Below are 288358 nucleotides of genomic sequence, written 5' to 3'. Positions count from 1 at the left end.
CTTCTTCCTGTGCTCTTCAAAGTGGCTCAGAGACCACGCCAGATTCCTCATCGAAAGGGTTTTTTCTGAACTGAATGTCTAGTAATAGTCTGCCAATGGCTCTGAAGTAATGCCATGGGACACGAACACGAGAATAACATAATGGATTTGCCTATACTTCCTCTATTTGCTCTTTTATCTGCATTGCTGAACCATTTACATTAAGTGAGTGAACTCCGTTAAAATAGTGGACAGAGCAATTTCAGATGCCCGCATCAAATATTTTCATATTATTCAAGGTCAGTGTGACTGAAGGTTTAATCTGCATTATCCAACACTCCTTATATTACCATCCAGATTGTTCACTAGAATGACCACAGGAAGCCCCCCCCCCCTCCCCCGATTATAGAAAGGATATTAAAGCCATCAGAATTATATTTTTGCCACATTGTTTTATATTTTAATTTATTCATTTATGAGATGTGGGCTTCGCTGGCTAGGCCAGCAGTTACAGCACGTTCCCTAATTGTCCCTTGAGAAGATGATAGTGAGCTGCATTCCTGAGCCACTGCAGTCTATGTGGTGTAGATACACCCACAGTGCTGTTAGCGAGTTCACTTCTCTAAGACATCACCCTGTGGAACCCCTGTAGTAGTGCGCTGGATATAGGTTGAGAGGCAGTAGATTTAGATTTAGAACTGAGATGAGGAGGAACTACTTCTCGCAGAGAGGTGGTGAATCTGTGGAACTCGCTGCCCCATAGTGCGGTGGAATCGGACTCATTAAATGTTTTCAAGAAAGAGATAGATATATTTTTGATTTTGAAAACGGGTTAAAGGGATATGGGGCACAGGTGGGGAGGTGGATTTGAGGCCGGGAAGAGATCAGCCATGATCTGATTGAATGGCGGAGCAGGCTCGAAGGGCTGAATTGGCGACTTCTGCTCCGATGTGTTCCTATGTTGTGGCTTAGGAGGGTGCTGTTGAAGGAGGCTTGGCAAGTTGCAATGGGTCTTGTAAATGGTGCACATGGTGACCACGGTGAGATGGTTTTGGGCAGGGTGGGCAGACATGTGGAATGAATATTGAAGGTGGTGGGTGGGATGCCAATCAAGCGGGCTGTCTTGTCCTGGATGGTGTCGAGCTTCTTGAGTGTTGTTGGAGCTGCACTCATCCAGGCAAGTGGAGAGTATTCCATCACGGTCCTGACTTGTGCCTTGTAGATGGTGAACAGGCATTGAGTTTTCCCCCGATTCCCAATGACTCAATTGTAATAATAATAATAACTTATTGTCACAAGTAGGCTTCAAATGAAGTTACTGTGAAAAGCCCCTAGTCGCCACATTCCGGCACCTGTTCGGGGAGGCTGGTACAGGAATTGAACCCTCACTGATGGTCTTGTTCTGCATTACAAGCCAGCTGCCTTAGCCTTCTGTGCTCAACCAGCCCCTAATTGTACAGAGGATCCTCGATGCCCTGCTGCAGGCACGATGCCAGGGATTGGAAACTATGGTTATGAGGAGAGATTTACTGGTACCTGGAACATGCTTGATCCTTCCCAGTGGCACTGAATCAGCATTTGGATGAAGGCCAGATTTATTACATGACCAGCAGGTGGTTCCTTTAATGAAAGCCAAGCACTTGTGAAACATTTGTACAACCAGCAAGCTCACAATATTTAAAAAATATCAAAGATTTGAAAAAAAACCTCAGTATATATTGAGAGGAGCAGACAGAAGAAAATACCCGCCCTGCTTCCACACAATGAACGCCCTAATGTGGAGCATTCCTTTTAGTTGCTGTGTGTAACAACACTAAACAAATGATATTATATTTCTGTGGTTATAGTTCGTTTTGTGCCAGATTTTGATTTGACCAGAAACACAGAGGAAGGCATTGTTGCCACAGATTTCAACATTTTTACGATCTTTGCTGGTGTCTTTTCTTAAAAAAGAATATAGGGCGGGATTCTGCGGGAACCGGCGGGGCTGGCAACTCCGGCGTGAAGGAGTGGCGTGAACCACTCCAGTGTCGGGCCGCCCCGAAGGTGTGGAATCCTCCGCACCTTCAGGCGCTAGGCCGGCGCCGGAGTGGTTTGCGCCGCGCCGGCCGGCGTGGAAGGGGCTTGGAGCCATGCCAACCGGCGCCGAAGGGCCTCCGCCGGCCGGCGCGAGTTGGCGCATGTACGGGAGCGCCAGCGTGTGCTGGCGTCATCCCAGCGCATGTGCAGGGGGGGTTCTTCTCCGCGTCAGTCATCGCGGAGGTCCACAGCAGCCGACGCAAAGGAATAGAGTGCCCCCACGGCACAGGCCCGCCCGCGGATCGGTGATCTCCGATCGCGGGCCAGGCCACGATGGGGGCACCCTCCGGGGCCAGATCCCCCCGCGCCCCCCGGAGGCCGCCTGCGGAGTCGGGTCCCGCCGGCAAGTACCTACCTTGATTTACGCCAGCGGGATGGGCCTAAAACGGGCGGCCGCTCGGCCCATCGTGCCAGAGAATTCGGGCGGCCCCAGGGCCCATTGCGTTGCGCAGGTCCTCGCCATTCTCCGAGGCAGGCGGCGCGATTCACATTGGGGGAATTTTTGGTGGGCTGGAAAATTCGGCGGCCGGCGGGGGCGGGATTCACGCCGACCCCCCCGGCGATTCTCCGACCCGGCGGGGGAGGGGTGGGTCGGAGATTCTCGCCCATAGCATCCGGCCCTAAGGAGACCAATTGGCCCATTCTTTCCTGACCATCCTGCAAGAAATTTCCCTTTAAAGTATTGATCCAATTGTCCATTCAAAGCTATTGAACATGTTTCCAAGCAACGTGTTCATGACCACAACAATGGACTATCTCAGTATTTTTTGAGCCAGCAACTTACTTCTTGAAGTGAAAACAGAAAATCTTGGATAAACTCAGCAGGTTTGGCAGCATCTGTGGAGAGAGAAACAGTTAACGGGCGGGATTTTCCGACTCCGCGGCTTGTTTTGCAGAGGCGACCCGCCATTGGCCAGCGGCGGCCTTCCGCTCCTGCCGCTGTCCCTGGAGTTTCCAGTTGTTCTTAACTTGCGCCACCTGGGAAAATTCCACCCAACGTTTTGAGTCCATATTACCCTGCGATCGAGTTCTGCAGAAGGCCCATTCAGCCTCGAAACGTTAACCCTCTTTCTCTCTCCACAGATGCTGCCAGGCCTGTTGAGTTTTCCCAGCTTTCCCAGCATTCTCTGTTTTTATTTTAGATTGCCGGCTCCCGCAGAATTTTGCTTTTAATTTTGAAGTGTGCTCACTATTCACTACAATAATCTTTATTAGTGTCACAAGTAGGCTTACATTAACATTGCAATGAAGTTACTGTGAAAATCCCCTCGTCGCCACATTCCAGCACGGAGGGAGAATTCAGAATGTCCAATTCACCCAACAGCACGTCTATCGGGATTATGGGAGGAAACCGGAGCACCCGGAGCAAACTCACACAGACACGGGGAGAACGTGCAGACTCCACACAGACAGTGACCCAAGCCGGGAATCGAACCTGGGACCCTGGCGCTGTGAAGCAACAGGGCTAACCACTGTGCTACCTTCTATATGGGTTTGATATGCCTTCAATGGTGTTATTTGCTGAGGAATTAACAGACATGGCATCAGTGTGTATGTTCTTTAAGATACTCGATGTCACTGTTTGGAAATAGAGCACTGAATGACATATCTTGGTTGAATGTTTGATACGGGGAGCAAAATGAAAGCCAGGCACATTAATAAAAGTGATTTGGAATTGATACCTCGGGCAAATATTTCCTCCCTCGAGCCGGCTGCAAATTAATTTGGCTATGCATCAACAGGGTAAAACTGACCCAATTTGACAATAAATTGATAATCTCCTCTGGAGAATTATTATTTGAACCCAGAGTAAAAGATGAAGGGCGGAATTTTCAAAACCAGCAGTGGAAGTAGTGAATCCCGCCGTCAGCGATCGGCGCGCTGCCGAGAATCTCGCCGCTCGGAGACCGGAGAATCCAACCCCAGATCTTCTGATCCTCCTGTCCAGAACGATCGTGGCAGAGGGGGTGCAGGTTGCGTCGTCACTGTGGCGGGCGGGACCTGAGAGAGCAGACAAGCCCAGCTACACAGGGATTGGGACGCCATCTTTCAAGGACGCACCAATCTGCGAGAAAAATAAACTCCCAACCCCACCACGGCCATGAAGGACGCCCCCCCCCCCCTCAACAAGCTAGTGGACAACACCCCCCCCCCCCCCCCCAACCACAGAAGTATCGGGAGGGGCACACTCCGCTCTCTCTCCTCCCTCCCACCACACATTAGGGGAAGCCCCCCTCCCCCAATGGAGCATTCCACAGGGCCAGACACAATGGAGCAAAGCCGTTTAATGATATTTAAATGGTTGTTAATTTATGGAGATCGCGTCACTGGCAGGGGTGGCGAAAAGATCGCGTATCGAGATCGCGCCGGCGCAAATCCCTTCTTGTGAAATTTTGCGGCCATAACGGAATTCGCGCCCATCACAAACGGACCTGAAAAATCACACCCAAAAGATCCATTTTGCTTCATTTAATAACACTTAAGCCATCCACATCCCATTTCCACGCCCGTCTTCCATTCTGTAGAGGACTTCCAATTCAAAAAGGACTTGTGGCCTCAATGAGGCATGGCCTGCAGAGTCCTATGCCTCATGGTTGCCTTATGGGGAAAGGTTGGACAGGTTGGGCCTCTGCTCATTGAAGTGCAGAAGAATGAGAGGTGGTCATTTCAAAAAATATTTTTAGCCGACATTTGAACATCAACAGTACTGGATGATACCCCCCATTCCCCCCTGCCCCCCTCATTCCCCCCTGCCCCCCCCCCCCCCCAACTCCCCTACCCTTCGACAGAAAATATGTGTCGCGCAACCCCCACCTCTGGTGGAACCCTTCGTCAGAGGAAATTTCACCTAAAACGTCTGCAACTCTGGCTGGTCTGACACCCTGAATATGGCCTTGAGGGGACCCGGCTCCAGTCCCATATTCGGAAGCTCGGCTATGGTGCTGAAAAACGACCCCCGCTCTCCAACCGCACCCCCCCCCCCCTCCCCTCCGCCGACAGCACCTCCTTCAACAACGAGGAGGACGGTGCCACCAGAAAACTCGGGAAAGCCGTTCCTGTGAAATTCCGCACCTGCAAGTACCTAAATCCCTCCCTCCTCAAGCTGGAGCCCATACTTCACCCCCAACTCCTCCAAACTGTGAATCTGCCCTCCAGAAACAGATCCTTCACCTCTTTCACCCCTTTCTCCTCCCATCCCCGACTCAAACGCCGTGATTCTCTCTTATTGTCATCAACCTTGATCCTGCCCTCAACTTGAAGTGCTGTCGAAATTGCCCCCAAATCTTCAGCGTGGTTACCGCGAGCTGATTCCGGAATACTTTCCCGGGGCAAGCAACAGCGCCCACAACCCTGACCTCTGACAGGACCCCACCTCCATCCGCGCCCACAAAGCCTCCATCCTCTTACTCCAGCCTTGGTTCTTCGCCACATCCGCCGCCCAGTAATAGAACGTAGAACATACAGTGCAGAAGGAGGCCATTCGGTCCATCGAGTCTGCACTGACCACTTAAGACCTCACTTCCACCCTGCCCCCGTAACCCACTAATCCCTCCTATCACCTGTTCCCCTAACCCCACGCATTGATCATGGCCAATCCACCTAGTCTGTACATCTTTGGACACTAAGGGACAATTTAGCATGGCCAATCCACCTAACCTGCACATCTTTGGACACTAAGGGACAATTTAACATGGCCAATCCACCTAACCTGCACATCTTTGGACACTAAGGGGCAATTTAGCACGGTCAATCCACCAAACCTGCACATTTTTGGACACTAAGGGACAATTTAGCATGGATAATCCACCTAACCCGCACATCTTTGGACACCAAGGGACAATTTAACATGGCCAATCCACCTAACCTACACATCTTTGGACACTAAGGGACAATTTAGCATGGCCAATCCACCTAACCTGCATATCTTTGGACACTAAGGGACAATTTAGCATGTCTAATCCACCTAACCTACACATCTTTGGACACTAAGTGACAATTTAACATGGCCAATCCACCTAACAAACACATCTTTAGACACTAAGGGACAATTTAGCATGGACAATCCACCTAACCCGCACATCTTTGGACACTAAGGGGCAATTGGACACGGCCAATCCACCTAACCTGCACATCTTTGGACACTAAGGGACAATTTGGCATGTCCAATCCACCTAACCTGCACATCTTTGGACACTAAGGGCAATTTAGCATGACCAATCCACCTAACCTGTACATCTTTGGGCTGTGGGAGAAAACCGGAGCACCCGGAGGAAATCCACGCAGACACGTGAAGAATGTGCAGACTCCGCACAGTCACCCGAGGCCGGAATTGAACCCGGGTCCCTTGTGCTGTGATGCAGCAGTGCTAACCACTGTGCCACCGTGCCGTTCCACCAATTCTTCCCTTCAACTGGAGCTCCCTTTTCCTTCCCATCGGCCTGACTCTGGGGTCTTCCATCCCCTCAACCTTGACAAAGGCTCAGTGTGATTTTGAGCTGCTTTCCAAGGCTCGGCAACGACTTTCTGACATTTTGCTCCTCGAATTGAATTCCTCTCTTTTGGAATTTGGAGGCCATTCAGTTCCTCTAGCATGTTCCGCCCTCCAATTGTCTGTTGGTTGAGCTGTGTCTTCACCCCATCTATTTGCCTCGGTCCTTAATCCCATCAAATCCCAATAAAAATCAATCAATTTTAGTTTTGAAATTTTCGATTGGCCAGCCCTCATCTCAACAGCTCTTTGGGTGAGAAGGTTCCAGATTTCCACTCGCCTTTGTGTGAAAAAGGGGCCCCTAACATCACCTTCTCAGATTATTACCCCTCGTTGTCCCAAATTGAATCATCTCCATTCTTTTCAATTTCAGTGACACACAATGCACGTTCCCCCGTGTCTGCGTGGGTTTCCTCCCGGTGCTCTGGTTTCCTCCCACAGTCCAACGATGTGCAGGTTAGGTAGATTGGCCATGATAAATTTCCCCTTAGTGTCCAAAGGTTAGATGGGGGTCACAGGGATAGGGTGGGGAAGTGGGCCCAGGAAAGGTGCTCTTTCAGAGGGTCGATGCATAGTAAATGGGCCGAATGGCCTCTTTCTGCACTGCAGGGATTCCATGATTCTAAATCGGGGTTAGATGGGACACTGGGTGGAACGACAGTTGTGAAATCGAAAAAAATCCCTTGATAAAGACCAGCTCTATATTTTGCTTTTAGCTCACGCGACTGGTGAAAGAATAAATTCTCCGCCCTCAGCACCAAACCACAGACAACGGGGCAGAGGATTACGATTGTGGTTTGGAGCCTTATCTTTGAATGATGAATTCCTTCAGGGAGCCCAATAGTGTTGATTTGCTGACTTGCAAAGCTGTGTACCGCTTACTCAGATCAAGTCACAATGCACCAGGTTCCACATCTGGTGCTGTGCTCATTTTTGTTTTAATATTAGTTTGGGAGATAAACTTTACAAAAGAGATTTTGCACCAGGCAACATTGGCAGTGCAATGACATGACCTCAACTTTCAGAGCATCTTACAAGACCCAGTGGGCAGGTGACAATGCCCAGTGTTGGATCCTTACCTTAAATGGCAAGACGAGAGAACGCATTGAACACCGCAGATTTTCTATTTCTCCCTGTTACTTTGAGACATCATACACATTTTAATACGAGCAAATAATATACTGTTAACAATTCATTTGCTGAGAGGGAAGTAAGGCATGTTCCGTGATTCTGGGGTTGGGAGCGTTGGCATCCATTGCCGGGCAATGATAGGGTTGAGCACAGCTCTGATGCCCCTTCAATCAATCAAAAAGCGGCGGCACGGTAGCACAGTGGTTAGCTTCACAGCAGCAGGGTCCCAAGTTCGATTCCCGGCTTGGGTCACTGTCTGTGTGGTGTCTGCACGTTCTCCCCGTGTCTGCGTGGGTTTCCTCCGGGTGCTCTGGTTTCCTCCCACAAGTCCCGAAAGACGTGCTGTTGGGTGAATTGGACATTCTGAATTCTCCCTCTGTGACCCGAACAGGCTCCGGAATGTGGCGACTAGGGGATTTTCACAGGAACTTCATTGCAGCGTTAATGTAAACCTACTTGTGACACTAATAAAGATTATTATAAATAGCCCTTCACCAGTTGGGTTTGCCTGACAGGAACATACGCATCATCCAACTTTCATTATATAGCACCTATCATGTCCCCAGGCATTCCAACCTGTACAACAGGCATCAGTCACAAAAGCCTCCATTGGCATCGAGGTCCTGTTACCGAACCTGTTGGGCAGAGGCCTGGATTCGTCATCTAGATCATGGTAGTTTGAAAAAATTGAATTTGATTTTTAAAAAGGCTGATATCTGTAAAATGAAACTGCAAAAATGAGCTTTGAACTGTCAGATTGTTGTACTAAAGGAACTGCATCACAAATGTCATTCACAAAGAAAATCTGCCATCGTTATCCTGTCTGGCCTATACGTCACTCCAGGCCCACGCCAATATGGTTGACTATCAGTTTTCGCTGAAGTGGCTTATAAAGCCACGCAGTTAAAAACAATAAATGCTAGCATAGCCATACATTCCTAATGCGTCAATGCGTGGTGTCGGAGAATGCGGGAGACATTTTGTGCACAGCAAGGCCCAGTCGGTATGGCAACAATGGGCAAGATGTTTGTCAGAACACAGGGAAAGCTTCCCAGCATTTCTTTGAACTGTGCCATAGAATCTTTTCCCTTTAGTCTTTCATGTGGGCGTCGCTGGGCTGGTCCAGCATTTGTTGCCCATCCCTAATTGCCCTTGAACTGAGTGTCTCACTCGGCCATTTCAGAAGGGGGCAGTTAAGAGTGAAACACATCGCTGTGGGTCTGGAGTCACGTGTAGGCCAGACCGGGTAAGGACGGCAGATTTCCTTCCCTGAAAGACATTAGAAAGAAAGAAGAAGAAAATTGCTTATTGTCCCGAGTAGGCTTCAATTAAGTTACTGTGAAAAGCCCCTAGTCGCCACACTCCTGTTCGAGGAGGCTGGTACGGGAATTGTGCACAATTCTGGTCGCCACACTACCAGAAGGAAGTGGAGGCTTTGGAGAGGGTGCAGAGGAGGTTCACCTGGATGTTGCCTGGTCTGGAGGGTGTTAGCTATGTGGAGAGGCTGAATAGACTCGGTTTTCATTAGAACGACGGAGGCTGAGGGGTGACCTGATAGAGGTCTACAAGATTATAAGGGGCATGGCTGGAGTGGATGGGCGGGCACTCTTTCCCAGGGAGGAAGGGTCAGTCACCAGGGGGTATAGGTTTCATAGGGCAAAGTTTAGAGGAGATGTGCGAGGCAGGTTTTTCACACAGAGGGTGGTGAGTGCCTGGAACGGGTTGCCAGGCGAGGTTGTGGAAGCAGATACATTAACGGCGTTCAAAAGGCATCTTGACAAACACATGGATAGGATGGGTATAGAGGGATGCGGCACAAGGAAGTGCTGAGGGTTTTGGCCAAGGTTGGTATCATGACCGGTACAGGCTTGGAGGGCCGAAGGGCCTGTTCCTGTGCTGTATTGTTCTTTGTTATTATTACAATGCAAAATGAAATGAAATGAAAATCAATTATTGTCACGAGTAGGCTTCAATGAAGTTACTGTGAAAAGCCCCTAGTCGCCACATTCCGGCACCTGTCCGGGGAGACTGGTACGGGAATCGAACCGTGCTGCTGGCCTGCTTGGTCTGCTTTAAAAGCCAGCGATTTAGCCTTGTGAGCTAAACCAGCCCCAAAACAATGCCACTCTCTGCAATATTTGGCAATCATCGGAATCTTTGATATCCACCCGAGATGGCGGACAGGAACCTCGATTTAATATCTCACCTGAAAGACAGACCTTCGACAGTGCAGCATGGGGGGGGGGGGGTATCAGCCTATAGAGTGGGAAGACAACTTCAATGATTCAGTGCTGGGGGTGCTCGGGATTGGGGGGGGGGGGGAGGGGGAGACGCAGGGGGGGAGGTTGAGCCATGGTGTGTGGAGCTGCTGCCCCATCATACAAATATTACTGCACGAATGGAAAAAGCTACAAATATTACTGCACAAATATGTAACAAGGCAGCACCGACCAACAAAGAGGTTCCTCTGTGAGCCGATCCTCCTTGTTGACATCGACGCTGCACTCTGAGATCCCTTTTTGATCTTGAGTTCCTTCCTCTTGTGATTAAACGTCCACTGTAGCAGAGCCTGCCTCGTCCCACACACTTGATTCATAGCTGTATCCCAGACTGCTGACTTAATTGTTCGCTTTTTCAACTTTGCATTGACTTGAAACCCTTTGCTGATGACTGATTGCTTTCCCTGTGCAGTGAGCTGAATAAGCTTTCTGCATCATCCGGCTACCTCTACATCATCCTTAATTTATCACCCATGTGCTCGCTTTTCTTTTCTATTTTGTTTTTTTTCTTGTTTCCATTTATTTTCCCCTTCCTTTTCCAAACTGCATTTCTCCCCCCCCCCCCCCCCCCACCAAAATAGAGGCAATAAAATGGAGAGCGTAGCGTGCTTCGTCTGAACTGATGTAGGCTCCTTGCTCCTCCTGTGTTGAATCAGACGTTTTCTCTGCATCAACATATCTGCAGTGCAGTCTTTCCTGTGCGAGACTGTGAATTAACTTCTATCCCGAGCCTGTCGGAGCCACCAAGCAATGTGTGTGTGCGCTATTCGCAAGCAATTAGAGATTCCTTCTGATCTCGCCTGTACTTCCCTTTCAAAAAAAAAAATGCACAACAGGTTCTCTCTCCTGCAGTCCCTGCAGCTGCTTTTGGATCTCAATCTGGCACGAGCCAGGGATGGAAATTGCAGCTCCTGCGATTATGTACTGCAGAGTATTCACTCCTCGGAGAAATAACTGTGGGCTGGCTGTGTTTTCTTTTTGTCACTGCTTTACGGCAGGGTGCCAACTGAGTTTTTTTTTCAATTCTTTGACTGGGGCGTGGGTGTCACTGGTGATAGGCCCAGTATTTATTGCCCATCCCTAATTGCCCCTTGAGAAGGTGGTGGTGAGCTGCCTTCTTGAACCGCTGCAGTCCCTGTGGTGTAGGTACACCCACAGTGCTGTTAGGGAGGGAGTTCCAGGATGTTGCCCCAGCGACAGTGAAGGAACGGCCGATATATTTCCCAGTCAGGATAGTGAGTGACTCGGAGGGGAACCTCCAGGTGATAGGGTTCTCATGTGCTTCCTTATCCTTGTAGGCGGTCGTGGGTTTGGAAGGTGCTGCCTTAGGAACCTTGGTGAGTTGCTGTCCTGCATCTTGTAGATGGTACACACGGCTGCCACTGTGTGTCGGTGGTGGAGGGAGTCTATGGGCGGTATTCTCCCCCCCCCCCCCCCACGCCGGGTGGGAGAATTGCCAGGGCGCCACGCTAGTCACGCCATGCCGCCCTGACACCCGCACGCGATTCTCCCACCCCCCCCTGAAACCAGCGCTGCGAGAATCGCGCCGGGACGCTCGGTGAATCGCCGCAAACAGCGAGCGGTGCTTCTCCAGCCCGGATGGGCCAAGCGGCCGCTCCGACACGACAGGTTCCCGCCGGCACCATCCACCCCTGGTTGCTGCCGGCGGGTACTGTGCGGGAAAGCTTCTTCACCGGTGGGGGGAGGGGGGGGGGGGGCCTCCGATGGGGTCTGGCCCGCAATCGGGGCCCACCGATCGGCGGGCCGGCCTCTCCCCCCCCCCCCCCCCCCCCCCCCCCCCCCCCCCCCCCCCCCCCCCCCCCCCCCCGCCCCAGGCCTACCTCCTTCCATGGCCAGCCCCAGAACACTGGCGCCATGTTAGTGAGGGGCCAGCGCGCGTAAGGAGTTCCCTGCGCATGCGCAGGATGGCGCGGCCCAACTGCGCATGCGTAGGATTCAGCTGCCCCAACTGCGCATGCACGGGTTGGCGCCGCGCCCATTTGCCGCCGCGTAAGGAGGCTGGAGCGGCGTACACCGCTCCAGCACCGTGCTGGCCCCCTGTGGGGTCCAGAATAGGTCGTGCCCGGGCCCTGTTCGCGCCATCTTGAAACCCGACGGTGTTCACGACGGCGCGGGCACTTAGTCCCGGGAGCGGAGAATACAGCCCTATGTTTGTGGATGGGACGCCAATCAAGCATGGCTGCTTTGTTCTGGATGCTGTTGAGATTCTTGAGTGTTGTTGGAGACTCCTTCCAGGCAGAGGACCAGAACAGACACGATGGGGTGAATGGCCTCCCTCAGTGCTGTTACCGTTCTATGATTCAGGCACTAACCTGAACTGGAATTCTCACTCATGATCCGATCATGAGTCAAACTGAAACATGCAGTAGAAACAATTCGCAAATGATGGGGTGGGGGATGGGGCTGCGGGATTGATCCCAGCCTCCAGCTGAAACAAGAGCTGAAATATTAACCCCCTCCCTAACAAGGAGCATATCAGGGGTTGGTGCTGGAAATTTCAGATCAACCCAAACCCGTTCGCCACAGGTGATTCATTCCCTGGATGGGGTTCCTGCTAAAAGCAGGCACAACACTAATTAATACCAAAAATCGCAGTCCAATGATATAATTCACTCCCTGACTTCTATTTACAGAATCCTAAAATGGTTATTAGCACAGAGGAGGTCATTCAGTCCATTGTCTCCAGGCTGATTCTCTGAAAAAGATCAAATCAGCTAACCCCACTCCCCCCTCGTCTCCCCAATTCTTCCACCAATGGGAACAGTTTCTCCCTCTCTACTCTGTCCACACCCCTCATGAATTTGAACACCTCGATCAAATCGTCTCTCAACCGACTCTCCATCTCTTCGCCAAGGAGAACAGTCCTAGCTTCTCCGATATTTTGATTTATTCGTGGTGTTGTGTGTCATATTTGAGTGTGTGTGTCATATTACTGCGTCACATTAGTGTGTGCGTGTCATATTCATGTATATATGTGATATTCATGTATATGCCATATTCATGTGCGTGTTATATTCATGTGTGTGTGTGATATTCATGTGTGTGTGTGATATTCATGTGTGTGTGTGATATTCATGTGTGTGTGATATTCATGTGTGTGTGATATTCATGTGTGTGATATTTCTGTATATGTCATATTTGTGTGTGTGTGTCATTCATGTGTATGTGTCATATTCATGTGTGTCATATACGCGTGTGTCTTATTCATGCGTCTATCATATTTGTGTTTGTGCCATATTCCTATATGTGTGTCATATTTGTGTACCATATTTGTGCATGTGTCATATTCATATGTGTCATGTTTGTGTGTGCCATATTTGTGTGCGAGTGCATTCATAGTTGTGTGTCATATTTATGTGTCTGCCATATTCACGTGTGTGTTAGGGCAGCAAGGTGGTGCAGTGGTTAGCACTGTTGCCTCACGGCACTGAGGACCGGGGTTCGATCCCAGCCCCGGGTCACTGTCCGTGTGGAGTTTGCACATTCTCTCCGTGTCTGCGTGCGTTTCAACCCCACAACCCAAAGATGTGCAGGGTAGGTGGATTGGCCACGCTAAATTGCCCCTTAATTGGAAAAAATGAATTGGGTACTCTAAATTTATAAAAGAAAAAAAATTCATGTGTCACATTAGTGTGTCACATTAGTGTGTCACATTCGTGTGTGTCATAGTCATGTGAGTGCCATATTCATGTGAGTGTCATATTCATGTGAGTGTGTGTGTCATAGCTGTGTGTGTCATATTCATGTGTTATATTAGTTTGTGTGCGCCATATTAGTGTGTGTGTGTCACATTAGTACGTGTCATATTTTCATGTCTAAGTCGTGCGTATGTCTTATTCATGCGTGTGTAATATTTGGGTGTCATATTTGTGTGTGTGTCATATGCGTGTGTCACATATTAATTTGTGTGTGTGTCATATGTGCATTTGTCATATTTGGCTGTGTGTCACATTTGTGTGTGTCACATTGGTGTGCATGTGCCATATTTGTGTGTGTGTCACATTTCAGTGTGTGTGTGTCATATCTCTGTGTGCATCATATGTGCATGTCTGTGTCATATTTGTGTGTCATATTCGTGTGTGCAGCATGTGTGTCATATGTGTGTCATACATGTGTGTGTCATATTCATTTGTGTGTGTGTCATATGCATATTTGTCATATTTGTGTGTCCATCACATTTGCGTGTGTGCCATATTGGTGTGCCTGTGTCATATTGGTGTGCCTGTGTCATATTGGTGTGCATGTGTCATATCTCTGTGTGTGTGCCATATCTGTGTGTGTGTCATGTGTGTGTGTCATTTTTGTGTGCAATATCTGTGTCTGTGTCATGTGTGCATGTGTCATATTCTTGTGTGTGCATGTGTCATAGCTGTGTACAAGTGTGTCATATTCATGTATGTGTGTGTGTATACGTGACTTACACTCTTGTTGATGAAATTTTTAAGAGAACTCAATTTGATGGTCCGCCCACGAGCTGAGATATCAGGACTATTCCGGAGGAGGGAAGCAAAGATCTACGGACAGACACCCCCTCGCCCCCATTTCATCTTCTGAGATTACCCAAAAGTCGAGAGGGTTATCGGATGGAGCACATGTGGCACGAGATGCAGAACTTTGTCAGGAAGAAAATAAATTCAGTGGTGACAGCGGCCTTTCCATTTTTCCTTTGAGAATTATTGAATGGCGCCTCTTTTCGAAGACAATGAAAGCTTGGGTAATGAAGTTGATTGGCAAGATACACAGCGCTGTCCTCTGCGGACCCAATGCAAAATGAGAATTTGTGAGCAAGGGCAGAGAGGGTACCTCCAAGTGACATTGTGGCAGAAGGAATGGTGTACAAAGGGAAAATCTTTGCTCCAGAGGTCCATGTTGGGATTGGAACGGGTTTGAAACTTGTTCCCAAGGAGAGCGCGTCAAAGTTTATAAAGCTGAACCAGAATCACAGTATCTTTCAGTTCAGAAAGCATGAGAATATTCTAGCTTCTGCAACTGTTTTAGCTATTTGAATCCTTGCAAAAATCATATTGCGTGTGGGCAGAGAAGGAAATCATTGCTCGTCAGTCTGTGGAAGCGACTCTGCCTCGCGGGCTCACTTCCCTTTAGCGGACTGTAAAAATGATTCTCAATGCTTTCAGAAGTCAGAAGTTGTAAATGCAGTGGGTGAAAGGGGTATTTTCAATGCTGTCTCTGGTTTAAATATGGCAGCAGATAATGAAGACTCAACAGTTAGTGAAACATGTGGCGATGGCTTACGAATGGAAACGTCCGACAGAGCATTAACAAAGTCATCGGGACACTGGTGCGAGTGTGCAGTGTGAGGTGTGAGGAGAATAAGATCTCGCCCTGTATTTTTAAAATAATTATGGCCGGGATTCTCCGTCGCGGGTCTGCCCCACTACTGCTGCGAGCGGGGACGGAGAAACTTGGCCAGATTCCCCATTCACCGCAGCGGGAATGGAGAATTCCGTCCTTGATACAGATATCCTCATTGCTATTTCAAAAATTTTTAAAAACTGGACAAAGATCTATAAAAATGGCTGAATCTATGGCCTGGGTTTTTCGCCCATCCGGCACGTCCAGTCGATGGGCCTGGAAGTGGGCGTTTAATGCGCTTCCGGCTGCGATTGGCATCAGAACATGATTTCACGCCTGCTGGCCAATTAGCAGGCAGCCAGTGTGAAACACGTGCTGGAAAAGGCAGAGCGTTTCGGGGGAGGGTGGGTTCGAAGATAGCGACCTCAGGGAGACGGCAGCTGTGGAGCTGTCTCGGAGCTGCTGAGGCGCAAAAAATAAATAGCGACAGAAAAACTAAACAAAGAGTGTTGAGGCAGCACATTCAAACGCAAACCTCAGTCCCCGGGCAACTTGTTAAATTTATGTCAGCTAAATGAAGTGGCCACTTGGCAGCCAGGAGGGAACATCACCAGGCAGGCACAGTCAGGGACACATGGAGAAGGCCCCCAGCAATTACGATTGGAGCGAGTTGGCGGGAGGAGGGGTGGCGGCTGGTATTGGAGAGGTGAAAAAAGGTTTCAAATACACAGGCCTCGTGAATGCAAAAGTCATTTACCTCATGAAACTGAGAACTCTCCTTCAATAACGAGGGGAGGTTAACATTGCAGCCATGATCTCGGGAGGCAGCCAACAACAGGACAACACCAAAACATGCTCACACAGCTTGTTCCCTATATTGGGATGTTGCGACACCATTTAGCGCCCAACATAAAAAGCAGGCACTTCACGGCCAAATTTCTGAACCTGTGGGGCTGGATTCTCCGATTCTGGGGCTATGTGTCCACGCCGGCGTGGGAACGGTGGCGTTTTACATAGATACATAGGAGATAGGAGCAGGAGGCCTTTTGGCCCTTCGAACCTGCTCCGCCATTCATCACAATCATGGCTGATCATCCAACTCAATAGCCTAATCCTGCTTTCTCCCCATAGCCTTTGATCCCATTCTCCCCAAGTGCTATATCCAGCCGCCTCTTGAATATATTCAAAGTTTTAGCATCAACTACTTCCTGGAGTAATGAATTCCACAGGCTCACCACTCTTTGTGTGAAGAAATGTCTCCTTATCTCTGTCCGAAATGGTTTACCCAGAATCCTCAGGCTGTGACCCCTGGTTCTGGACACACCCATCATTGGGAACATCTTCCCTCCATCTACCCTGTCTAGTCCTGTTAGAATTTTATAAGTCTCTATGAGATCCCCCCTCATTCTTCTGATCTCCAGCGAGAACAATCTCAACCTAGTCAATCTCTCCTCATATGACAGTCCTACCATCCCTGGAATCAGTCTGGTAAACCTTCGCTGCACTCCCTCGAGAGCAAGAACATCCTTCCTCAGAGAAGGAGACCAAAACTGCACACAATACTCCAGATGTGGCCTCACCAAGGCCCTGTACAATTGCAGCAACACATCCCTGCTTCTATACTCGAAACCTCTCGCAATGAAGGCCAACATACCATTAGCCTTCTTTACCGCCTGCTGCACCTGCATGCTTACCTTCAGCGAATGGTACACAAGGACACCCAGGTCCTGCTGCACACTCCCCTCTCCCAATTTACAACCATTTAGGTAGTAATCAGACTTCCTGTTTTTGCTTCCAAAATGAATAACCTCACACTTATCCAAATAATACTGCATCTGCCATTGGTTTGCCCACTCGCCCAACCTGTCCAGATCTTGCTGTAGGATCCCTGCATCCTCGTCACAATTCACCCTCCCACCTAATTTGGTATCATCTGCAAACTTTGAGATGCTACAGTTTGTTCCCTCATCCAAATCATTAATATACATTGTGAATAGCTGGGGTCCCAGCACCAATCCCTGTGGTACCCCACTAGTTACTGCCTGCAATTTGAAAAGGACCCATTAATCCCTTTGTTTCCTCTCTGCCAACCAGTTTTCTATCCACCTCAATACATTTTCCCCAATCCCATGCGCTCTAATTTTGCCCAATAATCTCTTATGCGGGACTTTGCCAAATATACCACATCGACTGGCTCCCCCTTGTTAACTGTACTGGTTACATCTTCAAAGAATTCCAACAGATTTGTCAAGCATGATTTTCCCTTCATAAATCCATGCTGACTCTGACTGATCCTGCCACTGCTTTCTAAATGTTCCGCTGTAAAGTCCTTGATCATGGATTCAAGCATTTTCCCCATTACCGATGTTAGGCTGACTGGTCTATAATTCCCTGCTTTCTCTCTACCTCCCTTTTTGAATATCGGAGTGACGTGAGCTACCCTCCAATCTACAGGGACAGTTCCAGAGTCTATAGAATCCCGGAAGATGACCACCAATGCATCCACTATTTCCAGAGCCACCTCCTTAAGCCCTCTGGGATGCAGATTCTCAGGCCCTGGGGATTTATCCGCCTTCAATCTCATCAGTTTTCCCAGCACCATGTCTCTACTAATGTTGATCTCAGTTCTTCCCTCTCACTAAACCTTTCATTCTCCAACATTTCTGGGATCTGATTTGTGTCCTCATTTATTTAATTGTTCAGCCATTTCTTTGTCCCTTTATTATGCGTTCCCCAGTTTCTGTCTGTAGGGGGCCTACATTTCTCTTTACACAGATACATAGAAGATAGGAGCAGGAGGAGGCCTTTTGGCCCTTCGAGCCTGCTCTGCCATTCATCGCGATCATGACTGATCATCCAACTCAATAGCCTAATCCTGCTTTCCCCCATAGCCTTTGATCCCATTCTCCCCATAGCCTTTGATCCCATTCTCCCCATAGCCTTGGATCCCATTCTCCCCATAGCCTTTGATCCCATTCTCCCCATAGCCTTGGATCCCATTCTCCCCATAGCCTTTGATCCCATTCTCCCCATAGCCTTGGATCCCATTCTCCCCATAGCCTTTGATCCCATTCTCCCCATAGCCTTGGATCCCATTCTCCCCATAGCCTTTGATTCCATTCTTACCAATCTCTTTGTCTTCACATATCTGTAGAAATTCTTCGTGTCAGTCTTCATGGTCCCTGCAAGCTTCCTTTCGTACTTTACGCCAGACAAAATGGCGCAAATCGGCCACCTATTCCCCGTTTTGCTGGGGGCTAGCGTACCGGTAGCGTAGAGCCCCGGCTCTAGCTGCTGATATGCCTCAGAGAATTTGCGGGCCCGTGGTCGCGCATGCGCATGGCAGTGGCGGCGACTGCTTGCAGACCCGGCCCGCGAAATAGGGCCCCCCCTTTGGCTGGCTCCCGAACCCCGGACCACACATCCTCCCCCACAGTGCCCCCAGCCCCAAATAATGCCCCCCCCCTGCCCGTGGATCGGCTCTCCCCCGACTGTGGCAGGCTGGATTGAGTCTGCAGCCGCCATGCTGAGTTCCCGACTGGTGAGACCGCACGCGACCCACGCCCTCGGGTACTTGGCCGATCACGGGCGGAGTATCGGGGGGGGGGGGGGGCGGGCTTCAAGCAATATCCTGAGACCGTCGATATGTGGAACGGCGTACTAGAATACGCCCCTTTGGAGGGGGTGGAGCATCGCGAAAGCGCCCCTCCCCGATTCTTTCAAAAACTTGGGGCGGAATTCTCTCTCCCCGGGTCCGGGCTGGAGAATCGACACGACCGGCTCAAATCACGCCATGCCGTACCGACACCAGTCCGCCGATTCTCCGGAGGGCGGAGAATCAGCGCCATTGGCGCTGGCGCGGTCGGCGCGGTGCCGGGCGGGGGCCACTCTACGGGGCCCCCCCCCCCCCGGCAATTCTCGGCCCAAGATTGGCTGAGCGGCCGGACAAAATAACCCGCGTTCCACCGGCGCCTTTCTAACCTGGTCTCACCTGGCGGGACCTCGGCGTTAATGGATCCGGGGGCGGCCTGGTTGGGGGGGGGGGCTGACCCCGGGGGGGGGGGGGGTGCTCTGCTGTGTCTTGGCCCACAATCGGGGCCCACCGATCAACGTGCCAGCCTCTCGGGCTGGGGGCCTCTTTTCTTCCGTGCCAGCCCCTGTAGCCCTGCGCCATGTTGCGTTGGAGAAGGGAGCCACTGCGTATGCGCACATTGGCGACGGTCCCACTGAGCATGCGCAGACGCGCGGCGCCCATCTGACGCCGAGGATCGGCAGCTGGAGCGGCGTGGGTCACTCCAGTGCTGTGCTGGCCCCCTGTAGGGGTCAGAATTGCTGCTCCTGAGGCCATGTTGATGCCTTCGAGAAACGATACGGCCTTTACGACGGCGTCAACACTTAGCCTCAGGATCAGGGAATCCCGCCCTTGGATTCTCCGGCTGATCAACGAATGCGATTCGACATCGGCGCCCATGATGTCAGAATGTGGAAAGAATTCAACTCCATTTCAATATCAGGGAGTGAGATCAGTCTTGGGAAAGTCAGTGTTAATTGTTTCTTCAAATCAGCAGCCATTCGGGGGAGATGTGCTCTCAGTCTGCTTGACTCGATGAAAATGCATTCTGTCTCATAGATTTGGCAGAAGCATTCAGGACCTGCGTCTGAAAGTGAGGCTTGAATCAATTAAGCACAAAACCATATATTTCCTTCACTTCTTCTCTGAGCTAACGTCAACTGTCAGCTTTTTAAAAAAAAATGCAAAGAACTATGGCCTTGAAATTGAGCTCTGTGAAGACCATTCTGCAAAGGCTCAATGTCATTTAGTACCTGTTTTATCTCAAGTCTTGGCCCATTCAGAGCAGCGATGGGCAACCTAGGCTAGCGAGCATGAGTGGCCCTCCTTCATCTCAATGGGCCGCAAGATTGAAATCAGGATTGTTCACTCACCGTGACCCCATCAATAAGATTAAATACAGTTAATGCACACTGTCAGAATTGGGGAAAATTAAGACTTTAAAAATGTAATTGGGGTAAAAGGAAATAAAACAGGGAGATGTCTGAAGAGATGTTGCGATGCAAAGTAACATGTCGGTGAGAAATTCAAGTGTTGACCAACATGAGAAGAGCAAAACAATGGGGTATAGAAAAAGGTAACTTCAAAGCACAGAGATAAGGAAATTGACATGTATATGCGAAAAGCCGACTCCACAAGGTGGATAACATCAAAGGAACAAAATGGTATATCCATAGCACAATGACTGAGGAAAACAGGAGACAGAGACAAACACAGACACAAGTACCATCAGCCACATCCAGTCTCCTAAAAACAAGTTATTGCTGAACTGGCAGCGGATAAGAGCAAAACTCCAACTGAGCAAATTTTGCCTTCGCTGAAACTGAAGACAGTTTCCCCAAATCTGGCCACATAACCTTGTCCGCAGTAATTACCTGCTGGCCAATCCACCTAACCTGTACATCTTTGGATACTAAGGGACAATTTAGCATGGCCAATCTACCTAACCTGCACATCTTTGGACACTAAGGGACAATTTAGCATGGCCAATCTACCTAACCTGCACATCTTTGGATACTAAGGGACAATTTAGCATGGCCAATCCACCTATCCTGCACACGGGGCTGGTTTAGCACAGTGAGCTAAACAGCTGGCTTGTAATGCAGAACAATGCCAGCAGCTCGGGTTCAATTCCCGTACTGGCCTCCCCGAACAGGTGCCGGAATGTGGTGACTAGGGGCTTTTCACAGTAACTTAATTGAAGCCTACTCGTGACAATAAGCTATTATTATGACATAGCGCCTTTAACATACTAAAGTATCGCAAGTAGCATTATCAAACAATATTTGACACCGGACTCCATAAGAAGGCAACAACACCACACGTAAGCTCCACATGGACAGCTCTCCCCAAAAGTGCAAAACTGGACACATTAAAGTTGAGTTTTGAAAAAGGTTTAAGGAGATTGATAATTCCAATGAACATTATTTTCCTCTAAACCCACCACTGAACCAATCGCAGGACTAGAACTGCTGGATATAATTGTGGAATTGGACAGGACTCAAATGGTCAATGGACCAATGCAAGACCTGTGTTCACCAGGACCACAGACCGATTGAAGAGACGTATATGTCAAAGGGAAAGAATTGACACTTAAAATCCCAGGGAGACACAATATCCACAACCCTTCGAGTGAAGAAATTTCTCCTCATCTCATTCCTAAATTATTGTTTACTTATCTTGAGACTGTGACCCCCGTGTTGTAGATTTCCGAGCCAGGGGGGAAACAATCTCTCAGTATCCACCCTGTCAAACCCCAGCCAGGGGGGGGAAACAATCTCTCAGTATCCACCCTGTCAAACCCCAGCCAGGGGGGGGGAAACAATCTCTCAGTATCCACCCTGTCAAACCCAAGCTAGGGGGGAAACAATCTCTCAGTATCCACCCTGTCAAACCCCAGCCAGGGGGGGGAAACAATCTCTCAGTATCCACCCTGTCAAACCCCAGCCAGGGGGGGGGAAACAATCTCTCAGTATCCACCCTGTCAAACCCCAGCCAGGGGGGGAAACAATCTCTCAGTATCCACCCTGTCAAACCCCAGCCAGGGGGAAACAATCTCTCAGTATCCACCCTGTCAAACCCCAGCCAGGGAGAAACAATCTCTCAGTATCCACCCTGTCAAACCCCAGCCAGGGGGAAACAATCTCTCAGTATCCACCCTGTCAAACCCCAGCCAGGGGGAAACAATCTCTCAGTATCCACCCTGTCAGACCCCAGCCAGGGGGAAACAATCTCTCAGTATCCACCCTGTCAAACCCCAGCCAGGGGGGGAAACAATCTCTCAGTATCCACCCTGTCAAACCCCAGCCAGGGGGAAACAATCTCTCAGTATCCACCCTGTCAAACCCCAGCCAGGGAGAAACAATCTCTCAGTATCCACCCTGTCAAACCCCAGCCAGGGGGGGAAACAATCTCTCAGTATCCACCCTGTCAAACCCCAGCCAGGGTGAAACAATCTCTCAGTATCCACCCTGTCAAACCCCAGCCAGGGGAAACAATCTCTCAGTATCCACCCTGTCAAACCCCAGCCAGGGGGGGGGGGAACAATCTCTCAGTATCCACCCTGTCAAACCCCAGCCAGGGAGAAACAATCTCTCAGTATCCACCCTGTCAAACCCCAGCCAGGGGGAAACAATCTCTCAGTATCCATCCTGTCAAACCCCAGCCAGGGGGAAACAATCTCTCAGTATCCACCCTGTCAAACCCCAGCCAGGGAGAAACAATCTCTCAGTATCCACCCTGTCAAACCCCAGCCAGGGGGAAACAATCTCTCAGTATCCATCCTGTCAAACCCCAGCCAGGGGGAAACAATCTCTCAGTATCCACTCTGTCAAACCCCAGCCAGGGGAAAACAATCTCTCAGTATCCACCCTGTCAAACCCCAGCCATGGGGAAACAATCTCTCAGTATCCACCCTGTCACACCCCAGCCAGGGGGAAACAATCTCTCAGTATCCACCCTGTCAAACCCCAGCCAGGGGGAAACAATCTCTCAGTATCCACCCTGTCAAACCCCTTCAGAAACTTCTCTGGTTCAATGAGATCACCTCTGGTTGTTCCAAACTCAAGAGAATATCGACCCCATTTATTCAACCTCTCATCATATGACTCCCCTTTCATCCTAGGGACCAAATGAGCGTGCCTTTGGTGTATTGGCTCCAATTATATCCTTCCTTAAATATATAGAGACCAAAACTATGCAGAGTACTCCAGATGTGGTCTCAACATAGACCTGTATTACTGTAGCAGGTCTTCCTGTTCAATTCCTTTGCCAAAAAAGACCAACATGCCATTTGCCTACCTCATTGTTAACTTTCTGTTAGCTATACACTTAACTTTCAGTGGTCGAGTACATCCACGTCCCTCTGAACATCAACATTGACAAGTTTCACGCCTTTGAAAAAAAAATTCTGCTTTTCTCTAACACCAATCCAGTGTCCAGCAGAAAGCTAATTGTGCCAAGGGTGGAGCTTATATCAACGTTGGTGTGGTGTTCTTTGTGGTTCAGATCCTTGGATGGTTGGTGTAGTGTTCACAAAGATCACAACTAGCTTTTGTATTGAACAAAGCTAAAGATTTATTTACACTACTAAATTGAAGTCCAAAGACGTGCAGAGGTGGATTGGCCATGAAAAATTGCCCTTAGTGACCAAAATGATTAGGAGGTTTTGGGCTACGGGGCAGGGTGGAAGTGAGGGCTGAAGTGGGTAGGTGCAGACTCGATGGGCCGAATGGCCTCCTTCATTGTATGTTCTATGTTCTACGAAATCTTCTATGTAATAAATAATTGACAATAAATATACAATCTGCACTCATCGACCACTGATCTCTACACTAATACAATAACTATGATCTGCTCTCACTCACACTATCTTTCCTACAGTCTTTCCTTTAGCTTTCTCCTCAACACTCTCCCGAAGGCTGAGCATCAATGCTTTCTATAGGTCAGCATCTAGCTCCCTCTTGTGGTTGATTCGGACATAACATTAACCCTTACAATTCTGTACATTTCCCGTAATGTCACCGTTGGAAATAGCTGAAACACATTTATATTACAGATTGGACGGGCTATTGCTTGAGCCTGGGAATGAAGGAAGGAAGAAAACATTTATTGAAACTTAATCATGGCACTTCACCATACTTTAGAATGACGTTGAAAAGCAGCGGTTGTTGCTCTGCAAACACACAGCAAGATCAAACAAGGAACTAAATGATCCATGGCCAGTTATTCAATTTTGCGATGGTATCAGCTATTGCTCAATCAGTAGCACACATGCATCTCATTGGCTAGATTCCACTCCAGGATTTGAGCACAATAAATTCAGGCTGACACTCTAGCGCAGTATTGAGGGAGTGCTACACTGTAAGAGGTGTCTGCCTGCTCAGGTGAATATGAAAGCTTCCATGGCACTATTTTGAAGAAGAGCAGGGGAAGTTCTCCCCGGAGTCTTGTCCCATGTTTATCCATCCACAAACAGATGATCTGGGTCATTACCATATTGCTGCTGGTGGAATATTCCTGTTGTTAGGAATTTGGGAGATTAATGAGATTAACAGTGAATTTGAGATTAAAACTAAATCACAGACAAGTAACAAGGCTAGCAGGCGTCCAGAGGAATAATCATATGAAATTTGCCCAGTAACAAGATTAGCAGGTGTCTAGAGCCATTGAGGTGCGACTGGCCAGATCAGAAACATTGTGTACCAGAGATCAGTGGGCCTATACAAATGATAACTCTTAACGGCACAGAATTTGAGAGATGTAGACAGCAGAATCCACAGGGTGGAATATCAAAGAATCTGAACAGTATAACTGTCGGCATCCAACCCACAAACAATTGTTCCAGTTAACATTTAGAGCCATGGCAGGTATTCTCCTCTAAAAGACACAGTTTCGAGCCTTCGCTGAACCAGGAAGAGCCGTTTTCCCAGACTTGGTTACTTCAGCGGTATTGTGTGGTAACTATTAGCTGGATTTGACCTATAGAGTTACTAAAAGTGGACGTTGATTGGGAAAAGGTGATTTCAGGGAAAGTGGGTATATTTTGGGGAGAAGAGGGAACTTCAGATAAAATGGCGCGTTTAATTATTAATATATTTAAGTGTTATAGTGTAGACTAGTCTTTTGCTGTGTGTATTTTTTCTTTTACTTTAATAACTATTCTGTATTCATTGTTTACACGACTAGACTGATTCCTTACTGGGGTCTACATTGTTCCTCATATTATTCCAAACAAAGATACACCACCGACAACCAGTGTTTCAAGTTACCCTTCGGGGTTTTGAGATACTCTCGCAGGGAACGTCAACGGGCTTCTTAACACCGTGCGTAAATTGGCTATTGCATTTTCGAGACTACAACAATGACTACATTTCAAAAAGACCTCATTGGCTGTGAAACGCTTGGACACATCCAAGAGGACACACCTCCAGGATATTAGTTGATGGGGATCCTTGATTCCGATATCAGGTGGGGCAGGCAGGGAAGGTGGAGTTGAGACCACCACCAGGATAACCACAAACCTATTGAATAATGGTGCAGGCTAGAAGGACTGAATGGCCTACTCGTGCTCCATGTTTCAAGAAGCCTCCTACCTTTCCTCTCGTCCGATTCATGGCTTGTAACATGCTCCTTGAATAGACACGCACTCTTCAGCTTAACACCTGAATAGCAATTTGAACAATGCAGCAATTCCAGATTTTTATCAAATTCAAATTCCACCATCTGCAGTGGCGGGATTTGAACCTGGGTTCCCAGAGCATTACACTGGGTCTCTGGTTTACTAGTCCAGTGAAAATGCCACTACGCCATTGCCACCACCTCCCCAGCTGCCTTCTTGAACCGCTGCAGTCCATGTGGTGTAGGTACACCCACAGTGCTGTTAGGAAGGGAGTTCCAGGATTTTGACCCAGCGACAGTGTAGGAACGGCCGATATATTTCCAAGTCAGGATGGTGAGTGACTTGGAGGGGAACCTCCAGGCGGTGGGGTTCCCAGGTATTTGCTGCCCTTGTGCTTCTAGATGGTCGAGGTCATGGGTTTGGAAGTGCTGCCTAAGGAGCCTTGGTGAGTTGCTGCAGTGCATCTTGTAGACGGTACACACGGCTGTCACTGTGCGTCGGTGGTGGAGGGAGTGAATGTTTGTGGAAAGGATAGCAATCAAGCCCCCCCCCTCCCCCCACCCCGGCCAATGCTGGTTTGCCGTTTGCCAACGGGATTCCTTTCTAAAAAAAAAACTATTTGAGGTCTTCTGTTGATGATCATTAAGGTTAGTGTTGGCACCTTTGGCTCAGGTGAAGAACTGGCCAGTGAGGTAGAAAAGAGTTCACACAGGATCAAAGACAGCAATTAAGTGATGGAGGAAAGAACAAGGACAGAGTTTGAGAGTAACATCGCTGCCTAGCAAAACATTAGAAAAACCACTGCTCACGAGGTAACTCTTTTATCTTCTGTCGGCTTCCTCCCCAGAATCCATCCTCCATCTCAATCAATGTGTGCTAATCTGAGAGACGGTTCCGCTGTCTCATTGTGTTGTGTCTTGTTGCCATGACAGCTTATTTTTAGCATCATTATTCAGTGATGTCCAAAAACAAATGGTACATGAGCAGCATAATAAAAATGATGCTGATTGTATGTTCCTGTTTCATCGCTTTACCTTTGAAGAGGAAAAATCATGGTCTGCTTTATGAGATAACAACTGCGTTAATAGGGCCTTAATCCAATTTAAAGGGATCCATATTATATAGCACAAACTGTCAGTTTACGTGCACCATTTATCAGAATTGTGCAGATTTTTTTTATTCATTCATGGGATATGTGGGTGTTGTTGGCCAGTCACACATTTATTGCCTATCCCTAATTGCTCTTGAACTGAGCGTATTTTTAAGAGTCAACCACATCACTGTGGGTCTGGAGTCACATGTAGGCCAGACCGGGTAAGGACGGCAGATTTCCTTCCCTAAAGGATATTAGTGAACCAGATGGGTTTTCACAACAATGGTAATCAATGGAGTTTTAATTCCAGATTCCTTTTTGAACAAATTCAGATTTCACCACCCACCATGAAAATTAAAAATGAAAATCGCGTATTGTCACGAGTCGGCTTCAATTAAGTTACTGTGAAAAGCCCCTAGTCGCCACATTCCGGCGCCTGTCCGGGGAGGCTGGTACGGGAATCGAACCGTGCTGCTGGCCTGCTTGGTCTGCTTTAAAAGCCAGCGATTTAGCTGAGTGAGCTAAACCAGCCCCTTGGTGGGATTGGAACCCAGGTCCCTACAGAATATTGGGTCTCTGGATTACTAGTCTATTGATAATACCACTATGTCTTTTGAACGTCACTATTGAATCTGCTTCCAAACCTGGGCGCGATTCTCCAGTTCCCCGCGTGTTTTTTGGTGGTGCACCATTCATTAGTGGCGGGATTCTATATTCCCGCCGCTTGTTGATGGGATTTCCCATTGAAGCTACCCCACACCGCCGGGAAACTCGTGGGCGGGGCTGTGCTGTCGGCGGGAAAAGTGAACAGCAACCTCCAGACAATTCCGGCCCCTGTTTAGGCAGTGCATCCCAGATCATAAATACTGTACCACTGCACAAAACAATTTCTTACCTGGTCCCTGGTATTTATGCCAGTCACCTTAAGTCTATGTCCACCTGGGGCAGCACGGTGGCCTAGTGGTTAGCACAACTGCCTCACGGCGCTGAGGTCCCAGGTTCGATCCCGGCTCTGGGTCACTGTCCGTGTGGAGTTTGCACATTCTCCCCGTGTCTGCGTGGGTTTCACCCCCACAACCCAAAAAATGTGCAGAGTAGGTGTATTGGCCACGCTAAATTGCCCCTTAATTGGAAAAAATAATTGGGTAATCTAAATTTTAAAAAAAAAAGTCTATGTCCACCTGGTTACGGCTCCTTCTGACACTGGGAACAATTCTCTTTCTTCACTCTATCAAAATTCCTCAGGGTGGATTTTCCGTCGGCGGGTTCCTCCGCTTCGCCGGCCGCGCGCCCGCGGATTTCCCAACGGTGTGGGGGTGCCCACATTGGGAAACCCCATTGGGCGGCTGCCGGGACGGAGGTTCTCGCTGCCAGCGGGGGCGCGCCTCAAAACGGGTGCAGCGGGACGTAGAGCCCCACCCCTCATGACTTTGAAGACCTCTAGAAGATCTCCCTTTCTGAAGTACCAAGGACACAAATTCTCCGGCCTCCCAGCTGCCGGTTTCTCAGCAGTAGGAGGCGGCGCACCATTTGCCAGTGGCGGGATTGTCTGCTCCCACCGCTGCCAATGGGAATTCCCATTGAAGTCACCCCCACGCCACCGGGAAACCCATGGCAGGGGTGCACTGCTGGTGGGACCAGAGATTTCCCCCGCCGGCAAACGGTCAAGAATTCTTGCCAATCCGTTCATTTATCATCCCGATTGCGGGAATTTGTGACTACCTCCAACCTCACCAGCTTAACAAAAAACATAGCAAACTGTTTAAAAAGAACTTTTTTTTTAATATGAAAAAGCACTGACCAAAGGTGGCTGCCACAAGTCACCTGATGTTTGACATTGTAAACGGACCACTGCTGAATAGTTACTATATGGATTTTACCGCAGACATGCTCTGACATGTTACTCATGTAATTTCACATCTGGGGGTGTCAAGGTCCACTTCGAAACTGACTATTGAAAGAAATGGACATGTCATTTACATCTTTAGGAGCTTGCCTCTCCAGTAGAGACTGAGAGTCCTTTGAGACAATAGCTACCTGGAAGGGGGTCATCCAAATAGATAAGAACTCCTTCAGAAGCTAATAACTGGGGCATTATAAGCCAGATAGACATCAAGACCCAACACTATGGAAAAATATATTAAAAATGCACAGTGCTAGACTTTGCAATAATAATAATCTTTATTCATGCACAAGTAGTCTCACATTAACACTGCAATGAAGTTACTGTGAAAAGCCCCTAGTCCCCACATTCCGGCGCCTGTTCGGGTCACAGAGGGAGCATTCAGAATGTTCAATTCGCCTAACAAGCACTTCTTTCAGGACTTGTGGGAGGAAACCGGAGCACCCGGAGGAAACCCACGCAGACACGGGGAGAATGTGCAGACTCCACATTGACAGTAACCCAAGCTGGGAATCGAGCCCGGGCCCCTGGCACTGTGAAACCACAGTGCTAACCACTGTGCTACCGTGCTGCCCACTGCTGAACTTTGATCAACTGTAATCCTATTAAGTGAATTGGGGAATTGCTAGCCAGTCACCATAGACAACCAACAGACACTCAAACTCCCCAGTGGAGGATGAAATCACTATCTCTGGTTGGTTTCTACCATCTTGAAATGCCCCAAAGGTTTCTAAGATGAAACATCAAGATGTGATCACTTGTCCTACAACAAAGACTACAGCAGACATGGGAATCAAATTCCTTTGGAACATACAGTGAGCAGGACTTTAAGAACTAGGCAGAAGCAAAAGAAATCTGGAGAAGCTGCCCATGGAGGAGTAAAGAATTTCTCTCACTCTCTTAAAGTTAAGTAAAGCCCTAACTCTAAGGTCTAAAAATCCAGCACAAAAGATAGTGCATCTCCATTGAAAAGAGCCTCACGAAAAACTCATTGATGTCTGGAAGATAGATCATGGATTTGAAGAAAGGAAAATGCAATTACATGGACTTCAATTCAACTCGGGATTTTAAAGGAAACCAACTAACTTAAAACGCCTGCAGCATTCAGCAATCTGTGCTCAAGGATAAGCAAAGGACTTAACTGTGTATTCTTTGGATTTTGTCTGGCCTCTCACCTTTATTTTTTCTTAAAGATTATTTTCTTCATAGAGTGATCTACCATCATGAGAGGGAACTCAAAATGAGTTCAAAGTACAATAAAGACATGTTATTTTATTGAAGTCCCCACTCTTGACAGTTCCAAAACATCGACACATCCTAAAATTGAAATCTCTAGTTCCTCTCTTGTGTAGCTTTACCAATATAATGATATACACAGACTTTTCCCAATCCATCCTAAATTCAGAACTAAGAAGCAAATGGAATAGTTCAAATTTCGACATATCGTGGATACAATTGCACAGAACAATCCGGATGAGAGTGTATTGCCTGCAGTTAATACACAGAATCTTAGCAGCATACGTTATGGGATAGAAGTCCAGTTAGTAGTGGCTGGGATGTAGTACAAAAAATGTTGTAGATCACTTTAAGATATTTGGACAGTTGTAAGCTAACCCAAATAAACAGTGTCTAAAAATATTCAGAGTTACATTTCTCAGTGTCTCAAAGGCAATTGTGTCAATGTAAGTTTTATACTGAGTGACATCTTGGTATATATGGCCCCATAATCGTCTACAAACCACAATGTACACGTCTATCTCCTGGCATCAGAAAACATATAAAATACTTGCTGCACAACATGTTTTGTTCCACGAGTGTCTTTTGTATGACACCCAGGGGACAGCATTAGGGAATGGCCTTCCATTCTATATTTTTTGAATCATACTCTCAGGGCGGGATTCCCCGTTCCCCAGTCGTGCGTTCACTGGTGATGGGATTCTCTCTTCTCTCCACTTGTCAATGGGATTTCCCATTGAAGCCAGGCCACGCAGCCAGGAAACCTGTGGGCAGGGGTGTGCTGCTGATGGGAAAGGAGGATCCCAACGAATGGAGAATTCCAGCCCCAATCTTTTCTAACCTTTCTTTTCCAGAACTGGGCTGCAGAAGTCGTGCAAAAGGGTCTGTTAGCCAATCAGTCATACATTCTGCATCACATCCAACACCTCCTCCACAATAGTACTCAATACCGGGGCCCTGCTAGGCTGCTTACTTAGCCCCTACTATACTCCCTGTACACACATGACTGCGTGGCAAAATTTGGTTCCAACTCCATCTACAAGTTTGCTGATGATAAAATCATAGTGGGCCAGATCTCCATAACGACGAGTCAGAATACAGGAGTGAGCTAGATAACCTAGTGGAGTGGTGCAGTGACAATAATCTATCCCTCAATGTCAGCAAACTAAAGAGCTGGTCATTGACTTCAGGAAGCAAAGTACTGTACACACCCCTGTCAGCATCAACGGGGCCGAGGTGGAGATGGTTAGCAGTTTCAAATTCCTCACGGTACACATGTCCAAAAATCTGTCCTGGTCCACCCACATCGACGCTACCACCAAGACAGCACAACAGCGTCTATAAGTCCTCAGCAAACTCAGGAGATTCGGCATCTCCACATTAACTCTTACCAACTTTTACAGATGCACCATAGAAAGCATCCAATCTGGCTGCATCACAGCCTGGTATGGCAACTGCTCGGCCCAAAGCCGTAAGAAACTACAGAGTCGTGAACACAGCCCAGTCCATCACACAAACCCGCCTCCCATCCATTGACTCCATCTACACCTCCCGCTGCCTGGGGAAAGCGGGCAGCATAATCAAAGATCCCTCCCACCCGGCTTACTCACTCTTCCAACTTCTTCCATAGGGCAGGAGATACAAAAGTCTGAGAACACGCATGAACAGACGCAAAAACAGCTTCTTCCCCACTGTTACCAGACTTCTGAACGACCCTCTTATGGACTGACCTCATTAACACTACACCCTGTATGCTTCATCCGATGCCGGTGTTATGTAGTTACATTGTGTCCCTTGTGTTGCCCTATTATGTATTTTCTTTTATTTCCTTTTCTTTTCATGTACTTAATGACCTATTGAGCTGCTCGCAGAAAAATACTTTTCACTGTACCTCGATACACGTGACAATAAACAAATCCAATCCAATCCAATCCAAATCTCTTCCACTGGCTTGAGTACCATCTACAAGATGCACTGCAGGAACTCACCAAGGTTCCTTCGACAGTGGCCAGAACTCTCCTGCCATTGCGATTCATTTTTCCCGACGGCAGCATACCCCTACCCATGGGTTTCCCGGCAGCATGGGTTGGCTTCAATGGGAAATCCTATTGACAAGCGGCAGGAGTATCGAATCCCACCGCCAGCGAATGATGCGCCACCAAGAAACACGCGACTGGGTGATGGAGAATCCATCCTAGTGCCTTCCAAATCCATGACCACAGCTATCTAGGTTCTAGGTCAATGGCAGCAGATACCTGGGAACCCCATCACCTGGAGGTCCCACTCCAGGTCACTCACCACCCTGACTTGGAAATATATCGGCCGTTCCTTCACTGTCGCTGGGTCAACATCCTGGAACTCCCTCCCTAACAGCGCTATGGGTGTACCTGCATCTCAGGATTGCAGCGGTTCAAGAAGGCAGCTCACCACCACCTTCTTAAAGGCAATTAGGGATGGAGAATAAATGGTGGCCTAGCCAGCAAAGCCCACATCCTGTAAATAAATTAAATGGCGGGCTGCCAATTAGCTAGCGGTCCTTTTTGCACTGCAATCCCACTTTTTGATTTGCAAACTTGCCATAAGTGTTAAGGCACGGCAGTTGCCAGGCTGCCCAACTCCCAAAGGGAAACGTGAATCAAGCTGCCACAACTGTTTTGCAATTTGTGTATTATGAGGAAGTTTTCTGAAGTCAATGTAAATAACTCACAGACAAATTGTGATGGTTTCATATATTAAAATTAAACATTTATTAGAATAAAGTAAAACATAAAAAGATAAGAACACCTTTACATAGTTAACAGTAGTTTTCAAACATTTCCGAAAAGATTTTTACTTGAATGAACTCAGAGTTAAACCCCCTTTTGATGGCAACAGTCCTTATTAGATTTACGAAAATATAAAATTCCAGTAACATTGCCACACAATGCTCTGTCGCTGTTAGTGTGCTCTCCGAGGGTGGGTAAATTGCTGTTCACAGCTCTGGTTTCAACATACATATCGTCTTATTTGAGACTAAGGGCAGCACGGTTAGCACAGTGGTTAGCACAGTTGCTTCACAGCTCCAGGGTCCCAGGTTCGATTCCCGGCTTGGGTCACTGTCTGTGCGGAGTCTGCACATCTTCCCCGTGTGTGCGTGGGTTTCCTCCGGGTGCTCCGGTTTCCTCCCACAGTCCAAAGATGTGCAGGTTAGGTGGATTGATCATGCTAAATTGCCCTTAGTGCCCAGAAACGTTAATTGGGGTTACGGGGATAGGTTGGTGGTGTGGGCTTGGGTAGGGTGCCTTTTCCAAGGGCCGGTGCAGACTCAATGGGCCGAATGGCCTTCAGCACTGTAAATTCTATGAGATATCACCAGGCACCACACAGTATTCAATTTTCCCTTAAATCTGTTTGTTCCCCATTGATATTACCCTCTATCATTTTCTACAATCCTCTCGAAGTTCTTTTTCCCAGAATTCATCAACACCTTTGTTTTTACTTCTTCGCTACTGTACGTTAAAAGTCAACTGACAGTATTTTGCCTCATCTCTTTACCATCTTCCAATTGTATATGCTCCCTTTTGAAATATAACAGCCAAATTTAAACCACTTGTATTTGCCTCTGTAAAGTCCTATTCAAACTCACCTGGCTCTCTGTTTCAATTAAATCAGTCACACCCTAACAAGCTTGTTTCCCAGTCTATAATTAGATTGAAAAAGAAGAAATAATAACTCTAATTTTCCTCACATATAGCAAGACCAGCAATGAAAAATGTCTACTGTCCCAATAAAATGTTTACACTACCTGTAACAAGCACCTCGAGGACTTCATTCTAAAACTACCTGTATCTGTAACTTATCGTTCGATCTAAAGATAGTGAATAACGAGCTCCATCATTATTGGGATTAATAAGTATCTCCAAAGCATCTTTTACCCCCTTAGAAACAGGACATATTTTTCTTGACAATGCAAGACGGTTTGAAGATGTTCTTGACAGATATGACTTGCAAAGAAGCAACACAGGTCTGAGGCCACTCATGATGGGTCAGGAACTTAATTTTAATGGCACAGTGGTTTAGCACTGCTGCCTCACAGCGCCAGCGACCCGGGTTCAACACACGACAGATCACAATCCTTCTAGAAATCATTAATTGATTCCTTTGTCCTGATTCCACTCCCTATTTTGGTCCCACCTGCTAATTTGACAAGGTTACAATTTGTTCAGTATTCAGGTCATTTGTATAATAATCTTTATTGTCACAAGTAGGCTTGTGACAACTGCAATGAAGTTACTGTGAAAAGCCCCTAGTCGCCACATTCCGGTGCCTGTTCGGGTCACAGAGGGAGAATTCAGAATGTCCAATTTAGCTAACAAGCACGTTTATCTGTTGATTCCACGGCAAGAGCTGCGCCATTTCTGGTCCACGTTGAGGGGGCGGCACGGTGGCACAGTGGTTAGCACTATTACACGCGTGTTACAAGAGCTCTCCGGTTCCCACTTTTGTGTTCTACTCAGTTTCTTACCAACAATAAGGACTGAATCATCTGGTACCTTAAAACTTAATTCTCGCAGAGCAGGGCGAGACCTTCTCACGTCAGCTAAACACATGAAAGGACAGATGAAGATATACACGGCCAGTTATCCAATTTAAATTGGAAAATGTCAATTATATTTCAACTTTCTCTTTCCATCTGAGATATGAAAGTAATATTCCACTGCTGGTTTCGAGAGAGATTAGAGCAGCTCTCAGATCAGTTAGCTGGAAGAAAATGAATTGTAGCTTAATTCGCAATCTTTCATGTGTGGCTTTGTAAAAAGGCCTTACAGCCTAAATTAAGATGTGGAGATGCCGGCGTTGGACTGGGGTGAGCACAGTAAGAAGTCTTACAACACCAGGTATACCTCTCCATTCACCTGAGGAAGGAGCTGCGCTCCGAAAGCTCGTGTTTGAAACAAACCTGTTGGACTTTAACCTGGTGTTGTAAGTCTAAATTAAGCACATGCAGGGCCTTTCAATTTGTTTGCAATTCTGTGAAAGGAGTGAGGGAGATCTGTCAATTTGGGCCTACCCCTCTCAAATGCAAGTTCACTCCCAACCTGTTTAAGTTAGCTTCCATTAGTTACCCAGTATTCAGGTAAAGCTAATCGACTTGGAGGTTACTTGGGTCAGAATTGCCTCCTCTTTTTAAATACAGAAACAACTTTTCAAACCCTGTTAAATCACTTCAGCGCTTAATGAATCTTTCATGACACGAGTCAGTGTCCCCGAGCTTCATTCTTACGCTTTTTAAGCACTCTACAATGTACAACGTTTTGCTCAGGGGACTTCTTAGCCTTCAGTCCTTTTATCTTGTCCTCAGCCATTTCAAAGTATTACATGGTATTTGCTGGAGCACAATAATTGGAGAGTCAGTTTTTCCCTGATGGAGAATTCCAGAAAATATGAGATCATTCAGATATTTCCGATTCAGGTTACAACCGCGCACCCATTAAATAAACACCCATTGGATTCTCTAATGTTCTTTAGGGAAGGAAATCGGCCGTCCTTACCCGGTCTGGCCTACATGTGACTCCAGACCAACAGCAATATGCTTGACTTTTAACTGCCCCTCTGAGATGACCAATCAAGCCACTCAGTTCAAGGGGCAATTAGGGATGGACAACAAACGCTGACCCAGCCAGCGGTGCCCACATCCCAAGAATGAATTTAAAAACAAAATATTAACTTCCTCCCCAACCACTCCTTCACTATCACTGCCCTGTAAAACAAAATAATGTCTGTTACTATGGGCCCGATTCTCCGCCCCCCACGACGGGTCGGAGAATAGCGGGAGGGCCTTCCCGACATTTTTCCTGCCCTCCCGCTATTCTCCCCCCCCCCCCCCCCCACCCCCCGCCCAACTCCTGACACGAATCGCTGCCGCCGTTTTTTTACGGCCGGCAGCGATTCACAGCTGATAGATGGGCCGAAGTCCCAGCCCTTTACGCTGTTTTTACGAACGGCAAACACACCTGGTCTGGCCGTTCGTAAAAACGGCGGGAACAACTCGCTTTTTATAACCATGGCACCGATTGGCACGGCAGTACCACGGCCGTGCCAAGGGTGCCATGGGCCCGCGATCGGTGGGCACCGATCGCGGGCAGCGGGCCCGATGCCCGCGCACTATTTGTCCTTCCGCCGCCCCGCAGTATCCATTCGCGGGGCGGCTGAGGGGCATCCCGGCCCGCGCATGCGCGGGTTTCACGCAAATACGCGATGACATCATCCGCACATGCGCGGCTGACGTCATATGACGCGTCAGCCGCCGCTAACTCCGGCAAGCGGGCTTAACGAAATTCGTTAAGCCCGTGATGCCAGAGCTTGCGGCGTCGGGCTGCTAGCCCCGACCGGGGACCAGAATCGCCCGGGTTTGACGGAAGCCTTACGATTTCTCCCGTTTTGGGAGAATCGCGCCCTGTATTTCTCTCCCTGAACCCCAGCAGGAGGAGATAGATGGGAGAATAATGGGTCTGTGACTGGGCTAGTAATCGAGAAGCCAAGGCTCTGGGGATATGAGGTAAGATCCAACAGTGGCAGCTGAAAGGAATTTAAAGCTGGTCTCAGTCATGGTGACCATCATTAATTGTCATAAAAACCCATCTGGTTCACTCATGCTGTTTAGGGGAAGGAAATCTGCCGTCCTTACCTGGTCTGGCCTACATGTGACTCTAAGTCCGCAGCTAATATAGTTGACCCTTAACTGGCCTTTGTTTATTTAATCGAATGGAGGGAGACCCTGTACTGGAATCATCAATTTGGAAACTAAGTGCCGACGCCGGCGTGGAAATGGTGACATTTTACCTGCGACCGGTGAGGGGGGAGCAGCCGCGCCGAGTGAAACTCCCGGCTCGCATGGCAAAACCTGGGGAATGGCCGCGTATGGGCACGGCAACGACCTGCAGCGATCGCGCCGTAAAACATGGCGTCGGCCCTGCGCTGACTCGACCTGCCAAATACTGCCCCCCTGGCCACCCCCCCCCCCCCCCCCCCCCGCCCACCAGTCACCCCAGCCCTCGCGGAAGCCCCCCCTGCTAGCAGCACGGCCCCCGGCCGACGGTGACAGGCTGGATACAGTCCGCAGCCGCCACGCCGGGTTCCCGAACGCCGAGACCGCAAGTGGACCGCGCCATCAGGAACTTGGCCCATTGGCGGCGGTGAACCGCGGAGGTCCCAGAGAATAGAGGGCGAGGCCCCCTAATGATATGCCAACGGTGCTTAAACGGCGCGTGGCAAGCAACACATTTATGCTATTTTTGGGGTGCCAGAGGATTCGGCGCCTACCACGATTTTGGCTATTCTCCGCCCGTTTCGCAATTTCAGCGTCGGCCGAAGGTGAATCCCTCTTCGTGTCTTGGTCAATCCAGTCCAAGTCAGTACTCTTCCCTCGGAGTTGGCATGGTCTTTTATACATTTAGTCCCTGTTCTGTCATGACCGCAGGTATGTACTTGGTCACATAGGCTCACAATCTACAAGAATAGGTTCCAACTGTTTCAGATCAACTAACTCTTTCTGCTGTGTATCTCGGTATTCCAATGACTGACACCTTGTCGCCTGCAATTACTGTCACACTAAATGCAAAGTGCTGTAGATCTTGGTCGGAATTGTCCAGCCATTGGGATTCACTTTCCTGCTGGCAGCGCGCCCCCACCTGCGGGTTTCCCAGTGCCATGGGGTGGCTTCAATACCAGGTCCAGTACAGCCCTCCTGGATGCTCCTTACAAACTCTGCCCCATCCAAGCCCCTAGCACTAAGTGAGTCCCAGTCAATATTTGGGAGGAAACCGGAGCACCCGGAGGAAACCCACGCAGACACGGGGAGAATGTGCAGACGCCGCACAGACAGTGACCCAAGCCGGGAATCGAACCTGGGACCCCGGAGCTGCGAAGCAACTGTGCTTTTACTTCTTTCCAAAATCTGCCGACCTATCTGCTCCTCTATCTCCCGCTGGCTGTTGGGAGGCCTGTAGTAAACCCCCAACATTGTGACTGCACCCTTATTCCTGATTTCTACCCATATAACCTCACTGCTCTCTGAGGTGTCCTCCCGCAGTACAGCTGTGATATTCACCCTAACCAGTAGCGCAATTCCGCCACCCCTTTTACATCCACCTCTATCCCGCCTGAAACATCTAAATCCTGGAATGTTTAGCTGCCAATCCTGTCCTTCCCTCAACCAGGTCTCTGTAATGGCAACAACATCATAGTTCCAAGTACTAATCCAAGCTCTAAGTTCATTTGCCTTACCCGTAATGCTTCTTTCATTAAAACATCTGCACTTCAGGCCACCAGTCCCACTGTGTTCAGCAACATCTCCCTGTCTGCTCTGCCTCAGAGCCATACTGGCCCTATTCCCTAGTTCTCCCTCAATGCTTTCACCTTCTGACCTATTGCTCCGGTACCCACCCCCCTGCCATACTAGTTTAAACCCTCCCGTGTGACACTAGCAAACCTCGCGGCCAGGATATTTATGCCTCTCCAGTTTAGATGCAACCCGTCCTTCTTATACAGGCCACACGTGCCCCGGAAGAGCTCCCAGTGGTCCAAATAACAGAAACCCTCCCTCCTACACCAGCTGTTTAGCCACATATTTAACTGCTCTATCTTCCTATTTCTAGCCTCACTGGTACGTGGCACAGGGAGTAATCCCAAGATTACAACCCTAGAGGTCCTGTCTTAACTTTCTGCCTAGCTCCCTGAACTCCTGCTGCAGGACCTCATGCCCCTTCCTGCCTATGTCGTTAGTACCAATATGTACCTCAAACTCTGCCTGTTTGCCCTCCCCCTTCAGGATGCCCGCTACCCGCTCTGAGACATCCTGGACCCTGGCACCAGAGAGGCAACATACCATCCTGGAGTCTCTTTCATGTCCACAGAAGTGCCTGTCTGTGCTCCGGACTATCGAGTCCCCTATGACAATTGCTCTTCTGCGCTTTGACCCTCCCAGCTGAACATCAGAGCCAGCCGTGGTGCCACTGCTCTGGCTGCTGCTGTTTTCACCTGACAGGCTATTTCCTCCAACAGTATCCAAAGGGGTATACCTGTTCGAGAGGGGGACAACCACAGGATATTCCTGCACTGACTGCCTGCCCCTTCTGGTGGTCACCCATCTCTCTGCCTGCACCTTGGGTGTGACCACATCTCTATAACTCCTATCTATGACACTTTCCACCGCCTGCATGCTCCTAGGTGCATCCAGTTGCTGCTCCAACCGAACCACGCGGTCTGTGAGGAGCTGCCATTGGTTACACTTGCTGCAGATGTAGTTGACCGGAACGCTGGAAGTGTCACAGATCTGCCACATCTCACAGTTGGAGCACTGCACCCTGCTGAGTGACATTGAGGCAGTAATTAATTAATTTAAAATAAATTATTGTTAGGTTGAGTTACAATTGCCGATATAGCCCTGACGCTAGATGATTTTTACTGCAAAATTAAATGCACAATCCTGATCTCTGCCCTCAGGTTTAGTTACTCCACTATCTCATTAATCAATTAGAATATTTTTGCAATATTATTTTTTTTTTCAAATTTAACAGATTCGCAACCAGCCAATCAGGTCACAGGTTTACTGTGATGTCACTCAGTTTTCACCCCCACACAATTTGAAAAGGCAATAAAAATCACTCACCTTCCCAGGATGCTCTCTGGATCTCTCCCTGCAGATTAACAGTTACAAGCCAGAAGAAAGAGAACAAAACGGTAGGGTAAAAGCACCTTCTCCCACTCTGCACCGAATTACCTCACTGCACCAAATTACCAAGTTCTAATTCCCACTCTGGATGTGTCTCACTCACTCAGGCTGTGTCTCCTTCACATGCGCAAAGCTTACTCATGCTCATCCTTGCACAAGAGGAGGTCCCATTTACCCTTCGCAGTGCCTCACTCCATACTCCCCAATTGATCTCTATTCCCAATTCCGCTTCCCATTTCTCCTTGATTTTCACCACTCGCTCGCCTCCCTGCTTCCCCAGCCACTTATATATATCCCCAATTCTTCCCTCCCCTTCCACATCCGGAAGCAGCAGTCGCTCCAGCAGGGTGTATCCCGGCAATCTCGGAAACCCCTTCCAGACCTTTCGTACAAAGTCCCTAACCTGTAGATACCTGAACTCACTACCCTGCGGCAGCTCTACCCTCTCCCTTAGCTCCTCCAGACTGGTGAACCCTTCCTCCAAATACAAATCCCTCACCTTGATCAGCCCCACTTCCCTCCACCTCCTGTATTCACTATCCATCCGCCCCCCCCCCCCCCCCCCCCCCCCCCCCCGGCTCAAACCCATGATTCTCGCACAGCGGCGTTAGCACCGACATCCCTTCCACCCTAAAATGCCTCCTCAGCTGATCCCATATCTTCACCGTGGACTGGACCACTGGGCTCCCTGAATACCTACTCGGAGCCATTGGCAATGCTGCCGTCACCATAGCCCTCAAACTAGACCCCTTACAAGATTCCTCCTCCATCCTAACCCACTCTACCCCTTCTCCTTCCCACCACCGCCGCACCTTGTCCACATTCGCCACCCAATAATAATGAAGCAAGTTTGGCAACGCCAACCCCCCCTGCTGCCTCTGCTTCTGTAGCGGGTCCTCCCCACCCTCGGCACCTTCCCCGCCCATACAAAGTCAGAGATGAATGTGTCCGCTTTCCGAAAAAAGGCCTTTGGTATAAAGATCGGGAGAGCCTGAAAGATAAACAAGAATCTCGGCAGAATATTCATTTTCACCACTTGGACCCTCCCCGCCAACGTTAAATGCAGTGTGTCCCACCTCTTAAGATCCTCCCTAGCCTCCTCCAGCATCTTCGTTAAGTTCCACTTATTTGGGACAGCACGGTAGCACAAGTGGATAGCACTGTGGCTTCACCGCACCGGGGTCCCAGGTTCGATTCCCCGCTGGGTCACTGTCTGTGCGGAGTCTGCACGTTGTCCCCCTGTGTGCGTGGGTTTCCTCCGGGTGCTCCGGTTTCCTCCCACAGTCCAAAGATGTGCAGGTTAGGTGGATTGGCCATGCTAAATTGCCCTTAGTGTCCAAAAAGGTTAGAAGGGGTTATTGGGTTACGGATAGGGTGGAAGTGAGGGCTCAAGTGGGTTGGTGCAGACCCGATGTGCCGAATGGCCTCGTTCTGAACTGTAAGCTCTATGTTCTATGTTATTGAGTCCCGTCCATTCCCTCACTACCTGAATCCCCAAATACCTAAACCTATCCCTCGCTACCGTAAATGGCATCCCCCCTAAATTAGCCCGCTGTGCCAGCTCATTCACCGGGAATACCTTGCTTTTCCCTACATTCAGCTTGTATCCCGAGAACCCTCCAAACTTCCCCAACAGGCCCACAATCCTTCCCATACTCTCCAATGGATCTGAAACATACAGCAAGAGGTAATCGGCATAGAGCGACACCCGATGCTCCCTCTGTCCCCTCATTATCCCCTGCCACTCTGCCGACCCCCTGAGAGCCATCACCAATGGCTCTATGGTCAGCGCAAACAGCAGCGGCGACAGCGGGCACCCCTGCCTCTTACCCCTGTGTAAGTCAAAGCTTCGTGAGCTCATATCATTCGTCCTCACCCTCGCTCTTGGCGCCACATACAGCAACCACACCCATGCCACAAATCTCAGCCCAAACCCAAACCTTCCCAAAACTTCGAACAAGTCCCGCCACTCCACCCAATCAAATGCTTTCTCCGTGTCCATGGACACCACAACCTCCGGTACCAGAACTCTCGACGGATTCATCACCACATTCAACAGCCGCCTTATATTACTCACGAGCTGCCTGCCCTTCACAAAGCCTGTTTGATCTTCTGCAACCACCCCCAGGACAGAATCCTCCATCCTCCCCGCCAACAATTTAGCCAATACTTTCACATCCGTGTTCACTAGTGATATGGGTCTATACGACCCACATTCCACCGGATCCTTCCCATTTTTGGGGATTAGTGTGATTACTGCCTGCTTCATCGTCTCCGGCAACTCTCCCTTCTCCCGTGTTTCAATAAATGCCCCCAACAGATGTGGTGCCAGATGTGGTGCCATCGCGTCTCAAATTCCTTATAAAATTCTGCCGGGTACCCATCCGGCCCAGGGGCCTTCCCCGACTTCATACCCCTGATACTATCCAGCACCTCCCTCAGCCCCAGGGGCTCCTCCAACGCCTGCCTCTTTGCTTCCTCCACCTGGGGAAATTCCAGCTCGTCCAGAAACCACCCCATGTCCCCCTCCTCTCCTCCTGGGTCTGCCTCACAAAGTCCCTGGTAATACTCTCTAAATGCCTCATTTATCTTCCCTGGCTCTGACACCACATCCCCAGCCCCAGTCCGGATCTTCAATATTTCCCTGGACGCAGCCTGCCTCCGCAGCTGGTGCGCCAGCATGCGGCTCGCCTTCTCCCCATACTCGTATTGCACCGCTCTTGCCCTATGCAGTTGCCCTACCGCCCTCCCCGTTGTCAGCCTATCAAATTGCCCCTGCAACTTTTTCCTCCTCGCCAATCCCTCCACGGTGGGCACCCTCGAATATTCCCTGTCCACCTCCACTATCTCATTCACTAGACGGTCATGTTCCGCCCTCCTTTCCTTATTCGCACGAACCGTAAATGAGATAATTTCTCCCCGGACCACTGCCTTCAGTGCTTCCCAAAAAATGCCCGGCCACACCTCCCCATTCTGATTGAACTCCACATAATCCCTAATCGCCAACCGCACCTTATCACAAATACCTCCATCCGCCAACAACCCCGAGTCAAACCTCCACCCCGGCCTCTGCTCTCGTCCCGTACTGAACCGAATATCCAGCCAGTGGGGTGCATGGTCCGAGATAACTATCCCCGCAAACTCTGCCCCCTCCACCCCAACCAAAATCCCCCCACTCACTACAAAGTAATCAATCCTCGAATACGCCTTATAGACGTGTGAAAAGAAGGAATACTCCCTTCCCCCTGGGTTCTGAAAGCGACATGGATCCACCATACCCATCCTCTCCATAAACCCCCCCCAGCTCCCTTGTCATTCGTACCCTACCCATCGGCCTGGGGCTCGATCTATCCACCCTCGGCTCCAGGACACAGTTAAAATCTCCTCCCATGATCAACTGGTACGTGGCCAAATCCAGGATTGCTGCCAGCAACCCCCTCATAAAACCCACATCATTCCAATTTGGGGCAGACACATTTACCAACACTACCGGTGCCCCTTCCAATACCCCACTCACAATCACATATCTCCCACTCGGATCCCTCACCACCTTCCCACTCACTAATCCCATTTTTGTGCTCATTAAAATTGCCACACCCCTCGATTTCAAATCAAACCCCGAGTGAAAAACCTGCCCGACCCACCCCTTCCTTAACCTAACCTGGTCCTTCACACGGAGGTGTGTCTCCTGCAAAAAGACAACCCCCCGCTTTCAAGGGGTTACCCTTGCTAACAAATAAAAAATACCCTGTACACTCTAACAGTACATCAAACAATACACTCTAACAGGCACTTCCAGGTTGACCCTTGAATCCTGAGGATGTTTACCAAGGGGTCTTTCCCAACTCTCTCTGCGGGAAAACACTTCAGCAAGATCCACAGAGACTTCAACGTGATGTAGACTTAACCACTCACAGCGTTGGGTGAAACTATTCCGAATTGCCGAAGAAATGGAGCAGGAGGAGAAGGTCCGACCTTTCTGAGAGAAGCCATGTCTGGATTACCACTTCAGAGCAACCATTGGCAATTAATCCACCTGAGCAGCCAACTCAAGTTTACCTTGATTGGATCCTGGTGGAGAGAGACACAGAGATCAGTGAATGGCTCATTGCTTCATGGTGAGATCCCAAGATTTTCTTTCCTACAGGTAACTGTGGGCAGCACAGTAGCACAGTGGTTAGCACAATTGCTTCACAGCTCCAGGGTCCCAGGTTCGATTCCCGGCTTGGATCACTGTCTGTGCGGAGTCTGCATGTTCTCCCCCTGCGTGGGTTTCCTCCGGGTGCTCCGGTTTCCTCCCACAGTCCAAAGATGTGCAGCTTAGGTGGATTGGCCGTGCTAAATTGCCCTTAGTGTCCAAAAATTGCCCTGAGTGTTGGATGGGGTTACTGGGTTACCGGGATAGGGTGGAGGTGTGGGCTTGGATAGGGTGCTCTTTCCAAGAGCCGGTGCAGACTCGATGGGCCGAATGGCCTCCTTCTGCACTGCAAATTTGATGAAGTCGTGTTACCATGGCAATGGCCACACACTTCAAAACGACCCGACCACAGGAAGTGGGTGTCACACACGGAAGGCACCCCTTTTAATAGACGATAAGAATCTTAGCTTCAAGTATAGGTCGAATGAGACCGTGTTTAAAAAAGCCATGATGTGGAGATGCCGGCGTTGGACTGGTGTGAGCACAGTAAGAAGTCTTACAACACCAGGTTAAAGTCCAACAGGTTTGTTTCAAACATGAGCTTTCGGAGCACTGCTCCTTCTGCATTCTGCATTCACCTGAGGAAGGAGCTGTGCATGTGGCCCACACGTCGAGAAAGGCAGAGAGAAAAAGACAGAGAGAGAGAGGCTCAGAGAGAGAAGTACAGAGAGACAGGGAGAGAGAGAGACACAGAGAGACAGGAAGAGAGAGACACAGAGAGACAGTGCGAGAGAGACACTGAGACGGAGAGAGTGGCACACTGTGACAGAAAGAGACACAGAGTCAGGGGTTGAGAGACACAGAGACAGGGAGAGGGAAAGACAGGGAGAGAGAGAGATAAAGACGGAGTGACAGGCAGAGTGAGAGAATGAGACAGAAACGAGCAGAGAGAGAAACACACACAGAGGAGGCAAGCACTAATCGAAGTTGATAATGAATCTAAAGTTCTGTTTTTGACTTACAAATACCAATCAACAATCTTGAAAATAAAAAGGCAAGTGGAGTAAAACCTACTTTGTCTTTGACAGATCATTTCACCCTTTTAGTTTAAGTGTATTGCAGAGGCTGCCCTAGTCTCGGAGCTGGAGGTTAAAGGTGGAACTCCAGAAGATGATTCTTTCTCTGATTTTCTAATAATTTGCGATCATCGTAGCCTATGCTTCCCTCAAAAAGGGTCTGATTCTACCCCTTCACCTGGTGAAACTATGACAGGAGGTTTTTGGGAGGAGTACAAGATGCGCACAGAAAAGCAGCTTCATCAGACTAAAGCTACCAGAGGCAAAATATAAGAAAGGTTCATTTCTGCTCCTTCCCAGAAGTGAATATCAGGCTTCACTCACCATAGGTATCTATTGAACCTCCCTGAATTTAAGGGTACCATTCCGAAACTGCGGGATTCCCAGTGGAATGTACGGAATGTGAAATACAAAGAGGAAAGCTGTTCCCACTCTTCTCAAAAGGAATTTTCTCTGGCTGTGAAACAGCCTTTTTTTCCCCCAAATGATTCTGTCTAGATCTGCGTCACAATGGTTTCCTCATTTAGCTCTGAACAATCATCTGCTAAACGTTGGTTACCTCTGTCAACTCCTCTGTCATGAAGAGTTACTAACAGTTTATCGATGTCAGTCCCACAGAGTAATGAAGTCGAAACTCACGCAGTGTTGGTAACTGCAGACCTGGACTATCATTAGGTTAGACACCAAAGACCTTCACATGTTAGAGAAGACTTGTATCTAAGGATGACCATGTATAACTTCTGGCAGTGTTCCTTGAAGAATATAAATATCAAAGCAATTTATTTTTGAATAGTAATCCATTTTTCTTAAGTGAAGGAGCCCGGGTTTAGTTAACTCAGAAAGACTTACGTTTATTGCAACTGAACCCAGCTCACACACTCATGGAGTGGAGATGGTTGACAGCTTCAAATTTCTAGGGGTACACATCACCATAAATCTGTCCAGGTCCACCCATGTCAATGCTACGACCAAGAAAGCCCAACAGCGCCTATACCTCCTCAGGAAACAAAGGAAATTCGGTATGTCCACATTAACCCTTACCAACTTTTACAGATGCACCATAGAAAGCATCCTATCTGGCTGCATCACAGCCTGGTATGGCTGCTCGGCCCAGGACCGCAAGAAACTACAGAGAGTCAGGAACACAACTCAGTCCATCACACAAACCTGCCTCCCATCCATTGACTCTATCTACATCTCCCGCTGCCTGGGGAAAGCGGGCAGCATAATCAAACACCCCTCCCACCCAGCTTGCTCACTCTTCCAACTTCTTCCATTGGGCAGGAGATACAAAAGTCTGAGAACACGCACGAACAGATTCAAAAACAGTTTCTTCCCCACTGTTACCAGGCTCCTGAATGACCCTCTTATGGACTGACCTAATTAATGCTACACTCCTGTATGCTTCACCCGATGCCGGTGTCTATGTATTTACATTGTCTATCTTGTGTTGCCCTATTACGTATTTTCTTTTCATGTACCAAATGATCTGTTTGAGCTGCATGTAGAAAAATACTTTTCACTGTACCTCGGTACATGTGACAATAAACAAATCCAAATCCAACATGTACACACAACTGCAAGCAGCCACCTTTCACAAAGCAGTTATATTGTTAAGGTTTGTTCGTGTCATGTCACTAACATTGTTAAGTTTAAGAGAAATGGATGATTCATCTTAATTGTCCTTTGGATAAATAGACGATCCATGACCAGTGCACATCTGGGTGTTGGGGTACAAATCAGCCCTCGCTAACGCCATTTTGATTTGATTTGTTAAATTTTCTTTGATGTTTTGAATTTATGTTACAGAGCTCCATCGGTGCTGTCACTCTCATTTATCAATCTTTTGTTAAGTTTATTGATTTGTTTTTGTTTCATCAAAAGATCATGGGCTGGATTCTCCGCATCCCGCGCCGAAATCGCATTTGGCGACGGGGCGGAGGATCCATTTCCCCGCACGAAATCGGGACCGCTGTCGGTCCCACTACTCTCCGGCCCCCAAAAAGCGGCGTACTCGCGAGGCGGCTGCGGATTCAGTCCGCTGCCGCTACAGTCGGGGGAGGGCTGATTGGAGGGCGGGGGGGGGCTTTATTTGGGACTGGGGGCTATGTGTGCGGGCGGTCCGGGTGGGATGAGTGGCCGATGCGAGGCACTATTTTGGCGGAAGGGAAAATGCTGGAAAATCTCAGCAAGTCTGGCAGCATCTGTAGGGAGAGAAAAGAGCTAACGTTTCGAGTCCGATGGCTCTTTGTCAAAGCTCTATTTTGGCGGTCCAGGTCCGCCATGGAGCACGGCATTGCCGCTGGAAGCCACTGAGCGCATGCACGACCTCTGACCCAGAAGTGCTGGGAGCCGTATCAGCAGCTAGAGATGCGAGCTCTATGACAGCTGCCTGCTAGCCCCCTGCACGATGGTGAATCTGTGGCCTTTTGACACCAGTTTTTCTGGTGGAAAAGACCACAGTTTTCATGATAGCGTGGGGACATATTCCCAAAAACGGAGAATCCAGCCCCATATAAATGGGGGATCCACTAACGGTCGACACCGGAGGGGCTGGGGTGCATCATCAGTCCCAGGAATGATATTTTAATTTGATTAGTGAAGCTTTGTTACAGATCTCCCTTTAAGGACTGTCACCCCCTTTTAATAGTTTTTTTTTGATCATTGGCTATTAAAAACAGCATACAGATAGAGGATGCCTACAGCAATGCTAGTCTGAAAACAAAATAAATAATCTTTATTATTGTCACAAGTAGGCTTACATTAACATTGCAATGAAGTTACTGTGAAAATCCCCTCGCCGCCTGTTTGGGTACACAGAGGGAGAATTCAGAATGTCCAATTCACCGAACAGCACGTCTTTCAGGACTTGTGAGAGGAAACCAGAGCACCCGGAGGAAACCCACGCAGACACGGGGAGAACGTGCAGACTCCACACAGACAGTGACCCAAGGCAGGAATCGAACCTGGGACCCTGGCACTGTGAAGCAACTGTGCTAACCACTGTGCTAAATGCTTGATTTTGTCTGATTGCGGAACCTAAGCAGACTCAGGACTGATTAGTATTTGGATGGTACACCTCCTGGAAATATCAGGTGCCGTCGACTTGGGTTTGAACCAACCCTACAGTGGTTTAATTACCAGCATTTCTCTTCCCCTTTAAAAGTACTGCTAATTTGTTGATTAGTTTAATTAATTTGTTTATTGTATTGGTTTGAAAAGGGCAGATAAGTAGGGACACTGGGTGGAATGGGAGGTGAGCTATGAGACTGAACAAGTCAATAAACGCTCCCAATAAAGAACTGCCTTGTGTCTTAGTTCCTGTAAACCTCCGTGGAAGTGACCTTGGCCAGGAAAATCCATCAAACGACTTGGTGAGTCAGCAGCCCAGTTTTGCTGATTTTTATTTCCATTCTGGAGCTACTGATCCACTACCATCCATGATACTGGACTATTTTAAAAATTCATTCATAGGACTTGTGCCAGCATTTATTGCCCATCTCTAATTGCCCTTTAAGGGGCAGTTAAGAGTCAACCACATTGCTGTGGGATCTGGAGTCACATGTAGGCCAGACCAGGTAAGGATGGCAGATTTCCTTCCCTAAAGGACATGAGTGAACCAGATGTGTTTTTCCCACAATCGACAATTTCATGGTTGTCATTAGACTTTTAATTCCTGATATTTTATTGAGTTTAAATTCCATCACCTGCCGTGTTGAGATTTGAACCCGGGTCCCCAGATCATCACCCTGGGTCCCTGGATTTCTAGTCTAGTGATAATGCCACTATGCTACCGTCTACCCGAAACTATCAAGATTACCTCCATTTTATCTCAAAATCTAACCAAGGTAACTGTTCAATACCTCCTTCACAAATGGTTTGAGATGACCAGCTCTGTCGAAAGCTTTCCTCTTTAGGTTGAATCCTATCAAAACGCATTTCACCTTGGACTCTCGGAAATATCAGTCCATCAATCTGGACTGGGTTCAAACCCAGAAAGGCGAAGATCATTTATTTGAAACCTATTACTTTTGCCCCCTTTTTTCAGGACTAGTGCCTGTTTCAAAACACTTCTGATCTTACATTGTGACTTACCTTGGCCAGGAGGCATGTGACTGCCAGAGGTGAGACATGTGACTTTAATTAAAAATAAGCATGAAGTGCAATATTTATTGTATTACCTTTTTTCTGGCACACACGAGTATAACAGTCAGCGGTACATGAGAGGCAATGGTAGAGGCAATCTAACCAATTGTTTTTACCATTTCAGAGAGCAGTGCGTTAACACAAGGAGAATATCATTTTGTTTTATGACAAATGTCATCCTCTTGTGAAAAAAAGCACACAAACTTCATTCCCCTCCATTTTCTTAATTACGGGATTTTATTCTTCATGTCTTAACTTAGAACCAGCCATCAGACTGCTTCCTGTAGTTGAGGGGGGCAAAACGATGAGTGTGAGGAAATGCCACCGCCAAGAACATAAACCGACTGATTCATTGGTCCCGAAATTTAATGACGTACCTGTTGAACATCCTCAATATCCAATCCCAAGGCGCGAGATCCATAAGTCAGAGAAGACAACCGATAAAACACAGAAGACAATATATTTCCGCATTTCCAATAAATCAGTTCCCTTCTCCACCAACATTGTCCTGCCTTTTTGTCCCAAGAATGACAGGTGCCCACTACTACCTTGATCCAGCTGCCAATCTTCAAGCCACCAGCTTAGTGAGTGGAACCAGGCTATTTGGCTGCAGCAGCATCACAGTATCCCTCAGTCACCACCAGATGTGCACTTTCTAGGAGGAGTCATCCGGTCATAATCAGTGGCTGGAACTGGAGCCAACCTTGCCCTCCCTTTCCCGTGTACGCTGAGGCCACCCTTTGGGCTACCAACATAGAACATAGAACAGTACAGCACAGAACAGGCCCTTCGGCCCTCAATGTTGTGCCGAGCCATGATCACCCTACTCAAACCCACGTATCCACCCTATACCCGTAACCCAACAACCCCCCCTTAACCTTACTTTTATTAGGACACTACGGGCAATTTAGCATGGCCAATCCACCTAACCCGCACATCTTTGGACTGTGGGAGGAAACCGGAGGAGGAAACCCACGCACACAGGGGGAGGACGTGCAGATTCCACACAGACAGTGACCCAGCCGGGAATCGAACCTGGGACTCTGGAGCTGTGAAGCATTTATGCTAACCACCATGCTACCCTGCTGCCCCATTCAGGTGGCATCATTCACTCAACGCAGACCAATTAAGCTGGGATATCGGTCTGCGCAACTAACAGATTACACCTTTACCCAAGATAGGGGAGGCTGAGAAGCTTAGAAGGCACATTAATCAAAGAGGGGGAAAATACTGAAAGCAAAAGTGCAGAGAGAAAAAAGCAAATGGTAATTAAAAGTCAATACTGAGTGACAAATAGTAAGATGATAGGCTTCTCTTCAATCCTGCACCATGGTTTATCAGCAAACCCAACCATCAGTACTGTTAACCCATTGTCAAGGTATAACATCTTAGTATCAGCAGCTCCCTTGAAGAATTGCATGCCATAATGCCAAGTGCTGCGAAGGATTGGCAAAATTGCAGAAAAAAATACTGTTTTAAAAAAAAGAAGCATCTTTCACCTCTTCTGAATGTCCCAGACCAATTCACGGGCTACAAAACGACTATTGTTACTCAGGCAAGTGCAGCCGCCCATTTGCGCACAGCGAAAGCCCACAAGCACCGGTTTGCGTTTACATAGCGCCTGATTGTACCTCAAAGCACCACCATTGACCGGGAAGAGGCAGCCGAGACTTATTGACTCCCTGACGGACGGGGACCGCCGTCAGCGCGCGTATTCTCTCAGCGCCTCACCGGAGCGATGGCCTAGATTTTATGTTCGAGTCCTGGAGAGGGGGGGGGGGGGGGGGGGGGGGGGGGGGGCTGACAGACCGTCGCACTCACGGAAACGCGTAAATTCAAAATACCACAGTAGCATTTTTTGGAAAAACGGATGGGCCATACTGTTGAGTTTCCTCAGTCGGTTAATCATGATCAAAAAGCCAGATGCTCGCCATAGTGTAGAATCCCGTCGCGGTTCAGACCCTGGGTGAACTACTGTGCCGTTTCGCCAATAATGAATGGGTAAAAGAATTGCATTAATATGCCCCTCATCACACCTGTCAAAAACCTCTCAAAGTGCTTCAGAAGCAATGAATTACTCTGGAGCTCAGTGGCTGCAATGTAGGCAAATACAGTGGCCAATTGTGCCCCCAGTATGCTCTCAACCGCTGTCAAGAAAATAAATAATTCCTAAAGCAGGTGAAATGATTGAAGAAAGTTGGCCACAACGCTCGAAGGAGAGATCTGGTTTTTGTTTGAACCATACCCGCAGGACCTGTTCACCAATGCACCCAAACCAGTCAAACAAGCAGACCCTCTGGTTTACCATTGCACAGACGAGACTTGCATCCCTGAAAATGCAGCATTCCCCCATTACGTAACGGGCACGTTTAGTCAACAATGAATTGGAAGAAAGAAGGGCTTGCTTTTATGAAGAACGCGAGATTGCATTTTTCGAAAATGTCGCTCAAAGTGCTTCACGTGCAAATTAATTGCTTCCAAAGGCAGTCATTATAATATAGCAGCAGCGGTTTGCGCAGACTGAAGGTTCACATACAGCAGACAGGAGTGATTTTTGTTTTTGACAGGAACAGAAGGAATTTTGGCTGGGACACTGAGAGAACCCTGGTTTTCCTTTGGACAGTACCAGGGGCATCGTACTCCCCCAGTATTTCCTCTTAATTGGCAGCCTACATCCTCTATGGCTTCAAATCCCATTCTAACTCTTGAATGGGGGGGGGGGTGTAACACAAAAGCAAAAAAAAAGGGCACATTGCTTCATCTTTCTCAGCAGATTAAGCAGCATCAGAAAAATACATACATGTTAACAATAAGTGTGGGAAGTGTTGAAACTGGCTGTGTTTCAGAATGTCATTGTGATGTAATGTTATGGGATAGATTTAGGTGTGAATGGTGGTGACCGGGGGAGGTGAAAGAAAGCTTGCGTTGACATAGCGCCCAATTGTACCTCAAAACACCACCGGCAATGAGTTACTATACGTTGCAGTGACTGTTGCGACAGAGGACATTCCGGCAGCCATTTTGCGCACAGCAAGCTCCCACAAGCAGCAATTACAGCGACCGGCTGGCTTCTATTGAAGAAGGAATGTTGCCCGGCCACCAGGAGAACTTCCTCCTCTTCTTGAATTAGCGCCATAGTTAGCCTCCACCTAAATGAGCCGGAGGGCGCATTGCATCCAAGAGTTGGCACCCCCGATAATGCAACACACCCTCAACACTAGAGTACCAGTCATGGAACGAGGGACCATCACATTTTGACTCGAGAGGCGACAACCCTAGAAGCTGAGCCACTTCGGAATGGGGTTCACCCCAACGTACCAATGTTGTCGCAAAGCACACTGAATGTGTGAAAATAAAATCGGTGGATTTGAGTTCAGTATTGCCATTACGTTGGGGGTGACTCTGTACTCTTGCATTCTCAGTTGGGAGACCCTGCCGGGAAACCTGACAATATTGTCGGCCAAGCTCCATCACATAATCCGCAATAGCTGGCTGGCAGCGGGGAGTTGTAGAGTCACCTTTGGCGTATTTCGTTTTTTGGAAGTTTACTTTCCATTGTTGACTCGGAATCCTTTGCTTGCATTGTTTTGGCACTGAACAACTGGAAGTGCGTGAGGATTAGCAAAACTCACCTTTGACGGGAGTAGGGAAATGGCCAACTTTGTGCTCGAAGAAACGGCTGCCAGTCAGGAGCAGGGGAAGAGTTTTACCCCTTTGGTCACTTGGTGTCAGCATCAAGCATTTTAGTATCAGGTTGGAGCACAGCCAGATGCAAAGCAATGTTCCCTCGACCTGGGAATGGGCCCCATCCTTATTATTTCACAGCACTCCCCCCACTGCACTGTGAAGATTTGCATCCACTTCGCAATTCATGTCCTCTCCCTGACTGGCAATGAATGTGCCAATTAGTCCTGAACGATGGGCAGTTTTGTGTCAATGGATCACCACAAGCAGAAGACCCCCCCCCCCTCCACCAAATTCATTTCCCTCAGGGAGCGACTTCCATCTCGTCAATCTAGACTGCACATTAATCACGGCAGTAATATCAGCCCATCAGCAGTATTTAAGGGTGTTTCTTTTAACGGTGCCTTTTGAGCCAGAAACCTCCTTTAAGATTAACCGCAACAATTTTTGAAGATAGGTTCAGTACAATGTATACATTGTTTACTTCACCCAAGATCATGTCACTAATTTCGCAACGGCATATTTTGGATGGCATTTGGCCCTTCACTGTCACCGGGTCAGAGTCCTGGAACTCCCTCCCTAACAGCACTGTGGGTGTACCTACACCTCAGGGACTGCAGCGGTTCAAGATGGCGGCTCACCTTCTCAAGGGGCAATTAGGGATGGCCAATAAACAGCAGCCGCGCCAATGGCGGCCATTGAAAGAACTACCTTCTTTTCCAAATGCTTCTGCCCCGAAAATGGGCAGGATAAAAATAACAGCTGACCCATCTTCCTTAATGTTAGGGGCATCAAAAGGGGGAATATCAAAGCTGAAGGCTCCTATCGTAATTGGCGGTGCAGTAATGGGGCTTGGAGCCAGCTAGGAATTCAGGGGCACTGTCTTCATTGCAGGAAAAAGGCAAGGGGAGGAAGCAGACACATGACCGACGCACCATGGTTTGCCACAAGCAGCTCACGTTTTCACGACGCAATGTTGGGGGGGGGACTTTGCGCCAGGCAAAAAACCCGTTTCGCTGAAGACAGTAACCCCTGGAAACAAGACCATCCCCCCCCCTCCCCCGAGAAAAAGAACTAAACACAAAAATCCACACCAAGACAGCCTCAACCTGGTAGAGTAAAAAGTGTAATATTTATTCTTTAGACTTGTATTAATAATGTAGCTTTAACCATCATTGTTTGGGTATTAGCATCATCCACCATGCATTTCACTAACACATTACTAGTCAAGTTTACTACTAAGATTTTAAAATTACAGTTCACATCTGTGTAGCATAAAATGAAAACCAGGATGTGGTTTGGTTCTTTGCTCTTATGACCCCATTCTATTGATTCCATTCAGAGCAGTTAGGTAAGAACAGGCAATTGCCATCAGCCCCGAAATGGACACTGGACGACATCAAGGATTTTTGCTGCAAAAACAGAAACAAGAACAAAATGCATCCACAATATGCTGCTGCTTTCTAATGCACTCTTGCCTTTTTATTTTTTTGCCGCCTACTCTTCCGTTTGCCAGTTTCGGATCTCTGCAAATTAGCGCGAAAAATCTAATTCTGAACAGAATTGGTCTTAAATGGGTTTATTGCACAGAAAACAGTGGGGTTTTTTTTTTTTCCAGATTTGTCGTCTTTACAATTTGCCATTCTGCATCAAGAATTGGGATGTTAACAAATGAAAAAGTATCAATGGATCCAAAATAACAATTGTGACAATGGCATCAGCCTGAAGCCATTCGGTTTAATTTTGTCATTTTCTTTTTTGTTGTATTTACAAAAAATGCATGCCAATAAAATAAAATGATATATTACAATATTTATAATATTCTCTTAAAAATTCCAACCACACCTTTCAGCATTTGCGCTGCTTACAATATAGCCTGTACATATATGCATGACTTTTTTTTTTATACATCATATTCTAATCGGGGAAGCTAAAGAGGAAAAGTCATGACTCCTCATCCAGTTGTCATCTGTCACAGAATGACCATATGTGAAATGAAATGAAGCCACACGGCTTGCCACTTGCACTCAGCACTGTGGCCTGTCGTGCTAGTTCGATTTCTTCCTCTTTTTTTTTTGATTCTTTTTTTTTTAAACAAATGTGAGTATTAGAGAAAAAACAGTATATGTAACTACAGAAGCAAGAAAAACATGCATCAAAGTGCCAACTGCAAACCATCGCGGATGAAGGTGTAAATGTTCATTGTTTTAAAGGTATTAGAAAGTCAAAAACTGTATCAACTCGGATTAATACACATCTTGGTGCTACGTATATCCTATATCCAGTACCCAAAAATTTCTCCAGAGATACATTGCCATGTACACAGCATTCCTTATCTCTGTATAAAATGTCTACTCTGCAATATGAAGGTGATTAATCAATACTGCAAGATACAAATGAACGATCTTCGAAGCCCTAGTTTTGGCTTACACTGAAATTTAAATACAACAAAGCCATTCGTGTATTTTAATTTTCCCCTTTAAGGAAGATACAGAGCAGCAATTTATGTGCAACAATGGCTGTATGTTCAGAACATTAGCTATTAAACATACACACAACCCCCCTTTTTTTTAACTTCTACTGAGGTTGGATGAATGATTCATTAAAGAGTTTGTAAATACTTGTGGAGGGCATGATATTAGGCTGTCCCCCAATATAGTGTATGTTTTACAGTGGACCGCCTCAACCACCAGACAAAACCACTAGGTGGACAAAGTACTTGTGTCTGTGGTCTATGATTCTACATGCATGATTTCTGATCACAGCATGCTATCATGCAAATCATTTCTATGCATTGAACAAGCACATTTTTTTTTTTTTTGGAATCGGCCTGAGCAAGTCCCCCCCTCAGTCCGAAAAAAAAAAAAAAACACTTACCTCCCCTTATCCCCAAACAACATGAAGCCCATGTAGAAAAATATGCAGATATAAGAAAGGAACCGTGACTAAAAATGACATGGGCTACATGTTACAGTTGCTGAGGCAACCGTAATTTTGCATGGTCAAACAAACCTTGGTATTGTTTTTCTTTTTGTCTGAAAGAGTGAAAGAAAATGGGAAAATAAAATCTGTCTGTCTGACCCCCTTGGCAATGTACTGATCCTAGCAGCCATTTAGTTTGTCTTTTTCTGTAGTGACTGCTGAAGTAGATGAAGATGCAGTAACCACCTGTTGGAGCTTATTGAATCCCCTTTGCTGTACAGAATCCTAGTGTCATGACAGGGGAAGGTCACTGCCATCTAGGCAACAACTTTATATTGTAAGCAGATTATGTTTGGTATAGATCTCTAGATGAGAGTTCTTTTTGTTCTAGAAATTGGGTCACTGTTCTGCATTGATATATATATTTATATATATATATATATCTATATACTTTTTTTTAAGTCTGTAAACAACATTTGCTTGCAAATGGAATTTTTTTTCACAACTTAGATTCCCTGATGTCTTTTTGGTTGCTACCGCCTTTATCGTTGCTCTTTCGATCTTTCTCTTGTTTCTCAGGTTTCGTTACACTGTCGTATGATGGCAGTGATGCAGTGGAGGGAGATCCTTCTTTTTTCTCTTGATTGGTGTTGCCATTCTCATTTGCATGCCCTCCCGACTTAGTACAGGGAACCCGTCCTTTCAGGATGACTTTTCGTCTTGCCAAGTGTGCCCTATAAGCCTGCTGAATGATGATGGCACAAACTTCCTCGTGCTTGCGCCGGAGGGTGGTCGTGATTGGCTCGTAGGATACCTTGGAGGGATTGGACGCCACAAACCTCTCCTCCATCTGCTGCCGAAGGACATCCATTTCGCCACCCTCACCAAGGACACGCTTGGTGAATGCGAACAAGATATCCAAGCAGTGAATCCGATCACCGCTCACCATGGGCAGGTCCATGGCAATGAGTTCAATGTGATTGGGCTTCGGAACTCGAAGAGGTGCTTCCAAGGTATCAGCAAAGTCAGACAACTTGTTATACTCAATAAACTGTGTGGCGTCAGGGTCAAACTTCTCCCAAATCTCGTAGAATGTCTCAAAGTCATCCTCACTGAGTGGCTCCGCACTTTCCTCAGTTGCCACACTGAAGTTTTCCAGAATGATGGCAATGTACATGTTCACAACAATCAAAAAGGATATGATGATATAACTAACAAAGAAAAATATCCCCACACTCGGATTGCCACAGTCTCCCTTAACAGCAGTGCCTGGGTTCTCCTTTTCACTGTCACAATCTGGTGGTCTGTTTAAGATTGGCAAGAGTAAACCATCCCAACCGGCTGATGTGGTGACCTGGAACAGGCAGATCATGCTGTTGCCAAATGTTTCAAAGTTAAACATATCGTCGATACCAGCACCCTTCTTGACGTACGCAAAATTAGACATTCCAAATATGGAAAAGATGAACATGACCAAGAACAACAGAAGCCCAATGTTGAACAAGGCAGGCAAAGACATCATTAAGGCAAACAATAGCGTTCGGATTCCTTTGGCTCCTTTGATCAGACGCAAAATACGACCAATTCGAGCTAATCGAATTACCCTGAAAAGCGTCGGCGACACAAAGTATTTCTCAATTATATCAGCGAGGAACATTCCTGAGGAAAGAGAAGAGATTTTATTAATGTTACCGCTTTAAAGCAATATGTCTGCCATAGATGAAACGTGGTCCTGTGATTAACTAATGAAATAAGGTTAGACTTGGCAGAAGTATCTTTCAAATCAGTTAGCTACTGTTTATTAATTTCCTCACTTCATATCATTAAGTTAATGATGAAACATCACATTTCATTAACTATACAGATAGGACTGTAAACCTCAGTAACATTACAGATATAGAGCTGTCTTCAGCCTGAAGTATTGCACTACTATTGGTGGTTAACATGCAGTCAAACAATTATTTTTTAAAAAATAAATTTAGATTACCCAATTATTTTTTCCAATTAAGGGGCAATTTAGCGTGGCCAATCCACCTACTCTGCACATTTTTGGGTGTGGGGGCGAAACCCACGCAGACACGGGGAGAACGTGCAAACTCCACACGGACAGTGACCCAGAGCCGGGATCGAACCTGGGACCTCAGCGCCGTGAAGCGGTTGTGCTAACCACTAGGCCACCGTGCTGCCTTAGTCAAACAATTATAACGTTCAACAAGTATTTAGCCCAAAGAATTAGCCCACTGCTTTTCGTGATAAAAATGTGCGCAAAAATGTGGAATAACTTCAGGCTGCATGGTGCTGTTTTGCATTAATATTTTTCCATTTACAATAAGCTATGCAGCTGAATAGATCTTGTGGCGCAGTGGGTTAGTGTCCCTGCCTCTGAGCCCAGAAGCTCTGGGTTCAAGGCCCACCCCAGGACTTGATGGCCGAGGAAGGTGCGTTCATAATGCAGCCAAACAGGCTGAGTATCAACCTGCGTATCCTTCCAAACACGCCAACGGCTGGCGGTAAGAGCGGAAGAGACTCCTGGTCAGCCAGACTTGATGTGGAGTTGCGCCTCTCAAGATATAAACCTCTGGTGACAGACTAGCGACCTGTTCCGGGAATTACTAGTTCTGGAAATGGACGAAAGTCTGTCTTAAGTGTAACCACTAGATGTGGAAGCGAATTGGAAATAGTAATGCAGCAGAATGCCCACAGAAATCCCAGAATGTTTTGCATATTTATTCTCCATAATTTTTCATTTGTTCCATACCCTCTTCATGCTGGACTGCATCTGTGACAATTTCCAGGAAGTAAATGATTTGGAAACTGTTACACCTTGGAGTACAAACTCCAAAGATCTGACGATGTGCACAGTTTTTGCATTGTGTTTTAATGACAAGTCTCAGGGTAAGAAAATGAGCTGCACAGACTTGGAAGGGTCCCAGGTTCCGGTCTGTACTGACTGATTTAAGACCTTGCCATCCTAGGCTCGGGAAAAATTAATTTTGAGTTGCATCTCTTCAGCATCATAGAATCCTTACAGTGCAGAAAAAGGCCATTTGGACTATCAGGTCTGCACCATTCCTCCAAAAGAACACTCTACCTAGGCCCAATCCCCTACCCTATACCCGCAACCCCACCTAATCTGCATATCTTGGGACACCAAGGGGCATTTAAGCATGGCCAATACACCTAACCTGCACATCTTTCAACACTAAGGGACAATTGATTATGGTCAATCCACCTAACCAGCACATCTTTGGACACTAAGGGACAATTTATCATGGCCAATCCACCTAACCTGCACATCTTTGGGCACTAAGGGGCAATTTATTATGGCCAATCCACCTCACCTGCACATCTTTGGACACTAAGGGACAATTTATCATGGCCAATCCACCTAACCTGCACATCTTTGGGCACTAAGGGGCAATTTATTATGGCCAATCCACCTCACCTGCACATCTTTGGACTGTGGGAGGAAACCGGAGCACCCAGAGGAAACCCACGCAGACACAGGGAGAATGTGCAAACTCCACACAGACAGTCATCCAAGGCCGGAATTGAACCTGGGTCCCTGGCGCTGTGAGGCAACGGTCCTAACCACTGTGCCACCCGCTCTTGATTGTTGACCAGTGACTGATACTGGAAAATGCATCTGCCATCTATCCATCGACAATTTAGTCCATCAAAACTCCTGACTCGTGCGTGAAGAATGACCAATTGGGTAAGGTGCTACAATCCGCGGAACCGTAGCCCAGTGCGTGTGTGGCTTTTCATTTCCATCAAGACCTGAGAGAAAAAAATTGTGTTGGTCATGGGGGTGGAGAGCGGAGGCCCAATGCTTTGCTCATGTTTTCTTTTGGAGGTCAAAGTGAAGATGATGATCAAAACAGGTAGCTGAGGATAATTTCATCACTTTCACTGTTGTTGAACCTCTGTTGATGTCATCTTTCAGTTGGGAAAGTAAAATGGAGGAATCAAGACTGCAGTAGTGAACGAAAAAAAAATCCCATTCTACCTCGGCAACAGAATGCAGGGTTTCTGAGATGGTGTCGCTCTCCACTCCTTCCCAGCAGTGAATATTCGGCCTCAGTCACCGTAGGTATCTATTGAACCTCCCTGAATTGAAGGGTACCATTCCGAAACTGCGGAATTCCCAGTGGAATGTACGGAGGCCGCTCCTCGCCCCCTATTCTTCCCCCCTCCCCGGGGGGCTAGGAGCGGCGGCGCGCAAAATTCACGCGCCGGGAATGACGCAGCCGGCGGCGCCTAAGTGACGGCAACCGCGCATGCGCAGTTGCCGTCTTCCCCTCCGCTGCCCCGCAAGACATGACGGCTTGTTCTTGCGGGGCGGCAGAGGGAAAAGAGTGCGTCTTTTAGAGATGCCGGCCCAACGATCGGTGGGCACCGATCGCGGGCCAGACACCTCCTGAGCAGGCCCGTGGTGCTCGATCCTCCCTCCGCCCCCCCCCCCACAGGCCCCACACACAGAGGTCGCACGCTGTTCACGCCGGCAGCGACCAGGTGTGGTTGGTGCCGGCGTGAACCGGTTGTGTTCGGCAGGCCGCTCAGCCCATGCGGGCCGGAGAATCGCCGCTCGACCGGAGCGGCGATTCTCCGAGCGGCCTGTCGCAAAACGCAACACGCCATTTTGGGGGGGGGGGGGGGGAATCGCGGGGGGTGCCAGGGCGGCGTGGCGTGATTCGCCTGGCCCTCCCGCGATTCTCCCACCCGGCGTGGGGGGGCGGAGAATCGCGCCCATTGTGAATACCGACCGCAGAACTTTATCCTTCCAAAATCTGACCAAATTCTGATGACAGGGGTACTGAGTACTGTAAATGTTTGCTGGTCTCTGTTGCCTTACCTAAGAACAAGTGCCTTTATTTCTTGCACCATCGGTGTACCATTGAGCAGACATGCGCCCTTGTTCAACTTGCAAACATTGTTATTTCAACGTCATTACTCACCCACAATGGAAAGGATCACAACAACAAAGTCAAATATATTCCACCCAATCGTGAAGTAATAATGCCTCAGCGCAAAGAGTTTGAGCAGGCATTCACTGGTGAAGAAAATGATGAAAATGAAGTTGATCCAATACAAAATGTTTTCACTCTCATCGCTCTGATCATCTGTTTCCACCATCATTGTTACCATGTTGAGGCAGATGAGAATCATGATCGTGATGTCAAAAACCTGTTGAGTGACAAAGTCATAGACTCCGCCCTGGATTATGTTCTGCAACCAAACAGAAAAAAAAAATCAGAGACAAAAAAACCCAACAATTAGTGTCTGACAAGAGTATCTTGCACCCTGTGTGTCTGCAGTGTCCTCTTCAATCGCGGAAAAAATGTCTTTTCATTAAAAATTTGCAAATTGGCTTCACACCTTCTGAATTAATACTCAGACTGTCTCAACATCACCTAGAAGCTGAGCACAGAGATAAAAGTGGGACTCAGTGAAATAATGCATTTCTCCAGCTTTGTAACCCAGTAAATTTGTTGAAGCGAGCTTAGATCGCGAACTCCTAAAACAGGGCCACCTTGTGTACAGGCTGAGCAATTACCTGCACTGCCGATGCAGAGGAAACTTTGTGAAGAGCTGAAGGAGCATTGACTGGGCCAACTCAGGGGTTTGGAAACCCAGCTCAAAGCCCCTTCACTAATTCGAAGAGCAAGAGAGTTAGAACAAGAACTTCTCATTGCTAAATCTGTCCATGATGTTCACGATTAAGGTGATCGGCATTTCGTCTGGAATATGTTTGCAGGTTGGACAGCCAATATCTGTGGCAATTGTCAGGGCCCTTGCTGTCACCAATCACTGTTCGGGAAACACCTCGCAAACAATTTCAAAATGAGTTAAGAACAAGTGCTCCATTGCATTTCCTCTGTCTGTACTCTGAGCACTTGTATAATTCTTGTCCACTGCTTACCACTGGCCTTGGGATGGGCTTCTGAGGCTTCTTGGACCCCAGTTTCTTCATTGCGTTGTAATATTTCTTTTGTTCTTCAGTCATAAAGATATCCTGACCTCCAAAGTAAAGAGAATAGAAAGAAACTGGTTACAACCTCAGGAATGCTACTATGTACACATTCTTTTTTACAAAATTTAAAGTACCCAATTCATTTTTTTAACTAACCACAGCGCCACCGTGCCACCCCATATGTACACATTCTCATTTCTTTTCTTTCCTTCCTTCATTAAGTGCGCGACTCTTGGGGTGGCACAGTGGCACAGTGGTTAGCCCTGCAGCCTCACGGCGCTGAGGACCCGAGTTCAATCCCGGCTCTGGGTCACTGTCCAAGTGGAGTTTGCACATTCTCCCCATGTCTGCGTGGGTCTCACCCCCACAACCCAAAGATGTGCAGGGTAGGTGGATTGGCCATGCTAAATTGCCCCTTCATTGGGAAAAAAAGAATTGGGTGCACTAAATTTTTTTTTAAAAAGTGGGCGACTCTAGTGTCTTTGCAAACCACTGCCACCCCCAATTTTGGTTTCCTCTGCAAAATACTTAAATCTATTTGTCGCCTCTAAATCTGTGTCCATCTTTCCCACTCCAATTTGAATCCTTCCAAACAGGATTTAGTCCCGGCCACAGCACTGAAACAACCCTTTAAGAAAGTCACAAATTATTTTTTAAAGTTTGTGATTGTGACTGTGGTATCTTACCCTTCCTCATCTTGCTTTACCTGCCTGCGGCCTTTGATAAAGTCAACCACACTCTGTTGTTCCGCTCAGTGGGACTGCCTTTTCTTGGTTGCATTCATACCTAAACTATTGGAGAAAGAGTGGGTGGGATTTACTAATGAACCCTCTGTGTTTTTCGGCGGTGGGAGGTGGCCTGACATTGGCCAGCGGGGAGATCTTCCGGTACTGCCGTTGTCAAGGGGATTTCCCGCTGAATACAACCCTTGTCGCCAGGAAGCTGGGTGTGCGCAAATGGCGGGACTGGGCGATCGAGCCAACATGAACGGACATAAGATCTCACCCAGTATCTCCACCACTAACTCCTCTCTCCACTCTTATAGTGTTAGCGCTGGAGTTCCTGAGGGAACTATCCATCCTCTTCACCCTCCCTTACCACCTTCATTCAAAGGCATTGGGTCACAATTCTATGATTCAATGAATCACTGGAAGAATGTGCGGATGGTGAATGAGCACAGGATCAGGCCCAGTTTTGATGTCCCCTGTGGCTCAATCTTACAGTGAGAACTCTCAGATAAATAATGATAGCCACTTTTGAGCAAGATCAATCTGGCAATGGAGCCAGGACCCATGTCCTAAGCGGATGTTGGCAACCATCGACTTTCATTGGATTGGTTTATGATTATACGTGGCAAAATACCGCAGGGACTTGCCATTGTTTTCTGCGGACTAATCAAGAAATTCTCACTAGCGTATACGTTTATGAAATATTCTGGTCGTAATTCTGAAGAATTCTGAAGGCATTGAATAACAAATGAACAAAAGACGTTTTCCCTCATCATCGAAAATAGTATTGAACTTTGACCTGTGGTCATGGAGTCCAAATGGATGATCAGTCCCATAAGGTTTGTGAGAAAGATAGAGAAACCGTTAAGAGAACCTTTCTTTTACTCAGACAAAGAGAAGTAAACTTATCTTTTTCTTTTGTTGATTGAAGTTATCAATGATGACACCAATAAAGAGGTTTAATGTGAAGAAAGATCCAAAGATGATGAAGATTACGAAGTATATGTACATGTAGATGTTGTCCTCGTACAGCGGTTGCTCTCCGGTCTAGAATGACAATTATTAATCATTAAAGTTTACCAGCACAATGGCAGAAATGAGCGTCTGACTTTCAAGAAAAACCTTTAGCCCTCTTCAAATTTAGTGGAGGTGGCCTCAACAATGTCGGAGATGCGAGAGATCAGAGGGGACAATGAGGTCAGACAACCTTTTCACAGTGGCATTTAGACTGAAGTACTCACCTAGTATATTTCACTTATTCCACTTAATGTCAAAGCCAAAGCAGGGGTTGTCTCGTGTCCAGAAGCCTGACAATGGTCATCCTATCTGGTTTGCTGTAAATACTCCATATTTATTACCTTTGCATGAGTTTACTCGAATAGGCGCATTTCTGACATTTGAACAATCCCTATTCATGTGCACAATTCGCTTCAAAAGTGACAGCATCACAGAAGCAGATGAGTACATAATAATAATAATCTTTATTACTGTCACAAGTAGGCTTACATGAACACTGTAATGAAGTTACTGTGAAAATCCCCTCGTCGCCACATTCCGGCGCCTGTTCGGGTCACAGAGGGAGAATTCAGAATGTCCAATTCACCTAACAGCACGTCTTTCGGGACTTGTGGGAGGAAACCGGAGCACCCGGAGGAAACCCACGCAGACACGGGGAGGACGTGCAGACTCCATACAGACAGTGAACCAAGCCGGGAATCGAACCTGGGACCCTGGCTAACCAGTGCTAACCACTGTGCCACCGTGCCGCCCCCCCAGCAAACAGCAAATTGCAAGGCAGATTGCATTATCCTGTCGACATCGAATTGTCTGTGATATTTGAACGAAAGGAAAATAGTTCAGGGATGTTATTCAACTTCAACGTTGGCGGGGGAGGAGTGAGGGGGGGATGGGGGGGGGGGTGCAAATTTGGGTCACGATATTTCTCTCCCGATCTTTTTCCGACAGTCTGCTGACTGCAAAATTGAAAACAAGGTGTGTGGGGAGTCCCACCTGAAGTAGACCCTGGGTGCCCGCAAAATGTCGTAATTCAGGTTGGAGGACGCACGCTGATTAAAATTGGTCGGTAGGCAGGGGCAGCTGGCATCTCACAGCCTGACCTGGGGTCCTTAAAGGGACTGCAGGTGGAAATCGTTTGAAATAGTTTCATTTTATGTGGAATCGGGTAGGCCGGGTGTGTTGTTCCTGGCTCCACTGAAATACTGTGGTAGGCCACTGCTGGCGGTGGCGAACATAAGAACATAAGAACTAGGAGCAGGAGTCGGCCATCTGGCCCCTCGAGCCTGCTCCGCCATTCAATGAGATCATGGCTGATCTTTTGTGGACTCAGCTCCACTTTCCGGCCCAAACACCATAACCCTTAATCCCTTTATTCTTCAAAAAACTATCTATCTTTACCTTAAAAACATGTAATGAAGGAGCCTCAACTGCTTCACTGGGCAAGGAATTCCATAGATTCACAACCCTTTGGGTGAAGAAGTTCCTCCTAAACTCAGTCCTAAATCTACTTCCCCTTATTTTGAGGCTATGCCCCCTGGTTCTGCTTTCACCCGCCTGTGGAAACAACCTGCCCGCATCTATCCTATCTATTCCCTTCATAATTTTATATGTTTCTATAAGATCCCCCCTCATCCTTCTAAATTCCAATGAGTACAGTCCCAGTCTACTCAACCTCTCCTCATAATCCAACCCCTTCAGCTCTGGGATTAACCTAGTGAATCTCCTCTGCACACCCTCCAGCGCCAGTACGTCCTTTCTCAAGTAAGGAGACCAAAATCGAACACAACACTCCAGGTGTGGCCTCACTAACACCTTATACAATTGCAGCATAACCTCCCTAGTCTTAAACTCCATCCCTCTAGCAATGAAGGACAAAATTCCATTTGCCTTCTTAATCACCTGTTGCACCTGTAAACCAACTTTTTGCGACTCATGCACTAGCACACCCAGGTCTCTCTGCACAGCAGTATGCTTTAATATTTTATCATTTAAATAATAATCCCGTTTGCTGTTATTCCTACCAAAATGGATAACCTCACATTTGTCAACATTGTATTCCATCTGCCAGACCCTAGCCCATTCACTTAACCTATCCAAATCCCTCTGCAGACTTCCAGTATCCTCTGCACTTTTTGCTTTACCACTCATCTTAGTGTCGTCTGCAAACTTGGACACATTGCCCTTGGTCCCCAACTCCAAATCATCTATGTAAATTGTGAACAATTGTGGGCCCAACACTGATCCCTGAGGGACACCACTAGCTACTGATTGCCAGCCAGAGAAATACCCATTAATCCCCACTCTTTGCTTTCTATTAATTAACCAATCCTCTATCCATGCTACTACTTTATCTTAATGCCATGCATCTTTATCTTATGCAGCAACCTTTTGTGTGGCACCTTGTCAAAGGCTTTCTGGAAATCCAGATATACCACATCCATTGGCTCCCCGTTATCTACTGCACTGGTAATGTCCTCAAAACATTCCACTAAATTAGTTAGGCACGACCTGCCCTTTATGAACCCATGCTGCGTCTGCCCAATGGGACAATTTCTATCCAGATGCCTCGCTATTTCTTCCTTGATGATAGATTCCAGCATCTTCCCTACTACCGAAATTAAGCTCACTGGCCTATAATTTCCTGCTCTCTGCCTCAGCAAAGCGATCACCCAGTCTGCGTTTGGTAACAGATATGTCGTGCTGCAAAATTAACTTCCATCAGCCTTGGGCGCAATCTTGTTCCATAAGGATGTGACGTCCTTGTTTTATTTTCCCTCTCACCTCCTTTACCTCCGCACAATCAACAACAGTTTGCATTTCTATAATGGCCTCGAAATATTTAATGCAAATGAGCCCATGGCCCCATTTGGGAGATGGTACTTTGTGGTAATGTTACTCGACCTGTCACCCAGAGGCCCAGACTAAAGTTCTGAAGACATGAGTTCAAATCTCACCCCACAGTCTGGGGAATGGTCATTAAACCACAACTAGCTCAGTATTGCCCCTTCAGGGAAGGAAATCTGCCGTGTTTACCCGGTCTGGCCTACATGTGACTCCAGACCCATAGTCATATGATTGACTCTTAAATGCCCTCTGACATGACTGAGCATCCTCTCAGTTGTAGGTGCCTCACCACCACCTGCTCAAGGGCATTTAGGAATGGGCAACAAAATGCAAGCCTTGCCAGCAACGCCCATATGCCAAGCACGGATTTAAAAAATAATCGAGCAGGCCTCAGGCAAATATTTGAACACCCGTGTACTGAATGTGGCAGCCATTTTGCTCTAATCAATGTGATTCCAAAGCCTGGGACTTGGTCACGAGGATTGCCAACCGTCCAGGGTTGGCCAGGGGTCTCCAGGAATTGAAGATTAATCTTGGTAGCCACTGCTGTCGCAGTCAGTCGTCTCTATTCTTCCCTCCACTGCCCCCCCCCCCCCCCCCCTTACCCCTCTCCCCCACAACACCCCCACGTCCAGGAGTTACCTATGGGACAGGCAGAATTTCCCAGGCTTCCGTTGAGAACCCTATCATTGCACCGAATTGTGCAGTGCTGTATGTGCTTGCATTAATTAATATTGTTAATCAACTTGGAGCCTGTGGGAGAATCTAAGACTGAAGTGGCGACGATGTGGCGACGAGAGGATTTTCACAGTAACTTAATTGCAGTGTTAATGTAAACCTACTTGTGACAATAATAAAGATTATTATTGTGTGGACATGTTTGGGTGTGGGGGTGGGGAGACAGAGGGTACAGTCGATGCTGTCAGTACATATTTGGAAGTGAACATAGAACATATAGTGCAGAAGGAGGCCATTCAGCCCATCGTGTCTGCACCGACCCACTTAAGCCCTCACTTCCACCCTATCCCCATAACCCAGTAACCTCTCCTAACCTTTTTTGGTCATTAAGAGCAATTTATCATGGCCAATCCACCTAACCCGCACGTCTTTGGACTACGGGAGGAAACTGGAGCACCCGGAGGAAACCCACGCAGACACGGGGAGAACGTGCAGACTCCACACAGACAGTGACCCAGCCGGGAATCGAACCTGGGACCCTGGAGCTGTGAAGCCACAGTGCTAACCACTGTGCTACCGTGCTGCACTAATGCCACTTTGAGGATCAAACGCTTGAGAATCAGTTTGGTAATGGTGGCGGGTCGGGGAGGGGTGTTGTCCGTCCATCCGTGCCCCCCCCCCCCCCCGTCCCCAAGGCATGGTTGGCTCATCATTCATGACATTAAATGTTGGAGAGCATGAACGCACGATTACACACTTTCCAGATTTGGAAGGATTGCTGAAAGATGCCAGATCTGAAGAAATCCACAAAGTTAAATGATTAATATTAATGTACAGTGAGGAAGTTAACAAGTCATGTGGTGTCATGAGGTAATGAAGGGAATGAACCATCGATTTGAACGTGACAATTGGTACAGAGAACATGCAATCGGGACGGTTACTAAAGAGAAACCCAGTACAGGCAATCACACATTTGTAAGTGAGAGTCAAGCAAGGTGTTTATCAATTCCCCTTTGGACGTCAACTATGGGTGAGATTGTCCAGCCCCTCCTGTCAACTTGATCTTCCAACTCTGCCAAAGCCTCACGGCGGGTTCCCTGGTGATGGGGCGGGCATTAGTTTGCGCGTTCTCCCCGTGTCTGCGTGGGTTTCCTCCGGGTGCTCCATTTTCCTCCCACAAGTCTAAAGACGTGCAGGTTAGGTGGGGCTACGGGGATGGAGACGGGGTGTGCGTCTAGATGGGTTACTGTTTCAGAAGGTTGGGACAGACTCGATGGGCTGAATGGCCTCCTTCTGTTGTGACTCTATGTTAAAAGCCCATTGGCTTCGGCGAGACCAGAGTATCCCACCAGAATATGTGAGCTCGCCACATCCGCCGTGGGAAAACCCGCCACGGGTGGGGGAGGGGAGAAGAAATACTGGCCTATGTCATCTGGATTATATTGCTTTGTCACATTTTCATTGCTGTTGGTATTTTCTATGTTTGAATAATCTTGTACTTGCAGAACAAGACCGTGTGCATCCCCATTAATAAATACGCACAGTCCTGGGAAGAGGGATGACTGGGTTCCTTGATAGTTTTTAGGAGACCACAATCAAAATGATTAACAAGGTAGACACTAACATTAAGGAATGGCTGTGATTTAACGGAAATGAAAGAGTCCTGTGTCAAATGTGTTTAGCGGGGTGTTACCTGGCGCTGGCAGCGTGAGAACGACCCCGCGATTAAACAGCCGATAGATTGCTCCCAATGCCTCTGACATTGGCAAGTGCCACAAGGTTCGCACAAAAGCAAAATAACTGAAAGTAACTATCCTCCCTTTGCTCCTTTAGAATAGAACAGTACAGCACAGAACAGGCCCTTCGGCCCTCGATGTTGTGCCGAGCAATGATCACCCCACTTAAACCCACGTAACCCGTATACCCGTAACCCAACAATCCCCCCATTAACCTTACACTACGGGCAATTTAGCATGGCCAATCCACCTAACCCGCACATCTTTGGACTGTGGGAGGAAACCGGAGCACCCGGAGGAAACCCACGCAGACACGGGGAGGACGTGCAGACTCTTAATCTTTCCTCCAATTCCAATTCTCTTGCCGCACCTGGTGGTTGCACTAAGGCAGGCTTTTGTTTGTTTCCATCGCTGGTCATTCCCGGGAGAGGTGGCATGTCTGTCGCCAGGGGCTTATAGCGTGACGGGCCCCACTCTACATCAAGCCTGAGTGACGAGGAGACCCTCCTGCTCTTACCGCCAACCACTAGGGTGTTTGGAAGGATTTGTAGGTTGACACACTTGACCTATTTGACCACGTTATGAACGCACCTTCTTTGGCCATCAAGTGCTGGGGTGGGACTCGAACCCAGGGCTTCTAGCTCAGAGACAGGGACACTAACCGACTGCATCACAAGACCTCCTATTTAATCTCTTGTGCCTTCCTCTGACACAGACTTTAGTGCACCTTCGCTCCTGGTCCCTCAACATTAAGGCTTAAATCTTCCGATCCCGCCCACTGTGGGAATCGTCGAAGGTGGGACGGTAAAATATGGTCCTGGGGTGGACGGGACTGGAAAATCCTGCCCGAAGAAAATACTCCACATTTCCCCACGTCGAACTCTTAGCTCAATTGCTGATCACATAAATGAAGTTTTTCCTTCGTAGCGGCATGTATTGGCTTTCTATAATGTCAAAGATGTCTTTGTCCCAGTTAACAGCTCAACCCAGTTTGCTGCAGTCAATTCTTCTCCCATTGCTTTCTTTAAGTTAAAATCTTTGTTTGTGACCCTCCATCCGTGCTCTCAAGCCTAACATCAAATTCAATCATACTGTGGGCAGGGGATGCTCCCTTACTTACAGATTGTTGGTGAATCCTGGTCTGTTACCAGTCACAAAATCTGGTTTGACCTGTTGCTTTTGAAGTTCTAAAACATACTGTCCTGGAAAACTGTCTATCACAATGAGAGTTATTCTGCGTCTCCTAGTCAATGCAATAGTTCAAATATCCCATTCTAACCACATTGATTTTGTTACACGTTTCCCTGATTTCTGTCTCTGTGTTTAAGCTTCTGGGTTGCTGTAGAGTAAAGGAGACAAGAGTTCTGGGGCTGGATTCTCCGGCCCCCCCCGCCGGGTCGGAGAATCGCCGGGGGGGTGGGGGGCCGCGTGAATCCCGCCCCCGCACCAGAGGTTCGGCGGGGGCAGGAATCACGCCACGCCTGTCGGCGGGCCACCCCCCCCGCCCCGGCGATTCTCCGGCCCGCAATGGGCCGAAGTCCTGCTGCTGTCATGCCGGTCCCGCCAGCGGGAATCAAACCACCTCCCTTACTGGCGGGGCTGGCGGGGCGGGCGGGCTCCGGGGTCCTGGGGGGGGGGGGGGGGGGGGGCGTGGGGCGATCTGACCCCAGGGGGTGCCCCCACGGTGGCCTGGCCTTCAATCGGGGCCCACTGATCGGCGGGCGGGCCTGTGCCGTGGGGGCACTCTTTACCTTCCGCGTTGGCCACAGCATTCACAATGGCAGACGCTGAAGTGACGCCCCCTCCCCTGCGCATGCGCGGGAATGACGTCAGCAGCCGCTGACGCTCCGGCGCATGTGCGGACTTCGGCCGGTCAGCAAAGTCCCTTCGGCCCCGCCTGGCATGGCACCAAAGGCCTTTCCCACCGGCCGGCGGGGCACCAACCACTCTGGCGCGGGCCTAGCGCCTCAAGGTCAGGTTTGGCCCCTAAAGGTGCGGATTGGGGCGGCCCGACGCCGGAGTGGTTCACGCCACTCCATCCCGCCGGGACCCCCACCCCGCCGGGTCGGGAAGAATTCCGGCCCTGCTTCTCCACAAAACACCTTTATTTCTTTGATCCAACTTCACACACAAATCTCCACTAACAAATGGTGCCACCTGTAACCCCTTTTATATATCAGAGACTTCTATTGGATAATTGACATCAAATTGGTATTTAATTGGAAGGTCCGTTAACCCATTCCTAACAGCCTCCCCTTCATTGGAGGAGGAAAAATATTTTGATGAATATTGGTTTCCACAGAAAAACAGAAAATACAAGAAACACAAACACACACTCTGCACATCCCACCACGACAAGCAGGATGTCTGTCGACCACCCTTACCAGTGTTTTCATCCCTTGATGTTCCTTTTACTCATCCCATTGGGCAAGATTTTACAGTCCTTCCCGCTGGCGGGATTTTCCGGTCTGGCTGAAAGCACCCCCCCCCCCTCCCCCTCTCCCATGGCACTTTGCCCATTGCAGTTATGCACAATTCACTACCAGTCAGGGCCTGAAATAAGCATGAGGCCCTTGCTTTGCACAAGCAAGGGACCAAACTCTCCTGTGCATGGGCACCTTCGATGACTGAAGAACGTTCTCAGCAATGTGACACAAGGTGCATGCCTGACGCAGAACAAATGCCACATGCCATCTTGTGCCCTGCAGTGCCCATTTCTCAGCCGAACAATTTCTAGGCCTACATCTCTCTTGATGTGGTCTTTGCCATACCTATTGCAAATGGCATACCAGCAACCCACAGCAGGGACAAAAACCCACAGTCCTAATGCCAAGCACGTGCAGAGTGAGCATCATCTCACATTAAAGAAAAGCATCAAGAGGGAGATTAATTGAACGCTTCTTAAAGTTAAAGGGCTATTGGTCAGTAAAATATACAACAAACATGAAAAGGTTCCACTTGAAAGTTCTCAAGTTAAAATTGAAATCATCCAAAGTTATGTTCTTTGCGCATTTCTCCCCAATGCTGTAAGGCTCCTTCCTGTTTATTCCCTTATTTCCCCTTTCTTTTATATTGCCGATTTTTGATCCATGAGTGATTAATGGATATGTGTCTTTAAGTCCAGCAGCAGAGAGGAGTGAGGAATTCAGAAGTTACAGGAGAGAACGCTTTGCTTGTTTTGAATTGGAGACGTCAGACCGTTTGGCACCAGGGAGAGAAATTGGGTGGGAATCGGTGCAATTGATTCGCTGGCGGTCAATGAATTGGCCAAAAAGGCCCCACTCTGCCTGGTGATGAGTGGTGATGGGTCTGGATGGGTCTGGGTGCTATCAGACCGGCTGATACATATACAGTGCCTGAACTGGTGCCTTGTTAACGCAGCAGAGACCAGACACTTCTGGACTGTATGGCAAAGGGACTCCATCCAATTGATAGTGTGAGGCTGTGTCTCTGGTTTGCTCGCAAGAATGCAACACCTCTGTAATGGATGACAGCCATGATCTGGTGTGTGCTACATACTGGATATCATACATGTCCCCACCTGCCACTGTGGAAAATTCACCATCCATTTTGTTACACTTACCCTTCGTGAGTCAACAGCAGCATACATGATTTCCATCCAACCTTTGAAGGTAGCCTGGAAACAATCAGATGAACACCCAGTGAATAATGTACTGCATCCAACTATTTTGCTGTACTATGATTGGAGAATTTAGCATTTTGCCAATATCGGAGGTGACTGTGTTGCGAATCGTCTCACATTAACAAGCACATTGGTTTCATGTTTTCAATGAAATCTCTGGTTTCTTAAAGAGCAAATTCATCAATCCTGCACTGCTGGCAAGAAGGTGGCTTGAGGTGAATGTGCTTCGAGGGACATCTCCACACCATTGCAGCAATTCTGAACCTTGAACCCCCTTTGCATGAGACTCCCTGAGAGTGTGACCTTTTCCCTTGAATGTATAAGTTATTCAAAGCGCCACAGCCTATGCTAAACAAAATGAGAGAACACGCAGCCCACGAAACCTGCTCCTTCCACAATTCATGTAACAAGTTACTGGCTCTTACATTCCATCCAACCCAGTTCATTTCAATAAAGGTTAAGCAAAGTCGCACTTTTTACACTCCCCTAACATCTGGAGATTGACAAGGATGATGCCAGGAATGTGTGAGTTTACATATCAGGAAAGGATGGACAGACTGGGTCGCTACTCTCTTGAATAAGGAAGAATGAGGGGTGACCTCACAGAGGTTTTTATAATTCTGAAAGGTTTTTGATGAAGGGGATCCCGAGAGAATGTTTCCTCTTGTGGGCAAGAGCATCACTCGAGATCGTCAATATAAGATATTCAGCAAGAAATATAATCGGGAATTCAGGAGAAACCTCTTCACCCAGAGAGTGGGGAGAATGTGGATCTCGCTCCCACAGGGAGTGGTGGAAGTGAATAGTATGGATGGATTTACGGGGAAACTAATCAGAGATATGAGGGAGAGGAAAAGGTAAGGTGAAGTTGCCATAGTCCCAGATGACCATGGGCTGTTGTCGCCTTTGAAGGGGAGAGCTTGGGAGATTTTGATGAGGAAAGATGGGGGGAGGATTGATTGGAGCATAAACACTAGCATGGACTGGATGGGCTGAATGGCCTGTTTCTGTGTCATATATCCTATATAATCCGATGCAAAAGAAAAATCAAGCAAATCTCAAGGCTGCCATGTGACAAATAATGGCTTGGAGAATTAAGTTCCTCACCCAAAGGGCAGCATGGTGGCGCAGTGTTTAGCACTGCGTCCTCACGGCGCCGAGGTCCCAGGTTCGATCCTGGCTCTGGGTCACTGTCCGTGTGGAGTTTGCACATTCTCTCCGTGCTTGTGTGGGTTTCCCCACAACCCAAAGATGTGCAGGTTAGGTGGATTGGCCATGCTAAATTGCCTCTTAATTGGAAAAAAATAATTGGGTACTCTAAATTTATAGACAAAAATGTCCCTCACACAATGTTTGTTCTTCTTCCTCATCCTCAGATTAGAGAAGGAATATCATTTCCACAATTTTCAATGAGGCCTATGCGGGCCTGTGGGGGGAGCCGTCAAGAGTGGAGTCGACAAGAATCTTTTCTTGGTGCTTTTGTGTCGGAATTGAGGTTCATCCGTGAGACAGAGTGTGAGGCGCTTCAATCTGCATCGATCCACACATTACCTGACCAAGCACAGGAACATGGCCGCCCGAATTGAAAACCCTTCCATTTACCAGGGCTACTTTCCCTGACCTTGACGGGATGCCAACGGCGCTACACGAATGGAATTTTCTGCTGCGCACAACCGCAGAATCTCAGCACCGTCACGGCACGCAAGGAGGCCATTCAGCCCATCGGGTATCAAACGAGCATCGTGACTTAGTGCTGTTCCCCTGCCTTTGCTCCGCCCCCCTCCTCCCCCACTCTGTACCCCTGCACATTGCAACACACAAAAAAAAAATTTGGCGAGCAAGAACGAGAAAGGAAAGGAACTTACCACTTGCAGCAAAGCCAAGTATCCTGCTCCCACATTGTCAAAGTTAATCTTTACATTCTTCCATCGAATTTCGTCATTGGTCTGGTTTATGTAAGCCTCGCAATCTGTCTTGTTGTTTACTTCCCTGGGGAGAAACCTATATTCTGAGGTTTCATTAAAACAGTAATAATATTTCCCAGCAAAAAGGTTCACTCCCATTATGCTGAAAATCAGCCAGAAGATGAGACACACCAGCAGTACATTCATAATAGAAGGGATGGCACCCACCAAGGCGTTGACAACAACCTGTACCAGGACGCAGAAAGAAAGAAAATCAGTGTGAAGGGAAACTCCTCGAGGACCATACACCAGGGATCTTAGGTCAGGGTTTAAGCTGATGGTGCCTGACTGCATAGGCAAGCACTATACAGGACTATTAGCTTTGACCGATTTGTAATTACAAAACTGCTTGTGTGATTGATCCAGGAATCCATACAGATATTTCTGATCCTGCTACTTGGTCATTAAAAATGAAAGCGACCGACATTATTTTTCTCCTGCTGCCCAGCTTAAACCCTGTCGTTCCAACTGGATTTGTGAATAAGCGGGCTGACGGCAAAGTTAACAGCTGAACGTGCAGTCTTACAAGCTGTTTGGAAGCGGACATTCGGCAATGGTGATTGAGGTACGCATGCAAGTTACAGAACAGCATCTTTGATGCCATTTTCTGTATGTACAAGGGGTTTTACAAGCTCTTTGCAATGCATATCACGAGATAGTAGGCAAAAGCACAGCTCTGAGTGAAATCAAGCTTTAAAACAAACTACAGGAATATGTTCATACTTTTCCCCTTGTTCGACTGCTTTTAAAATTGTAGAGTATTAAGGATAAAGTGTCAAACGATTAGAATTGTTTCTAAATGATAGTTATGATCTCCCACTTTTTTGTTCCCCTTTGAGTTCCCTGGGCCACACATTATACTCTGGCTGAGAAGTCAGGCAGCAAGGCTGATCCATTCCATTGCTGCTCCATAACTGGCCAGTGGGAGGCGCTCCGAGGCTGACTGCCTCCAGTCCTTTCCTGCCACATTATGGGGTACCACCTGGTCCTCTAGCCTGACAGCTTTCGAGGAAGACAACGCCGAGATGGGGAAGACATCATTGGAGAATCTCAAGCATGTACACGAACGAGCCTCACCACTCCCTTGTGACGTGCTAATCTTCAAAATTCAAATTTAGAAAAATCGAAAGGTTCAACAAATAAAGTTCAGAACTTTTTCTCATTATTTTCTAACTTCCTCACTTTAAAAAAAAAATCTCCCTCATTTTCCTGCAGTTCCCAGCTGAAGCTGAAAGGTTGGCCAGTCAATCTACTCCCAGACGTCTGTGCCTATGTTTCCCTTGAATTGGGTATCAAATAATCATACCCATGTTGTTCATCACCTTCTTTAAGACAGGCCAAGGCTGCAAACATATCGAGTAACCCTGAATCCCACCATTCTGTAATGTAACAACAGTGGTGCTCGAACCTACTATGTCACCTGAAGTTCAAAATGTATCCAATGAACTTCATCAGATATGCAAGACAAAGATAATGTGCATTGATAATCAATAAGCAGAAATGAAAGTAATCAGTGCATTTTACTGATGGAGTTGATGTCATAGTTTTCTCAAAAAGACTTTTTGTTCCCTCGGAATTTAACAAATTATGGAATGTCGTCTTGGTCATTCTGGAGTGCTGTTCCTAAATGTACCTCAAAGAATTTGTCATGTCGGAAAAGCCATTCCATTGAGAACCAGGACAGAAGGGCGTCGACCGCGACGTGTAGCAGAATTGTATACAGCGTAAACTCTGAGGGACCAGAAGTTAACCATTCCCTTCTATTACACATGAATTTGCAGAAGCATTATTGGAACACTGCCCAAGTCAGCTCACCACAGGGAGATAGTTTAAATGAAAGATGGAGGCTGGAGTTGACCTGAATCAATAGAAACTGTGACGCCTTCGCCCGCATAGAACATATCATAGAATTTACAGTGCAGAAGGAGGCCATTCGGCCCATCGAGTCTGCACTGGCTCATGGAAAGAGCACCCTACCCAAGGTCAACACCTCCACCCTATCCCCATAACTCAGTAACCCCACCCAACACTAAGGGCAATTTCCGACACTAAGGGCAATTTTGGTCACTAAGGGCAATTTATCACGGCCAATCCACCTAACCTGCACATCTTTGGACTGTGGGAGGAAACCGGAGCACCCGAAGGAAACCCACGCACGCACGGGGAGGATGTGCAGACTTCGCACAGACAGTGACCCAAGCCGGAATCGAACCTGGGACCCTGGAGTTGTGAAGCAATTGTGCTAACCACAATGCTACCGTGCTGCCCTTAAATATGTTCTTATATGTTCCTTATATGTTCACCATAAAGAAGGCACAGGGGAGGAGCAAAGGGATTTTGGGGCTCAATGATCACAAAGCATTAAAAGATCGTGGACAGATACAAGGAAAAATCCAACCCATTGTGTTCAGTTCTGGGAACTGCGGCTCAGGAAAAATATATTGACCCTGGGGGTGGAGATTCTCCAGAATGATACTGAGGATCAAAGGATTAAACCACGAGGGCAAATTACATGAACTGGACTTGCATTCTTTTAAGTTCAGAGGTGATCTAATTGAGGTTGTTAAAAAGATTTTTTAAAAAGGGATCAAGAGGATAGATTGGGATGCACCTTTTCCTCTGCTTAAGAAATCCAAAACATGGGGTTGCCAATCTTAAAATTAGAGAGGGGCCAATTAGGAGTGAAATCCGTAAGTATTTTCTCCACGCAAGGGAAGAGTAGAAATCGCGAACTCTCTCGCAAAAGATGGTTATTCAGTCAAGACTGAGATTCAATGGACTTTTGTTACTTAAGTTTATAAAGGAATACGGAGAAAAGGAGTGACTGGAGATGGGCTATGTATCAGCCACTATAGAACAGGTTCAAGGATATGAATGGCTACTCCTGTTCCTACGTCCCCAAGATGTGATTCCACTGAACTAACACCTTCTAACAATTAATATAGCATGCGTCTCGATGGAAGAATACCCTGGAGGAGTGCTGGAAGTGCTTGTATTGTAGGTCGGTTGATAACAAACAAGAAAGTGTTTCAGAGTTACAAGTTGTGACCAGCCCCCCCCCCCCCCCCCCCCCCCCAGCATCCTCCCCCCACCCCCGCAATATTATACCACCTCTCCTAAGTGCCTTCACCTGCCCATATTCCTGAATTGACACACTGTCGACGAATACATGGAGATCACAGCACCTCTCTATTCCTGGGTCTTTCTTTGCTTGAGACCCCAGCACACATAAGACGACTTGCATTGAGGGGAGGAAGCAGCCAACTGACATCTGATCCCATTTGAGGAGTGTAGCCATTTAATTCCGGAATACGGTGAGAGGGCTACGTTTGGGAAGAATGCTGCTTTCCCCAACGTCTGCTGAATGAAAATTCAATGTTGATAAAAACAGTGGGCGGGATTTTCAATGTCCCCCCCCCTGTGGCGTGTATCTGCTGATCCCGCCGCTGCCAATGGGGTTCCCAATTTCATGCACCTCCCACCGCTGGAAAACCTGCGGCAGGATTGGAAAGTCCCGCCGGGACAATTCCAGCCCTTAACCGTGACTGCCAGCACTGTGCTAACTCCCTAGTATTAGCTTCAAATCGTCTGCAGTAAGGTCACTAAGTTCTGCCACTACCTGCGGAACCATAACTTGGAAAGCCTCCGGCTGAGACCCAGAATGATTCTGTAGCTATGCTAAATTTACAAGGCGTTAAAGGTGGGTAGGTGACTGCGTTGCCACCCCCTCCATCCCTCAAACCCACCACCTTCACCACCTAAGCCGTCATCAATTAATAACACATCACCTGGCATCCTAAAGCACTTCCTGATCATCCATCTCATTTTCTTCCTCAAAATGTATACAGGGGAAAATAAAATAGGAATGTCATCTGCAGGTTTGAGATTTGGGGCTCCATCTTTTCCAGTTGGTCACGAGAAACTAGTACACCTCTCTCGCTGTTTTATTGGCGGGATATTCTGGTTACACCGGCCCCCGTTAAACGGATCGCCAAATGTTCCATCCTGCCCAGGATGATTCCTGCGACAGGCAGGATCAGAAAATTTACCCCTATGTCACTAAACTTGGACCGGTAATAGCACATAGCTGTGAAACCCAAATTGCTCCTTTCAAAACCTCTATGAGGCACTTGTGGCACACTCAGGGTGTTGCCAGGGCAGTGCAATAGCAACAGAGAATAGCAGGATGGTTATTTCCATTTTCCGGGCCTTCCCCCAAAAAATCTGCGAGTGTGGAGCAGACCCAACTTGGGGCTGTGGCGTTTACTGCTCAACCAGATGAGCTAACTACCTATAGCTGCCACTCACCAAAACAACTCCTAGATCATCGGGAAGACTTTGAGAACTATCTGCACTTGGCTACAGGTACCTCAATGTACATCCAGTATGAACCGTTAAGAGATCCTGATGCTTAAAGTCACAAAGCGATTTTTTGTGGTTGCAAACTTCCATCACAACCTTATTGAGATTATTCAAAGATTCCCCTAGCCGAGAGATTCTTTTGTTATGGCAAAACACAGGGCAGTATATTTTCTTCAACCCCCGCTCCTCCCGTGGCATGTTTTTGGGCAACCGAGGCGGTGGAGGCGGCTTCCCATTGGCCACTGGCGGGATCTTCCAGTCCCACCAATGCCGACGGCATTTCCCGTGGCTCGCCTGTCCCGCCATCAGGGAACCCGCCGTGGGGCGGGGGTCATCTTCAGTAGGACCAGAAGATCACGGCAGCGGTAAGAGCTGTGAAATCCCGTGTACACTGTTTTTATCTTTTTATTCACTGTTTCTGTGGTTCCTTTGACTCTGGGCTGGCTGTGTTATGGAGTGTGTAACTTGGCTCTTTAGCCCAACCAGAAATGATAGTTCCATTTTCTGGTCTGCTCTCCATCTTCAACATCTTCTCTCGGGTGCCACAAAGTCTGAGTTTTGTTGTTTCAAGATCTTCCTGTCCACGGGCCTGACGTTGGCAGTTCGCATATCCACTTGATTGTGCCCCTCTCCATTCCCTCTTCCTCGTTGGTATAACTCAGGCAACCTCTTCTCGATGCTTCGTGAGTTCTTTGGTGTCTTTGATGTAGAGTTGGTCTGGTTTCACATTCCTAAAGGAGAGCTTCAGTTTGACATTACTTAACCATTCTTAGTTTCAAAAGTCCACGGAATATGGGAAAGGATAAACAGTCTTCTAGCCAGCTAGTGTGTCCAGTAATTGAACTGTCTGGTGTTTCACTTTGCTGTATTGGCACAGCCAAGAAGATTGAGGTAAGGTGCTGTTGTGAACTGTAGCATTTTGCAGTGTTTGAAGTGGTCTCCATTTTGCCATTTGATTTGGTGAACTGATGAAACGGCTGGGAATTGGTGGAATTTCCGGGACTGAAATGGTGGAGTGTTGGCCGATACAAATTCATTTGGAATACCGTAGCGTGTCAAGCAGGCTCTCCTCTTCGGTATGACTTCTCGGCCACTTTTTAACAACTGTCTATTGTTAAGGAATCGGAACGCTAGCAGACCATATGAGCTAGCTCTTTCCAGAGATGTCAAAAATAAATTCTCTACTTTCTCCCAGGGCCTCAGGGTGGTTAGAACTGTTGCTTCACAGCTCCAGGGTCCCAGGTTCAATTCCCGGTTTGGGTCACTGTCTGTGCGGAGTCCGCATGTCCTCCCCGTGTCTGCGTGGGTTTCCTCCGGGTGCTCCGGTTTCCTCCCACAGTTCAAAGATGTGCAGGTTAGGTGGATTGGCCATGATAAATTGCCCTTAGTGTCCAAAGATGTGCAGGTTAGGTGGATTGGCCATGATAAATTGCCCTTAGTGTCCAAAACAAAATGTTCGGGTGGGGTTACTGGGTTGCGGGGATGGGGTGGAGGCGTGGGCTTAAATAAGGTGCCCTTTCCAAGGGCCAGTACAGACTCAATGGGCCGAATGGCCTCCTTCTGCACTGTAAATTCTATGATTCTATGATTTATTTTCTCTATCCTTGTTTGTAAAATGCCAGCAAGTCCGCAAGTCCACATCGTTAACTCCCTGAAGTCTTTGGATTCTACTGTGAGATTCCAGATGTTGTCTCTTTTCTTATCTGGATTGCGAATATTGCAATTGTTGGTTTCAATCGGTGCTCCTGAATGCGTGTCAACTGACATGACTTCCTGTCAATTTTCCTGGGACGGTGCTGTAAATGCGCTCTGCATAATGTGTTTTGACAACAAAATTCCTTTCACTTCCTTGTCGAGATCAAATTTTGCGCCATTGACTAACGTCTCATGTGTCATGCTAGCAAGGTCTTCCCACATTCGAATGCCTCCCGGAGTCTTCCTGAAATGCCTCAGGAGCTGGATAGATTTCAAAGGGCATGTCCAGCTGTCTGTACCTTTCAGACGGTTTGGCAAAAGCAACCAGCAGACCCAAATTCATTGAACACACAATACGGCAAAACCCATTTCACATATACATCGGTGAATATTTTCACTTTCACTGATTCAGTTTTTGACAGGTCCTTTTACAGCTAGAGAAAGCATCCTTAACTGGCGACTGGGATCTTGAGATCAACTTAAAAGGTTCAGAGTCTCCATTTTTCCTTTGAAGATATCCTAGTACTTGCACAGTACATCTTGTGTTGGGACTTTATCCTGCTGCTTGCAAGAACTACCAAGTAACATTTGATGAATAATGCTAGCATTCAAAACATTTTGTTGTTAATGTTTGAAATTCAGTGCTGTACAGTACTTCTTGGGAGCTTCGAACGCAAAGCATCTTTTCCCAAATGGTTCAATTTAGTTTTCTTTTCCCCAAACATGATCAGTGAAGTGTTAAAGTCCACGGCCACTTGGCCCTTCAGTCTCAGGTATTCAATTCTCAGGTAGAGCATTGACAATAAAAGCACAAGCTGAATTCTGATCTGCTGCTTGCCCACGAGCACAGATAACTTGATTTGGTACGTTGAATAACCTCATGTAAGAGAATGTGATCTTCAGCTAAGCTACAATTAGCTCCCACTTGCTAAAAATTGCCTTTGTTCTGACCTCTGGATTTTGGACGCCATTGGCTGCGAATCAGAGAAAATAGGAGCAGGAGGAGGCCATTCAGCCCTTCGAGTCTGCTCCGGCATACATTATGATCATAGCTGATCATCCAACTCAGTAACCTGTTCCCGCTTTCCTACCACATCCTTTGACCCCCTTCGCCCCAAATGCTGTATCTAACCTTCTTGAAAACATTCATTGCGGGATTCCCCGTCGGTGGCTTCACATATACATCGGCTCTGCTTTGCTGGCGACGCACGCACACCCATGGGTTTCCCAACGGCGTGGGGCGGCTACAAAAGGAAATCCCATTGGCCGGCTGTGGGATTGGAGAATCCCGCCACCGGCCGGGGGCGGGGGGGGGGGGGGGGGGGGGGGGGGGGGCAGCACCAGAAAACGGGGCTGGCGGGATGGAGAATTCCACCCACAATGTTTTGGCCTCAACCACTTCCTGTGGTCGCAAATTCCACAGGCTCACCACTCACTGGGTGAAGAAATTTCTCCTCATCTCTACCCTAAATGGTCTACCCCGTATCCTCAGACTGTGACCCCCTGGTTCTGGACACACCCACCATTGGGAACATCCTTCCTGCACTTACTCTGTCCAGTCCTGTTAGAATTTTGTAGGTTTCTATGAGAAACCCACTCTTTTATTGATAACTATTTCTATTCTTTACAGTTACTACACTTTTGATGTGTCTTTCTTTCTCGCATTGCACATTAGCTTCCATGGTGTTTCAAGTCCATTTCAAGAATGTTTCAAAACCATCTGCAGATATTTTCGCCTTTAACCCTAAACATTGAACTTCTTCCGGGATCCTACATTGTTTGTGATTTAGCTGTAGATGTCTGAAGCTTAAATATATCAATGCGTCGTTAACGTCAGTTTTAGTTCTTTTGAAGCTTTCTTCTTAGTACCATTGTCCTGTTCCAATAAATACTGGGTCTCTGGGGCTTTTTCTCGCTGAATTGTGGAAAGTGGCAACAATATAACCTCTACATCGAACACCTGTCTCAAATCAGAGACAAATGTTTGACGCTAGCATCCAAAACATTTTGTTGTTAATGTTTGAAATTCAGTGTGGTACAGTACTTCTTGGGAGCTTTGAACACAACGCATCTTTTCCCAAATGGTTCAAACATTTTCAGTACTTCTGGTCCCACGAGGATAATTGACGCAACATTTCTGCTGGTGAGACTACAGTTGGAGTGCTGAGTGCAGATCTGGCCATCACATTATAGGAATGATGTGACTGCACTGGAGAGGGTGCGGAGGGGATTCATCAGGATGCTCCCTGGGATGGAGGGTCTGAGTTAGGGGGAAAGACTAGATAGGCTGGGACTGTTTTGGGTGAGAGGGCACCTGATAGAGGTGTCTGAGATTATGAGGGGCATAGATAGAGTGGATAGGAAAGCACTTTCTCCATTAACAGAGGGCTCAATAACCAGGGGCCCAGATCTAAGGTCAGAGGTCGAAGGCTAAGAGGGGAGTTGAGGAGAAACGTTTTTACCCAGAGGGTAGTGGGAGTTTGGAACTCACTGCCTGAAAAGGGTGGTGGAGGCAGAAACACTCGTAACATTTAAGCAGTATTTAGTTATTCACCTGCGCTGCCATAACCTCCAGGGCTGTGGGTCAAGTGCTGGAAAATGGGATGAATGTGGTCAGAGCTTTGTTGACCGACATGGACACAATGGGTCGAATGGCCTCCTTCTGTGTTGCAAACGTCTGTGAATCTATAATCCTATTCAAACATCTTTTGTGACCAAATTGCACTTCCGAGCCTTTTCCTGTAGATTAGCTACATTTGCCAATGATGGTACATTTGATGCAAGATTCAGAGGGCAGTCAGGTAGTTGTTGTCTTTGTGCTTAACCTTTTAATTGTCCATTTTATGTGACTCACCGATAGATAAAATTACACGAAGAGTTTTGATGAAAAGCATATAGCCACGATCTAACGGCCAGGCTACACCAGAAAAGCCGCTGGCTACGGCGCAGCTTGGCCGATGAAGGCCGGGAAACACCGCTCCCAGCTCGCCATGCCGCGCGAGATCAAACACAATCTCGCGAGACGCTGCGATGTAAATCCTGCCCACAATGGGCAGGATCACTTTTTGGCAAATCAGCTTGGTCCATCCAGGATCCTTTAAGTAGACCATAAAATGTCGGCCATTCAGCCCATCGAATCTGCTCCGCCATTCAATGAGGTCATGACTGACCTGATATGCTAATTAATCCTGCACTCCACTTTCCCACTTTATCTCCATAACGCTCGATTCCCTGACTGATTAAAAATCTGTCTCTCTCAGCTTTGAACTTAACGACCCGGCCTCTACAGCTCTCTGCGGTAAAGAATTCCACAGATTCACTCCCCTCTGAGAGAAGAAATTCCTCCTCATCTCTGTCTGAAATGGCCCCTTACTCTGAGATTCTGCCCTCTGGTCCTAGACTCTCCCACAAGGGGAAACAACCTCTCAGCATCGACCCTGTCAAACCCCCTGAGAATCCGATATGTCTCAATAAGGTCGCCTCTCATTCTTCTAAACTCCAATGAGCACAGGCCCAACCTACTCAACCTCTCCTCAGAAGAAAATCAGATGGAATGGTGAATTTATAGTGCCAGGCCATTTAACATGTTCCCTGAATTATGAAGAAAAATGGCACCCAAATGTTTTCTTATTTTCCAATTTCCTCCTGCACCTGTTCTTCCCAAAGCACCGACCCCTTCCTGGAGTGCAGGATCCAGTTGGATCCAGTACCTTCTCCAGTAGTCATTCTTGCATCTCTATTGGCAGGCTATTTTATCATATGGGGGGGCATTGAGATCATCAGCCATGATCCAGGTGAATGGTATGGCAGGTGCAAGGGGCCAAATGGCCTATTCCTGGTCCGATTTCCTCTGTTCCTTTTCCAGCCGGTAATGGTGGAGGAGCTAGTGAGTAAGTGCAAAAGACAAGGCTGAAGCATTTACAACCATCTTCAGTCAGACGTGCCGAGTGCATCTCAGTCTCCTCCCAGTTCCCAGGGTCACAGGAGACAGTTTTCAGCCATTTTGATTCACTCCCTGCGACATCAGGAAATGGTTGAGTGCACCGGATACAAAGGCGATAGACACCTTCGTCCTGACTGTACTGCTGAAGACATTTGTCCCAGAACGAGTCACACCCTGAGTCGAACTGTTCTGCTACAGCTACAAATTACCCAACTTCCCTTGACACCAAGGCAGCATTTGACCGAGTGTGGCATCAAGGAGCCCGAGCTAAACTGGAGTCAATGGGAATCAGGGGGAAAACTCTCTGCGGGTTGGAGTCAGACCTGGTAAAAAAGGCTTGTGGTGGTTGGAGGTCAAACATCTCAGCTCCAGGACTTTTGAACCAAAGGGTTGTGGGGGCATAAGATTAAATGTTTGTGATTTAGGATCTCAAGTAGGAGGAGCCGTTTTACACAGAGGTTGGTTCGGTTGTGAAATGCCAGATTTAGCAATCGAAGCATGTCAACATTTATTAATAGATTGGGTAGGTGGTTGAAGGAAAGAGGAATAAAGGGATATGGGATCATCAGGTTCAAACCATTGGTCACGTGGAGGAGGAACGGCAACATGGTGTGTTTGGGTCAAAGGGCCTATTTGTGTAACAGAATTTCCATGCAATTAAACTTTTCCACACAGCTTATTTTTGCATATACCTCCGTATGATTGGCTCTCAGACATGTGCTTTGTCGATTGAAAGGCCCAACTAACTCTGGTATTCCTTCGTAATTCAAGCTCTTTATATTTAGCGATCAGCTCCATAAACCAACCTACTCCCCCGTCCTGCACTTGAATGCCTCCCAGCTTGTAGCTCGCTAATTAGAACTGGACACATTGAGATGCAATCTCAGGGCACAGTAGTTTGACCACAGCCTTTTACAGGTTTGTACCAAATTAGGTTCAGTTCAGCTCAAAATTACAGCTTGTATCAACGGCTTTAATGCATAACAAAGAGTGGTGGAGTTTAATGCAGGGTGATCAGAATCTCACCCACTTTCAGGAAGCCCCGCCAAATTAAATGCCAATCAGGCATTTACTTTGTCAGTGGTAGGCTTACCCTAGGATCAAGAACCTGAGGGATAGAAATTCTACTGCCCCTTCCAGCCTGTCCCCCTCAAGAGCTGTCACCAGTCAGAGGTCGGCAGCCATGCATTGCTCAGCAGCGCTACTCGGATGGCAGTGGCCACTGTTGGTAACGCATCCACCTGAGGTTCACCAGTGCTGAGGGACCCAGGCCACAGGTGAGTGATGGCTGAGGGTGGGGGTCTCAGGGGAGGTTGTGGGGGGGGGGGGGGGGGGGAGGGGTTAGCAACAAGGGCAGGGAGTGGCTCTCAGCAAACCATCCCAATGCTGGGGGTGTCCCTCGATCAGACACTGAGTGCCTTTGAATGAGGGACTCCACTGGGAAGCATGCATTGGGGTTTGCTTTTCGGGCTTCTCGCATGGCAAGACCCACCTCCTGCCTTGTGAATGTCAGTGGCATGAGGCCCTTAGGTCGGCATTCATTTACTTCAGGGCCTCAATTGGTAGTGGGCGGGAAGACTGTGCATGAACCGCCCTGCCCCAAATTAATCGGGACAGAGGGAGGAATGTGGCAGGGTCCCCACCTAGCATTCTCCTGCCCAATTAAATGCCCCCACCAAAACATTTGCCTCAGTGGAGGGCATTAAATTCAGCCTAAGTGTTGCAATTCTGAACTCTTTCCTGTTAATCCATAGACCTATGCACTGACACCAGCAGTTCAGGGAAGGAACTCACCTTCATCTCTTTTTGACATGTCCTCAAACATATCCAAAAAACAATAAGAATCTCATCGGAGCAGGAAGTTTCAGTCCAAGCCAATTCTCTCGCCCAATCTTACATCCCCATTCTATTTATTAAAGCGATGCACGTATTAAGATTGTGACTTCCCATAAAAATACTCGTGACCAATATTGTCAATGCACACCATGTTTGATTAATAGTTGGACACATCACTTACCCTTGATTACCAACTATACAATTCATCAATGATTTCAATCCGCCATCGTGTGCACAATCCTGGGACAAAACCCCCTCATTCGCACTGTACACAATCTGATGCCAGAACACACCTGGAGTTTCTAGTAGTTCAATGCTGCAAAACTATTTCTGTTCTTCTCAAGTAGGAGGGCTGGAGTTGGACTGACTGCAGAGACATTTAAAAATGGTGGGTGGGACTTAGATGCGGATGTCCTGCCCCCATTTCCGACAGTTCCCATTCCTTGTTGGCCAGGGAGAAGTGGGGGTGGAGAGGGGGAATTGCTGGCGGAAAGGGGGTGGGGATGGGGCTGCTGAATCACACAAGTGAGAAAGCCAAACTCAGCAGGGCCATTTGAAATTAGTGCTGAGATCCCACAGACACCATTTTCACTTGCCAAGGGCTTTAACCCACAGTGTGGGAGTCATGAATTTACGGAGTCACATAAATGCTTGTGAAGGGTGAATAAGGTCTGTTCTAGTGTCATGGTGTGAAGTTTTATACATCCCCAGCCCTTTAAACATGAAGAAAAAAACAGGCTGACGCTGTCAGTTAGCATTAAAAAGAATCCCCTCTGCTGTGCTACTTTGATTGACAGGCCATCTGGTGTAGGTTAGAACAAAGCATTACTATCTGTCCCTACAGTTTCAATAAACTTCTTTACTGACATTTTCCAAGGGCTGTTATTATAGTTGAGGTCATTATGAATGGTTGGCTGAGTTTGAGGAAATACAAGAGCATGTATCTCAGCAGAGGTAGCTGAATTCACATTTTGATTGACATTTTAAGGAGGTCATTAAACAATTAGCTGTTTTTGATGTGGTTATTAAATATAACTGTTTTTATAACAGATTAAACACTTGAGGGATTTAAAATCTTTGAATGGGAGAGTTTATTTTTTGGTTATCAACTATGTATAACTGAGAGCCTTGTTAGATGTTTTTCATCTCCACATGGCTTTTATATCTGCCCACTGGATGGGTGGCTATGGAGGTACCTATGAGGGAGGCTGGGCATGGATTGGGGGCATCAATTGGCATGGCAGTGGAATGGGGGTATGAGGGGTCATGGAGATATGAGGTGGCATGGAGCTGGATGGGAGCATGAGCTGGCATGGGGGGGGCGTGGGAGGAGGTATTCATGGTAATGGACAGAGAGCCATAAAGCTTCTGAAAGAACTGGTGAAGGAGCGGGCCTTCAAACGAACCCGCCTCAGTACTCGGCACTCCCCCCACCTCGGCCACCTACGATGTGCTTCTGGGGCTAATGCAGTCCTGCCTCCCTCCTTCTTGAGATTAAAAAGTGCAATGTGACGGAGCCCTTCAAACCCAGGCAGGTCTGTCGAGGCAGGAAATCTCTAGCCCCGAGCTCTCCACCTCACGAGCGAAAATTCAGCCCTTAAGGTTCCGTGGTCCACTCACCTTGGCATAGCTACCTTTCAAACGCAAGGCAAGTCCGTTGCAAATGTGCACTGCACATATTGTATAAAATAACCCATGGTCAGCGATGGAATGCAGTTTTGAGTCTGCATGTTACGAGTGTAGCTCCCTGGAGATTCTGTGCACCTTTGTATCACATTCCTACCACTCCAATCTCGCCTCTGCTATGGTTGGGGGTTTAAACCAGATTATTGATAATATGATTGCAATTGCAATTTTTCAACACATTGCCTCTCTAACGAGCAGTGGAAGGTCTGTGCGGTCCACGTGCTCTTTTGAAATGCAGGTGGTGTGCGTTACGCGCGCCCTCAAAAACGTGTGGCTGATTATTCAATATGGATTCCATGCAATCAACAGCAGAGGGTCTCATCCCACATTAAATTATTTCAAATCTTTCAAAACGTTGTGATGGCATCAAACTCATTCAGTGCAATGCTTGATTGTGATCAGATTCGTTCAAAGTGACACAACAGGGGGTATCATAGAAGGGAGGATGTGGAAGGAAAAGCTGTCAGACAAGGCCACCAGTCTCCAGCGGACTGGATCGAGAACAACCAGGTACAACGAGATGAACACCAGGCCATGCATATACTGAGCAAGTCTAAAAATATGTGGTTCTGATAACACGTACATTCAAAAACATTCAATTTTACCTCAGTTTTGCACCCAAAACACTACCCAATTGAAGATTTGAATTAAGGTTGGTCCTTTGCGGATCAATTATCAATCATTCAGTCTGCCTGACCCATATCTAAGCATGTGCTTCATGTATACATCTTTGCACCTGGTGATTCTCCATTTAGGTTACAGCAGAAAAACCCTTAGAAACACTAAAGGAAAGCCAGGCCAAATGAGAACAGCTGATGTATGTTCTACGATGGCATGTAGTTTGGGCTAATCTAATGTGATGAGGCAGCCCAATGTATCTCCTTTGTAGGAGAGGGTGCAGGTGTGGAATAAAAGGGAGAGGGGATAAGTTCAGCAGCTGGGTTACGGTTAATTTACCCCTCCCCAGAGTTTATCGATCAATTCTAGCATGCTTAAACTTTTTCTCATATGCATGCAGAAGGTCAGCTGCTATTCCATCTTACCCTCATCCCTTCAAATCGTGATAAGGCTCTTAGAGGTCTCAAAGCTCTTAGTGTCCTAAGAGACTTAATGGCACCTAGTTCGGAGTAGCCCAGGGCATTAGCTACGAGGCTGACTAAAGAAACCTATACAAAAACAGAAAAGCAAAGTTCCCAATACTGTTAGCAAAGGCCCTACTGCTGATGAAACAAAGTGGACTAATTGTGAGATTGCCTCAAGCTCGTAGCGATGGACTGAGTTCCAGCTCCCTACTCCCCTTGCCTGAAGTAATTCCTAATGACCTAGAGAAGGAAATGCGTAGTTGAGAAGAGGCATAAGATAGAACAAAAGGAAGAAAAGTGAAAAGAAGGGTCACAGACACACGGACAACTAATGGGGACCTGTTGGAGGAAAACGCCCAATGGATGATAAGAACCTTACCCTTGCCCTTTACTTTGTGAAGATCCGATCGAAGAATGAGGGGAGAAAAAGCCCAGAAAATTAAGCCACACAAATAAAAGGTACCTACAAAAAAGAATACAGGTAAATCTGTGCTGCATATCAAACTAACCTCTGATATATCTTCTATATACAGAGGCACTGCAGTGGAAAGGGGCGGTGGGGAGGGTGGCAGAGGGGCCATTGAGTGCCATCTGCAAACAACTTGTTCCCGATGTATAGTCACACTGGCAATTTTGTGATTTGTTAAAACTTGGTCATGTTCGATTTATCATTTTGCACTCCAAATGCAGATGAACAAAATGTGCCTTTGCAAAGCAAGTGGGTTCCCCAGATAGTTTTCATTCAAAACTCTGTTCCTTCAGCTACCAAAGGTCGGTTTTGAGCGTTTCTTCGACGTTATTCGTTCGTCAGATTTGAAATGACTCACTGACAGGGAGCAAAGCTGAAGACAGCGGCAGGCACAAGCAAAGACGTGGTGTGAAGTTTGAGACTTTGCCAGTGTAAGAAACATAAAGGAAAGATGGCCCACCGAGGACAAATTTTGTCTGATCTCAACTCTGCCTCTGTGTAAGTGTACCACACAGGTGGAAAGGTTTTGAGGCAGAGGAGAAGGGGAACACAAGGACAGGCTCACATTTGCAGAGCCTGAGGGGTTAGATTTGAGACACGCACGGATTAATACTTGCAAATAAGTGTAAGCTGCACCCATTAGTTCCTCCGAGGGCAGAGTGAATTTCTCACTATATCTCCAAATGGGTTTAAAATTCAGACTCCAAGAGATGCCCATTCAACCTGGCTTGATTTTGGATATATAGTTTCGATAACTAATTAATAGCATTTGCAATTGTGTCTGTGTGTTGCACTGGTACAGTATGCAGCCCTGTTACATCGATGGAAGTCCATACAGTTCAGACATACTATGCAAGTTTGATGAAGGTGCAAAGAGTTAAATATCTCCCCTGATCCATGCTTTTTAATATCTCTGCTTGTCGATGCTTGGCCATGAACAAAGGGAGGAACAGAAATCCATTTTGTGAGCAGTTCAGCTTGTTCCCTTTTAAACACTCTGAGCACTAAAGACAGTATTGCACAAATAAACAGCCCATTGAAGAACTGATGCACACATTTGGTTTATCCTTTATGACTCAGCATTTCGGCTGAACTCATAATTAACTCAAGTAATTCAAACACTAGTCATTTAATCGAGCTAATTGGAACTATAAGTTAAACCGGATCCCCAGAAATGACACCAGGAATGTGCAGAGAAAGTTAGTCACCATAAACAATATAGCAGACCAAAATCTGTCTTCAGTACTCAGAGATCAATAGGACTTGATTTGCACAATTGGAAAACATCTTAAACTCAATTAATTTTTTAAAAAACTTTTACAAGGCAGATTTAAACAATTCAAAACCTTCCACAAGGATATAAATCTAAACAGGAGTTTACAGTGTTCACTCAAAACACACAACAAGAGGGAGCAGTCTGTTCTACAAGGAAAGGAACGATACAATAAATTGGTCTACAGGTTATCGACTGTCTATTAATTCACCTTCAGACAAGATGCATAGTTATTGTACTCGGAAGCCAAAAGGAAAAGTAAAGCTGCTGATGATCCGAGACTCTGAAAAGGAAGTTAATGAGATCTGTATGTAACATGGTCATTAGTATGCGTTTGTCTAATCAATTCAACCAAAATCAAAGCCACAGGCAAGATGCTAAAGTAGGTTATTAGCCACCATTTTGGCACCAGCAGGTTTCACGTTCACATCACACTGACAGGTTCGAAAACACCCATTGGAAACATCCTAGGGCTTAAACACAATGTCATTATCAACCGTAATTATTTAAAGTTTGATGTTGTTGCTCGAAATTCTGAGACGCACCCACACTCACAGACAGACTGAAATTCAAATTTCTAGTCTGGATTGTCAGCAATATTGTGACCCACTTGAGAAGCAATGGGGGTGGGGGGAGGGGGGGTAAAATCGGACATGGGCAAAGGACGCAAAACAGGCGGAATCGCTTTGGTGTGCAATCACATGCCTCATATTCAGGTTAATGAAGACACTGGAGCTGAATATTCATAGAATGTACAGTGCAGAAGGAGGCCATTCGGCCCATCGAGCCTGCATGGACCCTTGGAAAGAGCACCCAACCAAGCTCACACCTTCACCCTATCCCCGTAACACAGTAACCCCACCCAACCGTTTTTGGACACTGAGGACAATTTAGCATGGCCAATCCACCTAACCTGCACATCTTTGGACTGTGGGAGGAAACTGGAGCACCCGGAGGAAACCCACGAAGACACGGGGAGAACGTGCAGACTCCACACAGTGACCCAAGCCGGGAATCAAACCTGGGACTCTGGAGCTGTGAAGCAACTGTGCTAACCACAATGCTACCGTACCATTGAGATGCACTTGGGTATAAATGGCGACTGACACAATAATATCTGTTTAGTGTCGCCATCCATGTCCAATTTGATCCTTGAGATTTGATAGTCTTAACCCTGTTACTTGAACATAGGAAAGCAGACTCCAACTATGGTAGGGTCTAATGTGACACTGATAGTTTACATGGGGATTTCTAAGAGACCTGGAAAGCATACTTGGGTAAGGGGGTTACTCAAGTGAAGAGGAACTAATTGGATTGAACAGAGCGTGAGAGGGGATTTCAAGCTTTCTTCAAATAATAATATTCAATGTTTCAGTCTCTTGAGGGAGCAATGCAGACAATGAATAATGTTGCTGGTTTATTAACCAATAAGGCAGCAGATACATGGGAATACCACCCCCTGCTAATTCCCCTTCAAGCCACACACCATCCTGACTTGGAAATATATCACTGTTCCTTCACTGCCACTGGGTCAAACTCCTGAAATTCCCTCCCTAACAACACTGTGGGTGCCTCTACCCCACATGGACTGTGGCGATTCAAGAAAGATGTCACCATCACCTCCACAAGGGCAATCAGAATGAGAGCTGGCCAACAACACCTATATCCCAAGATTGAATGAACAGAAACCCAATAAGCAATGTCAAACCTGCCAGAGCTATTAAGCTTCATTTTGTGAGGGCCACCAAGAATCCAGCACAAGTTTGTAGCGTCAAACAGTCATGGGATAACCAACTGTCCCCAGCCAATAGGATTCGGGCAGGCTATAACACTTCAGCAACAAACGCAAAGCACGAACATGGGGGAAAAATTTTTCAAACTTTGTTAAAGAAAGTTCCCATGGTTGCCTGGAATTCCCTCAACCCTTTTTGGCGGACAATTGGGAGAGCCTCCATTAAAATCCGCCCACTTTGGAATGAGAATACTGTGTGTCCTAATCTCCAATAATATATGCACTTTATATGTCATTTCACCATCTTGTATACTTTGTGCTGTACTCCATTATGTTGGAACACTGGCATTTTTTTGTTTCATAATGCCTCTGTGAAACGCCTTGTTACATTTCACTACATTAGAGATGCAATAGGAATACAAGTTGTTGTTGTCTGTCATCTATACTGCATTGGCTGACGTTCTAAGCTCTTTTGCTTCTTTGAAATAAATGCTTTTGTTTTCCCGCCCCAACAAAACCTCCACGTGAATGTATCGATTAACTATTAGACTGAAATTTCAACCCCTTAATACATAAGTGTCAAAAGATAGATTGCCTAAAAATAAGCATGGATACATTATGCTCATTCCATAGACAAAGCTGTCAGGTGGGAACTCATCTTGGCTATTGTCTGTAATTTTGCTGAATGGCAGGCACCATGTAGAACAAACAGCTGATCCAATCCTGCTCCTTCTAATGCCGCCCGCCTGACATCAAGACATTTTGTAGGAATGAAACAGTATCGTCCAGAAATTAGGCTGTGCGCCTGACGTTAACAACTATTTTAATGGAGGCATGAACCCATTCCTTCTAAATGAGACAGTACTTGTCTTAAAATAGCAAAGGAATTTGATACAGATGCATTAAGTGTGATAAAGTAATAACACAGTGTAATTTTGAGGCTTATAGTACAATAAAAATGCAAGAGTACAGTTCGTGAAGTAATGTACATTTTATCCACCCGAGAAGCCAACACAAAATGGGGGAGTCTAATATGGGAGGAATTCCCTTGGCTGGGGATGCTAACCATGGCATATTGTGTGGGCTCCCTGTTATACACCCAGACTAATATTCAGATTCAAACGAATGGAACTCAATTTCGGGTCACAGATTCAACATTGGTAGCAACCATTTTGCATCATCACTCAAGACAGATTTCAACCTCCATATATTATAGGGGAATAACATGCATTGTGCATTATTCATTGAGGAAATGATCTTGAGGGAATGATCGTGGATTCTTGGTTTGAAATTGTACTGTGCAACGTTCATACCAAATGAGTTTATGTGAAAGTCCTGTCTGTTCGCTAACAAAGGTGTTAACCTGCGTTGTTAAAATAACGATTAGCAGTCTGGACTTTCATCAAATCTCATTCACAGGTTCAACCCCAGCTTTTAAGACTGTAAAAACTGGAGCGCAAGTTATATATGATCTCTTGTTATCTAAAGGTTTTGGAACCAAAATGGCGACCACAAAATTTGGCAGCAATTTTTGTGAAGGTGCAAATTATATATTGAAATGCACAGCAACCGTATATCGACGTTTGAATGGAGTGGTGTTCCGAATATGTACTTTGCAGTTATCCCACGGGAAAATGTACCTGTCAGAACTTCAACACTGACTGCAGTCACTGAAGGAAACCTCTGGCAGGTTTAAAAGAAGAACATTGAGGATCCCCATCACAAGCCTGTGTAGAGGGCCCCAGTATCCTGCTCCATTCCAAGCTAAAATCTACCATTGAATCAGAGTCAAACATCTTTTTTTTTTACATGTCATGTGAAGAAGACAACACCTTTCAGCAAGACACCCATATTTGAAATGGCGGCTTGATGCTTGTGGTAAAGTTCTGCATATTAAGGTCAAGGTTACAATAAAATAACCCACCACAATCAATTGATTTGCACATTTAAAACAAAATCACAGGCTACATATTTGGTGACAGGACATAAAATTCCATGTGATTACAATATCATAAAACAAACGTGATCATTAGTTGACATTCAAATGATTTAGGAGAGAGGACATGGATTGAAAGATGAGAGAAGATAACGGGCCTCAGTTTTTCTTCACACAAGAGAAAAATGACAAACGAATGCTTTTATGAATCGATTGGCTTCAATTTCTATAGAATGAACTTAGAAGTGAAAACATGCCTCTCCATCTTACAGTCACTATCAATACCTTTGCTGCCACTCTCATAATGTGCTGCGATTTTGTTACAAAGCAGTTTGACATTTTTTGAAGGCCTAATTTTACGCAGCGTTTTTGCCCCTGGAAACAAATGAGCAAAATAATATGATATAGGGTTCAGTAATCCATGTTATTTGTGGGGAAAGAAAGTAATGGTTCAGACTTTATTTGGTCTGTCGGCCTCTTGAAGAGAACATGTGTGGAGTGAAAGATTCAGGTCTTTGTCATGGTTGCTATGAACCAACTGACCAAAATCTTCTATCACTTAACCAATTTCTCTATCAGATGAAGCCCTCCCGTCACCATTTAAACTATTTCGGCAGGACCTTGCTGATATACTCTTACACACACTAGCTTACTTTAAGAGGCCACATTCTTCCTCGCAGCACATATTGACAAGATTGGCACAAGAGTTCACTGTATCTTAAATGCATCATATTGGATGAAATACAGATATTATTCTTTGACTATCAAGTGAGGCTACAGGAACAAACATCACTATTTCATGCCCGCCCACCCCTGCCGAAAGTTGTCAAAAAAGTACACAAAACGGCTGGATACATACATCCACAATGAGGAAGTCCAGCCAACACCATGCGTTCGTGAAGTACTTTTGAAACCCATAGGCCGTCCACTTCAACAACATCTCAAGGATAAAGATGTACGTGAAGATCTTATCAGCATACTCGAGGATAGTCCGGATTGTCTTCCGCTGTTCAATGTAAATATCCTCAAAAGCCTAAAAAGGAGGACAATTTTAAAACCGCACAGCAATAGCTTTTCAAAATAAAAAAGACGTTCTGAAATGTAAACCTGAAATCTGTCTGGCTGGCGTCAGGTTTACACCAAACGGTGCATTTACTAGCGGAGCCAAGCTGTAAAAGGTTGAGGGGTGGGTGGGGGAGGGGTGGGCGGGGGGTGGGGGGGGGGGGGGAGGTGGCCGTGGGTGAAGGGGTGGACTTTTCAACAACTTATTTGGAAAACAATCCACAGTCATACTTGTATTGCAGCCAATGTCACTGTGCCATGCGAGGTGGTGGCAGAGTGGTATTGTCACTGGAGTAGCAAACCAGAGACCCAGAGTAATGCTTTGGGGACCCAGGTTCAAATCCCGCCACTGCAGATGGTGAAATTTGAATTCGGTAACAGCCTGGAATTAAAATGATGACCATGAAACCATTGTCGATTGTCATAATAACCCACCTGGTTCATTAATATTCAATGGGGAAGGAATTCTGCCATCCTTACCTGGTCTGGCCTACATGTGACTCGAGACCCACAGCAATGTGGTTGTCTCTTAACTGCCCCCTCAAGGGCAATTAGGGACGGGCAATAAATGCTGGCACAGCCTGCGACACCCACCTCCCATGGAACGAATAAAAAAAAAAATGCCCCATTATTTCTCATTCATAATTTGCCTTATCAATTAAGAGATTTACTAGAATGATAGTAGAACTGAGAGGTTCAACCCATCAATATTGAACCGGTTAGGGCTCTTTTGTCCAGCAAAGAAATGACTGGAAGGTGACCTGACAAAGGTTTGTGAGGGGAATTGATTGCAAAGTCAGGAGGTTATGCTTCGGTTGTACAGGGATTGGTAAGACCATACCTGGAGTATTGGTCTCCTTACCTGAGGAAATATGTAAATGCGTTAGAAGCAGTTCAGAGAAGGTTTACTAGACTAAAACCTGGAATGGGCAGGTTGTCTCAGGAGGAGAGGTTGGGTTTGTATCCACTGGAGTTCAGAAGAGTAAGAGGCAACTTGATCGAAACCTTTAAGATCCTGTGGGGTATTAACAGGGTGGATGTGGAGAGGATGTTTCCTCTTGTGGGAGAATCTAGAACTAGGGGGGTCACTGTTTAAGAATAAGGGATCGCTCATGTAAGGAAAGTCATTTTTTTTCTTTCAGAGGGGGTGAGTCTCTGGAACTCTCTTCCTCAAAAGGCGGTGGAAGCAGAGAATATTTTTAAGGCGGAGCTAGATGGAGCCTTGAGTAACAAGGGGGTGACAGATTATTGGGGGTTGGCAGGAATGTGGGGTTGAGGTTACAATCAGATCGACTACAATCTTATTGAATGGCAGAGCAGGCTCGAGGGGCCGAATGGCCTCCTTCTGCTCCTAATTTGCGTGCTCGTTTATCTTAAAAATTATGAAAGGGTTCGATTGGATAGACAAAGAGGAGATGTTTCCCATTTGCGGGTGAGACGAGAACTAGGAAGGGGGTCAAAAGCCCAGCTGAGGGGCGTGATATTCCGGCTGTTCCCACTGGCAGGATTGTCCGGTCTCGCAGACCGCAAGCCTCCATCGTGGAGGGTGTGAACAATGGGAGACCTCACTGACAGCTGGCGTGACTGGTAGATCCTGCCAACTACCAACTCTGCTGAGAGAGTCCGAGGCTCAAATCTTTATTTGTGTCAAATTAGCAGATCTCAGCTTGGGTAGCAGTTGGCCAAGCTGTTGCTAGGTTCAGGTAATGGTGGCGCTGGTCGGAGCAAATCACCCTGGCTTCCTGCTGCTCCTCACTCACCAATGAACCTACCGGAAGCTTCTTGCATGGTGACAGCATGGCCAGGGTGAGGCTCAATTGTACTGGTGGCCAGTGCATTCCTGAAGAATGGTCTCTTGGACACGGTACTGGAGCACATCTGCTGCTTGTGGGACCTGTATCCTCGCAAGAGTTAGAGCCAACAAGAACAAACTTTTCAAAAACCTGCAAATCCAGCCAGCAGATAACTGTGGTTCAAGGAAGCAGGTAGTGTACTTGTGGCCTTGAGAATACAAAGTGCTGCCTTTCTTTTGGTTAACTGACAGACAACAGAGACGTGGGTGCACTGAGGGCTAAGGCCGCCCTTCTTCGCAAGGACTTACCAGTGCTCCGCTGCTGAGTAGAATCATAAAAACGATGAAGGTTTCAAACCAGTTATGTTCTACTATTAGGAAGCAGGTCTTTCGCAAAGTCCACCATGGTTTGCCCCAACCTTCTTCGATGCTGACTTGACAACATTTAAACCGTCGCACACAACCTATGGAAGACACAAACACACAGTTTGAAGGATACTGGGGCAGGAATATTTCCCGGTTAATTAGCTCGCAAGCCAATGATGCCCAACCCATTTTGTCTGAGGGAGTAGTGTAATTTTTGAATCTACACCTATCGGCAATTGTTATCTCATCCAACAACAAAAAAGGCCATTTCGCCCAACAGGACAATTGCATCTTCTGTGGCCATCAAGTCCCGAGGTGGGGACCTGGACCCAGAACTTTTGGCTCAGAGGTAGGGACGCTACCCACTGTGCCACAGAGGGCGACATGGGAGCACAGTGGTTATCACTGTTGCTTCACAGCGCCAGGGACCTGGGTTCGACTCCCGGCTTGGGTCACTGTCTGTGCGGAGTCTGCACGTTCTCCCCGTGTCTGCGTGGGTTTCCTCCGGGTGCTCCGGTTTCCTCCCACAATTCCTGAAAGACGTGCTTGTTAGGTGAATTGGACATTCTGAATTCTCCCTCAGTGACCCGAACAGGTGCTGGAATGTGGCGACTAGGGGCTTTTCACAGTTACTTCATTGCAGTGTTAATGTAAGCCTACTTGTGACAATAATAAACATTATTATAATCCCTCCTCCTATCGTGCCACATCGCTAGGTCCCTCCTTTCTTGTTACTTCAAGAACTCACATTCCTCTTTAAACCATTTTATACCATTTGCTTCTGGTCTTCCCTGATCTATAAATTAATTAATCTTTGTGCAACAAAAAACCCTTCGTTTTTTCAAACCTCAAACTTCTATCCTCCATTATTTAAACCCATTGCTCAAAGTAAACAGTTTTCCTCAATCAGGCCTACTCAGGCTGAACACTTTAGTCAGTATCCTCAAAGCTTTTTCTTGCTTGTCCTTCAAAAAGTAAACTCCTGATACCTGGAATTATCTTTTGTTGTTCTGAACCAAACTATAAATGAGAATATCCTTCTTAAAATTAGGTTAACGTCGCACAGGAATGCAGATAGAGTTTACCCAACATGTTATACACTGACAAGTTGTACTCTATGTGAATGCAACTCAATCACCTCCTCAAATATTCAACTGCATCATTGGGAAAACTACTTGTGACACATAATTACTGACAAATTATTTTACGCCTATCCTCATTAAACAGCATTTGCCAACTACGAGCCCAGTTCATGCTTTCAAAAGGTGGTTGAGCTGCTCACTACTTTTTAAACCATTGGGTCAAAGGGCAGGATTTTCCGGCCCCTCCATGGCTTTCCGCCCACGGAGGCGATTCGCCATTGACCAGTGGTGGGATCTTCCAGTCCCGCTGATGTCTATGGCATTTTGCGTGGCTCACCCATCCCATCACCGGGGATGTCCGCCACAAGGGGGGGGGTCACCTTCGGCGGGGCCGGACAATCCTTCCAGTCGGAATACCATAAAATTCCGTCCAATGTCTATTCTCTGTATTTAATAAAACAGCATCAAAATAAGCCAACTGGCTGTGTCGTCTGCCCAGCTCATACAATTTAAGCTACCCCAACCAAGTCATCTCTTGCAATGCTAATTGTGATTTTACCAAATTGCATACTCAGGCCCTACCATCAGTGAAACATGCTTCCGGGTCCAAGTACTCTTCAGGTTGTTCCACTGGGGGACCCTCGTCTCCTTCTGGCTTTATATCGATTGTGCTTCCTTCTGATGAGCTGGTGTCATCCAGTTTCTGCAAGATTGCAAGGCAAACAAATGATTGGCGTTGCTGAAGGAATAGATGTTGCCGCATCAAGTGTAGACGGAGATACTGTGGGTCATGCATCATTATCTCGTCCTGGTCACCAGTGCATGGTCCAGCTCTTTTTATTTTAGTTGTATGGTATTTGAGTGAGGCACAAATACATAGCAAGAGGAACGGATTAGAGGTCATGGGATTAAATGTACATAGTTCAAAATAGATAAATATGGCATCTTATTGATGCAATGAGTGGAATTTTCTGCCTCCCCCACCCCCCAACAGGTTGTTTTGTGGTGGTGGAGACAGCCCGCCATTGGCTGGCAGCGGGATCTCCCAGCCTCGCCACCGTCAACGGGGCTTCCCATTGTTCGCACCCTCCGCCTCCGGGGACCCCGCAACAGTGGGGGGGGTTACCATGAGCAGAGGATTCTGCCGTCGGCGGGACCGGCCATTGTGTACTCGCAACGTTGGATTATTGCTGTGGCCTCTAAAAACATTATTTGTCTGTGCAATACGAATAGTGGCTACATTCAGACATCCCAGAGAATGCTGGGAAAAAAACTCAAGTCGGTCTCGTGGAGTTAACATTTTGGCTCTTCATCAGAACGAAAGGGAGGGAGATATGTGTCGAATATCAAACTGTAGTTGGAAGAGATTGCAACAAAATATAGCAACTTTAGGATCAAGAGACAGGTGAGCTGGTGTGGGAGGGGGAGGAAAGGAAATGTGTGCATTGAGACAATCAATGTATGTTTAATATCCAACATGCTTTCCCTTTGATTAGTCCTGATGAGAGTGAAATGGACTCGAAACATTAACTTTTTTTTCTCTCCCTATAGATGCTGACAGTCTTGATGCGTTTTTCCAGCATTCTCTGTTTTTGCTTCAGATTCCAGCATCCGCAGTACTTTGCTGATCCCAGGAGGCTACGCAGTTTTAATCGGGATGGGCAGTCGAAATGTTGTGATATACGAGACAATGCAGCTGTGTGCAACAGGTTGAGTAGATCATGGACTTCGCCCTGCCTATCATTGTCGTACACTTGGAAGTTTATTTGCAGTTCTAACGACAATGAGGACCCACTGATGCTTTTGCAAATTATTTTGCAGTGTGCAATTTTAACTCCCTTTACAGTATGCCAATGGAAACGTGGAACAAAGTCATACAGAGAACTGGTTTATATATTCAGAAACTGAGAATTGCGAAAGAGAGATACCACAATGCAAAAGGATATTAATAAGTGTGGTTCTGAGGTCAATAAAGTGGATAGATGTTGCTACACTGTTCTGTTATCAGGACTTACCCTAATGGAAGTTAACCTCCTGCCTTTACTCTCCTGAAGTAAAGTGCCATGTGAGCTAAAATGCAATATTTTATTTATGGTAAGACTTTTGCTCAAATAAATAATCTCGCTTGACTGATTAACAGGCCCTGGTTTTAACTCCAGGCAGGTGCGTAGCAGTCTGAGTTAAAAATACATTGACTCCTCCAAAATAAGACGTCCAATAATAAAGCCCAGGTTAGTTTAACTCCCACGGATCATTTGAATCCCAGTGGGAAGCAGGTGGTCAGTCTCTGTCTTCATTGTGGGAGGGGGACATCTCACATTTGGGGAGAGGTGAAGTTAAGGACATGGCATGACAGGGAGGATGTATCTGCCCTTTCCTTGTGGTGTTGTGATGTCTGGAGGTAAATCTCTGCTCCGCCATCCCCCCCCCCCCCCCCACACACACAATCAGCACCCTTTTGTCATGCAGTATCAATTGTTAGACCCTTTGAAATTTGGTATTCCTGTGTCTGTCACAATGTGTGAAAGACGCAAAGCTTCAACCGCATGTCTCTTTTTTCAGCAATAATCAAGTTATTTATTTCTTTTCCTGTGGCTATCGAGGTGGAATCTGAACATCAAAATGGTGCCTCATCTCAATGAAACTGAGGGTAGCACGATGGCACAGTGGTCAGCACTGCTGCATCACAGCTCCAGAGTCCCAGGTTCGATTAAGCGTTTAATGCTTCCTGTTTGAACCAGCTTGAAATGATTTTGGTGATGTTGGTCACCAAAAAAGAAAGGATGTTGATTTGCTCACTGCTGCTGTTCCTCGCATTCAGACTCACTGACGAGCTAGTAGCTCTCTGCATTCATCAGGGACTTGCAAATGATTCCAGATGCAAAACACAGCAGTGAATCTGACCTCATAGACTCACAGAATGGGATTCACCGGCCCTCTCTTCCAACTTGCCAAAGTGCCAGCTCCCTGGCGCCAGGGTCGTGCAAATCGCCCTTGACTTCGGCAGGATTGAAAGATTCCGCCAGCGGCCTATAGCTCGTCACCTCCGCCATGAGAAAACCCGCCGCGGGGGAGTTCTGGGAAATTCCGGCAATAGGATTTCACAGCACGGAGGGAAGCGGTTCAGCTCATTTTGGCGGCATCGGTCAACAAGGGAAATGTTCGGAAATTTCTGTCTCCCTCACCCTTTCAGGTAGTGAGTTGAGATCCCCACCATTCTCCGGGTGAAAAGAATTCTGCTAAAATCCCCTCTGAACCCTGGTTAGGACACTTCAACCAAGGGGAATCGGACCTTCATATCATTCCTAATTACATCTTTGTGATTTTATACACTTCAATTCGACCTTCCCACAGCCTTCCTACATGGGCTGCAAGTTTTTTGAATATTGCATTATTAAACTTTAGGCAGGCAGAGCATCTGATACACCTTTCCCAGATTTAGTACAACAAAGGTACTTGCCAGAAAAGCGGTATATGTTACAGGTCAAAATTTCCTGTTATTCCAAACAAGTATTTTCCCAAGCAGAAAATGGCTGCAGGACTAAAAAGCCAAGGCTCAATGTTAAGCTCAGTTGGCAGGCAGAGGCCAGGCAGACAGTGTGCACCGAGCATGTAAACTTACTCGCTCAAAGCCCTTTCTCACTATTTTGGATTTTGCAGGCAGATGAGGTGGCTGCCTAAAGCAGGCAGGGGCCTTGTGAGGTTCAGCAGATTCAGGTCTTATTATTCCAATCAGACTCCGGGGGCTTGAGTGTGGAAGCAGCAGAGGTGTTCGTGCAGGTTGAGGCTGGTCTGCGGCCAATTTGCAGACAGGAAGGGCTTCCAAGGCTCCTGTCAAACCAAAGTGGGGTCAGGTGGGCCATAATATGTCGGAGCCATTCAGCCCATCGAGGTTGCTCCGCCGTGCAATGAGATCATGGCTGATCTGATAATCCTCAACACCACTTTTCCACCTTATCCCCATAACGCTTCATTCCCAGTGCTATTCCAGGCCTCACAAGTTAAGCTTCAGGCTGACCCTATCCCTCACACCAGAAAGCACAAAAATGCCCTCTTGCCACCGCTACTCGTGATTAACCTGATCTTTCTTTGCCAACAGTCACTCCGTGTCCCATTTGTGGGAGTTGGAGCATTGGCAATCAAACGAGTCCAGGATGTTAAGATATCCCAGGCTTGGAGGCGCAGTGGTTAGCAGTGCTGCCTCACAGCACTGAGGAGCTGATTCGATCCCGGCTCTAGGTCACTGTCCGTGTGGAGATTGCCCATTTTCCCCATGTCTGCGTGGGTCACACCCCCACAACCCAAAGGTATGCAGGGGAGGTGAGTTGGCCACACTAAATTGCCCCTTAATTGGAAAAAAAAAATTGGGGACTCCAAATTTAAAAAAGAAATCCCAGGCCTGATATTTAGGCCGTGGTCCCATCTGCCTGAAACATCGCTTGGGGTTAAAATTGACAGCCCAGTTTCAGTCAATCTATTCGAATAGCTTTGAGCAGAAAGTCTCAATTTGTTCCAGCAAGGAGGCTAATGATTAACATACAGATAAATGCAACTGGCACTTTTTAATGAGAGTTGGGTCAAGATGTGTTGAGAAGGTTAACAGAATCATGGAATATTGCAGCAAGAAACTGACTGTTCAACTCATTACTCATTCAACTATTACTATTTTGGATTTTGCAGGCAAATGAGGTGGCTGCCTAAAACAAACGGGGGCCTCTTAAGGTTCAGCAGATTCGGGTCTTATTATGTCAATTGGACTCTGATTACTTTTTCGCTGGGCCTGAGTGCGGTTCAGCAAAGTTGTTCCTGCATGTTGAACATAGAATACAACAGCACAGTGCAGGCCCTTCAGCCCACGATGTTGTGCCAACTATTTATCCTAATCTAAGATCAACCTAACCTACACCCCTTCAATTTACTGCTGTCCATGTGCCTGTCTAAGAGTCACTTAAATGTCCCTAATGACTCTGACTCCACCACCTCTGCTGGCAGTGCATTCCACACATCCTCCACTCTCTGTGTAAAGAACCTACCTCTGACATCTCCCCTATACCTTCCTCCAATCACCTTAAAATTATGTCCCCTTGTGACAGCCATTTCCACCCTGGGGAAAAGTCTCTGGCTATCCACTCTATCCATACCTCTCATCACCTTGTACACCTCTATCAAGTCACCTCTCTGCCTTCTTCGCTCCAGTGAGAAAAGCCCTAGCTCCCTCAACCTTTCTTCATAAGACATGCCCTCCAGTCCAGGCAGCATCCTGGTAAATCTCCTCTGTACCCTTTCCAAAGCATCCACATCCTTCCTATAATGAGGCGACCAGAACTGGACACAATATTCCAAGTGTGGTCCAACTAGAGTTTTATAAAGCTGCAGCAAAACCTCGCGGCTCTTAAACTCAATCCCCCTGTTAATGAAAGCCAACACACCATATGCCTTCTTAACAACCCTACAACCTGGGTGGGAACTTTGATGGATCTATGTATGTGGACCCCAAGATCCCTCTGTTCCTCCACACTTCCAAGAATCCTGCCTTTAACCCTGTATTCAGCATTCAAATTCGACCTTCCAAAATGAATGACTTCACATTTATCACGGTTGAACTCCATCTGCCACTTCTCAGCCCAGCTCTGCATCCTGTCAATGTCCTGTTGTAACCTGCAACAATCCTCAACACTATCTACAACTCCCCCAACCTTCGTGTCATCGGCAAACTTACTAACCCACCCTTCCACTTCCTCATCCAAGTCATTTATAAAAACCACAAAGAGCAGAGGTCCCAGAACAGATCCTTGCGGGACACCACTGGTCATCGACCTCCAGGCGGAATACTTTCCATCCACTGCCACTCGCTGTCTTCTTTCGGCCAGTCAATTCTGTATCCAGACAGCCAAATTTTCTTGTATCCCATGCCCCCTAACTTTCTGAATGAGAAGCTTATCAAATGCCTTACTGAAATCCATATACACCACATCCACTGCCCGACCTTCATCAATGTGTACGTCACATCCTCAAATAATTCAATAAGGCTTTTGAGGCATGACCTGCCCCTCACAAAGCCATGCTGACTATCTTTAATCAAACTATGTTTTTCGAAATAATCATAAATCCTATCTCTCAGAATCCTTTCCAATATTTTGCTCACCACAGATGTAAGACTGATGGGTCTGTAATTCCCAGGGATTTCCCTATTCCCTTTCTTGAACAGGGGAACAACATTCACCTCCCTCCAATCATCCGGTGCTACTCCAGTGGAGAGTGAGGACGCAAAGATCATCGCCAACGGCTCAGCAATCCCCTCCCTTGCTTCCCGTAGTAACCTTGGGTATGTCCCGTCAGGCCCAGGGGACTTATCTATCCTGGTGCTTTTCAAAATTTCCAGCACGTCCTCCTTCTTAATATCAACCTGTTCAAGTCTATTAACCTGGTTCACACTGTTCTCATGAGCAACAAGGTCCCTCTCTCTAGTGAATACTGAAGCAAAATGTTCATTTAGGGCCTCCCCCATCTCCTCAGACTCTAGGCACAAGTTCCCTCCACTATCGCTGATCGGCCGTACTCTCACTCTGATCATCCTCTTATTTCTCACATAAGTGTAGAACGCCTTATGGTTTTCCCTAATCCTTCCCGCCAGGGCTTTTTCATGCCCCCTTCTAGCTCTCCTCAGTCCATTTTTGACTTCCTTCCTGGCTACCTTGTAACCCTCTAGAGCCGAGTCAGATCCTTGCTTCCTTAACCTTACGTAAGCTTCCTTCTTCCTCTTGACGAGAAGCTCCACTTCTCTTGTCATCCAGGCTCCTTCACCTTAACATTCCTTCCTCGTCTCAGTGGGACAAAACAATTCAGCACTCGCAGCAAGTGCTCCTCAAACAATCCCCACATTACTGTTGTGCATTTCCCCAAGAACAATTGCTCCAACTTTATGCTCCTCAGCTCCTGTCTAATAACAATATAATTTCTCCTCCCCCAATTAAATACCTTCCCATACTGTGTGTTCCTATCCCTCTCCATGACTGTGGTAAAGGTCAAGGAGTTGTGGCCACTGTCACCGAAATGCTCTCCCACCGAGACATCTGACACCTGGCCTGGTTCGTTGCCGAGCACCAAGTCCAATATGGCCCCCCCCCGAGTCAGCCTATCTCCACATTGAGTCAGGAATCCTTCCTGTATACACCTGACAAAATCTGCTCCATTCAAACCATTTGCACTAAGGAGGTTCCAGTCAATATTAGGGAAGTTGAAGACACCTCCTTTTCTGCAGCTGTGGTGCACTCCCTAATTAACAGTGCCACTCCCCCTCCTCTTTTACCTCCCTCCCTATTCTTCTGAAAACATCTAAACCCCAGAACATCTAACAACCATTCCTGCCCCTGTGAAATCCATGTCTCTGTAATGGCCACAACATTGTAGTTCCAAGTACTGATCCATGCTCTAAGTTCATCTCCCTTATTCCTGACACTCCTTGCATTGAAACAGACACACTTTAACCCATTCCACTAAGTGCAACTTTGCCCTATCAACTGTCTATCCTTCCTCACAGACTTGCTGCATACTATTTCTGCCTGTTCAACAGCTACCCTATCCTCCGATCCATAGCTCTGGTTCCCATCCCCCTGCCAAACTAGTTTAAACCCTCCCAAAGAGCTCGAGCAAACTTCCCACCCAGGATATTGGTGCCCCTCCAGTTTAGGTGCAATCCATCCTTCATGTACAGGTCCCACATTCCCCAGAAGATATCCCAATGATCCACATATCCGAAGCCTTCCCTCCTGCACCAGCCCAGTAGCCACATGTTCAGCTGCACTCGCTCTCTGTTCCTTGCCTCACTTGCATGTGTCACCGGTAGCAATACTGAGATCACTACTCTGCTCGTCCTGCTCTTTAGCTTCCAACCTAACTCCCCAAAATCACTTTTAGATCCTCATCCCAAAGGCTGGCCTGTAGCCAATTTGCAGACAGGAAGGGCCACCAGCGGAATCTTCCAGTCCTGCCACTGTCGATTGATTTTCCCATGGTCGCAGCCTCCGCTACCGGGGAACCGGGCCGGGGGGGGGGGGGGGGGGTGTCAAATCATTCACAAATTTCATTCTCACTGCAAAACGATGCTTTTGGGGGTGCTTATCTGTTTAAAACCTTTGCCTCAAACATTACTATTTTGTTTCTAATTATGACAACTCCCTTTCATCCTTCCTTCAAGTTTTAGTCGCTGTAATTTTGAGGTGCCAATCCTGACCGAGCAATTGCCAATTGTGGCTAATGGAGTGGAACATAGAACATAGAACTGTACAGCACAGTACAGGCCCTTCGGCCCACAACGTTGTGCTGAACTAGTGTGAAACTAAGATGAAATCAACCTACTCCCAATCATTCTAGTGCACTCCGTGTGCCTATCCAATAACCGCTTGAAAGTTCCTAAAGTGTCCGACTCCACTACCATAGCTTGGAGTGCGTTCCACGCCCCAACCACTCTCTGAGTAAAGAACCTACCTCTGACATCCTTCCTATATCTCCCACTATGAACCTTATAGTCATCCCCCCTTGTAACAGCTATATCCACCCGAGGAAAAAGTCACTGAACGTCCACTCTATCTATCCCTCTCATCATCTTATACACCTCAATTAAGTCACCTCTCATCCTCCTTCGCTCCAATGAGAAAAGCCCTAGCTCCCTCAACCTTTCCTCATAAGATCTACCCTCCAATCCAGGCAGCATCCTGGTAAATCTCCTTTGCACCCTTTCCAATGCTTCCACTTCCTTCCTATAATGAGGTGACCAGAACTGCACACAATACTCCAAATGCGGTCTAACCTGTACAATGTCTTGTACAGTTGCAGCATAACCTCACGGCTCTTAAACTCAATCCCCCGTTAATAAACACTAACACACTATAAGCCAACTTCACAGCTCTATCCACTTGGGTGGCAACTTTCAGAGATCTATGGACATGAACTCCGAGATCTCTCTGTTCCTCCACATTCTTCAGAACCCTGCCGTTAACCTTGTAATCCGCATTCAAATTTGTCCTGCCAAAATGAATCACCTCAGACTTATCAGGGTTAAGCTCCATTTGCCACTTTTCAGCCCAGCTCTGCATCCTATCAATGTCTCTTTGCAGCCGACAACAGCCCTCCACATTATCCACTACTCCACCAATCGTGGTGTCACCAGCAAATTTACTAACCCAACCTTCAACTCCATCATCCAAGTCACTGATAAAAATCACAAATAGCAGAGGACCCAGCACTGAGGGGCAGCACGGTAGCATTGTGGACAGCACAATTGCTTCACAGCTCCAGGGTCCCAGGTTCGATTCCAGCTTCGGTCACTGTCTGTGTGGAGTCTGCACATCCTCCCCGTGTGTGCGTGGGCTTCCTCCGGGTGCTCCGGTTTCCTCCCACAGTCCAAAGATGTGCAGGTTAGGTGGATTGGCCATGATAAATTGCCCTTAGTGTCCAAAATTGCCCTTAGTGTTGGGTGGGGTTACTGGGTTATGGGGATAGGGTGGAGGTGTTGACCTCGGGTAGGGTGCTCTTTCCAAGAGCCGGTGCAGACTCGATGGGCTGAATGGCCTCCTTCTGCACTGTAAATTCTATGACAATCCCTGTGGTACACCACTTGTGACTGGGCACCAGGATGAAAATTTACCATCTACCCCCACCCTCTGTCTTCTATGTGACAGCCAGTTACTGATCCAATTGGCCAAATTTCCCTCTATCCCACACCTCCTTACTTTCTGCATGAGCCGACCATGGGGCACCTTATCAAACGCCTTACTAAAATCCATGTATACAACATTAACTGCTCTACCTTCATCTCTGTACTTAGTTACCTCCTCAAAGAATACAATTAAACTTGTGAGGTAAGACTTACCCATCACAAATCCGTGCTGACTATCCTGGATTAAGCTGTATCTTTCCAAATGATCATAAATCCTATCCCTCAGGACCCTTTCCAATAATTTAACTATGACCGAAGTGAGACTAATCGGCCTATAATTCCCAGGGTTATACCTATACCTTACTTGAACACGGGGGCAACATTTGCCTCTCTCCAGTCTTCTGGCACTATTCCTGTAGACAGTGAGGACATAAAGATCAAAGCCAAAGACTCTGCAATCTCATCCCTCGCCTCCCAAAGAGTCCAAGGATATATCCCATCAGGCCCAGGGGACTTATCTATTCTCAGATTTCTCAAAATTTCTAACACATCTTCCTACCGAATATCTACCTCCTCCAGCCTACCAGCCTGTATCGCACTATCCTCCTCAACAACATGGCCCCTCTCCTTTGTGAACACTGAAGAAAAATATTCATTTAGGGCCTCTCCTATATCTTCAGACTCCATGCACACGTTCCCACTACTGTCCTTGACCGGCCCTAACTTCACCTTGGTCATTATTTTATTCCTCACATAAGTGTAAAAAGCCTTGGGGTTTTCCTTGATCCTACCCGCCAAGGACTTCTCTTGCCCCCTCCTAGCTCTCCTAAGCCCTTTCTTGAGCTCCTTCCTAGCTATCTTGTATCCCTCAAGTGCCCGAACTGAACCTTGTTTTCTCATCCTTACATAAGCCCCCTTCTTCCTCTTGACAAGACATTCAACCTCTTTTGTAAACCATGGTTCCCTTACTCGACCATTTCTTCCCTGCCTGACAGGGACATACATATCAAGGACACGCAGTATTTGCTCCTTGAACAAGCTCCACATCTCAGTTGTGCCTATGCCTGACAGTTCCTATTTCCATCTTATGCTCCCCAATTCTTGCCTAATTGCATCACAATTATCCTTCCCCCAGTTATAAACCTTGCCCTGCCGTATGTTCCTATCCCTCCCCATTGCTGCGGTGAAAGTCACTGAATTGTGGTCACTATCTCCAAAGTGCTCTCCCACAACCAAATCTAACACTTGGCCCAGTTCATTCCCCAGTACCAAATCCAATGTGGCCCCGCCTCTTGTCTGCCTATCCACATATTGTGTGAGGAAACCCTCCTGCACACACTGGATAAAAACAGCCCCATCCAAACTATTCGAATTATCGTGGTTCCAATCAATATTTGGAAAGTTAAAGTCACCCATGACAACTACCCTGTGACTACCGCACCTATCCAAAATCTGCATTGCAATCTTTTCCTTCACTGTTACTATTTGGGGGCCTATAGAAAACTCCTAACAAAGTGACCGCTCCTTTCCTATTTCTACCTTCAGCCCACACTACCTCAGTAGACAGATCCTCCTCAAACTGCCTTTCTGCAGCGATTATACTCTCCTTGATTAACAATGCTACTCCTCCACCTCTTTTTATCACCTTCCCTAAACTTACTGAAACATCTATACCCCAGAACCTCCAACAACCATTCCTGCCCCTGTTCTATCCACGTCTCCGTAATGGCCACAACATCGTAGTCCCAGCTACCAATCCATGCTTCAAGCTCACCAACCTTATTCCTGATGCTCCTCGCATTGAAGTAGACACACTTCAAACCACCTTCATGCCTGCAGGTCCACTCTTGTGACCCTGGTACCTTCCTCAGTACTGCACTGCCCTCAACTTCCTGAACTCCAGCAACGCTATCTCCTAGACTACGAATCAGTTTCCCATTCCCCTGCCAAATTAGTTTAAACCCCCTCGAACAGCTGTAGCAAATTTCCATCCCAGGATATTGGTGCCCCTCTGGTTCAGGTGTAACCCGTCCTGTTTGTACAGGTCCTACCTTCCCCAGAATGTGCTCCAATTATCCAAGTAACTGAAGCCCTCCCTCCTACACCATTCCTGTAGCCACGTGTTTAACTGCACTCTCCCTGTTCCTCACTTCCCTCCTGCCCCAGCCCTGTAGCCACGTGTTTAACTGCACTCTCTCCCTGTTCCTCACCTCCCTCCGACACCATCCCTGTAGCCACGTGTTTAACTGCACTCTCCCTGTTCCTCACTTCCCTCCTGCCCCATCCCTGTAGCCACGTGTTCAGCTGCACTCTCTCCCTGTTCCTCACCTCGCTAGCACATGGCACCGGCAACAAACCAGAGATGGCAACACAGTCTGTCCTGGCTCTCAGCTTCCAGCCCAGCTCCCTGAATTCCTGTTTTACATCCCCGTCCCTTTCCCTACCTATGTCGTTGGTACCGATGTGTACCAAACTTGTGGCTGCTCCCCCTCCCCCTCCCCCTTAAGGATCCTGAAAACACGATCAGAGACGTCACGGACCTTGGCACCTGGGAGGCAACACACCAACATTGTCTTGGATTCCGTAGGCCGGATTTCCACAGAGTTGGGCCCATTCTGGAGCCATGTAGAAATGGCAGGCGGGACCCGATCCTGGGATTCCCGCTGCCAATGTTCCCTGGTGCTGGATAAATTTGTTGTTTTTTCCAACCTGTCCAGCTCTATTGTGGGAATAGGTGTCTCCTAGCACACCCCCCAGAGCAATTTTCATTGAGTCGGGCCAGCTTCTCCATGACTTGTGGCTCATGGTCCCCATTTCCCCTCATACTCTGTGCCAACAGAAGACCCCCAGAGACTCCCCACGGCCCCTGATACAATCCATGCCAACTCAACGACAACTCATGACTCTTAGCTACTCCCCTTGGCACCTCATACTCTGTGCTAACTCAATGCCAGCTCACACCTCTTCTCTGCCCATTCACCCAGTTGTACATGAGCATTATAATAACAGTGGCAAATGTGGAGAACGAAAACAAAATCAGAAATGTTCTTTGAAAAGAAATTGCTCCATTCCCCTCCACAATGTTAATCAGACAGACCATTAAAGTAGCTATAAGAGAGGCTTTAAACAGCTTACACTTCTTAATCCTGTCCAAATAAACATCGAAACATTGACAAAAGAGAGCACAGAAAGAACAACCAATTATAACCACATAAAGCTGTCAATCAACTGTCACATCGCTTGTCAAAACAGATTCCCTGCTGAGCTCATGCTTTTATTGATCTGGACTCTCGGTCAAGCATGAGTAATGAGGACCTTCTCATTATATCCAGCGGGTTGGAGTGGGCCCGAGGTGGTGATTTGGTGCAGGGAGAGGACATTATTTAAGTGCAGAGCAACTCATGAGTACAACTCAGTTCTGCACCAGAACTGGTCCTAATGTCCAAAGAATCACCTTGACCCTAGCCACACTCAGACTTCCCTTATGCCTCTTAATGCACCGGCTATTACGTGCTGCTGGTGGTGATCCCCGAGTTACCACCTATAAATTCCAGTTTACCCATTACAGGAATCCTATTCTTCTTAAATCTGACTGGTTCCAACAATAGCCTTTAGAACAAAGAACAAAGAACAAAGAAAGGTACAGCACAGGAACAGGCCCTTCGGCCCACCAAGCCTGTGCCAACCATGCTGCCCGTCTGAACTAAAATCTTTTGCACTTCCTGGGTCCGTATCCCTCTATTCCCATCCTATTCATGTATTTGTCAAGATTCCCCTTAAACGTCACTGTCGTCCCTGCTTCCACCACCTCCTCCGGCAGCGAGTTCCAGGCACCCACTACCCTCTGTGTAAAAAACTTGCCTCGTACATCTCCTCTAAACCTTGCCCCTCGCACCGTAAACCTATGCCCCCTAGTAATTGACCCCTCTACCCTGGGGAAAAGCCTCTGACTATCCACTCTGTCTATGCCCCTTATAATTTTGTAGACCTCTATCAGGTCGCCCCTCAACCTCCGTCGTTCCAGTCAGAACAAACCGAGTTTATTCAACCTCGCCTCATAGCTAATGCCCTCCATACCAGGCAACATCCTGGTAAATCTCTTCTGCACCCTCTCTAAAGCCTCCACATCCTTCTGGTAGTGTGGCGACCAGAATTGAACACTATACTCCAAGTGTGGCCTAACTAAGGTTCTATACAGCTGCAACATGACTTGCCAATTCTTATACTCAATGCCCCGGCCATTGAAGGCAAGCATGCCGTAAGCCTTCAGTAAGTTTCTCAGGAAGTTTGGGAGCAGGGAGGTTGTGGGGGTGGGGGTGGGAGTTGTTGAGGGGAAGAACTTTAGGCCTGACATGCCACTGTGCAATAGTCACACAAAAATGCTTTGCGCTTTTGTCTGCAATTCCTATCTCCATGATTTTCACAGTGGAATGGGCCTGTTTCTAATGGTTAGAACATACACTACAATATCAGATGTAAAAATTGTAGACTAGTCTGTCCAGTGTTTCAATGCTCAATGTGGACTTTTCATGCAGTTGGTAGTTAAGACGACAAATGGGAGATTGAGGATACAAAGGGTGGAATCATGTGCTCCCCCCCCCCCCCACCATCTCCCACCCCCACTCCCCCACCATCTCCCCCCCGCCTTCCCACCACCCCCCCACCTTCCCAACATCTCCCCCCCTCCCCACTGCCTTCCCACCATCTCCCCCCCCCCCTCCTTCTCACCATCATCACAATTAAAACCAGGGCAGGAGGCTCATGCGGACAACCAATTGGGGCCTTTAAGTGGACAATTAATACCCACTTGAGGGCCTTATCCCACCAACGTTGGCATTCACCCAGCGATAGGCGGTGGGCTCACCATGTAGGGAGCATAACAGGCAAACCACAAGGCCGTAAGATGTAGGAGCAGAAGTAGGCCATTCGGCCCATCGACTCTGCTCCGCCATTCAATGGGATCATGGCTGATCTGAAGTGATAATCCCCAACTCCACTTTCCCACCTTACCCCCATAACCCTCGATTCCCTGACTGATTGAAAATCTGTCTCTCTCAGCCTTGAACATACTTAACGACCCGGCCTCTACAGCTCTCTGCGGTAAAGAATTCCACAGATTCACTCCCCTCTGAGAGAAGAAATTCCTCCTCATCTCTGACTGAATTGGGCGACCCCCTTACTCTGAGATGATGCCCTCTGGTCCTGGAGTCTTTCACAAGGGGAAGCCCTGAACTCTTTGCTTGCAGGCTCCTGAAGTGGGTGGGGCAAGGGTGTTGGTAATTGGGGTAGGAATCCCTCAGCACCTGATCAAGAGGTGCAGTGCCAGGAAGGGGCTGGTTTAGCACACTGGGCTAAATCGCTGGCTTTTAAAGCAGACCAAGGCAGGCCAGCAGCACGGTTCAATTCCCGTACCAGCCTCCCCGAACAGGCGCTGGAATGTGGCGACTAGGGGCTTTTCACAGTAACTTCATTGAAGCCTACTCGTGACAATAAGCGATTTTCATTTCATTTCAGTGGGTGGGTGGTGGTGGGGGGGCGGGTCCTCCTACTTCTCCCATTCCGCTACAAGCCCCATCCTGCAGCTACTTTCCCGCCATCACGCACCTGATCCTGACTCCCACCCCCCCCCCCCCCCACCGTTGTCTCCACACAATTCAGCCCAAGGAGCCCGAATAGCATGGGATTGGTCAGCTTGTGGACATTCTGTCACTCTGAAGTCCATTCTCTGGTGGTTCATGTGGGTGAATTCATTAACGCTAGCCAGGTTAGACTTGAAAGCAAAGGGGCCTCACGGTAGCATGGTGGTTAGCATCAATGCTTCACAGCTCCAGGGTCCCAGGTTCGATTCCCGGCTGGGTCACTGTCTGTGCGGAGTCTGCACGTCCTCCCCGTGTGTGCGTGGGTTTCCTCCGGGTGCTCCGGTTTCCTCCCACAGTCCAAAGATGTGCGGGTTAGGTGGATTGGCCATGATAAATTGCCCGTAGTGTAAGGTTAATGGGGGGATTGTTGGGTTGCGGGTTACGTGGGTTTAAGTGGGGTGATCATGGCTCGGCACAACATTGAGGGCCGAAGGGCCTGTTCTGTGCTGTACTGTTCTATGAAATAAATGAGCACGGACTAGAGTCACGAACGTATCTTCTTACCTCTTTGCTCCCACCAACTTCGGATTCACTGCTGAAGTCTTCAGTATTTAAGTTTTCAAAATCCGATTCCCCGACAGCGATTGGAACTCTGACAGTAAGATTAGGGTTGTGTATGAAGGAATTGTGGTCATCGTCAATGATGTATTTTTCCACGCTGCTCCCAATACCACTGGTGGTGCCATTGCCATTCTTTTGGTAATCCATTTCTCGGTTTATGTCAGCACCAGTATGGTTTCCGATGTAGTTGACCTTTTTGTCGATGAGCTCGTCCAGGGGTTTGGCTTCATCCGCGTCTTTGCTCTTGAAATGTTTCTGGACAAACTCATGCCCGTAGGCCTTCATGAAGGCAATTCCTTTTTTGATCCTGATCACGGATAGCTGAAGGTTGTTGATCTCCCCATCATCATCTGTCGCTGCGAGATTGTCAGCGCTGAAAGAGCTCAGCAACAAAGCCAAGAATAAATTCAGCACCTGGATTGAAACAAAGAAGAACGTGAGACGGACAGGAATGGCACGAGGGTTCCACCTGACATTTGGAGCAAGTAAGATTCAGTCAATGTTTTGAGATCGCTTTGTTGGCATCATCCTCAATCTACACTTAAAATCACACACAGTTGCCTGGAACTTAACCCAGCAAATTCAAACCTTTGTGAATGTAGTGCTCAAAGGGCATTCTAAAGAATTAATTCGACGGTGCTGCACTAATATTCAGAGTCTAACTCCAAACCACATGATACCTCAGCTGCATTGTGACCAGCAATGTAAAACTGCTTGTTTCTCAACATCTGATACCATTAGAAGAGAGATCAGTTTTTCAACTCATTGTAACGGTATCAAGGGAGATTTCAAAGCATGGCACTGCCGACACACATTGGAAATGCATAGTTGGCACTTGCATGCTCCAAGCATGAGGGGCTACCAATTTTGAGCTGAAGTTTACAATTTCCCGATAAGTGGGCCAAAATGGATCAGTATCCCCCCCTCCAACCACCAACAGCTCCATGGATCACTGCACCCAGGAGGTACAAAGCAGTGCCGGCACTACTGGAGACAAAGGGGTGAGTCGACAGGGTCCTTCAATCAGCTACATATTTCAGTCAGAGAATGAGACATCACACAATAAGTCAAAATTAAGTCCAGTGTTTGGGCTTTGGAACTGCAACTCTGTACTAACGGGCTAACTGGCTTGCCGTAGACATGTGACTCTGCCACGGCGCAAGCACTGCAGGCTGCCATACCGAGCCAGTTTGGCTGACGCAGAAGGACACCATAGAATCCCGACAGTGCAGAAGGAGGCCATTCGGCCCATTGAGTTTGCACCAACACTCTGAAAAAGCATCCCACCCAGCCCCCACCCCCCGTAACCCTACCTAACCTGCACATCTTTGAACACGAAGGGACAATTTAGCATGGCCAATCCATATAACCAGAAATGAAAATAGCTTATTGTGTCATGTGAGAGTACCTTTAAGAAATGGAGGCTTAAGAAATGTACGTTTAAGAAATGGGTGTTTATCAGTGATGTCAGAGTGTGGGTGGAGCTGGGCTGTCTGTCAGCTTTTTACTTTTGTTTTAGGCTGTTTGCTGCAGGGTGTGCTTTAGTTTTGTTTTCAGTGTTGGAGTTGAAGCCAGGCTAAGCAGGTGTACTGCTGTTCTCTCTGCCATCAAAAGACTATCTCTTGATCATTTGGTGAATTCAGAATTATAAATGTTTTCAGTAGTGAATGTAAACCTAATGTGCTTCTGTTAAAAGGTGTTTCTTTTGTCTTCTGGATGTTGTTTGGGAAGTTATTAAGCATTACTTAGTGCTGTATTCTTTGGGGGTTGTGTTTGAATTAATGGTTGCTAAGATGTTCACTGTATGTTTTAAAAAGGTTAACTTGAGATCATTGAATAAACATTGTTTTACTTTAAAAAATACTTTTCCATTTCTGCTGCACTACACCTGTAGAGTGGGCCGTGTGCTCCCCATACCACAATCTAGTAAAAGTTGTGAGTTAGGTGAACTCCATGATACACTTTGGGGTTCCCTAAACCCTGGCCCATAACAATTGTCACAAGTAGGATTTCAAATGAAGTTACTGTGAAAAGCCCCTAGTCGCCACAGTCCGGTGCCTGTTCGAGGAAGCTGGTACGAGAATTGAACCATGCTGCTGGCTTGCCTTGGTCTGCTTTCAAAGCCAGTGATTTAGCCCTGTGCTAAACCAGTCCCTTATCTGTACATACCTGCAGAAACCTGCACATCTTTGGACGCTAAAGGGCAATTTGGTATGGCCAATCCATCTAACCTGGACATCTTTGGACACAAAGGGGCAATTTAGCATGGTCAATCCACCTAACCTGCACATCTTTGGACACTAAGGGACAATTTATCATGGCCAATCCACCTAACCTGCACATCTTTGGACACTAAGGGACAATTTAGCACGGCCAATCCACCTAACCTGCACATCTTTGGACACTAAGGGACAATTTATCATAGCCAATCCACCTAACCTGCACATCTTTGGACTGTGTAGGAAACTGGAGCACCCGGAGGAAACCCACGCAGACACGGGGAGAACGTGTAGTTCAATAACGGCCATCACGAAGACGAGACACTGATGAAGATTGCTGTCATCATGTATATGAAACACACATTACCGTGCTGAAAAAATAAATGCCTGCGAGATTTGGTCCTTTGATGTTATTTTTATTACATCTTGCTTCACTGTGTTCACACTACCTTAACCTAAGCGCAAAAATGTTCATTTTAAACTAATTTATTCCTAGATTTGAGTTCCCGTAGACATAGATTTATGCAGTAAATATTGGGTGCGCTACAAATTACAGTGCAGAAAATGAAATTGTTTGTTCAATTAGCTACTGTAATTAATTTTCAATTCTAGCCTCAGCTTACAAACAGCATGTACTCTAAATGCAGTTTTGGGTATTTCTGGGCGACATGGTAGCGCAGTGGTTAGCACTGTTGCTTCACAATGTCAGGGTCCCAAGTTCGATTCCCGGCTTGGGTCACTGTCTGTGCGGAGTCTGCACGTTCTCCCCGTGGGTTTCCTCCCACAAGTCCCGAAAGACGTGCTGTTAGGTGAATTGGACATTCTGAATTCTCCCTCTGTGACCCGAACAGGCGCCGGAATGTGGCGACTAGGGGCTTTTCACAGTAACTTCATTTCGGTGTTAATGTAAGTCCCGAAAGACGTGCTGTTAGGTGAATTGGACAGTCTGAATTTTCCCTCTGTGTAGCCGAACAGGCGCCGGAGTGTGGCGACTAGGGGCTTTTCACATTAACTTCATTGCGGTATTAATATAAGGGGTGGCGGCAACCACTCATCGTCTGCATTAAAGCAATGGCTTGACATTTTCAGCGCCCTGCATAAAAGATGTTATTTGTTTCTGGCAAGCGTTCATGTCAAAATATGCTACTCACCACAAGATTTCCAATAACCATGACCATCATGAACACAATGAGACACATGGACTGGCCTGCCACTTCCATACAGTCCCACATCGTCTCAATCCATTCACCGCATAGCACGCGGAATACAATCAAGAAAGAGTGGAAGAAGTCATGCATGTGCCATCGTGGCAGTATGCAATCAGTATGGATCTTACAGACGCAATCCTTGTAGCTTTTCCCAAAGAGCTGCATGCCCACCACCGCAAAGATGAAGACGATGATTGCCAACACCAAGGTCAGATTTCCCAAGGCACCGACAGAGTTGCCGATAATCTTGATCAACATGTTGAGTGTTGGCCAGGACTTTGCCAATTTGAAAACTCTCAACTGTAAAACAAAAAAAGGAAAGTTGTTCAGTAAAAATAGACAGTGGGCGGGATTCTCTATCCCGCCACGCCCGAAAACGGGTGCTGCGCCCTCCCCCACCGGCAGCCGGGATTCTTCGTCCCGGCAGCCGGCCAATGGGGGTTTCCCATTGTGCGCGCCCCCGGAAAATCCACGGGGGTGAGTGCGCTGCCGGCGAAACGAAGGATCCCGCCAACGGAGAATCCAGGGCCAGTGATTTCAATCATATGTCATCAGAGTACACAGATAATCTTAAGTAAAGAAGAAAGTCGAATGATGACGATGAAACCATTGTCGATTGTTGTAAAAACCCATCTGGTTCATTAATGTCCTTAAGGGAAAGAAATCTGCTGTCCTTACCCGGTCTGGCCTACATGTGACTCCAGACCCCACAGCAATGTGGTTGACTCTTAAATGCCCCTCTGAAATGGCCGAGCAAGACACTCACTTCAAGGGCAACTAGGGATGGGCTCTAAATGTTGGATGAGACAGCGACACCCACATCCCATAAATTAATTTAAAAATAGATATAATCTGCGTTCATATATTTTTTCTATGCCCTCAGCATGTTCCAAAGAACTTTATTTTCAGTTTTTGTACTTTTGTAGTCAGTTATTTTGTAGGCCAGTACCGAAAGTGAGGTAAATTATTCCTCCAGGTTCCATTAATGAACCAAGTTAGCCAATTGTTCCTCGGCTGTCAGCTTACTGAGCGTACCACTGAGCTTCCATCACCAAATATGTTATCTTGGATTTGCCTCGGCTCCAAAGAGCCGATACACCCATACATTTAATGAGCTTTGTAAAGTAAGCTTTGCTTCAGTACAAGTATAAACCCCCTGAGGCTGCGTCCAAGGTTAATACAAGCTCAGCGTTTGATGATTGTCACACTGTGAGTGAGAACTAGCTCCTGTTAAGACTGCCGTCACAGGTATGACTCGATCGTTCCAATGTTGAGATGTGTTATCAAAACCATCAGTTGCCTTTTTTAACCCTGAAAGTTGTCATCATGGCATCTTTATGTTTTTTTTTTCTTAATAGACTTTTGTTTCTAGTTATTTTCATTATTTGTAAATATGGACCCACCAAGAGATTGTATGGTACTAATACTCCATGTAGCCGACCATCAGTAGGCATCAGTGACTACAACATAAATTAGCATTTATATAGCACCTTTAACAAATAAAAAATCGCAAGGCACTTTGCAAAGGTATGACAGATAGAGGCGGCCATCCAGCCAGAAGGGGGAGCATTCGGAGAGATCACTGAAATCTTGGTTAAAGAAGTAGAGGTTAGGTATGAGTATTTAATGAAGAACAAGAGAGAGGCGGAGAGGTGCGAGAGGTTTGAGCGATTGGAAGCAGCCAGAGACTGATGAGAATTATTAGTGCAGAAGCAACATTGCTCCTTTGATTAAGAACAGCTTCTTCTCACTCTCTGCTTCTGCTTGCAGACTCCCTCTGCTGGTGCAATTCTGTTTGGGAACTCCAACTGAACTAAATATATGGAGGGTGGGGGGTATGGATTTTCTGTCCCGTTTTGAGCGAGGGGCGGGAATTTCCCGCTCGATTGCCCCCGTCGAGCCTTCAGTGATGTAACGGGGATCCCACCATGCAATGATAGGAAATCCATTAACGTACATTACCATACACTGAGCACGCCTCACATGCTGATCTTCAAAGGCTCTGCAGGTCCATTGCAAGCAATTTTCTGATCTTTGTTTGCAATGACCCAAGTACTTCACACCTTTGGAAAATCTGCCCTGAAATGGGTTTCTCACAAGGGCGGCTCATTGTTGAATGGTTGACTATATTTGAGCGAATTGCAACTTATTATAATATGTAGATTATATAATTTCACGTTTCTATGTCTCATTGCTAACATCCACAGCAATCAGAGCCAAAACATTTTAGAAATTGAAATTGCAAATAATTTGAATGCTTGGAAAGTTCGTAATTTGGAGCAATTCAGATCACATTCAGCTCTGCCGAATCATTCAATAAAGCAATATGCAGAGTTTGAAATGTTACCAGTTCGTAGTTATTCAAGCACGTTTGCTATGCCAAATTATTTGTCCTGTCAGAATTTTATAGAGGTGGCCAAAATTAAGCCCCGCTGCAGGATTACCTCCCTAAATTTCTGATTATTTTACATATCCAAATATTCATGTAACTATTATCCAGTCACTACATCTTGAAGGAGAAATGATCAATTTGCGTAATGTAACCAATCCTTCATTCACTGCGCCTTCCTGGAGAAATCATCCTCCTTTTAAATCTGGAGCTGTCAGTTTCAGTCAGGAGTTTTGTTTGCTGCAGATTGCAAACTCTGCTTAAATAGACTCTGTAGACTGTTTGCTGTTTTGCGTTGTTTAAATAGACTCTGCTGGGTAAACAGACAGCTTTTGCTGTAAAATAGACAACTTGCTGTGAGTTCTATCATAGGTCCTAACCCATCTCCAATTCACTGGTCGATACTGTGGTGTCAAAAACACTCAGAGCACTGTGGGAGGACTTTTGGAGGGTTCTCCCTGTACAGATCCCCACTGTGGATATTGCAAGCCACTGTAAATCGGATGAAAGCATATAACCCAAGGCTTGATATTTACCAATCTGAAGGACCTGAGTACAGACAGTCCTTCAACATTTGCCAGGCCGAGTTCCATTAAACTGAGGGACACAATGAAGCCATCAAAGATGTTCCACCCTTCCTGGAAATAGTAGTAAGGGTCCATCGCAATCAGCTTCATCATCATTTCTGCTGTGAAGATCGCAGTGAACACCTGAAAGAAAGTGTGAAAAAAGGTTTGTATTGATCATAGAATCATAGAATTTACAGTGCAGAAGGAGGCCATTCAGCCCATCGAGTCTGCACCAGCCTTTGAAAAGAGCACCCTACTTAAGGCCACGCCTCCACCCTATCTCCGTAGCCCAGTAACCCCACCCAACTTTCCTGGAAACTAAGCAGCAATTTAGCACGGCCAATCCACCGATCTTTGGACTGTGGGAGGAAACCGGAGCACTCGGAGGAAAACTACACAGACATGGGGAGAAAGGGCAAACTCCACACAGACAACGGCCCAAGCCAGGAATCGAACCCAGGACGCCGGTGCTGCAAAGCAACAGTGCTAACCACGGTGCTACTGTGCTACCCCAGCGGCCATGGCGGGATTTAACCCGCGTCTCCAGGGCCCCTGCATCACGAGTCCAGTAACATCACCGTTGCACCACAGGCAGGACTCACCCAGGGCACACCGAAGAAATTAAAGTCCTCCCTCCCATCGATTCATGGGTCTGAAGGTGAGAGTTCAGCAGTCTCGATGGAACTAAAAGTGCACGCGTTCCTAAATTCTGCCCTGGTGCTATGGAGTGTCGCATTGAGAAGGCGTGTCCCTGGAGCGAATGGAAGAAACCGAAATTTGACGCAATGCAAAATGGCCACTGGGGTTTAAGGTGGGATTCTGATAATTCATAAGGGAAGTGATTTGACGAGGTACAAATTGCCAACAATTCTAGGCAGGCACAAGGGATCTTTCATTTTTCCAACTGTGGATTGGTCCCAGTCAACTTCCCACCAACAAAAATATGGCAGCATGGTAGCATTGTGGTTAGCACAATTGCTTCACAGCTCCAGGGTCCCAGGTTCGATTCCCGGCTGGGTCACTGTCTGTGCGGAGTCTGCATGTTCTCCCCGTGTCTGCGTGGGTTTCCTCCGGGTGCTCCGGTTTCCTCCCACAGTCCATAGATGTGCGGGTTAGGTGGATTGGCCATGATAAATTGTTCTCAGTTACCAAAATTGCCCTTAGTGTTGGGTGGGGTTACTGGGTAATGGTGGAGGTGTGGGCTTGGGTAGGGTGCTCTTCCAAGAGCCAGTGCAGACTCGATGGGCCGAATGGCCTCCTTCTGCACTGTAAATTCTATGATTCTGTGAACACCTGCACTCAAAATGAATCATTTTATCGGCTGGGCGTCAGCCTTGCTTGATTCATGGCCATGCAAATAAAAATGTCACATTTACAAACTTAAAACACCAGGAGTGTCAAACTCAAATATAGACACTCAACAGTACAAGGTACCCGAGGCGTCCAATTGAGTTTCAATGAGTGGGCTGTGGAACTGCACCTCGCTATTTGCAACACTGCTGAAAGATTGGAAGCACTGCATCAGAACAAACCCAGGCTTTGCCAGCATTATATAAGAACATATTGTATTTATAACACATCTCTGCATGAGTCGCCGTTGACAACAATGGGAGGGCGAGAGAACTGGAAGAATACATCTGTCCCCAAGCAGGATGCCTTCCGCATGTGCTGGAACGCTCCAATCGTCGGGAGGCACAAGGCAATGCTGCTTTTTCCCTTTCGCGTCAACTTCACAAATCCACACATTTACGCTACATTTTCCCCTCATCACAGCAGCCAGTTGCAACAAGTTGCAACCAGATTTTCTCTGTACGTGGACACTTCCTGAGTGTCATGCCTAGTTCTTTTGTAACATTTTTGCTGGCATTAAAAAAATAAAGACTGCCATTTTTATAATAATGGCATTTTACTCAAGAAACGCGCTCGCAGTGTAAAGGCTGAATTGTGATGCAGCTGGCATTGAACCATTCACATATAAACCAAGTAAATCAGGTTAAAAATATGCAAACATGTCATAAAAATAGGCAAACGTGTTCAGCAGATAACAGGGAAGTGGTGGGCTGGAAATTAGAAGGCAGGGGAATATTTCATTAGAATTCTAAACCAATATACCATTCTGACATTACAGTTACTGAAGGACATATGGGGCGCGATTCAACGAAATAGGAACAAAGTCCCATAGCGAGCGTGTTTAGCCGCATGTTTACCGGCGGTCACAGCGCTGAGTAACACAGGGCTACACAACGCGACTCGCGTTGCATAAGGGGCCAGAACGGGGACTGCGCAGCTGAGGCCGCACATCGCCCCATTTTTTACACTGAGGACTCTGCTCGCTGAGGCCGCTGAAGTGACCCTTGACCTCCCCAAAGGCCGAACGCACTATGGAAGGGCCCCAACCACAGCTGCACCCCCTCCCCTGCACCCACGCAGAGCACCCATGGCCTGATCGCGCATACAAAAAATGCCCACCTGACATCCTGTGGGTGCCCATGCCAGCTGGCAGTGCCACCTGGGCACCCCGACAGTGCCACTTGGGCGCCCCGGCAGGGCCAGGTTGACACCCAGATGTCACTACCAGGGTGCCCAGATGGCATCTGCACTGCCAGGGCACCGCTAGGGGCAGCTAGGGGCCTCCGATTCCTTGGGAGACCCCCACGAGTGCCGTTCCGCCTGATCCCAGTTTGTGGGGACCAGCGCTGAACGGCGCTCACCCGAGGTCTCTGAGGTGAAGGGGATGAATCCCAAAGCCTCAGGTACCTCGGGAATCTGCACATTAAAGTGAGGCGAGCTGTCTCTCTCCGCCCCCCCCCCCCCCCCCCCCAGCCCAGTACAGACTCCCTCCCCCACCCTGCTTTGGGCTTCAGCCCATCTCTCATCTCCTATTTGTTCAGCTTCTTGTCTTTGGTGTTACAGAGGATGCTGAACACCTCAGAGTGGTCAAAGTGCTGCCTGTCGGCGCAGCCAAAGGTCTCCTGCATATCAACAGTGGGATTGGCCATAATACCTGCCTATCAACCTCCAATGACAGGCCCCCTTCCTCCCACACTTACTGGCCCTCCAATCATAGATTCTGTCTCTGGAGCAGCAGCAAGGGAGGCTATGATTGGAGGAGTTGGAGCAGTGAGCATAGGTGAGACAGGATCTGTGATTGGAGGAGCAGCTCTGTCTCGCCCACGCTCACAGCTCCTCCAACCACTGCTCTGCAGACAGTTCGCACTCTCTCAGTGACTGGCAGTTGATGAAAGTAGGGGAGACAGGACAATGTAGATTTTATTTTAAAGCCTGTTGGAAGAACCATGAAGGTGGGAAGCAGCAGTTCCTACTGCAGTAACTGTCAGTGAAACACAAATGTTTTTGAGAACTCAGAAAATAGAATGCCAATGGCGGACGTCCAGCTCATCTGCCATTTGGCAGAAATTTCTCATCGTTGAGTTTCACGAATAGTAATTTCAGTTTTTTTGGTCCCCCCCCCCCCTCCCAGCACAAGTGTTGCTGCTCTGGTCGACCCCTAGTGGTTGCAATAGTCTGTGCAGGTGGCACGGTAGCACAGTGGTTGGCACTGTTGCTTCACAGCCCCAGGGTCCCGGGTTCGATTCCTGGCTTGGGTCACTGTCTGTGCGGAGTCTGCACGTTCTCCCCGTGTCTGCGTGGGTTTCCTCCGGGTGCTCCGGTTTCCTCCCACAAGTCCCGAAAGACGTGCTGTTAGGTGAATTGGACATTCTGAATTCTCCCTCCGTGACCCGAACAGGCACCGGAATGTGGCGACTAGGGGCTTTTCACAGTAACTTCATTGCAGTGTCAATGTAAACCTACTTGTGACACTAATAAAGATTATTATAAATGATATTTAGAATATCATTATAAATTGGTAATGATTTATACCCGAGGTCGCCAAGGTGAAGAGGATGAATCCCAATTAAAGTGCGACGAGCTGTCTCTCTCTGCCCCTCCCGCCTAGCCAGAGTGTGAAAAAGTCACTACCGCAGGGAGCGCTTGACGTGAAAAGCAGAGACTCATTGAAGGGGGAATATATCAATATGCTGAAGGGTGAGATCAGGTAGGTTTGGAGGATTCTTGTGTGGAGCATAAACACCGGGGCAGAGCAGTGGGGCTGAATGGTTTGTTTCTGAGCTCCATGTAATGCAACATTGCTGCACCATTGCTGTTAAAAGAGAAATAACGCATGAGCTTTACCAGGTTTCCCACTGCCAAGACGTCTTCAAAGGACTCTGTCATTGGGTAGTGTTCCATTGCCATGAAGAGAGTGTTGAGGACAATACAAATGGTGATGGTGAGGTCCACAAACGGATCAAAGACAAAGAGGTGCATGTACTCTTTCAGCTTCAACCACATTGGACAGCATTCCCAGATGAGAAACATATTAGCAAATTTATACCAGCAGGGCGGGCACTTCCTTTGAGACTCTTCAAGCTCTGAAATCACAAAAGTCAGAATTTAACATTGAACAGCCGCCATTGTCAACTACACAAAGCTGTGCGCAGTACGTGTGTGTTAATTAACACCTTTGTGCATTTCCCCCACTCATCATCTGAAAGGTGGTGGTGGGGGGAGGGGGGGGGGGGATGGAGTTACAGTTCTCTTAGGGGGTCCAAGTTGCCGTGGCAACATGTATTTTTGCATGCATGTTGTAGTGTGGAGCTATGGATAGTGATGATAGAGGCTCCAATGTTATTTCCATCACATGGCTGACTAGGAATCTCTCCCAGTCTTACTGCCTGCCAGGGGAGTTTGTTGGAAGGAACCTCTGAAGGGATAGTGGTAAAATTGGACTTGGGCAAGGGCATAAAACCAGCGGGCATGTTTTTGTTGCCCGTTATGCCACACTTGATAGTGAGTTCTGTTGAAGCCAATGGAACTGAGTGCAAGGCAGAGTGTTTGACAGGCGCTTAATGTGACCGTCTCCCTGCCCAGGTCCAACATAACTACATTCAATTCCTTGCTGGGGTTCATCCAATAGGCACCATTTCCCATTCCCCTTCACTTGTGGGGTTGCAAGGCTATTTAACTTACCACAGAGGGTGTAATGGACGAACTCAATATCTGATGTCCACACTTGTCCACTTGCAGCAAGGATTTGTGGAACAGCCAGCAGAAGTAGGCTCCGGCCTACGTTTAACCTCAGGCAACAGGAGCACAAGCTGCTGCATTTGTTAGGCCAACAAACTCGGTACGGACCAAGGAACTGAAGCTGGACTGTACAACTTAATGACTCACTGTGCAAAGGTCTGAACACCAAGTGGGAGGTATCTGATTTATATATGCTGTTGAGTGAGGTGTCCCTATTTAGGGAGCATCTGAATAACTACACTGGAGGCAAAAAGCGTTGATAAAACCGTATCTTATTTCCTCTGCACCATTTTTCACTTCAACTTCCACTTGTGGATATTTAATCCATGCTGAGATACAGCTTTGCTTCCACTCCATGACATCGACTCATTCTTTGTGAGCGACTCTAGTTATGAGGGGCAGTAGGATATTTGGCCACTTTGGCGCAGCACTGTGGCAACAGTTGGTCCTGGTCTCGCAGTGCCAACGGGCAGGATCTTCCAGTCCCCTCTGCCCTGACACCGAAAATATCTGCCCGAGGTCAATGGACGTTTCAACGGTCTGTCAAATGTGCACGGTAACTTCATTGCAGTGTTAATGTAAGCCTACTTGTGACACTAATAAAGATTATTATTATTAATTCCCGCGGGCCTGATCAATATTTCTCCCTCAATCAAAGATTTTCTGGTTATTATCATGTTGCTGTCTGTTTTTTTTATTCATGAATGGGATGTGAGCATTGCTGGCTGGGCCAACGTTTATTGCCCTTGAACTGAGCGGTTTGCTCAGCCATTTTAGAGTCAACCACATCGCTGTGGGTCTGGTGTCACATGTAGTCCAGACCAGGTAAGGGTGACAGATTTTCTTCCCTAAAGGACATTAGTGAACCCGATGGGTTTTTACAACAATCGACAATGGTCATGATTAGACTTTTAATTCCAGGCATTCATTGAATTCAAATTTCACCATCTGCTGTGGTGGGATTCGAACGTGGAGAATTACCCTGGATCTCTGGATTACAAGTCCAGTGATGATACCGCTGCGTCACCGCCTCGCAATCTCTGCCGGGTTTCCTATTTTACAACAGTGACTACACTTCTGAGGTACTTCATTGACCTCACATCTGGTGGCTGTGAAAGTCTTACTTTATATGGCTTGATTCTACTGTGGGCAGGGCACTGATTGCAACCACCAATGAACTCCATAGTGAATTCCTGGAGCACTGCATTTATGTGTACACAGGTTCAATAAAGAGAGTGTTTGAAGGCCAGGACCTCAGATCCAGCACCAAGATCATTATGTACAGAGGGCAGTACGATAGCATAGTGGTTAGCACAATTGCTTCACAGCCCCAGGGTCCCAGGTTTGAGTCACGGCTTGGGTCACTGCCTGTGCGGAGTCTGCACGTTCTCCCCGTGTGTGCGTGGGTTTCCTCCGGGTGCTCCGGTTTCCTCCCACAGTCCAAAGATGTGCAGGTTAGGTGGATTGGCCGTGATAAATTGCCCTTAGTGTCCAAAGATGTGCAGGTTAGGTGGATTGGCCGTGATAAATTGCCCTTAGTGTCCAAAGATGTGCAGGTTAGGTGGATTGGCCATGCTAAATTACCCTTAGTGACCAAAATTGCGCTTCAGGTTGGGTGGGGTTACTGGGTTATGGGGATAGGGTGGAGGTGTGGGCTTGGGTAGGGGGCTCTTTCCAAGAGCCGGTGCAGACTCGATGGGCCGAATGGCCTCCTTCTGCACTGTAAATTTTGTTTACTGTTTTAGAGTAGTAATGATACCCACCCTCCTATATGACTCAGAGATGTGGACTGTGTACAACAGGCACCTCAAAACCCTGGAGAAGGACCACCATCGCTGCCTCCGCAAGATCCTGCAAATCCATTGGCAGGATAGTCGCACCAACGCCATGTTCTCACTCAGGTTAACACCCCAGCATCGGAGCGTTGACCAAGCTGGATGGTCCACATCATCCACATGCCTGACATGAGATTCCCGAAACAAGCACGGAGCTTTGACAAAAGCGAGCGACAGGAGGGCAGAGGAATCGCGTCAAGGACACCCTCAAAGCTTCCTTGAAAAAGTGTGACATCCCCACCGACACCTGGGGGAACCCAAGACCGCCCGATATGGAGGAAAAGCATCCGGGGAAGGAGGGATCGCCTAAGAAAGGAGTGAAATAAAACTGAAGTTCCAAATGGTGGGTGAAGCTACATATTAACAAACAACAATTTGCATTTATACCGCACCTTTCACAGAGTAAAGGTCCCAAGGCAATCCACAGGAAAAAAATATTGAATAAAATAGGTCACCTTGGCCACATCAGGAAATATTAGAACAGGTGACCAAAGTAGGAGATTTTAAGGGTGTTTTAAATAAGGGGAGAAAGGTAGAGAGGTTTTGGGAGGGTGTTTCAGAGTGTGGAGCCTAGAATTAAAGGAAATCTGTACCAACCCTTAGTTAGAGCACATTTAGAGTCGTGCGTGCAGTTCGTCACCATATCATAAAAAGATGTAGAGATACTGGAAAGCATTGTCAAGGATGATCCCAAATATGTGTCAGGTTTGTGTGGTGAATGTATAGTACTAGTAATTCACCAGTGTATTAGTATCATGTTCTGCCATTGTGTTACAGCTATGTTGTGTTGTTGACCTTGTGGGCTCCACCTATGGGCCACTGTGTGGCTTCACCCACGGGGGGATATGTTGGGGCATGTACAGGCTCCACCCATGGCTCCTCCCCTTGAAAGGAAGTATAAAGAGCAGTTGACCTGTAGGCGGTCCACAGTATTGTACTAGTCGCAGGCAGGCTCTGTTCTAAGCTGATTAAAACCTCGGTTTGATTCTACTCGTGTCTTTGAGTGAATTGATGGTCGCATCAGTTTGCATATCAGAAAAGGATGGACAAGCTGGGTCTTTACTCTCTCTCTCTCTCTTGAAAATGCAGCTGACCTCATAGAAGTTTTTAAAATTCTGAAAGGTTTTGATGAAATAGGTACAGAGAGAATGGGCGGAATTTAGCGGAAAAATTTCAAAGTTCATTTGTGGTGGGTTTTTCGGGGAGTTTCCCGCTGGCTCAATCAAACGATATTTCATCACATTTTGGCCTCTGGGGAGTTTCTCTCCGGTTTCGCCCACACTTGGGGCATGATTTAACTAAGTGGAAACAAAGTCCCATAGCGAGCGTGTTTAGCCGTCTGTGAGAATGTGGAACTCACTCCCACAGGGAGTGGTTGAGGTGGATAGTGTAGATGGATTCAAGGGGAAACCAGACAAGTATAAGATGGAGAAGAGAATGGATGGTTATGATGGGGGATTTAGATGGGGAAAGATGGCGGGGGGAGACTCGGGTGGAGCGTTAAAAACAGAATTGGCTGGATTGACCAAATAGCCGGGTTCTGTTCTGTATATCTTATGTAATATAATGTAAGCAGTCTGGCCATCCATAGAACAAAGAACATACAGTGCAGAAGGAGGCCATTCGGCCAATCGAGTCTGCACCAACCCACTTAAGCCCTCACTTCTACCCTATCCCTGTAACCCAATAACCCCTCCTTACTTTTTTGGTCACTCAGGGCAATTTATCACGGCCAATCCACCTTACATGCACAGATTTGGACTGTGGGAGGAAACCGGAGCACCCGGAGGAAACCCACGCAGACAAGGGGAGAACGTGCAGACTCCACACAGACAGTGACCCAAGCCGGAATCGAACCTGGGACCCTGGAGCTGTGAAGCCACAGTGCTAGCCACTTGTGCTATTGTGCTGCCCAATGGTGGGACAACTAAAATCGGGCATGCGCAAGAAGCCAGAATTGCAAGGACACAGGGACCTCAAGGGGAGTGAAGGGCCAGAGGAAGTTACAGAAAAGTAAGGCTGTAGAGAGATTTGACGAAAGGGCTGAGAATTTTAAATTGAAGCCAATAATCATAGAAACATGATTTTGAAGGAGGCCATTCGGCCCACATTGCCTCCCCAGTCCCACTCCTCGACTCCTCGTTTTTCTGCCCGTGACTTGATCAGTTCCTTAACTTCCAATCCCTGTCCAACTCCCCGATTTTAAAATGGTTCATGGAATCAGCTTCCGCCCCCTTCTCGGGAACGGCATTCCAGATCCTGACAACTCTCTAACTGAGTGGATTTCTCCTCATCTTTGCTTCAGATCTATGTCCAATGATTTGAATCCATTCTCTCTCGGACTCCACATGGCTCTGATCATCAGCTGGGGAAAGTTGTGCAAATTTTCCCTAATACTCAACAGCTAAATCAACCAGGCAGGCATTTCTGTCCTTTCATTCCACAGTGTATATCTTTCCTGGTTAACAAAGGTGTCCAATTAAATCACAATTATAATTGGTTCAAACAATGCCACATGATTAATATTGATGGTTTAAAGTGTGGAAATGAATCCTCCATCGATTCGCAGATAATGTCCACTCAGGGTGGCAATTTTCTGCCACGGGTCCTCATGTGGCTGAATGGGCCGATTCTTGACTTGCAGATCTTTGGACACATAAGGCTGGAGTGAACATAAGGCAGTGGGATCCAGAGTGCAGGATTTTCTTCCCGTTCTTTCGCCGCTTTACCTCATCATTAAGACGCTGCGGCTCGAATCGTGAAGCAGCTTGTTGGAGAAGTTGCCGCCATTTTGAATGTTTGCAAGCAAGCTCGGCCAAGTCATTAATGTCAATACTGTTCTGTTTCGCAGAGAGTGCCTTTGAAGTTGTTTTCTTTGTCCTCCTCGGAATGTTGCCCTGACGCAAACCCAAATGAATCTGCCGGCGGTTCACAAGACCCACGAGAATGTGCATCTCTCATGCTGCCAGAACTAGGCGAGTGAAGCCACTTCTATTTCTAAGTGCAGCCTGTCGAGGGAGAATGGCACGTTTGCCGTTGTTTGCAATTTGATCACGTAAAGCCAACGTTCAGAGAAGGAAGTGACCTGCATTTATGTAGCACCTTCCCTGACCACGAGTCATCTCAAAGTGTTTTACAGCCAATGAAGTACTTTTTGAAGTGCAGTCACTGTCATAATGTGGGAAACACGGCAGCCAATTTGCGCACAGCAAGATGCCACAAACAGCAATGTGATAATCACCAGATAATTATATTTTGGGAAGTTAACTGAGAAACTAATATTGGCTGGGACACTGGGAACAACCCCCCCCCCCCCCTCGTCCGCCTGTCCCCCACTGCTCTTCTTCGAACAGTGCCGTGGGAACTTTTACATCCACTTGAGAGGGCAGACAGGGCCTCGTTTTGACACTTGACTCCGTGATACTGGAGTGCCAAACCTGATTGTTGTCCTCGAGTAAGACTTGAACCTGGAACCTTGAGAGACATTAGAGTGCTACCAACTGAGCCACATAGCCGACACATATTAGATGCTGATACTGATATTTGCCGTAAAGTCTAGAAAAGCAAGTATAACAAAGACTTAAGCAGTTTGCATGCCTTAGCAATTTGACATATTCACCCAGAAACCAATAGGTCAATCCACTAATTGGCCAGCCATCCTGACACTCTAGACTGAGGAAAGTGTTGCAATGAAGAGAGGGTGTACTCCATGTTGGACAAACAGCAGGTGGATGTGGATTTATTCCTCAGGAGATTTAATTTGAGGCTTCTCAACATGGTCATGGGTTTGGGAAGCATATCAGAAAAAAACAAGCTGGGCTCCAAATTCCTGAGGTGAAGAATCTCAGTTTAAGCTGTCTCTGGTCTCGGCTACTGGCAACATTCGACTGACAGCCCACTCTGGAAACGTCCAGAAATGGTGGCCACCCAGCGCAACTGTGTCTCTGCTATTTCACTGGGGGCAGGATTTGAACGGGTCTCAGGGATTCTGCTCGAGTTATGGTGGGAAACGATTAGCAACCATCCTGATGGACACCAGCATGAATTTATTTTGCTTGGTTTGGAACGAGGGGGAGAACAAGGAAATAATCCCAACGCTGTACTCCCCAAGTGTCCACAGGTACACTTTGCTGTAGCAGTTCCTGGATGGTAATCGCAGGAGTGGGAACTCGGGTAGATGGTTTCCCTCCCTCGCCAGCAGGTACAGTACTCATTAGGCCATTGGGGGAGACTGATAAGATTGGTTTATTTCATAGCTTGAAACATTGTCGTAATCGAAAGACGTCATAACCCAGAAGGAAAAAACAGTAAAATGGGGAAATATGAATACTGGTCTGAACTGGTCTTGTATACTTTATAATGGGACACCAGTGACACAGGGAAATAAGATACCTGGTCTGAACTGCTCTTGTATACTTTATAATGGGACACCAGTAAAATAGTGAAAAATAAAACTAGTGCAAACTGTGTTTTCCTTCTGGGAACTGAACAGCACATTCATTTTAAATGGAAGATCACCCATATGAAAGTTGAAAAGGATGATGGGTAATGTACATACCTTCGAGAGTGTTTGTCAGAACACTTAAAACACTGTTCGCTCGGTCCTTCCTCCCGAAAGAAGCATTCAGCTGGTCCATCGACACCAGGAGCGATCCCGAGTGTTTCTTTTTACTCTCTATTTCAGTGGTAGGCTGTAAGTGGTTACATTCCAATTAGTATAGTTTCAATCCTATTCTTTCAAGAAACATGGCAGTGTGCAGCTTGCATGCTTCATCCATAGATAAGCAGGTGAGGAAGGGAGAGAGGGAGAGGGGTTACAAGTATCAATTCAATACAGCAATCGGCATCCATCATGGATAGCATCCTCTATTGCTACTAGTCTAGCTAAATGTTTCACCGTGTGTCTTCCATTTTTACAGCTTGAGTCATCTATACACTATTATACTTGGGTGAAGGAGAAAAGACATATGTTGAATAAATGCAGCATATAGAGTTTTCCCGTCAGTAGACACTCCGTGCTGAAATCAAGTACTTAGTGGTGTATATAATATTGGAACTAGACATAGGTAAAACTGTTTACATTTCTAACATCAGTTACTTCTGCCCCCCCCCCCCCCCCACCATTAAAACTTAAAACTATGTTCTCAATATCACTGATTTTTCCAGCACTCTTCCTGCCTCTGCCTTATGCGATTCAGGACCCTTCAGCCCCCTGTCCTATTCTTCACAAATCTCCATATGTCCATCATTTCAGTAGCTCCCTCAAGCTCTGGAAATTGACTTGGATTGTACTAGTCCCTGTCATTTCATTCCTCCCTGGCTTTATCCCAATCTTTGTGAGGTACCCTGTTCCAGTGAGCACCTCCAACCATGTCCTCTGCCCCTCTGAGTTGGAGCGCTGCTTTCTTTGTTCACTGTTGGCAGTCAAGATTTTTCGCCAGCGCATTCTTGTCCGCCAAGAAATCTTCTCAGCCTCATTACCTCCCTCCCCATCTTCAAAGGCCTCAGAAAAACTCATCTCATTCGCTGAGCTCCCTGCCATTGCCAGCGTTCCTCTTTCAATGTTTGCGCACTTCTTCGCCTCGTAAGAAGTCTTACAACACCAGGTTAAAGTCTAACAGGTTTGTTTCAAACACTAGCTTTCGGAGCACTGCTCCTTCCTCAGGTGAATGAAGAGGTAGGTTCCAGAAACATATATATGGACAAAGTCAAAGATGCCAGACAATGCTTAGAATGCGAGCATTTGCAGGTAATTAAGTCTTTACAGATCCAGAGATAGGGGTAACCCCAGGTTAAAGAGGTGTGCATTGTCTCAAGCCAGGTCAGTTGGTAGGATTTTGCAAGCCCAGGCCAGATGGTGGGGGATGAATGTGATGCGACATGAATCCCAGGTCCCGGTTGAGGCCGCACTCATGTGTGCGGAACTTGGCTATAAGATCGCGCATACAGACGCTGACATTAAGTTTCTACAAAGATGCAAGCAAGCAGAAAAGATCCCGAAAGGGCTACAGATCACAAACCCACTCAAGTGGAGAAGAACTATGCTGACACTATAGTTAAGAAAGCCCACCAACGACTCTATTTTCTCAGAAGACTGAGGAAATTTGGCATGTCAGCTACAACCCTCACCAACTTCTACAGATGCACCATAGAAAGCATCCTTTCTGGTTGTATCACAGCTTGGTATGGAGCCTGCTCTGCCCAAGACCGCAGGAAACTACAAAAGGTTGTGAATGTAGCCCAGTCCATCACGCAAACCAGCCTCCCATCCATTGACTCTATCTATAATTCCCACTGCCTCAGAAAGGCAGCCAGCATAATTAAGGACCCCACGCACCCCGGACATACTCTCTTCCACCTTCTTCCGTCAGGAAAAAGATACCAAAGTTTGAGGTCACGTACCAACCGACTCAAGAACAGCTTCTTCCCTACTGCCATCAGACTTTTGAATGGACCTACGTCGTATTAAGTTGATCTTTTCTCTACACTTTGCTATAACTGTAACATTATATTCTGCAGTCTCTCCTTCCTTCCCTATGTACGGTATGGATTGTTTGTACAGCATGCAAGAAACAATACTTTTCACTGTATACTAATACATGTGACAATAATAAATCAAATCAAATCAAATCAAAAGAAAAAAAAAACGCAAACTTCATCGCCTTGAGTTAACTTCACTTAAACTAGGAATGCTGCAGAAATCTAAGTTGCGATTAGATACTCATGAAGAAATGGCGAACTAAACAGACAATCAGAAGATAGAAAAAGGTTAACATTTTAATGACTTCAAGTAATGCCTCAAAGTAATGGGTATATATGAGATGCAAGGCTCGGGAACAAGTGTTGGGGAATTGGATTAGAATAGATAGGTGGTTGATGGCCGCAGGGCCTGTTTTTGTGCTGTAAAACTCTGACTCCATGAGATTGGTGGAACTGCCAGATTTGTTCCTTGTGTGCTTCCCTTCCTGGCCGTGTCTCTAAACGTCGCACCATGACACTTGGTTCAACCTAAGTTTTGATCAGGCATGTGTACGACTCTGATCCTCGACTGATTAACATGTGTAAAGGTTCAATCACATGCCCTTAAATCTTTGATAGCTTTCATTAAATAGGTCGTACTGCAACATCAGAGTAGTTTTTCCAAATTGAGTGTAATTTTCCAAGTATGGTTTTGGCAGCTGGGTACTGTACCCGGTGCCAACACATGTTGGATGGTTTTTTGTGTGCGCAGCAGAGAATTTTAATCGATGGAAATCTGCGAGGGTTGCTATTTTCCGATGTGTGTTGGTGACAGGCAAGATTTGGGGCAGCACGGTAGCATGGTGGTTAGCATAAATGCTTCACAGCTCCAGGGTCCCAGGTTCGATTCCCGGCTTGGGTCGCTGTCTGTGTGGAGTCTGCACGTCCTCCCCCTGTGTGCGTGGGTTTCCTCCGGGTGCTCCGGTTTCCTCCCACAGTCCAAAGATGTGCGGGTTAGGTGGATTGGCCATGCTAAATTGCCCGTAGTGTCCTAAAAAGTAAGGTTAAGGGGGGGGTTGTTGGGTTACGGGTATAGGGTGGATACGTGGGTTTGAGTGGGGTGATCATTGCTCGGCACAACATCGAGGGCCGAAGGGCCTGTTCTGTGCTGTACTGTTCTAAGTTCTAAGTTCTAACATGTCCTTTCCCTACCAACTGCACAATCCGAGCAGGGAGTGGAATTAATAGAGAACATTGGTCAGAGAACACTGCTACAACAATTTACTGGCCTGTGTTTCCTTTGAGCTTTGAAAAGCTGGATATATGGTCCTGGCATTCCCCCAGCAACCTAATTGACTAATTAAATTTGATAATTCCTGAAGTTAAGACAGCATGAAACCCAACAAGTAAACAGTGCATCTTAACAGTGCTACCATCCCCAGAATCTGTCCCAAGATAGTCCTCAAGCTCTTCAGAAAGGACCCCTCATAATCTCATTGCATGTTGTAAGTCAAACTTTACTCAATCAATATTCTTCCACTGGACTTGCCCACAGATCGCCTACAGAAGTCCCCTCAGGATCTGATATGTTTCAACAAGATCACCTCTCAATCTTGTAAATTCCAATAAATATCGGCCCAACCTATCCAACCTTCATTCCCGGAATCAATCAAGTGAATCTCCACTGAACTGTTTCCAATGCAATTATATATTTTCTCAAGTAAGGAGACCAAAATTGTTCCTCAACACCTTGTACCACTGGAACAAAACCAATTTTATAGACCATTCTCCATGACAATCAACAACATTCCATTTGACTTCCTAATCACCGGCTGCATCTGCGCACTAACTTCTTGTGTTTCTTGTAACACAGATCCCTCTGTACCACAACATTCTGCAATCAGTGGGAGGGGCTACACTGCCAAAGGGACGAGAGAATCCCGCCTGAGAACTCAGGCCAAAATATCTGTTCAATGCTTGCACCATTTCCCATTATTTCTAGCCAATGTTTACCTCATACTCTAATTTCTCCCTCCGTATTTTTCGTTATTATTTGTTGTTTTTTAAATTCTGTTCAATCTTCTGACCTACCACTAATCTTTGCAAATTGTATGCCTTTTGTTTTAATTTGATACAATCTTTTATTTCCTAAGTTAGCCACAGATGGTGCCTCCTTCTCTGAGAGTGGTTCTTTTACACTGGAATGCATCCTTACTGAGTGTTATGAACTATCTCCTTCACTGTCTGCCATCTCTACTGACCTACCCCTCAATCTAATTTCCCGGTTCACTTTAGCCAGCTCTGTTTTCATACCTTTGCAATTGCCTTTATTTAAGTTTTAAACACTAGCCTTTGACCCACTCTTCTCTCCCTCAAACTGAATGCAAAAGACAAGCATTTTATGATCACTGCTACTGAAGAGGCTTCTTTACTTTGAGATCATTAATTCATCCAGCTTCACTGCATATTACCAGATCTAGTGTAGCCTCCTCCCTGGTTAGTCCTAGAATGTGATGTGCAAGGAACTGTCCCCAAAACACGATGAACTCATCATCCAGGCTACCTTCGGCAATCTGATTCGTCCAATCTACACATAGATTAAAATCACCCATGATTACTGCAATATGTTTCTTACAAGCCCCCAGTTTTTATTCCTACCTACCCTGTGCTAACAACATTGTTATTGTTAGGAGGCCTATACATTACTTCTACAGTTGATTTCTCACCTTTGCTATTTCTTATCGCTACCAAACTGGTTCGACATCGTGATCTGTAGAATTAAGGTCACCTCTTAACATCCATTCTGATTTTGATTCTTTACTTAGAGGCAAAACATTTCGCTCAAATGATCCAATGAGATATTGTGTCCATACAAGGGCTGTGTTATGAGGCAGCGTTCAGTCCCCACCATTTAGTTTTGGAAACTTTTTGGAATTTGTAAGGAAATACAAGACAAATGAAACTTTAGCTGATTGAAGACAGTTGTTGGGGCTGGTTTAGCACAGTGGGCTAAACAGCTGGCTTGTCATGCAGAACAATGCCAGCAGCGCGGGTTCAATTCCTGTACCGGCCTCCCCAAACACCGGAATGTGGCGACGAGGGGCTTTTCACAGTAACTTCATTGAAGCCTACTTGTGACAATAGGCGATGATTATTATGATTGTAAATTAAAACGGAAAATGCTTGAGATGTATGGCATGTCCATCAGCCCTTGAACAGAGACATGGCAGATTAATGTTTCCGGTTCATGTCCTTTGTCAGAACTGGATATGAGCCGACCTTCTCCTTTCCCGACCTCTCGTTGTAATGGTGCACACCAGCTGGCCAATATGTCGAAAAGCCGCCCCCTTTACACGTGCAGTTTCTAGGAGCTGAGGGCTAGCAGCGTAGAATGGATGCTTCATTTAAATGTCCACTTGGGGGTGGGGACATCTTACATTTTTAAAAATTTGTTCATGAGATGTGGACGTCGCGGGCTGGGACAACATTTATTGCCCAGTCCTAATCACCCTGAACGAAATGTCTCGCTCGGCCATTTCCGAGGGCAGTTAATCAACCACATTGCTGTGGGTCTGGAGTCACATGTAGGCCAGACCAGGTAAGGATGGCAGATTTCCTTCCCTGAAGGACATTAGTGAACCAGATGGGTTTTAACGGCAATTGACAATGGTCATGATTAGACTTTTAATTCCAGATTTTTATTGAATTGAAATTTTAACATCTGCCAGGATGGGATTTGAACCCGGATCCCCAGAGCACCGGGTCTATGGATTACTAGTCCAGTGACAGTACGACTACGCCATTGCCTCCCCAGTGGAATGCTGCCACTTTGTGACTTTTGGGCTTATAGGACATGATATTGTTGTATTGCTTCTTTGCTGCCATTTGGGAAAATGATTCAAGTTGGCGTGGAGATTCATTGGCATTCCTGGCATCAGTGGGGTTCCGATAAAGACATCACCCCTCCTCTGAGGTGCTTTGAATGAAGAAGAACAGAGGGAAGCACAAGTGGTCTTCCGTCCTGCCCAACAAGTAGCCTCAAACACATTTCCAGATTAAGATAATGACCGGAATTCTCTGGTCGTCAGGATTCACTTTCCCCATGGGTTTTGCAGCAGTGTGGGGTGATTTCAATGAGCAATTCCATTGATAAACGGTTGGGAAATAGAATCCCGCCGCCAACGAACGGTGCGCGGCCAAGAAACACGCAGTTGGTGGACCAGAGAATCCCAGCCAAAGATTGCTGAGACCTTGGGACGGCAAAGCTAATTGAATTACGATGAATCCTGAACATCTGACTGACTATAATGTCGCTTCTTCAGATCATCGCATTCAATTGTTCTTCACTTCCAGTGGTACTTCATGAAAGAATACACATCAGGGCCATCAATAGCAAACCCAGATTGGTTGCCATGAACCATATATGCAGGTAGGCTAAGCAATGCGGAACTATTGTCACAGGATCTGGGTCCATAACACCATAAGACATAGAAGCAGAATTAGGCCACTTGGCCCACCGAACCTGCTCCGCCATTCAATCATGGCTGATATTTTCTCATCCCCATTCTCCTGCCTTCTCCCCACAGCACCTGGTCTCCTTATTAATCAAGAACCTATCTATCTCTGTCTTAAAGACACTCATTGATTTGACCTCCATAGCCTTCTGCGGCAAAGAGTTCCACAGATTTACCACCCTCTGGCTGAAGAAATTCCTCCTCATCTCTGTTTTAAAGGATCGTCCCTTTAGTCTGAGATTGTGTCCTCTGGTTCTAGTTTTTCCTACAAGTGGAAACATCCTCCCCACATCCACTCTATCCAGGCCTCGCAGTATCCTGTAAGTTTCAATAAGATCCCCTCTCATCCTTCTAAACTCCAACGAGCACAGACCCAGAGTCCTCAACCGTTCCTCATACGACAAGTTCTTCATTCCAGGGATCATTCCTGTGAACCTCCCTCTGGACCCTTTCCAAGGCCAGCACATCCTTCCTTAGATACGGGGCCCAATACTGCTCACAATACTTCAAATAGGGTCTGACCAGAGCCTTATACAGCCTCAGAAGTACATCCCTGGTCTTGTATTCTAGCCCTCTTGACATGAATGCTAACATTGCGTTTGCCTTCCTAACTGCCGACTGAACCTGCAGATTGACATTAAGAGAATCGTGAACAAGGACTCCCAAGTCCCTTTGTGCTTCTGATTTCCTGAGCATTTCCCCATTTAGAAAATAGCCTATGCCTCAATTCCTCCTTCCAAAGTGCATAACCTCACACTTCTCCACATTGTATTCCATCTGCCACTTCATTGCCCCCTCTCCTAGCCTGTCCAGGTCCTTCTGCAGCCCCCCCCTGCTTCCTCAATACTCCCTGTCCCTCTACAGATCTTTGTATCATCTGCAAACTTAGCAACAGTGCCTTCAGCTCCTTCTTCCAGATCATTAATGTATATAGGTCAATAGAAAGCTAGATGCAAAGCTCGTCCAAGAGCTGCCATCCAGCGTAGAACATGGACACTGAAGTTTCACCCTAAATTCCATCATATAGATCCACAAATCTAACTGACGCCATTCTAAAACAGGGCAACTTAGAACAGTCGCTAAGGAAGAAGGACGATGCTTGGGACTGAACGAAAACTGCTATGTTTTAAGTCAGAGGTTGGTAACTTTACTCTGGGTGGGGTTTAGTCAGAACATTTTTGTTTTTTGCACGCTCTTTTCATTTCCAAGTCTCCTTTGCAAATAGAACATAGAATATGTAGTGCCGAAGGAGGCCAATCGGCTCATCGAGTCTGCACCGACCCACTTAAGCCCCATCCCCGTAACCCATAACCCCTCCTAACCTTTTTGGTCACTAAGGGTAATTTAATATGGCCAATCCACCTAACCTGACTGGGAGGAAACCGGAGTACCCGGAGGAAACCCACGCAGACACGGGGAGAACGTGCAGACTCCGCACAGACAGTGACCCAGCGGGGAATCGAACCTGGGACCCTGGCGCTGTGAAGCAACAGTGTTAACTACTTGTGCTACCGTGCTGCCCCAATGGTTCTCGTTTCTCTAGAATGGGGTGAGTTTCTGAGGTTATCCCCCCCCCCTCTAAGAGATTCCCCGTGGTGTGATTTATTTGTTGCAGCACGAGGCAGAATAGCAGGCAAGGTGAGAAGCCAGGCAAACAAGATGGCGGCTCTGGACCCTCGTTCAGCCCAAGAAACATCCCTGGGTTTGTGTGTGGAACGTGAGCTGGAGCTGTCCCCACCTTCATTGAAAAATTTCCACCAAAATTGCCGCAAAAGAAGCCTTTGGACTGGGCAATTGCTTTCTGTGGAGCATCTTCACAGACGTTCTGCAGTTCGATGCACTACTGGATTCTCCAATGGAGCAGCATAATTTGAAGGAGTCTGTACACTTCCCAGGGTTATAACCTTACAATTGTTACTGCACATTGAGAAGTAAAATATGGATGAATGGCAGCTCACCTTTACTGGCCTGAGGTTATGACATCTGCAGAGAGTGGGTGCTGTAAGAATTGCAATCGGCTCATTACCATTTCGAAAAGCTTCCATTCATTTTCCTTGCACGGTTGGCTTCAGACTGATTGTCACACACCCTGGGCGGAATTCTCTGTTTCTGCGGCTAAGTGCCGATGCTTGCGTGGGACCCGTGGTGGTTCACGACTGGCAAATTGGCGTGAACCCCTCACCTATTGCGGTACCAGTGAGGGGCTAGCATCGGCGCCGCATGAAACACCTGTGGATCACGCAGAGAACGGCCGGAGAATGGCCGGGTCCTGGGCCGCGCGTGCGCACGGCTGACGACCTGCAGCGGTCACGCCGTACAACATGGCGCCAGTCGTGCACTGACCCGACCTGCAAACTGCGACCCCCACTGCCACCTCCTGGCCACCACCCACCAGTCCCCCCAGCCCTCGCTGAAGCCCTGCCCTCGGCCAGCGGCACAGATCCCGGCCGAGTGTGGCGGTGCTGGACACAGTACGCAGCCGCCTCGTTGGGTTCACGATTTTGGTGAGGACAGGTGTCCCGCGCCGCCGGGAGCTCGGCCCATCGAGGGGCGGAGCATTGCGAGTGGGCCAGCAGATGAGGCGCCAATGGCATCGCGACTGCGCGCGACGCGCATCACAATGACGGCGGGTTTGATGGGGGCGGAGACTCGTAAACTGGTGCCAGTCCCGATTCCGGCGTCGGAATCGATTCTCTGCCCGATTGCTGATTATGAAATTGGCATTGGGCAATGGAGAAGCCCGTCCCCTGACTTTTGCCTCCCTTTTTCATCCATTTTTCCTCAGGGGAATTGTTCACTGGTGTTCCAGCGGATGGGGGGGTTGGGGGGGGGGGGGATTTGCTGTTCTATTCATACCACCTCTTGCCAGGGTCAAGTCATCACTTTGCTGCCTGTTGCTTCTGTATTCAGAATAGTTCAACTTCAAATTCTGCAGCCGTCCCCTCCAAAATACAGGTGGAAAGAAATAGCATTCTGCGCTGCACGATAATAAAAACAAAAACTGCATTTTACTTTTATTTTAGTACATTCCACTATCAATACACTTCTCAATTCACTTCTGAACCACTGCTCGTTCCTACAGATGACACAGATATACAATGGAAATATACTAAGCTGGGCATAGTGGGAGAATTTGGGAGGAGGGCCAGAAATCGGTTTCACGCCGGCGTGAATTTACAGCAGCATCCTCTGCTGCTGCCCGCCACGGTGGGTCAGAAAACCCGGCAGAGTATGGAGTGAACCAGATTCTCAGCGATGCCGGCAGCAAAACATGGCAGCATGAAACGCATTCATACAACGTCATGTGTGCAGAAGTCGGGACTCATATGAACAATATCTGGGGCTATCTCTGGATTTTGGGATGCAGGCCCCAGTAACCCGTGGGCAGCACGGTAGCACAGTGGTTAGCACAGTTTCTTCCCAGCTCCAGGGTCCCAGGTTCGATTCCCGGCTTGGGTCACTGTCTGTGCGGAGTCTGCACGTTCTCCCCGTGTCTGCGTGGGTTTCCTCCGGGTGCTCCGGTTTCCCCCCACAGTCCAAAGGCGTGCAGGTTAGGTGGATTAGCCGTGCTAAATTGCCCTTAGTGTCCAAAAAGGTTCGGTGGAGTTTCTGGGTTATGGGGATAGGGTGGAGGCGTGGGCTTAAGTCGGGTGCTCTTTCCAAGGGCTGGTGCAGACTCGATGGGCTGAATGACCTCCTTCTGCACTGTAAATTGAAACACCACAGCAGTGGCGGGGGGGGGAGGGGCATCTGCAGGTGAACTTTCCAGATTTGATGTTCCGATGGAGGTCCATCCAGCAACCTCAGAGTATTCCTGGAGATCCATCTTCATTCTCAAGAATTCCAACTTCTTCCATCAGTAGTGGGTCAGTGATGTTGGCCGTCTTTTCAATATGGTGCCCGGACATGTCGATGGACTGAACGCCATCAGGCCTGCCTCGCAACTGAATACAGCGTGAAACGCCCGGGTGCATAATTAATCAGGTCGAGGCCAGAAGATTTGGCGTGGTTTCCCACCAACCTCCACAGCGGGAAACACTCCACGTTCCCGTCCCCGGACTTCTCAAATTGGGAGAATTCCGCCCTTCGTGATATTTGAGGGAGATTTATTGACCAGGACATGAGGATAATTCCTCTGATCGTTCATTGAATAATGGCATGGAATTTTCAATGTCTGTCTGAGAGAGTAAACAGGATTTTATCGAAAAGCAGAAGCGCCCTTTCTGAACTGCACTGAAGCAGCGATCTACCAGGCCTTTAACCTATGACCCCGCGACTCAGAGGACGGCCATTACCACCGAGCCAAGGCAGACAATCCGCCATCCCTCCATGTTCTGGGCCTCCCCAGCATAACTCTATGCCTGTGGAGACTTAGACCGGAATTCTCCCACCATTGTAATTCTCTTTTCCCGCTGGCAGCACAGCAGCAGCATCCCATTGACAAGTGAGGGGAAGAATGAATCCCGCTGTCAGTCAACGGTGCACTGCTGAGAAAAACATGGCTGGGGAGAATCCCGCCCACGAGATTTTTTATCCAGACCAGCAATTTTTAACAAGTTCCCCGGTGGGATTTTGAGGAATTTTGTGGAAGCAATCCCTTGCCCACCCCACCTCGGACATCGAGGCTGGTTTAGCACAGTGGGCTAAATAGCTGGCTTGTAATGCAGAACAAGGCCAGTAGCACGGGTTCAATTCCCGACCCAGCCTCCCCAAACAGGCGGCGGAGTGTGGCGACTAGGGGCTTTTCACAGTAACTTCATTGCAGTGTTAATGTAAGCCTACTGTGACACTAATAAAGATTATTATTATAAGGACTCAACACAGCTGTACCCAGAACTGTTGCTTTCAGGCCACACTTCCTTGCAAACAAATCCAAGTAATTGTAGCTATTTATAAATGACTAGTCATACCAATTTGAACTGCTGGCAAATTTAATTCTCCCCAATTGCTTTGGGATTTTCAACACCTGTAACACTGAGGCAAAATCTTACAACCCTTTCGAGGTATTGGTCAGGGCCGGAAAAGGCAGCGAGCCATTCAGAAGTCCATTGATTTCAGCAGATTGGAAAATCCCGCTGGCTGGAGGGATTGTAAAATTCCACTCCTCGAGTATTGTGGATCTGTGGTCACTATTTTAATATTGAGATCACCATAAGTCAGATAGGTTGCTTTACCAGCACCAAATAATAGTATTATTCTGCTGCTAAGGGGAAGCAGAACCCCTTCTTGGCAAAAATTGCCGTTAAGCAAACATGGTCACGGTTCAATCACGCTTTAAGCTGAAGTGGAACCACCATGATCTGGAAGAATGGAGGGAACCGACTAGTAGGTAATGGACTCCATGGGGTTTAACCTTTCCCACATTCCTTGGATGTGGGAATGAAGAAAAGTTGAGGAAACAGGTGAAAAACAGAGGTTACTAGGCCACAGGCATAGATCAGTAGCCTAAACCTTGCTCGAGGGCCCCTGTTGAGAATTTGTCTGTTTTTCCCAGTCCTTCCTTGCCTTGGTCTGTATGACTGCAATTAAAAAGTCAAGGAGACCAGTGCCAAAATAATAGGGATTTCTTTACATATGCACTCTGAAATTGGGGCCCGATCATTGATTTTAACCTGAGCGGAATAGCAGTGAGAGCTACAGAGACGAGGAGGAATGTCTTCACCCAGAGGGTGGTGAATCTGTGGAACTCTTTGCCGCAGAAGGCTGTGGAGGCCAAATCACTGAGTGTCTTTAAGGCAGAGATAGATAGGTTCTTGATTAATAAGGAGATCAGGGGTTATGGGGAGAAGGCAGGAGAATGGGGATGCGAAAATATCAGCCATGATTGAATAGCGGAGTAGAACCAATGGGCCGAGTGGCCTAATTCTGCTCCTATGTCTTATGGTCTTATGGTCTTCCTTAGCAGGAGAAGCTTGGTCAGAACCAGAAGAGCCATTCGGTGCAAATTGAGATAACAAGGCCGGAATTCTCCAGCCATTTGCTGTTGGCGAGGTTCTCAGGTCCCACCAGTGCACCCCCCCCCCCCCCCCCCACTTCCTGCATGTGGGTTTTGTGGCGACTTGGGGTTGCTTCAACGGGAAAGCGGCAGGAGCAGAGATTCCCATCGCAAGCAATGGCGCACCGCCCCCAGTCTACAAGAAACATGCGGCTGGGGGGGGGGGGGGGGGGGGGGGGGGGGGGGGAGATCCCGCCCCAAATGTGTTATCACTTCAATGTTCTTTCGGGATATGTTTCAAGGTGCCATGTTTAGCCTCTTCTCCATGTCGTTTGCATGGCAGCATTTCTACTACTCAGGGTGGGGAGGGAGAAAGAAAAAGAGTTCAGGACATGCTTGCTGAGGCTGTACCTTTAATTGCCGTGGTTACTAAAACCTGGAAAAATATCAACGTCTGGGATAAGACTTATTCATCCCTGCATCGTAAGGCATCCCTTCCCTCTGCTGAAGGACTGAGAAGCAGGCAGAATATAGAAGCTTCAGGAGGGAAGTGAAGAAGATACTGATGGAAGTAAAGAGAGAGCATGAGGAGAGATGGGCAGCTAACGTGAAAGGGAATTCCAAAGTCTCTTACAAGTGGATCAATAGTAAAAGATCAGTAAAAGGAGCGGTGGGTAGTTAGGGGCCAATAATGTTAGTTATACAGAGAACATAGAATTTACTGTGCAGAAGGAGGCCATTTGGCACATCGAGTCTGCACCGATCCTTGGAAAGACCACTGCATTTAAGCCCACACTTATACCCTATCCCCGTAACCAGTAACCTCTCCTCACCTTTTTTTTGGACACAAATGGCAATTTAGCATGGCCAATTCACCTAACAGTACGTATTTGGACTGTGGGAGGAAACCGGAGCACCCGGAGGAAACCCACACAGACACGGGGAGAACATGCAGACTCCGCACAGACAGTGACCCAAGCCGGGAATCGAACCTGGGACCCTGGAGCCACATGCTAACCACTTTGCTACCGTGCCGCCCATTGAGTTATTTGTATCTTTAACAAGGGAGATACTGCCACAGTCTGCGAAAGAGGATGTAATTGAGACTCTGATAAGCTACTTAAAGTCTATAAGTCACCAACACCGGATGAGCTACAGTCAAGGATACTGAAAGATGTAAGGGTGGAAATAAAGGAAGTATTTTAATCTTCCACACCTCCTTGGATACAGGTGTTATTTCAAACAAGTGGAGAACTTCAATTGCTGTGCCCTTGTTCAATAAAGGGTGTGAGGATAAGTCTAGCAATTACATCCCATCTGTTTAACCTTGGACGCGTGAAAGCTTTTACAAACAACAGGATAAAACCAACAGTCGATTGGGCAAGTGTGAATTAATTAAGGAAAGCCAGTATGGAATTGTTAAAGGCAAATCGTGCTTAACTGGCTCGATAGAGTTTTTTTCATGAGGAAACAGAGAGTGTTGATAAGGGTAGTGCGGTCGATGTGGTGTACATGGGCTTCCCAAAACTATTTAACAAAGTGCGACACTACAGTCTAGTCAGAGAAGCCAAAGCCTATGGAATGAAAGGGATAGTGGCAGCATGGATATGAAGTTGGCTGAGTGACAGGAAGCAAAGGGTAGTGGCAAACAGCTGTTTTGCAGATTGGAGAAAGGTACAGGGGGTTCCCCAGGGATAGTTACTTGGACCATGTCTTGATATATATTAGTCACCTAGATTTGGGTGCGCAGGGCATAATTTCAAAATTTGCAGAGGACACAAAACTTGGAAGTATTGCGAATTATGAGGGGGGTGACGACACACAGACAGGTTTGTGGAAAGGGCAGGTTAAATTTATTGCAGAGAAGCGTGAAGTGATACATTTAAGTAGTAAGAATGTGGAGGGACAACATAAAATGAAGTGTGCAATTCTAAGGGGGTGCAGGAGCAGAGGTCCCAGACCTGGGCGTATATGTGTATAAATCATTGAAGGTGACAGGCTAGGTTAAGAGGACATACCAGGCTTTGAAATAGAAGCATAGAGTACAAAAGCAAGGGAGTAATGGTGAACCTTTATAGAATGCTGGTCAACCTCAACTAGAGTATTGTGTCCAATTCTGAGCACCATACTTTAGGAAGGTTGTGAAGCCATTGGAGAAGGTGCAGGAAAGATTTACGAAAATGTCCTTCTTCTGTTCTGTTACCATTCTGTGGCAAATCAGACATGCAGCAAGGTTGGAGCTTTTTGAAAAGGTTATTGGAACAGGATCTCCTGGTAGACACTGTCTACCTGGACTTCCAAAATATCTTTGACAAGGTTCTGCACAATGGATTATACTACAATATAGAATCTTATGGCTCTGGATTCATGTTAAAATGGATTAGGAATTGGCTTAATTGCTGTTGGCAGGAAATTGTGTTTATGGTTATGGATCTGCCTCAAGACTGGTTGCAAGGGGCCTTGCTTTTCCTTATGTTTATAAATGACCTGGATATAGATTTTGGGGGGATGGTCTGCAAGTTGATAGGTGACATTAAAGGCTGTGCAAATGCCAGGACTGCGCAAGGGAAGGAACCCCTACGAGTGGGTTGCGAGTGGAATGTATTGGGGAAAATGGCAAAACTTTGGCAGATACTTTCACAGAATGTGGACGTCGCTAGCGAGGCCAATGTTTGTTGCCCATCCCTAATTGCCCTCAAGAGGGTTTCAGAGAGTCGTCTTCTTCAAGCGCTGCAGTCCCTGTGGTGTTGGGACACCCACAGTGTTGGTAGGAAGGGAATGGATGCCCTTCAACTGAGACACATGGGCAAGTCTATACAAAGTACACCTCCACATCATATGGCACAGAATCAATTGAAAGAGAAAGTGGCCTTCACGTTCATGGCCAATGCCAAATAGAACTATTTAATCTAAAACAAAGGACACCGTCTGATACATTACAAGATTAAGGGTGGAATTTAGAAGACGGTATCTAGTTTTGTCCCCTTCCATCGTGAATGAGAGACAAGGAAGGCCTGAAGGATGATCTCCTGCTCAACAGCACCTAATGATTCAGGAAACCGGGTCTATTTCTTTTAGAGATTTGTAGTCCTTTGTGCTGCTCGGATAGTGGGGTACAAAATTAATAAAAGCTTGATCATTCTCCCCTTAAGAGGTCATTTCAATTCGATACATTGGGGAAGACCAAAGGCTAGATTCTCCGCCAGAGGGATGCTCCATTTTGCCAGCAGCCCGGGGGTTTCCCAACGGCGTGGGGCTGCCCCACCAGCCTGCGTAACCGAGCATCCCGCCGGTGTGCTGAAACAGCAATGTGGCGCGGCGGGCGGAGAATCCGGCCCCAGGTGCTGACGCTAGCGGAGGAACTGTGACGTTTTACAACAAAACAATCGGCGCCACACCCTCACCGATCCTGCGAACGTTGAGGGGCTAGCAGCTGCGCCGAGTAAAACTCCCGGCTCCCACGACTAAAACGGCTGCGTGCAAGGCTGCGCATGCGCACACCGACGACCTGCAGCGGTCACGCCGTAAAACATGGCGTCGGCCGTGCGCAGATCTGGCTGCCAGATGGTGCCCCCCTGGTCACCCACTGGCCTCCCCCAGTCACCTCCCAGCAGTACTCCCAGCCCTCGCCGAAGCCCCCCCCCCCGGGCAGCAGTACGGCTCACGCTCGCCTGTGGTGGTGCTGGACACAGTCAGCAGCCGCCCCACCGGGTCCCCGACAACTGAGTGAACCGTGCCGTCGGGGATTCGGTCCATCGCGGGCGGAGTATCGGGGGAGGCCCTTCAGGTACCGTCCTGATGCCGTTCCAACAGCGTGAAGCGATGCCGCCATTTCGGAGGGGGCAGAGGATACAAAACTGGCTTCAAACCGGCACCGCCTCCGATTTGGCCGGCAAAGCGGATTCTCCGGCTGATTGCCAATTCTGAAACCGGCGTTGGGGAGCGGTGAATCCCGCCCCCATGTACTTACGCTACACAAGAACAGGACACGGTTACTGTCCCAGAAGATAAGCAAAATCTGTTATTTTAAGAAAAATATTGAACTTGGAACACAAATTTTGACCTGCTCTTTGTTCTTTTCGTTAAAAAGACAAACCCCTTCTCCAAAGCGACACCATTTCAAAGCTGATACTGTCTAAATCATACACGACAACTCCATTTGATGCAGTCAAGAGCATTGCAAAGCTTAGCACGGCACATTTTGATATTGAAGTCATGCCCGTTTGTCAGTTCCTCAACAAGCTTCAGGGAAGAAGAAGATATGTCGACAAAAGCCTTTGAAGGGAAGGGGGTTACATTAACATTGAAATATCATGTAAATCAACAACCCATCCTCCTCACCCATAAAACAGATTTAAAATCAAAATTCTGAACTCTAGCTGCTGATAGATAAATTGGTAGAATTGCAAAAGGTGATTTCAAAATAGCAGGGGGAAGAAAACAAGTAATAATTTGGCTTATTCAGTCACTGTAAAGCTGTGGCCCAGAACAGTTTTCCCAATAACAGATACAGTCCTATAATTTCTCTCTGTACTGATCCTTGTCACAAGTATCACAGGGAGAAATCAGCATTCATTTTCAGATCCGCCAAACCTTAAAGACCTATTCTAACTCTGGAACGAGGGGGAAATATTCAGAGCATGGGTCCAGCTGCTGAACTCTTTCAGATCGGGCGTGGGTCCAAACAAAGGAACTTACAAAAACCTCCGTTATCCAAATTCATCTGTTTAGACTATTCACGCCTTTGCAGTGAATCTTCACGGTTATATTCCCTGCACCCTTTTTTTGCACTTGTATTGCATTGCGACTATCACAAAACTGGCAACTAACTATCTGGCAGCTAAATATACTTTTACGTCTTCCCCCCAATCTTTTGCCTTCCTGCCCTGAAAGCTCATCTCCACGGATGCTGGCTGTCCTCTCGCATTTCACCCTGGATGGTCAGGAGTCATTTACCTTGGGAAGCATCATAGCTAACCTCATCTTCAGCCAAAAAGATCCAAGGAATTTGGCAGCAGCATCGAGTGAATATGCTATAGGTAAGAGTCAGAATCCAAGCTGACCTTTGCCCCTATCTGACCCATGAGGCAAACTGTAGCTTCCCCATTGCTGCCCCAGCTTAGATTGCTCAGTACAGACCAGGGCTTCGATCTTCCAGTGCATGGCGTTCAGTACCTTTTACTGGATGATGCTTCTGCCCGCAGTAGTTTTGTTTATTCTCCATCTCGGTTACAATATTGGGATATAATCACCCCACCTGGTCCCATTCTGAGCAGAAAGTTAAGGGGCTCACAATCAGGCTTCCATCTATATCGCTCTCGTCAGTCGTTATAAAGAAGGCATGCATTTTGGTAGCGTATCTCTCAGAGACGTTTCACAGCATTTCACAAACAATTAATTCCTTTGAAGAGCAGCAACTGTGATGCAGACAAATGTGACAGCCATTTTACACACAACAAGGTCCCACAAATAGCAATGAGATGATTAACCAATTAATCTGTTTTCCAATACACAAATTAATGGGAAAATGGCGGCCGGGACATTGGGAGAACTCTCTGCCCTCCTTCAGATTGTGCCATGGGATCTTGGGCTTCAAGTCCATGTCTCAAATGAAGGACAGAGCCCTATGACAATGTTGCACTCCCTCAGTGCCGCACTAATGAGTCAGCCGAGGTTGCAGTCTCAAGTCCTTGGAGTGGGGTTTGGCTAACCTTCTGACTCTGGAGGGGAAGAGTGTGACCAACTCTGGTCGCCACACTACCAGAAGGATATGGAGGCTTCAGAGAGGGTGCAGAAGAGATTTACCAGGATGTTGCCTGGTATGGAGGGCATTAGCTATGAGGAGAGGTTGAATAAACTCGGTTTGTTCTCACTGGAATGTCAGAGGTTGAGGGGCGACCTGATAGAGGTCTACAAAATTATGAGGGGCATAGAGAGAGTGGATCGTCAGATGCTTTTTCCCAGGGTACAGGGGTCAATTACCAGGGGGCATAGGTTTAAGGTGCGAGGGGCAAGGTTTAGAGGAGATGTACGAGGTAAGTTTTTTTACACAGAGGGTAGTGGGTGCCTGGAACTCGCTGCCGGAGGAGGTGGTGGAATCAGGGACGATAGTGACATTTAAGGGGCAACTTGGCAAATACATGAATAGGATGGGAATAGAGGGATACGGACCCCGGAAGTGTAAAAGATTCTAGTTTAGACGGGCAGCATGGTCGGCACAGGCTTGGAGGGCCGAAGGGCCTGTTCCTGTGCTGTACTTTTCTTTGTTCTTTGAACTGAACCAAGCTGACACATCAGGAATGTACGAGAATGGTACAGATGACACTTTCTGGCTTGTCCTCTCCTTGTCCCCATCCCCAGGAAGAGCCATCCTTCCTCTAACCTGGGATTTGGGGGATTACAAAAGAACACGAGGTTTGTGGGCTATACCAGCGTGCTAGGGCATGGAGCGCAACAATTCGTCTCCGCAGTACTCAACAGTGAATTCCTGATCCTGGCTGGACCAGTTGTGTCAACTGTAAGGGAATGACTTCCCGATGGGAGAGCAGGGTTGGCGGGGGTGGGAAGTTAAATGGAAGGACACTAACGCTGTTAAGAGTGTTTTCTCAGAAGCCATATTTAAAGAGATACTGGCAGAGGGCTCCCCTTTTCTCGCTGAGCAAATGGGACTGAAAAGAAGAAAGATTACAATTGAAATGAGGAATTCCAAAACAACAGCAACAGCCAAGAATTTTACAGTGTGCATTCGCAAGAACAAATTCATGCAAAGAATGACTTACAACACACGATGAGTTCGATTACTTTTCTAATTCAAAATATTGAAATATCTTCACTGATACAAGTTAAACCCAAAAATGTTCATTATGTCGGATGTATAATTTATATTAACATTTGAAGAGGGAGAATGTAATCAGCAATTTTTACAAAAGCACAGAAACAGGGCAGTAACTTTAAACTCGGCAAAATCTTTGCATCAATTAAGTCATGTTTCTGTGGGTCAAGAACAGACAGGGATATACTTCAGATCACAATCAAATACCCTGTTATCTCCTCAATCTTTTGCAGCTTAATTGCCGTCTCATATTCGCCCTCAAAATAAGAGAATTTCATGTAGGATTTCTGGCAAAACAATCATTCACAAAGAATACGTTTCAGGGAGGACTGTTTTTTGGCCAGGCAATTCCTTGGAGCTCCTCTCAGCTGCCGTTACTTTGCCCGAAGTGGAGTCAGAAATCCTGTTCAGCGATGTAAACAGGGCTTCCGTCACACGCACTGTAGCAGCTGTGAGGAATTTTCCGGCTTTAACCTCCATTGGAATGGGGGGGGGGGGGGGGGGGGGATGTTGATTCTAAGGAATGAAACACTTTGGGTACTATGTATCAGTATCAAGCACTCACAGGTCAGCTGATAGCAATGTTACATGGAAAGTAAAGCTCCCTCTGTGCTGTCCTAACAATGTGTTCACAATGCCCTCCGACAGCACTAAAGTCTTGTTACTCTTTCCCTTTTGAGTGGAACTGCCATCTTGACACCAATTGGGGGCAGCAGACGTGTGCCCAACAGGAACGCAATCCATTCTGCCCAAACCTACTGAAAGTCTTGACAGCAGAAGGGGAAAAGAGGGGTTTTGGATTCTAATGTTAACGGCATGCTAATTATATTGTCAAGATGCACAGACTAAGATTATTGTTTAATTTAGTAATTTGGGTACATATCTATAGGGGTCAGACAGGACAAGGCAGTGGTCTTCCGATCAGACTGCCTGCCCCTCTACCATAGCTACATTCGTGGCCGGGTTTCCTTAGAGAGGGTCCACCGGCACTGTGGAGGCCTTCCCTGCTCAGTGGGCGCCCCAAGGTCTAGGGTACCTTATCGGCCCTCTTAATCAAGTTTTGGTTTGATGTTTTAAGTTTCATTTGTGCTTTGCTTTTTGTTTCTGATTTAATTGCCGCTTTAATTTGTCCCTCAGTTTTATTTATTTTAATTGGTTATTTGTTTGCCCACAAAATAAACCTCCTGCGGCCTAGTGGTACAGGTCAAAATGACATAAATAGGGGACAGCTGAGACACTGGGTGGACTGGGAGGTGAGCTGTGAGGTTGATCAAGTCAATAAACTCGCTCAATAAAAGAAAGCTCTGTGTCTTGGTTTCGAATTCACCAGCGGGTTTGGATCCTATGACAGCAAAGAGAGAGGGCTGGATTCTCCGCAGCCCCGCGCTGAACCCGCGTTTGGCGCGGGGGCGGAGAATCAACTTTCCCGACGGAATTGGGCCCGGCGCCGCTTCAGCAATTCTCCGGGCCCCGAATATCCATGTGTCCGCGAATTACGCCGCGTGGCTGGGAGACCAGAGGCCCGCCCAGCGATACTCCGCTTCCGACCAGCCGAGTTCCCGACGGCGTGGAACTAACACGGTATGGCCGGCCGGGACTCTCGCGTGGGGGCGGGGGGGATTTGGCACCGGGTTTGGGGTGGGGGGTGGTGGGGGGGGGGGGGGGGGGGGAGGCTTATGGGTGGCCAGGGCACAGATCAGGCCAGTCTTATCCAGGCGGCCGATTGGGGGGGGGGGTCCTACAATACAGAGCTGACTCCGCGGTCCGAGTGCGCCATGGCGCTATGCGTGGACTCAAAGTGCGGGGGCCTGTAGCCGCAGCTAAAGCTGCGTTAAATTACTCCGCGTCCCAGCTAGCCCTCTGAAGGGAAGTGAATCTTTTTTTGAGGAAACTCGGGAGTGCAACGCTAGGGTTTTAACGCCAGCATGGTGACATAGCCCCATTTTGGGAGAATCCAGCCCCAAGTTTGTTGCACAATCCAGTCCTATTCTTAAATGATACTTTGCCTAAAAGACTGCAAATATTTTCTTTTGTGTAATTTGGGTTAAAAAAAAATGGAAATTAGCTTCTGAAAAAGGTAAACGTGCCGGTTTTAATCTGGAAAACAAAGTAATCCTTGGTATTTTGCCATAAGTAATAATTGAAATCACATTGGCAGGAATGTTTGACTTCTGCTGCATTGGTTCTTCAAGCCAGCTTGCACCAGCTCCTTGAGTTTAGATCACTGAATTCAGGTCATGTTTTTCAGTTCAGATCCATGTTTTTGTTGTCAAAGTGAGTAGGGAGCTGCTTTGGCAATGTAAACGCGGGGAGCTGACACATGGATTCTGCTCTCCTATGACTAAACTGCAGAAGCATAAAATGTAAAGATGCCTTCTAGTTTCCTGGATTAAGTCGCAACAGCACCAGTGCTGTTTTCAATTCATTTATCGTCCAGTTATGCGACACAACAGGTTTTATGTCAATAGGAATCAGTTCCTGCTTTGCATCGACTTAAGTGGTGTCGCAAATGCAGTGGAGAAGAAAAATTGCATCTTTTTAATTGACTGCCCAAAAACCTCCTCCGTTAATGCTAAAATGGAGCCAGCACTTGTGTGACACTGGACATTCACAAAGCTTCATTTCCCATGTACAGAACTGGCAACGTAATTTGGGTCATCCAGGCTCTGTGTCATTCTGAAGACCAATACTTGGAGCACGGACACGCACTTCAAGTTTGGCTCGAATACAAAACAGAACGACTTAGCAAAACAACTCGATGCTTAACAATGGTGCCTTTAAGCCCTGGTCTTGGAATTATGCCAAAAGGTGTGAGAGTACAAACGCTTAATGCACTCTGCTTAAATTCCTTTATAAGTACCGTTTAAAATAGATAAGTAACATCTTTTGCTGAAACAACAGAACTGAATTTAAGACGAACAGATTAAGCATTGTACTATGTTATCCAACAGCATTAATTTCAAGAAGGCTTAATCTAGGCTGACTCGAATCAGCATAGAAAGTTTGAAAGCAAAATGGACTTAATTACATATTGGATGGAATTCTCCGGTCATCAGGATTCACTTTTCCCGCTGACGCTTTTCCCGTTGACAAGCGACGGGAAGATAGAATCCCGCCACCAGCAAACGGCAAGCGACCCAGAAAAACGTGCCTGGGCGACCCCGAGAATCCCGCCCATTGACACCAGTCCCATAGTGATGGGGCTTTACAGTCCTTGTCTGAATGTGATCTGGTCCACATCCAACATCCATCACAACAGTTAAGGTTCATGCATTACGCGAGACATAATTAAACAGACAGTATCCTTTATCATTTCAATCAGTTAAAAAAACCAAGCCATTTCAGGCACATGCCAGCCCTGATAGAATGGCAGAGCAAACTCGATGGGTCGGATTCCGCTCCAATATCTGATGACTTAGCTGACTAAAATACCGAATTAACTGGCTTTCAATGCAAAACATCACCACAAATCAAAACCTTCAGCATTTTTTTTTTCTGCCTCTTTCTATTTTCGTCTGTTGGTAAAATATATTTCTGTTTATATTATGATCGTTGATCACATCATTAGAGGAGAGTTGTTTGAAAGTGATTGAACCCAAATGTGTAAGAGGGCCACTTTAAAGAATGAATCAATCATGGATATTTTGAAAATTTGAGCAGGGGAAAAGATTGCCAACAGTTTCAATGGCTTAAGTAGTTCCTATAGTTCCAGCTCAATGATTATGTCAATTCAGCTCCTGCTCACGGGTAGGCTAGATGACCACTTTGCACCGGTTCCGTTCTGTCACAAACAGCAAACGCCACACATTTGAACTGTTTTTGAACAGAACCTGTGCTTTGCGCCAACTTAACGTCATCAGGCTTTGAGTGAGCAAAAATATATTTTAAAAAATAAGAAAACTGCAGATAAACAAAAGGATGTTACCAGGGCACACCTTTGTGAGAATGCATTTGTCAAACCTTTTGCCCATTCATTTACCAGGCATGTAAAAGGAATGTCATGAATTAAAGGTTTCCCAAGCAATGTGGCCCTTTTTAAATGTAATATTTCATTTTCTGAAAGGGATACAGTGGTAAACTGCTCTTTTACAGGCAACAAATTCACATGAACCTTTAAAAAAAGACTCATATGCCAGTTAATGAATTGAGGTGAGTGTCAGAGAGGAGTTCATATTACACAAATCACCCAACTGACTTAAAGTTCCTGGTTTAATATGTGAATTGAAAAGGGCAACAGTTTTCAATAATTTTACAAAGCAGTTACTTTGGGACAGATTTGTGTCAGTGTAACCAAATATTAGCTCAATCGTCATTGCGCTCCATTTACAGGACAGTTCTGTAACTGGAAACAGCACTGTAACAGCGGCGAGACGTCGCGCAAATGCTCCTGGTGTCGACGAGCACCACCTCACAAATAGTTTCACTCACTACCTCTCAACTTAAATGGCAGCGGCAAAACGAAATTGTGCTGCAGTGTGGTGTCTGCTCTGAGTGCCGTCCCTTACACAGCCCCGGCCAGGGTGAACTTCCCCACACCACCTGTCCACCCCTGGAGGAAGGACAGTGCCCAGAAATGCAAAATCACAAAGGCAATTTTCGAACAAATGCAAATGAGACATATCTGCAGTATGCAGACCAAAGTGGTAACAAAACGCCAAATATTGGTCTTTTGAAGCAGATCAGGTGCACCCCTTATGAAACGCAACATTTGACACAACACAAATGAAAAAGATACTGTCTGTTTAGGTCAGTGCAAAATTGCCAGCTTTATCTATATATAAATGATTTCCCATGCTCCATGCATCACACTTTAAGCTTCAATAAGGCCGTGTCGGCATGCACGTTAGACAGATATAGACCTGAAGGTACATGTGCTCACTGGATGAGAGGGATAGAAAGAAACACAGAAGTGGGGAGTTAAATGCTGGTTGCAGGATCTCCAAAAATGCCTTAGAATGTAATCGAAACTCAGCCAGAACAAATGTCCTTTTTTCCACCCAAACAATTTGGAATACATTGATTTATTCAATCGTGGATTATGAGGTTGTCACAGGAAGAAATGCCAACATTTGTGGGGTGGACGGGGGACGGTAATTGATCTCAGTTGAAGTGAGATTGCAGTGTGAACTTTAAGCAAATTGAGTAATCTTTCATTCCCAGTGAGGACCACCCTTAACAGGATTGTGGACAGAAACATGGCTACAATACCGGAGCACCAATTCTCTTAATTGTAGCCAGAATTCTCCGGCTGTTGGGAATCTCTTATCCCACTGGCAGTGCACCCCTACCCTTGGGTTTCCTTGATGTGGAGATGCCGGTGTTGGACTGGGGTGAGCACAGTAAGAAGTCTTACAACACCAGGTTAAAGTCCAACAGGTTTGTTTCAAACACGAGCTTTCGGAGCGCAGCTCCTTCCTCAGGCTCCTCCTTCCATTCACCTGAGGAAGGAGCTGCGCTCCGAAAGCTCATATTTGAAACAAACCTGTTGGACTTTAACCTGGTGTTGTAAGACTTCTTACCTGGGTTTCCTGACAGCGTGGAGGTGGCTTCAAAGGGAAATCCCATTGACAAGCGGCAGGAAGAGAGAATCTTGCCGCCAGCGAAAGGCGCGCCTTCGGGAAAGACACGGCTGGGGGAACGGAGAATCCAGTCCTGTTTGAGCATGACTCTGCATCGGCAGCGTAACAACTAGCGAATTTAACCTTTGGTGACTTCCTTAACAAATGCACTGTGCATTAGTGCGTTAAAACGTCATTTCCTCCTTTTATGTAAAGGGGCTTTTGTTTTGCCTTCATTTCCAACTTGTTCCTCATGGGGAAAGATGCACCACTGGAAAGCTTGGCCCATGTCTAGCTTTTATGATACAGCAGATCTATCAAACCCACTGGGGCGAGGGGAAGAGAGTTAGTTCACACAGACAGCCCATGCTATTTCTAAAATGTTTTGCGCAGGTCTGTCCCGCTGCTTAGTGTTTGGAAATGAAGCTAGAGATCAGAGCAGGCATTTCTTTTGGGTGAAAAAGGGTTCTGGTTTCTCTAGAGATTACTCATCCTAGGTCATTTTCAGAAGGGGATTTTTTTTTTTTTAAAACAGGTTCCCAATTCAGCATGTTCATTAGTAGGTAACAATTTGGATTTAGGTGAAGTGCATGTAGGTGCTATTACACAAACCAGCTTCCATTCCTAAACGACATCCTCTGTAAGGAAGGGCGGCATACAGAAATGCAGAGAGGTTAGACCGCCATGCCTAAACTGATCTACTTATTGACTTCCTTACACTGTCATCAGTAGCTGCCTTATCTATTATCACCTCAGGCAGTAGGCGTCCACCAGGTAGGGTAGCTCCTGGGCCACCGATTAGTGAGACCACACCATTGCAGTCCACTGTGCTGTTCCTTTTCACATTGACGGGAAGGACTGGAAACATTTTCGACGACTTGCTGGGTTGACTGTAACCGCTGTAGCTATTCCGCCTGTTGGGCTCCCTGTTCGGTACAAACAACGAATTCTTCCGGTTGCCGTCTGTCTCTTCCACCGTGCTGTGTTCGTCATCAGCAAATTCAGTCTCCGAGCCAGGTTCTTTGCGGTCTCTAATACTGAAAATGCTGCTTTTGCTGTCGAATCTAGTCAGGTTCGGGGACCCCAAGATGCTCAATTGAGACTGCAACAAGAAGAACAATGATCATTTTTCCCACTATCAACAAGAAAGAGTAATCATTTTGACTCAGAAGTATTAGTAATATATTGTGAAGATGAGGTTTGCGCTGCTGCGCAGATCATTGCTTTGTTATTAACCATAGAATTTACAGTGCAGAAGGAGGCCATTCAGCCCATCGAGTCTACACCAGCCCTTAGGAAAGAGCACCCTACCCAAGCCTACCCCTCCGCCCTGTCCCCGTAACCCAATAACTCCACCTAACCGTTTCTTGATACTAAGTGGCAATTTAACATGGTCAATTCACCTAACTTGCACATCTTTGGACTGTGGCAGGAAACCGGAGCACCCGGAAGAATCCCACGCAGACAGGGGGAGAACGTGCAGACTGCGCACAGACAGTGACCAAAGCCGGGATTGGAACCTGGGACACTGGAGCTGTGAAGCAACAGTGCTAACCATTGTGCTACCGTGCTGTCCCATGATTAAGAATGGTGACTAGAACTGATTATTTTTTTGCTACCTGGTCCATGGGTATTAAGGCTCATTGCAGCTATGTCTGCTGCCAGCCCGTGTGAGATCCACATAAGGCAGGGATAAAACCGTGGCTTATTTCGGATGGCCGTGGTTCAGTTTGACAATGGGTGATGCCATTCAACCAACTGTACTGTCTGGGGGAGCTACCTGCATGATCTTTCATGCCACATTTTGCATTCTCTCTGTCTCTCACTAATATAAGTCAAATGCCAGAGAGAAGTGGTGGCTAGTTATGTATTTTCAGGTTTACGGCTGACACTCCCTCAGTCCCTCATGGGATCACATCATCTCTTGATGGCTGAGGTCAATCTTGTAATGAAACAGGTTTGTTTCAAACACGAGCTTTCGGAGCGCAGCTCAGGATTCACCTGAGGAAGGAGCTGCGCTCCGAAAGCTCGTGTTTGAAACAAACCTGTTGGACTTTAACCTGGTGTTGTAAGACTTCTTACTGGGCAGAATAAAGGTCAGCACTGTCTGAAAGTAAAAGCACGGAGAACAAGATACAGATTGACCTTGGGGAGAAAAAAGTTATAATGGAGGACAACGTTCACGCTCTGTGGTTGTTGAACTCAATGTTGAGTCCTGGGGGCTGTAACGTGCTTAATCAGGAGATGAGGTGCTGCTCCTCCAGTGTGCATTGGGCTTTTTTGGAACACTATCGCTGGGCGAGGACAGAAATGAGAGCAAGATGACGAATGACGTGGCAAATGACCACGTCAAACGGGTGGGATTCATTCTTCCGGACGGAGTGAATGTGTTCCACAAAGTGGTCACCCAGTCTGCGTTTGGACTCCCCAGTGAAGTGCAGACAAGACAGCATTGTGAGCAACAAATACAGTCGAATAAGATTATAAGGCCAGAAGGTGTAGGAGCAGAAGGCAGCCACTCGGCCCATTGAGTCTGCTCTGCTACTCAATGAGATCATGATTGATCTGATATAATCCTCAACTCCACTTCCGTGCCTTATTCCCATAACCTTCGATTCCCTCACTGATTAAAAATCTGTCTAGAATTTAAAAACTGACTAAATTGAAAAAGGTACGAGTGAAATGCCGCTTCAGTCGTACAAAAATACCAACTTGTCTTGTGTTATTTACAGATAAAAGAACTGATGACACTAACATGTGGCAAAGCAATTATCTATCGATGAGAAGCCTTGAAATTAAGCTGTGCAATACATTCATTGCAATGTGATGCAGAATTGCATTTGCCATTATTTCAACAGAGGTATCTGCATATTTAAAGCAAACAGATTAACTCCTCTGAAAGTAATTGGTTTTCATATAACTGAATTCAGAATTTGTTTGATAACAGCCACAGATTTGACAGGCCGAATGGCCTCCATCTGTGCTATATGATTCTAAGATGCCATCATTTCAATGCCATGTCGATCATTATAATTTAATTCTTTTGAGTTCTGAAGTGGCTTTGTATTTTTTTTAAGGAAAAACACCTTTCCTTTCACATACCAGCAGATATCTTCAGATTTGGAATAAGGAACTGGAGAAAGTTAATAAATGAATATTGCTGAATTCTTAGATGAGATACTCAGAGACCTTGCCACCCAATGCAATACATTCCTAATTGAGTTTCAGGTAATGCCAAATGCCCCCAATTATGGATGGATGACTCATTGTGAGAAATGACGGGCTCAATTTTGTGGGTTGGCCTTCCAAACTGATCAATTTCGAAGAAGTTGCCCCCCTGAGCCTCGATAATAAGACATGCTGCCGGCAGCCTTAACAAGCAGAGGATGGGACTCCCCCCCCCCCCCCCGGCTCAGTGGGAGGATGTCCCACCCCCGAGAGCTGCTAGCCAATCAAGATTGGCCGGCAGCGCGAGCAGTCCCAGCAGCGCCAGAACTCAGTAGTGGCCACTGCTGAGACTGCAAGCAAGCCCCGGGAGTCAGATCAATGGATCCCTGACAAAGGGAAATCCCTTGGTCTTTAGGGTAGGAAGGGACAGGGAACCCTAGGGAGGGGAGTTGGGTGGGGGGAGGGCAAGTTCTGGATGCCAGATTGGGGGACATAAAGCTGGGGCGTGCCCTGACACACACAATGCAGCCCCCAAAGGAAGTACTCCTCTCTCTCTTACAGTATTTTCACCTCAGATGGTGAAAAACAGACTCTCAGCTCCTGCCAGCTTGCTCACGTGCATTATTGACATAGGCAGCACAACATTCAAGTCAACTGGCTTATTGTTAACAAGCTCAAATGCCTATCAATGGTTTTCTTCAAAATAGTGGGTGGGCTGCCAATTCCAGATCCTGCCTCCAGACCGCACTATGAGGATTAGGGCAGGAAAGCAGTGGGCTTGCTACCCGGTCATATCTTATTCCTTTCGGGAGGGAAATCTGCCTTCCTTACCTGGTCTGGCCTACATGAAATTCCAGATCCATAGCAATGTGATTGACTCTTAAATGCCCTCATGGATGGGCAATAAATGCTGGCCCAGCCAGCGACGCCCACATCCCATGAACAAATAATTTAAAAATTACTTTCTGTGACATAGCATAATACTCAGAACAAACAGAGAAATCACTGTACCTGGTTCATGGGGTATTTCATTAAATGCCTGCCCCGTTTACTGATCCCATTGTCAGATTCTGATTTTAAAATCTTTTCATGGTCGCCTTTCTCTTCCCCTTCCGAGTGCCCTCTCGTCTGCTTCCGCTTCCTCCGCCTGTTCCTTCTTTCCTTTGCGCTTTTCGAACTGAGTTTCGACAGCTCCGACGAGCTTTGTGACATTCTCCCTTCTTCATCTTCATCGAGCGCATCTTCCGAGACTGTGCCGGCAGAGGTGGCTGCCGCGGCAGCCTGCTGCTCACACAGAGGAAGGAAACAGAAGAGTCATGCTTTCATTTCACCAAAAACCGTCACACAGATTGTACGATGCGAAGGAATAAAAATGATCTCAAAGAGGTTTGGGCAAGTTGGCGAACATTGTGGTTTTGAAACCTTTTCCCCTCCGTCGACCGTATGGCGACATTGCATTACAGAAATGTCATGAACGCACAAGAAATGTGCAGCATATATTACACTAGGCTGGGCACGGCAGAGGTTAATGCAAACAGCATGGGGCGGGAGTCCCCACCTGCCAGCCAGCCATCCAATGGGCACCCCCACGCCATCGGGAAATCCGCGGGCGTGAGTGCCCTGCCGGCGAAACGGAGGATTCCGCTGACGGAGAATCCAGCCCCGTGTATTTGCGTAGTGCTGATTTATAAAATATAGAATATAGAATTTACAGTGCAGAAGGAGGATATTCGGCACATCAAGTCTGCACCAGCCCTTGGAAGAGCACCCTACTTCTACCCGCGCCTCCACCCTATCCCTGCAACTCCACCTAACCTTTTTTGGACACTATGGGACAATTTATCATGGCCAATCCACCTAATCTGCATATCTTTGGACACTGAGGGCAATTTATCATGGCCAATCCACCTAACCTGCACATCTTTGGACACTAAGGGCAATTTATCATGGCCAATCCACCTAACCTGCACATCTTTGGACACTAAGGGCAATTTATCATGGCCATTCCACCTAACCTGCACATCTTTGGACACTAAGGGCAATTTATCATGGCCAATCCACCTAACCTGCACATCTTTGGACACTGAGGGCAATTTAACATGGCCAATCCACCTAACCTGCACATCTTTGGACACTAAGGGGAAACTTAGCATGGCCAACCCACCTAACCTGCACATCTTTGGACACTAAGGGGAAACTTAGCATGGCCAATCCACCTAACCTGCACATCTTTGGACTGTGGGAGGAAACCGGAGCACCCGGAGGAAATCTACACAGACACGGGGAGAACGTGCAGACTCCACACGGAGAGTGACCCAAGCCGGGAATCGAACCTGGGACTCTGGCGCTGTGAAGCAACAGTGCTAAGCACTGTGCTACCGTGCTGCCCTGCCATGAAAAATATTTTACCTATTTTGGTATTTTGCAGTTCTCAGGATAAGAGGAGAGCTGAGTGACTGAAAATGTTTAAGAATTTTGCATTGCGTGTCAAGCTCACCATGCCTAAGGTATAATGAAACAAAGAGAAAAGAAGGAATAACGGGGGGAAAGACTTCTTTGATTCAGCAAGCTCAGTCCTTCAAGAACTGTGTAAATACCAAGGAATCAATCCAAGTTTGTTTCCTGAGGGTAGATTCTACAAGGAGTTCATTGCCCGCATTCATCCATTTTGGCCATTTGCTTTTCATGATCTTGCATTTACATCGACCCACAGCCCAGGAAGCATATAATGTGAATAAATTTACATGAAATTCCTTTGCTATATTACTGGACATATTGTGGAGATGCTGATGTTGGACTGGGATAGGTATCATCTTGCATCATTGACTTTGTCTATATATTTGGTTATGGAACCCCCCCGCTTCACTCACCTGATGAACGAGCTATGCTCTGACAGCTCATGATTCAAAACAAGCCTGTTGGGCTTTAACCTGGTGTAAGACTTCTTACTGGTATATTAACCAGTTTAAAAATACACAAGATACTGCTTCTGCTAAAATAGCAGCCAAAGTTCCTGCAAGCCTTAAGCATATTTGTACAGCATGTTTTTAAGGGCATTGTGCTTTCGCCTAGTATAATAATAATCGCTTATTGTCACAAGTAGGCTTCAGTGAAGTTACTGTGAAAAGCCCCTAGTCGCCACATTTCGGCGCCTGTTCGGGGAGGCCGGTATGGGAATTGAACCCGCGCTGCTGGCTTTGTTCTCCATTGCAAGCCAGCTGTTTAGCCCACGGTGCTAAACCAGCCCCTATTTTTGATATTTGGGCTGAACAACACACCCAAAGCTGTGGTGAAAAATTTGTCTTTGTACAAGTTAATGAACCTCTCTTTTGATTCAATGTTCGATATAAGACATGACAAACGCTACACTCACGGTTCAGACAGCGAAAGGTTTTAGATTTTAGCAACAGTGAAACAGAAAAGGACTTGGATGCAATTGTTGAACATTCATTGAAAGCATCCAGTTATTGTGAAGCTTGTGGCCCACCACTGCCAATGATATTTCCCATTGAATCCACCCCTCGCCACCGGGAAATTGGCGCATCCCCCGCAGCGCTCAGTGGGACCGGAACATTCCGGTTGGGAAATCCCGCCTGTCATCGTGTGAGTGTCGGATTAGGAGGAGGGCAATGAATTCAAAAGCTTCGAGTGAACCTCCAAATTAGGAGAATATTCTCTCTTACAGTGTGGTGGATAAGTGGAACGGAATCCCAAAGAGAGCAGCCAGAGCTCATTCGAAGAGTCGTACGGGCTCGAAACGTTAACTCTCTCTCCAGCAATGCTGCCAGACCTGTTGAGTTTATTCAGCATTAGAATAGAATAGAACAGTACAGCACAGAACAGGCCCTTCGGCCCTCGATGTTGTGCCGAGCAATGATCACCCTACTCAAACCCACGTAACCCGTATACCCGTAACCCAACAATTAACCTTACACTACGGGCAATTTAGCATGGCCAATCCACCTAACCCGCACATCTTTGGACTGTGGGAGGAAACCGGAGCACCCGGAGGAAACCCACGCACACACGGGGAGGACGTGCAGACTCCGCACAGACAGTGACCCAGCCGGGAATCGAACCTGGGACCCTGGAGCTGTGAAGCATTGATGCTAACCACCATGCTACCGTGAGGCCCCATTTTCCGTTTTGATTTCAGATTTTGCGCATCTGCAGTATTTTGCTTTTACACTGAGAGCGCTGAGTACAATACAGAACAGGAACAGGCCCTTCGGCCCTCCAAGCCTGCACAGTCAACTTTATTTGGTTGAATTGCCGCGACAAAGGCTGTGTGAACACCTGTCACGTTGTTCACTCAAAAGCCGAGTTTTTCTTTCTCTTTGATAACAAGTTGAAACCTTTCCTCGGCTTTGCGGAGGGCAGAAGGCAACATTAATTTCCATTAATGCACGCAAAGTGCTGCTGGAATCTGAAACGAGAGCAGAGGATGCTGGGAAAAATACTCAGCAGGCCTGCCAGTATCTATGAGGAGAGAAAACGAAGTTAACATTTCGAATCCCGAGGCTCTTCTTCTGAACTGAAGGGAGGGAGAATGTAGACAAAAAGTAGGAACTCTCAGAACAGATAGCCTGGTGTAAGCGGGGTTGTGGGCGGGGGGGGGGGGGGGGGGGGGGGGGGTGGTAAGTGAGGTGCGGTGTTGCATTGAGGCAGTACAGGTATGGAATATTTAAAAATAAGGGCGGGTTTAAGATGAATGACAAAGGTCACAGTCTGAAGCTACCTGGACTGCATGGACTTCAGTAAGGCCTTTGTCAAGGTCCCTCATGGCAGACTGGTACAAAAGGTGAAGTCACACGGGATCAGGGGTGAGATGGTAAGATGGATACAGAACTGGCTAGGTCATAGAAGGCAGAGAGTAGCAATGGCAGGGTGCTTTTCTGATTGGAGGGCTGTGACTAGTGGTGTTCCGCAGGGATCAGCGCTGGGACCTTAGATGTTCGTAGTATATATAAATGATTTGGAGGAAAATGTAACTGGTCTGATTAGTAAGTTTGCGGACGACACAAGGTTGGTGGAATTGCAGATAGCGATGAGGGCTGTCAGAGGATACAGCAGGATTTAGATCGTTTGGAGACTTGGGCGGAGAGATGGCAGATGGAATTTAATCCGGACAAATGTGAGGTAATGCATTTTGGAAGGTCCAATACAGGAGGGAAATATACTGGGTGGGATTCTCTATCCGGCCACACCAGTTTTCTGGCCGACACGCCCCCACCGGCGACGGGATTCTCCGTCCCCCCAACCGGCCAACGGGATTTTCCATAGTGGGCAGCCCCACGGCGTCGGGAAATCCCCGAGCGTGGTTGCGCTACCAGCGCAACAGAGAATCAGGACAACGGAGAATCCTGACGGCGGAGAATCCAGCCCACAGTAAATGGCAGAACCCCTAAAAATATTGATAGGCAGAAGGATCTGGGTGTACAGAGCTACTGATCTCTGAAAGGGGCAACACAGGTGGAGAAGGTAGTCAAGAAGGCATACGGCATGCTTGCCTTCATCAGCCGGGGCATTGAGTATAAAAATTAGCAAGTCATGTTGCAGCTGTATAGAATCTTAGTTAGGCCACACTTGGAGTGTAGTGTTCAATTCTGGTTGCCACACTACCAGAAGGATGTGGAGGCTTTGGAGAGGGTGCAGAAGAGATTTACCAGGATGTTGCCTGGTATGGAGGGCATTAGCTATGAGGAGAGGTTGGATAAACTCAGTTTGTTCTCACTGGAACGACGGAGGTTGAGGGGCGACCTGATAGAGGTCTACAAAATTATGATGGGCATAGACAGAGTGGATAGTCAGGGACTTTTTCCCAGGGTAGAGGGATCAATTACTAGGGGGCTTAGGTTTAAGGTGCGAGGGGCAAGGTTTAGAGGAGATGTACGAGGCAAGTTTTTTACACAGAGGGTAGTGGGTGCCTGGAACTCGCTGCCGGAGGAGGTGGTGGAAGCAGGGACGATAGTGACGTTTAAGGGGCACCTTGACAAATAAATGAATAGGATGGGAATAGAGGGATACGGATCCCGGAAGTGCAGAAGATTTTAGGTTAGACGGGTAGCATGGTCGGCGCAGGCTTGGAGGGCCGAAGGGCCTATTAGTGTGTGTGCTGGCTTTTCTTTGTTCTTAAAATAGCAAGCAACAGGAAGGTTGGGGTCGTGTTTGCGGACTGAGTGAAGTTGTTCCGCAAAGCGGTCACCCAGTCTGTGTTTAGTCTCCTCAATGTAGACGAGACTCCATTTATTTCCATTCTTCTTCTGCCACCTCTCTTACTTCAGTGTGAAGAAGGTCAGAATGCCAGAGACCTGAAGCTAAATTGTGGCTACACCAACCATTCAGACAGAGCTAACTGTGACTTAATGCCGAATGGTCTGAGATCGAGTAAAGTGTGGGTGAAGCCAGTTCAGTTGTAGCCATTCACCCATTGGCTGCATTCAGTTGAAATCACAAATGAAGTGAAACTGCTCGAAACAGCTCAACACTCCTGAAGCCGGCTGCCAAGGTTTTTAAAAATTTATTTACGGGATGTGGGCGCCGCTGTCCTGGCCCAGCATTTGTTGCCCATCCCTAATTGCCCCTTGAGAAGGTAGTGGTGAGCTGCCTTCTTGAACCACTGCAGTCCATGTGGTGTAGGTACACCCACAGTGCTGTTAGGGAGGGAGTTCCAGGATTTTGACCCAGCGACAGTGAAGGAACGGCCAATACATTTCCAAGTTGGAAGCTTTGGAAAGGGTTCAGAGGAGATTTACTAGGATGTTGCCTGGTATGGAGGGAAGGTCTTACGAGGAAAGGCTCAGGGAATTGAGGTTGTTTTCGTTAGCGAGGAGAAGGCTGAGAGGTGACTTAATAGAGACATATAAGATAGTCAGAGGGTTAGATAGGGTGGACAGTGAGAGTCTTTTTCCTCGGATGGTGATGACCAACACGAGGGGACATAGCTTTAAATTGAGGGGTGAGAGATATAGGACAGATGTCAGAGGCAGTTTCTTTACTCAGAGAGTAGTAGGGGTGTGGAACGCCCTGCCTGCAATAGTAGTAGACTCGCCAACTTTAAGGGCATTTAAGTGGTCACTGGATAGACATATGGATGAAAATGGAATAGTGTAGGTCAGATAGGCTTCAGATGGTTTCACAGGTCGGCGCAACATCGAGGGCCGAAGGGCCCGTACTGCGCTGTAGTGTTCTATGTTCTATGTTCTAAGTCAAGTCCCAGGGAAGAAAGTGGATTTACTCGATCGTAAGGCTCATGAGGAAGAAGTCCTATAAGCTCTGAACATTATGAATCACACATGCATAGGCCTGAGCTCTTTGATAGACTTTCTGTTCATGTCTGGTAACCTGTCGGCTGATTGAGGAATTATTTAGTGGGTGCGGGGTGGTGGGGGGTTGCGGTTTAGCTCAGCTGGCTGGACAGCTGGTCCGTGATGCAGAGCGAGGCCAACAGCGTGGGTTCAATTCCCGTATCGGCTGAGGTTATTCATGAAGGTCCTGCCTTCTCAACCTTTCCCCTCACCTGAGGCATGGTGATCCTTAGGTTAAACCACCACCAGCCAGCTCTCCCCCTCACAGGGGAAAGCAGGCTATGTCATCTCGGACTATGCAACGTTACTAAAGAATTACTCTTAAATTAATCTAAGGCGGCACAGTACTACAGAGGTTAGCACTGTTGCTTCACAACTCCAGGGCCCCGGGTTTGATTCCTGACTTGGGTCACTGTGCGGAGTCTGCATGTTCTCCCCGTGTCTGCGTGGGTTTCCTCCGGCTGCTCCAGTTTCCACCCAAAGTCCCGAAAGACGTGCTTGTTAGGTGAATTGGACATTCTGAATTTTCCCTCAGTGTACCCAAACAGGAGCCGGAATGTGGCGACTAGGGGCTTTTCACAGTAACTTCATTGCAGTGTTAATGTAAGCCTACTTGTGACAATAATAAAGATTATTTATTATTTTAACCTCTTCAAGAACCACTACAGTTGCTCAGCATGTGAAAATGAAAATCGCTTATTGTCACGAGTAGGCTTCAATGAAGTTACTGTGAAAAGCCCCTAGTCGCCACATTCCGGCGCCTGTCCGGGGAGGCTGGTACGGGAACGGTTTGTGTTAATTTACAGTAATACACTAAAATTACTTGAGCGCCCTTTGCTCCTTGTTTTGTTAATTAACTGTCCATTAATGAGTTGCTACTCAATTGCTTGGTAGCTCAGTTTGCAATTATGCATCAACGTTAAGCATTTGTGTCGTGATGTTCACGCTGTGATCTGTAACCGATAAATAGCATTTGGCGCACAACGTTTTTGCACGGTTTCTTCTCTGATGATTCAGCAAGAAAGCATTAATTCAGTCCCCCAACAGCTACAGGGTAACTGAATTAAGGATATAAGTATTTGGTTTAAATACAAGACAGTTTGACAAACCAAATCAGGCATTATTCATCCTTAGACATAAAGCAAGAGGTAAAAACCCAGAAAGTTCCTTTGGGAGGAGTTAAAGGTGGGTATGAAGGATTAATCCAGTTCTTTGGCATAAATTAGAATACAGTAACCTGTTGCTCCATTTAATCCACAAACAAAGGTACATGCTGAAAGGTCTTGAATTCAAATAATAACAATAATCTTTATTGTCACAAGTAGGTTTACATTAACACTGCAATGAAGTTACTGTGAAAAGCCCCTAGTTGCCACATTCCGGAGCCTGTTCGGGTCACAGAGGGAGAATTCAGAATGTCCAATTCATCCTAACAAGCACATCTTTCGTGACTTGTGGGAGGAAACCGGAGCACCCGGAGGAAACCCACGCAGACACGGGGAGAACGTGCAGACTCCGCACAGACAGTGACCCAAGCCGGGAATCGAACCTGGGACCCTGGCACTGTGAAGCAACAGTGTTAACCACTGTGTTACAATGCCGCCCAAGTCGACCTTTGTGCAATGTAATGAACCCAGGCTATGTTTTTCACTCACTTCTTTGGCAGTTTTCTCTAATGGAAGTATAACAACCAGAATTGTCATAATTAGTAACAAGGAGGGGTGTATGATTCTTCGCTCAGAAAGCTTTATAGTTTTGTCCATTATGAAGAGTAACTGCTCAAGGTTCCAGACCAATGGTGGGCAACCGGGGGCCACATGCGGCTCATCTGGGTTCTGAGTGGGACCCACGAGACATTTTGTTGACCGTTACCCACGCGCAGGGTCGCCACATTCCGCTGATTTCCGCCCGTGTAGTTTTTTTCCTCCCGGTGTGACTGAAGTGATTCACACGTAAAGCGAGGACAAGTGAAGTGAGGTGTGTGCTGATTGCTCACAACATTGAGTGTGAGAGCCGTGCGCTCCCTCTGTGTCCAAAGTGGAAATATTTCTATTGTTTTCACCATTTGGAGTTGATGAGAGTTCTATTAATATATGAACGATTAAGCATTTTCTATAACTTGTTATGAAATATTCGGCGTGTATTAAATGTATTTAATCTTATTCATGGGGTCACGGTGAGTGAACAATCCTGATTTCAATCTTGCGGCCCATTGAGATGGAGGAGGGTCACTCATGCGGCCTACTCACTGGCCGAGGTTACTCATCACTGATCCAGAGACTATTCTTCAACATTTACCGGGGGTTGAAGGCAACAAATTCTTGTTTAATTAGACGGACCTATCTTCATCTTTCAGTGGGTTAATTTGAAGGCTTTCCAGAACAATTAGCTTGTTGGAGTTGCCCATGGAATGGGGGAAAATGGAAAGTGAACCAAAGGACGTTCCTGTGGAAGTGATTCTCCTCAACACGGAAGCAAACATTCTTCACACCTGTGGTTATCATTGATATTCATTGGGATGCAGACAAGTCAAAAAGCCACCATTTTGAATCTGTTTTCTCGAGTTAGCTTGTTGAGTTACCTTCGACCCCAACCATATGAAAACTTTCCAAGCACTTTAGACAGTGTAAGCAGGATAGCACAGTCGCTTCACAGCTCCAGGGTCCCTGGTTTGATTCCGGCCTTGGGTCACTGTCTGTGCGGAGTCTGCACGTTCTCGCCGTGTCTGCGTGGGTTTCCTCCGGGTGCTCCGGTTTCCTCCCACAGTCCAAAGATGTACAGATTAGGTGGATTGGCCATGATAAATTGCCCTTAGTGTCCAAAGATGTGCAGGTTAGGTGGATTGGCCATGCTAAATTGTCCCATAGTGTCCAAAGATGTGCAGGTTAGGTGGATTGGCCATGCTAAATTGCCCCTTAATGTCCAAAGATGTGCAGGTTAGGTGGATTGGCCATGCTAAATTGCCCCTTAGTGTCCAAAAGGGTGGGGTGGGGTTACTGGGTTACGGGGATAGTGTGGAGGTGTGGGCTTGAGTAGGGTGCTCATTCCAAGGGCCGGTGCAAACTTGATGGGCCGAATGGCCTCCTTCTGTATTGTAAATTCTAGGAGTCTATGAAACATGTCAAAACTTTCATGTATGCCACTAAATCTAAGATGCCCTCATTTAACATTGTGCATTTTTGAACATTATCCAAATAAGGAAGACAGTTTGTGAGACAAGGTTGAATCTTTGATTGAGAAAGATGAATGCATTTACGTGACTAAGATTTCAATGCTTTCCACACCCACGAAAGAGCAATGACATCTAACCCACCTACATGTACAGAAGTTCATATGACTGCAATTGTTTTGGTTACAGAGCCATTCAATCAGGTTGAAAGAGAGTGGAATTCACATTCGAGATCAAATTCTGGGGTAGGACTTGCCTTTATTGTTACCGTGGCAATATTCCGCCAAGCTGACTCACATTTTTCTTGTCAACACTTTCCCTGATCGAGTAGATTCTTTCGATCATGAAACGTTAACTGTTTTTTTTCCCCACAGATGCTGCTTGACCCGAGTGTTTGCAGTGTTTTCAGTACTTTAGATTTCCAGTATCTGCATTATTTTGCTTTTATATTCTTTCCCTCCTGGGGAAAGTGTGTTATTTGAGGGATTATGTTCTCTGGGCACAATATTATCTATAGCTATCGCTAAAAATTGTTAACTGTACAGTAAAGGCCAGATTGATTTGAGGACAATATTGTGTGCGTCCATGAACCTGAGATCATTGACCTAATTCCAAAAAAGGTTAATGAAGGAGGCGACACAGGCAAGCAACCAAAACGTATCAGGAATTCAAGATGTGAGGAAATGTCAATGTCTCATTAATTACATTGTTAAAGTTTAATGACAATGTTAAGCAGGTGACGGGTAGAACACTTAGAAATGGGGATGGCTGGGACACTGGGGGTGGGTGGAGAGTTGACAATGAACACACCGGTGGTATCCCTCACCACCCACATCCTACAGGAAGAGCATGCAACTGCCCTAGCCTCCATCCCCTCTGATCTTACAGAATGTAGCTGCACTGTGGACCAACTGGAACTCCGCCCTCCGACTCTGCTCCCAGTCAGCTGCACTCTCTGTAAACCCCTGGCTCCCTTCACGCTCTTTGAGGAAATGAAATGAAATGAAAGGAGCACCTTGCTCCCTCCTCACCTAACTCCCTCAGTCACCAAACTCTCACTATAAGATGACCAAACAGGTGGATTAGGGTAAAGCAGTTGATGTGGTGTATATAGATTTCAGTAAAGCGTTTGATAAGGTTCCCCATGGTACGCTATTGCAGAAAATACGGAGGCATGGGATTCAGGGTGATTTAGCAGTTTAGATCAGAAATTGGCTGGCTGGAAGAAGACATAGGGTGGTGGTTGATGGGAAATGTTCAGACTGGAGTCCAGTTACTAGTGGTGTACCACAAGGATCTGTTTTGGGGCCACTGCTGTTTGTCATTTTTATAAATGACCTGGAGGAGGGCGTAGAAGGATGGGTGAGTAAATTTGCAGATGACACTAAAGTCGGCAGAGTTGTGGACAGTGCAGAAGGATGTTACAAGTTACAGAGGGACATAGATAAGCTGCAGAGCTGGGCTGACAGGTGGCAAATGGAGTTTAATGCAGAAAAGTGTTAGCTGATTCATTTTGGAAGGAATAACAGGAAGACAGAGTACTCAGCTAATGGTAAGATTCTTGGTAGTGTGGATGAGCAGAGAGATCTCGGTGTCCACGTACATAGATCCCTGAAAGTTGCCACCCAGGTTGAGAGGGTTGTTAAGAAGGCGTACGGTGTGTTAGCTTTTATTGGTAGAGGAATTGAGTTGCGGAGCCATGAGGTCATGTTGCAGTTGTACAAAACTCTGATGTGGCCGCATTGCAGTTCTGGTCGCCGCATTATAGGAAGGATGTGGAAGCATTGGAAAGGGTGCAGAGGAGATTTACCAGGATGTTGCCTGGTATGGAGGGAAGATCTTATGAGGAAAGGCTGAAGGACTTGAGGCTGTTTTCGTTAGAGAGAAGAAGGTTAAGAGGTGACTTAATTGAGGCATACAAGATGATCAGAGGATTAGATAGGGTGGACAGTGAGAGCCTTTTTCCTCGGATGGTGATGTCTAGCATGAGGGGACATAGCTTTAAATTGAGGGGAGATAGATATAGGACAGATGTCAGAGGTAGGTTCTTTACTCAGAGAGTAGTAAGGGCGTGGAATGCCCTGCCTGCAACAGTAGTGGACTTGCCAACATTAAGGGCATTTAAATGGTCATTGGATAAACATATGGACGATAAGGGAATAGTGTAGATCGGCTTAAGAGGGGTTTCACGGTAGGCGCAACATCGAGGGCCGAAGGGCCTGTTCTTGGCTGTAATGTAAAAAAAACAAACACTCAAATGCACACCCAAATTCAGCACTCAGTGCAAACAAAGTCTGTACTAGCTGGCTCACCTTTATACTGTGATTCTAGCCTCTGTAAACTGCCAAATCCAACTGACTAATTAACAAACTCCAGCTACAAGTAGAACCTTTGTTTAAAGCTGATTGAAAATTCACCTTCTTCTAAACCAAACAGCAACTTTTAAGTTAATTAACTAAATTTTAAAAAGACTAGACGTTAGATAAAAATGAACCTTTAATATCCCTCAGTCACCAAACTCTCACTATAGCGCTCAAATGCACCCAAATTCAGCACTCCCTCAGTCACTAAACTCTCACTATCGCACTCAAATGCACCCAAATTCAGCACTCAGTGCAAACCTCAAAAAACTAGTTCAAATTAGTGTGGCATGACCTTTCCTTCACAAAACCATGCTGTTCATCATTAATAAGTCCATTTGTTTCCAAATGTGAGTGAATCCTGTCTCTTTTCCAATAATTTCCCTACCACTGATGTAAAGCTCACCAGCCTATAATATCATGGATTATCCCTGCTGCCCTTCTTAAACAATGGAACAACACTGGCTACTCTCCAGTCCTCTGGAACTTCACCTGTAGCCAGTCAGGATACAAAGATTACTGTCAAGGCCCAGCAATTTCCTTCTTTGCCTCCCTCAGTATTCTGGGGTAGGTCCCATCAGACCCTGGGGATTTATCTACTTTAATACTTTTTAAGATGCCCTCCTCTTTATTAATATCAACATGACTCAGAATATTTGCACACTCTACCCTATACTCATCTACCAAGTCCCTCTCTTTGGTGAATATTAAGGCAAAGTATTAATTTAGTATCTCGTCCATTTCCTTTGGTTCCATACATAGATTTCCTCCAATAACCTTGAATGGACCAAACCTTTCTCTGGCTACCCTTTTGCTCTTTACATATGTATAAAACCCCTAGGATTTTCCTTAATCCTGTTTGCCAACGACATTCCATTACCCCTTTTAGCCTTCCCAACTCCCACCTTAAGTTCCTTCCTACTTTCTTTATATTCTTCAAGGGCTAAGTCTTTAGACCTTCCTTTTCCTTTTTGACAAGGTTCATAATATCCCTCGTTATCCAGGGTTCCTTATACTTGCCACCCTTATCTTTCGTCCTCACAGGTACATGCTGGTCCTGAATTCTAATCAACTGACATTTGAAAGCCTCCCACATGCTGGATGTTGGTTTTCCCTCAAACAGTCGCCCAGTCAACACTCTCCACATCCTGCCTAATGCTGTTATAATTAGCCTTCCCCCAGTCTAACACCATCACCAGATTACCACTCTTGTCCTTATCCATAAACAGCTTAAAACTTACAGAATTATGATCACTGTTCCCAAAATGATCTCCTACTGAAACTTCGATCACCTGGCCGGGCTCATTTCCCAGCACCAGGTCTAATATGGCCCCTTCCCGAGTTGCGGCTATTTACATATTGTCAAGAAACTCTCCTGGACGCTCCTGACAAATTCTGCTCCTCGCAGTAAGTACGTCCCAGTCAATATAGGGAAAGTTAAAATCACCCACCGCAACAACCCTATAGTTTGTGCATCTTCCCAAGATCCGTCTGCATATCTGCTCCTCTATCTCCCACTGGCTGTTAGTCAACCCCCAACATTGTGACAGCACCCTTCCTCTTCCTGAGCTCTACCCAGATTGCCTCGCTGCCTGAACCCTCCAAGGTGTCCTCCCTCAGCACAGCTGTGATATTCTCCTTAACCAATAATGCAACTCCCCACCCCTTTTGCATCCCTCTCTATCCTGCCCGAAGCATCTAAAACCTGGAATGTTTAGTTGCCAATCCTGCCCCTCTTTCAACCAAGTTTCTGTGATAGCAACAACATTATAATTCCATGTACTAATCCAAGCTCTAAGTTCATCTATTTTATATGGCATACTCCTCGCATTGAAACTAACGCATTTCAGCCCACCAGCCCCGCTGTGATGACCAACCACTCCCTGCCTGCTCTTCCTCTTAATCTTACTGGCCTTAGTCTGTCGCTCTCCCTCAGTTATTTCTCCCTCTGAATTACTGCTCTGGTTCCCACCCCCCTGCTGTACTAGGCAGTTCAATCTGTTTCTCTGCCTTTTCTCCTGACTAGCTTTTGTTTCTATCCCCTCTTTACTGCCCTCTGACTTCCTGCATTGGTTCCCATCCCCCTGCCACATTAGTTTAACCCACCCCAACAGGGCTAGCAAACAACCCCCCTGGGACATTGGTTCCAGTCCTGCCCAAGAACATGAGAACTAGGGAAAAATCTGAAGCATTTTCACCCCAAAGATAACTTGGAGATTCACTGAATGCTGTTAAATGGGAGTTGCGGACAGATGGAGATTGAATAATGAAAAGACAGGGAGATGGGATTGTGATTCGTTAAATGTGAATGGAGTCTGTTGGCGAAATAGGCCAAAAACATCGATCCTAGTTTGCGGTTGGGATTTCTCACTGCCACTGAAAGTTAATGGAGTTTTGGCTGAAACACCAAATTCTCTATTCTTGCTCGCACCAGTTCCCGCGACTGACTAGAACGGAGAATGCCGCCTGTCATCTGTTTAGGACTGGGTTGCCATGCTTCAATAGCACAAAACAATGCAAAATCTATTCAAAGGCCTCACTGCAGACCATCTGCTGTGGAACCTGATTAGCATACAATTGGTCGTAACATTTGGTTAAGGGTATGTTAATGCACTTTCATTCTGTTTCTTATTCTCAACAGTTACAATTGCACTAATGAGTCATGACATCATCAAAAGGACCTACCAAGCCTTAATCAAGCTTATGAAAATTTAATAATGTTGACATTTTTAACGAATGGTTTAATCTTGATCTGATTTCTCCAAAACATTGCCAAACAAGTCTGTTTTGAAAAGTGGGGCTCGATCGTAGAATTTTCAGTGCAGAAGGAGGCTATTTGGCCCAACGAGTCTGCACCGGCTCTTGGAAAGAGCACCCTATCCAAACCCACACATCCACCCTATCCCCGTAACCCAGTAACCCCACCCAACACTAAGGGCAATTTTGGACACTAAGGGCAATTTATCACGGCCAATCCACCTAACTTGCACATCTTTGGACTGTGGGAGGAAACCGGAGCACCCGGAGGAAACCCACGCAGAGAACGTGCAGACACCGCACAGACAGTGACCCAGCGGGGAATCGAACCTGGGACCCTCGCGCTGTGAAGCAATTGTGCTAACCATTATGCTACCATGCTGCCCTAGCCAACTGCATTATGAATCTTCTGCAACAGCACAGCAACATATCCTGCTGAAGAATTCTCCCTTTTGCTAAATATTAAATACCTGCCAATATCAGCAGGCAAATGTATCACATTTTTCTGTCCACTGTTTAAAGGGACATGTTAACCCATTCACCCCTCCTGCTGGACAGAGGAACAGCCCCACCATCAGGAAAATTCCGGCCCTGATCTCCCACTTCAATGAGCATTAAGGTGATGCCGCCTTATTCAGGATTTTCCTACCTGAGGAAATAGTTTTGTTCCATTTACTCAAGGCATTTTACCAGTCAATCAGATCTCAATCAGATCACTCCTCAACCTCCTAAACTCAAGCGAATGTAAATAAAATGTATGCAACAGACCATTGTAGCTTAACCCCTTGAACCCTGGTATCATTTTGGTGAGTATGGCCTGTACCCCATCCATACCCAATCGATCATTCCCGAGGTGCAGTGTCCAAACTGAATGCAGCACTCTCGATGGAATGCGGCAAAGGCTTTGGATAACGGATGCATCACTTCCTCTATTGCATTCCAATCTGCTTGAGCTGGAAGCCATTTTGACTTTTTGTCCTTGTGCACTAGCTTTAAAGGTGATGTGTGCATGGATGTCAAAACCCCTTCTTTCCTCCAGTTCCTACTGTCTCAACAGAAAGAAAGTATTCCAACTGACAAAGAAAGAAAGAAAATAGAGGGCAGCACGGTGGGGCAGTGGTTAGCACTGCTGCCTCACGGCGTCGAGGTCCCAGGTTTGATCCCAGCTCTGGGTCACGTACCAGCCTCCTCGAACATGCGCTGTAATGTGGCGACTAGGGTCTTTTCACAGTAACTTCATTTGAAGCCTACTTGTGACAATAAGCGATTTTCATTTCATTTCATTTTCATTCACTGTCCGTGTGGAGTTTGCACATTCTCCCCATGTCTGCGTGGGTTTCACCCCCACCACCCAAAGATGTGCAGGGTAGACAGATTGGCCACACTAAATTGCTACTTAATTGGAAAAAATAAATTGGATAATCTACATTTATTTAAAAAAGCAACAAAAATAGGAGTAGGCCATTCGGCCCTTCGAGCCTGCTACGCCATTCAATATGATCAAGACTGCTCCTTGATTGCAAAGCCCACTTTTTCCCCATACCTTTCGATCCATTGAAATCTAAAAATCTACCTATTTCCTTCTCAAATCTTTTCAGTGGCTTGACCTCCACATCTTTCTGTGGTAGAAAATTCCACAGGTTCCACCCTCTGAGTGAAGACATTTCTCCTCATCTCAGTCCTACCCTGTATCCTGGGACTGTGTCCTTTGGTTCTAGAACCCCCCACCAGAGGAAACAATGGGCAGGATTCTGTGGTCCTGAGGCTAAGGGTTGACGCCGCGTTTCGCGACGGCGTCAACACGGCCTCAGGATCAGCAATTCTGGCCCCTACAGGAGGCCAGCACAGCACTGGAGCGATCCATGCCGCTCCAGCTGCTGATCCTGGCATGAACTGGGCGCTGTGGGGTCCGCGCATGCGCAGCGGCACCGGCTGCTGATCCTGGCATGAACTGGGCGGCATGAGGTCCGCGCATGCGCAGTGGCACCGGCTGCTGATCCTGCCATGAACTGGGCGATGCGGGGTCCGCACATGCGCAGTGGCACCGGCATCAACGCGCGCATGCGCAGTGGCACCAGCGCCAACGCACGCTTGCGCAGTGGCTCCCTTCTCCGCGCCGGCCCCGATGCAACATGGCGCAGGGCTAAGGGGCCGGTGCGGAAGAAAGGAGGCCCCCAGCCAGAGAGGCCGGCCCGTCGATCGGTGTGACTGGATCACGGGCCAGGCCACATCGGAGGCCCCCCCCCCCATAATGCAGAAACCATAATGACAGGAGCCAAACAATGACATGCACTGTGGAGTTAACCAAACAGACACCTCACACAGAAGGCCTACTGTATTGAGCTTTTGCCATTTCTTACACGTGTTCTGGGCGCGCTGCTTTCTGATTGAAAATAAGTCATAAGAAATCATTCCCTCATCAAACAACTTCCTTTAACCCCATTCGAAAGAAGAGGTTTGCAATGTTGCTATGGATACCGACCTGAGTAATTCTTTCTTCTTTGCACTCTAGAATATAAAACATAGAACATACAGTGCAGAAGGAGGCCATTTGGCCCATCGAGTCTGCACCGACCCACTTAAGCCCTCACTTCTACCCTATCCCCATACCCAATAACCCCTCCGAACCTTTTTGGACACTAAGGGCAATTTATCATGTCCAATCCACCTAGAACATAGAACATAGAACAGTACAGCACAGAACAGGCCCTTCGGCCCTCGATGTTGTGCCGAGCAATGATCACCCTACTTAAACCCACATACCCGTAACCCAACAATCCCCCCATTAACCTTACACTACTGGCAATTTAGCATGGCCAATCCACCTAACCCGCACATCTTTGGACTGTGGGAGGAAACCGGAGCACCCGGAGGAAACCCACGCACACACGGGGAGGACGTGCAGACTCCACACAGACAGTGACCCAGTCGGGAATCGAACCTGGGACCCTGGAGCTGTGAAGCATTGATGCTAACCACCATGCTACCGTGAGGCCCCCAAAACATCACCCTAGGTCTCTCGATTTCTAATCCACTGGCAACACCACTACACCACCACCTTATCACCTAACCTGCTTTGGACTGTGGGAGGAAACCGGAGCACCCGGAGGAAACCCACGCAGACACGGGGTCAACCTGCAGACTCCGCGCAGACAGTGACCCAAGCCGGGAATCGAACCTGGGACCCTGGAGCTGTGAAGCCACAGTGTTAACCACTATGCTACCGTGCTGCCCTAAAATACCTGAGCTTAAATATCTCACATGACTGGCCCGCCCTTACATAGAGATTGAAGTTACAAACCAGTGCATCCTCTTGCTGCCTCTTCAGTTGTTCCAGCATCTGTTTAAACTCCAGGTCTTTCTGCTCAGCTTCCTCCAGGGTAGCTTGGTTTTGTTCCTCATACGCCATGGCGACAACAGCCAGAATCAGGTTCACCAGGTAAAACGAACCCACGAAGATGACAAGAACAAAGAAGATCATGTATGTTTTCCCCGCTGCTCTTAACGTCTGCAAAAGACACAAGTTGTTTTTACAATTTAAGTTCATCACGTTACAATGATGAGGTTTATGACAGTATTCTATTTTGGGACTGTAACTTTAAATTTAGAATAAACAAAGGGGGTCATGTGACCTGTACAACAGTCCATCTGGAGTGGTTTGACTGTTAGAGATAAGGAAGACTCAGATTGTTTCACTAAAAGGAAGGCGCAAGGTATTTATCCTTGGAGACAATGGCAGCAGTTTCTCACTTTACAATGAGTAGACCCCCAAGTCTCCCAAAATCCCAGAAAGGTGTTACAGGTACAACTTGTAAACAGTTGTGCTGTAGGCTGTCTATTTATTTCTAAGATGAAAAGGAGTTGGGATCGGAGATAGCTAATTAGCATTTCTACCTGAATACAAGGTTCATGCTTTGCCTGTTGCCATGGGGGAAGAGGGCACAGGAAGCCATCTTTGAGATCAGGTTGCAGGCTTCCCTACAAATCAATGAATATCACAGACACAGGCAGCTGAGTTTCTGTGTGGTCAGCAGAGAGAAAGGGCTGCTTGACTTTGTGAGCTACCACAGCTGGATTTGGGAGAGAGATGGTCTCTAGTCAAAACAACGCATCCTGCATCCTTCTACAGATTCTGGCAGGTTTGCTCTGGCATAGTCGGGGATTGGCGGGGCGGGGAAGATTAATCAGAACTGATTCTAATGCTGGTGGTGAATTTCAGGAACTCTCCGAAAACTGATAAAAATGCCTGGAGACAGTCACTGAAAGGCACTAAAAGAACCGAGTGGAAACTGGGAACAACTGTGAACTGTTTACTACAAGCACTTATCTTCTGTGGAGATTGTGATGTGTGATAAGTCTAAAAGAGAAAAGTTCCTCTCTGTAGTTTAAAATATAAGTTAGCCTACAAAAAGGAAACATTTTTTAGTCAATGCACTTTTGGCCATTTGTTACAGTAAAAGTCATAAAATGTAATCTTGACATGTTATTCGTTCAGCGAGTCATTGGAAGTTCAAATCCTTTTTAAAATGTTATTGTTTTCTACGGAGATCATAACAATCTTCATGGAACATACTGTTTGGGTAATATAACCATCAGGCATATTAATGTATGGTGATACCCATCGATCAGCTTTACCATTATAGAATCATAGAACGGTTAGCGCACAGAAGGGGACCATTCAGTCCATCACGTCTATGCTGGCTCTCTGCCACAACCCACCCTTTTCCCATGTCCCTACAATTTATCTCTCTTCAGGGGCTTATTCAATTCCTTTGTGAAAGCCGTGATTGATCCTACCTCCGCCACATTCTCAGACAGTGCATTCCAGATCCTAACCACTCACTGTGTGACCAGGTCTTTCCTCATGTCTCCATTGCTTCTTTCACCAATCACCATTGTGCCCTGGTTCTCACCCCTCCTGTCAATGAGGACAGTTTCTCTCTCTCTACTTTGTCACGAGCCTCTGTGATGTTCTTTCTTATCTAAATGCCAGATATAAAAACTCCCACTGTTCATAACTTTCTCATAGCAACCTTAATACATCTCAAAAACAGTTCAAAGCCCCTCATATTCAATTATTTTTCATGTCGGCAGATGTAGCAGCTATTTGCATCCATTAATATCCCACATAACAACACTGAGATAAAAGGAGCAGCAAATGTGTTTGATAGTGTTGGTTGAGGGAGGAATATTGGCTAATTCATTGGGAGAACTTCCTTCCTCTCTTCACAATAGTCCTATAAGATCAGGTCGGGTCCGGAGCACCCGGAGGAAACCCACACAGACACGGGGAGAACGTGCAGACCCCGCACAGACAGTGACCCAAGCCGGGAATCGAACCTGGGACCATGGAGCTGTGAAGCAACTGTGCTAACCACTGCTCTACCGTGCTGCCCACTAGTGAACCAGATATTTTTTTACAACAATCTATAATGGTTTCCTGGCCACTGTTAGACGTTTAATTCCAGATTTGTATTGAATTCAAATTCCACCATCTGCTGTGGGAGGATTCAAACCCACGCCCCCAGAGCAATACGCTGGGTCTCTGGATTATTTGTCGAGCGATAATCCCACCATGCCACCGTCTTCCCCCAAATGCTGCCCTCGCTCAGTCCTGCCCTGGAGCGTCAGCTCTGCCAGGTTCTGGAGCTGTCACAGTGTGAGTGGGCACAGAAAGCCACCAAATAAAATTGCAGCCATTGACGGTGCAGAAAATCATGTCAGAGGTCAGTGGGTTCCAAAATGAGTTTTCGACACACGACACTGGTCGGGCGAGTGTCAGAGCGGGTGAGCCAAGATTGGAGAGTTTTTACCATGTTGAAGAGTAAATTGCACACAGTAGTGCTGGCACCAAACATGTGACTGATACTGCCGTACAGTGCGGGCGAGATTCACTGGCCTTGTCCTGGGGCCTTTTTCGGGCGAGAATGGAAAATCTGGCGTTCCAGCCAAAACTCCATTCACTTTCAGCGGCACTGGAGAATCCCAGAGGTTGGAAGATTTTGGCTTTCATATCACATGGACGATTATACACGCTCAGAAATGTTTGCCAGTCTCTTGAATACTTTGTGAACCTTACTCGAATACTGGGCGCGATTCTCCAAAACAGGGAGAAATCGTAAGGCTGGCGTCAAAAACGGGCGGGTTTGACGCCAGTCTCCCCCCCCCCCCCCTCCCCCCGACCGGGAACCGATTCTGGTCCCCGGTCGGGGCCAGCATGCCGCGGCCGTGAACTCCGGCATCGCGGGCTTAACGAATTTCGTTAAGCCCGCTTGCCAGAGTTTACGACGGCTGATGCGTCATATGACGTCAGCCGAGCATGCGCGGATTGGAAGACTCCAACCCGCGCATGCTCGGGTGATGTCATGGCGCATTTGCGCTAAACCCGCGCATGTGCGGGCCGGGATGCCTCTCAGCCGCCCCGCGAATTGATACAGCGGGGCGGCGGAAGGACAAAGAATCGGACCCGCTGCCCGCGATCGGTGGGCACCGATCGCGGGCCCATGGCACCCTTGGCACGGCCGTGGTACTGCCGTGCCAATCGGTGCCATGGTTGCCAAGATCCGAACTTTACGGCCGTTTTTACGAACGGCCAGACAGGTGTGTTTGCCGTTCGTAAAAACGGTTGTCAAGGCCTTGGACTTCGGCCCATCGGCCAGCTGAGAATCGCTGCTCGCCGTAAAAAAACGGCGGCAGCGATTCGTGTCGGAAGTCAGGCGTGGGGGGGGGGGGGCGGAGAATAGCGGGAGGGCGTCAGACTAGCGTGGCCATAAAAATTTACGACCCCCGCTATTCTCCGCACCGTCGTGAGTGCGGAGAATTGCGCCCACAATTTCTCAAATGAAATGGGGTTATAGGAGCAGGAATTATTATACTTGTTTGACGACCATTAAGAGATGAGCTGGCCAGAATTTTGCGTGGCAATAGATTTGGAGGGTATAGACTAAGGTAAAGAGTTAGGGCCCTGCCCACCGCTGGAATGTTCTTGCCGCGCTGATAGCCAATGGGCCTTTGGCTGGCCACATCTCCTGAGGCCGGTCCCGCCACAGTGGGGCCAGAGAATTCCGACCGGAGACTATTAAACGCTCCACGCAACTTCCACTTCCATGCATTCAGGTCAGGTTTCATCTGGGAAGTGCAACACACAATTCTGGAATAGTAGAAGTGTGTTTGCGGGGCAGCACGGTGGCGCAGTGGGTTAGTCCGGCGGCCTCACGGCGCCGAGGTCCCAGGTTCGATCCCTGCTCTGGGTCACTGTCCAAGTGGAGTTTGCACATTCTCCCCGTGTTTGCGTGGGTTTCGCCCCCACAACCCAAAGATGTGCAGGGTAGGTGGATTGACCACGCTAAATTGCCCCTTAATTGGAAAAAGAAAAGAATTGGGTACTCTAAATTTGTAAAAAAAAAAAAAGAAGTGTGTTGTTGGATGAATATTTTGTGCAAACGCTTTTGGGAATCAAGAAATATTCAAGTGGAACTTTTCCTCTTAAAATTAAATAGATCCATGATAAGATACGTTCACCTGGACTGGGATAGGAATGAGCTCTATTAGCCAAGTGGCCTTTCCCTTCTGAGGGGAAAAAGCCTGTGTGTGCTGTCATGTGAGTGTCCCTTTAAGAAAGATTGAGTCTTACCACATGACCTGTAGCACGGCTTCAGTGAATTCATTTGTGGGTGGAGCTGGGCTGTGGCTGTCAGGTGAGAGGGGGTTTAGGTTTTTGGGTTTCAGTTTTGGTTTGTTGCTTTTGACTGCAGAAGAGAAGCAGTGTTACCCTGTTTTCATTTTAAAGCTGTTCCCGTGAACTGAAAGCACATTGGGTGTGGCAAACTGCTTTGGTAACTTTAAAGGTAGAGTTGCTTTCTGGAAGGAGTTTTGAATCTGGATCTCAGGGAAAGGACCAGTCCCATTCAAGTGAGATTACAGTGTGCTGGGCCACACACTTATAAGGGGTTTTGGTTTATTGGATTTTGTTATTGAATTGGAACAGCTAAGGGGGATTCATTAAGAGTTATACACATATATTACTGTAGCTGTTGTGTGTTTTTTCATGTTTGTAATTGAGAACAAATTCTTGCTGTGTTTTATATATGTTAACTACTTAATAAACTTTGTTTTGATAAAAGTGCCGAGGACGTCTGATGAATCGCACCTGAAGTGAAGGCTCTTGTCCTAATCCGAGCCAAATTCAACATAAAGGTTATAGGTCAGGTGAACTTCATAATACACTTTGGAGTTTCTAAGCCCTGGCCCATAACACTGCCATGTGTCATAGGAATCAAAGATTCAAGGCTGCGCAGACCGACTTTTGATTGACGAGGGAGTAAAGGGTTATGGGGACAAACAGGAAGGTGGAGTTGAGGCCACAATCAGAACAAATCTTATTGAATGGTGGAGCAGGCTTGGGGGGTGTGGGTGTGGGGGTAGAGGGGCTGAATGGCTTACAGCTGCTCCTATTTCTCATGTTCCTATGTTGTCCTTTCTTCAAACATTACACAAATGCACTCAGCTAATCTCCCTGCACTCTTTCTGCGTACGTTTAAGATTCTGCTCTGAATGTTGAAACAAACAAAATATTTCCCTCAGGCTGGTGATTGCCTGGAAGCCCCTGCTGGCCAAATGGACAGGCGAGTTACAGAATCCCTGCAAATGATGGGTGAGCAGTTAGCAGCGACATTTAAGGGTCTTGAAATTGTCTCCCCGAGACTTTCACTTCTCTGTCGAGTTTTCTGAGCGTTCCTGCAACTGTCTCTGTGTGTTTGTACACAGGCTCTGCTGCTGGTCCTCTGCCATGGAAGGAAAGCTTTAGCAGATTGGTAGAGTGCTGCAGGAGCAGGTTGAGAGTCAGGATAACTGCCAGGAACGGAACTGCTATTTCAGGCTCAGTTAGCCATTGGATGTTACTCATGAGGAGCCAAGTGCCAGAAATGAGCAATTCCAGTGATAAATTTTGATGCATTTGGGAAGGAAAGTCAAGTCAGCATTTATCCACCCCTCCACCCCCACCCCACGCATTAAAATATACTTTCCTTCCTAATTTTAGAGCCATAGGGTGTGATTCAATGGTACAGAAATAGAATCCCATTTTGGGCGCATTTAACAGGTGTTTCTTGTCGCCTCCCGCAGAGAATGACACCGCTATTTAACGGCGCTTTGCCATTTATTTTGACCTCGGTGAGTAACATCCTGCAGGACCCCCACTTACATAATTTCCTGCACTGACGAGCTCAGCTGGCCAATGCAGGAAGAGTATTCGCAGATTGGGCGCAATTTTTAAATGCTGCCCTGATGTTTCGCGCCCCCCCCCCCCCCGCTCCCCTCTACCTCACAGCAGCTTCCGGACGCCCTCCCCCCCCCCCCCCCCCACTCCACTGCATCCAACTTACCTCTTACAGGGTCCTCGAGCCCCCGCCCCCTCCGGTCACCCCACCTGTTAAGGGCAAGGCACCCCGAGCCTGATCCCTGGCACAGACAACCTGGCACTGCCAGCTTGGCACCCTGTCAGTGCCACTGCCAGCACCACCCAAGAATCCTGGCAGTGTCAGGGTGGCACTGCCAGGGTGTCCAGGTGGCAGTGCCAAAGCGCCAGGCTGGCAGTGTCAAATGCCAGGAGAGCCAGGTGGCCACCCGACCCAGAGCCCGATCATCCAGGGGTCTCTAATGGCCTGGGAGACCCCCTCAAGTGCCTTTACGCCTGGTACACGTTTGTGTGGACCAGTGCTAAACAGCACCATGGCGAGGTCTGGGTGGTGGGTGCCTGGAACTCGCTGCCGGAGGAGGTGGTGGAAGCAGGGACGATAGTGACGTTTAACGGGCGTCTTGACAAATACATGAATAGGTTGGGAATAGAGGGATACGGACCCCAGAAGTGTAGAATATTTTAGTTTAGACTGGCAGCATGGTCGGCACGGGCTTGGAGGGCCGAAGGGCCTGTTCCTGTGCTGCACTTTCCTTTGTTCTTTGTTTGTCTCCCAGATAAGCCCGTTAATTCCCGGGCCGCGGGACAATATGGCGCAGACATATTAAAATGAGCCGAATGGCTCACGTAAATATGTCCATCTGGATGTCACCCAGACATTTCATTCAATGTCGCAAGGCATTTTGAGCTTTGCAAATCTCGCGAGGCCTCTTGTGAGATTCAACGGCCTCGCTGCATCACCAGGTTTGGTGCAACAAGGGAATAAATCACGCCCATAGAGTTTTACAGCACAGAAAGTGGGCCTTCGGTCCATCGCCTTCTCCTTTCTGTAAAATCTCCTGAAGGTTTTGCTGGTATTTTGGTTTCACGATGGGCTGGGTGGCTCGTATGTGTGGTTCACAATAATGGCAAGTGTGCGTTTGATTCGCACATTCAAATTTTGCTCTAATACTTTCCATGGCGATGTCTAAATCATATACATGTGCAGAAATCATCAGAGGGTCCAACCCAGACCTTAGAGCACATCATTTTCCATATTCAACCAATGATGAAAAAACATTAATTTACTCCCTGCTATCTGCCCCCCAGGCATCATCCATGTGGCTATATTTCGCCTTCTAACCATATGCCTCACATTCATACTGAGTCGCTTATTTGGCACTTTATCAAATGATTCATGAAATTCTATATATACTTCAATGGCACTTGTTTTACAAATGCACTCTCCAAAAATCCAATTAAATTAGCCAAGTACGACCTGGCCTTTAAAAAACCCAATGCTGACTGTCCCTGATTATGTCATGGGTTTTCAAGTGCTCACAAAATCCATCCCATAATGCATTGGGGAACTAAAAGTTTATTCACAGTTGAGGCAAGATTAACCAACCTGTAAATTTCATGGCTTATCCCTTTCACCTTTTTTTTTAACAAGAGTGTACCATCTGCCATTTTCCAGTCCATTGGCAGGTTTCCCGTTTCCAAATATAGTTGGAGAATTGTGGGTAGTGCCTTGCTGCTTGCTCAGTTAAAAAGTGACTAGGCCCAGATGCCCATTTCTTTACTCTGAATCCCATGAATGTTTCCCAAAGCTATTTGCTTCTGAATACTTGAGCCCAGTGGAAATGTATGTGGGCACACCTATTATTTCCTTCTGACATTAGTGGGCACCCATTAACTGCCTAGGCATCAGAGTATATCCAAAAGAATGTACGAATTAGGAGCAGAAGTGGGCCATTCGGTCCCTTGCTCCTACCCCACCATTCAATAGGATTGTGGCCTCAACTCCACATCCCTACCTCCCACCCGATATCCTTTAATTCCTTTGTTAGTCAAGAATCTATCTACTTCCGCCTTAAATATATTCAATGACCCTGCTTCTACCACTCTCTGGGGAAGAGAATGCCACAGACGAATGAGTCTCTGAGGTGTGATGCGGTAGCACAGTGGTTAACACTGCTGCTTCACAGCGCCAGGGTCCCGGGTTCGATTCTAATCTTGGGTGACTGTCTGTGTGGAGTTTGTACTTTCCTCCCCGTGTGTGCGTGGATTTCCTCCGGGTGCTCCGGCTTCCTCCCACAGTCCAAAGATGTGCAGGTTAGGTGGATTGGCCATGTTCAATTGTCCCTTAGTGTCCAAAGATGTACAGGTTAGGTGGATTGGCCATGATAAATTGCCCTTAGTGTCCAAAGATGTGCAGGTTAGGTGGATTGGCCATGCTAAATTGCCCTTAGTGTCCATAGATGTGCAGGTTAGGTGGATTGGCCGTGTTAAATTGCCCTTAGTGTCCATAGATGTGCAGGTTAGGTGGATTGGCCATGTTAAATTGCCCCTTAGTGTCCAAAGATGTACAGGTTAGGTGGATTGGCCATGATAAATTGCCCTTAGTGTCCAAAGGGGTGCAGGTTAGGTGGATTGGCCATGTTAAATTGCCCTTAGTAGCCAAAGGGGTGCAGGTTAGGTGGAGTGACGTTGATAGGGTGGGGGACTCGGCCTAGGTAGGGTGCTCTTTCAGAGGGTGGGTGTATACCCGATGGGCTTCCTTTTGCACTGCAGAAATTCTCAAATAATTCTCGTCATCTCTGTGTTAAATGAGAGACCGCTTATTTTTAAGCTGTATCCTCTAGTTCTACTCTCTCCTACAAGGGGCATCATCCACCCTGTCAAATCCCCTCAGGATCTTACATATTTCAATGAGATCACCTTTCAATCTTCTGAACTCCAATGGATACAGGCCTAACCTGTCCAATTTTTCCTCATAAGACAACTCTTTCATTCCAGCAATAAGTCGAGTGACGCTGATCCGACCTCCTTCCAATGCAATTAAATCCTTTTTTTAAACTGAGACCAAAACTGTACACTGTACTCCTGTCTCCCCAAACCATGTCGAACTGTAGCAAACCACCCGGACTTTTATATTCCCCTTTCAATAAACACCAACATTCCATTTCCCTTCCTAACCACTTGCTGTAGCTGCTTACTAACTATTTGTGATTCATGTACCAGGACACCCAGATCCCTCTGTACCTCAGAGTTCTGCAATCTCACTCCATTTATATAATACACTGCTTTTCTATTCTTCCTGTCAAAATGGACAAGTTTACATTTTCCCACATTCCATCTGCCAAATGTTTGCCCACTCACTTATCCTATCTATGTCCTTCCGCCGACTCCTTGGGTGGGATTCTCTAATAATGGGGCGATGCCCCACGCCGGCGTGAAAACCGGCGCCAACGAATCCGGCGCAAATGGCCCCCAAAAGTGAGGAATTCTCCCCTTTCTCGGGGGCTAGTTTGCCACCGGAGTCGTCCCCGCAGCTCCAGCCGGTGGGGAACGGCCCGCTCGAGTCCACGCATGCGTGAAACGGCCGGCGTGATTTCACACATGCGCGGAACGGCCGTCGTATTTCCACGCATGCGCAGGGGTTCCCTTCTCCGCGCCGGCCCCCGGGCAATATGGCAGAGCCCTAAAGGGGCCCGGCACAGAGTGAAGTAGGCCCTAACGGAACCAGCCCGCCGGCCGATCGGTAGGCCCCGATCGGAGGCCAGACCACCGTGGGGGCACTGCCCTGGGGTCGGATCCCCCCCCCACCCCTCCAGTTCGGTCAACGCAGACTCATCTTCCAGGTCCCGCCGGTCGGGGGCCATTGACAGCCGCCCCCCTGGCGATTCTCCAGGCCCCGATGTTGGCTCCCGACCGGTGTGGCAACAATCCCGGCGCTTATGACCTGTTCACAACTCAATTTCCTACTTATCATCGTGTGATCAGCAATTTTAGCCGCCATACATTCTGTCCATTCATCCTCGTCATTGTACGGTGGCACAGCGGTTAGCACTGCTGCTTCACAATGCCAGGGTCCCAGGTACGATTCCGGTCTTGGGTCACTGTCTGTGCGGAGTCTGCACGTTCTCCCAGTGTCTGTGTGGGTTTCCTCCGGATGCTCCGGTTTCCTCCCACAGTCCAAAAATGTGCAGATTAGGTGAATTGGGCATGATAAATTGCCCCAAGTGTCCAAAGATGTGCAGGTTAGGTGGAACATAGAACATAGAACATAGAACAGTACAGCACAGAACAGGCCCTTCGGCCCTCAATGTTGTGCCGAGCCATGATCACCCTACTCAAACCCACGTATCCACCCCATACCCGTAACCCAACAACCCCCCCCTTAACCTTACTTTTATTAGGACACTACGGGCAATTTATCATGGCCAATCCATCTAACCCGCACATCTTTGGACTGTGGGAGGAAACCAGAGCACCCGGAGGAAACCCACGCACACACGGGGAGGACGTGCAGACTCCACACAGACAGTGACCCAGCCGGGAATCGAACCTGGGACCCTGGAGCTGTGAAGCATTTATGCTAACCACCATGCTACCCTGCTGCCCTTACAGAGTTACAGAGTTACCGGAATATTGTGGAGTGTGGGCCCAGGTAGGGTACTCTTTTGGAGGGTCGGTACAGACTCGATGGGCTGAATGGCCTCCTTCTGCACTATAGGAATTCTATGGATTGTAAATAATTGAGGTCCCAGCACTGATCCCTGAGACACTCCAGTCACCCCATCTTGCCAACCCGAAAATGATCCACTTCTGCCTACTCTCTGTTGTCTGGTAGATAACCAATGCTATTTTGACCCTAAAGTCCTCCATCATGACATACTTCCCAGTCTTTTTAAAAGATTTCCCCTGAAAATGCAACCTCTGGATCTTTATGAAGTGCTTTGGAGCATGTTCTACATTCAAGGTGCTATATGAACTCGTGTTGTTGTTGGATGCACCAAAGGATTTCCCAAATCTCTCTCAGGTGTATAAAATGTATCAAAGCCTCAAAGCTGTGTTCATACCAGGAACACAGAGAGTGAGCATGCAGGTACAGCAAGCAATTAGGAAGGCAAATGACATGTTGGCCGTTATTCTAAGGGGATTGGGATACAGGAATAAACAAATCTTCTTACAATTGGACAGTGTTTTGGTAAGGCCACATCTGGAATACTGGGTGCAGTTTTGGTCTCCATATTAAAGGTAGGATACACTGGCATTGGGGGGCGGTACAGTGAAATTTCACTGGATTGGCCCCTGGGCGAGTGGGTTGTCCTGTGATAGGCTGAGTAAATGGGGTCGATACTCTCTGGAGTTTAGAAGAATGAGAGGTGATCACATTGAAACATAGACGATTCTGAAGGGGTTTGACAGGGTGGATACTGAGAGATTGTTTCCCCCTGGCTGGGGTTTGACAGGGTGGATACTGAGAGATTGTTACCCCCCCCTGGCTGGGGTTTGACAGGGTGGATACTGAGAGATTGTTTCCCCCTGGCTGGGGTTTGACAGGGTGGATACTGAGAGATTGTTTCCCCCTGGCTGGGGTTTGACAGGGTGGATACTGAGAGATTGTTTCCCCCTGGCTGGGGTTTGACAGGGTGGATACTGAGAGATTGTTTTGCCCTGTGGGAGAGTCTAGGACCAGGGGTTGTAATCTCAGAGTAAGGGGGTCGCCCATTTCAGACAGAGATGAGGAGGAATTTCTTCTCTGAGAGGGGAGTGAATCTGTGGAATTCTTTACCTCAGAGAGCTGTAGAGGCTGGGCCGTTAAGTATGTTCAAGACAGATTTTTAATCAGTGAGGGAATCGAGGGTTAAGGCGGGAAAGTGGACTTGAGGATTATCAGATCAGATGTAATCTCATTGAATGGCGGAGCACACTCGATGGGCCAAATGGTCTACTTCAGCTCCTACGTCTTATGGGATGTCTGGTAGACTCGTGCCTATATCTTGTGTTCTTATGACGGAACTACAGAACACAACTTTTAAAATGGTAGCGTTGAATATGAAAATCCACTCGAGGCATTTCCTGAAATATGCTCCGTGCAAAAGGTAAAAGTGGATGAAGGATCTGTCTGCAGTATTGCACAAAAAAACATACACTGAAGGCAACAGAATTGAGCAACCTGAGTTTAGATGCAGGATGCTGACACATGTCAGATCAATGCAGTCAATCACGTCACAGAAAAAACTGTACAGGGCAAGATTATTGGAGAGAGAAAGGCGGATGCAGAAAAGTTGACAGATTGGCCAGGGGAATTCTCTGGGAACCCGGGTTCGAACCCCACCATGGCAGATGGTGAAATTTGAATTCAATAAAAATCTGAAATTGTAAGTCTAATAATGAAACCATTGTTGATTGCTGTAAAAAACCATCTGGTTCACCAATGCTGCTTTAGGGAAGGAAATCTGACTCCCTTACCTGCTCTGGCCTACATAGATAGAACAGTACAGCACAGAACAGGCCCTTCGGCCCTCAATGTTGTGCCGAGCCATGATCACCCTACTCAAACCCACATATTCACCCTATACCCGTAACCCAACAACCCCCCCCTTAACCTTACTTTTATTAGGACACTACGGGCAATTTAGCATGGCCAATCCACCTAACCCGCACATCTTTGGACTGTGGGAGGAAACCGGAGCACCCGGAGGAAACCCACGCACACAGGGGGAGGACATGCAGACTCCACACAGACAGTGACCTAGCCGGGAATCGAACCTGGGACCCTGGAGCTGTGAAGCATTTATGCTAACCACCATGCTACCCTGCTGCCCCTCTACATGTGACTCCAGATCCTACAGCTGATGTGGTTGACGCTTAACTGTCCTCTGAAGTGGCCACGAGAGCCACTCAGCTCATGGGCAATTAGGGATGGGCAACAAATGCTGGCCCAGCCCAGCGAATGCCCACAGCCCATGAAAGAATAACAGAAAAACTCCTTCAAATTTCTTCTTTACCAGAGTAAAATAATTTATTCAGAAAATACCCTTCCATATCCAACACACTGTTCCCAAGCATTTGCAAAGAGAGAACGCAACTCGTGTCTGCAGAGGAAATGCAGATCAAAATATAAATTTTCTAACCTTCATAACATGAGTTAGATTTATAATATGATTCAATTACCATATCGCTGTGTATTTAGGACTAAAACTTGAACCTTGCCCTCAAGAAAAAAAATGATCATCTTGTATACTGACTGCATACCAAAGTTGAACAAACAAGACAAAGAGAAAAGAACAATCCAGCACAAGAACAGGCCCTTCGGCCCTCTAAGCCTGTTCTGGTCATGATACCAACTAGACATTTACTGGGATAAAATGTTTTCTCACTTACCAGTTGGTACAAATTTTCCCAGAAGTCTTGCGTCATGAGTCGAAACAAGGCTAGAAAGGCCCAACCAAACGTATCGAAGCTGGTGTACCCATAGTTAGGATTTCTTCCTGCTTTCATGCACATATACCCTTCAGGACATTGACTAAAAGAAATGTAACTGGTCAAGTACAGCATTTAGATTGCATGATGGCACATTATGAAAGACTGCATTTTGTATTTATACCATTTTATTAATACATTTTTGGGGCGGCATGGTGGCACAGTGGTTAGCACTGCCGCCTCACAGAGCTGGGGACCCGGGTTCAATCACCTTAGATCACTGCCTTTGTGGGGTTTGCACGTTCTCCCCGTGTCTGCGTGGGTTTCCTCCGGGTGCTCCGGTTTCCTCCCACAGTCCAAAGATGTGCAGGTTAGGTGGATTGGACATGCCAGATTGCCCCTTAGGGTGAGGTTACAGGGTGGGGAATAGTGCCTGGGTAGGGTGGTCTTTCGAGGGGTTGGTACAGATGCAATGGGCCGAATGGCCTCTTTCTCTACTGTAGGCATTCTATGATTCTTCGCTGATTGATGTCAAAATTTCCAAATATCACTGTCAGGAAATAATTGGGACTCAAGTCCCATGGGTGCATTTATTCCCGGCTAATTAGTCTCCTTCTAGTGTCAGACAATGAATGGGATTCTCTGGCCTTCCCATGGCGTCTTTCCCGGCGGCAGGAGGCGGCCCACTATTGGTCGATAACGGGATCTTCCTGTCCTGCCGCTGTCAATGGAATTTGCCATGAATCCACCCCACGCTGCCGGGAAACCCACAGTGGGATTGGAAGATCCTGTCGACGTTCACAGCAGGAAGATCCCGTGCAACGTTTTCCATGTCGGAGGGGAGTAACTCATTTCAGGCTCTTAAGTCAATGCAGCCATCAGGACAAGCACACGGAGGAACACAAGTTCAACCCTTGCCCAATGGTTCACTGCATCTCTCAGGGATTCATCATATCACATTGACAAGTGACGTCTGCCTGGGTGCTCCCTTGTGCATCCTGTTGGCAAGCTACAGGCTGGAATTCTGGGTACAGGACAACCATTCACTCTCTTGGTAGTGAGACAGCTGAACAATAAGAACCAAATATATGAAATTAATCAAAATGAATTATAAATTAAAGGGCGGAAGATTCCGAGCATGCCTTTTCTTCTGTGTTACCACAAAGATAAGAGTCAATCGGAAAATTAAGAAGCATAAACTCAAACAAGCAGCAAATCTTTCATTGAATATATTCAGAACTGTTCGTGGTCATGTGAAACCTGCTTTATAACTGCCCCCAAATACACAGCTTGATGCTTCCCATTAGTCTGTGCCCTTTATTTGATTTGTGACATGAAAAACTCCAACTTCAAAATCAAGAATATCCAGGGCTGCATTTGTCCCAATCTCAGACGACAGAGATGGTGTAAAATTGCAGAGTGAGCAGGTGGGAGACAGTGGCAATGGCAAGATATGATGGATGACTCCTCGATTGCACACTGAAAATATTTCTCGTCAAGATCTGCATGAATGGTTTTGAATGTAGGCACACTGCTGAGTGGACCTGCTCGTCAACACATAAGACCATAAGACGTTGGAGCAAAGTAGGCCTTTCAGCCCATCTAGTCTGTTCTGCCATTCAATAAAATCATGACTGATGTGATATGATAATCCTCAACCATGCTTTATCGCCTTATAGATACATAGAAGGTAGGAGCAGGAGGAGGCCTTTTGGCCCTGCAAGCCTGCTCCGCCATTCATCACGATCATGGCTGATCATCCAACTCAATAGCCTAATCCTGCTTTCTCCCCATAGCCTTTGATCCCATTCTCCCCAAGTGCTATATCCAGCCGCCTCTTGAATATATTCAAAGTTTTAGCATCAACTACTTCCTGTGGTAATGAATTCCACAGGCTCACCACTCTTTGTGTGAAGAAATGTCTCCTTATCTCTGTCCGAAATGGTTTACCCTGAATCCTCAGGCTGTGACCCCTGGTTCTGGACACACCCACCATTGGAAACATCTTCCCTGCGTCTACCCTGTCTAGTCCTGTTAGAATTTTATAAGTCTCTATGAGATCCCCCCTCATTCTTCTGAACTCCAGCGAGAACAATCCCAACCTAGTCAATCTCTCCTCATATGACAGTCCCGCCATCTCTGGAATCAGTCTGGTAACCCTTCGCTGCACTCCCTCGAGAGCAAGAACATCCTTCCTCAGAGAAGGAGACCAAAACTGCACACAATACTCCAGGTGTGGCCTCACCAAGGCCCTGTACAATTGCAGCAACACATCCCTGCTTCTGTACTCAAAACCTCTCGCAATGAAGGCCAACATACCATTAGCCTTCTTTACCGCCTGCTGCACCTGCATGCTTACCTTCAGCGAATGGTGCACAAGGACACCCAGGTCCCGCTGCACACACCCCTCTCCCAATTTACAACCATTCAGGTAGTAATCAGCCTTCCTGTTTTTGCTTCCAAAATGAATAACCTCACACTGATCCAAATTATACTGCATCTGCCATTGCCCACTCCCCAACCTGTCCAGGTCTTGCTGTAGGATCTTGTCACAGTCCACCCTCCCTCCCAACTTGGAATCATCTGCAAACTTTGAGATGTTACATTTTGTTCCCTCATCCAAATTATTAATATTGTGAATAACTGGGGTCCCAGCACCGATCCCTGTCGTACCCCATTAGTTACTGCCTCCAATTTGAAAAGGAGCCATTAATCCCTACTCTCTGCCAACCAGTTTTCTATCCACCTCAATACACTTCCCCCAATCCCATGCACTTTAATTTTGCAGAATAATCTCTTCTCCCAATAACCTTTGATTCCCTTACTGATTAAAAATCTGTCTATCTCAGCCTTGAACATACTTAACGACCCAGCCTCTACAGCTCTCTGCGGTAAAGAATTCCACAGATTCACTCCCCTCTGAGAGAAGAAATTCCTCCTCATCTCTGTCTGAAATGGGCGACCCCCTTACTCTGAGATTCTGCCCTCTGGTCCTAGACTCTCTCACAGGGGAAACATCCCTCTCAGCATCGATCCTGTCAAACCCCCTGAGAATCCCATCGGCGCGATTTAAAAGAAGACTTTCTAAGTGTGGTAAGTGAGCGGGAACTGCAGTGAGGTTCCCTATGCTCGGTCCAACGAGGCCGTCACCGGTATAAAATGTTGATTGGTCCGCTTAACGAGGCCCCACGGGCTTCATGCCATGAATCATTGTCCCACCATCAGATTCGCCGCACTGTGCTCAGCAGTCCCCGCTAACAAGGAACAGCAGCACTTAAACCGATCCTGCACAGCCCACCCCACTCAGCTCGCAGCCATGCCAGCGAGAAGACCAGCCCCACGATTCGGGGATGCCAACCTGGGCAGATTATTGGACACGGTCAAGGTCAGACGGGATGCCTTTTTCCCCCGAGTGTATCAGAGGGTCAGCCACAGGGCAGCCAGTGCCGCCCAGGAGGCTTCTGGGACACATTCTGGTGAGCACCACACAGTTGCTGATGCACAACAGGTGGAGGCAGGAACCCCCAGGCACGACAGAGGTCTGCTGGATCCCAGTCAGATGCTGAGTCTCTGCACCAGGTTTACCCAGAGCTGATGTAGACGCAGGGGTGTGGCCGTGAGATTCAGAGGTGGATGTCAGCGATACTCCAGCAGATCCATAGCCAAGGGCAGCACAGTAGCACAGTGGTTAGCACTATTGCTTCATAGCGCCAGGGTCCCAGGTTCGATTCCCGGCTTGGGTCACTGTGCGGAGTCTGCACGTTCTCCTTGTGTTGCGTGAGTTTCCTCCGGGTGCTCCGGTTTCCTCCCACAGTCCAAAGATGTGGGGCGAAATTCTCCGCCCCCCACGACGGGTGGGAGAATAGCGGGAGGGCCTTCCCGACATTTTTGCCGCCCTCCCGCTATTCTCCCCCCCCCCCGCCGAAGTCCCGACCCGAATCGCTGCCGCCTATTTTTACGGCCGGCAGCGATTCTCAGCTGTTAGATGGGCCGAAGTCCCAGCCCTTTACGCCGTTTTTACGAACGGCAAACACACCTGGTCTTGCCGTTCGTAAAAACGGCGTGACTAACTCGCTATTAATAACCATGGCACCGATTGGCACGGCCGTACCACGGCCGTGCCAAGGGTGCCATGGGCCCGCGATCGGTGGGCACCGATCGCGGGCAGCGGGCCCGATGCCCGCGCACTACTTGTCCTTCCGCCGCCCCGCAGTATCCATTCACGGGGCGGCTGAGGGGCAACCCGGCCCGTGCATGCGCGGGTTTCGCGCAAAAACGCGATGACGTCACCCGCGCATGCGCGGGTTGGAGTCTTCCAAACTGCGCATGCGCGGCTGACGTCATATGACGCGTTAGCCGGCACTAACTCCGGCAAGCGGGCTTAACGATTTTCGTTAAGCCCGTCTTGCCGGAGCCTACGGCGTCGGGCTGCTAGCCCCGACCGGGGACCAGAATCGGTTCCCGGTCGGGAAGGGGCGCGCTGGCGTCAAACCCGCCCGGGTTTTATGCCAGCTTTACGATTTCTCCCGTTTTGGGAGAATCGCGCCCGTGCTGTTCGGTAATTGGGACATTCTGAATTCTCCCTCTGTGACCCGAACAGGCGCCGGGATGTGGCGACTAGGGGCTTTTCACAGTAACTTCATTGAAGTGTTAATGTAAGCCTACTTGTGACAATAAAGATTATTATCAGTATTATTATTAAATCACGCCCTCTATGTCTCAATACGGTCGTCTCTCATTCTTCCAAACTCCAATGAGGACAGACCCAACCTACTCAACCTCTCCTCAGAAGAAAATCCCTCCATACCCGGGATCAACCCAGTGATCCTTCTCTGGACTGCCTCCAATGCCTGTATATCTGTCCTGAGATAAGGGGACCAACATTGCAACCGTGAGTTTTGGCACAATATTGACGTTAAGCATGACATTGCAGTGAATCTTCCAATGATAGTTTATGTGCCTTTGGCATATGAACAAAAAGAACCTGTGAATATAAGTCATGGTCATGTAAGGTCCAGAGAACTGAAATTCCATTTAGAACGGAACACAGTAAAACAATTATGCCTGACAGCAAAACTCACTGGGGAAACAGCAAGTGAATGACAAATGAAATACCTAGACACCATTCGAATCACCGTTGGTATTCAGCATGTATGAGATGGACTGCGATGCAACAAGACCTTTTTGTAAGTTTCTTTACGGAAAACCACCAGGTGACATGTCACAATCTGACACCCCTGTGCAGAAATAGCTTTCTTTAAAGTTACTGGCTGCTAAATCACAGCACAATATAAGGGTAGCGTGAAAATACATTTTAAAGTGTCAGTGTACGTGAGTGAAGGAAAATTCAGAAGTGACTTAATGTGCCACATATAGGCCAGTAGCTGCACCCTTGTAGCCCAGTTGCCAGCACTTGCTGTATTATGTTGTTCGTCGAGGTTTGGTTGGATAAGATTTAGGAATAATAGACAAGTAACATTTGCACCACACAAGTTCCAGACAATGACCATCTCCACCAAGAGAGGATCTAACCATCGCCCCTTGGCATTCAATGGCATTACCATCACTGAATCCCCCACAATCAACATCCTGGGGGTTACCATTAACCAGAAACTAAACTGGACCCAGCCATATAAATACTGTGGTTACAAGGACTGTGCGTGTGTGTGTGTGGAGGGGGAGAGGGTGATGGCACAGTGATTAGCACCTCGATTCCAACCTTGGGTGACTGTGTGGAGTTTGCACGTTCTCCCTGCACGTTCTTCCGCCGGGTGCTCCGGTTTCCCCCACAGTTCAAAGATGCGCAGGTTTGGTGGATTGGCCATGATAAATTGCCTCTAGGTGCGGTTTCTGGGATAGGATGGGAGAGTGGGCCTTTAAAGGGTGCTCTTTCAGAGGGACAGTGCAGACTCAATGGGCTCCTTCTGCACTGCAGGAATTCTGTTCTGTCCTATGACATGAGCAGGTCAGAGGCTGGGAATCCTATGGTGAGTAACTCACCTCCTGACTCCCCACAAGCCTGTCCACCATCTACAAGGCACAAGTCAGGAGTGTAATGGAATATTCTCCACTTGCCTGGATGAGTGCAGCTCCAACAACACTCAAGAAGCTCAACACCATCCAGGACAAAATAGCCCCGCTTGATTGGCACCCCATCCACAAACATTCACTTCCTCCACCACCGGTGGACAGTGGCAGCCGTGTGTACCAAGTCCAAGAACCATTGAAGTAACTCATTAAGGTTCCTTAGACAGCATCTTCCAAACCCACAACCACTACCATCTAGAAGGACAAGAGCAGCAGATACCTGGGAACCCCACCACCTGGAGGTTCCCCTCTAAGTCACGCACCACCCTGACTTGGAAATATATCGGCCGTTCCTTCACTGTCACTGGAGCAACATCCTGGAACTCCCTCCCTAACAGCACTGTGCGTGTACCTACACTACATGGACTGCAGTGGATCAAGAAGGCAGCTCACCACTACCTTCTGAAGGGGCAATTAGGGATGAGCAATAAGTGCTGGCCGAGCCAGTGACGACCACATCCTGTAAAAATGAATAAATAAAAATACATAATCTGACAAAATTCTGTATGACAAGAAGCTTTTGCTGATAGAGTGCCTTTAATGTCGAAAATATATTAAGATTCAGGAGGTAGGAGAGAAAACAAAGATGGCAGCTAAATGGTCTGCCATCAATGGCGAGGGAGGATTGAGGTACTCTCTTGATTCAGAAATTATCACCTTTGATTGGCACATTGCCAGAATCAGTATTACTGAAGATTGGTGAAAGATGGATGCAGCAGATGGGATGGAGGTTGGGCATCGGGCTTTTGCCAGACCTTGGGTTCTGTGGGAAGGTCTCTTCTAAGTGAATATGTGGAGTTCAATGAGAATGGGATGGTCTCGCCCTCTACTCTGTGGGAGGCATTGAAGGCTAGGCCAGAACCTAGTTGCGAGAAGGTGGATTCTGCTGAGTTGGAGACTGGTGGCGCCACCTAGTGCCTCGGCGTGGCTCGGTGGTTTCATGGAATTTTCGCACCTCACGGAGGTCAAAACACCGTGAGGTGGTCAACTGAAGGGTTCATAGATCATAGAATTTACAGTGCAGAAGGAGACCATTCGACCCATCGAGTCTGCACAGGCCCATGGAAAGATCACCCTATCTAAGCCCACACAACCACCCTATCGCCGTAACCCAGCAACCCCACCTAACCTTTTTTTTGGACACTAAGGGACAATTTAGCACGGCCAATCCACCGAACCTGCACATCTTTTGGGACTTGTGGGAGGAAACCGGAGCACCCGGAGGAAACCCACGCACACACGGGGTGAACGTGCAGACTCCACACAGTGGTACTATTTTCAGCTCTGGGCAGGATGGTTATATTGGCCTGCTGCACACATTCATGAGGACGCAACCTGGGATAAGATGATTAAAAACAAAGGATCATGCAAAATAAGAACAAGAGTAGGCCATGTGACCCCACCATCCAGCATTCAATATGATCGTGACTGATCTTCCACCTCAGCTACACCTTCCTGTACTGTCTCTATATCCTTCAATTCCCTGAGTATCCAACAAATGTGTTGATGACTGACATGAATATACTCAACGGCCTTCACGGGCCTCTGGGGCAAAGAATTCCAAAGGCGCACAACCCTTTTGAGCGAAGAAATGGCTTCACTCTATTCTGAGACTGTAACTCCTCATTCCAGATTTTGGAGGCCAGAAAAATAACTTCCAGGCTCTTTTGAAGCCAGCCCTTTGGGGCAACCCACAAAGCAGCTCAACTCGATTCATCCAAGTAGCTGAGCTTATAGGAGCCAACGCTGACATTTCCCACCATTACTTTGGAGGGTCGGTGGTCTGTTCCGAACAAACCAGCTCAATTTAATGTTCCTCAGAGATCTGCATTCGAAGGAAAATTGTATACAATAATCAGTGCATGCCTCCTTCAGATAAACTCTTCAAAAAGGTGCTCCAGGACATCACAAAGATACTCCAACTGCCAATATTCTCATAAATTACAGTACGTCCAGCTGCACTGCACATCTATCAACATTTCAGCATTTTCAGATCACGAACAAGAATACAGCTTTGTCTCCAAAGATGGATCTGGTGCCACAAGGAATGGTCACGCTGACCGACCTTGGCTAGTAAACATAGACTAGGTTGAATTCACATTACCCATTATTGCTCATCGGTGCACTCAACTTTTCTTTTAGCAATGGTGAACGAAAGAGATTTCATGCACTGAAGTGGCTTGTTACTAACAACACAACAGCATGAATTCAATCTATGTATGTCAACGAGTGGGTGCCAGCCTCGTTGTCAGCACTTGTGGTGCCATCAGATGTTTGCAGGTTCAAATTCCACTCCCAGAGATCTAAGCCCATAATCTATGCTGGCACTTCAGGGCGGTACTGAGGGAGTGCTGCACTGTTGGGTCAGTTGGACACAATGAATTCCAAAGAAGAACAGAGATGTGCTCCCCTCGTGTCCTGGCCAATAACTATCAGTCTAACAACACCATTAAAAACAGATTATCGAGACAAACAAAGAACAAAGAACAATACAGCACAGGAACAGGCCCTTCGGCCCTCCAAGCCTGTGCCGACCATGATTCCACCCTTGGCCAAAACCCTCAGCCCTTCCTTGTGCCGTATCCCTCTATACCCGTCCTATACATGTATTTGTCAAGATGCCTTTTGAATGCCGTTAATGTATCTGCTTCCACAGCCTCGCCTGGCAACGCGTTCCAGGCACTCACCACCCTCTGCGTAAAAAACCTGCCTCGCACATCTCCTCTAAACTTTGCCCCACGGACCTTAAACCTTTGCCCCCTGGTGCCTGACCCCTCCACCCTGGGAAAGAGTGCCTGCCCATCCACTCTATCCATGCCCCTTATAATCTTGTGGACCTCGATCAGGTCACCCCTCAACCTCCGTCTTTCTAATGAAAACAGTCCGAGTCTATTCAGCCTCTCCACATAGCTAACACCCTCCAGACCAGGCAACATCCTGGTAAACCTCCTCTGCACCCTCTCCAAAGCCTCCACATCCTTCTGGTAGTGTGGCGACCAGAATTGTGCGCAATATTCCAAGTGCGGCCTTACCAAGGTTCTATACGACTGTAGCATGACTTGCCAGTTTTTATACTCGATGCCCCGTCCAATGAAGGCAAACATTCCGTATGCTTCTTGACTACCTTGTCCACTTGTGTTGCCACCTTTATATATCTGTGGACCTGGATGCCCAGATCTCTCTGACTTTCTATATTCCGAAGAGTTTTATCATTTACGGTATATTTCCCCTCTATTTTAGACCTACCAAAATGTATTATCTCATATTTGTCCGGATTAAACTCCATTTGCCATTTCTCTGCCCAAGTCTCCAACCTATCTATGTCCTGCTGTATCCTCTGACAATCCTCAACACTATCTGCCACCCCACCAACCTTGGTGTCATCCGCGAACTTACTAATCAGACCGGCTACATTTTCCTCCAAATCGTTTATGTACATCACAAACAACAGAGGCCCCAGCACCGATCCCTGTGGAACACCACTCGTCACAACCTTCCATTCAGAAAAACACCCTGCTACTGCTACCCTTTGCCTTCTGTGACCGAGCCAGTTCTGTATCCATCTTACCATCTCACCTCTGATCCCGTGTGACTTCATCTTTTGTACCAGTCTGCCATGAGGCACCTTGTTAAAGGCTTTACTGAAGTCCATGTAAACAACATCCACCGCCCTCCCCTCATCAACCATCTTTGTTACCTCCTCAAAAAACTCAATCAAGTTAGTGAGGCATGACAAGATAGTGAGACATTTTCACATTGCTGCTTGGGGGATCTTGTCTGATGCAAATTGACTGCTGCATTTTCAACAATATTCTACGAATACTTCTTTGGCTGTAAAACATCCTGAAGATGTGAAAATGGTGATTTAAACATAAGCTTACGTACAGACTGCCAACATCCTGGAAGGAGATACATTCTCCCTGTCTTCCTCAGCTCCCACTGATTTAGAATCAGTTCAATGAAATACAAACTTTTTGTGCAACACAAGAGGTGTGTTAGGGTTAGCATGCAGGTACAGCAAGTAATTAGGAAGGCAAATGGAATGCTGTCCTGTATTATAAGGGCAATTGAGTATAAAAGCAGGGAAGTGGGGGGTGGAGGGGGCTGGAGGAGGGATTCAGTGTGAGGTGCTGCGGAGGGTAAATGCCTCGACTGTGAGCGAGACCGGGGCTGATACAGCTGAAGGGCGAGTACAGGGCGCACCTCACAAAATCAAGGATGAGCCAGATGTTCGAGAGGGTGGAAGATGCTTGTGAGCGATGTTGGAGGCTCTCCGCAAACCGTGTTCACATGTTTTGGTCCTGCCCGAAGCTGGAAAGGTTTTGGGGGACAGTGTTCAGCACCATCTCGGGGGTCTTACATGTGGATGTGGAGCCCGGTCCCCCAGAGGCCATATTCGGGGTGTCAGACCGGCCGGAGCAGCAGGCGGGACAGAGGGGCGGATGTTTTCGCCTTCGCCTCGCTGATTGCTTGGAGGTGGATCTTGTTGGGGTGCAGGTCAGTCTCTCCACCCTGTCCCTCGGCGTGACAGGAGGACCTGCTGCAGTTGTTGACCTGGAGAAGGTGAGATTTGAGCTGAAGGGGGTTGAAGCAGGGGTTCTACAATTGTTGGGGTTTGTTCACCATGGACTTTCAGCAGTTGGCCACCATCGACTGTTGGGGGGAGGGTGGGGGGGGGGGGTGGGGCAGAGTTTTGAATCTTTGGAACTCTCTCCCCAGAGGCTTAGACATTGAATACATTTAAGGCTGACATGGACAGGCCTTTCTTTACATATCTGTTCTTGGGATGTGGGTGTCGTTGGCTAGGTCAGCATTCATTGCCCATCCCTAATTCCTCCCGAGAAAGTCTTGACCCACTGCAGTCCACGCAGTGTAGCTACACCCACAGTGCAGAAGGGAGTTTCAGGATTTTGACCTCCAACTTTAAAGAAACAGTGACATAGTTCCAAGTTTGGATGGTGAGTGGCCTGGAGGGGAACTTGCAGGTGGTGGTGTTCCCATGTGTCTGCTACCCTCGTTCTTTTAGGTGGGAGTGGGCTGGGAAGATGCTGTTAAAGGATCTTGGCACATTGCTATAGTGCATTGGATGGTTCTATGTTTGTGGAGGTGGTACACACAGCTGCCACTGTGTGTCAGTGGGGGAGGGAGTGAATGTTTGTGGATGGGATGCCAATCAAGCGGGGCTGCTTTGTCCTGGATGGTGTTGAGCTTCTTGAGTGTTGTTGGAGCTGCACTCATCCAGGCTAGTGGAGAGTATTCCATCACACTTGTAGGTGACGGACAGGCTTTGGGAAGTCAGGAAGTGAGTTACTCGACGCAGGATTCTCGGCCTCTGTACTTACTCCTGTAGCCACAATATCTATGTGGTTGTCCAGATAGATTTCTGGTCAATGGTGACCTTAGGTTGTTGTTGACGGGGCTTTCAGCAATGGTCATGCCATTGAATGGCAAGGGGGTATCTTGCTGAAGATGGCAATTGCCTGCCACCTGTGTGGTGCAAATGGTATTTGTCACATATCAGTCCAACCTTGAATTATAGGTGAATCAAGGGTTAAGGGAAACAGACAATGTGAAAGTTGCTATAGTCCCAGGTGACCATTGGCTGCTCTCCCCTTTGAGAGAGATCTGACTGGTGGTGATTTAAACTGAAGGTCACCACACCTGAAGCAAGGGACAAGGTTAAGAAGACTTCCATGGATAACGTCAGCCAGTACAAGAATTGAGCCCACGCTGTTGGCATTGCTCCGCATCACGAACCAGCTGTCCAGTCAACGGAACTAAACGACTCCCCCAAAGGGATAGCGATAGGTTAGATGAGTGGGCAAACATTTGGCAGATGGAGTATAATGTGGGGAAATGTCCACTTTGACAGGAAGAATAGAAAAGAAAGGTATTATTTAAATGCAGAACTCTGAGTTACAGAGGGATCTGGAAGTCCCTTCGACAATGGGTGCGATTTAACCACCGCAATGCGCCCGGCGCGCCGATTAAAATAGCAGGAAATGTCAAAATCGCCATTCGCGCCAGACGCAAATCAGTTTGCTATCTAACCGGCCCCCTCCCAATGACGAGTTCCGGATGCCGCCCAAATATGGCGAACATATCATTGAACCCAATTTGCATTAATTTCCATCTTATTAGCAAGACTGAAGTTGAATGCCTCCCGGGAATTAACCGACTCCCCAGTCAGAAATCACACGGGCGTTGTCGAGTGTTCCTTTTTAAAAATGTGAAGTTGACGCAATGGCTGCTGAGGGAACTGAGGAGGTGAGTAGCCATTTCCCTATTCCGGGATGGAGCTCCAGGGTACCGGAGGAGCTGCCCCAGTGCCTGGTGGGGAGGGGTGGGGTAACAGGCGGAATTGATGCCAGGAGAGAGGTGGTAACGTACCCTCGCAGCTCAGTGGAGGTCGTTGGTCTTCCGACATTGGGCGCATGTCCTCCTGGTCCTGCTGCCCGCACTGACTGCCCCTTCTATTGCCCCCCAGATGATACTTGTGACCCTGCTGCTGGTCCATCGGCTACCTCAGGGGAACAGGATGTCCTGTCTCGCATCCAGAGTGTCGAGAGGCCTTGCCAAATCAGCTTCCCCAGAGCGAGGAGCAGGTCTGCGTGCTTCCATTGCTTGTGTGCTGACTGGGAGTGAGGGTGAGGGAGTGTTTAAAAGCAGCTCCCCCTTGTTAGTGGGGAGATGTTGAGGCACAATTCGGGCGAATCAGACGGTGAGACAACCAGGAATGGCAAAAAGCTCGCTGGGGCTCATTTCTGGCAGTAAGTGCCGTTAAATACGGGCCGCGATCTCGCCAACGCGGTCATCAAAAAACACCCCTCCCATCGCGCCCAAAATGAGACTTCGAAAATTTGTCCATTAAATTGCGCCCGATATATCTGTTCTGGGCAACAAGCCGATATTTACTTTGAGAATAAAGACTGGGTTCAATGAAGAAACAAAACTTCACTTGATTATGTTTCTCAGACGTTTTGCTCGCAGAAGTTCTGCTGCTTCATCAAAAATTGTTTTTTTGCCTCCTGGCAACTTGGAGCTGGGAATTGAATGCCAAAACCCATGGAACAGTGAGAAAAATATAATCTGAGGGAAGATTAGCTGCTGACTGGACAGAGAATCTTCCGGCAGAGACTGGGATTTTTTGGCAGATTTGCTGTGGCAGATTTTCCCGTGGCGGATGTGGAGAGCCATTGGCATCCGACGGGATCTTCCGGTCCTGCCAAAGCTTTTGCATGGCTCGCTCGTCCAGCCGCCAGGGAACCCGCCGCAGGAGGCTGACTTCTGCGGGACTGGAAGATCCTGTCAGTGGGAAGGGCTGGAAAATCCCGCTCTTGGTACCAATACCCAATATTGTCAAGGTGATACAACATATGAACATGCAAATATAAGAATAAGGTTCAGGAGTAGGCCACTCGGCCCCTCGAACCTGCTCCGCCATTCAATATGATCGTGGCTGATCTGATTGTGACCTCAACCCCACATTCCCGCTGACCCCAGATAACCTTTCACCCCTTGTTAGTCAACAATCTAACTGGCTCTGCCTTAAAAATAGTCAAAGATTCTGCTTTCACTGCCTTTTGAGGAAGAGAGTTCCAGAGACTCACCCCCCTCTGAGAGAAAATAATTCTCCTCAGTTCCGTCCAAAATGGGCGACTCCCTTATTTTTAAACAGTGACCCCCTAGTTTTAGATTCTCCGACGAGAGGAAACATCCTCTCATCATCCCCCTCAGGATCTGATATGTTTCAATCAAGTCACCTCGTACTCTTGTAAACTCCAGCGGATACAAACCTAGAGCGGAATTCTCCGACCCCCCGCAGGGTCGGAGAATCGCCCGGGGTCGGCATAAATCCTGCCCCCGCCGTGGCCGGAATTCTCCGCCACCCGGGAATCGGCAGGAGCGGGAATCACGATTGCCGGCAGGAATTGGAGCACCTCTGGTGCCGGCGGTGTTGGCGGTGCGAGCAGGCCCCCGGGGTCCTGGGGGGGCGCGGGGCGATCGGACCCCGGGGGCCCTCGGCCAGCCCCGAAGGCGATCGGCGTAGCGCCAAAGGCCGTTGCCGCCAATTTTGGCGCCAGTCGGCAGAGAGGGAGCCACTCCGGCGCGGGCCTAGTCCCTAAAGGTGCGGAGAATTCCACACCTTTGGGGAGGCCCGACGCTGGAGTGGTTGGCGCCACTCCGGGTAGGGGAGAATTTTGCCCTTAATTTCTCCAACCTTTCCTCATAAAACAATCTGCCCATTCCAGGTTTTCGTCTAATAATCATTCTCTGAACTGCTTCCAATATATTTACATCTTTCCTTAAATAAGACCAACACTGTACACAACACTCCAGATGTGGTCTCACCAATGCCCTGTACAACTGAATCATAACCTCTCTAATTTTGTAATCAATTGCCCTCACAATAAATTATAAATTTCTATTAGCTTTCCTAAAGACTTGCTGTACCTGTACTCTAGTCCTTTGTGACTCATGCACTAGATCACCCAGATCCCACTACATACTCAGCCTTCTCCTTCTTCACACAATGCTCAGCCATTGTATGATTCAGATAACAAAGTAATCACAAAAACTATCTTGTCCTGCCATAGATAAAGAATAACGATACCTTCTTGCATTGCCTTATCATTCAAGTGCCTCAGCGCACTTCCCATAAGGGATTATTTCTTAAATATGAACATGTTCCACAAACAATAATGAGATTGATTGTTTTGGGTTTGACAGTGCTGGTTGAGAGAGCCATGTTGGCCAGCAGGACCCACTGCTCTTCTTCAAATAGTGCCATAGAATTTCCAATATCGGAAGCGGCACAGTGGCACAGTGGTTAGCACTGCTCTCTCACTGTCCCTGTGGAGTTTGCACATTCTCCCCGTTTCTGCGTGGGTCACACCCCCACAACCCAAAGATGTGGGGCGGAATTCTCCGCTCCCGCGATAAATCGGGAAGGCCGTCGTGAACTCGGCCGAGTTTCACGACGGCCTCGGAGGCCGCTCCTCTCATCTTATTCACCCCCATCCGGGGGGCTAGGAGCGGCGCTCCGTAACTCTCGGGCACCGGGCCTTGATGCTTGCGTGAAGGCGGAGGGCCGAGAATTACGCGACGGCGGCGCCTAAGTGACGTCAGCCGCGCATGTGCAGGTTGGGCGGCTCCAACCCGCGCATGCGCGGCTGACGTCACGACGGCTGACGGCTCAAACCCGCGCATGCGCGGTTGCCTTCTTCCCCTCCGCTGCCCCGCAAGACGTGGCAGCTTGATCTTGCGGGACAGCGGAGGGGAAAGAGTGCGTCCCTTTGAGACGCTGGCCCGACGATCGGTGGGCACTCTGTTGAACGCAGTCTGGGGGCTGGATTTTCCATCAGCGGGATTCTCCCCTTCGCTGGCAGCGCATTCTCGCCCACAGATTTCCCGACATCGCGGGGGTGCGCACAATTTATTGCCCATCCCAGCTTTCTCTTGAGAAAGTGTTGGTGAGCTGCTGCAGTCCCTGAGATGCAGTGCTAATCTCATTGGATTTATAATCCAGTGGCTGTGGGAACATGGGCCCAAATCCCACGAAGAAATTCAATTCAGAATATCTGGATTTGACGACCATGAAACTATCCTTGATTTTGAAAACTTGCCTAAAGGGGAGAAAATCTGCCATCCTTACCCAGTCTGGCCTAGATGTGACTCTAATATTCTTGATTGTAATAATCTTTATTAGTGTCACGAGTAGGCTTACATTAACACTGCAATGAAGTTACTGTGAAAAGCCCCTAGTCCCCACATTCCGACGCCTGTTCGGGTCACAGAGGGAGAATTCAGAATTTCCAATTCACCTAACAAGCACGTCTTTCGGGACTTGTGGGAGGAAACCGGAGCACCCGGAGGAAACCCACACAGACACGGGGAGAACGTGCAGATGGCAAATGGTGACTTGGGCGCAAAATCACATGAGAATCAGAAAATGAGTGTTTTGCCAGTGACGTAACGAGGTACCTGCCCAGAAAGGGCCAGAAATTTCAGCTCGCCAACAGTTAGCATTCTGTGCCCCGAGGGTAAGATTCCGCCCAATGTAACTACCAGACAGGGACTAAGGTGAACCCATTGTCAATGCCATTGAACAGGGTCAGTCACAGTAAAACCTGGCCGAAACGTTTCAACAAAGCACATTTTCAAAATCAATAATCAGGTGAAACCAGAAATGTTGGTTTTCAATAAAACTATTCAAATTGTAGGAGTCGCAATTTTGCATATTTTTCTCATCAACGTAAATCGTTCCGATTATATTTCAGGGAGAGGTCATTCAAATTTAACTTTTCTTAACTCCGATTTTTCTGTTCTGCAAGTTTCTTTCTTCCCTTCCTGAAGGTTCTGACATGTGCTAATCATAGAATTTACAGTGTAGAAGGAGGCCATTTGGCCCATCGAGTCTGCACCGGCCCTTGGAAAGAGCACCCTATTTAAGCCCACGCCTCCGCCCTATCCCCGTAACCCAGTACCTCCACCTCACCTTTTTGGACACTAAGGGCAATTTAACATGGCCAATCCACCTAACCTGCACATCTTTGGACTGTGGGAGGAAACCGGAGCACCCGGAGGAAACCCACGCAGGCACGGGGAGAACGTGCAGACTTCGCAGACAATGACCCAAGCTGGGAATCGAACCTGTGATGCTGGAGCTGTGAAGCAACTATGCTAACCACTGTGCTACCGTGCTGTCCTAAGATACAGTTCCACAGACACAAGCAGTCAACACTACATGATTCAAATGTCCACTTGAGTATGACACTGGGAGAGCGTGACTGTGGAGTTCCACGCACTTTTCAACAGAAGCCACTCGGTAACGATCAGAAAAAGAGGCCTTTGGCTGATTTATCCTCTCCCTCGTTTTACATCACGCAAGCCAAATGCATTTCCCCAACAGCTGCCCAGTTATTTGAGGGCAGTTGATACAACTCGGATTAAGCGATCAAACCGTTGCCTTTCTGGTCTCTATGATCAGTTCCACATGAGCTAGTCAAATTCAATTTAGAATCATTGACAAATAACATAATTTACAAAGAGGGTGGAGTTCACCAATTAGACAGCACACAGAACGTACCCGGCATCTGAGCTGTTGCCACAGAGTAATGGATCCATCATTCCTGGCACCGAATAGAAATTTGCTACAAAAGAAACATAATAATGTTTTAATTAGATTAATTCATTCATAAAATAGTTTATAATAATTCAGCTTTAATTTTCCCCAACACAATATGTAATTAAAGTTCTGCTACTTCACAATCATATTTTAGACATGTAAAAAAAACTCAACAAGAAAACCAAACCATAATAATAATAATAATCTTTATTCGTGTCACAAGTAGGCTTACATTAACACTGCAATGAAGTTACTGTGAAAATCCCCTAGTTGCCACATTCTGGAGCCTGTTCGGGTCACAAAGGGAGAATTCAGAATGTCCAATTCACCTAACAGCACATCTTTCGGGACTTGTGGGAGGAAACCGGAGCACCCGGAGGAAACCCACGCAGACACGGGGAGAATGTGCAGACTCCGCGCAGACAGTGACCCAAGCCGGGAATCGAACCTGGGACCCTGGAGCTGTGAAGCAACAGTGCTAACCACTGTGCCACCGTGCTGCAAGTTAGATTACACTGCATTCTCAACCTTTTTGAGCAAAGTTTGTGTTTTCGCCATTTTGTGTGTTATTTGTCACTTCTTTAAGCCATCATCTTTGGTATTCCACAGAAGCACAGAATTGTTATGCCTCATGAGGCCCTTCGGCGCATTGTGTCTGCACCAGCTCTCTGAATGAGCAACTCACCGAGTGTCATTCTCCTGCCTTCTCCCCGTAACCCAGCACATAATAATAATAATAATCGCTTATTGTCGCAAGTAGGCTTCAATGAAGTGACTGTGAAAAGCCCCTAGTCGCCACTAAACACCTCTATCAACGATCCTCTCAACCTTATTTTCTCGAAGGAAAACAGTCTCAACTTCTCCAATTCGTCTTTATAACTGAAATTCCTCTTCCCTGGAATCATTCTCGGAAATCTTTTCTGCACTCGCTCCAACAACTTCACATCCTTCTTAAAGTGTAACGCCAAGAATTAGATGTAATACTCCAGCAGAAGCCAAACTAGGGATTTATACAAATTCAACATAACCTCCTTGCTCTCGCCCATTACCAAAGCCCAGGTTACTGAATGTTTCATTAACTGCTCGCTTAACCTGTCCAGCCACCTTCAATGACTTATGCACAAGTACACCCAGGTCCCTCTACTCCTGCACCCCTTATAGAATTTTGCCCCTGATTTTACAATTACTGGAATTTTCTGGCTGTTGCGATTCACCTTTCCCGCTGGCAGCGCACCCACGTCTGCGCGATTCCCGATAGTTACAATGCGAAATCCCGTTGACAAGTGGTGGGATGATAGAATCCCACCGCCAGCGAATGGCAAGCCCCCAAGAAACCGGAAAAATCCCACCCATTGCCTCCCCATAATCTTCCGACGAAAATGAGTCCCCTCTCGCAACCCTGCATTGAAATTCCCTTGCCACCTATCCACCCATTCCACCATCTGATCTATGTCCCTTTGAAACTTTATACTCACCTCACAGTTCACAAGTTTGGTATCTTGGCAAACTGTGAAAGTGTGCCCAGCACACCAGGGTCTAAGTCATTAATATATACCAGGAAAAGCAGGGGTCCCAACAATAACTCCTGGGGAACTCCGCTGCAAATATTCCTCTCGTAGGGATAGCGTCCATTAACCACTACCCTCTGTATCCTCTTGCTTAACCAGTTCTGTATCCATGTTGTTACTGCTCCTTTTATTCTGTGAACTCTCATGTTGCTCACAGATCTGTGTATGGAACTGGCTGAAGTTTTCCGGCCCTTCATGGTAAGACCCACCATGGGAGATTCAGTGGCCCACCTAAAAGTCCCATTGACTTTTGGCGGGGCTGGATGATGCTGGCAGCAAGAAGGGCCGGAAAATCCCACCCACTCAACCAAACACCTTTTTGAAGTCCGTGTTGGCCAAATTACCCTCATCGACCCTCCCTGTTACCTCCTCAAAAAACTCCAGCAAGTTAGTGAAACACGGTTTACCCCTTGGAAATCCATGTTGGTTTTCCTTAATTAACCCACATTTGTCCAGGTGACGATTTGTTTTGTGCCAAATTATTGTTTCGAGAAATTTCCCCACCATTGACAGATTATCAGATCGACTAAAAGGCCATGAGGTTGACTTTCAAGGCCTCAACTAAAGCTATTGTGAAGTCAGCTTCCCAAAGCTATATGACTGAATCACTTCTCAATGTTGGTCTCGTGTCAACTGTGGCTCGAGAACGTTGCGGTTGAGATTGGAAAGGGCCAAATGGGGATTCATGGTAAGTGTTTAAAAACTTCAGGGTTCTGAGGAAGAGTGAAAAGAAAGATGACAAAACCTTGTCCAAAACACAAATGGTGCCTGACACCAGAAAAAGGCCTCAGAGCAAGGCAAGGAGACTGGTCATGGACGTGCCATGCAAGATGTTACATCAGATCGGTAACGTGGAGCCGTGTTGAGTAACTTGATGGTGAAGGGTGGAGGAGGGTGTACGGGAGGAGTGCCGTTATAGGAGGAGAAAAGTTTTGTCAGGTTTTCCTCAAGGGATAAAATATAGAACGCATAACAAAGTCGATTATAAATGGGCTCTGGATGAAATGACCATGACTTCAAAAGCCATGTGGCTTTTCTCAATCGATAATTGGCCATTATGAAAGCTGAAACACAGTTAAAATCTTGAGGCACACGGGAGGCGGTGGCATAGTGGTATTGTCACTGGACTAGTAAACCAGAAACTCTGGGTAATGCTCTGTGGGCCTGGGTTCAAATCCCACCACTGCAGATAGTGAAATTTGAATTCATTAAAAATTTGGAATTAAAAGTCTAATGCTGACCGTGAAACCATTGTCGATTGTCGTAAAAAAGCATCTGGTTCACTAATCTCCTTTAGGGAAGGAAATCTGTTGTCCTTACCCGGTCTGGCCTACATGTGACTCCAGACCCACAGCAATGTGGTTGACTCTTAACTCCCCCCTCAAGGAAAATTAGGGATGGGTAATAAATACTGGCACAGCTTGCGACGCCCCCATCCCGTGAACAAATAAAAATAAATTAATATTTAAAAAGGCATCCAACTTCTGAGAGCTGGTGGGCATTGTGACATTATCATAAATGTACATAACTGGAAGAATTAATGTTATGCTCAATTTAACCACGAGAGGGAGCTAGCTGTAGAACCATATAAGGCATCGATGGCCTTGTGGGTGAGAGGTTGAGGAGAAAGCTAGAAGACAGACTGTAGGAAAGATAGTGTGAGTGAGAGCAAATCATAGTTAATGGACTAGTGTAGAGATGAGTGTAGATTATATGTTTATTATCAACTGTGTATTATATTGGAGTAATTGTCGAATCCAATTAAGTAGTGTAAATAAATTTGTTCAAAATATAAGCTATTTGTGGTCTTTGTAAACACTACGCCAACCATCCCAGGATTAGAACGTCAAAGAACACCACTTCCATTGAAACTGGATGAGGTGGGGTTAGCTCCGAAATCTCTTTGCAGTTTGACTCCCAAGTGACTGAATGCATCCACAGTTACAGTGGAAGGGTCTGTTCTCCTAGCTATGCTGTTCCGTGTCATCCATCGTGACTTTCAGCATTGGGTATCTCATTGTGTTGCTTCTGTCTATATCCTTTGCCAAAGTGGAGAAGGCAGCGCACATTATGACGTAACTGACAATGGAACAGCAAGTGGCAATGAAAAGTAGAATGAAGTGTCTCGAGGGCTTTCATTAAATCTCTTTCCACCATTCAGGATAACCTTCCGCAGATGTGCAGCATTAAATCGTGCCCAAATTGCTGAGTGTCAATAGTTAGGAGGCATTTGGAGTACTGCCTTTCACATCAAATGAACCCAACCACCATAGAACATAGAACATAGAACACTACAGCACAGAACAGGCCCTTCGGCCCTCGATATTGTGCCGAGCAATGATCACCCTACTCAAACCCATGTATCCACCCTATACCCGTAACCTAACAACACCCCCCCCCCCCCCCCACCTTACTTTTTAGGACACTACGGGCAATTTAGCATGGCCAATCCACCTAACCCGCACATCTTTGGACTGTGGGAGGAAACCGGAGCACCCGGAGGAAACCCACGCACACACGGGGAGGACGTGCAGACTCCGCACAGACAGTGACCCAGCCGGGAATCGAACCTGGGACCCTGGAGCTGTGAAGCATTTATGCTAACCACCATGCTACCGTGCTGCCCCTGTCTGTTTTATCTGAATGTTTTTTCCGAACATCTAAAGCTGTGCAAGTTGCACCGTTCGATGGCCTCGTTTACGGAAAGTGACCTCTGCACCACTCTCCTTTCACATTTCACTCCAATGTCCGGTGAGCTGGGCTCGGCTGAAGACGGCTTCGAGCTACTTGCTGTACAGAGCACCAATTGAAATCAATGCCCTTTGTGTGGCAGCATATTCATAAACCTGACACTGCTTTTTTCTAATGGTCACATTCCGCTGCAAGACAAAGTCAAATTGCCAATGACTGAAAAAGTTTTGAAACGTCATTAACTCTAAAATATTAAATTCCCCACAATAGGAATTTCTTTCTTTTTGGACAGTACACAGATTGAGCCAGCTGGATGTGAGCAGAACATAAGGTTGACAATCCCCTTTTGCACCTTATTCTTTTCCTATTCGGGGTATTACCCAGTATGCATCACTACGTATGACCTTTACACCCACCATTATAGGTAGAGCACAGACAGAGGTTCTGCTAAGGGAGTATGAACAGTTGGGAGCTAAATTAAAAAGCAGAACCAAAAAAGTAATAATCTTCGCATGATTACCTGAGCCACGAGCTAATTGGCATAGGGTCAAGAAGATTAAGACAGTCAAAGATTGGTGTGGGAGGAACGGGTTTGAATTCACGGGTCATTGGCACCAGTACTGGGGAAGAGGGGACTTTTCCAATGGCGAATGGCGATTCGTATAACTAGGGCTGGAAACTAAATAGTGGGGGGGGGGAGGGTTCAGTTGTGTGGAGAATTAGAAAATCAAAGTTAAAGGAGAAGGTAGAAGTGCAGGTTAATGAAGAGGACTTTAAATTAGTTAAAGGAGCTGAGGGCTCAGGAGAGGTTAGTAAAGTTTCCAGACCACGTAATAGATCAGAGAGTATAGAAGGTGGCAGAAGTCTAACCTCAGGCAGGGCAAAAAAGGTGACAAATATGAGAAGGGAGGTGGTCAATGCAGGACTGAGGGTGTTGTACCTAAATGCGCGCAGTATAGGGAACAAGGTAAATGAGCTTGTAGCGCATTGAAATTGGAAATCACAGAGACGTGGCTGCAAGGGGTTCAGGGCTGGGATCTAAATATCCAAGGGAATGTATCCTATAGCAAGGACAGGCAAATGGACAAATGGGGCGGGATTGAATTGTTAGTAAGGAATGAAGTTAAATCAATAGCAAGGAGCGCTATAGGGTCAGAAGGCATAGAATCTCTGTGGGTAGAGTTGAGGAATCGCAAAGGTAAAAAGACCCTGAGGGAGTTATGGCCCCCTAGCAGTAGTCAGGATTTGGGACAGAAAATAAATCAGGAGATAGAGAAAGCATGTAACAAAGGCAATATCACAATAATCATGGGCGACTTCAATATGCACGTGGACTGGGTTGGTAGCAGATCCCAAGAAAAGGAATTTATGGAATGACTAAGAGAGGGTTTTTTGGAGCAGTTTGTGACAGAGTCTACTCGGGAACAGTAAGAAGTCTTACAACACCAGGTTCAAGTCCAACAGGTTTGCTTGGAATCACTAGCTTTCGGAGCGCAGCTCCTTCATTAATTAAGTCTTTACAGGTCCAGATTGTGCAGGGAGGGTCTCAACTGGGACCTTGGATTCATGTTGCATTACATTCACCCCCACCTCCCCCCCCCCCCCCCCCCCCACCCACCCCCACCATCTGGCCTGGGCTTGCAAAATCCTACCAACTGTCCTGGCTTGAGACAATTCACACCTCTTTAACCTGGGGTTACCCCTCTCTCTGGATCTGTAAAGACTTAATTACCTACAAATGCTCGCATTCTAAGCATTGTCTTGCATCTTTGTCTATATATATGTTTCTGGAATCTACCTCTTCATTCACCTGAGGAAGGAGCCGTGCTCCGAAAGCTAGTGTTTGAAACAAACTTGGACTTTAACCTGGTAAGACTTCTTACTGTATTAAAGATGAGATTGCAGAGTACTTGGAAGTGCGTGGTAAAATAGGACATAGACAGCACAGCTTCATCAAGGGGAGGTTATGTCTGACAAATCTGTTAGAGTTCTATGAGGAGGTAGCGAGGAAGTTAGACAAAGGAGAACCAGTGGACGTGATTTATTTAGATTTCCAGAAGGCCTTTGATAAGGTGCCGCATGGGAGACTGTTAAATAAGTTAAAAGCCCATGGTGTTCAGGGTACGATCCTGGCATGGATAGGTGATTGGCTGACTGGCAGAAGGCAGAGAGTGGGGATAAAGGGGTCTTTTTCAGGATGGCAGCCGGTGACTAGTGGTGTGCCTCAGGGGTCTGTGCTGGGACCACAGCTTTTCACAATATACATTAATGATCTGGAAGAAGGAACTGAAGGCACTGTTGCTAAGTTTGCAGATGATACAAAGATCTGTAGAGGGACAGGTAGTATTGAGGAACCGGGGGGGGGGGGGGGGGGGGGGGGTGCTGCAGAAGGACCTGGACAGGCTAGGAGAATGGGCAAAGAAGTGGTAGATGGAATACAATGTGGAAAAGTGTGAGGTTATGCACTTTGGAAGGAGGAATGGAGGGAAATATTATTTTCTAAATGGGAAAATGCTTAGGAAATCAGAAGCACAAAGGGACTTGGGAGTCCTTGTTCACGATTCTCTTCAGGTTAATGTGCAGGTTCAGTCGGCAGTTAGGAAGGCAAATGCAATGTTAGCATTCATGTCAAGAGGGCTAGAATACAAGAGCAGGGATGTACGTCTGAGGCTGTATAAGGCTCTGGTCAGACCCCAGACCCCATTTGGAGTATAGTGAAACCACATATCACTCAAGACTTCCAGGGTGATGGAGGATAGGCAGGAAAATAGTGTTAAGGCCACGTCAGATCAAATGGCAGGACAGGATCGAAAGGCCAAATGGCCTCCTCCTATTTCTTATGTTCTTACATAATGGACGTCGCCCAGCTTTTACCAAGGTCTTTCCAAAATCAAAACCCTAGAATCCCTACTGTCCAAAAGGAGGCCATTTGGCCCATCACATCACCTCGTGTTTACTGCCATCGAATTCCATCTCCCCCATTATTGCCTCAGCAATACCTGCACAATAGGACTGCAGCAGTTGAATACAGTGGCTCCCCATCACTGCAGAGTAAAGGGTTAACATCAGGAGCACCTGATGCTGATTTAACTGCTGATGTAACGATGATGCAATGTCACATGACTAAGTAACTGAGATCTGGAGGGAAGCAGAAGTACAACCTCATGCAGACTTTGGAGATGTACATAGATCCGCAAATAAACAAGAATGTATTTTCCAAATAGCAGCCGATGGTAGCATTCTTAGGGTAACCGGCAAACCCTTCAGAAACCTCAACTAGATCCCGAATGCAAGACCAAGCATGGTGACAGAGCGTAAAGTCCCAGAAAAACTCCAAGTGAAGATTGCAGATCTGAAAAACCCACAAACCCTTGGACAAAGGGCAAGAATTAAAAAGACTGTCATCTCACTGGAGGACAGAGCCTCATGGGTACATCAGGTGCAGGCTGGCACCCAGACCCAGAGTCCAGGCAACAGTGAGCACAGATCACAATCTACAAGCCAAATTACTGAAGCGGCGTAAGATCCAGAACTTAGGACAAGCATGGAGTCTACATTGCCAATCTGAAGGCTCACAACAGGCTCGACACAGGGACAACTGGAGGGAGAGATTCTCCAGATACAGAACAGCTTCAGGTTTGCCTAAGAAGTAAGAAAAGGATCAGGTCAGCACTCTACTCTATGCAATAGGGGCTATTGCAGATGACACACTCGCAAGACAGGGCATTAATGAGGCTTCAAGCTCATAAGATGAATTCCTCCAGTGTTCGAAAAGTTGCGTCCATCGAGTGGACAAAATTTAATCAGAGGAAACAAAACCCGGGTGAATGCATGGATTCATTTATCAACCACCTGGACAGGTCAGCAGAAAATTGCGTCTATGGGATCCTCAGAGATGAATTCGGAAACAATCGCATTGTGTCTTCGATGAAACATGATCAGATCTCTCACAAACGAGGGAAGACTTAACTATTCCAAAGGCAGTACAGATAGGGCAACAAACTTAGGACGATAAACAGTATTTGAGATAAATGATGTCCCTTGGAGAAAATGAGTGAGGTTATTCAATCTGTTGGACAGAAAAGAGAAAGTGCGCTGAAGCAAAGGCCCACAAAATCAGAGACAAAGGTGCAACCACCAGTTTGAAATGCTCTCAGTGTGGTAGAAAAACCCTGCACAAGAGTTAAGAATGTCTCGTAGGGGGAGAGGACTGCCACAACTGTGGAAAGTTAAGACATTTTTAAAAATATAAGTAGCTCACAGGAAGAAAGCGACAACAACAAGGCCAAATCAAATACAAGAAATGGAAGAGCCAAAGAAAAAACAAATAAACTTCTCAAGTGATATTAACAAAATGGAAAATAATTATTGGAACAGACATTAATGGCCACCCCACAGAATTAGAATCATAGAATTTACAGTGCAGAAGGAGGGCATTTGGCCCATCGAGTCTGCACCGGCCCTTGGAAAGAGCACCCTACTTAAGCTAGATACTGGGGCAGGTGTTTCAGTATTATCACCAGAAGTAAAATGGCTTAATAATATTGTGTTGCAACCATCTTCCATCAAGTTGCCAGGTCCTGGATGGGCTTTTTGATGAATTTCTGATGAGCAGTCCGGTAATGTATTCAGACACAAATTTCCAGCCCTATTTTCAGGGTTAGGAAAGTTGACGATAGGGTTACATAATAGATAGCAGATGCTCAACCTATATGGTTCTTCACAGCGAGGAAGGTTCCCTCACCCTCTCACAGACAAAGTCAAGAGAAAGATTGAACACATGTTAGAACAAGGGGTTATCTCTCCAATAACCATACCAACAGCGTAGAGTTCTGGAATGGTCAAAGTACCAAAGTCTCATCGTTCAATTAGAGTCCGTGAGGACTGGTCTCAATTAGTCAGTCAGTCGAGTGCGAGATCCACCCGATGGGATCAGGCTCGCCAAATTAACAAAAATCACCCTCCTCAGAAAATTGGATGCGAACAGAGACATTGGGCAGTTGCCTCTGGACAAATAATCCGGCTTGTTGACTACTTTCCCCACCTTATTTGGTTGTTATTGTTTTAACAGGTTACCATTCGGGATTGCGGCTGAACCCGACTTATTCCAAGAAATGATGGGTTAAATTCTCCGGTCCCACCAGCCGTAGGAATCATCGTGAGCGCAACGGATAATTTGATGGACTGTTTAAAGGTCCGGTGACTTCGGATGAGAATTTCCGGTCTCGGGATGGGCACAACAGAACAATTCTTCCCAATGGGCAGCACGGTAGCACAGTGGCTAGCACTGTGGCTGCACAGCGCCAGGGTCCCAGGTTTGATTCCCCGTTGGGTCACTGTGAGTGCGGAGTCTGCACGTTCTCCCCAAGTTTGCGTGGGTTTCCTCCGGGTGCTCCGGTTTCCTCCCACAGTCCAAAGACGTGCAGGTTAGGTGGATTGGTTGATAAATTGTCCTTAGTGACCAAAAAGTTTCGGAGGGGTTATTGGGTTACGGGGATAGGGTGGAAGTGAGGGCTTAAGTGACTCAAAGGGCCGAACGGCGTCCTTCTGCACTGTATATTCTATGTTCTAGGTCTCACCCACAGCCAAAAAACATTACAGAATTACAAAGGCCCCTTGGGATGGTCAATCAAGTAGGCAAATCCCTACGAAACTTGGCGGAAATCAATGAGCCGTTACAACAGCTATTGAGACAAGGTCAACAGCGGCCGAAATGTGGACCAAGAAAATGCTTTTGACAGGATCAGAAATCTCCTAATTTCTTTAGAAATTCTAGTGCACTACATTGCAGAACTGCCAATAACTGTAGCACCAGATGCATCATCTGCAGGCTTGGGCGCAGTACTTTTTCCAAGTTCAAAAAGATGGACAAATAAAACCAGTTTATTTCACCTCAAGATCTCTTACGCAACAGATAAAAGGTATGGAACAATTGAGAAAGAAGCATCAGCAGACGCATGGGCCTGCAGGAAGTTTGCTGATTATACCATGACATTTAAGGTTTAAAATTGAAACTGACCACAAAACTTTGATTGCTCTTCTTAACCTAAAGGATATTGCAAAAATGTCGCTGAGTATTGGATGAATTAGACTGAGTTTCAAGAGATACGATTCAGTTACTGAGTACACTCAATGGAAATTCCTGATGACAGCAGATGCATTGTCAAGAATCGTCAAACTGGAAGATTTAAATTTTATTTTGAAAGTGGAAGCATATACTTTGTTCAGTACTGAACACTTACCAGCCATGGAAAATAGATCACAAAAGATTAAGAAACCACAAAAACACGCTGATGAATGCATCCAAGTATTATTGCCAGGTCGGATGGCCAGAGTATGCTCCTAACAACCTAATTATTCGGCAATACTTCAAACAGAAAAAACATTGCACAATCATTGATGACTTATTCGTTTCCAACAACAGACTAGTCATCCCTGAGACACATTGGGATAGATTTTCAGACCCTTCCCGCCACAGCAATCATCGTGGACGTAACGAACAATTTAACAGCCGCGCCTTGAGTATTGTGTTTAGTATTGGTTGCCTTGCTATAGAAAAGATGTTATTAAACGGGAGAGAGTGCAGAAGAGATTTAGAAGGATGTTGCCAGGACTCAAGGGACTGAGTTATAGTGAGATTTGGACTGGACAGGCTAGGACGTTTTCCTTTGGCGCAAAGGAGACAGAGGGGTGATATTATAGAGGTGTATAAGATCATGAGAGGCATGGATAGGGTGAATGCACTCAGTCTTTTTCCCAGGGTTGGGGAATCAAGAACTAGAGGGTATAGGTTTAAGTTAAGAGGGGAAAGAGCAACTCTTTTTACACAGAGGGCAGTACGTAGAATAATAATGTTTATTAGTGCGTCACAAGTAGGCTTACATTAACACTGCAATGAAGTTACTGTGAAAATCCCCTAGTCGCCACATTCCGGCGCCTGTTCGGGTCACAGAGGGAGAATTCAGAATGTCCAATTCACCTAACAGCACGTCTTTCGGGACTTGTGGGAGGAAACCGGAGCACCCGGAGGAAACCCACGCAGACACGGGGAGAACATACAGACTCCGCACAGACAGTGACACAAGCCGGGAATCGAACAATAGGAAAAAACACAGCTGCTTTAAATAAAGATTAACTGAGAACGCCCAAAACTGCTATCTGAATTCAACTATTCCCATTCTTTTTTTCCTTTGACTGGGTTATGGACTCTGGTGAAGGGATAGGAAGGTGAACTGGAGGATCTCCTTCACAGGCTCTTGTAATGGTCTGAAGGATGACCCAATTCAAGTCTGCTCTAAGGCGGAGGACTGGCAGTGGCTGTTGGCTTCCTTCATTCAAACCGCTCTCCCTGTTTGTCACTCAGAGGGTGGGCAGTTGCTGAGCAAATGAAGTCGGAAGGTCATCTGGAGATGGGACTCCAACCCATATCATACAGTCGGTAGTCACCCAAGCCGGGCATTGAACCCGCGTCCCTGGTGCTGTGAAGCAAAAGTGCTAACCACTGTGCTACCATGCCGCCCATTACACAGTTTCCTTTGGTTCTGTGTTAATTGCAATGTCTTTTCTTTGCCTGATAATGTAGGCACCACTTCCTCTAGCTCTGTCTCCAAATCATCAATGTACAAAGTGAACAGAAGCAGTCCCAGAGGGAATCCCCGGGTCACTGTGCGCCACTTCCAACCACTCGCAGAAACTGTTATTTGCCCACCGCGCCACCAAGGAACCCGCCGGGGTTCAAAGGTTATGCCTGTGGGGAAGGTAATGACACCTGTCAACACAAGAGATACATTGCTCGGATTCTTGGCCATTCAGGTTATTACATCTTTGGTTATCCCGTTCCACGGTCATCCAACTCTTCCAGCTTTTCTCAACATTTTCCTGTACATCAAATAGTATCTTATGATGAATCTAAGCAGAAGCAATTAAAGAGTCGTCACCCAAAAGGGGGGAAAAAGTGAGTAAAACGGGGAAATAAGGATACTGGTCTGAACTGGTCTTGTATATATTCTGCCTCTTAATTTGTCTCGGTTTTGGAACATTTCTGGAAATTCACTAGATATTGGCATATTGATGCAGATAGACGGAATTGTAGAGCTCAAGTTGTACATAGGTGAATTTGGCAACAGGGTTTTCCTTTTATGATAGGCCCATCCACTGTGACTGCTTCCTTGTCGGAAATGACTGGACCTATATTTGATGGAGTTGCACTGAGATTAGGAACTGTATACAGCGCGAAGGCTCTGTGGACTCTAAGATCAGCAATGGATTTCAACATTTTTTTACAACTTGATAATATTAAATTGCTGATCCTGGTGTATATTCTGATATGATACACGTTATTTTCATAGCTTCATAGGGTAGGTTCCACTTCAATAACCATTGTGCTGTTTTGCTTGACTATTTCTGTAAATCAATAGGTACCTGACACACCATGTATCATCATATATTTCTGCAACCATCTGTTGACACATGACTTGCAGAATCAAAAGGGATTTTGCTTCCTCAAACACAATGGGCGCGATTCTCTGGTTCCCCAGCCGTGTGATTCTCGGCGGTGAGCCATTCACTGGCAATGGAATTTTATCTTCCCGTCTCTTTTCACTGGGATTTAGCCCATTGCCAGCAGGAAAAGTGAACTACAACAACTGGAGAATTCCAGCTGATATTTGGCTTGATCAAGTGCTTTGAACTGTTCAAAAAGTTCATTGAAGGTGACACTCTTCCTCCAGGATTCAATAACAAAAGATTGCAGATGAACATCCTTCTATAATCGTGGGCGGCACGGTAGGGTGGGCAGCACGGTAGCACAGTGGTTAGCACTGTTGCTTCACAGCGTCTAGCACTGTTGCCTCACAACACCAGGGACCCGGGTTCGATTCCCGGCTTGGGCCACTGTCTGTGTGGAGTCTGCACGTTCTCCCCGTGTCTGTGTGGGTTTCCTCCGGGTGCTCTGGTTTCCTCTCGCAAGTCCCGAAAGACGTGGTGTTAGGTGAATTGGACATTCTGAATTCGCCCTCTGTGTACCCGAACAGGCGCCGGAATGTGGCGACTAGGGGCTTTTCACAGTAACTTCATTGCAGTGTTAATGTAAGCCTACTTATGACACCAATAAAGATTATTATTATAATCCTGCGCTGGTTTCAGAGCCTGTATCAGTGAAATTATGCTTTGTCACTTCTCAATGTGAATGTGTGTAAAAGGCTCCTGCAGATGCATTGCTGTGCAGTTTGACAAACTAGAACTGATTGAAGGATTTTACCCTTGAGCCTGCTGTACCACCATTCAGTTAGATCACAGTTGATCTGTATGTTAACTCCATTTACCCATACCCGTTAATGCCCAACATAAAATCTATCAATTTTAATCTTGAAAATTTCAATTGGCCCAACATACACAGCTTTTTTTTAGGGGCGAGATTTCCACTCCACTGTGTATGAGGAAGTGCTTCTTGATATCGCCCCTGAATGACTTTGCTGTAATTTAAAGGTTCTGACTCTTATTCTGAGGTCTTGTGGAGCAGTGGGGGTGGCATCCTTAGCTCTAAGCTAGAAGCTCTGGGTTCAAGTCCCACCCCAGGACCTAATGGCCAAGGAAGGTGCCTTCATAACGCGGCCAAACAGGTTGAGTGTGTCAACGTGGAAATCTTTCCAAACACATCTTCCTTGGCCATCAAGTCCTGGGTTGGGGGCTTGAACTGCATTGATTTGCAATGTTTAAGGGGTAATTTATGTGAAAGATCTTTTAATACAGTGTCAGTAATAAAGTTTGTTTTAAGCTACCATGGGGCGGGATTCTCCCGCAACTGGCCGGTCGGCCCGATGCCAGCGCCAAGAGCGGCGCGAACCACTCCGCACTTCCAGGGGCTAGGCTGGCGCTGGAGGGGTTGGCACCGTGCCAACAGGCGGCGAAGGGCCGTCGCAAGTTGGCGCATGCGCAGAACTGCTGGCCTGGTTCCGCACATGCGCAGACCGGCCGGCGTGTTAACTGCACATGCGCGGGGTGTTCGTCTTCGCGCCGGCCATGGCGGAGCCCTACAGAGGCTGGCGCGGGAGGAAAGAGTGCCCCCACGGCACAGGCCAGCCCACAGATCAGTGGGCCCCGATCGCGGGCCAGGCCACCGTGTCCCCCCCCCCCCCCCCCCCCCCTCCCGGGGCCATATCCCCCGAGGACTCACCTCGCCAGCCTACTAGCCAGGTCCCGCCATGATGGACCATGTCTATTTCACGCCAGCGGAACTGGCCTGGAAACTGCGGCTGCCCGGAGAATTGCCGGGGAGGACCGCTGCCACCGAAAACCGGAGCCGGAGTATACGGCAGCCAGTGTTGGAGCGACGGGGCGGGATTTTGCCCCCCCCCCCCAAGGATTCCCCGACTCGGTGGGGGGTTGGGAGAATCCCGCCCCATATCTCTATTTCATTGCGAAATCACTCCTAGGGTGAGATATTCTTTCCTTACAGTCTAAGTTGCTGTCTAGTATCCTAGCCACTGTCTGTGATCGCAATAATAATTTCCTGGTTTCTCTTCCCGACCCTTCTGAAATAATGGAGTGATAATGACAATTTTCCAATCTCGGGGACAACATTCTGAATCACGGGTCTTTTGCACTCGGACACCTGCAGATTCCTCACATATTTGTTTTAATAACCTTGCATTGAAACCATCAGAGATTTATCAATCTACAGTCTCATCATTTTCACCATTTCCATTTTGCTTACTGATATTAAATCCATTAAGTGCCTGCCTTCAATTTTTTTTTTTTTCGTTTTCCTTTTATTTCTGGCATTATATTGTCTTCGTCTCTCCTGTTATGCAAAACAATCATTTAGCAAGTTTGCCATTTCCTGATTTGCAATTGCAATATGACCTGTGCATCTCACTCACATGTGGCATCTTGCTGGGGGTGTACAGAGAGTAGCTGGGCCCATCTTAATCAGATCACATTCTGCCCTGTTCCCTGTATCAGAAAGCATGCAAAATATGCCGAGCAAATGTGCCCCTCCCAAGAGTGGAAGAACAACATAGTATTGTTGCCATGAATACAACTCCTGGCACAGCCAAATGTTGGGCATCGCAGTGGTTAGCGCTGCTGTCTTATAGCGCCAGCAATCTGGGTGATTTTCTGTGTGGAGTTTGCACGTTCTCCCTGTGTCTGCGTGCCTCCAGGGGCTCCGGTTTATTCCCACAGTCCAAAGATGTGCAGGTTAGGTGGATTGGCCACGCTAAATTACCTCTTTATGCATTAGCTATGAGGAGCAGTTGAATAAACTGCATTAGCTATGAGGAGCGGTTGAATAAACTCGGTTTGTTCTCACTGGAACGATGGAGGTTGAGGGGCGACCTGATAGAGGTCTACAAAATTATGAGGGGCATAGACAGAGTGGATAGTCAGAGGCTTTTCCCCAGGGTAGAGGGGTCAATTACTCGGGGGCATAGGTTTAAGGTGCGAGGGGCAAGGTTCAGAGATGTATGTGGTGATATGATCTGCATACCTGTCTGCCATTGGGCCAGAACGTCGGCTTACCATTGGCCCTGGTCGGTCATGTGCCTCTCGACCGATTGGCCGAGAGGCTGAGTTAACCACGCCTCTATTAACGAGGTATAAATGGTCAGACGCCTGACGATCGTCCTTTCCATTGTAGACGATCGCAGAGCTGTGTTCTAGTCTATTAAAGCCGGACTTTGGTAAATCACTCGCCTCGCGTACAATTGATGGTACATCAATTTAATAGACTACGACTTTGAAGATGGAGTTCCGCATCAAGCCCGAATGCCTCCGCAGCAGCCCGCAAACTCCGAACTCTGCAGAACTTTTCCAACTCTGGCTGACTTGCCTCGAAGGGTTCCTAGCATCTACAACCACCCCCCCCCACCGGGGCACAGAAGCTGCACGTCCTCCACTCCAGCGTGGGTATCGACGCCTACGCAATAATCAAAGAGGAAACGAATTATGATGACGCTATACAAAAGCTAAAAGGACAATTCATCAAACCGGTCAACAGGGTATTCGCTCGACATCTGCTGGCCACCAGAAAGCAGGTCCCCGGTGAGTCTCTAAGCCAATACGCCCGGGCCCTCTATGCCCTGGTGAGAGGTTGCGCCTGTGTAGCGGTGTCCGCTACAGAGCACATGGGGCTACTGACCAGAGACGCTTACGTGGCTGGGATACTGTCCCCCGTGATCCACCAGCGGATGCTGGAAAGAGACAAACTCAGTTTAACTGAGACGCTGACTCTCTCCGCCTCTCTGGAGGTCGCAGATCAAAGCGCTCGCACCTATGACCCTGGCCAGGCCTCCTGGCACGCTTCCCACCAGCTACCCGCCGCTCCCGGCCTCCCTCAGGCTTGTGCCGCGGGGCGCCCCGATAAATCCGCGGGGCCCCGCTGCTGCTTTTGCGGGTACGCAAAACACCCTCGCTCGCGCTGCCCAGCCCGCTCCGCCCTCTGTAAGAGCTGCGGGAAGAAGGGCCACTACTCCACGGTCTGCCAGGCCAAAACGCTGGCTGCAGCGCTTCTGGAAGCTGCACAGCACTCTCCCCCCCTCCCCCAGGCCTCTGCAAACGGCCTGTGTGCCTCCCTCTCTCCCCCAGGGCCGCCCCAGCCGCTCCCGACTCGCGCCCCAGAGCCGCTCCACCTCACCCAGCTCCTCTCGACTCGCGCCCCGCCGGCCAACAAGCGCACCTCCCCAGGCCCTCCCGGTCCCTGCCGGCCCGCCGCGCACGTTTCTCCCCCCCGCCCCCGGGCCCCGGCGCCCGACCGGCTCGCCTCTCCGGGCCCTCCCGGTCCCTGCCTGCCCGCAGCGCGAATCTGCTCCCCCCGCCCCCCGAAAACCCTGTGCGCCTCACCTCCTCCGCTCGCAGCTGCTCCACCCGGCTCGCCGGCAACGCTAGCTCCGCCCCCAGCAGCCACGAGGGCTTCCTGGGCGCCGCCATCTTGGGACGCCGACCCCACGTGCGGGTCCTGGGCGCCGCCATCTTGGGACGCCGACCCCACGTGCGGGTCCTGGGCGCCGCCATCTTGGGGCGCCGACCCCACGTGCGGATCCTGGGCGCCGCCATCCTGGGACACCGACCCCACGTGCGGGTCCTGGGCGCCGTCATCGTAGGGCGCAGACTTCACATATGGATCCTGGCCACCGACTTCCTGGACTGCCACGCAAGGTCCCTCCAGCATCGACTCGGACGGCGACGACGGATTTTCTCCACGGCTCGCGGCCGTTCAACCCGACCAGTCATGTCCACGCTCGCTCGCCAAAACGACAACGCTGATCCACCTCAACGGCCACGAGACGGGCTGCCTGCTGGACTCCGGGAGCACGGAAAGCTTTGTTCACCCTGACACGGTAAGATGCTGCGCGCTCCCTGTCCATCCCGTAACACGCAAAATCGGTTTAGCCTCAGGGTCGCACTCCATCCACATCACCGGGTGCTGCATCGCGGACCTCACGGTCCAAGGGAAGGTTTTAAAAAATTATAAATTCCTTGTCCTACCTGACCTTTGCGCACCGGCACTCCTAGGACTGGACTTCCAGTGCAACCTGCAGAGCTTGGCCTTCCAATTCGGCGGCCCTATACCCCCCCTCACTGTCTGCGGCCTCGCGTCCCTCAAAGTGGACCCCCCCTCCCTGTTTGCTAATCTCACCCCCAATTGCAAACCCGTCGCGACACGGAGCAGATGGTACAGCGCCCAGGACCGATCCTTCATCAGGTCCGAGGTCCAGAGGTTGCTGACGGAAGGGGTCATCGAGGCCAGCAACAGTCCCTGGCGAGCCCAAGTGCTGGTGGTCCAGACGGGGGAGAAAAACCGGATGGTCATCGATTATAGCCAAACCATCAATCGGTTTATGCAACTGGACGCGTATCCTCTCCCCCGTATTTCCACCATGGTAAACGAGATCGCGACATAAAAGGTCTTCTCCACTGTGGACCTTAAGTCCGCTTACCACCAGCTCCCCATCCGCGCGAGTGACCGCCTGTACCGAGGCTGATGGGTGCCTCTACCACTTCCTTAGGGTTCCATTTGGTGTCACAAATGGGGTCTCGGTCTTCCAACGGGAGATGGACCGAATGGTCGACAAGTACGGATTACGGGCTACCTTCCCATATCTTGATAATGTCACCATCTGCGGCCACGACCAGCAGGACCATGACGCCAACCTCCAGAAATTCCTCCAAACCGCAAAACTCCTTAACCTCACGTACAATAAGGATAAGCACCGACCGCCTAGCCATCCTCGGCTACGTAGTGCGTAACGGAGTGATAGGCCCCGACCCCGAACGCATACGCCCCCTAATGGAACTCCCTCTCCCCAATACCCCCAAATCCCTCAAATGCTGCCTGGGGTTCTTCGCATACTACGCCCAATGGGTTCCCAATTACGCTGACAGGGCCCGTCCCCTCATGCAAACCACGACCTTCCCGCCGTCGAAGGAGGCCAGCCAGGCCTTTAGCCGCATCAAAGCGGACATCGCAAAGGCCACGATACGCGCCATCGACGAGGCCCTCCCCTTCCAGGTCGAGAGCGACGCATCTTGGGACGCCGACCCCACGTGTGGGTCCTGGGCGCCGCCATCTTGGGACGCCGACCCCACGTGCGGGTCCTGGGCGCCGCCATCTTGGGACGCCGACCCGCCACCCCTCTGTGGAAAAGGAAGCCCAGGCCATAGTCGAAGCCGTGCGACTTTGGAGGCACTATTTGGCCGGCAGGAGGTTTACCCTCCTCACAGACCAACGGTCAGTAGCCTTCATGTTTGATAATGCACAAAGGGGCAAGATCAAAAATGACAAGATTTTACGGTGGCGGATCGAGTTGTCCACGTACAACTATGATATCTTGTATCGTCCTGGGAAGCTCAATGAGCCTCCTGATGCCCTGACCCGCGGTACCTGCGCCAGCGCGCAGATAGACCGCCTCCGCTCCATCCACGCAGACCTCTGCCATCTAGGGGTGACCCACCTACACCATTTCATTAAGGCCCGCAACCTGCCCTACTCCATCGAGGAAGTCAGGTCAGTAACCCGTGACTGCCACATCTGCGCCGAGTGCAAACCGCACTTCTACCACCCCGAGCGCGCACACCTGATCAAAGCATCCCGCCCCTTCGAACGTCTTAGCATTGACTTCAAGGGGCCCCTTCCCTCTAACACCCGCAACATTTACTTCCTGGCGGTTATCGACGAATACTCCCGCTTCCCCTTCGCCATTCCCTGTCCCGACATGACCACATCGACCGTCATTAAGGCCCTACTCTCTATCTTCTCACTGTTCGGCTACCCCGCGTACAGACACAGCGATCGGGGGTCCTCATTTATGAGCGACGAGCTGCCTCAATTCCTGCTCGACAGGGGCATTGCCTCTAGCAGGACGACCAGCTATAACCCCCGGGGTAACGGACAGGTCGAGCGGGAGAATAGTATCATCTGGAAGACCATACTACTGGGCCTCCGGACCAGAAATCTCCCTATTTCTGTTCTAGATTTTAGTTTAGTCGGGCAGCATGGTCGGCGCAGGCTTGGAGGGCCGAAGGGCCTGTTCCTGTGCTGTACTTTCTTTGTTCTTTGTCCTTTATGTGCAAAGGTGAAGTGGGGTTACTGGGATAGGGGGAGTGGGCCTGAGTTAGGGTCGGCGCAGACTCAATGGGTGAATGGCCTACTTCTGTACTGTAGGAATTCTATGATGTTTCACTCATTTCTCCCACTATGAAGAGACAGAGGTAAGCTCATTACTTCGATCGAATCGGGACAGATGAGACAATTAGGAGGGGCGGGGTAGCCGAAACCCAGGATACACTGACCTATGATCAGTGATTCATTTCGGACACAAGGAGCCTCACAGTTAAGCAAAGCCTGTGCACCAGGATTTAGTCACGATTCAGCATTCTGAACCCGTCTTTAATTCCTCCAAAATTGGCCACAAATCACTGTTGAATTTTCAGAAACCTCCCTAATAGGCAAACTAACATGTTTGCTTCCGAAAGAAAAAGAGATTGTTTACTTTCTGAGAGAAAAAGTCTTTTGGTTGTTGTAACTGCCTTGACTGACACAAGTTTAGGAAAACAAAGGGAATTTGGGAAAACACTGCTAAATTCAAGACTGACTGACTTGCAGAATACATGATCAAGAAAAGCCATTGAGGCGGAGAGAGAGAAAAAGTGCAGGAAAGAATTAGATTTGTTTCTGGGATTGAGGAATTTGATGAAAAGATGGGTTTGTGGGGCTTATGAGAAAGGTCAGTCTTGTTGGGCCTTTCGTTTCTGAAAATTGTTTGATCTTATCCATCGAATCCCTACAGTGCAGAAGGAGACTATTTGGCCCTCAAGTCTGCACCGACCCTCCAAAAGAGCACACTACTGAGGCTCTCTGCCCCACCCTAACACCGTGACCCCACCTAACCTGCACATCTTTGGACTGTGGGAGGCAACCGGAGCACCCGGAGGAAACCCACCCAGACACGGGGAGAACATGCAAACTCTACGCAGGCAGTCACCCAAGGCCGGAATTGAACCAGGGTCCCTGGCGCTCTGAGGCAGCAGTGCAAACCACTGTGCCAACAAGCCGCCCAATGTCAGTGTTGTTTCTCTTCGCACACTTCGTGGCGCCCAAGTCAGACTTCCATCTGTTCCCATAGCAAGCTTTTACCTGGAGCAAGTCATTAGCATGTCACCAGCAGCTTATAGCTTGAAGGAGGGCCATTCCACATTAAGCATGACTGACCACGATCTACGTGATCTTAGTGAGATATCTAAAATCAATCAGTCACAGTGTGAGGACACTCATGCACAAAATGCAACCCAACCATTCTAAGGCATGGCACATTGACATAACACCTGATCGTGCCACTGCACCATCTATAATTCCCTTCTAATAGAAATAATTTACAGCAGAAAACAACCACAAACGTTGCTTCACTTCACAAAAAAACAGAAATATGTATTAAGAACATAAAACGCTTACTGTCATTCATAATGTAGTCAGCGAAGTCAAAAATCCTCGTTCCATTTTCATCTGTGGCATTAAACACCGACGGATTGGGCGGCCAAATGACACATTTTTGCCTCAAGTTGCCCATAAACAACTGGAGTCCAATGAGGGCAAAGACACTCAGGCAAAATACAGTCAAAATCATTACATCGGAAAGTTTCTTTACAGACTGGATTAGAGCGCCCACAATGGTTTTCAGGCCTGTAGAAAGAAGCACACTGTTACAGCTGGCCTGGGAAACAACGCTAATCTCACACGCTCGCAAGAAGAACAGATGTCGCATTCCACAAATAATTCATGCAAAAAGCAAGCAGTGTTAAGTGCAAACCATGTCAACGGATTAAATAACAACATTTGAGCTCATAAAACTGAAAGAGCTGTTGAAAAAGCTAGTGGTGGAGATAATTTCAATGGCCTCAAACTGGTTATCTTATACTTTTTAAAAATAAATTTAGAGTACCCAATTCTTTGTTTTTCCAATTAAGGGGCAATTTAGCATGGTCAATCCACCTACCTAGCACGGTGGCACAGTGGTTCACACAGCTGCTTCACAGCTCCAGGGTCCCAGGTTTGATTCCCAGCTTGGGTCACTGTCTGTGCGGAGTCTGCACGTTCTCCCCGTGTCTGCGTGGGTTTCCTCCGGGTGCTCCGGTTTCCTCCCACAGTCCAAAGATGTGCAGGTTAGGTGGACTGGCCATGCTAAATTACCCTTAGTGTCCAAAAAGGTAGGGTGGGGTTACTGGGTAACGGGGATGGGGTGGAGGTGTGGGCTTGGGTAGAGTGCTCTTTCCAAAGGCCAGTGCAGACTCGATGGGCCAAATGGCCTTCTTCTGCACTGTAAATTCTACGATTCTATTCTATGATTCTATGATCTTTGGGTTGTGGGTGAGACCCACGCAGACACGGTGAGAATGTGTCACCGCACATTCAGTGCACATTCACCACACGGACAGTGACCCGGGGCCAGGATCGAATCCGGGTCCTTGGCGCCGTGAGGCAGCAGGGCTAACAAGGCCCTCTGGTTATGTTAGACTTAACAGGCAAAGTTGCAGCAACATTAAGAGCTCACTGCAGGGCAAATATGACTCGTTATTTAAGCAAGCTTGGGATTGGCCATGTTTAGATACTCTATCCAATGGCTCTGCAGCACAATTTTGCCCCTAATTTCACAATAATTAGCCAAGCAACCATAAATTGGCTGACATGGGAAATGGGGAACATGCCATTGGGGAGTATGAAGTGCTATTCTGAGGTGTGGGGTGAGGTAGTGTTAATGTCGCCATTTTTTGTATCTAATGATGGTACATGTATCCTAAGAGGGCTTGATAGTAAAATAGGATAACGGAAATGATAAAACCTCCGATTCTTCTGCATTAATAGCCCTCATCCTGAGATGCAAAGAATTAGTTGAAAATATGTGAAATTCCAGTTCATCCATCGTTAGATCTAGCCCAAATTCTTCTGAGATCACACCGACTCCCTTATCGCTACAAGATCCTTCCTGTACTACAGTCGAGTAGTTCCAGACTACCTGTTTGCTGCACCAAATAACAATTCCAAACTCAAATGAATGATTAAAATGAACATGAATACTTCAAAAGCTAACATCATTTCAAGATGGTTGATGTTAAGAAACGATTGGCACCCTGTTCAAAATATGGAAGGCCAACTGGTATAATTGACTATGCGATCTCAGGCTCATCCTAATTCACCCATGTTTAGCCCACAAGTTTTTCTTGTACTGTTATTTCTCATGCTATTTTAAGGAATAAACAAGGCCATTATGCTGAACTTTTATAGAGCTCTGGGTGGGCCACAACTAGAGTATCGTGTCCAGTTCTGGGCCCCACACTTTAGGAAGAGTGTGAGGGTCCTCGAGCGGGGGCGAAGGGAGATTTGGCAGAATGGTTCCAGGGAGGAGGGGATTTTATCTCCAAGGTTAGAGTTGGAGAAGCTGCCGTTTTTCTCCTTGGACTGAAGGAGATTGAGGGGGGATTTTATAATCGTCTTTATTGTCACAAGTAGGCTTACATTAACATTGCAATGAAGTTACTGTGAAAAGCTCCTAGTCGCCACATTCCGGCACCTGTTCGGGTACACAGAGGGAGAATTCAGAATGTCCAATTCACCTAACAGCACGTCTTTCGGGACTTGTGGGAGGAAACCGGAGCACCCGGAGGAAACCCACGCAGACACGGGGAGAACGTGCAGACTCCGCGCAGACAGTGACCCAAGCCGGGAATCGAGCCTGGGGCCCTGGAGCTGTGAAGCAACAGTGCTAACCACTGTGCTTTGATAGAGGTGAACAAGATTATGACAGGTTTAGATAAATTGGACAAAGAAAAACTGTTCCCAGTGGCTGAAGGTCCAAGGATTAGGGGGACACAGATTTAAGGTTTTGGGCAGGAGATACAGCCGGGGGGTTGCGAGGAGAACCTTTATCACACAGTGAGTGGTAATTGTAAAAAATTATTTCACAGGATGTGGGCGTTGCTGGCTAGACCAGCATTTATTTCCCATCCCTAATTGCCCCTTGAGAAGGTGGTGGTGGTGAGCTGCCTTCTTGAACCACTGAACTTCTTGAAGTGGTGTAGGTACACCCACAGTGCTGTTAGGGAGGATTTTGACCCAGCGACAATGAAGGAACCTGGAACTCGCTGCCTATGAAGGAGAGTGAAAGTGTAGATGACGAATGATTGGATGGGGATTTGAGAAAAAGCAACTTGCAGGAGGTACAGGGATAGAGCGGGGGGAATGGGACTGACTGGATTGCTCTACGAAGAGATAGCATGGGCTTGATGGGCTGTGTGGCCTCCTTCTGTATCGTAATGACTCTGATTCTTGAGTGATCATGTTTCGCACGGAATGGTGCGCGGAAATTGGAATTTCGACCATTTACTGACCTAAATCAGAATCTAAATTTTGCTAAACTTATTCAAGTAATGTGAAGACGATATTGCGAGGAATAATATGACCTTTCATTGGATTGCCCTGACATGCGAGTCTGGCATGGACCTGATGGGCCAAATGGCCTCCTCTGTGCTGTCATAGCCTTCTGACTCTTTGAACTAGTTAGTAACCATTTGATAGGTGTTCACCCCCCTCATCTCAAAACTCTCTCCAGCCATTGCAACTTCTCTTCATCTTTTATCAATATTGTTGTAATTGTTGTTCCTGCGAGATTTCTTCTTCTTATTCCCAACTCCAACTTTGTCATGCTTTCCCAAATCGCTGTTCAATTTGAGTATGGACATCAAAGTGCATGTCAGGCTGGGCGCTGATGTCACCCACAGGAAAAACATAAAAATTGGACTATTTCTTAAAAAGGAGAAATCCCTTCACTTTGAAGAAGGCAGCTTTCCAGCACCACACCAAAGTGGACATATGAGCCTGTATGGTGAGGGGGGTAGCATGCCCTTGGGTCACAGGCACACACTACAGCGAATCCCAACTTACCCTCACCTGTTGGCATCACACGGGCAACTGTCCCTCAGAGGTCACTATCAGTGAGAATCCTGGCTTAATAACTTCCTCATCCCTAGTCCAGGGTCACTGAAGCCAACTAAAAATCAGCTAATGCAGCAGAAACTTGGAGTTGGTGAATTTATTTACCAGGCAACTGGGCTGCTAAAGACATCTTTTTGATGCTTCCAAAATAGTTGCTCAGAACTGAGGGCTCTGAAGGTGGTATACATTCCTATTTGATGCGGAGCTAATTTTAAATTGCTGATAGTTTTATAATGTTGCAAACATTGTCCATCAGTTGCATATATTAAGTCCAAGGAAGTCCAAAGATGTGCAGGTTAGGTGGATTGGCCATTCTAAGTTGCCCCTTAGTGTCCAAAGATGTGTAGGTTAGGTGGATTGGCCATGTTAAATTGTCCCTCAGTGTCCAAAGATGTGCAGGTTATGTGGATTGGCCATGTTAAATTGCCCCTTAGTGTCCAAAGATGTGTAGGTTAGGTGGATTGGCCATGTTAAATTGTCCCTCAGTGTCCAAAGATGTGCAGGTTATGTGGATTAGCCATGTTAAATTGCCCCTTAGTGTCCAAAGATGTGCAGGTTAGGTGGATTGGCCATGCTAAATTGCCCCTTAGTGTCCAACGATGTGCAGGTTAGGTGGGTTGGCCATTCTAAGTTGCCCCTTAGTGTCCAAAGATGTGTAGGTTAGGTGGATTGGCCATGTTAAATTGTCCCTCAGTGTCCAAAGATGTGCAGGTTATGTGGATTGGCCATGTTAAATTGCCCCTTAGTGTCCAAAGATGTGTAGGTTAGGTGGATTGGCCATGTTAAATTGTCCCTCAGTGTCCAAAGATGTGCAGGTTATGTGGATTAGCCATGTTAAATTGCCCCTTAGTGTCCAAAGATGTGCAGGTTAGGTGGATTGGCCATGCTAAATTGCCCCTTAGTGTCCAACGATGTGCAGGTTAGGTGGGTTGGCCATGCTAAATTGTCCCTTAGTGTCCAAAGATGTACAGGTTAGGTGGATTGGCCATGATAAATTGCCCCTTAGTGTCCAAAGATGTGCAGGTTAGGTGGATTGGCCATGCTAAATTGCCCCTTCGTGTCCAAAGATGGGCAGGTTATGTGGATTGGCCATGCTAAATTGTCCCTTGGTGTCCAAAGATGTGCGGGTTAAGTGGATTGGCCATGCTAAATTGTCCCTAAGTGTCCAACGATGTGCAGGTTAGGTGGGTTGGCCATGCTAAATTGTCCCTTAGTGTCCAAAGATGTACAGGTTAGGTGGATTGACCATGCTAAATTGTCACTTAGTGTCCAAAGATGTGCAAGTTTGGTGGAATGGCCATGCTAAATTTCCCCTTGGTGTCCAACGGTTAGGGTGGGTTACAGGGGAGTGGGCCTGGGTAGGGTGCTCTTTCAGAGGGTCGGTGTAGACTTGATGGGCCAAATGTTCTTCTTCTGCACTGTAGGGATTCTATGGTTCTATGATACGGCCAAGTGGCGCATCACAGATTTATTGACCTGTCTGGACACCGTCAGGCTATGGCTGAGGTCCTACCTTGCCGATTAGAACCCTTCTCAACTTTTTATATGCTTTTCAGCGTCAACAATCCATAGTACTGCCAGCTTAATTGTTATGTTCAGAGTTTCATTTTTAAAAAGCAGCCTTAAGGAGAGCAGTATGCATTAAAAGTTCCCTTAATGTCATTCATGGTTCAATGTAAAATATAAATTTATGCTGGAGAATGAAGCTAAATCGGACAAGAGATCCCTTGAAGACTAACAGCGAATAGGAATGAACATTTAAGGTACGATTTGTCTTTCTTTGCTGGGACTGGACGAATTTCCATTAGTTGGGAGGCAAAGAATTTGAGGATCACAATTGCACTCGGTAATGTCAGGAATGCTTAAAGAGTTCAGGCCAAATAAACAGATTTAACAGCACTCCCAGAGTTACTGAGACGATAATCTAGGACATGGGTACAATTTTGATTCTGACCTCTATCCTGTGAGCAGAAATGCGGAGCTCACCATGGACTCAGCAACTGCAGGAATGAAGATCCTGAGCAGCACATTGAGGGAATTAAATCACTCAGTCCTTTCAACCCTCCTACCTGATGGACGAGCCACGTTATTCAAGTGCACTCCAGCAGCAAGGCCATGTGACCTGCACCTGACTGAAGACATGCCTTTCAGGAACTTTGATATGTGCAACACAATTTCACCCAAAATACTTCACTTCTTCTTTACATCAAATCAAAGGAGTTACAACTCAAGTGAAGGGACATAATTGGATGCAGCAGCAACAGCAACACATTAATAAACCCATAGGAAGAATTCTGTGGTGCAACATAATCTTCCTCTGCCACATACTACTTCCATGTGCTCAAAACGTGGTTCGGTTCAATGAAACAACGCTGGCGCTGCTATTAAAGAGATGCAGACACCATAAAACATTGGGGGAAAGTAAAAGTTTCTCGCCCATGGGCTTCCGTCAAGAGAGAATTCGAGAATCAAAACAATTGAAGCAGTTAGGAATCAGCCATTAGTTTACGATCAGGTTTGTAGGGGTTGATTTGTCAATTTGCTCCAAGTATGGATTAATTATTCCAGCCTCATTTATTCACTTAACCTCAGTTAGTTGCCTCATTGACATGACATTATTTCGGGAACAATTGAACCAGCAGCAGATACTAACGCCAATCAGTGCAGTTGATCCAGTTATGCAAGGCATAGACTGGGGCTGTACAGCAGAGCTGACGTTGATATTTGGAGTTAAAGCTTCTAACAGGGGGTAGTGCCTTCTTAATTCTGCTACCCAGCTACCAGTTGACTTTTTTCATATCGGCGGGTGTGACCTGCATACATGAGACCTCTGCTCTCAGATTCTAGTTTATAAAGTGCCCAAGGAGGCTGGGTCCCTCTGGCATTAATTAAAAAAATATCAGGTTTGACAAAGCATGTCAGTTATCAAATCCAAGAAGCGATTGCATCCTTCGAGGGGGTTACACACCCATCACAGTCCAATCAGGACCCAAGTCTGGAGTTACTCTGATGGCCGGCGCACACACGATGGGCTGAAGGGCCTTTTACTGGCTGTAGAACTCTATGACTCTATGCTATTACTTCACGACAACACAAATAGGGCAATCTACTTTCACCCTTCAAAGTCATTTGCATCGGAGGGGTATTCCCCTGCAGGATCCCAATGGATGTAATGCAGGATTGCAGAGGAGTATGTTGGAAAACTTGGAAAAGAAGGCCTCTTTTTGGCCCTCTTATTGCCCTTGGTGAGGATAACACTGGACAATCCTCTCCTGCTTCTCATATATGGCGGGGGTGGGGTGGGGGGGGGGAGGGTGGGGGGGAGGGGGGGGGGGCGGGGGGGACTTCCTTCCAATATTATTTACGGTTCCTCGCTGCCTCTTCTGATGCTGCAGTGGAGTCCCCACCAGTGCACCGTCACCAAAGTTTTGCTGCTCACTCTGGGAGGCCCCTGTGTGGCAGTGGGAATCCCACCAGGAGTCCGTCGCACGAGTGCAATGAGACCTGACTCCGGGAGGTGGGTCAGGGCTGGATGGGGGGAGAAATGGTGGGATGGACAGAGCACCCGCCCTCTGAGAACTTAGCTCCAAACAGGAGAATTCCTCGGCACACCCAACCTCTGCATCTCACTGTTGACGGGAAGTGGTACCTGGTTTACACTGATGCAAAATCAATGCCATAACTCACTGAGTTTATAGTGCTTTCCATGGTAGAAAATAGTATGAGGTTGCCTTAAGGAGGACACCTTCAAGAGAACCCACAGAACCTCTCCAGTGCAGAAGGCCATTCGGCCTGTAGGATCTGCACAGACCCTCCAGAAAAGCCCAATCCCTAGCACTATCCCCCAAACCCCACTTAATCTTTGGACACTAAGGGGTAATTCAGCACGGCCAATCCACCTAACCTGAACATCTTTGGACTTGTGGGAGGAAACCGGAGCATCTGGAGGAAACCCACGCAGACACGGGGAGAACGTGCAGACTCCGCACAATCACCCGAGGCCTGAATTGAACCCGGGTCCATGGCCCGTGAGGCAGCAGTGCTAACCACTGTGCCACCGTGGATTTATGAAAGGGAAATGATATTTGACAAACCAACTAGGGTTTTTGGAAGTTTTGAGTAGAAGAGATAAGGGTAAATCAATGGATGTGGTGTATTTGGATTTCCGAAAGTCCCACAACAGAGGTAAATGTGCAAAATGAAAGCACATGTGATTGGGGTAACATATTGGCATGGATTGAGAATTGGTTAGGAGACAGGAAACAGTAGCAATAAATGGGTCTTTTTCAAAGTGACAGGCGGTGACTTGTGGGGTACCACAGGGATCAGTGCTTGGGCCCCAGCTATTCACGCTAAATATCAATGATTTGGATGAGGTAACCAAAAGTAATATTCTCAAGTTTGCTGATGACATGATGCTTGGTGAGTTTGTGAGTGGTGAGGAGGATATTAAGAGGCTTTAAGGTGATTTAGACTAGTTGAGCGAGTGGGCAAATCCATGACAGGTGCAGTATAACATGGATAATCCACTTCGGATGGAGAAATGGAATGGCAGAGTATTATTTAAATGGTGATAGATTGGGGAATTCGGAGTGATGTAAAAAAGGAACCTCGGTGTCCCAGTACACCAGTCACTGAAATCAAACATGCAGGGGCAGCAAGCAGTTAGGAAGGCAAATGGTATATTATCCTTCATTGCAAGAGGACGTGAGTACAGGAGCAAGGATGTCTTACTGCAGCTGTACAGGGCCTTGGTGAGACCACACCTGGAGTAGTGTGCGCAGTTTTTGCCTCCTTATCTAAGAAAGGATACTTGTCATGAAGGGAGTACAGTGAAGGTTCACCAGACTGATTCCAGGGATGGCAGGATTGTTGTACGAGGAGAGATTGGGTCAACTGGGCCTGTCTTCACTGGAATTTAGAGGAATGAGAGGGGATCTAATTGAAATGTATAAGATTCTGACAGGGCCGGAGAGACGGGACACAGGGATGTTGTTTTCTCTGGCTGGGAGTGGTCGAGAACAAGGGGAACAGTCTCAGGATACAGGGTGGGCCATTTAGGACTGGGATGAGGAGAAATGTGTTCACTCAGAGAGTGGTGAACCTGAGGAATTCTCTAGCACAAAAGGCTATGGAGGACAAGTCACTCAATACATTTAAGAGGGAAGTAGATAGATAGACTCTAACGGTTTCAAGAGGTACGAGGAGAGTGCTGAGTATGGTGTTGAGGGAGAGGATTAGCCATGATCACACTGGATGGCGGAACAGGTTCGAAGGGCAAAATGGCCGACTCCTGCTCTTATTTTCCATATTTCCCCTCAGAACTATCTCAATGGGTTACATGTATGACGCAATACCTTGTTCCACAATTGCGGAAGCCATTTTGCACAAAGCAAAATCTCCATAAACAGCAATGAGATGAACAACCAACTAGTCTGTTTTTAGTAATGTTGGTTGAGGGAAGAATGTTGGGCCAGGCATCAATGGGACTCCCTGTTCTTCTTTGAATTGTGCAATGGGATCCTCTTGAATCAGCAGAACTACCAAATTATTAAACATCGCAGCAATGTATCGCACTTCCCACAATATAAAAGTCCTTTAGTTTTACAGCAAAAAGTTAGCCCAGATGAAGTGATCAAATCCTGGAGCGTATGATTCAAAGGCAACAGTGCAAGTGACTGACGTTTGATTACTGGTATTCTTGGTCGCAATATCCTAACTTCAAATGGAGCTCCCCATGCTTTCTTTTTGATGCCAATCATTTTTCTCATAACTAAACTCCGTATCAAGATCATCCAAGAACTTTGCTCCTGTACCTGAGGAGGCTCCTTTAAAAGATCTCTTGCATTCCTGCATAAAGAAAGCGTCCTGTCAACTGATAAGTGACAACCTTCACTACTAACGTCCGAACTCTCTGTCACAACCTTTCCCATCTTTCCTTACTTTGTCATTGCTCCTCAAAATTCCTCTTTTTCCCTGTGAGCTGCAAATGTGCCATCGCACCAGCTCTTGAAAAAGCTTGCATTATACGACTGAAAGAAAAAAAAAACAAATATAGAAACGAGTGGAGAGGGAACTCAGTTGAGTAAATACCTCTCACACTGTGTTACCTCAAATAAATTACAGATACACATCAGCTCTTCCTTGAAGCATTCCCCTGCCTGGTTGATCTCTGTAACTATAAATGTGAAAAACAAAGGGCGGGATTCTCCGGTCCCCCCGCCGTCTGTTTCTCAGCAGCGCACTGTTCGCTGGCGGCATGATTGTACCTTCCCGCTGCTTGTCAATGAGATTTCCCATTGTTACCACCCTATGCTGGCGAGAATGGGGAAAAGTGAATTGCAATAACCGGAGAATTCCGGTCAAAATCATTTGATTAAGAGCTTTCACCTCACTATGGAGGCTTCAGGCCAATTCACATCAAACAACCTGCTCTGAAAACTTTGCTCATGTTTTGACAGCTGTGACAAATTACACCACAGCAGTCCTATATGGCAGAACTATATTAGGTATCTTTTTGAGACACATAGTAAAGTCGCCCTACAGTCTAATAGACCATCGATCCATTATCAATTTTAACATCTGTTTCTACTATTTTTTATTATTTTCCCTATTATTCTACTGTCAGCTCCTTTCTCGTCTGCACCTTCTTTAAGTTCAACTGGCTCCACTTTCTCCACATTCTGTCATTGTTTATCAGAGACAATGATTTTTTTTTGTGTGATTCAAATGTGTTCACATTTCTTGATGTGGAGATGCCGGCGTTGGACTGGGGTGAGCACAGTAAGAAGCCTTACAACACCAGGTTAAAGCCCAACAGGTTTGTTTCAAACACTAGCTTTCGGAGCACAGCTCCTTCCTCAGGTGAATGAAGAGGTGAATGAAGAGGTCTTCATTCACCTGAGGAAGGAGCAGTGCTCCGAAAGCTCGTGTTTGAAACAAACCGGTTGGACGTTCACATTTCTTGACAGTCCTGAACCGACCATTTGAACTTGTCTTCCCCAAAGTCAATCCATCATCTCTTTTACAACAATTAACCTTTGACCTCCTTTGCCCAGGAGAAGCTTTATTTTAGCAACCTCTACTTGCTCCAACTCAAGTTTTCTAGATATCCGATTATCTCTTGCACGTTCTCTAACTTCCATCTCCTTATTCCTCCATGTTCACCATTCTTCGATGTTAAAATACGAAGGCAGTGAGAATAATTCAATGATCTGCTTTAATCCTATGAGGGTCGTATCAGCGTCTGCTTGTCTCAGTTGGGAATCACTGATAACTTCAGAATTTCATAAGATGTCGGAGCAGAATTAGGCCATTCTATCATGGCTGATATGTTCACATCTGCTATTTACAATGCTACAGGCCGAGAGCTGGGTTGCAAAATCAGCCAGAGCATCGCCTCCCTAGAACACATGACCTCGGAACGGGAGTCAGCAATTTACCTCCCGAGCCGAACACCCTCAATGTGATCATGGCTGATCCCATCCTGGCCTCAACTCTACCGTCCGGCCCATTCTCCTGCTCCTTCGGCCCATTACCAATTAAAAACTTGTCTAACTCCTCCTTAAATTTACTCACTGTCCCAGCATCCACCACACTCTGGGGCAGCGAATTTCACAGATTCACAACCCTTTGGGAGAAGTAGCTTTTCCTCAAATCTGTTTTAAATTTGCTACCTCGTATTCTCAGATTATAACCTCTCGTTTTAGAATGCCCCACAGGAGGAAGCATCCGCTCCATGTCTACTTTATCCAGCGCCGGCCCTAGGGTTGCCGGCGCCCCGGGCAAGCTGAACTTCGCCGCCCTTCGGGGGGGGGGGGGGGCGGGGTGGTAGGGGGGGCGGGGCCGGGGGGGGGTAGGGGGGTAGGGGGAGCAGGGGGGGCGGGGCGGGGGGGAAGGGGGGCGGGGCCGGGGGGGTGGGGGGGCGGGGCCGGGGGGCCGAGGGGGGGCAGGGCCGAGGGGGCGGGCCCGAGGGGGGCGGGGGGGGGGGGCCGGGGCGGGGGGGACGGGCCCTAGGCGGGGGGCGGGCCCGAGGCGGGGGGCGGACGGAGGGCGGACGGAGGGGGGTGGCGGGAGGGGGGGGCGGCCGGAGGAGGGGGGGGGGCGGCCGGAGGGGTGCGGAGGGGGGGGGGGCGGGAGGGGGCCGCCCTGGGGGAGGGCGGCCACCGCGCATGCGCTGGTTGGCACCGGCCCAACTGCGCATGCGCGGGACCCGAGTCTCTGGCGCCCCCGAGCACATGGCGCCCCGGGCGACTGCCCGAGTTGCCAGTGCCTTGGGCCGGCCCTGACTTTATCCATACCTTTTAGCATCTTGTATGCCTCAATTAGATCTCCCCTCAATCTTCTAAACTCCAGAGAGTACAGGCCAAAACTGTTCAATCTTTTGCGAGCCAGGGGATTATGGATTGATGCCCTTCTCTCGCGATTTCAGCATGCAACCTGGGATGACCTAGCAGTGTGTAACTAGGGAGGGCTGCACCTGTTCACAGCTGTGTGTGAACCTAAGCCACATTTGCCGAGTCAATTCACACCCTGAAGTTTTCTGGACAGCATTTCTTCCTGGGCCAAAAAAAAGGATCATTCATCTCATTGGCTGTTTAGTGGATTCTTCCTGCGTGCTACATTTTCCCACTAACTAAATTGGCCGTACTTCAAAAGTGATGATTGCGGTTAACTGTGTAATGATCAGGTGCTATACAAATGCACGTTATTTTCTTTTCTGATACGAAGTTACGCAGGCAAAAAAAAACACCTCAAGAATCAAAGCCCAGTTTGGCTACCTTTTCAAAAACTTGTCGCAAATCTCAAAATGATTCTCAACTCTCCCCATTTCAATTCAACTTCCCATCAAAGCACTCAATTTGCAGGAGGTTGGGAAGCTGATGTTGGGATGTCCCAATTAAAACTGGATGTTTGACAGGAGTGCTTACAATTTGATTTTTTTTTCAATATTCTGCAGTGGTCTTGTCAAAGCAATCAATGTGATTTTTTTCTCTCAACGCCAAACAGAACAGACTTCGAGTTGTAAGTTTTAAGAAGATCATTGTGGTATTATTGGCTTAATGTCACATCGTTTCCATGAATATTTGGCGGAATTTTCTGTTCTGGAGATTAAGGGCGGGATTTACCGGCCCCAAAGGGTGTCACCGCGGCCAGGACGGGAACATTTCAGCTCTCCAAATTTTCCTGTCCTGCCCAAAACAATGCCCACCCGTGCTGGGGCTGGAAAATCCCAGAAGTTGGAGGGATGCAAGACATTGTGCTGTTCAGCTCTTAATTATGCAGCCACGAGGAGCACATCAAATCTCGTAGCGGGGAGAGAAAGAAGTGGCCCGCCCTGCTGCCACCTCATAGATCCCAATGTTTGGCCGCCATATTTGAACGGAGCCCGGACAGCTCACAGTCTGCTGGAAGGGTGGGGGGGGGGGGGGGGGCAGACAAGGTGGTTGGCTTTTAATGAGCAAAAATGGAGGCCGCAGCACACCTGCCTTTAACCCGCTATGAAATTCAGGAGAACAAAAATGCAAACTAACTTTCCAAGGTCAGGAAACTGGGGAGGCATTTTCCAAACCAATGGCGCGTTCTGCAGCAGCAGGGGCATCCCGCCATTGGCCAGCCGCAGGATTATCCAACCCCGCCGCTGTCAACTGGGTGTCCCATTGTTCACACCCTCCGCAGCCGAGGAACACATAATGGCGAATCGCCATCGGGGGGGGGGACGGGACACCACATGATCCCGCTGGCAGGAGCAGCTGGAAAATCCCGCCCCTGGTTTTTAGGCCACCGGCTAAATCGTGCTTCCCCCTGCCCACCGCAATACCTGCCTCGGCAGGAGTCGAAAATTCTGCACATACAGTTTGCTGGTTCAATTGTCATTCTTTAAGTCAAAATAAGCTTTTTTCTTGCACAAAGATTTATTCAGTGAGATTTTCACAATTATGTAGCTGTCATCGGATATAGAACAATAGTTCTCCCTTAACAGCTTCGGGTAAGCGAGATAATGGAGGTGGACAGGGAATATTCGAGGGTGCTCACCGTGGAGGGATTGGCGAGGAGGAAAAAGTTTCAAAGGGCAATTTGATAGGCTGACAACGGGGAGGGCGGTAGGGCAACTGCGTAGGGCAAGAGGGGTGCAGTACGAGTATGGGGAGAAGGCGAGCCGTATGCTGGTGCACCAGCTGCGGAGGCAGGCTGCGTCCAGGGAAATATTGAAGATCCGGACTGGGGCTGGGGATGTGGTGTCAGAGCCAGGGAAGATAAATGAGGCATTTAGAGAGAGTATTACCAGGGACTTTATGAGGCAGACCCAGGAGGAGAGGAGGGGGGACATGGGGTGGTTTCTGGACGAGCTGGAATTTCCCCAGGTGGAGGAAGCAAAGAGGCAGGCGTTGAAGGGGGCCCTGGGGCTGAGGGAGGTGCTGGATAGTATCAGGGGTATGAAGTCGGGGAAGGCCCCTGGGCCGGATGGGTACCCGGCAGAATTTTATAAGGAATTTGCGGCGGACCTGGCACCACATCTGTTGGGGGCGTTTAATGAAGCACTGGAGAAGGGGGAGTTGCCGGAGACGATGAAGCAGGCAGCAATCACACTAACCCCCAAAAAAGGGAAGGATCCTGTGGAATATGGGTCGTATAGACCCATATCGCTATTGCACACGGATGTGAAAGTATTGGCTAAGTTGTTGGCGGGGAGGATGGAGGATTGTGTCCCGGGGGTGGCTGCAGAAGATCAAACAGACTTCGTGAAGGGCAGACAGCTCGCGAGTAATATAAGACGGCTGTTGAATGTGGTGATGAATCAATCATGGTGGTGCCCATGGACACGGAGAAAGCATTTGATTGGGTGGAGCAGCGGAACTTGTTCGAAGTTTTGGGAAGGTTTGGGTTTGGGCGAGATTTGTGGCATGGGTGCGGTTGCTGTATGTGGTGCCAAGAGCGAGGGTGAGGACGAATGATATGAGCTCACAAAGCTTTGACCTACACAGAGGTACGAGGCAGGGGTGCCCGCTGTTGCTGCTGCTGTTTGCGCTGGCCATAGAGCCATTGGCGATGGCTCTCAGGGGGTTGGCAGAGTGGCAGGGGATAATGAGGGGACAGAGGGAGCATCGGGTGTTGCTCTATGCCGATTACCTCTTGCTGTATGTTTCGGATCCGCTGGAGAGTATGGGAAGGATTATGGGGAGGTTTGGAGGGGAGGTTTGGAGGGTTCTCGGGATACAAGCTGAATGTAGGGAAAAGCGAGGTATTCCTGGTGAATGAGCTGGCACAGCAGGCTAATTTAGGGGGGATGCCATTTACGGTAGCGAGGGATAGGTTTAGGTACTTGGGGATTCAGGTAGCGAGGGAATGGACGGGACTCCATAAGTGAAACTTAACGAAGCTGGTGGAGGAGGCCAGGGAGGATCTTAAGAGGTGGGATACACTGCACTTAACGTTGGCAGGGAGGGTCCAAGTGGTGAAAATGAATATTCTGCCGAGGTTCTTGTTTATCTTTCAGGCTCTCCCGATCTTTATACCAAAGGCCTTTTTTCGGAAAGTGGACACAATCATCTCTGACTTTGTATGGGCGGGGAAGGTGCCGAGGGTGGGGAGGACCCTGCTACAGAGGCAGAGGCAGCGGGGGGGGGGGGGGGGGGGGGGGGGGGCGTTGGTGTTGCTGAATGTGCTTCATTATTATTGGGCGGTGAATGTGGACAAGGTGCGGCGGTGGTGGGAAGGAGAAGGGGTAGAGTGGGTTAGGATGGAGGAGGAATATTGTAAGGGGTCTAGTTTGAGGGCTATGGTGACGGCAGCATTGCCAATGGCTCCGAGTAGGTATTCAGGGAGCCCAGTGGTGCAGTCCACGGTGAAGATATGGAATCAGCTTAGGAGGCATTTTAGGATGGAAGGGATGTCGGTGCTAACGCCGCTGTGCGAGAATCATGGGTTTGAGCTGGGGGGGGGGGGGGTGGATAGTGTATACAGGAGGTGGAGGGAAGTGGGGCTGGTCAAGGTGAGGGATTTGTATTTGGAGGAAGGGTTCGTCAGTCTGGGGGAGCTAAGGGAGAGGGTAGAGCTGCTGAGGGGTAGTGAGTTCAGGTACCTGCAGGTTAGGGACTTTGCACGAAAGGTCTGGAAGGCGTTCCCTAGATTGCCGGGATACACCCTGCTGGAGCGACTGCTGCTTCCGGATGTGGAAGGGGAGGGAAGAATTGGGGATATATATAAGTGGCTGGGGGAGCAGGGAGGCGAGCGGGTGGTGAAGATCAAGGAGAAATGGGAAGCTGAGTTGGGAATGGAGATCAATTGGGGAGTATGGAGTGAGGCACTGCGAAGGGTAAACGGGACCTCCTCTTGTGCAAGGATGAGTCTGATACAGTTTAAGGTGGTGCACAGGGTGCATATGACTCGGGCGAGAATGAGTGGGTTCTTTCAGGGGGTAGCAGATGAGTGTGAGAGGTGTGGGCGGGGGCCAGCGAATCATGCATACATGTTTTGGGATCGTGAAAAATTGGGAAGATTCTGGGCGGGAGTGTTCGGGGTCTTAGCCAGGATAGTGGAGGAGGGAGTGGACCCGGACCCTTTGGTGGCGATATTTGGGGTTTCAGAGAAGCTGGAGCTCATGGAGAAGAGGAAGGCGGATGTCTTGGCCTTCGCCTCTCTGATTGCACGGTGACGGATTTTGCTGGAGTGGCGGTTGGCATCGCCACCGGGGGTAGCAGCATGGTTGGGTGACCTGTATGACTTCCTGCGGTTAGAGAAGATAAAGTATGAGTTAAGGGGCTCAGCAGGGGAGTTTGAGAAAAGGTGGGGGATGTTTGTGACCGTGTTTGAGGAGCTGTTTGTTGCAGGGGGTTTGGGGGGGGGGGGGGGGGTTGGGGTGGGTGATGGGGGGGGGGGGGGGAGGGCGGTGGGTGATGGGGAGGGGGGTGAAAAAGGAGAAAAATCTGTACAAACTGTCTAGTTGATTGTTGGGAAGAATGTTTCCCGGGGTGTTTATTTGCTGTAACCTCCTTTGATCCAAGTTTGAATAAAATGCGTTGAAAAAAAATTGGGGTAAAAATAGTGCAAAAATCAGATAGTTTTCCACATGGTTAGGTCTCAATAGGTATGGCTATTCTCTTGGGTTATATTTTTCTGTATTTAATCAAAGTGTGGCAGAGGTAGAATAGAGTTGTTCAAAGTGCAAAGAATCCTTGAAGCATCATCTAAGGGAGCAAAGGTATGATTTCAAAGGGAACAACACAAGCAGGTTTCAATAACACTTCATGCATATCTGTTAAACACTAAGGCTGAATCAAGAATACAATTATATGAGAATGTGAAATAATAATTCTCGTGGAAAAATGTCGGGTTTTTCGTCAACAATGATTAAAAATGCAGGCAAAAGTCAAAGGAACTTCAAGCCATCTTAGCATATTTCAAAAGAGCTGTGCAGAAACTCTAATACTGTGAAATATTTATCTGCCATGCAGGTGGATGTAGTTTGATAAAAAAAGTGAACACTGGTGACTCTTTCATAGGCAGACTATTTAAGTGATATGTTTGGCAATTAATCACAGGAACTTCCTCGTTCACAATAGTCAAGTTCACCTTGAGAAGGAGCTACGTGGTGGACGCTGGCAGTGGAGAAAGCCTAAGCTCAAGTCTGGGCGGGATTTTCCACGCTAACCTCCGTGCCGTGTTTTGCGGCATCAGAGGCAGACGCCATTGGCCTGTAGCGGGGATTTTCCAATCCCGCTGCTGTCAAGGGGTTTCCCGTTCTAAGCACGCCTCACTGCTGGGAACCCGTGGCAGGGTTTCACCGTTGGCAGGACCAGAAGGTCACGCCAGTGGGAACATTTTCCAGCTGTAAGATATTTTTTGTGGAAAGTGAGAAAGAATACAATTGGAATAATTTCCGAAGCTCCATGTGTGTACTGCTACCGACTGTAAGATATGGGTTGGAGTCCCATCCCCAGATAACCTTCCGACTTCATTTGCTCAGCAACTTCCCACCCTCTGAGTGACAAACAGGGAGAGCGGTTTGAATGAAGGAAGCCAACAGCCACTGCCAGTCCTCTGCCTTAGAGCAGACTTGAATTGGGTCATCCTTCAGACCATTACAAGAGCCTGTGAAGGAGACCTTTAAATTCACCTGCCTATCCCTTCACCAAAGTCCATGACCCAGTCAAAGGATGGGAATAGTTGCATTCAGATAGCAGTTTTGGTTGTTCTCAGTTAATCTTTATTTAAAGCAGCTGTGTTTTTTCCTATTGTTTGATTCCTGGCTTGGGTCACTGCCTGTGCAGAGTCTGCACGTTCTCCCCGTGTCTGCGTGGGTTTCCTCCGGGTGCTCCAGTTTCCTCCCACAAGTCCTGAAAGACGTGCTGTTAGGTGAATTGGACATTCTGAATTCTCCCTCTGTGTACCCGAACAGGCGCCGGAATGTGGCGACTAGGGGCTTTTCACAGTAACTTCATTACAGTGTTAATGTAAGCCTACTTGTGACACTAATAAAGATCATTATTATACAAACCCACGCAACAAGCCTCGGCATGATGTGGAGCTGAGGGGACACACTGCCAAGACAAACTCTAACCTTGCCAGTCAAGGGTCGGTGCAGACTCTATGGGCCGAATGGCCTCCTTCTGCACTGTATGTTCTATGTAATCGGGAGGGATGTGGCCTAGTTGATTTTTCTCCCCCAATCTTAGCCCAAGGTGCTGAAAATCAAATGCACATTTTGAGGAAAAGACAAATTTGTGTTTTAATTCACCCCCCCCTCCCAATTAGTCATTTATTCCAGTGAAATCAAACCATATCAGCCAAGAGATTCAATTCAAAAACATTGGTCAAAATGAGAACATTTTAACACAATGCAGCATGAAGGTAGTGAGCTGATGAGTGTATCATGCAAGATAAAGGTGGCAAAAGACTTTTTTTTGTTGTTGTCGTCCCAGACGGGTAAAGTCAGCCTTTGTGTTTAAACGGACTCTCACCTGGAATGACTGAGATAGTTTTCAAAGCTCTCAACACTCTGAATGTTCTCAACGCTGAGACATTGCCAAGGTCCACAAACTCTGTCACATATCTGCAATGAGGGAGGTCACACACAAACACAGTGACAAGACACAAAACAACTAGAGGTACATGGGGCCTACTCAACACCTAACACCGATCACAGGCTTCTTACCTGGAATTACAGAAATAGTTTTCAAAGCTCTCAATACTCTGAAAGTGCGAAGAGCTGAAACATTGCCTAGGTTTACAAATTCTGTTACATACCTGCAGAATTAAATCACAGTTATTCGTGGTTATATTTTAACCCTTTGAGGACCATGGCAACATTTTGCACCAAAGCAATGTTTATCAAATAATTAAAAAAAGATATATATATAGAAATTTAAAATTGTGTCTTTCATTACGTGCATGCTTTGGTTGGCAAATTCATTGGCCAATCTATCATTTTAAAAAAAGATGATAACATGAAAATGAATCACTTTGGAGAGAATCTCCTTTTGTAACTGAGGAAAATTTCAATCCTTTTTCCACAAGGAAACAGTTTTGAACCCTTATTAGTCCCCCACGATGATAGTCTGTCTGCTTCTATTCCACAATTTAATGGAATCTTGAATTCCTCTTTCGCACTGTTCCTGCAATCCACCGTTCAACAAATGTCTCGGACCTGGATGTAGCCACTGTTAAGTTTTCATAGCAATAGTGCTCCTCAAGTTTCTGAACTTATAAACTTGTCCAAACCTGGATAAAGATCGTTGGCATTAACATTTCGAAGTGCATAACTAGTGCCTTTCTTTTTCCCCCGAAGAATCCAAGTTCTGGAACACTAATTTAAGTCCGGGTAACTTCCATGTTCTTCACCTTCGTACCATTTTCAATTCCCGTGTACAGTTTGTACCTGCACAAGGCATAACATTGCCAGCGGCAGTATCGGACTGAGAATGTCGTACCCGATAATGTGGCATCAATAGGTTCTAGCCGATAGTGACCAAAACTGGATCCAATACATTGAATGTGCTCTCATCAAATCTGGTATGGCCTTAAATACAGGCACACAATATGACAATGATATCAATGATAACGTCCTTTAACATTCGCTTGATTACATATGTGTTACTATTTTTTAACACAGATGTGTATCAACACTGAGTTTCCCTGTCTGAGACGGCATTTATTTATAGTGCCAGTTACCCAATCTCTTTCTCCAACAGAATGCTTTGCTTGCCCACGTGTTTTTGTACCATCCACAAAAGTACACATTCCTACAATCCATGCATCAAATCAATCAAAGTTCAACCTTCAAAATCGACCCCCGGAAGACCCCAAGGGTCACTGGAACCACTGCTTGCTAACAACGCTGCGAACCATCATCCGTTTCCAGTTGCGATGGTTTTACCTGGGCCTTATGCCCATTATGCAGGGCTCCCCAGTTAAGGTAGATGATATTAAGCACTTTGCCCTTAGTTGCAAGCCTGTGCAGTTCCTCACGGAAGTCCAGTCAATCCATCCTTGTAAACTCAGCGGCTCTGGACAACAAATTCACCATCCACCTCCCATCTGCAGTGGCGGGAAATTCTCAGCTGTTCCCATTGGCGGGCATTTCCAATCCTGTGGGTTTCCAAGCGGTGGAGGGGTGATCCAACGGGAAACCCCATTGACAACGGCGGCACCGGGGGGGAGGGGGGGCAGAAAATCCAGCCCCTCATGTCTGTTAACCTCCTTTGCTGACTGCGAGGAACATGGTGATTTTGATGCACTTGGTCACATTTTTTCCTCTTTATTCCTTCAACAGATCCAAGGTCTGGAAGCAAAAGCTGTTTTCAATACGTGAGCCTGATTTTAGCTCAGTCAAACCCTATTCACCTGGAATTCAAATCGGGCCTTTGCACACATCGTGATTATTTTTCTTTGTTTTGCGTATGTTCACCACAAGGTCTCCTATGTTGTAATTAAGTTTCTTGTAACTTGCTGCACACTTACATTCAGAAAATCTCAAGTTTTGGCAGGTTACATACTTCACTGGTATCTTAAGCTTCTAACATGGACACCAGTTTCCAAAGATTTGATTAATGACGCCAATCATTGCAAATGCAGAATAATCAAATATATTTGAGAAATGTTTTTCACCCAGAGGATGATGGGAATCTGGAACTCGCTGCCTGAAAGGGTCGTGGAGGCGGGAACCCTCACAACATGTAAGAAGCATTTAGATGAGCACTTGGAATGCCCCAGCACACAGGCTATGGACCAAGTGCTAGAAAATGGGACTAGAACAGATAGGTACTTGATGGCAGATACGATGGGCCGAAGGGCCTCTTACTGTGCTGTAAAACTCAATGGGCGCGATCAAACCAAGTGGGAATTATCGGCGCAGGCTGGGAGGGCCGAAGGGCCTGTTCCTGTGCTGTAATTTTCTTTGTTTGTTTTGTTATAACGAGCGCGTTTGGCCACGCGTTTCATTGCGCCCGCAGCGGTGAAAAGCACAACGCGATTTCACGCGAATCCGGTTAGATACGGGGTCTGAGCGGGGAACAGGTGACCGAGGTCCCATTGAGTCCCGTTTCCCGCACTGAGGAGCCCCGGCCACCGAAACTCCTCAGTGCACGGAGAGATCGGGCCGTCATTTTTATATTGTGTCCCGATCTCTCGATCCCGGACGTAGCCCCCAAACCCCCACCTCACATGCACAGGGCACTCCCAGGCCCGATTGCCACCATGCCAAAAATGCCAGCTTGGCACCACCAGCCTGGCACCCTGGCAGTGCCATTGTCTGTGCCACCTGGGCACCCTGGAAGTGCCAGACTGGCACCCAGGTGGTACTGTCAGGGTGTCAGGATGGCACCACCAGTACCAGGGCGCTACTCTGCCAAGAGGGCAATCATCTGTGGGCCTCCGATCCTCTGGGAAACCCCCACGAGTGCCATCTGGTCCCCATCCATGGATACCGAGCAGCACTCACCCAAGGTCTCCAAGACAAAGGGGATATATCCAACACCTTGGTTACCTCAGAAAACTTCATATTAGAGTGAGATTAGCGGTCTTGCTTTAATATGCAGATTTGCCAAAAAGTGATCCCGAACACTATGGGCGGGGCTTCACAACGCAACGTCTGGCCAGATCGAGTTATATCTCACGAGATGTGGTAAGCCGGGTAGATCCTGGTTGTGGGGTTTCTTGCCAAGTACCAGCACGTTGTGCCACGGCGCGAAGCGTTCCGGGTACAGCGTGGCTGGTAGATCGCACCCGATGACGATTATGGAATTACAGTCCATCAGTAAAGGTTCATGGCGGGGGAGGGGAAGGGGGAGTTTCTGGCCATTCTCACCAGCGGGATTGCGCTGAAGTAAATCCCCGACATGGATTTCCCTGCGGTGGGGAGTGGATTCAATGAGAAACCCCATTGACATCAGGGGCACCAGGTGACCGCGCCATTAGCCAATGAGAAACATGCCACAGGGGTGGATGGAAAATCCCCCTCCCCTTTATTTTGGAGGTATAAAATATTGTGTTGCTTGCCGGGCATGCCGCCGACGAACCCACCGCCATAGGGCGGATGACGGGTCACCTAGACCGGACTGGAAGTTCTCGCCAGCGGGAAGGGCTGGAAAATCTCAGCCTGGGATTCTCTTCCTGTCTGGAAGCACGTTTTCCTTGCAGGAATTGGTAGCTGAATTTACCAAAGGCAAAATGCTTCTTGTTTTATTCTTAGATTCTTTGCCAAAATCAGAATCAGGTGATGAGCGTTAAATGTCTTGAGGAGAAAAGGGGCCAAAACATTAACATGTTATTGAGACACACCAATCTGAGATTTAAGGGTCATATCATCGTTTGATAGGACAGAACTTGAATATTCCTGAAAAAATACACGTTGTCGAAGTTTTTCGCCTTGTACTCATCAGAGCAATCGCAAGAATACCAATGTCAAGGGAAACAACAACTTTACATTGTATAAGAAGAAAGTATTGATTGGTAGGCAAGTGGACTCTTAGTGGTAGAGGTGTTGAAATGAAGAATGTGCCAGTTGATGGTGATTGAAAGTTAACTGCCAAACATTGAGTGAAATCTAAACCAGTCAGCTTGACTCAGATTAGTCAAGACATTGCCCTGAGGAATGAAACAGCGAAAGGCTGTCACTTATTATGTTTTGCTGCATCAGCAGCAAAGTGTGTATATGTTTTTTTCTGTCTGCAAGGAACAAGGCCCTGTGTATTAATTTTAGTAGTTTCCCATACATGCAATCTTGCGATAGTCCTGATGAGTGCAAAATGAAAAGCTTCGACAAAATGTTGTTTTTCAGCGATAAGGGTCACATTGAACTTCCATATTTCATTCAATCATGTGTCAGCCTTGGACTTCAGAAGCATAATTCAAGGCCTTGTCCTGTTCTGGCCTCCTGACATAGCCGAGAGCAGCGACTTTGCCATTTAAAGGCTCGATGTCTGCACATTTTAATTTCCTATCTCATCATTTCGATGTTCCCGAAGAGGCACGTTGATAATGCCTTTGATATTCCTCAGTGCTTCCAGTAAATATCATTTTCTTTTTGCAGCTGTAGCTCAAGGTAATAGTCATCGTAAGCTTTGAAGAAAAGGTCCTTGAGCATCTTGTGTTCAAACGTCCCCGCTTCAAAACATTGCCTGCTATCAACCTTCAATTCCATGAACAAGATTTAAGAATAGACCTCGCATTGTTCTGAACCATTTTCAACTTCATGTACCTGCAGTTCATGATGTCCACCTATCCCTGACCTTCTATTTTGCTCCACCTGCTCCACTAACTTCGCCTCCCCTTTCAAAAGCACAAAATCCACGGGCGGCGTTCTCCGACCCCCCCCCCCGCGGGGTTGGAGAATCCCCAGTGGGAGGTGCAAATACCGCCCCGCTGCCCCGACACTGGCTGCCGTATTCTCCACCGCCGTTTTGCGGGCGGGGGCGGGATCGCTGCCACGCCAGTCGGGAGCCGTTGACAGCCCCATCCCGGCGATTCTCCGGGCCCCGCTGGGCCGAGTGGCCGTCCATTTTTGGCTAGTCTCGCCGGTGTGATCACTCACCTCACGCACTGGCGGGACCTAGCAGGTGAGTATGCGGAGGCGGTCCTCGGGGAGGGGGGGGAGGGGGGGGATCCGACACCGCGGGGAGCCCCCACGGTGGCCTGGCCCACGATCGGGGCCCACCGATCTGCGAGCGGGCTTGTTCCATGGGGGCACTTCTTCCATCCACGCCGGGCCCCTGTAGGGCTCCGTCATATTGCCCGGGGTCCGGCGCGGAGAAGAGAACCCCCAACGCATGCGTGAGAATACGCCGGCCATTGCACGCATGCGCAAACTCGCGCAATCCCTTCGGCGATGGCTGGAGCGGCGCCAACCCCTCCGGCGTCTGCCTAGCCCCTGAGACAGGCGGGAATTCCTCACCTTTGGGGGCTGTTGACGCCGGAGTGTTTGGCGCCGGTTTTCCCGCTGGCGTGGGGACATAGTCGCCAGAAGGGAGGCTCCCGGCCCACATCTTTAGCTCCGGAGAAGAATCAAATTGTACTTGAAATGTCTCTCTCCATGGATGCTGTCAGACCTGCTGAGTTTATCCAGCATTTTCCATTTCTCATTTCAGATTCCCAGCATCGGCAGGATTGTTGCTCGGATTCCAATGCTTTTTTCCTGTTTCAGCTTTAGCACACTGAAAGCAATGTTCTCCTGTTGCCCTGGTTGGCATCCCAACTCGGGATAGCGAAACCTTCTCGTTGCCAAGTTGGATCAGCGAATGCTGATCAAAGAAGAAAACATTTTCATGATAATCCCGCAAACAGGCATCAGTTGACAAGACAGTGAGGAAACGGCACCCAACATCAAAGTAATTGTTGATGGGGTAGTCAGAGATGGTGGCATCGTGGTAATGCTACTGGACTAGTAATCTACAGGCCCAGCTAATACTCTAGGGAGATGGGTTCAAATACCACCTGTGCTGAATGTAAGAAATTGTCATATTTTATATTTTTTGCAGGAATGTTATTCAAACCTGGCTTAAGATGCATACAGACAGTATGGCTGCTAGAGCTTTGATTATGGTGTCGTAAAAGTGAGGTAATCATTGCTTTGCAGGTGAAGTATTCTGTTAATAGATCTTGAGAACCATTTACTTGTTTGCAGATAGCTAGCCAATGGAATATTGTTTGTGTTTGAAGACCCGTTAGGCGTAGATAACTTATGAAGAGTATTGTGTTTGGTCCTGGCTAAACAAGTCAAGGGATATTGTAAGAAGGGAAAAAAGAATGCCTTATGCTTTGGGTGCAGATTATGTCGTTAATGGGAGAAGCCAGGTCTGTGTGAAAATGCAGTTGGTCCAAGAACCCTCATCTGAACAGAAGTGTTTCAGTTTGATCCTGAAAGGTTCTCTCTCCAAAGATTCTGCACAGAGTAAAGCAAGTAGAAACCTGGTTGTTAACTTTATTCATGTGTGGTATTTGAACTATCTTGGTTTGCTAAAAGGCAAATTATTGCGGATGCTGGAATCTGAAACGAAAGAGAAAATGCTGGAAAATCTCAGCAGGTCTGGCAGCATCTGTAGGGAGAGAAAAGAGCGAACGTTTCAAGTCCGATGACTCTTTGTCAAAACATTATCTCTTTTCTCTCCCTTCAGATGCTGCCAGACCTGCTGAGATTTGACAGTATTTTCTCTTATATTGGTTTGCTTATTTTGAATATAGTGGCCAGGTTTAGGAAGTTCATGGACGGGAGTCTCCAGTCTCCAACGCTGAAATCGCGTTCAGCGATTGGCCGGAGAATCCACGTTGGCGCCGAAATCGGGGGTGGCGCCGCTTTTGCAATGCTCCGCCCCGTCCAATACAGTATACTCTAGGAGTACACCACACGCTGTTGGGACAGCCTCAGGATGTTACCTGAGGCCCTCCCCCCGATGCTCCGCCCCCGATGGGCCGAATTCCCGATGGCGTCGGTTGCATGTGGTATTTTTTTATCCAGCGTCGCCACAGGGAGCCGATCCGCGGGCAGGGGGGCTTTGGCGGGGGCTGGGGGCACTGTTATGGGGTGGTCAGGGGGTGGGAAGCCTAGCCAAAGGGGGTCATTATTTGGCAGGCCGGGTCCGCGTGCAGCCGGCGCCATGTTGCACGGCGCGGCCGCTGCCGGCCGCCGGGGTGCGCATGCGCGGCCACGGACCCGGCAATTCTCTGGCCGTATCCACAGCTAGAGCCCGGGGCTCTATTCTGTGTGCCTGCTGACCCCCCACCAGACACAGGATCGGTGGCCATTTTGCGCCATTTGTGCAGTCGTAAAACGCCACGTTCCCACGCCGGCGTCAGCACTTCGTCCCAAAATCGGAGAATCCAGCCTAAGGTTTTCTCTTTTACTTAAGAACTGTTGTAACTATTACTTGTAAAGCTCTTTTATTGTTGCAGATGTGGTTAATTCTGTCTTTAAGTTAAAGCTTGTTTTAACATAAAAGATACCTATTGGTCAGTGTTATCACTCCTATTACCTCACAGTTTTGCAAATTGAAATAGTTGGGTTCTCTTATGGGACCGTAAATCCATTACAGCAGCCAGTGGGAATTAAGTTCAATTAATAAATTATGGGAACTATCGGCGATTGTTACAAAAACCCATCTGGTTCACTAATGTCCTTTGGGGAAGGAAATCTGCCGTCCTTACCCGGTCTGGCCTACATGTGACTCCAGACCCACTGAAATGTGGCTAACTCTTAACTACCCACAGTCCAAGGGCAATTAGCGATGGGCAAGAAATGCTGGTCTTGCCTTAGATGTCCTATGTCCACTGAAAAAGAATAGGAAAGAAGCAATTGAGGCAGTCGCTCAAAAGAGAACTGTCACGAAGCAAGAAAATTAATAAATCAATGAAATCTGTCTTATTGATTTATGTCCAGTATTTCTTGTGACGGCTCCAGGAATACAAACTCCTTGAATAGGTTTCATTATTTTGAAGGTCTATATTCTATCTCCCTTGAGTTACTCATCAGCAACCGCAAGAAATCACAACTAATCTTTCATTGCTCAGATACTGCAGCTTGACAAAATGCATTGGCCAAACCAAAGATGTTGAACTGTTGCCTCTTCTGGTCTCAACGAGAACCACTTTTCAAGCTTGCCTCACAGATTGTCCTGCTCTTGGCTTCAGAAGATGGGGAGTTGGAAAGAGTTACGACATAGCTTAATCTGCAAGTCATAAAGCTATCTCCCAAAATCCATGGTTACAAACCAACTATTTGGCCAAGACTCCCATATATTTTGTCAGATCCGGACCATCCATCCCCTCTGCTGCATTGTGATGGAATTCTACTTTGGAAGAACTGAACAAATTCTGAATGTACGGCTGGCAACAATTGATTTTGCCCAATTCACTTCTATACCTTCACCTCTTTCTATTCTCACAGCAGAGAGAGAAAGTTTCCACTGTTGGTTATTTGCAGTGGAATGCTGAAAATTTGCACATAAAAGCAGAAGTGTATTCATGGCTCTTCACCAGTTTCCCTCCAGTATCTAATGTGGCCACTTCTTGTGTACGTAGTCATCTGTTGTGAGTTCTAATATGGCTGTGGAGCCCGGTTACAAACCTTGCATGGTTTTGCACCGGCAAGGAGGACTTGTCTGATTTCGGTGGGACTGCCCAGTTTTTCGAGCTTGCCTTTTGTCCTTAGCTGCCTGTATTCTTTGCGGTTCAAAGGAAGCAAGGCCTCTATTTGAGATCGCTCTCCACAGGCAGTTCTTTGTGCATTTTCCGCCCAGTCTTTGGTGGGAATGTCACATTTCCTGAGGTTCACCTTCAAGGAATCTTTGAACCGTAATCTCGGCCTACCTCGCAGGCCCTCTCCAAGTTTAAGTCGTGAATACATGGCCGCCTGGTTCTTCTTACAAGTAGCATTTGGAAGAAATCTTTTCTTTTATTCTTCACTCACTTGCTCAGTAGTCAACAACTAAGGACCACGGGGTGGTGTGGGGGGGGGGGGGGCAGCACGCTGGCACAGTGGTTAGCATTGCTGCCTCATGACGATCCCGGCTCTGGGTCACTGTCCGTGTGGAGTTTCACGTTCTCCCCGTGTCTGTGTGGGTTTTGCCCCCACAACACAAAGATGTGCAGGGTAGGTGGATTGGCCACGCTAAATTGCCCCTTAATTGGAAAAAATGAATTGGGTACTCCAAATTTATTACAAAAAAACTAAGAACCACGGCAATGTGTCTTTCAAAAGTGAATGGAGTAAAGTGTCTGCTGGTTGTATTTTCGATATTGTATTCCAAGTTTCAACAATCATTTGCTATTTGTGATTGCGATTCGATAAAATCAGAGCCACATCAAAGTCTGTCTGCAATTTTAACTTGAAGGCTCCACAGTAAAGCCATTGTGGCTTTCATGCAATCAGGGGCCAGGTTGTATTTCTTCGTTAGTTTCCTTTTAGGCTGCATGAAGTAGAAGTATTCTCCGAAGGCCAATAAGCAAACCCTGGCTCTCCCCGACTCCTAGCCCACCTCTTCCAACCACTTACCCAAATGCCAGACATCGTTTCTTCCAGTCCTCAAAGACTCCTGCTATCTAAAATCCAGCTTCGATGTGCTTGTTAGTGCTTTCCACTCACAAATCCCGCGCAAAATGAGGCTCAGGCCGCCATGTCAAATCATTCTTGGAATCAAATCCGCTGCTGCCATAAAGTATGTCAGCCTCTCATAATGTAACTTGTCCTTCCATTTGATGTTGAAATTGATCCTTTTCAATGCCATATTAATGCTCTCTTTCAGGATAGAAAGGAGTCAAAAGAAACACCAAAATATCCTCGACAAATAACATTTCTCATGACTCCCAAATCCTTGGAGATGAAACCGTCTCGCTCATGTGTAACTCCAGCGAAGCGTTCTCAACATTTCCGTTCAAAAATATTGTCCTTACACATCATCATCTGCAATTGCAAGTTTCTACTTCTGTTAGTCTGTAATCGAGTGCCAACCTGGTGTTCACATCTATTGGTTAGACTGTCCAGTGATATATTCCTCTGTTCTTCAGACCAATGCCCTCCCTTAGGGTCAGGGGCTGTTTAGCACACTGGGCTAAATCGCTGGCTTTCAAAGCAGACCAAGCAGGCCAGCAGCACGGTTTGATTCCTGTAACAGCCTCCCCGAACAGGCGCCGGAACGTGGCGACTAGGGGCTCTTCACAGTAACTTCATTGAAGTCTACTCGTGACAATAAGCGATTTTCATTTCATTTCATTTCAATCACTGAAATATCCTTGAACTAGGTCTCTGCAAGATGCAGCAGAAACTGGATATTGGCATCAAATACAAGTTGTCCTGCCTATTCTTGTGTTACCCATTCCATGATAAATGCGTATTTATGTCCCAAATTAATTTTTGATCCTCTTTGTGAAACAGATTTCATCATTGTGGACAAAGGACACATTAAAGGCGGTGCATGGTGCAATATTCCAGATCAGCTCTCAAAGGGTTAACAATTCTTTTGACTTAAACACTGCTTACACAATTATCTGTGCAATGGCGGATGTCGGAACGAGGCGGCATCAACAGTTCATTTTCTGTTCACAAAAGGTGTTTCGCAATCTGCATTTTCGGGGGTTCAGGTGGATGAATTTGCTGAGTCAGAGTCAGATAAACGCAACATAAAGCAACGGGACACTGAGAGGTAAAAGAGCAAACAAATAATGTTGCATGTCACCTGTCAACTCACAGGATCGGCAAGACCACAATACTCCTGGAATGACTGCAACTGTGCAGGTTACCAGTTTGCGAAACACCTTTAATAATTTGGATGAAATATTGTAACCTTCACATCTTCCTGACCATCTCTAAGTCCAGTTTAGTTCAACAGAAATCCTGTTGGGTAAAATTAGATCCATATAACACCGAGCATCAGTCAGCTTTAAAAAGGCTTAACTGCCATCTCAGCAACCTTTGGACATGTCTACTCGTCAACTCTTCAACTGGAGACATAGCAAACGTTTTCATGCTGACTTCAACATTTGGAAATTTTCTAATGTTACTGAAAGTAATTAGTATATTCAACATTTGAATAAATAAATATCTTCATTGACTATTAATTGAAACCGACAATGGGTCATGCAGATTACAATGTCAAATTTGACCTATGTAGGAGTCACTAAATTATCAATATTTTCTGAATCACAAACGAGATTAGAAATTACTTACGCCATCATTATTACACTGAAATCCAACCAATTCCATGGATCTCGTAGAAATGTAAAGCTATCTATGCAGAATCCTCTTGCAATCATTTTCACAAGAGATTCAAATGTATAAATGCCGGTAAATGTGTATCTGTGGGTAAAGAAACAAAACCATATTTATTCACAAAGGATGATGAATATGTGGATCAGACTGTCCAGTGAGGTAGCAAATTGAATAGGGAAATGGACAATACTCTTCAAGCACAAGAATAGGGTTTCTCTTTACACTTTGAGACTGGCTACTGAGTGTACATTGCTCAGATCGTGTAATGTCAGAACGTCGCCAGAACGTCAGCAATAACAGTCATCATTTGCTGCTTTGGGGTTAAGTTCGATCATAGAAACATTTTAAACCCACTTGGAAAATATAAAATGAAAACTACGCACGAGGATATGCAATGGGCACCTTCTAAAGTACTGCTCCTAACTTCTGCAGACCTTTCAAAGGTTAGAATCAAACCGTGGCTAAGGACAAGTGCTTGAGGAGGTTCACTGAATGCGTTGTAGAAGTTAATGCCATTTCCAAATGAATACAGGTTGACTTGTCACCAGATATCATGAATCATGATCTTTATCGGCAGTAATCATTCCATGTCCTGCTCTTGCCAGGAACTGTTGAACCCCGAAGAAGGTTAAACCACGTGTATGTCTAAATCCTTCTCGATATTCTCCCTACACATTCTGGGGTAGCTCCCAGGGGCTCTCTTATTTCCCTCCAATGCAAATAAGCAGTCTTTATGCATAAACCTGAGGTGTATCTTCAAACACTGAATAGTGTTCAGGATCAGAGATACTGATTGAATTGTTAGGGCTTTGGCCATAGGTGGTATCGTGACCAGTACAAGCTTGGAGGGCTGAAGGGCCTGTTCCTGTATTATTCTTTGTTTAACCTTACCCAAGTCAAGGGACCTGTGATGCCCCAATCATTCCGGCTAAGATCAGCTATCTCAGCACAAGGTAGAGATTGAATCTGATATTTGTTGCAATATATTAATGTTTGGACTTAAACATGGGTGACAAGATTGGGAAATTTGCAGATGCCACAACAATCGGCCGTGTAGTTAATAGTGAAGAGGATAGCTGTCAACTCCAGAATGATATCAATGGTTTAGTTGAGTGGGCAGGTAAGTGGCCAATGGAATTCAATCCGGAGAAGTTTGAGGTAATGCATTTTGGGAGGACAAGCAAGGAAAGGAATGCGCAATAAACAGGAAGCTTTTGAGGGGTTGGGGAAGTGAAAGACCTTAGCGTACACGTCCACAGGTCCTTGAAGGTGACAGGACAAGTGGCCAAGAAAGCGTATGGTATGCTTCGCTTTATTTGGCGAGGTATCGAATACAAAAGCAGGGATGTAACGCTGGAACTGTATCAAACACTGGTTAGGCCACAGCTGGAGTTTTGTGTGCAGTTCTGGTCACCACATTACAGGAAGGACATAATTGCTATGGAGACCGTGCAGAGGAGATTTACAAGAATGTTGCCAGGGATTGAAAACTGCAGCTGTGAGGAGAGATTGGGTAGGCTCAGGTTATTTTCCTTAGAACAGAGGGTGACCTGATTGAGGTGTGTAAAATGATGAGGGGCCTAGATAGAGGAGACAGGAAAGACTTGTTTTCCCCTAGCTAAGGGGCCAATCACCAGGAGACATAGATTTAAGGCGGTTGGTAGAAGGATTAGAGGGGGCACGAGGAAAATTTTCTTCACCCAAAGGGTGATGGGTGTTTGGAATTGACTGCCCAAGGTGATGGTTGAGGCTGAAAGGTAGCTGAACTTGTATCTGAAGTGCTGGAACCTGCAAAGCCACAGACCAGGTGCTGGACATTGGGATTAGAACGGGTGGCTCATCTTTTCAGCCAGTACAGGCACCATGGGCTGAATGGCTCCTTTCTGTATCATAACTTGTCTGTGGGTTTGTGGTACTTGGTTCAGTCCAGTACGGGATGGTACTTGAACCTCAAGCCATCAGATAAGTTGTGTCTACACTCTGAAAATGAACACCCCTCAGTTCCCTACAGTTTTAAATAACCTGAAGTATGGTGGGGGCATGGGGGCTGGGGGAACTTGGGGGAAACCAAGCTAATTAACATGGTTAATCACATAAGGATAATTAATTTCACTTTCTGTCTATATGGAAGGGCTCCTGCAAAACTCAATCCCTTGCAGCCGTAACGAATAACTATGGTACTCGGGTTTCTGGAGATCATAGATTCCTAAGTAAGGACTGCATTTGCAAATTTTTGCATTGCATGAGTTACTGCCATTAGCATGTCACAGCTAAGACTAGTTAGACACAGTATTTTAGAAAGCCCAGTTCATAAATCGTGCTTCAGTCTAGTTCTTTGATTTCTATTAAACGTGATAATCTGTGAGCTAATGTGCAAATTCAAAGTGGGTCTTATGCATTTTTCAGGATAAATGGGATTTTTTGGGGGCTTATGTTATGCTATTAAGTCATTCAATTCACTCTCTCATTCTTTATGGTTTGTGGTTAACTATTTTACTCATATTTATCCGTCATGCCAGGTTATTGTACCATTCATGACGACTATACTTGCAGTTTATTCTGAATCGCATGTGCGCACTGCAAGATTGTAACTGAGGAAATCCATGCAAGTTATTTTTATACAACAGGAAATATAAAAAGGCAACAGGTCAACCAAATTCCAGTGTTCACAATCGTCATATCATGGCAGTTCGAATTACTTGACCCCCCCTCCCCATAAAATTTAATTTGCAGTGGAATGGTTGCTTTCTGGGACAAGAGCTCGTGACAAATGTCATATTGTCTGTCTTTACCTATCACAGAATTTACAGTGCAGAAGGAGGCCATTCGGCCCATCGAGTCTGCACCGGCCCTTGTAAAGAGCGTCTCACGCCTCCACCCGAACCCAGTAACCCATGCCTCCACCCTAACCCAGTAACCCCACCGAAACTTTTTGGTCACAAAGGGCAATTTATCTAACCTGCACATCTTTGGACTGAGGGGGGAAACTGGATCACCCGGCGGAAGCTCGCGTAGACACGGGGAGAACGTGCAGACAGTGACCCAAGCCGGGAATCGAACCTGGGACCCTGGAGCTGTGAAGCAGCTGTGCTAGCCATTATGCTACCATGCTGCCCCCAACCTAGAGCCCAACATGCAGCCCAATTGTCTGACTGTGGCCATGGAAACAACAGCATTTTATGCCCTGGTGGTCCCATTCCAATTCTCTTCCCACACCTAGTGGTTGCACTAAGGCAGACTTTTGTCTGTTTCCATAGCTTGTAATTACTGGAACAAGTCACTAGTCTGTCGCCAGGGGCTTATAGCTTGAGAGGTGCCACTCCACATCAAGTCTGGCTGATCAGGAGTCTCTCCTGCTCTTACCACCAGCCATCGGCGTGTTTGGAAGGATTTACAGGTTGACACTCAATCGGTTTGGCTGCGTTATGAACGCACCTTCCTCGGCCATCAAGTCCTGGGATGGGACTCGAACCCAGAGCTTCTGGGCTCAGAGGCAGGGACGCTACCCGCTGCGCCACAAGACTTCCTGTGCCATGGCGGTTCAAGAATCCAACTCAATCCTCGACTTAAGGTTTTCAAGGTGGACAGAAGTCACGTCTAGCACGAGGCCAGCCAGTTTGCATGACGCGGAAGGTACTTATTAAACTTGACCCTCTGCACTTTCAGCAATCCCAATCCGAAATATTGTTTTTAAAAAATGACATTATTTCCACATCTGTTGTATAAACCAAAGACACAAGGCAGAACTAGTGGAGCATCCATTTTATTCCACTTGTGAGGTATGACTTGACAGTTCACTTTTCACATTTTGGCCAAACCTTCCTCACTGGCGGAGTACACTGGGAGGGTCCATCACCTTTCCGTGTCTTCTCAATGCAAAGTGTTCATCGTCATGCACAGCACATTTAGATAAGTTAAACAAAAAATAAATATTCATTCAGAGGAAATAAAGAAAAGAGATACTTACTCCACCTGCTTAGACCAGTCTGGGGGTTTACTAAAAGTCATGAATACACAGTTGGTCAAAATAGTGGCCATAATAACCACGCTGAACACTGTAGATTGGAGTTAAGGAAATCATAATTATTCTTAGTGCTTAATAATAGTTAGCACAATATTTGCAAATACACTGGATTTTCATTTTCATGATGTCGCACCTTCTCTGATTTCTACCTAGGTTCTACATTCCCATCAGTCGGGCTGAATAACACAGTGGAACACACTGCTAACTGGATGGTACAAAACCTAGCCTTAACTTGCACTACAGAGATCCTTTACGATGTGTAGAACCCCTGACCCTCTGCTTAAGCCAGAGGTGCCAGCACCTCATCAGAAATCGGACTGAATATGTTGACCTTAGATCAGTGGGACTCAATAGGATTGATGGGCAGGCTGGGGCAAGGTGGCGTTACCATGGCTACATGGTTAACGGCAAAGAACGTGCAGCATTCAGATAGCTAACGTGGGAACTCACTGTGGCATCCATGGGCTGGTTTTGGGCCGCAGAGTTCTGTGTTTGAGTGGGCTGTTTGGAAAGCGCCAAAAGAAAAAAGATGCACAAACAGCCAAGTTGATTAATCGAAAAATAGACCATCAATTTTTCCACTCACTTCTGTGTTTGATGATATGATGAAATTGGTTATTCTAGTTTTCAATTAAATTCCATCGGCAAAGGGAAGCAAAACAATTGAAACCTGACCCCGTCCCAATCACTGTTCTAACCTGCCCTTTGGCTTCAGGCCTCCAGTTTTCTTCACTTTTAATTTTTTTAATATAAATTTAGAGTAAACAATTATTTTTTCCAATTAAGGGGCAATTTAGCGTGGCCAATCCACCGACCCTGGGTTGTGGGGGTGAAACCCACACAATCACGGGGAGAATGTGCAAACTCCACGCGGACAGTGACCCAGGGCTGGGATCGAACCCGAGTCCTCAGCGCCGTGAGGCAGCAGTGCTAGCCATTGCGTCAGCGTGCCACCCCGTCCTCCAGGTCTCTTACAAGATCTCCACTATGCACACCATTTTTGTCCCCCTTGTTCCTGTTTTGCTGAGCTTCTAAGGAGTATTCCATGTGCGCAGCATTCTGAGAATGGACAGCACACCGAAACAAATATGATCGCTTATCAAAATGGATGAGGCGACATAAAAATGCATGGACGCACTGGCTATCAGCAGCAGAATACTGTAATCACAGCTTTCACACAAACAGTGTGGGCTGGTGAGAGGGGTAATGGCAACTTAATATAAGAGGATAGAACATGTGACTGTGCTGCAAGTGGCAGAGAATGTACATCATTCGGATGACTAATGCCGAGACGACTATTTGGTTCATAATGAAATCAAAATGAAACTGGATTCCTGTCATCCATTCAAATCAACTCCTGTTTGTTCCATCATTGGGGGGGGTGGTGGGAAGGAACACTCAGACACAGATTAAAACATAAAATGCTGGAAATTCACAGCAGGCCAGTCCGCTTCTGAATAAAAAAGAACATTGGACCTCATGGGGTCCATCATCAGAAGTGGGGGCAAATCCACACTATATTACTTCTTTGATGATTGAAATAATTGAATCATGGATGTCAGTCTGTATTCTAAATTACAATTTTGTTCTATGAGTTCTTTTTCTGGCTTAATTCCGACTACCCCTAGTTTTCAGGGTTGACATGTCAATGCAGATAATTGCTGGATGGTTTAATTCACAATCGAAGCCCCTCGATTATTTGCAAGCAATTTGTCTTGCTACATAACCCACCCCAATGGTGTGAAAGTCTCCTCTAAATACTGGCTGCGAAGATCCTGTGCAAAATGAGTCCGGGCCCATTTCGATCCAGCTCAACACGGACAGGGCAAAACAGCTCCTAATTCTGCACTCAATTGTCAATCGCACTGGAAGAACGGCTTGGTGGAGGCAATGAAAATGTGTCACACTTTGTGCTCATTGGAGGTTCAGGTTGAGCCTCAGGCACTATACTCTGCATCAAGCTGCGTTACCCTGACATGGAACGTCTTGGTGCAACCATTGGGAATCCAAAAGAGAAAATGCTCCGTGTTGCCTTTGAATGGGGAAACTGAATTCAAATTATTTCCGAGGAATCGATCCAACTCGATGGGATAAAATTCTCCTCCTGGCTGTGAAGATCCCAGCTAAAATGAGCTTGGGTAGTCACGGACGAGTTCCTCACGGGAGCAAGTCCATGGGTCAAACCTGCGCCTACCACGCCATTAATCGGCAGCCTCGTTCAAAGGGACTACTGGATGGCTGGGTATGAGAGACAGGAAATGTCACGCCAACTGCAACCAGGGGTGCTTTTCTGCAGTAGGAGCTCCCAATTATGCTGGTGAGGCGGATCACACACACAGAGCTTGGCTTCACATTTAACCTGTGTTTTGACCTGGCTAGGGAGACCTTGACCCTAATATGAGATGCCCCCAACATGAGAAACGGTTCCGAAGGCCAACAGAAAATCATCCCCCGCCCCGCTTAGAGTACAAAATTCACCACAAAAAAAACCTGTTCTGGCGAAGAGTTACACCCAAAAGGTTAACCTTTCTTGTTCAGATGCCGATAGGCCCCAATGTGCATTTCCAGCATTTGTGGCTTGTCTGTTTGTCAAATCGTAGCAAGTACAAGTACATGGTTGTCATGTGTGGAACTCACAGCTGGAGTGATAGAAGGAAGTACAGCTTTCAGTTCCCAAAACTCAATGTCAATCAGATTTTTCTATTTAAATTAGATGGTATTAAAGGCATACGAGAGGATTAACTCGACAGCATCGAGTGCCTGGTTCGACAACACATATTTGCGTAAACCAATCTGTGAGGTAATGTCACACAAAAGTTGCTTTATTGCATGTCAGTAATTGGCGCTGTGCCCAGTGACCATTTTGCTCATGGCGGCAGGTGACCAGCTGACCCATTTGCTTGCTGCTGATTGGATGCGGGCTGCCAGCCAGCTTGGCTGATTGCTTGCGAGCTTGGCGTGGCTGGTTGGCGGCAGGCATATTGGCTTTGGCTCTCGGTTCCACTTTCTGCTTCTGCCCTTGGAATCACTTCTTGCTTTGCTCGCTGCACCAAGTGCCGTAAGCTCGCCTGCACTTTTTTTTCAAACAATTCCAAATATTTCTGTTTCTGCGTCGTACTGAAAACCGTTCTTTTGTGCCGCAGACTCGAGATAGGCTTCCCACCAGATTCAAATTGTGCAGAGGTTTACCTGAAATTGCCTCTGAATTTTAGGGTTGCTGGGGGCATATTTCAGTCGATTGCACCAATTCAGGGCAGCTCGTGCATCAGGAGTATACTGTCACTTAGTGTTGTAACTAAATCATGTTCTCTTGCTCCCTCTGTTGGGGAGCCTTGCTGGCCATTTGAGAGGTTGCTCAATACAGTCAAAAGACAGCATTAGCAGTCTAACGGCTAAAGGGAATGCATTTTGTCTTGGATTTGGCAGGGAGACCTGTGCCAACCCAGGAGGCATATCTGGTCATGAGTAAAATGTGACAACAGCGGTGGTGGCCGATAAGAATTCAGTGCCTCAGCTTGACCTGACCTTCTGTTTTCCCTGCTTGATCCTCTCCGCTTTGGTGAATACACAGCCTCGTTGATGTAAAAATAACTCAGTAATCAGAACAATTTTTTTTCAAACCCATATGCAAACATGAATGAGGACAGCAGCCTGTGAACTTTTGCGCAAATTTGCGGAATGTTTGTGGTGACTGTGCGGGCAACTGTCTTGGCGGGGGACAACAGTTTCTGAATGGTCTTTGAGCCTTTGCAAGCCGTGGTGAGGTGTTCATGCATGCTGCGGGATGCCCAGGCCATCAGAGCAGAAGATAAAGGACCGGGTGGCAAGAACGATTGCGCAGCATGAGGAGAATTCATAACCAACACCCCCCCCTCCCACCACCCACCCGCAACGCCCCCGCCACCCCCACCCCCCACTCCGCCCCCGCCAGCTGAATGAAGTGGCTGCAAAAATAGCTCTATCCAGAACAACAAAAGGTTATTGACAACTGCCGTCAATTGGGAACCATGCTGGAACTAATCAGTTTGACGCATTGAATAACCAAAATGCATTTGCACGAAAACCGAAAGAAAGCCATATTTTCCCTTTCAAACGAAACAATTATCAGCAAAACCTCAAGCATTGACTTTCTAACACGCAATTCGTGAGATTGCCATTGTATTAGCGGCAGTGAAAAATAAGCATGTTCCTTCAAGAACTAACGGGCTACTTAACCAGTCTAATCATTCTTTACATTGCTATGCTTCTTCAGCTCTGAAGAAAAGCCGTACGTTAGAGCTAGAAACGTTAACTCGGTTTCTGTCTCCACAGATGCTGCCAGACCTGCTGAGTTTATCCAGCATTTTCTTGTTTTTATTTCAGATTCAGAATTATCAAATATTTTGGTACTTCAGCTGAGCACTGCGTAGTCATTGCAGTGAATTCCAGTAGCAAAAAAAATCTCTTCTCAAAACAAGGCTTTCCAAGTGCAAATAAACACCAGAACTGAGCAATGGTAGAGGAGCATTTGGTGGGGATCACAATCTCGGGTAAAAGTGGCAATTTATTGGACAAGATCAATGCTTCCTCCACAAACCACAGGATCTGGCAGCAATTAAGGAAATCACGCACAATTTAAAAGCAAGTCCAAAATGCGAGGAATGAATAATATTGCGTAATAGGAGCACAGGTGCATATGGACATGAAGGAAAGCAGATATGTGCAACAACAAAATAAATCTTGCAAGCAGGGCATTAACACTGATAATTACTCTGGGCCCAGTCTGGAACTGCTGGGGCTATATGCCTCCACTTGAGTCACAATCGAGTAAAATTTTCAATATTGTGCTGTCCACCTTGCTGGAGTCCCATGCTGGAGGAATGGAAGGGCCTAAAATGGGGCGAGGTGGGGGGTGGGGTGCAACTGTGGTTCCCGTGGAGCCAGAGGAGTGCTAATGCTCCTCCTATCTCGCAATATGGGCTTTTGAAACTTGAGTTGGTAGCTTTGAGTGGGATTTGGGGGGGGGGGGGGGGGGGGAAGGTGTTGAAGATCCAATGGGCGGGGTAAATCCAGTGCTGGCCTGTCCATCGGGGTAGCCCGTCAAGAAGTCTTAAACCTCGAATGTACACATCTGAAGTGACTGACCCCTGTTTTTGACATCTGCGAAATTAAAAACGGGCCTCCCAAATTTGGCAGTGGAACCAACATCCGAAAGTATTGGGTGTAGCCTGTGCCACGGCTAAATTGGCATTTCTGGAGTATAATGGAAACAAGCACATTAATTTCTGTCTTTTGGACAGTGTAGATTGCAATGTAATAAAATTACTTTAGCTATGCCATGATGCACCAATCTCTACTCACATTTAAATGCCAAGTTGGTACATCGGGGGGGGTGGGGGTATTAGACGACCATGATGGAGGGATTCTGGAACCTCATCAATGCCCACTATTGGGTCGGTCAGCCAAGTTGGCACTCATGCCAGTGGCAATCCTGTGCCATCACAAACTTTGCACAAATAACAATAGGTGTCACTTCTGGAAGCACAGCCCAGAGTGACTATACCTGTGGCAATAATGTCAGTCTTTCATGGCTAGGCACACATTCTCTGATGCTGAAAATGTAAAATGATTTTATTTTTACGATATATCTTGCAATCCGTCATTATCTAATTGGGAAGGAAATAGAGAGGATATTGAAAATCAGAAGAAAATGTATGAAGCGTACGGCGGGGGTGCGTGGTTCTATAATTGATGTTTTAGAAACATCGCAAAACCCTTCACGCACAATGAACTGCATGTGAAACAGAGATTTAAAATCATGTGATGATGTTTAAACGCAGACTGATCGAGTTGGGCTTTGGGATACAGGCTCTGGATCTTGTTGAGGTTTATGTAGCTGAGTGTACAGTCTGCCTGAGGTGCCTCATTAATGAAGCTGTACATTGAATATAGTGGCTCTTTTCTGAGAGGCTGGCTGGAAGGGTCTCAACGGTCCCCATGGCACAAAACCTACAAGGCAGGACAAACCTTCATGGTCCAGTTAGAAAACTATCCCAGAGGCTTTTGCGGCCTGTGTGGTGACCATCGCCCCCCCCCCCCCCCTCCCCCCCCCCCCCCCCCCCCCCCCCCCCCCCCCCCCCCAACACACACACACTGGAGTCTCCTCATGTTCTACTACACAAGGCCCAAGCACCAGACTTTGGTGAGGTATACAATTGGCCAGGGGTAACAGCGAGAGAAGGTGGTGTACCTTCTGTGCTGAATATCCGTCGCCACCCACCCTTTCATTGTGGCAAACTGCTCACTTGCTCCTCGGCACAAAGCCCCACTAACTATTCACTTGTCTCGCTGTTCACAAGGCAACCTCAAATTATTCCTGACTGAAACCTCGCCAAGCCTGCCTCAGCCTAAAGTAATATGCTGACGGGCCAATACAAATTTGCAACGCATTGCTGATGTTCATTATTGGATGACCTGTTACCAAACCTCAAAAGGTTAAATTGGTCTTTTTTTTAACACCTTTGTTTCAGGGATAAGACGAATAATAAACAAGGATGTATAAGGGAGATTTTTCTGGGTTTGCACCCAGGATTGCCCAGATTCGAGTGACAGAAAATGGGGCAGGTCGGACCCCTTTATCTGCAAAGAAACCCTCCCCATTTCCTTTCATTTAAATGGATGGAAAATCAGGAACATTTCATGACAAAGGTGGGATCTAATCTATCTGAATTTCAAATCATCAGTGTGCCCTGATGATCCTGTGAAAGGCGCAGAGACCTAATCACTTTGGCTTTTAGAATGATAAGTTAATTTTTATTCTAGCCTGTCTACCTTGGCACCACTGACGTGGAAGTTGGACAATTTGAAAGAGTTTCATATTCCACAACAGGGAATTGCGAGCATGACAGATTGTTCAAGATATTGAAATTCGGGAGGAGGCCCCAAGTTCGCCTGTGCAATTATTTGGTCCTCAAATCTATCTACTTGCTGAATCTCCAGATAAACAGTTGTCACTCCTTCAGAAAACACAAATTCAGGTGCTTTCTGGAAAAGTGAACAAGCACATTTCATAGAATTTACAGTGCAGAAGGAGGCCACTCGGCCCATCGAGTCTGCACCGGCTCTTGGAAAGAGCACCCTACCCAAGGTCAACACCTCCACCCTATCCCCATAACCCAGTAACCCCACCCAACACTAAGGGAAATTTTGTACACTAAGGGCAATTTAGAATGGCCAATCTACCTAACCTGCACATCTTTGGACTGTGGGAGGAAACCGGAGCACCCGGAGGAAACCCACGCACAGACAGGGAGGATGTGCAGAATCCGCACAGACAGTGACACAAGCTGGAATCGAACCTGGGACCCTGGAACTGTGAAGCAATTGTGCTATCCACAATGCTACCCTGCTGCACTGCCTTGATGGGATCAAGTGACAGGCAGTTGACTGGTTCCAAGGGTTAAGGCCATTACTTGGCTAAAAATACTTTGAGTACAAGGAGATCAAAGAATGGATTATTTCAACAGCTGGCTGGAGTACTTGCTACATTGAAAGAATTGTTATCAGCCCAGGGACTGTCTGAGCATCAAGACTAAGATAAATGTGTCCCATATCTACATGTTCTCTCTCCTACGGACTGTAACAATCTTGTACTTGAATCAAGAACAATAAAACACAACATTTTCTTTTCAAGTCAAAATCCCGATAAGTGAATTCCAAACATTCCTGGGTCAGCCAAAGTGAACACTGGAAGCAGCCTGGTATAGAGGTTCCCAGTCACTGAATGATTCCTTGGCTCAAGTCGCCATAACCATTTCAAACAAAAAGGAAGAACTAATAGACAAATCTACCGAGCCAATGGAGTTGGAAAATTGGATGGAGTATGAGATCCGACTTGCCTCCACTGTCTTTCTGGGAAGTAACCAAAAATGGTATCAACAAATTCATGGAGGAACTGGATAGATGATTGGCAGGGATTGTAGTTAAAATTGGTATAAAAGAGAAAGAAGGGCATTTTTTTACACTTTGAGACTGTCCAGAGAGACTTCATCATTTTTAGATCCTATGCATTCCCATTCTACTTCTAAAAAAGTCAGTTAATTTTGAATGTTAGCACATTGAATATTCTCTTCGAATCAAATTTTGGTGTGAAAAATAGTTCCAGTGCATCAAAAATGGACTATGAAAATATTTAAGAACGATATGCCATCCATTTTGACAAATAAAGTTGTGTGAAAAATACATTAAATGCTGACTTAAGTTGAAAATCTACTATCGCAAGCTCGGACAAAGAATGTTGGACCCAAGCTTCTGACCATTGTTAATGTGATTAACTCGTGTAAAAGCTAATCGTAGAATTAACAGTGGTGAAGGAGGCCATTCAGTCCATCGAGTCTGCACTGGCCCTGGGAAAGAGCAACCTACTTAAACCTCTACCCTATCCCCGTATCCCAGTAAAGCCACCTAACATTTTGGACACTAAGGGGCAATTTAGATGGCCAATCCACCTAACCTACACATCATTGGACTGTGGGAGGAAACCGGACTTTGTTAAACGTCTGCTCTTAGCCTATGGATGACTGATAGTTTGCAAATTGAAATATATTGCACACATTTTACACTCTTCTAAACACAAAGTATCATTTATTTCTGTATCAACCGGGATCTACTTGAATGAAAGAAAATCTGCTAGGTGCCAACTATGAGGAAAGACTTCATCTATCTATTATGGGTAACAGAATGGTCAATCTATTTACGATGAACACATTTGAGTTTGTATTCGGGGGCACAGAGGAAATCATCTTCCCTCTTCCCAGAATCTTAATATTAAGCAAAGCATGTTGGACAAGAGTGACCCAGATGCTTGCAAAATGTTTAGATAAATTCAAAAGTGTTCTTTGAACATTAGAAACAGAGAATCATAGATATTTACAGTACAAAAAGAGGCGATGCAGCCTACTTTGTCAGTCCTGGGCAGAAAAAAAGAGCTATCCAGCCTAATTAAACTTTCTATCTCTTGGCCCATAGTCTCGTTGGTTCTGACACTGAAAGTACCTGTCGAAGCACTTTTTAAATGTGATCATAGAATCATGTCATAGAATCATAAAATTTACTGTGCAGAAGGAGGCCATTCAGCCCATTGAGTCTACACCGGCCCTTGGAAAGAGCACCCCACTTATCCCTATACTTCCACCCTATCCCCATAATCCAGTAACCCTATATAACTTTTTTTTTGGACACTAAGAGCAATTTAGCATGGCCAATCCACCTAACCTGCACATCTTTGGACTGTGGGAGGAAACCGGAGCACCCGGAGGAAACCCACGCAGACACGGGGAGAACGTGCAGACTCCGCACAGGCAGAATCGAACCTGGGACCCTGGAGCTCCAAAGCAACGGTGCTAACTACTGTGCTACCGTGCCGCCCGTGATGAAGGATTCTGCCTCTGCTACCCTTTCAGGCAATCCCAGATCTGCACCATCCTCTGGGTGAAAAGAATTATCATCAACGTCCTCTAATTCTTCTCCAATTACTCTAAATCTATGCCTCTGATTATTTAGCTCTTCGCTAAGGAAAATAGATTCTTCCTAGCCCCTCGATCTAAGCCTCAATTAAATCTCCCCTGAGCCTCCTCTGCTCCAATCAACACAATTATACGCAGGTAAATGATGCACAATTTTTTAAATGTGCTTTGATTCATTAAGAAGGACAAATCATTTTGGTGCTGATTCGATCATGCAAGAGGCTTTTCCCCAAATTGAACAAAGTGGGAGTGACGCACAGTGTGTGATAAGCAAGTTGCAATTCTGCCTGCCCACTTGCTCTGCTGTGGTTCAATTGAAAGGGGGATGCTTTTTTTCCCTGCACTGATTACACCTTCACAGAATGATGTGACAGACTAGAGAGTGAACCATTTTCCAAAAGCAGCCACAAGATGTTTCAGAAATTCACTTGATTCAACAAGAAAGGAGTGAAGAGATTGTGGCTGCAGTACATTCTTTTGCAGCTGCTTCACAGCGCCAGGGTCCCAGGTTCGATTCCCGGCTTGGGTCACTGTCTGTGCGGAGTCTGCACGTTCTCCCCGTGTCTACGTGGGTTTCCTCCGGGTGCTCCGGTTTCCTCCCACTAGTCCCAAAAGACGTGCTGTTTAATAATTTGGACATTCTGAATTCTCCCTCTGTGTCCCCAAACAGGTGGCAGAGTGTGGCGACTAGGGGCTTTTCACAGTAACTTCATTGCAATGTAAGCCTACTTGTGACAATAAAGATTATTCTAAATTATTATTATAAGAATCAGGGCAAAATATGGAAGACTGCACTGAAAAAAAATCAAAGTTGGGGACAATGTGCATTGAAAGATGCCTTTATATTATAAACTATGATTGCCCTACTGTTCATATTATTCATAAAGCTTTTCACATTTAATGGAGATGCCATTTTGGACATGAAGAATTCCTTAGGTTGCTGTGTGTAGAAAAATCATAAATATTTTCATTTGGAATATATTTACAGTACTGCTTCACATAGTGACCAGAGCAACCCAACTCTGATATCCTGTTTCAAAGACTGAAACTACTTTTCTTCTGAGCATTTGTTTTCAAAGGAGGTTGACCAAATCCTTAACCATTCTCAGCCCCAGCCAATGCAACACACTAATTGGCACTCACGGCGCTGTGCGCTTCACTGCATCCCAGCCACAAAGCAATACTGCACACCATTAAATATGCTTTTCACCTCCGCTAAATTAATTTTCAACGTGCAGTACAAAATAAATTACATTGCAAAAAGCCACATGATATCATTTACATGCCACAAGTGGTAAAACCACTCAAGTTATCATGTCGGCCTGTCATGAAGTGTAAAGCCTGTGCCATGGAATGTCATAATGCATCCTCTCTACTTCCCGCCATCGCGTCATATATGAAACACAATTAGATTTGCCCAGGTCGGTCATCAGATTGTGCAGTCACTGTATTAATATTTAAAATGCACAACTAAAACATAACATGCTAAAAACACAGTAGCACAATATAGCGTAAAACCGTTTGATATGTAATGCAAAAGAAATGACCAAACAAAATCTGCAGGTCACCTGATTTGGATAGAAGAGATTAGACGTACCAATACTTACCGTACGATGAGCACAAGTTTTGTCTTGGCACCAAATTACATGCAACCTAACTTTGCATTTAATTTGCTGAGATATAAAAGAAAAGAGGTTGGAAAGCACAACATAGCATGTTCACAACTGCCTGATTATTACCCACTAACACAAAATAAAAGCATCATATAAAACACTAAAAAGGATATGAATGTATCAAAATTTTAATAGCGAATCTCCTCAGTGGATTCAAAGGGCCTAAAATGTACATGGCAGGTGTGGCACTAAATCGGAAGATAGCTTTTCCTCTGTTTAGTACTATAAAGGTCTGTGAGGAGAAAAAGAGGGAAAATGGTTACACAGATTGCAAACATAAATGTTCAACACATTTTTCATGCGGTCGGAAAGTTGGTAAATGTTACTTCAACAGACAGCTTGGGGAAAGTTGAAGGAAACATTTCCAGTGGCTAGTTCCATGACACTTTCAAAGCGCTGCATCAAAAAGACATTTTCAAAGGGAAGCAAGAAGCATTTGGATGAATGTGATGAGGGTGCTCGCATTGAGAATCGCTTAACAAGTCACTACCAAGTTCTCAAGGCTTAATGCACAGGAGCTGGGATCTTGGAAGTGAACCCAGACAGGCTTTAGCTCTGTACATGGAAAAGGTTAAGAGAATCGCAGACCCCTGCTGTTGAACTGCTAAGTGAGCAACGTATCGGACGAGCAGAGGGACACACACGAAACTCGTAGGTGGCAGCAATGCATAGAGGTTGTCCAGGTGCTCCTCAAGCAGAATCAATTCAAACAGAGGGAGAAGAAAAAAACAATTTTGTTTCGTACCACAATTGTATGTTCAAGCTCATTGTTCCATCATTTTCTTAACTGTCAATCAGCAACTTTATGTCCAACGCAAAGATTCAAAGATAATATACAAATGATGGAAACATTTTTTGGGGAAATTCACTAACAAGAGCAGACTAGTATCCCCCTGACTTTGCAAAATAGTTTTGGGTGAAAAAGACCTTTCTAGACTTTTGATCTTCTCCTTCCAGAACACTAATCTTTCTGTCTCACTCTTTCTTTTTTGAAACGAGTCTGATATCTTGGCTTCAAGCACCCTTCCTGCCAATCTGTTCCCATTGTTGAGCACCTTCTGTGTCAAGGCTTCACACGCACACAATTGTGGTATCAACTCTAACAACTATCTTGATAAAGGTCTGCTGAATCCTTGTAATTGCACAGTCGTGATGTATTACGAAGGGCACAAATGAATATTTCCACATTGACGAAGACCAATTAGTCCAAATTTAGATAGAAAGATGAGTGGACCTTTGTGGCATTGAACAGGATTAATTTCTACATGGATTTTTGTGCAAAACAACTCAACACCACAAGCTGAAGGTTCACTGCCTTTTTCTTTCAGATTTCTTTTTGGTCATATTTTTGTGCACAGAATTTTCGTGGTGGGGAGTATGGAACGCCTCTTTTGAGACACATCTGTGCCAGCATCAATCACTTAAAGGTCAGAAATGCACATGCAGAGCAAAGCTTCCTTTACCTCATTGGAATCTCCGCAAAACCCTTACTTCTGTGCCAGCATGCATCTGTGGTTCCCACAACTAGTCGATCTTATAAGTAGTGACTTAAATGTGCCAATTAGGGCCAAATCAGGGAGGTTTTTATGCTATGGGCACACGCCAATGAGGAAGTGGGTTGAAATGGCGGCAGGGTAGCACAGTGGTTGGCACTGTTGCTTCACAGCGCCAGGGCCCCAGGCTCGATTCCCCGCTGGGTCACTCTGTGTGGAGTCTGCACGTTCTCCCCGTGTCTGCGTGGGTTTCCTCCGGGTGCTCCGGTTTCCTCCCACAAGTCCCGAAAGACGTGCTGTTAGGTGAATTGGACATTCTGAATTCTCCCTCTGTGATCCGAACAGGTGCCGGAATGTGGCGACTAGGGGCTTTTCACAGTAACTTCATTGCAGTGTTAATGTAAGCCTACTTGTGACAATAATAAAGATTATTATTATTATCATCAAAGACAAATACGTATTTCTGAAAGCGGTCAAAGGAAAGATTACATTTTTTTCTTATTGAAGCCCGATTGTGTTCGTTCAGCAGCCTTTATCATCTTGGTACAGTAGTTCATCAAAATAATACCACGGGAAGTTAAAGAGGTTTCAATATAATTACTTACATCTTCATGTGCATTGCTTTAGTTACCTTGGAATCTGCAGATGTGCTTCAGGGTGACCACTCGCCAAGCTCTGAACTGGTCAGTCCATTTATGGTTCAGGGGATGGGTGGGCAGGAGGGAGGAGCGGCTAGTCACTCAATAATTTTGATGAACACCACACTAAACAGTGAGAGTCCATTTTCCCAATGCTGCACTTGGGAAGATTGGCGACACATGTGCAATAGCGAACCGTTTTTTTGCATTTGCGCGTATAGGCAGCAGGCCATTCTACACTTGCATGTGATCAAAGCTGATTCAATTCTGCGCAGCCTTTTTTTTAAAAAGAAGAAAAAAAAATGCCCTCTCCCATCTAGTTTTAAACTGGGCAGAAGATGGCTAACCTATGGTACTGGGGTCTAAAAACCGTATTGCCCACAATCACCAACACTGCCCCCAATCAACTCTCTGGTGTAAGTGAGCATAATATTTAACATGATATCGGCTTGTCACTATACAGTTCAGAAGGAGGCCATTTATCTATTTTCAACCAGATAGCTAAATTTGAGAGTGATAAGCCTCGGAAATTCTAAAGTAAGATCCAAACACCCAAAATGCTTTTCATGCCCAGAATTGCAGAGAGTGCCGGTTATTAAGGTTTTCACTGAAATTTTATTAGCTGTAAATAAAACCTCAATTTCAGGCCAAGAACTCACCATCTGCCCTTCTCTGTGCTGAGGTAGCACTTCACCTCCTATTTTTAAATTACCCGCCATTGACAGACACAAGGGTGTGTTAGATATTGGCCAATTTTCCTTATGTCAAAAAAGAAAAATCCCTTTTGGACACATCTTTCCCAAGTGTCATTTTCCAGCTATTCTTGCACAGCATGACAACCCAAACTACAATGGGACATGTTAACTTTTCAATGATACAGATCAATTAAAAAGTAAATTACAATATGGCATGTCAAATTGCCCTTTGCAATGTCAGACGCACTTTCTACTGTTAGGAAATGTTAACCAGGAGAGCGACAGTTGGCACTGGTGACTGGCAGTTGTAAAATAAACTTTCCACAAGGGCTACATTCAGCAAACAAATAACATTGAATTTTAGACACAATCCCATTTTGTATGTAAAACATAGAATAATGATAAATAGCAATCTTGTCAGCTAATATTGCGACAAATCCATCCAACGTTAAAAAAGCTTGTTACTTGATAGACAGTCATTCTCTCACCTAGCATCTTAACTCTTCTCTTTATTAATGCTATTAAACAATTTTCTTTCTTAAGATGCCTGTGCACAGCCTTACACAAAGCCTCCTCAGCTGCAATCCTCATCGCTTACACATTCTTTACCAGGATGTCATAACTGCAAATTCTGGCCTACCCTCAGTCTTCTCGACTACCTACAAAACATCAAAGCCCAAACTGAACATGACTTAACAACCACTTTTTAAATTTGCGCCATCTTTTCTCCTCTGTTTCCCCAACTTTGCTATTATCTTGGCAATAGGTCCTTCAGTTTGACTTCTTCACTGTGCATGAAGGTTTCACTGATGTTTCACCACTCGTATAAATTCAGATTTACTTGGGAGGGAAAGGAGAAGGCGACGTTTGTTTCCGCATGAACAGCCAACGCACAACATAGCACTACACTCTCAATGCGCAAGAGGATTCAATTAGCATTTAATGCAATGGATTTTCACAAGGGGGCTACAGGTTCCGGCCTAGAAATCATGGGTGATGCATAAACTGGATTGCAGGGTATCAATGGCATCAAATCTCAGAGAACAGACTTGCATTTTTATTGCATTTTAGCATGCACAACAGTGACCCTGAAGTGCATTTTTATAGGCGAATGCAGCAGCCATTTGCGCATTGCAAGCTCCAGGAAATAGTGGTGATCAATTAGTCTGTTTTGATGGTGTTGAGGAAGGCTGGCCCGCAAACCCCCTGCTGTTTTCAAATAGTGCCATGGGTTCGTAAATGCCCATCTGGACCACAAGCTAACGGGGGCATTGGCTTCGTACTTGATCCAACAGTCGACGTGTCTGACAGCGTCTCACCTCCTCAGTGCCACGTCAGCTTTGATTCTGTGCTCGAGGCCTGGAGAGGGACTTGAATAGGCAATTGTGTTTCAGAGATGAAGTGCCACCCAGTGAGCCAAGCTGAATGACTGAGATTTTCAAGGTCACCTTCAATCTGAATGCAGAGCTGGAAAAGACAGAGTGGAATGGTCTGGAGTGGGAAAATGGGGGATTAGATTTGATTGCTTTTAAAATCCTTCTCCCACCGGTTCAGCTGGTAACATCGCTCACTGCTGTTCCCCATCACGTAAACCAGAATGATTCCAGGTTGGAATCCCCAGCCAGTTCGCAATCAGTTCCTCTCAGTGGAACCGTGACAATTGGCACCAATGGACAAGATTCCTGTCCCCAATTATTGCCTGGTCTTTGCTGCTGGAAAGTGCATGTATGTGAATGTTGGAACAAGATCAGGCCAGGTCTCTTTGCCCAGCTCACCAACTCTAAAGGTCTAAAGAGTGATGATGTGGGCCAGGTACTGGAGGAGGGGGGCACAGTGCAGGGGGAGCAGTTGGCAAGTCCAATGACTTCACCCAGCATAAGTCAGCACCTTTTGAGAGAGGTGGCAAGAAAGAGAGAGAGTCTGGCAAACAGACAAAATAAATCATTTGTGAATGAATGGTCATCCTCACTTATTTAATGAGTGTGATCTCACCGTTTAATATGTAGGGTTCAGCTTGTACAGTCAGACTTTTTGGAATCAGTAACTTTTATTACAATTTGCTTTGAATCTTATAGAAACACCTGTATCCCATCATATTACAGAGCTGCTGACAGACCAGTCCTTACCCTACCTTGTCCGAGAATAAAGATTGAAATATGACTTGCACTGCCCGAGAGAAAAAAAAGGTTAATTTTCACAATTTCCTGTTACTTAAAACAGTCTATCTGGCTTCAAGTGGTTTAAATCACAGGCTAATGAATTATTCATAAACTGTGTACCATTGATGCATCATTCTGAGCTCAGTTATTGTGGCCTTTATTAGATATGTGCTTTGCTCCCATGGTCGAGAGCATGGGCACTCCTTGCCAAGCTTTCTGGAGCCATGGTGAAGAGGCAAAATGCCCAAAACGATCTTTTGAGAAAGTACCGACCACGTATCGTGCAAGTCAGACGATATTACTCATGCTCCTGGCTGGCTTCCCCAATGGTTTACTTCCAACTTAACGGTCCAGAAAGGGTCTAATACTTGGTCTGGCGCGAATTATCTGATTCTATCCTAAGAATGAAAAAAAGCAGACAGCATTCTCAATCCTCATGGTCACCCGGCGATTCTTGTTTTTAAAAATTAATTTACGGGATGTGGGCGTCGCCGGTTAGGCCAGCATTTATTGCCCTTCCCGAATTGCCCCTTGAGAAGGTGGTGGTGAGCTGCCTCCTTGATCCGCTGTCCATGTGGTGTAGGTACACCCACAGTGCTGTTAGGGAGGGAGCTCCAGAATTTTGACCCAGCGACAGTGAAGGAACGGCCGATATATTTCCCAGTCAGGATGGTGAGTGACTTGGAGGGGAACCTCCAGGTGGTGGGGTTCCCAGGTATCTGCTGCTCTTGTCCTTCTAGATGGTAGTGGCCGTGGGTTTGGAAGGTGCTGTTGAAGGAGCTTTGGTGAGTTACTGCAGTTCATCTTGTAGATGGTACTCACAGCTGCCACTGTACATGGGTGGTGGAGGGAGTGATGTGTCGATAAGCGTCAGTTGAGGACATAATTAAACACAGCATACATCAGGCATCTCATCTTGGTTCAAACATGATCAGCCTTGAGGGCAAGGAGCTGGAAGTATGGAGGAACCTAGATAATAATAATAATTGCTTATTGTCACAAGTAGGCTTCAATGAAGTTACTGTGAAAAGCCCCTAGTCGCCATATTCCGGCATCTGTTGGGGAGGCCGGGACGGGAATTGAACCTGCGCTGTTGGCCTGGTTCTGCATTGCAAGCCAGCTGTTTAGCCTACTGTGCTAAACCAGCCCCTGATCACCACACCCTGAAAATAAAAAGTGGCAGCACGAGCAACTAACCCTCAATTCTTTGCCAATTATCCTCCCATCAGCCTATAGGCTGCAATGAAAAGGGCTGGTCTGCTGAAAGATTGTTTCCCTCTCGTTGCTGTGAATGAAGTGAGGTTTTTCACAGTGAGGTTTAACCCAAGGCATTGCCTGTGCAGGTTCTGGGAGTAAATCCTCAGTCTGCTACAGGTGCAGAACAGAGTACAAGTCACACCATCAGGGGAGGCAGTGGTGCAATGCTTTTGTCACTGGGCTAGTAATACAGTAACCCAGGCTAATGCTCTCTGGACGCAGGCTCGACCCCACCATGGCAGATGGTGCAAACTAAAAATCTGGAATTAAAAGTCTAATGATGACCATGAAACCATTGTCAATTGCCGTAAAAACCCATCTATCTGGTTCACTGATGTCCTTTAGGGAAGGAAATCTGCCGTCATTACCTGGTCTGGCCTACATGTGACCCCAGACCATGGTGTTGATTGACTCTCAAATGCCCTCTGAAACGGCCGGGCAAGCCACTCAGTTCAAGGGTGATTAGAGATGGGCAATCAATGCTGGCCTTGCCAGCGATACTGTAAGCGTTCTTCCTGTTTATTCCCTCCTTTCCCCTTTTATTTTGTCGTTATTATTTTTGATCCATGGGTGACTAATGGACATGTGTCTTTGAGTCAAGCAGCAGAATTTAGAAGTTACAGGAAGAATACTAGTTCCTGCTGGTTTGGACAGGAGGCTTCAGACATGTCAGCACCAGAGGGAGTGATGGCGTGGGGCTTGATTGACTGCCTAGTGGCCAATGAATGGGCCAAAAGGACGTACTCTACCTGGTAATGGGTGGTGATTGGACCCTATCCCAGTGGAATGCTTTTGAGAGTCCCTAGGAGTTTAAGTTCGATCCTGGAAGGGCAGAGACCAGGTCCTGCCGCTCTCTCGCCTCCGTGTTTCTCTGAAGAAAGTCTGTGAGTGCTGCATTTCCGAACCTGCAGAGTACCTGAATTAATCTATCTGCAGGAAAACCATTACAGGCTGAAAACAAAGACCAGAACCTATTATATCACTCCATATAAGCTGTGAGTGCTGCACTCCTGAAACTGAAGGGAATCTGAATGAATGAATCGACAGAGGAAACCATTACAGGCTGCGGACAGAGACTTTAACCTGCACGCTTGCTGTGAAGGAAGGTGTTCTAGAAATCACCATCTGAAACAAAGACTAATTTTCCTTTTACTTATTATGTTTACCCCTTTCCACCCCTCTGTGTTTGTCTGGCTTGTGTGTGTAGAGGGTGGGGGACAAGTTAAAGTGTGGGGGGTGGCGGGGGGGGGGGGATTAGGAATTAGATAATAGTGAACCAGTTGTATTTGCTGCATATTTCATTACAGTTCTTGTTATAAATAAGCAGTAATTGTGTTTACATTTACAAACCTGGTGACTGTAATTATTCAGCCAAGGGCCAAAGACTTTGGGTAGGTTTCCAAGAATTATTGGTTAATTCACTTGTGTTGTGACACCAGGTCAAGTTGGGCTGGAATTGACCGTGCACTAGCCCAGGGTGGTGTAACAATGCCCATATCCCATAAATGAATACAAAAAATACTTCCCCGAGTCTGAAATTGGCCATGCAAAAGAAATGCGATGCCAGGAAAATAAACAACTTTTACAGATTGGTTTCTTTCTTTCCTAGCCATAAAACTAGAAGAAAAAGGGATACGAGGGACCAAGACAACATCACCACAATATCTTTACAATCCAAATGTGAGGATTTCATTCTCAGGAGGATATTGGGAGCTTATTTCATAAAATAATTTGGATATTCGTAGGGAGAGACAATGAATCCAGTTTTTTTTTAAATTCACCAACATATGTGAATTTGAGCCGGAAATTAATTGAGCATTTAAGGTAGGAAAAGCTGGCACGGTAGCACAGTGGTTAGCACTGTTGCTTCACAGCTCCAGGGTCCCAGGTTTGATTCTCGGTTTGGGTCACTGTCTGTGCGGAGACTGCACGTTCTCCCTGTGTCTGCGTGGGTTTCCTCCGGATGCTCCGGTTTCCTCCCACAAGTCCCGAAAAACGTGCTGTTGGGTGAATTGGACATTCTGAATTCTCCCTCTGTGACCCGAACAGGCACCGGAATGTGGCGACTAGGGGATTTTCACAGTAACTGCATTGCAGTGTTAATGTAAGCCTACTTGTGACAATAATGAAAAGATTACAAGTTTATGAAAGGAATTCAGGGAATGAGGCATTTTAATACAAGGTTGTCAATGATGGGTCAAAAGGGAGTGTGGGAGTAGAGAAGGAGCCTGGAGTTAGAGGACCAGTGAATTCATGGGGTTTTGAAGGTGGGGAGGGAGGAGGATTTAAATATAAGAATCAAAATTTGAAACATCGAAAGCCAATGTAAGTTAGCATGAACAGGGCTGTTAGTGAGGGGGCATAACGTACGATAGGGCACATGTTTGCAATGCCCCTGGTAGTTTTCTGATCTGAATCTTGGGGCGGGATTCTCCCGTACCTGGCGGGGCGGGAGGTCCCGGCGGGACGGAATGGCGTGAACCACTCCGGCGTCGGTCCGTCCCAAAAGTACGGAATCCTCCGCACCTTTAGGGGCTAGGCCCGCCCCGGAGTGGTAGGCGCCCCGCCGGCCGGCATGGAAGGCCTTTGGTGCTGCGCCAGTCGGGGGCGAAGGGACTCCGCCGGCCGGCTCGGGTCCACGCATGCGCGGGAGCATCAGCGGCTGCTGACGTTATCTCCGTGCATACGCAGGGGGGGGGTTCATCTACGTGTCGGCCATGGTGGAGGCTGACATGGCCGGCACGTAGGAAAAGAGTGAAATGAAATGAAATGAAATGAAAATTGCTTATTGTCACGAGTAGGCTTCAATAAAGTCACTGTGAAAAGCCCCTAATCGCCACATTCCGGTGCCTGTCCGGGGAGGCTGGTACGGGAATCGAACCGTGCTGCTGGTCTGCTTGGTCTGCTTTAAAAGCCAGCGATTTAGCCCAGTGAGCTAAACCAGCCCCTGGCATGGGTGCCCCCCAAGGTGCCCCCAATCAGCGGCAGAGCCGGCGGGAAACTCCCTGAAACACCCGACACAAATTAGCTTAGAAATGTTTGGGGCGAATCGCGACCTATATTAGAGGTTTGCCCTCCCCCCAAATATTAGTTACTGTGAAAAGCATAAAGAGGGCACACGGAGAGCGAGACCTGCACACAAGCCTTTGAAGGTGGCAGGACTGGTTAATAAAGCAGTATGGATGGTATGTAACAGTTCACTGACTGCATTGAAGCACTTCACAGTGCTTGATAATGTATGCAGAAAACCCGAATATTATTACATTTTGTGTGACGGCCACTTCAAAGTGTTTGTAATGTTCTTTATGAATAAAGTATGTTCTGGCAAAAGAAAAGGTATGGCTGACAGGGCATGTACATGGGCAATATCACGTGTACATTGACACCTAAGAATTGCTTCATATGCTGTATGGAGACGAGTTGAATTTTACTGGACTTTTCTATAATGTTTTGTAATGTACCTTTACAAATTTTATGAATCGTGAATACATTTGGGGAAGGAAATCCTAGGCCTCACAGAGACAGAGCATGAAGCTGATGCTAACACTAGCTTTTGGGGGAGAGCCGGTTCGCTCAGTTGGCAGGACGGCTGGTTTGTGATGCAGAGCAAGGCCAACGCCGATGGTCACGCCCCATTTGGAGTATTGTGAGCAGTTTTGGGCCCTGTATCTAAGGAAGGATGTGCTGGCCATGGAAAGGGTCCAGAGGAGGTTCATAAGAATGATCCCTGGAATGAAGAGCTCGTCGTCTGAGGAACGGGTGAGGACTCTGGGTCTGTGCTCAGAGTTTAGAAGGATGACGGGGGATCTTATTGAAACTTACAGGATACTGCGAGGCCTGGATAGAGTGGATGTGGAGAGGATGTTTCCACTTGTTGGAAAAACTAGAACCAGAGGACACCATCTCAGACTAAAGGGACGATCCTTTAAAACAGAGATGAGGAGGAATTTCTTCAGCCAGAGGGTGGTGAATCTGTGGAACTCTTTGCCGCAGAAGGCTGTGGAGGCCAAATCACTGAGTGTCTTTAAGGCAGAGATAGATAGGTTCTTGATTAATAAGGGGATCAGGGGTTATGGGGAGAAGGCAGGAGAATGGGGATGAGAAAATATCAGCCATGATTGAACGGTGGAGCAGACTCGATGGGCCGAGTGGCCTAATTCTGCTCCTATATCTTATAGTCTAACTCCCGTATCGGCTGAGGTTATCCATGAAGGCCCCCACCTACTTGAACCTTGCCCCTCGCCTGAGGAATGGTGACCCTCAGGTTAAATCACTACTCGCCATTTCTCAAAGGCAAGAGCAGCCTCTGGGGACTTTGGCGACTTTCATTTCACAAGCTTTGCATCCAATTCTGGGCACTGCTTTAGGAAGGATGTGAAGGCTTTGGCAGGGCTACAGAAAGATTTACCGGAAAGGATCGAAGGATGAGGGATTACAGTTACGCAGATAAACTAAGGAAGCTGGGATCGTTCACAGAGGTGGTTCCGAGGCGGTTTCTTAGCCGTGTGAAACGAAGTAGCTTAAATTGTGTGAAAAAGGAAAAACTCTTCCAGTGGCTGAAGGGTCGCTCACACAAATTTAAGATGGCTGCCAGAGGCTACATGAGAGAAAACCTTGAACGCACTGAAAGGGTTTGTCTGCTAAGGTGGTGGACACATATTCAACAGTCACCTTCAAAAGGCAAATTGGCAAACGAGAGGGTGCCGAAGAGATTCACCAGGATGTTGCCTGGGCTGGAGCATTTCAGCTATGAAGAGAGGCTGGATAGGCCGGGGTTGTTCTCCGTAGAGCAGAGAAGGCTGTTGGGGAACATGATCGAGGTGGAGAAAATTATGAGGGGCATAGATAGGGTGAACAAGAATAAACTTTTCCCCTCAGTAGAGGGGTCAATAACCAGGGGGCATAGATTCAAGGTAAGGGGCAGGAGGTTTAGAGGGGATTTGAGGGAAACCTTTTCACCCAGAGGATGATGGGAATCTGGAACTCGCTGCCTGAAAGGGTGGGAGAGGCGGGAACCCTCACAACATTGAAGAAGCATTTAGATGAGCGCTTGATCACAGCACACAAGGCTACGCACCAAGTGCTGGAAAATGGGATTAGAATAGGTAGGTGCTTGAAGGCTGGTGCTGACCTGAAGGGCCTCTTTCTGTGCTATAAAAACGCAAGGACTCTGAAAGGACAAAAGGAATTGCGGGGACACGGAGAAAGAGTGGGAGAGTGGCACCAACTAGATTGCTCTTCGAAAGATCTGCCACCGACTCAAAGAGCCTCCTCTGAGCTGTCCAATTCTGTGATTCTCATGAGGATAGTTTTGTGGCTTGTCGAGGATCAAAAGGCAAATACACCAAATTTACAATGGAGAGTTGATATACTTCAACGAGCACTACATAGGCTACACTGATTCCCCAGAGGCAGATAGCATTCTGGGGCAGCTAGCTGCACATTTCACATTGTGCTCGGCAATGATATTAGTGTAGAAACCCCCTGACACTGTGGCACAGTTTAACCAGCACCACTACGCAAACCACCTTTCCCCTTGCCCCAGGCTTCTAAAGGCAATAGCTTGCCAGAATGCTAAGTCAATTGCCGTTGTTTGACAATGCACCACAAGATGTCAGCAATACATTGAACACATTCTCCAGTCCATCTCATTCGGAAGGCATGACAAAAAAAAAACATTGCACCACCAAAATGCTCGCCAGTGAGACCATGAGAAAGTTTTCCACCAGCACTGCACCAGTGCTGTTACTGCATTCGCCACAAGAGAACCTCAATCCCCAATTCTTAATATCTGTCCAATGCGTCATCCTTACACGAGAGCACAATTGGATCCGCCAACAACGACGTTCAACCATGATTTCATGTTGAAAGTCAAACAAAGGCTCCTGGAATGTCACAATTCCCTTCAGAAATAATTACCGGCTCGGAATGATTCAAAAAACATTCAAATATCCTGGATATCAAAAATACAAATGGATTCCAAACTCTGTGACAGTCAAAGATCTCAGTTGATCATGTGACTTTAAATACTAAACCCAAACATTAACTTTCACAATACGTCATGCCATGTTTTCAGCAAATAATACACAGAGAAAAATTGCTGTTAAATAACCGCCACATCCAATGGTCCAACTCTGGACTTCCCCTTTCCCATCAAGCACAGGGAGACAAGGTGTCAAGGGAGATCTAGTGGCCTTCTCATCACTGACATTACTCGAGAAACACTCGGCCATCCATTCTGCACAGTAAACCAATCAGCAGGAAGAATGTTAACAAGTACTAACCTTTTTTTATTCCTTCCTAGGATGTGAGAAGCACTGGCAAGGACAACATTTATTGGCCACCCTAATTGAACTCACTAGGCCCATTTCAGAGGGGCAGTTAAGAGTCAATCACATTGCTGTGGATCTGGAGTTACATGTAGGCCAGACCGGGTAAGGACGGCAGATTTCCTTCCCTAAAGGACATTAGTGAACCAGATGGGTCTTTACAACAATCGATAACATGGTCACCATGACTGAAACCAGCTATGTGTTCCAGATTTACTCCAGCTGCCATGGTGGGATTTGAACCCTTGTTTCCAGAGCATTAGCTTGAGCCTCTGGGTACCAGTCCAATGACATTACCACTACACCACTGGC

At 47.2% G+C, this 288358-nt stretch overlaps 1 protein-coding gene across 5 annotated transcripts; it reads right to left on the bottom strand.

The window, feature by feature from the left end:
- Window positions 1-53578: 53578 nt before the first annotated feature.
- On the bottom strand, window positions 53579-275707 carry LOC119958116 (sodium channel protein type 8 subunit alpha-like). Of its 5 annotated transcripts, none has more exons than XM_038786357.1 (25): window positions 275589-275707; window positions 264243-264332; window positions 260234-260362; window positions 249236-249327; window positions 230548-230775; window positions 209302-209365; window positions 192087-192228; window positions 178818-179024; window positions 160935-161207; window positions 157474-157857; window positions 132016-132148; window positions 124729-124967; window positions 120502-120675; window positions 117520-117876; window positions 114093-114563; window positions 98874-98994; window positions 97153-97307; window positions 94849-95022; window positions 88541-88663; window positions 73877-74161; window positions 71952-72005; window positions 63003-63140; window positions 61315-61419; window positions 60350-60620; window positions 53579-57050 (listed from the first exon to the last, which is right to left on the bottom strand). In XM_038786357.1, the coding sequence occupies exons 1-25, from the start codon at window positions 275648-275650 to the stop codon at window positions 55891-55893; spliced, it is 5631 nt and encodes a 1876-aa protein (XP_038642285.1). In that variant the 5' UTR covers window positions 275651-275707; the 3' UTR covers window positions 53579-55890. The 5 variants fall into 5 exon arrangements, with proteins under 5 accessions (XP_038642285.1, XP_038642284.1, XP_038642287.1 ...); XM_038786356.1 differs by lacking the exon at window positions 249236-249327 and adding an exon at window positions 249042-249133; XM_038786359.1 differs by lacking the exon at window positions 249236-249327 and adding an exon at window positions 249042-249133 and having other exon boundaries at window positions 157507-157857.
- Window positions 275708-288358: the final 12651 nt, after the last annotated feature.

Source organism: Scyliorhinus canicula, chromosome 28 (genome assembly GCF_902713615.1).
Source record: "Scyliorhinus canicula chromosome 28, sScyCan1.1, whole genome shotgun sequence".
In the NCBI taxonomy this organism is placed as follows: Eukaryota; Metazoa; Chordata; class Chondrichthyes; order Carcharhiniformes; family Scyliorhinidae; genus Scyliorhinus; species Scyliorhinus canicula.
This window is presented reverse-complemented; position numbering and strand designations above follow the sequence as displayed.

Excerpts from the sequence above, each read along its gene's own strand:
- LOC119958116 (XM_038786357.1), bottom strand. The coding sequence starts at position 275,650 with ATGTACATTTTAGGCCCTTTGAATCCACTGAGGAGATTCGCTATTAAA. Across the intron at positions 97,308-98,873 it reads GGAAGCATGTTTCACTGATG|GTTGTGTGCGACGGTTTAAA; the intron begins GTAGGGCCTGAG and ends TGTCTTCCATAG. Across the intron at positions 63,141-71,951 it reads CTGCTGTTGACTCACGAAGG|ACCGGAGAGCAACCGCTGTA; the intron begins GTAAGTGTAACA and ends TTGTCATTCTAG.